Source organism: Podarcis muralis, chromosome 9, assembly GCF_964188315.1.
Source record: "Podarcis muralis chromosome 9, rPodMur119.hap1.1, whole genome shotgun sequence".
Taxonomy (NCBI): domain Eukaryota; kingdom Metazoa; phylum Chordata; class Lepidosauria; order Squamata; family Lacertidae; genus Podarcis; species Podarcis muralis.
Window position 1 is genome coordinate 30,537,582 of NC_135663.1, and position 288,358 is coordinate 30,825,939.

Sequence of the window (288,358 nt, forward strand, 5' to 3'; positions counted from 1 at the left end):
AACCAGGCCCAGACAGGCCATACCCATCAACTGTCCTGGAAAATCGTAATTGTCCTGTATGTAGTGCACAGTGCTAATGTTTAGTCAGGAGGAAGGCCTATTATGATCAAACTGGGCCGTCTTTCCCCGGTAGTGCAAGGGGTGCGGGGCACCCAGGCACCAAATTCGGTGGGGGGGGGCGCCAAATGTATACCTACTGTATAATGGACCCTCTCGATTGGCGGCAGTGAAAAGCAATGGAGCAAAAGTCCCTGCTCCCCTCCTCCGTCGCTCTGTTACTCCGTAGCCTCAAATATTCCCGACGAGTCAGGAAACAAAAGCAGTTATTTCCACGGTGTCATTGTTACAGGTGAGTGATTTTCCTGCCACAAAAAAGCTGGTTTGCCCCCCCTAAAAATTTGGGGGCAGCTAAACTAAATTGGGGGGTGCTGGACAGATCCTTGCTCCCTGGCGGTGCATATGCTATAGGTGGCCCTGTGATCAATGAGTATAACTCCTTGGCAAATATGCATAGAATTTCAGCCTTACAATGCAATCCTGTGTGTGCTGACTTAAGAGGTAAGAACCATAGCAGAGTCACTGTGGTATAGTGGTTCTGAGTGTTGAGAGAGGACCTGGGATTGCAGGGTTCAAATCCCTACTAAACCATGAATCTCACTATGTGACTTTAGGCCAGCCACTGTCTCTCAGCCTAACCTTCCTCACAGGGCTATTGTGAAAACGGAGAGGGGGAGAGCCAGCTTGGAAAAGGGATATAAATGTGAATGATTAACAGCAGCAGTGGCGTAGCGTGAGGGGTGCAGGGGGTGCCGGCCGCACCGGGCGCAACATCTGGGGTTAGGGCAAATCCACGGGTTAGGGGGCGCAAATCTACAGGTTAGGGGGCGCAAATCCACGGGTTAGGGGGCGCAAATTACTTGCCTTGCCCCGGGTGCTGACAACCCACGCTACGCCGCTGAACAGCAGCAACAATATTCAATGGGGCTTGTTTCCAGGTAAGTGAGATTGCAGCCACAGCATTATGGTAGTTCAGTGCAGGAACTTGATATAGCAACACAACTCCTGTATGCCTTCTATAGCAATGAAAGCTTTAGGAATTAAATCATTCTAGTTCTCCAAAGGGCTGCTTGCAGTTTAAATGGGCAGGTGGTTAACTTTCCTTAGGAAGTAAGTGGAAGCCATTCTGACACTTTCTGTGCAAGTATGTAATTGCAGTAATAAAAATGTTAAATAGTGTTGACCACCGTGTAATTGGTTGTGCCCTTGGTGTGAGACCACCAAGCTGGCGAATGTTATGAATAGAAGTGTTTCAGGAGGTAGAAGCAGAACTTGCCATACTTTTACTCCTAGATTTCTATTAGTTATTTTTGTGCTAGTCATCTGTAAAAACCACATTTACAGAAGCGATTGCCTTTGGCTTCCTTTGTACTGTGTAGAAAACTCTGGGCCTAGTCTGTACTTTTAGATAGCTGTTAAGAAAAAGTGCAGGAAAATGCTTATATGCTTTAAACCAGGAGCAGCCAATGTGGTGCCCTCTGTATATAGTGGACTACAACTCCCATCACTCATGACTAGTAGATCTGCCAGGAACTGATGGGACTTGTAGTCCAGCCAAATCTGGAGGGCATCACATGGGCTATGCCTGCTTTTGGCAAACAACTAACAAGTTGTTGTCACAGTAATTGAACTAAAAATTGTTGTTAAATATATTTATTCATATTTATGTTTGATCGTAAAACTTAAATGACTGGAGACCTATAATCAGAACAAAGCTTGTAGAGAGGATATTGAAAGAATTCCTGGAGCTTGCATTTGTGGAGTGGTGTAGAAATGTGTGTGACTGTGCAGGGCATCAATGTGCTCACTAGAATCATAGAATTGTAGAGTTGGAAGCGATCCTAATGATTATCAACCCCCTGCTCCTATGTCACTCTTTAGCTTTTGGAGCCTTCCCCCAGCTATACTAGATCACAATGCAAAGTTGAGCTTTCTCTTAAAACAGCTTTGCACAAAACTCTGCAATGCAATGGGAAGCATGGGGCATCATGAGTGCTGGATGGTTATTCTAATTTTCAGGTCTCAATAATGAGCTTGGATGTTAATTACAAAATAGTTCACTTTTGGTTCTTGCTTACAGTCACCAATCAATTTATCCAGTCAATAGTTGATGATCTGCAGATAATACATTAGCAATTCACTTTTGTATGGTCTAATCGAATGCATCAAATTATAAATTTCAAAAACAACCGTTCATAATGTTTTCACAATACACATTCAGTGGAATAACGTGTCAAAGTGTATTCTGCCACCTTGTGGTCTTTTTTGCAGATAGCAATTTCAGGATTTTAGTTTCAAAGTACTTGGATTAATATGTATGCATGTACGTATGTTTGTGAGTCTATGTGAGTGTTTTACTGTTTAAAAACCTGTAATTGATATTCACCAGGGCCCTGCATTTATTCTGTTATGAAGTGGACAAAACGTGACTCTTCAGAAAGGGCATCATAGCTGACAACGATTTCCCTTTTTTAAGGGAAATTCCCTTATTCTGAATAGGATTCCTCACAAGAAAAGGGAAAAGTTGACAGCTATGGATAGAATGTTTCCTTTTCAAGGTGTATTTTTCTTAATGCTGTTCCTGTTTTGACTGCTGTTCCCATAAACTGAGGGTGCTGTTTATTGAGCATTCATCCTGATTTGTTTGCACAAAATTTGCAAGGTGGCTATTCAATATTGGCTGTTGATTTTGAATTGTTTGCGGGGAAGTTATATAGTGCCATGTCAAGCAATTGTTATCCCACACTTTCCAAGGCATTTCCCCATCACTTTCCTTGCTGCAGAAAGTCCCCCCCCCCTTTTTTTTGGCAAGTGATTTTGTTGCACAGTAGTGCCACAGTAGCACACAACTCATTTTGATTAATTTTTTGTTGCATATATTTCAATCCCAAAGTTTGAGAATGAGTAACATAGATGTTGCAACGGTGGAGTGTCACCGTAAATTGGCTGTTCTGCTGAAGAGCACTTAAAGTCTGTATGCATGTTGACTCTAGAAAATGACATTGCAAGGAAGGTATCATATGACGAAACTGTACATGAATATGTTGCTAGAAAAACCAGAAAAAAGAGTAGTTTGTAAAATGTGCTTCATGTAACATGGGACAATCCAGTACAGCAATTTTAATCAAAATCTGAAATGTAGTAGTTACCGTATTTTTCGCCCTTTAGGACGCACCGGCCCATAGGACACACCTAGTTTTTTGGGGGGGAAATCAAGGGGAAAAAATTTATTTCCCCCCCAGGTTTGCGCAGCCATCCCCAAGCTAGAAGAGGGAGACGGAGCGCTCCGTCTCCCTCTTCTGCCTTCAGGGACAGCCTCCCTAGCCTCTGTGGGGCAGCGCACTCCGCTGCCCTGCAGAGGCTTTGCGCAGCCATCCCCAAGCTAGAAGAGGGAGACGGAGCGCTCCGTCTCCCTCTTCTGCCTTCAGGGAGAGCCTCTCTAGCCTCCGTGGGGCAGCGGCTTGCCCCGCTGTCCCCCGAGCTTATGGGGCTGGCGATGGGGAGAAGCAAGCTTGCTTCTCCCCCCCCCCCGCCAGCCTCCAGATCAGGTCGGGGAATAGTGGGGTGGCGGCGCTCCACCTCCCTGCTATCCCCCGAGCTTGTGGGGCTGGCGGGGGGGGGGAGAAAGCTTGCTTCTCCCCCCCCCCCGCCAGCCTCCAGATCAGGTCGGGGAATAGCGGGGTGGCGGCGCTGCGCCTCCCCACTTCCCCTGAGCTTGTGGGCTGTAGGCTGCTGCCCGTAAGCCTTGCGAGCCCGCGGGCTTGCAAGGCTTGCGGATAGCTTCCTGAAGCCTGGAGAGCGAGAGGGGTCGGTGCGCACCGACCCCTCTCGCTCTCCAAGCTTCAGCGAAAGTCTGCATTCGCCCCATAGGACGCACACACATTTCCCCTTCATTTTTGGAGGGGAAAAAGTGTGTCCTATAGGGCGAAAAATACGGTAACTCTTTTTCAAAAATTGTGGTACTCTGTCGCAGAACCCCACCTTGTTGCTGGTTGCAAAGGGGCCTCCATAACAGTGCAAGTTTCAAGGGCCAAAAAATGCAGGTCTACCACTGGATATGATATATCACTTTTAAATACTGTGGGGAATATCCAGTGTCCCTTCAATCCATTCTCCCTACTCCCCTCCCTGCAAACTACAACCCTCCATAGCAGATTTGGGAGAGCATAGTGACTGCAGAGTGGAGTTAGGGTAAGTCCTACTTGTCTATGGGAAGCCACCATTAGATATCACCCTGGATGATGATGATGATTTGCTTTGTTCTCCACTCTGAGTTCCTTTGCGGGGGGCGGGGGGATGTCAGGGCTCTGGCAAGGCTTCAGGGAATTAGGACCCCTTCCCCAGTGGCAATCAAAAGGCAGATAAACGAAAGGAGTTCTTACCATGGAATTGATTCAGTATTCACAGAGAGTGACAAAGAACACTGTCTCTCTAATGATGGCTTTGCTCCAAGTAAAGTCCCACCCCTTCAGTCCCCCTTAATCTATGTCACTCCTGCACAGGTTGGTCAGTGCCTTTGAGATTTCTGTTCTGCTACACGCAGAGCTCATCTAGTTTTGGCAGAAGGAGGGTCAGGAATGCTTTCAAGAGATACTGAGTCTGTTAACTGCCTCTCCCCCGATGCTGCTCCACCCTCCTGCTCCAATATAACCCAGCTTTTCCTCTCATCAGCCTTTGAGCCACGCCCCTCAGCAAACCATTCTTTTAAATCTACACCACCCTCCTCTTCCCAGGAAGGTGCAGAGAGAGATGGCGGCGGCTCCCACCATTCCTTCTCAGTCCAGCCCCTGACAGTGGATAAATCTGGGTATAAGTTTTCTTTTAAAAAAATAAGCAAAACACACAATTAAAAAATGAAAATCACAGGAAAATATATCCCTATTAAAGAAGTAGTAACCAAATATGATTAATGAACTAACCTATATGTTCTTTTTAAAAAATGAGTTGTTGATGCCAGAATATCAGTTTTAATGCGTGTGTTTTTAAAAAAATATCTCCGGAGCTTACACTTACTCTACATTTGTAACAACAGATTCTAATCCTGATTGTGATTTTTAAAATGTCCATTAGATCTCTTTGAGCACACCTGCTTCAAGGTGCTCAATACTGCCAGGTAAGTGCTCTTTGTCAGTGGGTCCTAGCAGATTTGCTTGGCATCAGAATCAGGTACATATGGGGTCAGCATATTAATTTTTCACAAGGCCCAACAGCAACACTAAGTGGGGCACTGTGGGAAATGGAAATGATCGTTAGATCCAGGCACCCAGCATAGAGAACCAGGCCAGATGAGTAAATAAAACAGGGCCAGGGAAGGTATCGGTGGTGAACACTTCCATGGCACTGGGGTTCTGGCAGCTGCCCAAACATGCTAAGTGCTGTTGCCAGCTTTGGCTCTCCATTCCTCCTCTGCCAATCCTTTTCCCAGCAGGCAAATTCAGTTTCAAGAGGCTGGCCAGTTTTGTGAGCCTGATAACAGCATACTTCTAAATACCTGGTGACATACAACAGGGAAGACCTGGTGCCTTCAGGCTATGCTTATGAGTGCCATCCTGGCTAGGCCAGCAGGCTGGAAAAGACTGGATCTCATTCTGACCCAGCAACATGTTATACGGAGGGCTGCCTCTGAAGATGGTTCAGAAACTTTAGCTGGTGTAGAATTGGGGAGCCAGGTTGCTCACGGGGGCAAGACTATCTGCGCATATTACACTGATCCTGGCCTGACTGCACTGCCTGCCGATTAGTTTCCAGGCCCAATTCAAAGTGCTGGTTTTGACCTAAAAAGCCTTAAATGGCTCAGGAGCCTCAAGGACCATATGAACTGACCCAGAAAGGGAGAGGAAAAGAGGGGGGGGGGGAGAGAAAAGGGATGTTCCCTAACTTTTGCAAAAAATAAGAACGCAAACACCAATTGGTGAAATATTGTTCCACATGACCCCAATCTCCAAGCAGTGTGGGATGCCAGGGGTTCCAGGCGGCTTACCCAGGGACCACGTTTCCTTTGGGAAATGAGGCATAGCAGAGACTGTGGTGTCTTTATGATGTATGGTTTATTTACACATATATACAACCCAAGTCTATGATGGATTCAACCTGAGCTGTAAATTCAAACAGAAATCAGCCTGACTCCCTCTGCAGCTTTAGCTGTTTTTAACAGCCTGCAACTGTTTCTTCTCCTCTAGGTCACACCATAGCCAACCCTCAACTTTGAACTCTACTTAAAACTGTGCCTTTGTCTACTAACTAACTTTGAGTTGAGGGAGGGGCCCTTCCCATTTGCCGTATCGCACAGGGCACCCCACTTTGGCTTTTCTAACGGCTTATCGCCTTCCCTATGTTCTCTAAATGGCTCGTCTCCCAAGCGATTACTTGATCAGGAAACTGACCTGGCTTTTCAACTCTGGCTCCGGCCTGGTGGAACGCTCTGCCTCATGAGACCAGGGCCCTGCAGGATCTGATTTCTTTCCGCAGGGCCTGTAAGGCAGAATTGTTCCACCTGGCCTTTGGCTTGGAGCCAATTTGATTCCCTCCCCCTCTTTCTTTTTCCTTTCTCCTCCTGTGATGAGGCTGCATTTTAATATTTTAATGTTTTGATATTTTAATTGTTGTAGTTTAATCTTGTTTTTAAGTTGTATTCATTCAACTTGTTTTTATTATTGCTTGTTAGCCGTCCTGAGCCCGGCCTTGGCTGGGGAGGGTGGAGTATAAATAAAAATTATTATTATTATTATATTTTAACATTTGTATTGATTAAATTATGACCCCTACTAGACCCAGGAATTTAGGGGAATCTGGTACCCACAAACTCCAAATATGCACTATATCCAGATATGCAAATGAGCCCCAACCTTTCCTTAGGTGTACAACAACACTGATGTCTTTTTATTGGGGGTGGTTTTAGCTCACTACGGACACGGGTGGCACTGTGGTCTAAACCACAGAGCCTAGGGCTTTCCGATCGGAAGGTCGGTGGTTCTAATCCCTGCGAAGGGGTGAGCTCCCGTTGTTCAGTCCCAGCTCCTGCCCACTTAGCAGTTCAAAAGCACGTCAAGTGCAAGTAGATAAATAGGTACCGCTCTGGCGGGAAGGTAAACAGCATTTCCGTGCAGTGCTCTGGTTCACCAGAAGTGGCTTAGTCATGCTGGCCACATGACCCAGAAGCTGTCTGTGAACAAACACCAGCTCCCTCGTCCTATAGAGCAAGATGAGCATGCAACCCCAGAGTTGTCTGCGACTGGGCCTAATGGTCAGGTGTAACTTTACCTTTACCTCACTAGAATTTTCTGAAAATAGCTGGTAGTTCTTCCATTATGTGTAGAAAGGGACAATGTTACCCTATTTCGCCCACACACACCAAGTGAAATGGAAACTATTTGCATTTATGCCATTCAGCTGAATCTTGTATACATTTACTCAAAAGTAACTCCCACTGAGTACAAAGGTCTGCAGCCAGCATTTACCTGACTTCCTTTATTTTGTGGGAAGTTTTCAAGGTTTGCACAACTGACGTGCATTAAATTGCTCTGTTGCCCTAGCACAAGAAATCCACTTTAAATAAAAACAAATAAATAAAGTTTTGTGGCGTCAGGGAAATGCACTGAAAAGTGTGGAATGAAGGAACAGTTAATAGGAGGAAGTGGAAACTCCCTTCAAGTAAATCAGAATGGATGCAGGACGAATGCTTATTGGTGAATCACTGCTCCATAAACAAAACAAGGCAGAATGGAGACTAGGCATTGTCCAACCACCAGATAAACTTTGTGCAAACAAATCAGGATGACTGATGAATGAACTGGTCATCTGGGGGAGTCCTGCACCAGAGTCTGGAAGAGCGGTCACTTGCAAGGGACAGAGGCAGTAAAGAGTGCTGCTTATTTGTTCAGGCAGTTACAGGCAAAAGTAGCCAAGGAATCAGTAGTAGCCAGACAACAGGATGCAACTAAATGTGATAATCAGATGCACATCAAAGCCTTTCTGCATTGCCATCTGTATTTATTTCTCTCTTATTCTGAAAGATTTTAATCTGTAAAGACCATAACCAAATCGCTGCTGCTCTCCCATATTTATGCCAGATGCCAAATTACTCATATAAAAGAAAGGAGACTTGCAAGAATTAATGACCTGTGATATCTCTTTGTTTTAGAGAGCAAAGTCATCCAGGAATCAGCCCAAACATCTCTTTAGTAATGAACTCCAGCCAAGGCTCCTAGTAATGTTTAGATTTGATCCTCTTCTTTCATTTCAGCCACAAGAAAGCATCACAACAGGAGAGGGAGGGGAGTAAACCTCTAGCATGGTGGCACCTCATTGTCACTGAGGATTCCTTGATCTTTGCTTTGTCTATGTCTGCTGATTTTCAGAGTTATTCTGCCTTTCCTTGTTACTTTTCCTGAGTCTTGTCGCTTAAAACAAAGGGCAAAATAGGTTCTTGGATCTTTCCTTTTTAGTCACAAGCAGATGCTAAAATTAGGTTTTGTACCGTCTTCTCAAACTGGTCCGCAGCGATAACATGTAATGCCGTTTTGGGCAATAAATGACTTTGAGGCAGGCAATCTCTCTTAACCAAACCTACCTCACAGGATCGTTGTGAGGATAAAAATGGGGTGGCGGGGAGGGGGGGGACATTTATGCCAGCTTGGCAGAAAGGTGGGATATAAATGAAGCAAGTGGATACATACATACATTCTCCTTGAATGAATAGGCAGATCAAATTCTTTAACCACCAGACAATCGGGCATATCTGCAATGGATGGAAGGGGAAATTGTGGCTGGAAGCAAAAGTGGACCAAGCAATGGAAGCTGTGGTCCTCCGTTATGTTGCTTCTGGTCCCAGCCAACATTGACATGTCGTCCCTGTAGGTTGAACATCCCATGGACTGGAAGCCTGCCATTTCTGTTTCATAGAGATGTGCAGTGCATCTGATGCCTGTTTCCATGCAAGAAGCAAATGGAACTGCGTTCAGTGGGGCTTATTCCCGGTGTGCTTAGGAACATAGCCTCAAAGTTTAATTTTTCGGGCCAGGATGCTTTACGCTCAGAGATGGAAAGAAGAGTCTGTACCAACCGAAGAGGAGTGGCAAAACAAACTTATGGACTATGCCGAAACAGCAAAATTAACGGGAGCAATAAGGAACCAAGAAGAGAAAAAACTTTATTAGGGAGACTGAAGAACATTTCTAGATTCTTTGAAATGTTATTGTACACATATTAGTTCATTAGCAGGACTAACTGAAACCAAACAGTTAAAATATAACTTAAAAGGAAACAACTGAGTAATTAATAATTGGATTAATGAAGAAAATGCAGAGCTATTATTTAAAATAAAATTAGAAACTGCAAAAGGGGTGGGGAAAGTCCAAAAAAAATGTTTATTGTAATATTGGATTTGTATTGCTGTTGAAATATTTTTTAAAAAAACTGGAAACTGAAATTATTATTTAAGTTTAATTTTTCAGCTTCCCCTGCAAGGCTTGAAAGTGGCAGCAGAGTACGGCTGTGATCCTATGTCGATTTCCTAAGGTGGTTAAATCCTATGGGACTCAGTGGAATTTATGTTGAGGTTTGGCTGGGGCTGGTCCTGGAATTTGTGGGAAATGGGTTGAAGTTCCTTCCCTGAGCTCTCATGCAGCATATACTGGCTCTGGGACACTGTCCCTTTGCAGCGTGTGCGAAAAAGCCATAAAGCACCAAACGTCTTACGAATAGCTCTTTCGCTTGCATCCAGATATGCGTTTATTGAAAGGTTTGGTACTCTGCCATCCCCTGATTTCCATAATATGCTATTTAGTTTTTGGCAGTTTGAGAATCTGGAATTGCCAGGAAGTTTCTTCGTCCGGAAACAACTGGTGGTGGGATGCAATTTGAAGTTATTGTTGAGCAGAAATTATACCTTCTCCCCCAAAGGTGCTATTCAGAGATTCCGACAAATCTTTCTGTCCCCCCTGCTACTGTCCCAAGGTGACAAAGAGGAAATAGCGCTGTAATCAGAGGCCTCTATTCTACTAATAAAATTAAATGGGACAGTCGAATAAAAACACACACAGAACCAGCAACGTTTAATAGCATAAGAACACCAGGGGGCACTCTTGACCTGCCGTTGAATTGCACTGGACTGGCAAAGCAGATAGTAATCCGCAGATGAGACTGGAAACACATTAGGAGATTGACATTTAAGTATTTACACCAGGCTTACAATGGCAAATTCACAGCGTGCTTTCATAAACAAAGGGTCTGCCCAGACATTTTTTCTAAAAGGTTTTCTTTTTAGCGTCACACTTATGCTCATTCCTATGGGAGCCAGCAGCAAAATATCCCTTCTCCCTGTGATGTATGGAGGGAATATAGCCTTTCTCAGCTTTCCTGAGTGGGAACAGGTGTAGTTATGTATATATAGAGTGTGCACACTGGGTTCAGTTTTTGTTTCTTTTAAGTGGATTCTGCCACTAGTCCCAGAAGGGACTCAGCAAACTACCATATGTGTGAGTGAAAAAAGCTTCCATTCCTATCCATGGCATAGAACAGGATGCTTGTTTCGCTGGAAGACGTCCTCTGCTTGAATGGGGCTTACTTGTAGGAAAGGTTTAGGAAAATAGCACCCCTTCCATTGCTTGAAAGTGGCAGCAGAGTTAGGTTGCAATCCTAAATCCATTTAATAAGAGAGCAAGTCCGTTTGGACACAGTGGGATTTACTTGTTCTGAGAATAAAACTGAGCTGCATGTCTGAATGAAGTTGATCCTGGCACTTGGAGAAAGGTCAGGAGAAGAGAGCTGAAATTATTGCCTTAACCTCATATAGAGCATAATACTAGCACTGGGGCACTGTACCTTTGCAATGTGTCTGAAAAAGCCAGAAATCACTGCATGTCTTACAAATAGCTCTCTTGCATGCACCCAGAAGAAGAAAAAAGCACCATCTTGAAATGGGCATTGCACGGCTACTGTTTATACATATTTATATATTTCACACCTTATATATGTATATAACCCATGAGTGCTGCTTAAAGGAAACCTTCCCAAATTAGTGCAAGTCCTTTATGTCACTCATCACTGCAAGTGGCATCATGGCTCCACTGTGAGATATAGCTGTAACACTTGTTCACTTGCAGAATGATTGTGAAAAAAATATTTAAAAAAATGTGCGACACTGGTTGCATTTCTGGAAAGGCCAAATGTGTGATTCTTCAGTGCAAAGCTTATTCTGCTAACGGTATCTTCTCTGCAACATGGTTCTTCTTGTGTCTAAATAAAGGTTTCCTTCAAATCAGGGTTGGGGAAATTGGTGCCCACAAAATCTTGTGTGACTATAATCTCCACCATCTCTGATCACTAGCTACGCTAACAGAAGTTTTAGCTCATCAACATCTGAAGGTAGATAAGTTCCCCTTCCTTTTCTGCATATAAAGCAAAATAGACATTTTATTTAGTCTGTATTCATCTCTTCCCCTCCCCCCCCCCCAAGCAAACTACTTTCTTATAGAACCAGGAGTGACAGCTTGTGTGCTTTGCTTTTAAATAAAATTATATTTACAGTCAGGAATGTCTTATCAGGATACTTGTTTGAATGATTACAAAACTAACAATCTGGAAAATTGGGAAATGATGTATGATGTGTGAGAGATTCTGAAGTCCCACTTAAGAAGCAATCCACTTTATACAAACCAACTGCTTAACTCTTCCCCCTGCATTTTCTGAACACAACACCTTGAATGCACTAACTGATGCCCTTGCAAGAAATCAATGTGATTAAAGGAGTTTTATTTGAACTAGGAATCCCTGGGGCTCAACTGGGGCACCTGTTTTTGACTGGGCTCAGGTTTGGATTTATAACTAGATGTAATAGCAAAGAAAGAGCATCGGCTTAAATGTCTCTTGTAGAAATCAGTGGAATTAAATGCAGTATCCTTGACTAGCTGCCTTTAAGAAGCAGCCTTCAGCAGCACCCTACCCCACTCCCTTTCCCCCAAGCAGGCCAATTCATGCAACTTCTGCCTGCCTGTGGATGCTGATGGAGATCAGGCTGCCGCCCAGAGAGTAAGCAGGTGAAGGGCACAAAAATGCTCTTTAGGTGGGAAAACAAGTAATGACGGCAAACAGCAGTTGCCACCTTGCCCTTTGGGTGGTGCAGTGGATCCAGTTCCGTCCACCACACTGCCCAGAGAGAGAAGGCAGTGCAGTGGCTCTGACCCTGAAGCAATTCCTGCCTATAAATTGCCTACTCCAATAAGGAAATTGGTCACTCTTTCTCCAAGCAGCATGATAGGGAAAAGTGGGGTGGTTTCATCCAGTCAGCTCCAGAGAGAGAGAGGCAATGGCGCTGTTGATTTCTAGTACAGTGGTACCTCGGGTTACATACGCTTCAGGTTACATACTCCGCTAACCCAGAAATAGTACCTCGGGTTAAGAACTTTGCTTCAGGATGAGAACAGAAATCGTGCTCCTGCGGTGCGGCAGCAGTGGGAGGCTCCATTAGCTACAGTGGTGCTTCAGGTTAAGAACAGTTTGAGGTTAAGAACGGACCTCCGGAACAAATTAAGTACTTAACCTGAGGTACCACTCTATTTGCTCATTGGTTGCTTGCTGGAATCAGGGTCAGGCCAGCTCTAGTCACTCTGCTAGGTAAGACAAAGGACAAGATGTATTTTATGTATTATTACATAAGTATATTCTACTTTTCTTCCAAGGAGCTTAAAAAGACATGCATGGTTCTCCACCAATCCATTTTACCTCCACAACAACCCTGTGAGGGAGGTTCGGTTGAGAAATGGCAGCAGTGTCTGAGTCACATGGTTGTGGTCATTCTGATTTGTGGGGAGGTTATACCGGTACATATATTGTGTCAGGCAAGTGTTACCCCACACTTTCTGGTGCATTTTCCCGTGACTTTCTTTATCAAATCACCATTAATTGTGCAACCTGGATTGTGATTCAATTCCACCTGGAAATAGTGGCAGCCTAGAATCACCCAAAGGGACTGGCCAGACTGGCGTGCAAGAGACATGCTTATTGTGAGAAGCATGCATGAGACGCACCCAAGTTTCCTGCAGCAGCCACCGGCTGCCCTCCCATACTTGTCAATTTACCCCTTTGGGTGGGTTAAAAAAAAAAAAGATTTATTATCATCATCATCAAAAAAAAGACCTCTGTGACCCGTTTGCAAACTAAGTAAGCGCCTGGGAGCGCGCGCACACAGAGAGAGGGAGAACTGCCCGTTTGCTGCTGGGGGTGCGGAAATCCCAGAAGAACCGCTACCTTTCGGGGCGGGCGAGGAAAGGTGGTGGGGGTCCCCAATGGGGGTCCCCGAGAACAGAATGTCGACGTCTTCCCTCCCCCCTTGTCTAAAGCCTCGACCCTTATCTAGAGGCAAAGCGGACCTCCGCCTCTTGCCTGCGCTAAGCCCCGGCAGTCAACCGCGCCGACGCTCCCGAGTCCCGCAGCCGGGGACGGAAAGCGAATCGTCCGCATCCGACGGCGGCGAAGCGGTTAAAGCCAAATCCGCGTCGCGCCTTCCCAGACATGCTTTGCTTAATCCCCTTTCGGACTTATTGTTGACGGCGGCGAGTGACCCATCGCCTCCCCCCCCCTCCCCGCCCCGCTCTCTGCGGAGTAACCAGCAGCGTCTCTCTCCACGCTCCTTAGCGGCCGCCCGACGGAGCTGCTCTGGCCGACCCCTCCGACGAGCGGCGGCTCCTCTCGCTCCTGTTGACTGACGCGCCGAGGAGCCAGTGGCGCGCGGGCCGAAGCGACCCCGGCTCTCCGCGCGGGGAGGAGGGCGAGGGGCTGGGGGCGGAGCCGGCCGCCGAGCTGGGACTCGACGGGGAGGGGCGTGGGCGGGCCGGGAGGCGGCTGGCCAATGGGAGGCGGGCACAGGGCGGGCTCGCCGAGCCCGGGCGGGAGGGGCCGAGCAGGAGGGCGTCGCGCCGGCGAGTGAAGAGCCGAGAGCGCCAGGAGGGGCGTGCAAAGTTTCTGCCGGGCTCGCTGCTGCGCGGTGGGTGCGGGCAGGAGGCTCCCTCGCGCGAGCGCGCTCTCCTCTCTGCCGTCCGGCTGGGCAAGTCGAGCAGCTGATGGAGGCGAAGCGGGGACCAGAAGTCGCACCCAGCTGAGCGGCTGCCGGGCGCCCCGAGCCTTGCAGGGGAGACGCTGCAACCCAAAAAGTTCCTGCTCGTCTCGGCAGAGTAAAAAAAAAAAAAAGGAGTCTCCTCGCGCCGCGTCTCCCCTTTTCGTTTTGCACCCCTGATCTCCGGCGAGGTGTCTCTGCGCGCCTTGTGGGTGCTGTGCGCGCCGCCGGATGCCCAGCCCGCGGCGGAGCTGATGCTGGCAGGGATGTACAAAAGAGAGGCGAGCCGGGGCGGCCGCTCTTAGCCGAAGAGAACTTTTTCGCACAATGCCCAGGAGCGCTCCGAGCTGCGCGCACCTCCAGAAAGGCTCCAAGCAGCGGTGGCGACGGCTAAAGGTGGGACAAGACGGCGGAGAAAAGACGCTCGGAAGAAGCTGAGAAGGAGGAGGAGGAATCGGCTGCATCTTTTCCCTGCAAAGAAAGGACGCTGGGTTATAGCGAGAGGGGAGCGCTGGCACTTTTCACGCCAAGTTCCTCCGTCGCGCGTCCCGTCGGCTCTCGGCGCGAGTTTTGCTGAAAGGACTGGACGGACTTTTCTCGCTCTCTGTGAGTAACCATCCAGCCCGGAGCCGCGGGGGGTTCATTTTGGCCAGGCAAACGCTGGTCCCCCAGCCCGCACAAGTCGCTTGAAGGGAGGGGAAGGGGCAACAGAACAAGAGAAGGCTGCGCCTTGGTGGGAGGCAGCGACGGCTCTCGGACCGACGGCTTGTTTCGCCCCACACGCGAGAAGAGATGCCCGCGGCTGCGGAGGCCATGACAACCCGCGCTTCCTCACCTGGGCTCCGCTGGTGATATGGATTGGCGCGGCCCGCCCGACTCTCCACGGACTTTGGGCATCTCTGGGTTGTCTTGGCTTGCCTGCTCGGTTGGCCTTTGGCTGTGAGGGAGGATTTTTGCCCCGCCCCGCTCGACATCCTGGCTTGCACCATGGGCTCTTCCACCTGGTCTCTTCTCCCCTACTTCGCCTCCTTCCTGCTGCTGCCTCCGCTCCATGCCTCAGCTGAGCCCCGGCAGCTGTTCCAGGTGCTGGAGGAGCAACCTCCGGGCACCTGGGTGGGCACCATTGCCACCCGACCGGGCTTCACCTATCGCCTGAGTGAGCACCACGCCCTGTTCTCCATCAATGCCACTTCAGGAGACCTCCACACCCGTGCCACCATCGACCGCGAGAGCCTGGCCAGCGATGTGATGGATCTTGTGGTGCTCTCCAGCCAACCGACCTACCCCAGCGAGGTGCGTGTGGTGGTGCTGGACCTGAATGACAATGCTCCCGTCTTCCCGGACCCTTCCATTGTGGTGACCTTCAAGGAGGACACGGGGAGCGGCCGGCAGCTTATCCTGGACACGGCTACCGATGCAGACAGCGGGACCAATGGCGTAGACCACAGCTCTTACCGCATCGTGGGTGGCAACGAAGAGGGCCGCTTCCGGCTCAACATCACGCTCAACCCCAGTGGGGAAGGGGCCTTCCTGCACTTGGTCTCTCGTGGCGGGCTGGATCGAGAGGCCACCCCGGCCTACCAACTGCTGGTGCAGGTGGAGGACAAAGGGGAGCCGCGGAGGCGTGGATACTTACAAGTCAACGTCACGGTGCAGGATATAAATGACAACCCGCCAGTCTTTAGCCAGACCCTCTACCAAGCTCGTGTGCCTGAGGATGCACCTGTTGGGGCCAGTGTCCTGCAGGTGACGGCGGCGGATGCTGATGAGGGCACCAATGCTGACATCCGCTACCGCCTGGAGGGGACAGAAAGTGCTGCTGGAGATGGAACAGGGGCACTTCCTTTTGAGGTGGACCCGGAAAGCGGGGTCATCCGGATCCGGGAGGTGCTGGACTACGAGTCCCGGCGGCAGTACTCCCTCACCGTCCAGGCTACAGACCGCGGGGTGCCTGCTTTAAGTGGCCGCGCCGAGGCTCTGATCCGCCTGCTTGACGTGAATGATAACGAGCCACGGGTCAAATTCCGCTATTTCCCGGCCACCTCCCGCTTTGCCTCTGTGGATGAGAATGCGGCGCCCGGCACAGTGGTGGCGCTGTTGACTGTGAGTGATGCCGACTCGCCGGCGGCCAATGGGAATATCTCGGTGTCCATCTTGGGTGGGAACGAGCAGCGCCACTTTGAGGTGCAGAGCAGCAAAGTCCCCAACCTGAGCCTTATCAAAGTGGCCGCTGCTCTCGATCGGGAGCGCATACCCACCTATAACCTCACCGTGGCTGTGATGGACAACTTTGGGGCTCCCCCACCATCCCCCAGTGCCCTCCCCTCTGCCCTGAGCCCCGAAGGAGCTGCTCCTGCCCCGGTGAGCCGTTCCTCCGTGGCTAGCCTGGTGATCTTTGTGAACGACATCAACGACCACCCGCCTGTCTTTGGGCAGTCGGTGTACCAAGTGAATATCAGCGAAGAGGTGCCACCCGGGAGCTATGTGCAAGGCCTGAGTGCTACGGATCGTGACTCTGGTCTTAACGCCAACCTCAAGTATAGTATTGTTTCTGGCAATGAGCTGGGCTGGTTCTGTATTAGTGAGCACAGCGGCCTAGTTACCACCAAGAGCCTTGACACCATCATGGCTAGGCCTCTCCTGGGGGTTTCTGGCCCAAGCACAGCAGCTTCGGGTGGGCTAGACCGGGAGATAGCTTCCCAGGTAGTGCTAAACGTCAGCGCTCGTGACCAAGGTGTGCAGCCCAAAGTTTCCTATGCCCAGCTGGTCGTGAATATCCTGGATGTTAATGATGAGAGGCCCCGGTTTGGCCAGCCAGATGGTTATCATGTGTCTGTGGCAGAGAATTCCCCTTCAGGAACTGAGCTGCTAGTCGTCACTGCTGCCGATGGCGACTTGGGAGATAATGGCACAGTGCGCTTCTCCTTGCAAGAGTCTGAGCCAGGAGGGGTGGCGGGTGGTCTGTCGGTTGCTCCGTGGGGATTTTTCCGCTTGGATCCTATATCAGGCAGGCTCAGCACAATCTCACAGCTAGATCGGGAAGAACAGGGGCAATACACCCTGCAGGTCCTAGCCACTGACCTGGGCTCTCCTCCCCTCTCCTCAGTGGCTCAGGTTAACGTCAGCTTGCTTGATGTGAATGATAACAGCCCCCTGTTCTACCCTGTCCAGTACTTTGCCCACATCCAAGAAAATGAGCCTGCAGGCAGTTATGTAGCCACTGTGTCTGCCAGTGACCCCGACCTTGGGCTGAATGGGACCATCAGGTACAGCATCTCAGCAGGAGACACCTCCAGGTTTCAGATTCATAGCCTAACGGGGGTTATCACCACCAAAACAGTCCTGGATAGAGAGGAAAAGACTGCTTACCAGCTGCAGGTAGTGGCCAGTGATGGCGGCAACCTCCAGTCCCAGAACCAGGCAATTGTTACTGTCACTGTCTTAGACACCCAGGATAATCCCCCGGTGTTTGGCCAGGATATCTACAGCTTTGTGGTGTTTGAAAATGTGGCCTTGGGTTACCACGTAGGCAGTGTTTCCGCTTCCTCTATGGACCTGAGCACCAACATCACTTACCTGATCACCACAGGCGATCAGAGGGGTATCTTTGAGATTCACAAGATGACAGGCCTGATCACCACCGCCAGCGTCATAGACAGGGAAGAGCAGGCCTTTTACCAGCTCAAAGTGGTGGCGAGTGGTGGAACAATAACGGGGGATGCTTTGGTCAATATAACTGTCAGAGATTTAAATGACAATTCCCCCCACTTCCTGCATGCAGTGGAAAGTGTGAATGTGGTTGAGAACTGGAGTACTGGGCATACCATCTTCCAAGCCAAAGCGGTTGACCCTGATGAAGGGGTGAATGGCAAGGTCCTCTACAGCCTTAAGCAAAATCCCAAGGACCTATTTAATGTCGATGAGCAGAGTGGTGCTGTAAGCTTGACAGGGCCACTGGACATAAATGCTGGGTCTTATCAAGTGGAGATTATGGCCACAGATTTGGGGGTCCCTCAGCATTCCTCTAGTTTCATTTTAACCGTCTCTGTCCATGATGTAAATGACAACCCACCTGTGTTTGATCAGCTCTCCTACGAAGTCACCATCTCTGAGCTGGAGCCTGTGAACTCCAGGTTCTTTAGCGTGCATGCTTCTGACCGAGATTCAGGCGCAAATGGAGAAATAGCTTATGCCATAATAGAAGGAAATACTGGAGATGCCTTTGGCATATTTCCAGATGGGCAGCTGTATATAAAGTGTGAGCTGGATCGTGAACTTCAGGAAAGATACACGCTACTGGTGGAGGCTTCTGATAGAGCTGTGGAACCGCTCAGTGCCACTGTAAATGTCACTGTCATTCTAGAAGATGTCAATGATAACAGGCCATTGTTTAACAGTACCAATTATGTTTTTTATTATGAGGAGGAGCAGAATGGTGGGTCCTTTGTAGGTAAAATCAGTGCTGTTGACAAAGACTCTGGGTCGAACGGTGAAGTCAGATACTCATTTGAACACATGCAGCCTGATTTTGAGTTGAATGCCATGAGTGGGGAAATTACAAGCACTCATCAGTTGGACAGGGAATCCCTTATGAGGCAGAGGGGAGCAGCTGTGTTTACGCTTACAGTCATTGCAATGGATCAGGGGTTGCCAAAGCCTTTAAGGGACCAGGCAACTGTGCAGGTTTACTTGAAGGATATCAATGATAATGCACCCAAGTTTTTAAAAGAACTTTACCAAGCTACAATATCAGAACTAGCTGCAAACCTGACACACGTTTTAAGGGTGTCTGCCTCCGATGTTGATGAAAGCAATAATGGACTGATCCACTATTCTGTCATTAAGGGCAACGAAGAAAACCAGTTTACAATAGACAGTGGCACTGGTCAGGTGACTTTAATTGGCAAACTGGACCACGAAGCTACTGCAGCTTACTCACTTACCATCCAAGCAGTAGATTCTGGGGTGGTTCCCCTAAGCTCTGTTTGTACATTGAACATTGACATACTGGATGAAAATGACAACAGCCCTTCCTTTCCCAAGTCAACTTTGTTTGTTGATGTCTTGGAAAACATGAGGATTGGGGAACTTGTGTCTTCTGTTACTGCCACTGATTCTGACTCAGGGGACAATGCTGATCTTCATTATAGCATTACAGGAACAAATAACCACGGGACGTTTAGCATCAGTCCCAACACTGGCAGCATTTTCCTGGCCAAAAAGTTGGATTTTGAAACCCAGTCCATGTATAAACTAAACATCACCGCAAAAGACAAAGGAAGGCCTCCTCAATCCTCTACCATGTCTGTTGTAATATATGTCAGGGATTATAATGACAACTCACCCAAATTCCCACCTGGAGATATATTTAAGTCTGTTGTTGAGAACATTGCCATTGGCACCTCAGTCATTGCTGTAACTGCTCATGACCCAGATGCAGATATTAATGGGCAGCTGACCTATACAATCATTCAGCAGATGCCAAGAGGGAACCACTTCCGTATCGACGAAGTCAAAGGAACAATATATACCAGTGCCGAAATAGATCGTGAGTTTGCTAACCTCTTTGAGCTAACAGTGAAAGCAACTGACCAGGCTGTCCCTGTAGAATCTAGAAAGTTTGCTTTGAAGAATGTGACCATTTTGGTAACTGACCAGAATGACAACATTCCTACTTTTGTTTCACAAAATGCCCTTGCTGCGGACCCCTCTGTTGTGATTGGCACAGTTCTGACCACGATTGTTGCCGCGGATCCTGATGAAGGAGCAAATGGGGAGGTGGAGTATGAAATAATTAACGGGGACACAGACACCTTTATCGTGGATCGATACAGTGGGGACCTGAGAGTGTCAACAACCTTAGTGCCATCTCAGCTTATGTACAGCTTCATCGTTGCAGCCACAGATCTTGGCCCAGAGAGAAGGAAATCCACCACCGAGATGACTGTAATTCTGCAAGGACTTGATGGGCCTGTTTTTACTCAGCCAAAATACATCACCATTTTAAAAGAAGGTGAGCCTATTGGGACAGATGTGATATCCATTGAGGCAGCTAGTCCCAGGGGCACTGAAGCTCTAGTGGAGTATTTCATAGTCTCGGTGCGTTGTGAAGACAAAATGTTTGGCCGACTCTTTACCATTGGGCGCCACACCGGGGTGATCCAGACTGCGGCCATTTTGGATCGGGAACAAGGAGCTCGCCTGTATCTGGTGGACGTTTATGCCATCGAAAAATCTGCTGCTTTGCCACGAACTCAGAGAGCAGAGGTAACATCTATTTTATTAATTTATTTGAAAAGTAAATAGCTGTTTTGTTTTTGGTCCTGTCAGCTCAGTTCATTTATGCTGTTCTCCTATACATATTTTTGTATCCAGTCCCTTTGCTTCCAGAGGAATTTACTTCAGAGTAGACTTGCATAGACTTCTCAGAAGTACAGTAAGTCCCACTGAGTTCAGAGGGACTTACTTCCAGGAAAACATGTATAGATTTGCAGTCTTTCTCTTACAGAAGTCAGCTGTTTTACAGGTACCAAGGTTTTTCATTGTTGGAATTTTTTTCTTCGCTGTATAAAAGAAACCTTTGAAATTGCATGTTTTCTTCAGCATTAATATCCACTCAACAGATTGTGTTGGAGCAAAGCAGAGTTTTTGTTTTCTTTGACATCCGTGAGCTGATTAGCATTCTGCATAAGTGACTTTTCGTTCTAACTCACAAGCCAACAATCGGTATTAACTATTTGGCTTTAACTGTGGGCTGTGACATTTTCCCCATGTATGAAAAATGCTGCATGATACGGGGCTTTCTCTTAGGCCTCTTGCTGATCACTTCAGTTTATCTTAACTTGCTAAGTAGACTTTTGAGTTTTTAGCTGCTTCTACGAGAGAGTGGACTGTTTTCTTACTGATCATTGTTCAATGCTAGAGCATTTGGACAAGGCCCAGGAAAATTTTGACTCCCCTTCCAAATGAGTTTCCCTTCACCTCTGAACACAGCTTCTATTCCTCTGGTCTTGCCAATATTCAGGATTGTGTCTAAAGACTTGCTGATACCCTTAGGTTGTTACAGAAGCCAAATGGTGAATGTTAAAAAGACTCTGTTAGTAACCTGATTGGTGATTTAGAGTGAACGGATTCCAAAACATTAGTTATGATATCTTAATGTTCTGCCAAGTGTCTGTTTCTGCTGAAGGTGTTTTGCTGTTAAGCGAGCATATTTGTATAATCTTTCATGTGGCTAGAATGGGTATTGTCTTCCAGAGAGATAAATTTGGAAACTCCTCAGCCAACAAGGTGGGGCTTTTATTTTTCCCCCCATTTTGACATTGTTCAGGCTCCTCTGACTTCTGCATGAGTCATTGCATTTTTGTGCACTGGCAGTTCGGAGCAGAACCTCTTCTATACTCAACCAGCAGGGGATGCCGGAAGTGTAGAATGAGTCAAACATTTCCCTCATGGTCTTAAGCCTTTTAGTTCCGAAACTGAACACAACTGCATATTCCAAAGACTGACGTCAATATGCTAATCCACACTGCAACCCTCTGCAGGTTTACTTGAGAGTTGGAAAATATTGCAAGCTTTAATCCTGCATCCATTTACCTGGAAATAAGCCCTGTTTAATTCACTGGGACATACTTCTGAGTAAACTTGCATAAGATTGCACTGTAAAACTCCAAATTTTCTTGTTTCGTCCATATACTGTACTTGCATCAGTTTACTCTGGAATTATGCCTTTGAGATGAACTGAGTTTGTGGACAGCAGCGATTGCAAAAACGCCGTTTGCATTTGTTTTTCACAATAAGTTTTAAAGGCAGAAAGTGGCTGAAAACGTGTAAAAGAGCATAATGTGTTGTTACATGATTTCTCAGGGCTTCATTAGAAAGATCAATAAGGAATTTGACCGTATTAGAGATTTCAGCTCTGTTGCTATGTTATAATGAATGATTCATATTACTAGAAGGAATCTTAATGTGCTTTATTACGGAAGAAATAATGTTATCAACAGGTTTTCAGCTCCAACTATGAGTTCAACTCGGTTAAACCAAAGGAGCTAAGCCAAACAAGGTTCACATCTGAATTTAAAGATGTTATGAATTGGGGTGTTAATATATAGTATCCCATTATGGGAAAGTTAAGTGTAAGCTTGCAATCTCTTACTTGCATTCACTTAAATGAAAGTTCAAGACCTATTCATGCAAATAATAGGGTGTCTGTGGAAGGAATAGGTGATTACTTAGAAGGCCTGCACATGCCCTGAGCTACCTCCAACCTGTCCCAGTAAGTAGGACGCTGCTACTGGGAGGCTGGATCCATGGCGTCACCATGCCAAGACAGCTGATTTTCAAATAAATGTTCCACCAAGAGCTTTTATATTGGTTAAACATCAGCTTGATAAAACCATTCAGTAGTGGACAGCATAGTGGGGCAGAGATGCTTACCTGAACTAATGGCAGGTGAGTAACAGAAGCTTATCGTGAGGAGGGGACGGGGAAGGTGGTGGCAAGTTCAGCTTGGTGCAAAAGCGCTGGCAGAGCCAGTACACCATTCCTGGTGGTGTGTTTGCAACTCCTCTCTTCTCCCCCTCTTCCTCTTGGTAAAGAGCAGTGACTCACCTGTTAGGCAAGAGGTTAGGCAAGTGCCTCCGTTTGCACCACACGGTCTGTTACTGAAACCAGTCATTTCGGTGGCGAGAAGTCTGCATAGGATTAAAACCCCAATGTTATAATTTTCCCAAAGAAGCAGAATAATAATCCACGTCCCCCTTTAAAATAGCAGCATCCTTTAAAAGTAACAACTCATTGCTGCCCTGGGTGGTGCAATGGGTCATGGCGTCCGACTCTTAGCTAGAAGGTTGGTGGTTCGCGCCCACCCAGCGACGGCTCTGGGCAGAATTCTTGCATTGTAGGGGGTTGGACTAGATGACCCTCAGTGTCCCCTCCGACTTCATGATTTTATTATTTTTGGGGAGGAAGGGCAAGATAGACATAACTTCATGCTCTCTGCACTGCTTATTTAAGTTCTATAACAGGGCTTTCCTGCCCTGTGCTGAGCAAGTATTTTGAACAGGAGACAAGATTCTGAATAACTGCTTGATTGGCATGTGCTCCTTTTCATATTGTATGATGACATGCTACAAATATCCTCACAATTTACACACAGTGACAATTCAGGTGAAATCTACACACATAAAAAAAGTTCTGAAAATGATTTTCTTTAAAGCGTTTTTTTAAAAAATGCATTGAATTTTCTATAAGGCTCACCATCGCCATCTAGTGCCACATTGTTTATTGCACTTAAAACACACTTAAAGGTAAAGGTACCCCTGACCGTTAGGTCCAGTCGCGGATGAATCTGGGGTCGTGCGCTCATCTCACTCTATAGGCCGAGGGAGCCGGTGTTTGTCCACAGACAGTTTTTCTGGCTCATGTGGCTAGCATGACTAAACCACTTCTGGTGAACCACAGCAGCACACTGAAACGCTGTTTACCTTCCCGACGGAGCGGTACCTATTTATCTACTTGCACTTCAAACTGCTAGATGGGCAGGAGCTGGGACCGAACAACGGGAGCTCACCCCGCCGTGGGGATTTGAACCACCAACCTTGACTTGGAGCGCAAATACCACTGCTCTGGTGAAGAAGGCCCAGCAGAGAATTTATTTCCTCAGACTTTTAAAGAAGAACAATCTGAGTGAGAGACTGCTGGTGTCCTTCTACCGAGGCTCCATAGAGAGCATTCTTACATACTGTATTTGTGCTTGGTTCTCCAGTTGTACAGCTAGGGAGAGGAAGGTGCTCCAGAAGGTCATAACCACAGCCCAAAGGATTATTGGTCATCCTCTCCCATCTTTGGAAGAACTGTACGGTTCCCGTTGTCTTAGGAAAGCAAATAACATCCTGCAGGATTCATCTCACCCGGGACACAGTCTGTTTGCACTACTGCCTTCTGGCAGGAGATATAGAAACATCAAGTCAAAGACAAATAGACTGAAAAACAGTTTCTATCCAAGAGCTGTGGCCTTTTTGAATGCTGTAACTCGATAGTGTGACCTGGGAGTTTGATGGGTGTTGGTGTGGGTGTGGCTGGAATGTGGTTTGTTTGGTTGTTGTTGTTGTTTTGCTTTTGTTGTTTTAAGGGATGGCATCCAATTTCGTTGCACTTGTGCAATGTTGCACTTGTGTAATGACAATAAAGAATCTATTCTATTCTATTCTATTCTATTCTAACCTTCTGATCGGCAAGCCCTAGGCCTGTGGTTTAGACCACAGTGCCACCCGCGTCAAAACACACTTAGAACGTTTTATTTGCAGCTGTATAGCTGCATCCTCAGACAGAGTGGAATTTCGTTCCTTTATGATCAAGGACTTTTTTTGATGTGATTTAATAGGAGTTGCGCTATGTATGCCAAAGGTGTAAGCAATCCCCCTTGTGTTCAAACAAATAAAAACATTGGAAGTAAAATAATCCAAGACACTTCAGTCACTGGTACCTCACTGGCGTGGAAGCGGGCTGCTTCAAAATAATTTTACATGACCACACCCACCTGTATTGTATTGCTCATATGATGGCCTGTTGAATTATATATTATTTGAGATGTTACTTTCTTATGGAATCCAGGTGTTGTTGAAGTTGGGGAGGAATATTGTGGGGCGGGGTGTATTTTTACTTGAATATACCAGGTTTCAACTGTTAACTTTGAGTGCTTCTAACCAGAGTGGTATTGGTTGTGCTAAACATGCCATGTTGGGGGAGATATCCTGCCTTTTATCGCAGTGCAGCGAACCTCATACATATCTAGCCTATACACATTCAGCCTGCAGTCCTGTTCACTTGTGTGAAATATGAAGTACCATTGATTTCAAAGGGATGTTAGCATAAGTAACTGTGCACAGGATTGCAATCATGTGCCACATCTGGAGCACCAAAGGCTGCTCTGATGCAGAGAGGGAAAGGGACCTAAACTTGGGGCAATCATGCTGTGTAATGCAATTTTTGGGGGTGACTTACTCTTACAAATGTATTTGAAACTTACGTTTATAGAGCTTGTTGCCTCCATTTGGTTCTGTGTGAGAAGTCAGGCGATTTCTAAAGGAATTTGTTGGAAGCATGATTAAGATGCCTGGATTTTTAAAAATATATAATACCTCTGCACAACTAAAGATTGATGTTTTCCTAGGAGTTTTCATATAACTATTTAGGCTCCCTGGTGTTCCTTCCCCCTCCCCAACCTCCCCTTCCGCCGCTGTTGTTTTTGTAATCCATCATGAAGCCTCATGCTGTCCGAATGATAAAGAAATATTGCCACTAAAAGAGGCAGGGATTGCTTCAGCTTTTTAATTGTTTGAGCTTCTTTTGCTTTGTTTGTTGTGAATAGGTTTTTTATCAGGTCTGAAGTCTTCTACGTAAGAACACAGCAGGAGCCTGGTTGCTATTTTGCAGCATTTCAAGGATCTAGCAATTAAATGGAGATTTTCCCCCTTCCGACTGATCTTTGATTAGTGGCAAAAACACAATACACTCATGATTAGTATACTGACTAAGTACTAATAACAGTGCAGTCCAATATATATCTACACAAATTTAAGGCCTGTTAAGTTCAGTCACTTATTCTCCACTAAGTGTGTTTACAGGATTGCAGCCTAAATATAGTACATTGTACAAATACAGTTCCTGATTGAACTATTGGTTTGGACAAACCTGTTCCATTCATTTCTAGAGAGGGGTGTAATCTCCTGGATTTGTTCTGGGTTTGGGCTCTGTAGCCTCAGCTGTTTCTCCAAATTTAGGAACCTTGAATTATGCCTCCTCTGCCAGCCAATTCTGAGTTGGGAACAGTGGCGTAGCGTGGGTTGTCAGCACCCGGGGCAAGGCAAGTAATTTGCGCCCCCTAACCCGTGGATTTGCGCCCCCTAACCTGTGGATTTGCCCTAACCCCAGATGTTGCGCCCGGTGCAGCCGGCCCCCCCTGCACCCCCCACGCTACGCCACTGGTTAGGAACGTTGCCATGCTCCTGAATGGGGAATGGTAAGCTTTCTTCGCTCTGGTGTGGCACCTGGAGTGCTGAGAAAGCAGTGTCCCAGAAACAAAGTGCTTAGGAAAAGATAGTTCTCTAGAGCGTGTCCTTACAGTTTAGACTTAGGAGACATGGTGAATTATGTTTCCCAGAGCCCCTTGCACCTGGGATGCTACTGTTGGGGTGTTCTAGGCGCTGCGGCAGATGGAAGGAGGTGAGGGAAGCATTGCTGTTTCTGTTCCTCACCCATGTGAAAAGAAAGGGAGGAGAAAAGGGGTGAGCTAGCAACAGGGAAGCTAGACATACCAATACAAGCCCAGTCCTGCGTTTGGAAGGGAATAGGCTTGCCTTGGGTTCTGAATGGGGGGACTTTGTGTTCTGAATTGCCCTAACTCCAAATTCACCCGCTCAACAGCTTGACTGACTGTTTGACTAACTTAGTTTGGCTCACTTTATCTCTGGATTGTATGTATAGATATAACTATCATGACTTAGGGTGTTTCTGCCATGTTGATCCACATAGCGAGATGTGAAATTACTAGAAAAAAATGCCTCTTATTGAACAGGTGGCAAAGCAAATGATAGGGACATGTCCCTCTGCAAATGCCATTTTGTTAGTCTTGGGAGACAATGTGCGCAACACAAGACAGAAAAGCATCCAGCATTTACTTGATTGCAGAGAAAAGCCTGGCGGACAACAGGACACTGATATTTTTCATAGTATATTTGCCTAGGGGTCACACCTGCTTTCCTAATGAAAATGGAGAAGAAGAAAATGAGGAATGTATAAAATCTGCCCTGTGATTTATTTATTTTTTTTTTAAAGAAAATCAAATTTGTGATGGGCAGAATGAAAGCTTTTAAGAGTAGAAAGGTAGCTGTATAACTTGAAGCTGATATTTATGACCAGGATAATTACTTCTGTGAACTTACAGGGATACATTAACCTAGCTTCCTTGTGCTGGTCAGGGAGCAGGAAAAATCTAACAGCATCTTACTCTCTAACCTACCCACCCCACCTCCTCACATAGGTATAAAAGCAGTTTGGGGAGGGCAATTTTCATCATTCAAAAAGGAGCTTTCAATTACAGCCTCCAATATTGCTTTTCTTTTTTAAAAAAAATTGGGCATGAAAACACACAACCGGCATGTAACATGTAGTTTGGTGGCATGTTCTCTCTCAGTGGTGGGGAGACTCAGTTTCAGCCATCAAATTGAGCTTGTGCTTAATTAATCACAGGGAACCGTACCATATTATTTTAAATCCAATTCTTGACAGATTTAAAGCACTACATGACCTTTGCACTGATAGAGAAAGACGGAATTGGGAGTAAATACTTTCCTTGCAAGGCGAGATCCTATTGGGTAAGAAACAGAAATACACATGCCTGCCAAAATACTTGGCTCAAGCAAAAGGGACACAGATGGCTGTGACTGATAAATATGTCTATTGTTATTTTTTCTGATCAGCGCTTTGTGTATGAAATACAGGATTGTAAGATAGTAAGAGCAGCAATTTAAAAGGCTCAAATAAATGTTGAGAGTTCGTTGTTCTGCTGCAACTTTCTTCAGTGGTGGGGCAATGTAAGTCGAATGTAAGGGACAGCACAGAACCAAGACTGTTTATTTGATATTTATACTACAGGAAAGATAATAATCAGTACTCTAGGACTGTTTTCCCCTGCATGTGAAGACAGGCTCTGGGGGTTTGAGCAGACAAGACCAATAATGGGTCCAACAGTCAAAAAGGCAGTTTCTGCATGTGATGTAGAAGGAAGTTAGGGACAGATGGGGCTCCTCAACCTGGGACAGTAGCCCATCTAGGGGAAGGAAAACTCTGAACCTAAACCTCCACTGCCTTGTGGGATATCTTTGGGAGAAGAAAAGGCTAAGGAGTAAACCCAAATCTGGAGTGGAGTCCCTAAGATGGTTGAATGGTCCCTTGTACACCTCCTTCTGGCAACTCCTTCAGCCAACTGGTGCCAAATGTATTGCTCTGCTTTCCTTTGGACCTCATAATCGAGGCCGAGAGGAAGTCTTGTAATCTGGGCCTTGTGCCTTGGGGAGGTCACTTCAGTGCTGCTAACGCAGCAGTTTAACTTCATCCCTGGAGGCACCCTCCATTTTCTCTCGAGACAGACGGATGCCAACAAGTCTGTCTCCTTGTTCTATAAACCAGTCCATGTGTGCTAAGAAAACCTTGGAGTTGTAACACCTTCAGGATATTTTTGCCCCACAAGTGGGGCTGTGGTCAGTTGGGGCATCAGTGGTTGGTGTGCTGGCATTGTTAGTGCTCAGCGAATGGTCTGTTTATTCTGTTTGGACCATAGAAGGGAAAGCTATCGCTGGGTGATAGAGCACATGTCTTTCATGTAGAAGGTTATGGGTTTCACTCCTGGTATCTCCAGGCTGAGCTGGGAAAGGCTTATGAATGACGCTTTGTGTCCAAGTCTGTGGCTTTCAGGGAAAGCTGGCAATATCGATTCATAAGTCAGAGTTAAAGGCCAGGCGAACCAGAGGGCTTCCAGGACCTTGGACAGATACAAGGGGCCCTATTAAGGCAGCCTGAGGAAAACGTCTCAGCATGGATGCAGATGGGCTAGAGTTAGGCGCGAGTGTGAGGTGGTCAAGTTTGCTGTTGTTCAGTGTGGTTAAAATACAGTGGTACCTCCGGTTACAGATGCTTCAGGTTACAGACTCTGCTAACCCAGAAATAGTATCTTGGGTTAATAACTTTGCTTCCGGATGAGAACAGAAATCGTGTGGCGGCGGCACGGCGGCGGCAGGAGGCCCTATTAGGTAAAGTGGTCCCTCAGGTTAAGAACAGTTTCAGGTTAAGAATGGACCTCCAGAACGAATTAAATTCTTAACCCGAAGTACCACTGTACGTAAAAGGGATTGTGAAGAACTCCAAAAGGATCCATACCAAACAGGGTGAATGAGCCATATAATTCTCCTCATTTCAGTTGTGTTCCTGGCCACAGGGAACAATGCTACGATGTTCCCTGCTGCAACTCTCTGTGTGGCATAACAAATCACATGTGAGGAGTTTCAAAAGAAGTTTGATGCATTTGAAGCTGGGGGGCGGGGGAGGCCCAAAATCACAGCGGGAAAGGGTAAGTTGTGTTTTGATCTGGAACATTGAATTGTATCCTGGCCATTTACTTCAGTAGGATTGAGATGATGTCCATTATATTAGGTCATCAGCACTGCAGCAAGAAACAGTCGTTTTCCGAAAGCTCCCGTAGTGGGTGTAACAAATGAGCAATAAATAACTCATGAAAAATCCATTCTTTGTTTTTCTTAATAGCCAAAGGAAGGTGAGCCTGCTGAGGCTCAGGCCTGCCCCCTGAGATGCTTTTTCTTTTTCTTTTTAGAGGCAGTTAAACAGATCTTCTCCAGCAGGAGTTATTGCTCTCTTAAACCAATTTTCAATATTTGTTTGCAGAGCAGTAACTCACAGTGTCTTTCATTTCTCTGATAACACTGTCCCTGATGAACAGCTGATAATTTCTAATAGTAATGATCTTCCTATAGGGTTTTCTGCTTCTACTAATTTTTTTAATTAAACAATTAATTGTTTTTTGTTTTTAGTATGGCCATGCTAGCTCATGGTGGCTTTCATAACAGTTTGTAGTGTTTGAAATGTCTGGTCTAACCTATAAATAGATAAATAAATGAATAGCAATAACTTACTTGACAGGATAGCTGAAACAAAACATGAGAAAACTAAAATTGTGATTGTAAGGATTATTCAAATAATGTATATAAAATATTATGAATGTTTTACAGTATTATAGGAATGTTAAGTGTTAATTGCCAGCAAGTCCTGTCACCTTGGTCTAATTCCATGGTATGATAAACCTAAAAAAGGGAGTTGGGTTAGGATCCTGAATAGGACTGGGCATTATATGTGCACATCTCAAGCTGTTAAAATCGTCTTATTGAGGCAATATATTTAATGTGGGATTCTGCCAAATTCTGTCTGGATTCCAAGAAAAGAATCCTATGTAAACATTCTGTGAATACATCTAACTTCTTTGTATTTGAACTTCTGCCTTTAAAGGACCCTACATGTACCATATGTAGCTCCTATTTTGTCAAGAGTGTAAATTATGAGTCTGGAGCCTAGAAATGTTGAGGGTGTATGTATATAAAACCTTCTTCTGACAGAACTTCATAAGCACGGGTTGGGTGTATGAAAGTTTGGGACCATTAATTGCGACCCCAAGTTCCCCTCCTCCCCTCCTGCATGTTATCTGTTCACACACAGAATATCTGCAAATGCCTAAGTTCACTGTGGGATGGGGAAAAAACCCCCAGCCTCAGTGACAAATCTTTTATGGTGAAATTGTCAAAGGAGAAACACAGTTTGTGTTATCGGCATTAATCGTTTGGCAATCAAGGTATTCTTTACCCTATAATAAAACAGTCTGCATGGGCAGAATTCATTAATGAGAGTTGTGAGGCAATATTGTTAACACAGTACCCACTTGAATGGGGTTAGCGATAAATTCAAGTACTAGGAGGACAACAGTGCAACTTAATAGAGAACCCTTCTATAGAAACCTCTGTCAGGGAGTCAATTAGACTCCATCCAAAGCAGTGCTTATTGTATATGTCTCTTAATAAGCAGGCATTTTTGAAGAATTTTGTTATTTTTTGGCTTCTTTGGGGATATAATTTTAAGACAACTAAAGAAAGTCTGCCCATTTTCCTTTGAGAGAATACAAAGGAATCGGGTTTTGCTTACACCACCAAGAACTGTGGCAAATGAAAAAAGGGTGCTCTAAAAAGGAGGCATATACTGAGGAGTTAGCAGTGGGTGTGGGTGAGAGAGAGAGAGTTTTTGTGTTTGTATGCCTTTAAAACTCTTCAGCTGGCTGTCAGTTCATGTAAAGACTTGAAAGTGTTAAGATGGCATTATTAACTATTGAAATTATTAAGTTTTTTATTTTTCATTTTCAAATGTTTTCTAACTTCTTCTGAACTGGTGAGAAATGGGTGAACAACTGATTAAAACCCCTTTCTTTATGCGCATAGGGGAGCCTGGATTGGTGAACCTTGGTTCTTGGCCTACTGAATGGGCCGATTCTGATAGAATAAGGGGTTTGGGAAAGGGGAGCTACCGTCATGGAAGCTCAAGTGGTCTTGGAACAGTGGGGTCTCCTCTGCTGGTTTTAGGGATGCAGAGGGTCATTTTATACAACCAGCAGAATCATGTGCTGAAACTTTTCCTATACAGTACCACCTGGTACCACTGCTCCCCTACATCAAAAACTCTGTATGGGAATAATAGAGTTACAGAGATCAGATTAGCCAAATATTTGCTAGGAGGTGCAGAGTTCCTCTGTGAAGGTTCCCAGCCTGAAGTGGTGCAGACAGGAAACACTTTTCCACATGTGTGATCCAGCCCAGGGATGGAGAACCTCTGACTCTCCAGATGTGGCTGAACTACAATTCTCTGCATCCCTCACCATCAGCCATGCTGGTTGGGGCTAATGGGAGTTGCATTCCAGCAGCATCTGGAGGGCGGCAGGTTCCCCATCCCTGGTCTAGCCTTAAGTATTAACAAATTTAAGAACCTGATCTCTTATCAGATAGATCTGCCATCTACAGACGATTCTCAGTTACATACTGTGAAAGAGTAATTTCCTTTCACATCAACTCTAATTAGCGATTCAGACTAGTACCGGGGAATTCTGTCTTCTCCGTACTTTTTTATCTGCTCCATTGAAAAACTTGTAGAAATGCTGACAGATATTTTGTTTACATAGTGTAGTGCGAAAGTTGCAGCATAGCCTGGAGTGTGGTGACTTGGCTTTAGTTGGCTTTTTTCCCTTTCAGTTGTTCGTGAGTGGTTACATATGCTGCAAAGTCATTGTTGGGATGCTGTGTGTACATTCCTTAGCAACAATGTCCAGATTTCATTTATTTACAACATTATAGGCCGCCTTTTGGGGCATCTCGTGCCCAGAACGGCTAAAACAGCAACATCGCGATACATTCTTCACAAGAGCAGATTGTGTGTGACATCCTACTGGAAAGCGCATTTTATGCAAGTAATTTCAGTGAAGCAATAGTGTCCTCCTTCGTAGCAGTTAACAGAACACTTCCAAACTCACATGAACTTCCAAGAAACTCTCCAGGAAATAGGAGGGAGCGTAGGGAAACACACAAACACGTGGGGTGATTCTGATCTCTTAAGCAAGTCTTAGAGATGGCACAGTTTTCCTTCTGCACCAGCCCCTTGCATGCAGTTCATCCCATGAGACACTGTAAGAAAAAACTCTTAACGGTAAGTGCAGACTTACTGGCAGGGTCCCAGGCTTGCCCCAATGGTCAGCATCATCAGGCACTTGCCCGGATCTGCAGCCCAGTGGAGCACACATTGCTGAGCCCGAGCCACCTGACGGATAGCTCAGTTAGCAGAACATGAGATTCTTGATCTCAGGGTTGCAGGTTTGAGCCCCACATTGGGTGAAAGATTTCTGCATCACACAGGGTTGGATTAAATGACCCTCTTGGGCCCTTCCATCTCTACAATTCTATGATTCTACCTGATTTTTATTGCTGCTGACACCTGTTTACCTGCCCTCTGTGAGTGATAGGGCAAAGGAAAGGAGGAACAGCAGCCACTGTTTGCTTAATACTCTGTGATTGTTCAGATTGGACCTAGGAGAAGAGGGCTAAGCCAATGGGCAACAGTGTTGGTGGTGTGGAGGAAGAGGATGCCCCACAGGAAGGGCCATCCACTGAGGCCACATTCCCCAGCTACCGCCAAAGCTGGAACTTTCCTTATTTCCCTCGTAGTACAGTAGGGCATATTCCAAATTCTCCATGGCCATCAGAGAGTCATTCAGATGCACATGTCTTGCTGCCAGCACTTTCCATTTGCACCACCATTATGTATAGCTGGGCTTTATAAGGCATCAGCTTTGTGGCATTAGAAAAGCACATACTTAAAGCCAATGCAAATTAGTGCTCTCTTTTCATTTTGAGTTTACTACTGAAGTAGTACAACCTTTCAAGAAACAAAGAAGTTTTCTAAATGCAAGAAAAAAGATTATAGCTGGAGTCTCTTCATTGAATGCTCAGAGATACTCTTAGTAGGCAATCAGTGTGAGGCATCCCTGGGGTTCCTAACAGAAATCTCTCCTTTACTCCTCCTGTTTTGTTACTAGTGGATTATGTGCATTAGCTGTTATCCCATTATATGGTCCATTTATAACTATTTGGTTCAGGTTTTGAAGCGACTGGGACAGAACTCTATGTAGTCCAGCTGAGATAAAGAACCCTTAAAACAAAGGGGAAAAGGAATGTACTCGGCTGCTCAAAAGACCTTCAGACCCACTTTCCCAGTCCTGTGCATTTTGCCTTAAGCAATTTAAGAAATAAAATATAAAAGGATAAACTATAGCATGATTCTGTTTTGTAAATAGCTGTGCTTGATTGCATTCCCATCTAACTTTAAATTATTATTCTTAAGGCAGCAAATGATAACATTTGTTGGAACTATTCAAGTCCTATTACCGTGAGTCCAAAAGTAGTGCCACTGAACACATTTCAGAAAATAGGCTGAAATAAAAATACAAAATAGATCAGAGTAACAAGTGTTCAACAATTTGAACAATTGAAGTGAAGGAATTGTTGTCATGCATGATGCTAAATGTTAGGAACATTCAAAGCTGCCTTATACCGAGTCAGCCCATTGGCCCATCTAGCTCAGTATTATCTGCACTGATTGGTAGCAGGTCTCCTATGTGTCAGACAGGATTTCCCAGCCGTACCAGGTGATAGCTGGGACTGAACCTTTAGCTTGCAAAGAAGATGCTCTACCATTGAGCTGTGAACCTCTCCCATTTAATGTATTTAACTTTGGCCTCCCGTATTCGTCACTTAAGAGTCCCTACATGTTTTTGTTTCTTTTAACAGTTCAGAAACTAACACACAGTGATTTATCCATAATAAATAGTGTCCATATAATACAAATACGGTCTGTGACACCCATGCTGCAGATTGGCCACCTAAACTTTGAAAGCAATTCATTTTTTCTTAAAAAAATAATACTTATCATAGCATGTAACAAACTTGTGTAAACAAGTTTGTATTTTCATATTACAAATGCTTGATACAGTGGTACCTCAGGTTAAGTACTTAATTCATTCCGGAGGTCCATTCTTAACCTGAAACTGTTCTTAACCTGAAGCACCACTTTAGCCTATGGGGCCTCCTGCTGCCGCCGCGCCACCAGAGCACGATTTCTGTTCTCATCCTGAAGCAAAGTTCTTAACCTGAAGCACTATTTCTGGGTTAACGGAGTCTGTAACCTGAAGCGTATGTAACCTGAAGCGTATGTAACCTGAAGTGTATGTAACCTGAAGCGTATGTAACCTGAGGTACCACTGTATAAGCATAAAGAGTCAAAAAGGAGCAGTCCTGTATACTATGGACATCTCAATATTGACTTTCCGTGTTTGTATGCTGGGCTTTGTTTTTTGTTTACTGTTGTTATCTGTAAAATATATAAAAAAGTGATGTTATTTATCTGGCAAAATCCAGAAAGGAGGATGCATCATTTCCCTCTGATTTTAGGCTCCAATGTGCATGATGGAGTTTATAAGAGAGCAGAAAGAGATGTGGAATTTCAGTATATGAAGTGAGACTCTTTATATCAGTTTGTAGGTCTAGCACTAGAAAACACTGGTATGGCTTATGGATGTTTATACAGATGGGTAATATGAATATAATAATAGCATTTTGTTAATATTTTATGAAGACTGATCTGCTGAATTGTAGAGAAATAAGTAAGATGCTTTGCAGTATTGAAGGAAAGAGAATACCTCTCTGAGGTATTCCATTTAAAAAACTAGAAGGAGGTTCAAGCCCTTGCAGGAGCATTCATACTGTGCTAGGTCAACACATGGATCTGATAAGAGTGTTTATTTCCATAAATTACTCCTACCTTTACAAGCTCCCTGACTTGTTTTGATAAATTGGGAGCAGACCATTTAATTTGCAGTACGTAAATATTTCTCTTTCCATTTGTGCGATGTTCAGGTATGCCCTTATAATAACTGCCGTGCGAAGACCTGCAAGCGATTCACCACTGATGCGCAACTGAAAGTTTTTAGTTGATAGGCTACCACACAGCCCAGTGATAAGTACATTTATGTAATTTTGAGAGAGTTAAGCACACGCTTCTCTCTTGTCCATTGAAACCTATGGGATCAAATCAATGGGGCCAAAAACAAGAAAAGAAAAGAAGACCTCACTTCGATTGGATCACGCTTGCATTGTTTTCAGATGTTACTGCACCAGAGATTACTAGATGGTTAATTTATTTAATAGACAGAAATGCTGATCGCTCACTCTCCTCTCCCATCGCTTACCATTATCTCCTCTGACCCCATCTTGAGCCACAGCATGGTATATGGTAACCGTCATGCTTCATTTGCATGTATGTGATCTTGTGGAGATTAATTCTTGTAAACGTTTCGACAAAAGATTTTTTAAAAAATTGTCATCGTCAAAATGATGCTCTTAAACGGTCATTTGACTTTTGAAGGCTGTTCAGACTTTTGTCCCCATTCCTGAAACTCTGGATTCTGATTAGTGACGCTTTAATAAAGTCATTTGAAGTTCAGTGGACTGCATCTTCGGCCATTTCTAATGTTTCTATGGTCACCAAGAAGCAACTCCCCATTCAAGCCTCTGTACCATCTTTTTTCAAGTGCAGTCCTTTGAAAAGCAAAAGGATTCCTGGGTGTATATGGTTCTTCATTGGCTGCAGTTTCAAATGGCTACAGAAGCAGGTTCTCTCCCTCCCACCCCTTATAATTATTCCTTTTTGGTTCACTTTTTCCATTTTGATGTGACAGCAATTGACTAAACGTGTGCCTTTTAAATGACCAAAGTTTGGGGGAATCTTTAGGCTTTTTTTATTGCCGCATTTTTCTACAATGGAACATGGCAGAGAAAGGCTCTTTCCACTTGATTAGGTAGTAAGGCGAACACAGCCTGCGAGTAAAAAAAAATACCTTAACACCCCCTGATTTTCCCTCCTTTTATTTTCTCTCTATTTCCCCCCACCACCACTGAAAATTGACAAAGAAGAAAACTGTGCCTAATCAGCCACAATACGACCATTCAAGGAGACCTTAACTTTGCAGGAACTGATGCATTTTTGTATTGGCTAATGACTTGAGTGAACATTTACAACATGTGAAAACTGAGGGGGAAGAAAAATTATAGCCATCTCTTGGTTCACAGGAGCAAGGGATGCAGGTCATTGACTCGATTTTCATGGGAAGACTGACTCTCGCCTGCTCGCAGACTCCGGGGCTAAACAACCTGATATTGACAGCTGTGGCTGTGGGGAGGGCAGCCTGCAACAGCTTTGTACATTGGGTTGTTGAGGCAAAACAAGGCAAGATTTAAAAGAAAGCACTGAAAGAGAACAGTAGTTCTAGTGTCCGGGAGCCGCCGACTGGCTGCTTCTTATTAGAGGCTTTCCTATTGAAAATGTCATTTAGCATTGTGACAGGAGAAATATTTATCATTAAAGTGACAAATGCCACTTAATTAAATGGAAGGGGAGAAAATACAAAGTGTTCTCCGTATACTCTATTTGGAAACAAAATCAAGGAGGAGTTACTCTTTTTTCCTATGCACAGGGCAGAAACCGTAATTAGGTGTTTTTTGGGTTGTTGTTTTTTAACAAAATAAGTGCTGAATGTATGGTGAATGAAAAATGATTTGAGCCAACATTTTCTATTTTAAAAATACTTACCTGGGAACAAGCCCCACTAAGTTCCATAGGGCTTACTTATGAGTAAACAAAGTTAGAATCGTACTGTTAAATATTAGTGAACGCATTTGTAGCCTTGTTATTTTCTCTGTGTGTGACTTTCATCCACACATAAACATATCTGGGTTTTCTCACACACACCTCTAGCACTCTTATGTTGTTTATTTTCTTCCTCATGCCTGAAAATGTGATATTTATAGGCCCAAGTCGCCTCCCTTGATCTTCATTCTTAACTAAATGTTCATCTTTCAGCACTTATGAGCCACTTTAGATATTTATCATTTCTCTTAGAGAATGCACCTGCCTTCACATTCAAACAACATCAATGAATCTTATACCCTTTTTACTTTTCACAGTTCAGATCTGCAAGTGTAGGGGATGCTGGAAGTAAGTCTGTATTTCTATCTGACTGGTGAATACTCATCGATATATTTTCCCTACCAGATTATTATATTGGTCATGCCTATGACGTGTGGGTAAATTCCCATGAGTGTCAATAGTCCTATCAGTATAAAGTCTTTTTTCTTGCTCCTATTTGATGCCACATCTTTCTATCTAGTTTATACAAAGTTCTGAATACAGATATCCTCTGTGTAACAATTGCAAAGTATATAACTCATCAGCCTGTGAAGTGCATAGGAGATCAGCCCGTGTGCTTGTCGCTGCTCTGAAATGTCTGAGTCAATTTGTCACAAGAAAGCACTGCAAAACGGAATTGGTTTGATCAGTAATCTTGACACTCTGCCTAAGAGATTATCTGTCTTTATCTGATTTGCAGGGTGACAATTTGTTAATCCTGAGAAGGAAAAATGCCATCTACAATTCTGATTCCATTTCCAATGAACATTTTTTGTGTGCCTTCTCTTCCTTCTAGCAGCCAAATGAACATGACACAACATTCCAAGGCCCAAATAGAACCACAGAACAAAAGGCCAGCACTGTCCAAAGATAGCCAATCATTCCTTATTGGTATAAAATGTAATCATTTGCTGGTTGCTTTGGGTGCCATGTAATGTTTAACCGGAGCTGAACTTCCAGGTGGTCTAATAACCTGTCATGAAATTAAAAGTTGTGTGTAGACTGCAAGAAAGCAAAGATTTACACATACGTCTCATAGCACAAAAATCATGTTCTTTTATAACCATCACCAGGTTTGTTGATAGATATACATTGATATTAGCCTGCTTTTTTTGCTTTTGCTTTTTCATGACTTAAATATTAACTAAAGGCCGCAGTTCCTGCTCTCTGCTAGAAACACAAGGATACAATTGCAACCAGTGTGATTTCCATATGTTAAGGTGGGTGCAAGATTGCCTCCCCTAATCATATTAACTAATTAAGATCACTTAGTTAAAATCCATGACTGAAAATGTACTTGGCACATAAAGCTTTTGGTCAGAAGCCAATGCAGAAGGTAGCATGTGAGGTGCTGCACTCTTTGAGCATGGCCAGCCACAGCTCAGTTCCATAACATGGACCTGGCCATTGTGTGTCTTTATGTGTTAAATGGTGCTGATGGTTCACAAGAGATAATTTCACAAGTGATAACTGCATGATGGAATCAAGGAGAAACACAAAGCCATGTGCAGTATTTATATAAATTCTTTACAAACTAGCAGCTGTTATGGTCTGCATTCAACTACGGTAAATAGTTACACTGGTGCAAGGATTAGCACTGGCACAAAGGGACTTTCCCCCTCTGCCTGTGCACCCCAAATTGGCTCTGGAGGGTTGGAGGGATAACCCAGAACAGATTTAGGGTCCGTGGGGGAGGAGAGAGCAAGAAAATATTGCTGTGCAGGGATGAATCCTCATGCTGATGGAAGTTCTCCTTGGTGCTACATTGACTTGGTTTCCTGCTTGGCAGGGGGTTGGACTCGATGGCCCTTGTGGTCTCTTCCAACTCTATGATTCTATGACTTGGTGGCTATGTTTGTACATAACAATAAGTCAAGCATTCTGGCTTAGTGTGAATGAGCAGCATCCTAGAGCCCACTGCCCACTCCCACTTGGCTCCCTGGAGTGCGCAAGTTCATGGTTTGCTGCTCCTTAAGAAGCAGGACGTCAATACACAATGGCTTAAAGTTGACTAGCAGTCATGGCTTGTTCGGATACAACAAACCACAGTCCCTGGTTCCAACGTAATGAGAAGCCAAGGCTTGCCCCTTTGTTTGTGCCCTTTGCACTGGGAAAGAAGCAGAGCAGTCATGGAGTGTGCACCAGCATGCTGCTGATTCACAACAAACCGCAATAAGCAGGGAGGTCTGGCTTATCCTTCCTTGAAAATTTGACCTGTCTGTTCATTTGCAGACTGATGAATCTGAGTGAATTGAAATATTTCTTGGAAGCCAGAAAGGCTTCCTGTCACTTCAGCACGGTGGCTAAAAGGTGAACCTGACAAAGACTGGCATACCAAAGACATGCTGCAAAGTTGTCTGTCCCACAGCTGCACCCCCTGATTGACACCGTAATTCCCTCAAAGTAGAGGTCCTGCTGTTTTGACCGTGTGTGTGTGTGTGTGTGTGTGTGTGTGCATTTGTCAGCGGTATATCAGCAGTATTTTCTTCAGTGGGCACAAGCACAGAGCTGATAAAAGCTGCCTTGTCATTGTAACTCTCTTTGAATTATTTCAGAGGACAAGGTGGCAGCTGCCTTATTGCTCACATGGACAGCCAGGGTGGCCTCATTTTTGCGCAACCTAATAATTTGTTCCCAGCAAAGTGGTGCATGTCATTATTTAGTTCAACCACCAATTCCTTTTATCCGGCAGCGGCTGCAAATAATGAACTGCTGGATGTTTTAATGGCTCTTTATATAACCCCTTTGAAGGGTTTGGGGAGCATTTACCAGGGTGGCAATGGAGGCATCATATTTAAAGGTATTCTCAACAGTGACATTGTTCTTTTTGTGGTATTAATGACAAAGATAATGAAGCTGAGTGAGCACTATTCCACCCTTTGGTGCTCTCTGGACTGTATAAATCCACTGACGCTCACTTCTTAAAAACCAGGGCAAAAGGACTGTGGTTTTCCTTGTCCCATCTTCCTGCCTCTTCACAGAAGGGAACACGTGCACCATTTAAAATCATACCAGAGAAGATGAAGAGATCCTTATCCTTTCCAAAAGTGTGCATCACCAGTGTACTTGAGGCTGCGTTCAGATGTGAGGTTTATTGTTGTGGTTACAACGTTAGTACTCCTCTCCTGGTTTCTAATGTTCCTTTTGCATCTATCGCATTGTGGGACTATGGTTTTTCATCACTATATCACTGCATTATACTAAACTTAAACGTTCACGACATGAATGAATTACATTGCAAAGCTGCAATTTCCCAAGTTAATAGGGTTGCAGGTGGGTTTATTTATGGAAACAATTAACATGGAAACTTCCCCAAGATTTCCAGAAGTGGATTTCACATTGTGTGAAAGATCATTTAAAATACAAAAATTAACAGGTAAGGAAATGTTGGGAAGATGGAATAAAGTGTTGTCCAAATCAGCCTAAGCTTCCACTGATGGGGTGGGGAACCTTTTTGTCTTGGCAGGCAATATCATTCACTCTTCCTGCCCCACAGGCCAACTTTCAGAGGTGGGCAGGACCACACACCTATCAGTCATCTGATATCATGGTGATGTCAGGTGACTGGTCCTATCTGTCAAAGTTGACCCACAGGGATGGGGTGGGAGGGGTCAGCTTTGCCAGTGTTTTCCTTTCAGGGAACGCATTGGTGAAACAGCACTCAGAAAGTTTGATGTACATGAAATTTTGTTTCATTGAAATAAAAATGGTTTTTTTTCAGCCGTGTGTTTGCAATTGTGATGGTATTTGAAGAATTTAACTTTAAGCCTGTAGTCAAGTTACATTTCAAAGTAAGAGCGAAACTGTTTTTCCTCATTAATAACATCTATCAAATTTTTTAAAACCAAAATATCAGTACTGCGACTGGAGAAAACAACCCTGCCCTCCAATGCCAAATTAAGAGAGAGATTTGAAATGAAAGGTCACTGCTCTATAATCGTTACTCTTTGTCTATGTACCAGTTATCTTAAAGACAATACATTACTGTCACTATTGTTGCTGGCTGTAGAGTGTCTGTGCTATCTCTTATTGATTATAGAACCTCATGTTGCATTTTTCTTGTGACCGAAAGCAATCTTAAGGTTCGTTCAAAATACTTCTTTTGCTTTGGTGGCATTCCTATCTTTAATGAAATGCTTCTTTTTTAAGAAGTGGAAGTTGCTTGCTTCAGTCATTGATTTTTTGCTGTGTTGTTTTGTGAGATACTTTATTCAGCTGAACTGAGCTGAGCAACACCCACAAACAACGTGGGTGATACTTTCAGTTGTCAGTTCCACATGCCCTCTGTTGTCAAGCTGTAACAGCCTTATGTGAGTGATGACCTGAGCTGGATTTGAAATGTTGACCTCAAGTTGAAAGGGTTTGTATCCCATTGCAAACTTCACAGCTCCTCCACTCTTCATAACAAGCCTTAAAAAAAGGGAAAGAAGTGATGCAGCTGGATGAATATTAAAACAAGTAATAGCAAAGTTCACGAGTCCCAATAAGATTCAGATTGAGAAAACTGCAAAACCACTTAAAATTTCAATCAAAATTTATTGAAAATGACAGCAACTTAAAATCCATTGATTTTATTGGGTGTGTTTTGAGACTTAACTGGATATCATGCTTAGGAAAATACAGTGGTACCTCGGGTTACATACGCTTCAGGTTACATACGCTTTAGGTTACAGACTGCGCTAACCCAGAAATAGTGCTTCAGGTTAAGAACTTTGCTTCAGAATGAGAATAGAAATCGTGCTCCGGCAGCGCAGCAGCAGTAGGAGGCCCCATTAGCTAAAGTGGTGCTTCAGGTTAAGAACAGTTTCAGGTTAAGAATGGACCTCCGGAACGAATTACGTACTTAACCCAAGGTACCACTATATATGACATTAGTCAGACTCAGAGCAGACTTGCTGCAATCAATGGATTTAGGTAGCCTTATGGACTTCAATGGGTCTTGTGTGAGACTTAGTTAGATATCATGTGGCTCATCGGAAGTGGAAACAAGTCTGCATGTATTGCTGCACTATAGTTACTACGAGGATCTACGCCTGACCTTTATAGCCCCAGTTCTACAAAAGCTTAAAAATGAACCAGAACTCCAACGTATGAGAGCCTTGGTAGAAGATAAGGTTCCAGAAATTACTATCAATGTTGCCAAATTCTGTGTAGCCGCTATTAGGCGCAGGAAACAAGAGCTTTCCAATGTCAATATGCAGGCGAAGGCAAATACTTAATTTTATTTATGCTGTCTAATTTTAAATTGCTGTTATGGCCTAATCTGTATTGAAATTGTCCTTTGTTTTTTCTGGTGCTATGCTTCGCTGACTAGCTGTACGAGTTAATCTGGTCTGTGACCGTTTAATAAAATTTGATTTGATATCATCCATCTTGTTTAGTTTGAGTACCTTTCAGTCTTATATGAATCAGTGTTAGAAACTCAAATAGCTCCTTAAACCAGGGTTGCAGTTGCCCGAACAGGATGCCTAGTTGCCGTTTTGGAGTCAGACAGTTTGAGAGTCATATTTTTCAAAACAACTTTTTGGTTCCTTAAATTCATTCTGATTGTGCAGATAAAATATAACAGATAGAATTCCACAGAATGTGTTGGTAGTGTGTGAAAACAGCCAAGATCCAAGGATCCCCAAGCATGCACCTTCAGATGGTGGCTGGCAACTTCACTTGCTTGCAAGTGGCTGATAGGTGCAAAATGTGCCTGGTGCCTGGTGAATTTTGAATGCTGATATGAACATAACCTGGATTGTGATATCAAGTGGCTATGATTATGCTTGAGTTTGCTTCGGGTTGCATAGGCACAAACATTTTGGAGTGTGGTGGAAGATGCTCCAAAGCACACTTTCCTGGGAGTAAGCCCCATTGAGCAGTGGGAGATTTAGCTCTTCCATTAACCAGGATTGTGCATAAGGAACTCTGAGCACAAGTATTAATTTCTAAATAAGAAGAGATTTTGAACTAGGCAAGATCTCAAAGCATTGTACTGTAGGTCATCAAAGCAGACCGTGGAAGAGATTAGAAAAAGTAGACTACAACAAAGGAAAAATCCACAGTAAATTGTAAGAATTCTCAGTGAGTTGGTTTCAACTGAATAGGTCTTTATTGCTTACCTTGTAATGTCTCCTGTTATGCTTTCATACATTTGAACTGTTTGTTTAGCTTGTGATTTTTGGCATTCCTCAGACCTTTTTTGAGTCACTGCAGAAAGCTTTTGAAGGGGAACTTCGCTAGGCTTCCCCGATAGTTTTGCATGGGTTTTCTTGGGCTGCAGGTGTGTTATGCTGCATGGAAGAGGGGAAGCAGATGAAAGTGAAAGCACTGGGAAATGGCACGGAGACCAGCTGTGAAATTCCCTTGAGCTGGGCTGGAAAAAAGTAATGTCGGATGTCTGACATCCTTGTTTTGAACATGCTTTATTTTCATTTTGATTCCTTATCTTTGCAGTTCAGTCCTTTATATGAGCAGCCAATAAAAACAATAGTCAAACTTGATAAGTTGGAAAAAAGCATATGTTAAGCAAGGTAAGTCAGAGGAAAGTAGTCAGTTCCCATCTGTGGTTTTACCAAACTATTGTATGTAAGTGAGTGAAGGAATTGGTTCTGCTTGCAGAGGCTGCTGTGTAAATGCTCATCTTCTGTAGTTCTTGCTTCTTAATCATATGTGTGTGTGTGTGCACAATGGAAATCCTGTAGTGTCTGTTGTATCACCTTTATCAGGAGATTTTTACTGGAGTCTCCATCTATGTTCTGCTTGGCATGTTGCAGAACTCGCCAGAAACTCATAATTCGAAGTCTAAGCATAAAAATGATAATACTACATATCATAAGGTTTTTCCTGTTAAGCAGTTTAGTCTTCTGTATTCCCATCTGTCTTCAATCTCCACAGTACAGTTTCATTTATTAAGTTTAGTTTATTAGATTTATTCATCGCTTCCCACAGCCAAAGGAAATCCCAAAGTGATGTACTATCTCTATCTATCTATCATCTATCTATCTATCTATCTATCTATCTATCTATCTATCTAATACAGTCTATAAGATATACTCATTAAAACAGTCCAAATGGACACCTCCAGACCATCTCCTTTTTCAGCATTCATCCTGATTTGTTTTCACACAAAAAGATGCTCATTTTTTATTGAGCATTCTTCCTTATTTATTTGCGCAAAGGTTACATACAACCTCTTGTCAATCAGATGTTATCCCACACTTTCTAGTGCGGTTTCCCGCTGCATTCCTTGCTGCAAAAGCAGTTTATTATGCTGGAGCACTTGAATCCACTTCAACTGCAGAAACCCAAATTTGCTGGTATGGCACTGAATCCTTCTTGCAAAAGAGCAGTGATCTGGAGGGCTCTGTGATGTAAAAGGCTTCATCCACAAAATCACTTAAACAGAGATACCCACCCCCAGCTGGATGAATACCAGAATATAGTCACTAAAAATAGAACCATTATTGTTGACTAAATGCTTCAGAGAATAAATATTTGCCTGGCACAGAAAGCTTGCAATAGTGGCACCAGGCAAGCTTCTGTGGGGAAAAACTCAAAAGTGATGCAAAAGGCCACTTTTTTCTCACAGAATCCTTGTAACAGTCACTATGCTTTGCATTTTTTTAAAAAATCTTTCTACAGACATTGATCATAGAGTGACTTAATTAAAATGCCTCTCTCTATATATATATTCCCAAATGATTCAATATTTGTGGGGTTTCACCCCTGGAGAAAGTAAAATATTATTTACTAAACTATTGAATTTCTGTTATTAGAAAGAAAACAGGAAAAATTGCCTACATATGAGGAAACGTTATCAAGAAAGAAAGCGTCCCCACACCCACTTTTCTGATGTTCTTGTTACTATACCAAATGATAGACTTCCTTCCTCCCATTGAGCTTTAGATGGTTTTCTAAAGCTATTTTACAGAGAGAGAGAGAGAGAGAGAGAGAGAGAGAGAGAGGGTATTATATTTCTGTAGAACTTTAGAAGGCCAATGAAAAATTGAAGTCAGAGATTAGCCTTAATCTTCCCTTTCCCCTTAGGAGAAGCCATTTCTTTCAATTGGAAAACAATATTTCCTCCTTTCCTCAAAATCCCCAACTGTAACCAGAGGGGCTAAATTAAATGGCATCAAATATGGCCTGCAGCTCTGGACCTCTCACGCAAATGAGCCTGGCTCATATTCCCCAATTTGAAACCCACCGTGATACATTGATCTTTATCTTTCAGATTCTTGTGCAGCAAGGTTATTGCTATCACATATTAAATTTCTCACAAATTGGAGGTAGGCTGCTTTTGCTCATCTTGTTTGGGTTGGGAAGGGGAAGGGAGAGGTGTGTCAAATGAATCCAGCACCAGAGATGGTCTGAGGTCACAGAGAGGTGCTGTCAATGGAGAACAGCAGGGCCCCATTTTTATTGAGGCTGTCGTCTGTAATGCTCCGTGAACAATAGTTGAGCTAGTCCTGCTATTCCTAACAGTACTTGAATAAAAAAATGTTTTTAATATTTGATCTTGCTGGCATTTTAAATGAATTGTTTATATTGCTTTATACTAAACCACTTGGAAGTTGATTAAAATGATATAAAATTTGCTAGGTTTAAAACCCTCCAGTGGCTAGGACCCGAACCAATGGATTCAAATTATAGGAAATGAGATCCTGACTAGGTATTACGAAGAATTTTGTAATGGTAAGAGCTTTCTGATAGTGGAACAGACTCCCTCGGGAGGTGGTGGACTCTCCTTCATGAGAAGTTTTAAAGCAGGGGTTCTTTAGCTGTGATTCCTGCATTTCAGGGGGTTGGACTAAATGACCATTGGGATCCATTCCTACTGTATAATTCTTTGAAATAACTACAGTGAATTAACAATTGGGCAGTAAATTTCAGATGTAAGGTGTTCAAAATTTGGCCAGAATTCTGTAGTTACTGTAAGTAATGAAAGGCACCCATTACTTTGAGCAAACAGGAATGTACAGTGGTACCTCGTGTTACAGATGCTTCAGGTTACAGACACTTCAGGTTACAGACTCCACTAACCCAGAAATAGTACCTCGGGTTAAGAACTTTACTTCAGGATGAGAACAGAAATCGCTCAGCGACAGCGGGAGGCCCCATTAGCTAAAGTGGTACCTCAGGTTAAGAACAGTTTCAGGTTAAGAACGGACCTCCAGAACGAATTAAGTTCTTAACCCGAGGTACCACTGTATTCTATTCTTTGACGTAGGCAAAAGAATAGTGTTGATTTGGGGGGTGGCTTTGCAGAGGACAGCCTTTGGTGTAAAGAGCTGTCAGAGGGGAGGTCGTTCTGTATCTGAAGGGCTGACTAGTCCAAGTCTGGTTTAAAGATTTAAAAACCCATAAGAATAAAAAGGGGCCTTGAAATTGCTCATTGTAAGCTCACACCTGAACAACAGACTGAGCGGCTCACATTCAGCTCATCACAGTTTTGTCCACTGTGTGAGATGTGTGTTTCTCTTTAAATTGTATTAATGATGCCCAAATTTAGCATGTGCCAGTCAATATCCCCGCTTTGGCAATGTTGATGTCTGTCTGTCTGTCTGTCTGTCTGTCTGTCTGTCTGTCTGTCTGTCTGTAACGCAAGCCATATTTATGCATCTGCAACTGTTGTAGCCTATTGGAAAGCTGCTGTGAGAATTAGGCTTCTTTTAAAAATATAGGCAGGGATAGTATATTACCAAGAGATTGTTTGTAAGGTGCTGATAAATATCTCAAGATAATGTTATTGGTAACGTTACCAGTATTTATTTTAGTATGATATGTAACTACCCAAGTCTCTGGGTTCAAAAAGGCACATTTCCTGTTCTGGCATATACCTGACACCATGAATCCTTAGTAGATAGATGAGGTTTCTTCTTCTGTAAGATTAGAGTAGTTCATCATCTTTGCCTTACATAAATAAATTACTTTGAATTTCAGGGCCAGGCTACATAAAATAATTGTGGGCTGCATCTAACTTGATTCCATTCAGGGTACACCCCCTGAAATTAATGGACCTAAGTTATGGCTCAATCCTAACTATGACTACTCTGAAGTAACTTCTGTTAAACCTATTGGAGCTTACTCCTAGGTATGTAGAGGCAGGATTTCAGCCTCAGTAATGCCTATTAATTTCAAAGGGTCTTCTGTGAGTATTAATAACATTGGCTATAGTCTATTTAAAATGCACTATTTCAAAGATTAATCTTTAAAGGCTATTCTTTTTCTAAATCACCATTTCTATTCTACAAAGTTTTTCATTTTGATTGAATTTGACCATATTAACAGCAGGGGGAAAATAAACTTATTGTGAGTTCAAAGGGATATAACCACCTGGAGAAGGATTCATTTATGCTTGATATTTTAAGGTTGGATATCGTTATTATGATCTACTCAGCACTCCCTTTAATAGCAAACTCAGATGGAGAGTCCTGACAGAAATGGAGCCAAAACAAGGCCACTGAGGAGCAGGAGGGAGATATCTACATGTTTGGGGAATCCTGAGGTCTGCAGAATTATTACTACTAACACTACTACAGATGTAAGAAAGCATCAATTTCCATTCTGACCTGTGTTCTTCAGGTGTAGTGCTTTTTTCATTCCAATGAAGTTTGGCTTCGAACAAAAGCTATCTTAATGTGACAGAATTTTACATAGTTAACATAAAATCAGAGAAGATAACAATACAGTGCAGTAAAAACCATCTGTCCAACTAAGCATGTTAGTCTAAAAACCTGTATGAAACCATACAAAATTCCATCTATCCAAAAATAAAACAATAGCCAAATGAGGACCAAGCGTGTTCAGTAGCCACTGAATGTTGCACATCAGTTAGGAAATGAAACAGGGAATTGGATGATTTATCGTTGTTGAAAAGAGCATAACTGACAAGCCCTGAACAGGAGCTGGGGATACAGTGCAACATTTTGTTGCAGGTTCGACCTGTGAGACCTAACAAATAATCTACTATCCTAAGAGTCTTGGAGGACAGAAGAGTCCATCATGGTGTGAACTGCATAAGTAGGCTAACTAACTTAGCTAACTTCCGTCTTATTCTCTGTAAAATTGCTCTAATGCACCGATGGTGCAATATTATTATTAATAATATTTTTTATCATAGTACCATATAAGTAAATATGTGGAGAATCAGAGAGATGGGCAGGTGGATTCTTCAACAAATATTTCCATTCGGATGTAAAAGGTTTAAGAGCAATACAAAATGAAAACTTAGAGTAGGTTTTTTTATGCTGCTTTTAAAACTATCTGTAGCTGTGGATAGAGAATGTTTGTAAATCTCATTCAGACCCATGTAAAAAATGATTAAAAATCAATCAATACTAATATAAATAATTGTTATTTAAATTATAGAATTACATGTATTAGAATCTATTTAGGGGAGCCATAAGTGTGGATTTCGGAAATGTCACTCTGACACTTCACAATATAGCTTTCTCTTCTACCATTTTTTTTTTAAATGGCTAAAAACTATTACTGGTAGTACTGTAATTCAGATTCTCGGGGAAGTCAGAAATTATCATTGAGAATCTTTTTATCCGTTCTCAGTTCTCAGTTCTCACTGATAACTAAGTACTCATGTAACTTTGACAATATTATTTTTACATAATATTTACAAGTGCACACATTTTCTTGGAAATTATGCCCCATCATCTGATGTGGAAGCTGTGAACATTAAACAATAGGAACCAAGCGCTATGGATGATGAAGGAATGCTCACTTAATTAATGAGTTCCAGGAAGCTATAGATTAGTGACTGGGAAATTAGGTTCATTTAGTGCCAATGAGAGCTGTGTCTGCTTTTCACCTGTTCTCATGAGAAAGCCGTAAGGGAAGGTAATCCACCCACAGCTGTGGCATGTCTGGTTTTAAATCCACTTACTCTGAGACTCTTGAGTGTTTGAGAATTCGTTCACTAACTGCTTCTTGGAGAAGCTGCGCATTTCTCAGTAAGCAAGCAAAAGGAATGTATAAAACTGCAGCCCTAAATTGCTGTTGTCACACATTTATTCACAGGGCTAATTAAAATTACTTTACTATGTGAGAGACAAACTCATTCTCTGTGAAATAATATGTTTGAAGCCACCTTTGTGAATACATGCTTGTACGTAGAGGTTTCGTTACCTACTGAGATTCAGAGCTCGTTCAGATGTAATGATCTCAATCTTGAACCAGGTTTATAGCTCAGTCAATAGAGCACAAGACTCTTAATCTCAGGGTTGTGGGTTTGAGCTCCATGTTGGGCAAAAGATTCATGCATTGCAGGGAATTGGTCTAGACCAGGCTTCCTCAAACTCGGCCCTCCAGATGTTTTGAGACTACAATTCCCATCATCCCTGACCATTGGTCCTGCTAGCTAGGGATCATGGGAGTTGTAGGCCAAAAACATCTGGAGGGCCGAGGCTGAGGAAGCCTGGTTTAGATGACCCTCACTGTTCCTTCCAACTCTACAATTCCATGATAAACCATGCTTCCTCCTTCCCTCCTTCCTTTCCCCCATATTATTTAATGCAATACTTCAATGCTTTCTTAAACTATAGTTATTTGATCCTGGGTTGCAAGCCTGGATTGTAAGGGTTTAAACCACAGTTTGTTGGTTCAGATGTAATGGGAAACTGTGCTTTAATAAAGCCCAGATGTCCCTTGCATTAAGGTATGCAAGAGAAAGAAAATAGGGATTGGAGAGGAAATAAACTGTGGTTATTGCATTGAGTTCATTACATTAGTCTGTGGGGCAGTGCAAGCAGAGCAGCATTACACACCAGCCTTTTGCACACTGAGCGTTGCTGCCAGTTCCTGGGGATGGGGAAGGCACAGGGAGCTCAGCACAGTGCAGACCACAGTAGCAGGAGTCTTGGATTATAATTGATGTGTTTGCCATCCTGGGCTCCTTTGGGAGGAAGGGCAGGGTACAAATTGAATAAATATAAATATGCAACTCAGTAGGGCTTGCTTCTGAGTAGGCATGGCTAGGCCCATACTGCTTACCTCTTATCCTCACAGTTTATTGCTAAATTCTCAGAAGCAAAGTGTAGCCCAGGCAAAGGCAAACTCGGCCCTCCACATGTTTCGGGACTACAACTCTCATCACCCCTATCTAACAGGACCAGTGGTCAGGGATGATGGGAATTGTAGTCTCAAAACATCTGGAGGGCCGAGTTTGCCTATGCCTGGTGTAGCCTTTGACACTATACACACACTATACCTTTAAATCACATTTGAAGTATATTCTTTTCCTCAAAGAATTCTGGGCACTGCAGTTTATACATCACAGAGGTTCAATCCCCAGGAGCTCTTAACAAACTACGGTGCCTAGAATTCTTTGAGGGGAAAATGTGTTTTAAAGGTATTGTGTGTACACTAGTTCTCTGCCTCCCCCCCCCTTCTGCCAGCCTAGCATCTAATGTGTATTTGTGACCAGTGGCTGTAAATGTGCAGTAAGAAAGATGGCAAGAAGTACAGTGAAATGAAGATATAACTGTAATCTGGGATGTTTGGGTATTAAGACCAAGGCAGCGAGTTTGTGTTTCATAGTTTGGGGGGGGCATTAATGTTCAAGGGTTAGCTTATGGTTCCTGAAACGCAGCCCCAAATGGGTCGCAGATGTGTTTGCAGAAGGCTTGCCAGATGCCAAAAGGAAAGCTTTAGGAATTTACCTAAATGCCAATAGCATATCTTCTCATTGCTGACTGGTCATTGTATGAACTGAAGGTTATTGAAACACACACGGTTCTGTTGCTACAAGCCCGGGGTTCTGAATCCCTTTTTAAAATCACAGAGTCACCCATAGGCACAAACTCTTTTAGTGTTGAAATAATCACCAGAGGAAGGAAGACCTTTTCATAGGAAACAATAAGCCTACAGTACAGTTTTATTTCTGAGTGCCTCTTTGCCCTTCATTTTCTCAACAACAACCCTTGATTCTGCCTATTTAAGTGATTTTAATTTTATCTTGGAATACTAGTTTCTTTATGACATATTAAAGATATGGCAGCTTGACCAGACAATATATGTCAGTCTTTGCCAACCTGGTGCTTTTATGAATAAGAAAAAGAATAAGAACAAACAACTTCTTATACCCTGTCTCAGTCACTCTGCGTTACCCTAGTCACTCTGGGTGACTTCCAACAACAATACAAAGAAAAAGAAAAAGAAAAATTTTGGTTCACAAATAGTCAAACACATATGGAAGCTGCCAGGTTTGCGAAGCAGGTTGTATCTTCATGGGGAAGGGCCATAGCTTAGGTTTAACATGTCAAATCTCTGTCTGAAACCCTGGAGAGCTGAAGGTTATCAGTTGGAAAACAGCTGTCCCTAACCTGGTGCCCTCCAAACTACAAGTCCTATCAGCCTCAGCATGCACAGCCAGTGGTCGAGGGTTTTTGTAGTTCAACAAAAATACATAGTCTGACTCGATAAAAGGCATATGTTGCATGAATAGTTTGCTTATTATCTAAAATATCATCATAGATGAAGGAACTACACAGGGATCATAGTATGAGTTTAAGTTTCAATTATTTCTTGATTTATCATAACATATGGCTCCCAAGGGGCTTGCAAGGAAACCCTCTACTACCCACTGTTTGTACTGAAGAGCTTGCTAAAGTTTCACTGAAACAGAAGGCACCGCGTATGTCTCTTATGCCCACTTGTCCAGAGGGGCTTACATTTGGCTTGAAGGTTACAAAAATAAATGTGAATAGGTGTTTCTCCAATAGATTCTGGTGGCAGATATTACTATCCACATTTCTACAGGTGAAGAAAATATCCAGAACAACTCTTTGTAAACAGCAGAAAGCAAATAGGATGCAACAGAATTTCAAATTTTTATTATTTAGCTAATGGCCATCACCAAATCATACAAAACTACAATAAAATAATACTGCACCACTCAAAATATAGAATACAGAATTGTAGAGTTGGAAGAGTTGGACCTCTTCTTGCAATGCAGGAATATGTAGCTGTCCCATTTGTGGATCAAAGATTATAGACAGAGGCTCTGAGATTACATTCACAAGCTCCTTTAGTACCCTTGGATACAGCTTACCATGTGTTGGAAATTTGAATTCATTTAAAGTAGGTAGATGTTCCCTTACCAGGTCTTTTTTATCGTGGTGTTCAGTGTTTGTGTATGTGTTGCAGCTATACACTAAAAAGGAAGTCTAAGAAATGGTTTTGTAGTTGTTAAGATCCTCACAGCCTAACCATGATAAGGAGAGACATAGCCCCCACCTCCTGCTAGGCAGCTGACATCACAGCTACCCTTCCTCAAACATGTGGTGCTGACTGAAAACAGAACCAACCTCTTCTTGCTGGGCCTGGCCAGCCACAATGATCAGAAACGGTTCATATGTTGTCACTCACACTCGTTTCAGCACTCTGTCAATAACCGAGGTAGTAAAAGATTGAAACTGGTCCAAGTGAAACAAAATGGTGCCCGCAATGGTGCTGGCTTACATTCTTCTTAAATGTAGCACCCAAAACCTCTTGCCTCCCGTCTCTCACACACAGTGTAAATAATGAGGAAGTTGGCTCTCAAACTTGGCTCACTTTCAGCCATTGTGTCCTACGTATTGTCTAACCGCATTGAACATCACATCTTGTGGTGCATGTCTGCATAGAGAGAAAGCCACAAAGGTGCTAAAGTCTACAAAATTCTGTCACCCTGCCCCACCCCGATTTTGCTTTGTAATGGTTGTGTACTATTTATTTATTTATATTGTCCTAGACTTCTGAAAAACATAACATGAATGGATTTTTTGGGACATTTCCCCACCTCGGAGTGAACTCCAATGTATCTTGGCATAGTAAAATATCCCAAAACAAAGCCATGTGTGTTGGGTCAGAAGAAGATACATAAATCTACTTTCAAGGATCAGTTTTTCTGTGAAAAAGCCATGGGATTTTTATAAAATTCCAATGTATTAATGTTGTCTGGGACAAAAAAAAAAAAGCACCATAATGGCAAAAATAAATAGATTTCTGGATATATCTTTTTTCCCCAGTCTCTTTTTTGTTTTCAAAAGGAAAACTATCTATGTACTTAAACTTGCACCATTAATGGGGAGGAGGAACCTCCAACAGGTGTCATCAGCTAGGGCACAAAAAGTACCTCTTACGGAAAGTTGAGTGATTTGGGGGGTATTTGTGTGTGTAAAGAGATTGCCACAAAGCAAGACTTCCACAACCAAGCGTTAATCATTTGCTATATAATGGCAAGTCATTATATTTTTAGTAATTTTTGTTAGCATTTCAGTTTCTTCTGTACGGTTCTTAGCTGTGCATCCCCAAATCCTACTGATTTCAAAGATGTACGTCTCTACAGAACTGCAGTTAAAGTCTTGTCACAGCTTATATCAGAGCCTCTCAAGACATGTACCTGACACACCAGAGGCCGCTAAAATATTCATGCAGCACAGCATGTAACTCAAGGGAAAGTAGGCATATAATTTACAAGGGCCACAGGGTATGTAAATAAATAATGTTGACAGCTTCCAAGTTGATTTTTAAGATTCATTTTACCAACAACTCTGTACCCCTGAAGAGAGGGGTGTTTTATAAAAAGCACTACATTTAATTAAATAAATAAATTAGGAAACCCATTGCTGATTTTATTCCTTTCTTTGGTTTAGAAATATTCACAAATGTGTGTGTTGGCAGTGCGGGAGAAGGGTGCCAGAGAGAGAGAGAGAGAGAGAGAGAGAGAGAGAGAGAGAGAGAGAGAGAGAGAGAGATTATATCCATCTGCATTTGAAATGGTATGGGTCAGGTTCAATGGAAACAAATTATGACGGAATATGGTAGGTAATGATTGGACATTAATGTGCTCAACCTAGTAGTTAATCACTACTGTTTACTACAGTTTCTTCCCTTCTTGCATTCCTTCAATGATAGTTGGAAGCTACCGTCACTCACTGATATTGTAGTTTAGTTTTCACCCTGGTGTGCTGGTTATCAAATTGCAGGGAGTTTTTTGTTTGTTTGTTATAATGCAGAGCAGCATTGTGGATTTCCTGCATGTGGTCTGAAATGGTTCAGTGCATTCTGTCATTTATTATTAGATTCTACCACCTTATTCCAATCTGTTAATTTGTTCTATGTCTAGAATTGGCCCAATTGGCCCTTTATACTTCACTTAGTAGTCAGAATGTTAGTAAGCATTCCATCACACCATAGTTCAATCAGTGGCTAGAGTAAGCATTTCCCCTCTTTGATGTTCCGTAATGTTACACTATGGATTCTGAGGATGTTCCTTCCCTCCTTAGGAAGTTCCATGTCTAGTATATGTGTCATATTGTTGAGGCCCAGACACCTATATTATATAGTTTGGAAAGTGGTATGTTTGCTATACATTTGGACTCCTCTGAGTATATTGTAACCAAATTGTGCATGATGGTTCCTGAGATCCAAGAGAAGGGCAGGGGAGGTATTGGCAGAGCTCAAGCAAGCTCGTTCATGTATGAGGACTGAACCAATAAGTTTAACCATGTCTATTTAGAAGCAAGTCTTCTTGAATACAATGGGGCTTACTCCCAGGTAAGTGAGGTTAGAATTTGCAGCTTTAGTCTTTAAAATGACACTAGACTTTTTCGCTCTCTGTGTAATAGATTAATGTAGTTGCCCTTCTGGAATTTTGCCTCCTCAAATGATGTCTTAAATATGATTAATAATGTGTAGTCAGACTACAAGTCATATATAAAGGCCCTAGATTGCCCAGTCCAGTCCCAATTAGCTTCATCAGCTTGTCAAAATAACCATCTAGCAATGCAGAATATCATCATACTTAAGCATTTATTAATTCTATTTTTAGATCTACGCTTCAGGAAACCTATATTGAAAATCTCAAGGTTTTCTCTGGAATGATCTCATGGAAGTAATAAAGATTGTTGTAAACTACAGAGCTTGACAGTTGCTTTTTAAAATCTAAACCCATTATACAGGGATTTGCATCAGAATAGATAGCTATTTAATACGTTATTCACGGTTTTTGACTAATAATCTCTCTCTAGCAGAAGACAATAAAGAAGCAGAATGAGGATCAAGGATGATCTTCATCCTAATAAAAGTGAGAAAAGTTGGCTGCAGTCCAAAAACCATTCGCTGCAGCCACACAAATGACACTAATAGACCTACTCCAAAGTAAATAGCTTGAAGATTACAGCTACTCTTGCTTTGGATGCAATACAAAAACTTTCCCCTCCTAAATGCAGCTATTAGTTTTAAAAGTCTTTGTGGAGCTCTATTAAAGAACTCAGAGTAACAGATTTATGTTGTGTCCAATTATATGTGTGTGTGTGTGTGTGTGTGTGTGTGTGTATGTATACGTATACGTATACGTATACGTATACGTATAATGTGTGTATATATGTGTGTATATATATGTGTGTATATATATAAAAAATTAAAGAGTATGGGAACATATCCAATGTTTTTTTTTTTACATTTAATGAATAATAAGTTGTTGGTGTGTGCATGCATGTTTTCTTGCTGGAGAGGATCTCTATCAGTTCTCATAATTGTGGCAAATGGCATGGCTACCTAAGGCCTTTTCAGTAACTATATATGGAGGGCAGCAGTTACCTACTGTGACTTACAATTAAACAACTATAGGGGAATGTATGAAATTGGTCCCGGATGAGACATAAAGCCATATTCTATATACAGCTGTGCAGAGATGATTGGTTATAGCCCAACTCTAGGGAAGAAAATATTAACACTTCCTTTAGTTATTGCGAGTATCATTTATGGTTGGCGATGTCAAGTCATCTTCAGATGGATGCAGATAAGGTTAATGAGCTTTTCCTCCTTCATAGTTCACGTCTGACATGTCTGCTGTTTCTTTGCTGTTATGGGCATGTACACTTAACACTTACGCACTGGAATCACCGCCTGCAACACTAGGGTCCAGACATTTCCTGCAATGCCAGCCTTACACCTTTATTAAGTAATTAATTAAATTTATACCTTGTGCTTCCTTCCAAAAGAGCCTAGGGTGGCATCAGTTTCTATTGTGATGCTTCACGAGCCCAACTGTTGATATGCGCCCACTCATAGTAATAAAATCTTGGGATTAGGATGCTAAACTCATATAACTAGAAGAAACAAATGTTGTAGGGGGGGATGCATCTAATTTTTAAAATTTACATCTATTTGAAGGTGCCATTTGATTGTTAAGACCCCAGCAAAGAATGAGGCTTAGCATAAATTGACTCACATTCTTCGGCCTTTCTTTTTCTCCTGCTGTGGAAATTATCCCCGTATGAAACGAACTTAGAGTGATTCTGCTCTTAAGGCTGAAAAAGGGTCTCTGTTGAGTATTCTCCTCTCCCGGTAAGAAGCATTGTTTAGGGACCTGCCCTCTTCTGCCGTCCTTATTTAATCTGTCACAATGGAAACCGATGCCCCCCAGAGGCAGGATTAGCCCAAGCTGCTACGAAAAGCAGTACATACAGTAATTTCATGAGAAACCTTTGTGATTTATACATGTAATAGAATTAGTCGAAGAGAGTTGCTTCTCTCCCCCACCCCCTTAATTCTTTGTTAGCTGGTTGTGTCTTGGAACCCTTTATAGGTTTAAACTGAAACGATTCCAAGAATGCTTGAGTTATTTTCATAGATTGGTTCTGAGTTCTGGATTTCTCTTAAAAGATATTTGATATTCTGACAGATTGGGCAAAATAGCCGGCATGTAGCTACAGTCGATTCATTATTTGCTTGTATACAAATCAGGGTGAGATAAATACCCTTAGGAAAGCAAGAATAAAATAAAAGGCTAGCTTGTAAATTTCATGTAATGCCAAAAGAATGCAGTTGCACATAGATTTCTCCCTCAAAGAAATGCACAAAGATCTGGAGCCAGTGAACATGGCAGAACAAGAGCTCTACATGCATGCCCCTGCACATGTTCATGGAGCCTGTGGAGGGTAGCTTTTGAAGAAAGCTCAAGTGAGGCTTTGTATACATTTGCATTTGCACAACAGAAGTTCAGTTCTGCACAAGCTTGGAATTAACCAGACTTGCAAAATTTCACAGGATTCAACATTTCCAAGTTTTGCATGATTGGACTGCCGTCTAAATAAAATCGCAAAATATACTTGGGAGCCCAAAGAAGGAAATAACTAAGGTTATTTCTTTATTTATCCATCAGCGTATTCGTTTTAAGCATACTGTTGTTGCAGGACCGCATTTCTGGTGATTATATTGAGTATGAAAGGAAATTAGAATAAAAACAATTCCAGGAAACGTCTACAATATCTACAAGCAGATGGGATCTTCCTGAACAGAGCTGTGTGCTATATATTTTTTTAATATGAGTCCATGACTTTGCATATTATGTTGTCATAAGGATTGGCAGTGAAGCGTAATAAAGTAATAAAAGGGCAGTGTGTCCAGCCAAACCCGTCTGGTTGTGATTGTGGTGGTGGTAAGCTCAACAGCAGGAAGAACAAATCAGATGCAGATGTTTTTTGCATGAAGACTTCGACGTTTATTAGGGATATGGTCCTCAAGGTGACGTTGAGAGTGTGAAAAGGGGATAAAGAATGTTGTGCGCTATAAACTGTGTCTGTATGTGCATTGTATATATGGACTGTCCTTGGTCTCCCCAACCTAGGAATTGCTTTGGACATCTGTGCATGGAGCAGCTGTTCTGTGTGTGCAGACTTCTGCTGCATTTGGAAAGTGTGGGATGCAGAGATTCACTTCTTGTGCATATGGGTACATTTTGTAGATCTATCTGGTTGCAGGCCACTGAAGGCACACATTTCCGTTCTACCCCACAGTGAGAATAGAAATGCATCTTGTCTTATGTTGTTGTGTACTACTTTGTGGCTCTTTTTTGGGGTGCTGTGTTATTTGTTATACTGAAGTCTCTTGGCCTGAGAGGTCAACACCCTTGAGAGTGCCCTTTGTGCTGGGAAATGTTTTTGCTAACTTTTAAATTCTTTTGGAAATCTCTACAGAAGGCTGAGCTGAGCACCAGGACCGACGTTTCTTTTTCTGCAGGTGATGACTTAGACACTCATCTGCTGCTTCTTAAAGCCATCAAAAGTTTTTGTGTACAGTGGTACCTCGGGTTAAGTACTTAATTCATTCCGGAGGTCCGTTCTTAACCTGAAACTGTTCTCAACCTGAAGCACCACTTTAGCTAATGGGGCCTCCTGCTGCTGCCATGCCGCCAGAGCCCGATTTCTGTTCTTATCCTGAAGCAAAGTTCTTAGCCTGAAGCACTATTTCTGGGTTAGCGAAGTCTGTAACCTGAAACGTATGTAACCTGAAGCATATATAACATGAGGTACCACTGTAATAGTGAAGACATTCTCTCAGATGGTCTTGCAATCGCTGAGGACCTCTATATTGATTTCTTTTCTAAAAATAAAAACAGGGAAGTAAAGGCAGCTGTGACAGCTGCAGCATCTGCTAGCCTTTGGGTCACATCATAGAGCCAGGTCCCTCTTCACTCTGGATGCATGTAATGGGGCAGCATCAGTTATAAAATATAGGAAGTTGTAATAATGCAGTGACAGTACACAGCTCTCTGTGCAGCCCTTATGCATCAGCATCCACCTGTAATGTCACTCTTCTGGTTCAGGAAGGATATGAAGGGTGGGGGGAAATTCCAAGTAGAAGAAATTAAACCCAGATCAGGCCAAAGATGAAAACATTGGGGGGGGGAATAGGAAGGAGTGACTTTTCATAGGCCAGAGGAGAGGAGATTCAGCCAGTTCTTATTCACAGCCTATAAATAATATTTAACCAAACAAAATAAACGAAGGAAAGAAGTTGTTCATGGCTGCAGGTGTGGACTGAAGGGAGCAATGACAGGATGCTGCAGCAGGAAATGTGTATGATGTAAATTGGTAAATGTTTAATGGTCAAGACACTGAGAGGTCAGATGGATGGCTGCATTATTATCACTATCAATAACAGCTTTGACAGGGTAGCTGAAATAATACGTTGTCTCTGATAGCCTAATTCAATTTAAATCTTTCTTCAGTGGCTCCACAGCTGGATCTTAGTGGCTTCCAGAGAACGGCCATTTTACTGGCAGGTGTGTTAGCAAGAAGCATAATATTTTCCTGGCTGAACCAAATATGAAGTTGGTTCCGCAGGACGGGTGTACAAAGTTGCAAATGGTGGCTTGACAACGAAAGAATTATTGGGTGATATCCAAGTGAGATATACTCATAAGAGAACCATTATCAATTCATTCATTACTGTACATCTGCAAGACCAGGCCCATGCCATTGAAGAGGCAGGATGAGGTGTCCATCTTAGTGACAGAAGGCCAAGAGGAGGCACCCACCTTGCCGCCTCCTCCTCTTCCTGTCCTGCCACCTCCATTGTCAGCAGAGAAGTGGCACTGGTAGCAGCACCTGTTGTGGAAAGATCTCATTAGATCTCATGGAGCACATAAGATTTCTCAGACAGTCAGTGCCGCTGCCAGTGCTTTGCAGGTGCACAACGCAGGTAAGAGAGGTCCGCCCCCAGCAGCAGGGCAGCAGTTGGTGGGGGAAGCAGAAGATTCTGATTTTGCCTCAAGCAGTCCTGAAAGGGACACAACGTATATTAGAAATAAAAACATTAATTGAATATTTCAACGTATTAATTGTGGAAAATGCCACTTTAGAATATTGCACCATAGGGTCTGGTTTGGGCCCCCTCCATCTGAAAAGTTAATTTCAAAGGTACATTTATATAAAGGAACAATAATTGAAAAATGTCTTATCTGCGCCATTTCTTTCGATTGGTATATGAAGGCATTGAAGCTCTAGTAACCCCAGCTCGGTCTGCAGGTACAGTGGTACCTCAGTTTAAGAACAGTCCTGTTTACAAACGATTCAGTTTAGGAACTCCGCAAAACTGCATGTAGTGTTCCGGTTTGCAAACTTTACCTCAGTGTACAAATGGTAACCGAATGGTAGAAGGGCACCGGCAGCAGGAGGCCTCATTAGGGAAAGTGCGCTTCGGTTTAAGAACAGATTCGGGGGGGGGGGGAGAGGAAACAAAGGATTCTTATGATTAATCTGTGATCTATATCTATCTGTCTGTCTGTCTGTCTGTCTGTTTTGAACATTTTGCCAGCTTTTTATTTTTAAAAAATTGGTAAAAAATATTTTAAAAAGCCAATACATCATCATTGTCAGTGACTCTTCTAGCACTTTACAGATGGATGCATTCATTATGGCATATGTGTTAGTCTGCTTCATCAGATGCATCAATATGATGCAGTGGATTCTAGACCACAAATATTTATTCCCTAAAATTGCCATTGGTTTAAAGTGCCTCAGGACTTGCTGAGTCCACTTCCACCCTCCTGCCCCTGCCACAACAGACTAACATAGCAAACTTGTTTAACTAAAATAGTAACTGCAAAAAATAAATAAAAATTGTTTTGCTTTAACAATCAGTAAAAATGGCTAGAGTATTGGGACAGAGGCCTTTTCACACTTACCATTTACAGTGATACAGTTTCTGTTTGAACCAATGCTTTTAAGAGTGAATTACATTTGTGTCAATAAATTTGCTTCTTTGTCTCTCTGCAAGATCTGCAATTTTAGCCACTTTGTTTGTAACAAGTTCATCCAACATAAGCTTTTTTAGATAAACGCTTGGCATTTTTCATGCCACTTAACAAATTCATAATAGCCCTCTTCTCACTTTGGTTCCTTTATTGTATAGGATCTAAGCACTAGAGTACATAAAAACTGCCTGAATAACACATAAGTGTTATTTCTATTTCTCCTCCAATGTATGCTGCCTATAGAACAGGCTTCCTCGGCCCTCCAGATGTTTTGAGACTACAATTCCCATCATCCCTGACCACTGGTCCTGCTAGCTAGGGATCATGGGAGTTGTAGACCAAAAACATCTGGAGGGCCGAGGTTGAGGAAGCCTGCTATAGAACACCTACTACATTTTTTGGAATTTACTGTAAGAAGTTTCAAGTTGACCTGTCTTGATTTAAACCATACCTTGGCTTCATCGTTTCATTTTTCACCCTGTTGCTTTTCAGCTGGTTTTGTTGGCTGCAGTTGCCTCAGCTTTTATTGTTGCTAAACTTTTGTACAGAATATTCTTATTCTTATTCATTCCAGAATGATGTGAGCTACCCTGAACGCTGTTTTGACAGTGGATGGGTGGGATATTTAATTACCTATTTTCAAAATAAATTACTCAGGAAGCATGTTGCCTCCAAATATCTTAAGCATCAGAGATTCCAAGCTCCACACTTTAGCCTGAGCAACGCTCAGAAGCAACTCGTCTTAATCTTGTGAAAAGTTATTTGGGGAGATGATGCAGTCACTGCAGGCAGTGGTAGCCCCCAAAGCAGCACCCCCATGAATGCTCTACCTATCCTGTCACCTCTGCTGCCACATTTCCTGTGACATCTTGTGGAGAGCACGAGATCTTGTTGAATTTTTGGTGAGATTTTGCCAGAACCTCACCACCACCACTTTGTGCTACCAGCTTGCACCCTAGGTAAGGGATACTTTGGCAGGGACAGCCCAATAACAACAGAGTGGGGCGGCACTTCTTGTTTCTCCACAAGTTGTGAAATGGGACACACTGCCACACAGTGACTGCAGTGTGCGCCAGTGCAGAAAACATTGTGCATAGTTCTGTCACGGGTGATAGCTAGGCTAGGCCTACTGACAGATCTCCTTCCATTCAGGTGAAACTTCCAGCTAGTTTACATCAGGAGTAGGGAATCTTTTTCAACCCAAGGAACGTATTCCCTTGTGGGTAGGCCCAGACCAACCAATGTGACTCTTACCATTGTACAGTAGGCTACATTCAGTTCTACACTTAGGAAAAGCAGCTGCACAAATATAAGATGACGGACCACTGGCTTGCCAGTAGTACGTGTGAAAAGGATCCATGGGTCTTAGTAGACCACAGGGTTAACATGAGTCAACAGTGTGATGCAGCAGCAGAGAGAGACAGACAGACAGACAGACAGACAGACAGACAGACAGACAGACAGACAGACAGAGTGTTGAGGCTATTCTAGGTTGCATCAACAGAAGTATAGTGTCCAGGTCAAGGGAGGTAATAGTACCACTCTATTCTGCCTTGGTCAGACCATACCTGGAATACTGTGCCCAGTTCTGGGTGCTACAAGGATATTGACAAGCTGGAATGTGTGCAGAGGACAACCAAGATAATCAAGGGTCAGCCTTATGAGAAACAGTTGAGGAAACGGTGTATGTTTAGCCTGGAAAAGAGGAGACTAAGAGGAGATACGATAGCCATATTCAAATATTTAAAGGTATGTCACATGGAAGATGGAGAAAGCTTGTTTTCTCCTGCTCTGGGAGGGTAGGACCCAAACCAATAGATTCAAGTTACAAAACAGGAGATTCTGACTAAACATCAGGAAGAACTTTCTGGCAGTAAGAGTTGTTCAACAGTGGAATGGATTTCCTAGGGAGGTTATGGGCTCTCCTTCCTTTGAGTTTTTTAAGCAGAGGTGGGATGGCCATCTGTCATGGATGCTTTAGTTGAGATTCCTGCATTGCAGGGAGTTGGACTAGATGACCCTCGGGATCCCTTCCAAGTCTGCAATTCTATTATTCTATTAGGAGTTTCTATGCACAGCCACCCATTCACACCTACTTCTCTCTGTCCAGACAACCGAGAACCATTGTCTCAATTCAAGGACATATTCCAGTCAAGCAAAAGCATTCGAGGAGGGAGCGGAGCAGGGCCAGTGTAAGGTGTGGTCTAGGGCAGTGTTTCCCAACCTTGTGCCTCCAGCTGTTTTTGAACTACAACTCCCATCATCCCTGACTAGCAAGACCAGTGGCAAGGGATGATGGGAATTGTAGTCCAAAAACAGCTGGAGGCACAAGGTTGGGAAACACAGGTCTAGGGAAGGGACATGGCCAAAGTCCCAAGGACCTGATAGAGAGGCTTGGAGGCTCACAATTGCATCCCTGTGGGTTAAACCACAGAGCCTAGGACTTGCCGATCAGAAGGTTGGCGGTTTGAATCCCCGCGACGGGGTGAGCTCCCGTTGCTCGGTCCCTGCTCCTGCCAACCTAGCAGTTCAAAAGCACGTCAGAGTGCAAGTAGATAAATAGGTACCGCTTCAGTGGGAAGGTAAACGGCGTTTCCGTGCGCTGCTCTGGTTCACCAGAAGCGGCTTAGTCATGCTGGCCACATGACCCGGAAGCTATCTGCAGACAAACTCCAGCTACCTCGGCCAATAAAGCAAGATGAGCGCTGCAACCCCAGAGTTGGTCATGACTGGACCTAATGGTCAGGGGTCCCTTTACCTTTACCTTTATATTCTGCACAGTGCAATATGCCTAATGAAGGGGGTGAGGATATGTTTCACTCAGTATAATGCAGTCTTTTGCACAGAGCAAAACCAGGAACCAAACTTTTTTGTGTTTATCTTCTGATGTTGGCAAAGTGTGCCTTTTCTTCTCTATCTGATCACTTGTCAAACACCGATACAGGAGCAGATACAGATTCTTATGCCCGTTGCAGAGAGAAAATCAAATCTCAGATGCAAATCGGATGTGAATTATTAATATGCAAGTGCGCTCCCCACACGAGCAGTTTCTAACTTGCATCGCCCTACTGGAATACATATAGATTTGCTGGGTCAAAGTACTAACAGTTCTTCAACACTTTCCAGCATAATGCAATTATACAGAACTCACTGTTAAGGAATTTATTGGTAAATGGAGGGTTCCCTGCTAAGAGTTTGCAATTTGGAACGTGTGCATTAAAAACGTCCTTTGGGGATTGGACTGACTACGGTGAATACCGTGAAATCTGTGTTGCGAGAATAAACTAGGAAAGGTCAAAATGGCTTAACCACAAAGTGTAATAGAAATCATATGCTTTTCGATGTTCTCAGCAGTTCCTGACTGCCCCGCCAACAGCATATAGTACCAGGGATTTCAAAAGTATCTCTATCTAACTTTTAATGATGAAGATTAGGCAGAGGACATAGAGGCATTGCTATATTTCTCACTGCAGATATCTCACATAGTTTACTTCAAACCAATTTGACTAAGATATTAATTTAGACTTCAGCCCCTGTGGTTTTTTCCAAGTATTCATGAATTTATATAATCAGCAAGGTAAACATTTGCAGAGAGTAGTGTTCTTAAAGCATGAACTCGTGGAATTAAGTTGTACTCCTGTGTCCAGTGGCTATTAGCCAGGTGTCAAGGATTGCAATCTTAATCTGGTGACATTGGCTTGGTTCAAGAGTTGCCTTTCCATTGATTAATTTGCCCCCCCCCCCAAAATGGTTGGCAAGGCATTTTTAAAGATGTGCCTTAATTTTGTGTGTGTGTAAAGAGGGCAGCTCAACAAACAGTGGAGTGTACCATCCTCACACACACAAAAAAACCACCTTTAAATTCAGGGGGAGATCTCTGTAATGCAAGGGCTTCTGTTGGAACTGCTATCAGCGGTTCTCAACCTGTGGGTCCCCAGATGTTGTTGGACTACAACTCCCATCATCCTTGAGCTCTGGCCTTGCTAGCTAGGGGTGATGGGAGTTGTACTTCAACAACATCTGGGGACCCACAGGTTGAGAAAGGCTGTGCTAGATGCTCTGATGCAAGTTAAGGCCATATTACCCATGATCAAGTTATTTATTTTGGCACCTGAGTTAGAAAATCTGTCAAACACCTCTCCTTGGGAGTAAAATATATAAACAACAACAACTTGCTGCCTTTTCATGACCACTCAAATCAGGTATCTGAAGCATCTACCTCTTGATGATAGGAAAGACTGCTTTTGCCTTTCTGCTTTTCAAGTAAGTACTCAGTTAACAATCCAGTTTGAATATAGGAACTACATCACTGAACAGAAGGAGCTGGTGAACATTCACATTTTAAGCAGAAGTTAATATAAGTGTGATACTTAAGAGAGTTGATATATCATGACACTGCTACTATTTGAATTTGCACAAAATGAGACTTTGAATAATTAACATTTAAATAATTGCTGTTTTAACTGAATTTGGTTACTTGGCTTCATGCTTGAATGGCTGAATTGAACTTTTGTACCCTGAAGAATTGTGACTGTTTTGTTTCAGATGTAATTCTGAATCATGTGCATTAATTACTTGCTTTGTTTCGTGGAAATAATACTGAAACACAGCATAATTTGTATGAACATAATTTGCTCATGGCTGTGTCTGGAAAGTCTTGTAAACTGACAAACTTCACAAAGAAAGCAGTGAATTTTGACAGAGTGCTACTGTCTTAAATGAATTATTATATGCATTCAACTACAGATGGGGGAAAGGTTCATTTTTTAATTAAACAGTGGATGGAAATACAAGCTACTACATTGTAGTGGTCAGCTTTAAATCTTTTCCAGAAGGTTTTCCTTCTTTGGTGGGAACGATTTGAGTTCCAGAAAAGATGCATATCCTTTTATTTCCTTTGCTTCAATTATTTCAATATTTTTGAAGCTGTAATGACTCATGATTTAGAATTATGGGTAAATACCAAGAGGAACTCATTTTTATCATCCTAAAAGCTTTGGCCCTTTCAATAAAAGCAAAATGATTTGGAGTGATGATGATTTTCAGTGTCTCATTTCACTATAAGTGGCTGTGTTATTATCGCTACAGCTAAATTTAATTGTTGTAACCATTGATTCAGAATCGTTGCCAAAACAGTGTGGACCTGATCCAAAGAACATTAATCCAGTTTAAAGTAATGAAGCGAGTTAGCTATCCATGCTATGGTAGCATTTAGGAGAGTCTACTACAATGTCTCACAGTTGGACCTGCTTCAAAGACTATTAAGAAATTGCAGATAGTTAAGTACATCTACTAGGTTGAGGCAGTGAACACAGTATACATTGTTCTGTAGGTACGTTCTTAACCTGAAACTGTTCTTAACCTGAGGTACCACTTTAGCTAATGGGGCCTGCCGCTGCCACTGCACCGCCGCTGCATGATTTCTGTTCTCATTCTGAAGCAAAGTTCTTAACCCAAGGTACTATTTCTGGGTTAGCGGAGTCTGTAACCTGAAGCGTCTGTAACTGAAGTGTTTGTAACCCAAGGTACCACTGTACTTGAATGAATGCTTGTTCCCATACCGGCCGGCCTGCATACTGAGGTCGTCTTTGGAGTCTCTCCTCAGGTTGCGACTAGCTGTGTGTGCCAAAGGGACCTTTGGATAGGGTTCCGTATACCAAATTGCAAAGTAGTTTTGAAACTGAAAGAATTTTTGAAACATCTTGTGATATGGGGGTCTCTTGTTGAAAGAACAACATTTGAAAATCCCACTGGGTACCCGCTAGGTCTTGTACTCACCTAAAGTAGCTTTTTGGATTCCAGCCAGTTCTTGAAAATAAGTCTCTTATTTCAGTAGAACTCTGCATTCAAGTCAGCATGTGCTTAGGCTGTGGCCTAAATGGGCCTTTGACCTTGCAGTTTTCCAAGCAAATATGCACTTGGTGACACATCATTTTGATACCACTCCATTTCTCTCTCTCTCTCTCTCTCTCAAAAAAAAAGCTGATATAATTTATGAGCTACACTCTCATTAAATAAGAAGTGAATGTATGATATCTTTATAGTTGGCAGTAGGTTTCAGATCTGGCTGTATAACACAGTGAATATTGAATATCGTCTTTGGAGATACGTAAAGCTGTATATGAGATGCAGACAGGCAGGAACAATCTTAGGAATGTAAGCTAATAAGTAAGGTCTGAATTCAACAGAGATAATGTAACTATAAATGCAGCAATAGGAATTGATGCTGTAGAAACAAAATCATTTGGCCATAGATTCAGATGAAGATTTGTTATTTTTAACTAGAGCTGTGCTGAAGATTTCAAACCTCCCCCACCCCCAACATTCATTGATTGGATGGGTAAAAAAAAACAAGGAAGATTGATGGAGAGTGGAGCCAAAGAAGAAATTTCACCAAAATCTTTAGGAGGGGATTGTTACTGTTTTCATTTTCCTCCTTGGTTGTTTTTTTTTTTAAGTACTCTGTGCCACTTGTGGCCGTATGGTGTGTTGTGAAAGGTTAATCCCACTCTGCTCAAGTTCCATTCTGGATTACGCTACCTTTTAGATTTAACAATACAAGTGCAAACTAGGCATTTAGCATAATGTGTGGTTTGGTTCTGTGTTTGGGATATCCGGATGTAAACCTGTTTTGAATGGTATGCCCAGTCTACCTTTTTTTGTGTACGACTTCTCCTTATAAGTTGGCCTTTAGCATATATATTTTCTGTGGAATGCTAAGGGAATGTTTAGAATTTTCTGTGCCCTGAAGAGGCCATTCAGATTGCAGGAGATTCCATTGTTTAATAGAGTATTCCCTCTTGCATTTAAAATCATAGACTATAAAATACATAAATACCACAACTAGAGGAACAGCATAGTTTTTTCCCCTACAACATTTATTAACATGACGCAGACCATGTAGGTTCTGGCAGTCTAGAAAGGAGAACTGTATTGTTTCCTTCTTGCCACCATCATTAATTTTGACAGATCTGAGTAGTTTGCATTTTTGCACTCGCATGTTTTGATTAACCTTCCCCCCCCCCTTTGCTTTGGAGGTCTTGCTCAGCAAAAGTGAGCTTATAAGACACTTTGTGTAATGTGAGAAGAAGGCCATTGATGCAATTGGATTCATTTAGAATTTACAATGGTCTAACACAATATATTTCAGTATTAATATAATGTACAGATTTTTCTTTTCTTTGCAGCTTTTGCTGGTCTCTCAAGTTACCAAAGTCACTTCCTATCTGTAAGCACTTCATGCAGAACTAGAATACTAAGCACACTATTTTACGGGTTAGTTTCTAGGAATAGTCAGTGGTTGAACATTTTGGCAAGCTGAATTGTTATTTACATTTGTATCCCATGTTTCCTCAAAGGGAGTCAAAGTAGTGTACATGGTTCTCCCCCTCAGGAGTAGACTTTGGTCATTCAAATTTCAGCAGTGCCCTGTGTGAGCCCAAAATTTGGCGCGCCCCCTCCTTTCGTTCTCCTCAATTCATTGCATCATAATTGCAACATCCTGTAGCATCTCATAGGCTTGATGCCCAGTGCGGTGGACCGGTCATGCTGCCTTAAATCTGCCTCTGTCCCCCTAATTCTATTCTCACAAAATGTCTGTGGGGTAGGTTAGGCTGAGATAGAGTGACTGACCCAAGGTCATCCAGTGAACTTCGTGGCTGAGTAAGGATTTGAGCCCTGGTCTCTCGGGTCCGACAACCTGACCACTACATGTAGCCAAAAAGTTATGAGGTTGTTGTGAGGGAGGGGGAAGAACCATGTATGCCACCTTGAGGTCCTGGAAGGAAGAGTGGGTTATAAAATAAAATAAAATAGTTCACTGTTAAGTATGTAGGGTTATGAGCTGTACCACAGTCTGAAATAGCACACTGATTAATGCAACAGTGATACTCATTTTTTCTCATAGATGGAAATCAGGGGAATATTTTACCAAACACCACCAATGGATTAAACACTGAAATTCTTGCACTGATTGACATAACTGCAATTTAAAACAACACAAACATCTCAGTTAGAAATAATCCAATGAATACAGCAGTAATCTTGACAACTTGACTTATTTCTGTTCGCCATCTCTCTAATCCTCATTTTTCTAATGATGTTTCACTTAGCATTGTTTCTCAGCTTTGCACATAGGATATGCATTGCCATAAACCGGATTCAAAAAACCCAATCTTGCACTCCCAGCTCACATTTCTCAGCTGCCACTAACAGCAAACATACTGACCTTCCTTCGAATGGCGGCACCCTGCTTCTAGTTACAGTTCAACCGCATTTCCAGGGTTTGTTTCCCTATTTTAATCTCATCAGACTCCTGCCCTCAGTTCTTTGCATCTCAAGCAGTTCCAGCTCACAAACATCTTCATTTGGCCCCTCTCTGATGCCCCCGTGGGCATGCTTCTCATTCTCCTTCCTGTTTCATCCTAGTCATATTTCATTTCAGGTTTTTTAGCCTCTCACTGTCCTGAAATATTCTTTTGTGTACTTTCCACAAATTTGCAAGTCTCTCATGCCAGAACTGCACGCTCATGGTTGTGGTGTTTTGTTTTTAAATAGATGCTGAATTTGTCCAATTACATAATTCTGCACACTTCCCAGTTAGTATATTGTAGACAACAAAAGAAGATGGAGGCCTTGAGAGGTATTATGAAATAGCTAGTTTTTAGTGTCAGGGAGGTTCTAAGATATCGTGGTACCTCTCAGGATGAGAACAGAAATCGTGCTCCGGCGACGTAACGGCAGCAGGAGGCCCCATAAGCTAAAGTGGTGCTTCAGGTTAAGAACAGTTTCAGGTTAAGAATGGCCCTCCGGAATGAATTAAGTACTTAACTCGAGGTACCACTGCACTGGCTATGTGTTTTTAAAACACTGTTTGCTACAGAACCAATTAGAGCCATTAGTGCAGTGATTTAGTTTCAGTCCCACTTCCCAAAAGTAGCAATGGAAGGTTTTAGGCAATTGACGGTATGATACACAACTTCAGTCTCAATCTTCAGTAATCATGCAAAGGTTCATGCCTCTTCATTAATGTGCATGGGGAAAAAAATAGGGAAATGAAGTAGAAGTGGTGTCAGTTCATGCAATGTGGTATCCTAACAACCACTGCTTGCACAAATATAGGTATGTATCACATCACACAAAGAACTGCTGAGGTGGACAAAGCTATTCATTTCAATTCTTTTGGCACTGCCAACATTCATACCCTGTTCAACATTTCCAATTCATGTACTGCACAAGCCTTACTTTATCATCTATGTAGTATTTGTGCAAGCTCATTAGATGTCTCATGAAGACTCAGTGGAGCTTCTCTGGTTGAATCAAAAAATAGTCCTGGGATGCTGTGGTCTTGTTTCTGGTATTCTTTCACTTTAATTCTGGACACTTAAAGCTTTCCTTGGTAGCCTAATAAAATGTTTGGTTACTTGCAGTTTCAGATGGCTAGATATTGGCAAACTGTGCCAATTTAATTAGAGGAAGATTTCCTGGTTATCTCACTTACTGATACATAGCCTGCCCCATATATAACAGGATCAAATAATAATAATAATAATAATAATAATAATAATAATAATAATAATAATAATAATTATTATTATTATTATTATTATTATTATTATTATTTTATTTGTACCCCTCCCATCCGGCTGGGTTTCCCCAGCCACTCTGGGCGGCTCCCAACAGATCACTAAAAACAGGATAAAACTGTCTATTGGGATCAGGTGAGTCCCTCCCCCCTTCCTGCTAGATCATCACTCCTTATTCTCCTTGGTTTCACAGTCAATCCGTTCCGCTTCTTAGAGCACCTAGGATGTGGTTCAAAAGATGTTAACTTAGAAACACTGTTGGATTCAGAGGGATTCTCCCAGGAGCACAAGTAGTTTGCAACATTCTTAATTGCCACTGTGAACTTTATAGATCAGAAATTATTATGGGTTTAGGCTTCAGTCAAGCATGCTTGAGGATAGAAAAACCAGCAGGTGCTCTGCTGTTTTTTACCCTGAAGTCTTTTGAAGATACAAATGGCTTCATTCATTTTTTCCCCCTCGCTCTATGGCTTTTGTCTGGTTTTGCTAACAAGGCAAAGAACTCCTACTGTGAAGCTATGTAGGAAAGGTGTTAGCATCAGTCACAGCCAACTTTATAAAGAATTTCGAAGCACTAAACGGGAGAGTTTTGTAGGTTGCTTCTCCCACTTAAAGAATATTATATGTATTTATAATACATATTTCAGTTTAGACTAAACAAGATTAGTTTAGCAGCAGTTAAAATAAAATGTTACCAATCCCTAATAATTGGTACGTGCTAACTGAATTTAAATCAAACCAATCTTTGCTTTTCAGTCATCATATGAAGATGACAAATGCCCTTGTCATTTGCCACTTACCTGCAGTTTTATTCAAACTCTAATTGACTTACTGAGAAAGAGGATTTCCTGATTGAATGGCTATTAGCTTCCTAAGAACGGGAAATAAATGCAAGTATTTATTTTGATTAAATTAAAAATTCTACTTTGTTCTTTAAACATTTTAACTTTTTAAATGTAGTATTTGAAAACATTTCCATACAGTTGTTGATATAATTATGATCATATATAACATTTAAAAATCCTTTTTCTTTTCCCCAAATTTATCTTCTCAATAGTTTATTCATATTTACTGAGGCAGATTAATGGTACAGACTCAGCAACAGACATAGAGTCACAGCAGCGTCAAAGCTCAGAACAAATAATAGGAACAGTGGGACTGGCTGGGCCATAAGCAAAAATCCAAGTTTAAGGAGTCCAAGAAACAAGGCAAGGAGTTCAGAACAGCATAGAAGCAACAGAGTTTTCCCAATGAGTTGACACACCCATTCACCAAGCTTGTAAAGGTGAGGCGAGGCGAGCTTACTTGCAAGGCTGCTGTGCCTTGTGGGAATGTTAAGTATGCAGATTAAGGAGGATGGGTCTGTTTCAGTGGTGGAAACACCATCTGGTCCTGAGCGGCTCAGCTGTTATTCCCCCTTCTGACTCTGGGTCCCCCACCCCCAGCAGTTGGTTGAAGCCCACTCTTGACTCCACTGATGTTCTCCTGTTCCTGGGAAGGAAGAGAAAAGGCCAGATTCCTGCCTCCCAATCCAGAGCTCCTGGCTTATGGGAGAGGGGAGTACCTGCCTCTTCTAGTCTCTCTTTCCTGGTCTCAGCTCTTTCCCAATTTCATCCTCCTCTCCCCACTCTTTCCCTATCACAGCCTGGCATGGATTGTGGAGATATTCCTGGAGTTCATTCTTGAAATGCGGGTGGTGTCCAGAAAGCTTATAGTATCTCAGTCTCTAAGGCAGGCATCTATTGCATTGTCTTTTTAAAAAATAAATAAAAAAGGATATGGAAGTTGAACTAGGTTTATACTTAAAACGCAGGATGATGCTCTCCTTAACATGCTCACTAGTTCTCATTTCATTGTTTCAGGCTTCAAATGCTTCATCCAACCAATTAATTTTTCATCATTCTTCTTTGGTTACAATCCTTGTTTTCCTTCAGAGGTTGACACTGATGAAATTTGTTACTGCTCTACGACGATATCTGCAAAAATCATTAGTGGATATTATATTTCACTGTTAGGATGTCATTTTTACATAATAAGTTTGCTCTGGAAATGAATGGTATGCAAAAAAGGAGAACTAAGCAGTTTCACTGTTTTGCCATGGTCTCCAGAGTGATTAAGTAATGTTGAAGATTTGGAGATTTTGATGGGAATCTAAAATAAAAATAAAAATCTATAAATTAACTCAGATGCTAGCCATATCTCTTTATGATTTAATTGCTCTATTACGGACAATTTTATAGCCTCTACCTTAGTAAGTGAACTTTCGGCACATTCTTCTTGCCATTAATAGGTACCATACAAAGTTACAAAGTTCTTAGCGTGTGTTGTCACAGGGTAGTGTGGAAGAAAATCCTTCTAAGCTAGCAAGGGAGTTGGGTATCCCTTCCCTTCCCTCCCTCTCCTCCCTCCCTCTCTCCCTCTCTCCCTCTCTCTCTCTCCCTGCCCCAACTGATTGGTGGTTTAGTGCTTAAGATCATTGGTGGCTTGAGATCCACCAATGGGTTGTGGCCAGATTCAAGCTGGATCACAACAGAAGTGCTAGTACTATACATATATGTGGTAAAACAAAATAAGAAATGGGTGCCCAAATGCATGTGTGCTTCTACCTGGACACTCAATTCCAGCTCCGAGGGCCTCCTGGGGGTTCCTTCACTGTGAGAAACGAAGTTAGAGGGAACCAGGCAGAGGGCCTTCTTGGTGGTGGCACCTGCCCTGTGGAATGCCCTCCCATCAGATGTCAAGGAAATAAACAACTATCTGACTTTTAGAAGACATCTGAAGGCAGCCCTGTTTAGGGAATTTTTTAATGTTTGATGTTTTATTCCAGACATAGGCCCTCCAGATGTTTGAGACTACAATTCCCATCATCCCTAGCTAACAGGACCAGTGGTCAGGGATGATGGGAATTGCAGTCCCAAACATCTGGAGGGCCAGAGTTTGCCTATGCCTGCTTTATTTTGTTTTTAATCTGTTGAGAGCCACCCATAGTGTCTGGGGAAACCCAGCTGGATGGGTGGGGTATAAATAATAATAAAAATATTATTATTATAACAGGGGCTCCTTGGTTTGAAGAAACCTGGTTTAGGTATTTACTCCTCACTGTCCTTTTATGGTCTTTAATAGGAGCTTTTCAGTCCTCTGAGGTTAGGCTACTTTCGAAATCTCTTTTCATCTCTCTCTTCCTTCTGTTAGCCCCCAAAATGATTCATCTGCAAAGTCCAAAACTGCTTTGGAAGTCTGGATGCCTTTCCCAGAGATAGCCTTGAATCAAGGAAGCGGTCTTCCTTTTTATTCCATGGTTGAAAATGCAGTCCTAAACCACTCTAGCTACCCTCTGCCTCTACTGTAAGTGGTGTAGAGAAGAGAGGTGTTGGCATTTTGCAGATAGTGTTTCAGTTGTGAAGACAATAATAAAGTAACCAGCAAAGACTTATCCTGCAAACTCAGCCGCCTCATTCTGCATCTTGCAATGATATCTGGCCTTTGCTAGGGATTCTGATTATTACTGGGTTTGGGGGGGGGGGACACTGAATTTTCTTTGTTGGGGCTATTTTTACATCTGTTTAGAAACCCAGTGCTTGCAGAGGAAATGCAATTCATTACATGTTCTCCCTAAATGTTTACATTAGAGTTTTAATGTAACTCAGTGACTATTTGCAAGCATTTTGCCAAAAGGCTTCCCCTCTGTATTTGTTAGTGTCATTCTAAGTAGGAGAGGTTTGAAATATGATATTAATTTGTGCTGCACCCCATTGCTACTAGCTGCTACCTGGGATAATTGCTGGTCACCCTGTTCATTTGGTTGGTATGGGTCTCTGTGTTAATGACAAACCAGGCTACTTCCAATATCTGGAAAACAGAACAAATATATAATTTTTCCCTATTCTTTTTCAAAATGCAATTGAAAATGTGAATAATCTGTAAATGGCTTTTCTTGATTTCTGATGTGGCTATTGTTCTATTGGCTTTGGCACTTCTCACTCCCTTTTCTTATTTCCAGTTCTATTGGGTTTGCTTCTTTAGAGAAAACAACAACAATTGACTGCTGAGTGTACAGATTTTACACAAGGAAGGTAGTGGTGAAGAACACAGGTTGAAGACACTTCAGGATGTATAAAAGGTACACTGAAGTGCCTGGGTCTATCAGCACTGCATCGCTCTCCATGGAATGCCCCTGCAATTGCTGATGGGGGCTTCTGAATAACAACACATGACCCCGTTGTTAAAGCATCTGCACTGGCTGCTACAGCCAGGCCAGGTTCAAGACCCTTGCATTAATTTGCAAAGCCCTGAATAGCTTAGGTCCAGGGTATCTCAGGAACTGCCAAAATCCTTCTATCTCAGCTCAGTCACTGAGATCATCTGTAGAAATGTCACTCACTGGCCATTGCTTGAGGCTCATTTGACAGTAGCAAGTAATAGAGCTTTAATGTCATCAATCCAGCCCTGTGGAATAATACTCTGCCAATAGAAATTCAGTAGGCTTCTTCTGTTTCAACTGCTGAAAACCTTTCTGTTCTGTCAGGTTTATGTGAGCAGTTCAGAATACCTCTTTCCACAACGATTACCTGATTTCTTATTTAAACTTTTTAAAATATGGTTTTTATTGTAACCTTTTTATATGGTTTTTATTGTATGGTTTGTATAGTTGTTGTGAACCACTTTGGTATTTTTTTTGTTGTGAGTTAGCAGTATTTTCCATAAATAAAATAAATCAGCGCAAGTGATCATGCAACACTGCATACATCTAGAGCTAGATAAAGATGTTTGTGAGCAAAGTCTAATGTTCAGCATTAAGGAGGGGGACGATGACACTGGATTGTATTCAGAGTGTCCCTTCTGCAAAGGAAAGGGCTTCTTCCATTTGTGGAAGGGACAGTTGGAAAGGAGAGCTGATTTTGGCCAATTCCCCCTTATACCTGCAGATCCCTGCATCATCTCTCTAATTGTTCTAGAAGGTTCCTCAATTTTCTGGAACAGTTTTTCAGAAGCTTGTGCAAATGAAAGAAGGAATCATTGAAAATAGTCTGCATCCTTTCTCCAGTGTGAGTGCTTGTGAGTGGAGATAGAATCGGCTCAAATGAATTCTGGACACCAATCTGTGTATGTGTGCTTGCAGATCAGATTTTGCAGTACAAACCACCCCAGCCTCTTGCTATAATGAACATCAGTTTGTGAAATTGGTCTTTTTGGGGGAGGCAGGGGGTGTAACAAGAACCCCACGTGCACAGAAGGTGTTTTGGAAAAGCAGGAATATCCATGTCACTCGGTGGACTTTTTGTTGATATCCCAGACTATGGAAAGCAGAGTCAAAAACTGCATGGAAAGAGAAGGCTTCTTTAAAAGGAAAAGCCTGTAAATATGCAAGAAACCATTTTGAAAAAGTATCTCTGTTAAACACTAGAAAGGTCATCCTGGTCAATCTGTTTCATCTGTTTCTTTTCACATCCATTATTGTAAATCTTTAGGAAGCACTTCAGAAGTGTGTAATGGAAATAACAGAGGGGAAAGGTTCTTTATAGAGGTGTTACAGTAAGAAGATGAGGGGTAGGGACACAGAGAGAGGTTCTGATGATTCACATCTTGTGCAATGTGGACTCTATAGTCTATCAACTGAGTCCAGTGATATACATACGCAAAAGGAACATTTCCAATGGTTTTGACAGCTACCTAGCTTGATAAGATTAATCTAAAATAATTTCCTTTCTGGTCTCAATCTAACAAGCACCACTGAATGCACCAATAGTATGAAGTGACACCTATAAACCTAATTGCTCATTTATAAATTTACTGTTGGTGACATTTCTGCCCTTAAACTGCAACCTGGCTTCTCCCCCACCTAGAATGGTAATATGCATGCCTCTGAAATCCATATATTATTAAACAGTGATACATCTCATTTAGTTAAACATAAAGTTGTAAACTATATAATTCCCAAATGTATAAAATTCCAGTATTTTATTCTTAACGTATCCTATGAAAAGGTGCTTGCCAAGCATTTGTATCAGCCTGGCAGATGGCTAAAACAGATTTTAATGACTGAAGGTAATGCTAGCTGCAGAAAGTTTAATGCAGGCTTAAAGAAAAATCACCAGACTTTTCCGAAGGGAATGACACACTGTCTGTAAGACTAAAGTTCTGAGGCCCGGGTTATTCAGGTGTAAAGTGTAAAATTCACATGGGGATCCTCCTCCCCATTCTGTCCTGTGTTCAGTTAGTAGGGAAGCAAAAACCATTCATATATAACACCCTGAGGCACATCGAGGCATGCAGATTCTATGTAGCACCGATTTCACGACTTGGTAAAATTACCCTTAGGAAGAAACTGCAAGCTACTGAGACCAAGTTCACAAGGACATCCTGTGAATGGTGACCACTGGAAAGCCACTTGAAATGGATGTGTATGTTGGCTCTCTGCCCTGGGTGAGTTGGTCATACTCAGACATCACCACACACAAAACCATTTTTATTTTATTTTTTGTGTAGCACCGCAAACCACATCAAATGTAGACTTAGAAGAGAAATACAGACCACTGTCAGCTGGGACTGGGTCACCACTCAAGATTAGAACAAGTAAAAAAACTGAGGGCAGCGACCTAGGAGGTCTAGAAGATGAAAATTGCCTTCAGAATCCACATTTGACAGTATGCTGTAAAATGTGAAGTGTCTACTTCATGGGTAGGCAAACCAAGGCCTGGGGGCCAGATCTGGCCCAATCGCCTTGTAAATCCAGCCTGCGGACAATCCAGCAATCAGCGTGTTTTTTCATGAGTAGAATGTGTCCTTTTATTTAAAATGCATCTCTGGGTTATTTGTGGGCCATAGGAATTTGTTCATTTTCCCCCAAAAATATAGTCTGGCCCCCCACAAGGTCTGAGGGACAGTGGACCGCCCCCCCCCCCTGCTGAAAAAGTTTGCTGACCCCTGGTACTTGCTTGGAGTGTCTGAGTTGTTTTACTTATACAGATCACTACTCCCACCTTAATCATCACTGAAAGAATGGGAAAATTGACTTGACACAAGATCACTCTGAAATCAGTCCAGAATCACTATCATTTCCTGGTCTTGTACTAGCTTTTACAAACACATACCTCCACTATGGATTGAAGGCTGAAGAAAGTCACCTGAACTGTAACTATGAGATCAGTTTCTCTTTCTCCACACTCCTAAGGTTTCGACAGGATTCTTCCACCTCTTCCATCCTGCATTTCCAGTCCTAGGTGTAGCTGCTCTCATCATGCCTTGAGAGTGTGAGTAAGTGTGTTGTGTGTTTGTACAACTGTGAGGTTGAGAGAATCAGGTCTCATCTGCACTATTTATTTAAAGCAGCATCATAAAACTGTCATGGCTCCCCCCAGAGAATTCTGGGAACTGTAGTTTGTTAAGGCTGCTGATTCTCTAGGCGGTTTTACAGTCAATCCCTCTTCCAAGGGAACTCTGGAAACTGTAGCTCTGCAGGAAAAATAAGGGTATCCAACAACTCTCAGCACACTTGAAGTACAGTTCCCAGGATGCTTTGTGGGGGGGGGGGGGAGCAAGCCATGACTGTTTCAAGTGGTATGATACTGCTTCAAATGTATAGTGCAGATAGGGATGGAGAGAGTAAGTGTGTTGTGTGCCTGCATATGTGGTTGCATGTGTGTAAATTTGTAAGGGAATGTGTGTAAATAGTCACACCCACATTGATACAGTGGTGCCTCGGGTTACAGACGCTTCAGGTTACAGATGCTTCAGGTTACAGACTCCGCTAACCCAGAAATAGTACCTCGGATTAAGAACTTTGCTTCAGGATGAGAACAGAAATCATGCAGGGCCGGTGCAGCGGCAGCAGGAGGCCCCTTTAGCTAAAGTGGTGCTTCAGGTTAAGAACAGTTTCAGGTTAAGAACGGACCTCCAGAATGAATTAAGTTCTTAACCCGAGGTACCACTGTATTTGGCTCTTGGAAGGGTGCCTGTCACTGCAGCCCTCAGTTCTCCTTCATCAAAAAAGTTGCTATCCCTATCTTAAAAAGTCAGCAAATGAGTTTAACAATTACTTAAGCTGTAATAGTTTCAAGGAAAGCTAAACAGGGCAATATGATTTCCTTTGAATTTGGATGACTGGAAAGGGGGAATGACTTATTCAGTTCCACCTTTTCAAGCAGCATGGCAAGCGCACAAAGCACGACTCTTTATTATGTCACCACACACTCAGTGGGCTTTCGAAGGCATTTCTGTGTCAAGAGGAGAGCTAACCACTTCTTGTCCACACTACTGGGCTCTTCTTGCAATTCTTGGCCGACTGCCCAGTTTGTCTGTCATTCATCCTGTGTTTTTTTTCTTCGCCTTTGACAAGGAGTACTCTCAGGCCCCAGGAACACATGCCTCTGACTGCTAGGTGATACATAGTGATTAATAGAAATAATCATCTTAATTTGTGAAATAAAATCAATTGCCCTATACATGCAGAAGCCCCAGACAAGATGTATGCGAAAAACTTCTCTGCGTTGCTGGCTCTTATGAAACTGGGACAGCGCTCGAGATTTATGTTTTGCCTTCCCCTTCCAGGCTTGCCCTGGAGTGGCTTAACTCGACACCCCAATAAATCTTTGCACAAACTGATTTGACAGAATATTTAGACTTATAAATGAGTTTGTTTCAATCAGGGGAGCCAGGCTGGGAAACACAAAGTGCATCTTTGTTTGGGAATTCGAGGCAGGAAGTATACATTGGGACAGAGGGCCTTGGATCAATCCATGCCTCGAGTGTTTATTTCATTAGACAATGTATCAGAATTCTCTTTAGCATGCCTGAAAATGTACAGAGGGTGTGTTAGGATTAAGTGGTACAAATAGTGGTATCTAAGTGACTGACTATGTATACAGTAATGTTTATTCATCTGTTTCCCTGCAGTTTGAAAGGGATAAAATTTATCAGGCACATGCATTTCTTCACCCACTAATAATTTTGTTTCCCATGCCACAGCAGTTAATGAATGTTTTTTTGGTGTGATGGATTTTTACGCAAGGAGATAAAACACTACAGTCTTTACTAAAAATAGCACTTGCCTGCCATCCATTCCCATGTACAAATAACAGTGGAACTGTTAGTATGCCCCTTCCTAAGCACACTTTGTAAGAATTTGCTTTCAACTCCTTTTTCCTGCTCTTTCACTGTGGTAGGATATGACAAGTCACAGTTTGGCTAAGTGTGCTCTAAGGTTTTACATCAGAACTGGAGAACCAATTACCGTGAGTGTTTTTGACTGGCAGAAATGTGCCACTGAACTCCCATTAGGCCTCTTGATTTCCTGGATGAAAGACAGACTGCGTGAGTGTGTGCAGAAAATAGCCTACTGTACAATGATAAAAGTTATATTCACTGCTTGGCCCGCCTTTGCCTCTAGCCCTGCCTACTGCTGGCACACGGCCCTCAGAAGGTGGCCCAGAAGGGAATATGGCCCTCAAGCTTAAGAAGATTTGTCACCTCTAATGTAGGAGAAGGTGCCCCTCTAGGTCCTTTGACATGAAGCCATTGAGAGCTAAGATAAGCACAAGTACTTTGAATTGAATTTGGAAATGGGCCAGCAGCCAATGTAGTTGTTTCAGAAATGGCAGATATATTCCCTTTGGCTGGTCCCTGCTGTATTTAGACTAACTGAAATTTTGGGGAAGTTTTCAAAGGCAGCCCCACTATGAAGATAGACATTCCCAGAGTGTTAATTTGTTGCAGGAAAAACAACAATGAAGAATCTTGTGGCACCTTTTTGTAAATTAATTATGGCATTTGCTTCTGTGGCCTAGAGTCCACTTCATCAGAGGCATGTTGTTATTTCGTGTGTGTGTGTTGATCACAGTTTATAATTCACTTCCAACAAACCATGCACATATACTTGTAAACTAAGGATGGCATTTCATTCAGCTATTGAGCTGGACTCAGCTTTCGTTCACTAATTTGTTAGTTTTGAAAGATGTCACGATACTCTTTGCTGAGATGTTGTTTGTGCTGGTGAAAAAATGACTTGAGATGTGCTTAGTTTCTTTGGGGCAAAAGAGAAGCTTATTTGAATATCTTATGGGATGTGAAAGATTAATGTACGTGGTGAGGAAGAGAGCAAAAAGAATTCTAAAAATCAGTTGCCCACCATCACACTAGTTTCCTCTGTGTTTTATTTTTAACGAAATGCTAGTGTGCAAATAAATATAAATATGGAATAAGGCATCTGGTGGCCTCTTTCTTCTTAGATCATATTCCTTCCGTAGCTCTCTGATGGGATATATGCACAAGGACACAGTGGTTAGTAGAAAGGATTATCAAATAGATGCTTGCCTTGCCAATGCAAACTATAATTGCCACATATAAGCTGGCTCAGCATTTTTGTGGCCTGCCTGTTTCCTTTCTTTTGCTAGGCAGTTAAAAAGATGTTGGAGGAAAAGAGTAGAAACAATGCTTTTTTTCCTAAGGAGAGGATCTTTTCACCCTAAAATACTTGCCAATTAGAAAAGAAATAAATCATTTTTAAATTGTTGTTGTTGTCGTTTAGTCGTGTCCGACTCTTCGTGACCCCATGGACCACAGCACGCCAGGCACTCCTGTCTTCCACTGCCTGCTGCAGTTTGGTCAAACTCATGCTGGTAGCTTCGAGAACACTGTCCAACCATCTCGTCCTCTGTCGTCCCCTTCTCCTTGTGCCCTCCATCTTTCCCAACATCAGGGTCTTTTCCAGGGAGTCTTCTCTTCTCATGAGGTGGCCAAAGTATTGTAGCCTCAGCTTCAGGATCTGTCCTTCCAGTGAGCACTCAGGGCTGATTTCCTTCAGAATGGATAGGTTTGATCTTCTTGCAGTCTCCTCCTCCATAGGTTTGATCTTCAAGAGTCTCCTCCAGCACCATAATTCAAAAGCATCAATTCTTCGGCGATCAGCCTTCTTGTAGCCCTGTTCTTCTATTGCAGCATAAACAACAAAGAGTCTTGTGTCATGTTAAAGAATAACAGCAGAACCTTTTGTAGACTGCAGACCATCTCATGAGATGCATGAAGTGTTCTCCTGAATTGCAGGCTTATATATTGCAGACACATGGTTGAAATTACTAACAGTAAGGTCAGAGGGAAACAAAATGCATCAAAAGTACAGGCAGTGATAACTGTGGTCATTCACAATAGAGTTGTTGATAACACAGACATCCTGGCATTTGTAAGTCAATAAACAAATACAGAGTGAGATAAAACCCTTTGTCTTGATTTGTTCTGTAAGTGATAGCATTGAACTTCTTGATGTAATTCAACATATTTCAGGCTCCTTTTGAGGTTCCTGTGTTCCAGCATAGCCACCTTAAGGTCAGCCACAGAGTGGTCAGGGAGACAAAAAAGTTCCCTCACTGCTTTTTGAATAGTGCCATTTCTGATGTCTGATTGGTGTCCATTTATTCTTTTGCATGGAGATTGGCCGGTTCACCCTATGTAGAAAGGCATTGCTGGCAGATAATCTCTTATATCTCATTGGAAGATGGGCAAATGCACAAACCCCATATGTTGCATATGACATTATTAGGTCCTGTAATAGTGTTGCTTCAGCATCTAGTCTTTGTGTCTGTACTGTATCTCTGTTATTTGGCCATGTGTTGCTGGCCAATAGCTGTTTTGGGTTGGGAGGTTGTCAATAAGCAAGAACAGTCCTACCACCTAAGGCCTGGGATAGGAAAGTGTCATTATTCAGACTGAGCTGCTGATTGTTGATGATATAGGTGTCAGTAGTTTCAGCTGTATGTGACAAGGGCTCTGTCATTTTTCCTCTTCCACATCTCTCCTGTAGCAGACTATTACTGAGTACCAACCTGGCCTTGCTTGTCTTTCCCCCCAGCAAACTAAAATGCTAGAGCAATTGCAGTTCAACACACTAAAATACAAGAATAATAGCAATTCATTATTCGAAGTCCCATTCCAAAGATATCAATTAACAATACATACTAATAAATAGGGGGGTGTCTTAGCTGCAGGGAGCCCTACTTTCTGCACGCACTGTGCACACCTTTAAATTCCCCACTGTGTGGTTGCTGTGTGTTTTCTAGGGCCACAAACACTACAACACAGTTTTGTTAGTTGCCAACAGGCCCCCAAAATTGACAGCTTTACAGTTAAAACAGGCACGTGCAGGAGTGTAAATCCGAGGAGGAAAAAAGGTTGTGTCATTGTGGAAAAGAAAACAATAATGTGTGTTTTCTGGAAAAACTGAGGGGTGCCATTTATATTCCCGAAAGATGGATTATGTAAGTGTCGTCAAAATTTAATGACTATTTTGTATGTTTGTAATTCAGGGGTCTTAGGCTTCTTTGTGTTGTCTGAGAAGGTAACACAACTCTCACAGTAATATTATGCAGTGTTTTAATGTTAGATTCGAAGTGCTAAAATATCTGCAACAAACATCCAAAAAACGAAGCCATTCACACCTTTCAATTTTGTTTTGTTTTGTTTTGTTTTCAAATAAACTTGCCATGTTCCTGAGTTTAAGTTGGGACTTCAGCATGTAATATTACTGTTGTATTTTATGGAGTACACAGAGTTTTCAGAATAACTTACACAACCATCTTGCTATTTCTTCCTTCCCTTCCTTTTCATCATTCCAAATGCTAGTTACAAAGCCTCTCTTTCCATTAATCCTCTGTGTGCTTCGTGAATTTTCAGCATTTGTTCTCCCTGGTAACACAGCATCTTATGCAGGTTGCACAGCTATCTTAAAACAATAGCTAGATAGATGTTTACAAAGGACAGCTGCCAGTTGCACATTGTGAATTTGGGTTCTGGTGGTAAAATGTCAGCTTGTAGCTGAAACACAAGCTGTGTGTGATATATATGGTATTAATAAATAAACTGCAGAGCTTCGCAGCTGCAGTACCTTGAAACAGGATCTGGTGAAATGTAATAGGTTTGGTAGCACGACTGCTTGCTCTAGCTGTGCTCGTTTAAGGGCCAAGACTTGATTGGCAGCTGTGGCATATAGCAGTCATTCATCTTTGCTTTTCTAATGACCTTAGAATGGTTGTTGTCGATGTGTTAAAATTAATTATTACAACGCTGCAGCGTTTTTCTTCTCTCCCCGCCCCACCCCCCGTCCACCCTCAGCAAACCTCTTGGGCGGTTTAATTCTTTGAAAATTAAACTCTTAAGCTGTTTAATTCTAGAGTTTGTGCTTGGGATGCTGTATCAGCAATGTGTATGCTAATTCTTATGTTCAGAAGCTTTAAAATGCAGCTACAGAAAACTCCAGGTGCAAATTTGGCATTGGAGGGACAGGCATGAGGAGACCATGATTTACATCTTTGTAATTAGTTCGTGCTCAGTTCATTTACTCTCAAAGAAAGGGATTTTCCATGTCTTCTTCTAAAATGGATGAGTCCCAGATGATACCATTAAAAGGTCCTTCGTGGAGTTGGCATCTGGAAGGCTTTGTTTTGTGATGGGGTTGGGTAGAGAGGGAGAGGGTTGAGCTGCAGGAGAACTAGGAATGTGAACAGCCAGTAGGAAGTGCTGCTATTGAGCAGTTGGTAGAGGTGCAAGGAAATGTGTATATGCATAACACAAGTAAGGGAGTGTCTATTAATATGTACCTCAAAATGGAGTTGATGCCCAGTGGAGGGCAGTCACTCACCCTACATGTGTATGTAGGCCATACATATTTGGTATCGTAGCTTCTATCATGGGAAGGTACAACCTGAGAGAGATACAACATGGGCCATAAATGTTGGACAGAAGTTAAGAAAGATTTAGACATATGGTCAAGGCTGAAACTTTCCTTGTTAGGCAGAATTGCTGTTATCAAAATGAATGTATTGCCTAGAATGTTATTTCTGTTTCAGACATTACAAATAATAGACAAGATGGACTGTTTCAAGAGGTGGCAGAAAGACATATCGAAATTTGTTTGGCAGGGCAAAAAGCCAAGAATAAAATTTAAGACATTAACAGATGCGAAAGATAGAGGGGGTTTTGCCCTGCCGGACTTAAGACTCTACTATGAATCAGCAGCGTTTTGCTGGTTGAAAGATTGGCTGCTCCTCGAGAATACAGACATTTTGGACCTTGAAGGATTTGACAACAGATTTGGTTGGCATGCATATATATGGTATGACAAGGTAAAATTGCATAAAGGTTTTAAGAACCATATGGTAAGGAAAGCTCTGTATAATGTTTGGATTAAGTATAAAGACCTGTTTGAAAGTAAAACCCCCAGGTGGTTGTCACCAATGGAAGCAAAAGAGGTGAAAAAATTGAATATGGGTTCTAATTGGCCTAAATATTGTGAAATTATAGAACAAGATGGTGAAAATGTAAAATTGCAGAGTTTTGAGAAACTGAAATTTAAGGTGAGAGATTGGTTACATTATCGACAGATAAATGAAGTATTTAAACAGGACAGAAAGAAAGGCTTCCAGGTGGAGAAGTCAAAATTAGAAACAGAACTGTTAGAACCCAATACTAAAAATTTGTCAAGAATGTACAACTTGCTGTTGAAATGGAATACTCAAGATGAAATGGTGAAATCTAATATGATTAAATGGGCACAGGACATTGGGCATGACATTGAATTTGCAGACTGGGAGCAGTTATGGACCACTGGTGTTAAATTTACGGCATGCAATGCCTTAAAAGAAAACATTATGAAAATGATCTACAGGTGGTACATGACTCCTGCTAAGTTAGCAAAGATCTATCATTTGCCCAATAACAAGTGTTGGAAGTGCAGTGAAACGGAGGGAACCTTCTATCACCTTTGGTGGACCTGCCCGAAGATTAAGGCTTTCTGGGAAATGATCTATAATGAAATAAAAAAAGTTCTGAAGAGAACGTTTGTTAAAAAACCAGAGGCCTTTCTCTTGGGTATGGTGGGCCAAATGGTGCCAAAGAAGGATAGGACATTTTTTATGTACGCCACCACAGCAGCAAGAATTCTTTTAGCAAAGTATTGGAAGACGCAAGATTTACCCACGTTGGAAGAATGGCAGACGAAGGTGATCGACTATATGGGACTGGCAGAGATGACTGGCAGAATTCGAGACCGGGGGAAAGAGGCGGTGGATGAAGATTGGAACAAATTTAAAGTTTATCTTAAAAACTGTTCTAATTTGGAAAACTAGGGGCTCAGAGTTATAAGAGATAAAGAACTACAGTTGTATTAATAACTAACTGAAGTTAAATATATGAAATATATTTAAGTTATGATCAGAGGGTTGCTGAAAAATCTTGAAACAAGAATGCAGAAAAGGGGTGGTATGGGGAAGTCATGTTTTTGTTTGTTTATGTCTATGTTCTTGTTTTGTTTATTCTTTATTTATGGAAAACTAATAAAAATTTATTATAAAAAAAAAAGAGATACAACATGGGCCGAGTTAGTTCCACAGCTCAGCTCCACACACGTACCTCTGAGGCCCTTTGTGGGAGCTGTTGCCAACTGCCAACCAGAGAAGGTCTACCTCCATCACAAGCTGAGTGAGTTGAAGCTGCTTGGCCCTGTTCAGAAGTGATCCAGCGGACTCTGCTGCCTTGTAGGCACAGGCTGAAGGGTGACACCAGGGAAGACCAAGGGTGAAAAAAGGAAATGCCACCTGAATTATCCTGGCACCAGAGGAACACCATGATTTCTGTTATTGATTTTTATTATGTGAATCTTTTGTAAGCCACTTTGAAAGCTTCTCAGGGCTATAAAGCAAGTTATAAGCATTCAAACTAAGCAACCAAAACATAAACAGGTGGGGAATTTATAAAATCCTACTTCCTGCCTTCATATGTTTTGATATATAGCACATCCATGCCATACATTTAAAGCATTGTCATATGACTTTAAACAGTTTTGGCCTCTCCTAAAGAACCGTGGAGACTATAGTTTGTTAAGGGTACTGGGATTTATTCAGAGACCCCTATTCCCACCATAGAGTGACAGCTCTTAGAGTTTCTGGAAGGCAGGAGAGATATTGATTATTAAACTACTCTGTCAAGTGTATGAGGGGAATACATTTAACAACTCTCAGCACCCTTAAGAAACTTCCCAGGATTCTTTGGGAAAACCATGAGCCATAAATTTCAAAGTTGTATAATAGTGCTTAAATTGAATAGTTTCTATAGTTTACCGGTAATTGTATAGTTTGCATTGTATTAGAGAAGAGTTCAGGCAAGCATCACAGAATTTATTTTTCCACTGAGCTTCTTTCCATTCATTAAATTCTTACTACCCTCATTCGGTTGAGATTTGATTTAATTCTCCATTTTTTTAAAAAAATGCCAAAATGTGTTGGATTTTGGCTTTCCTGATCAAAGAAGCCGGGTATTGTAATGCATTGTTCATATCCCCCGAAGAGTGGGAGATATGCAAATTTGTTGGGTGAACAACACAAGTTTCAAAAAGATATTTGTGCTGGTTTTTATACTTGGATTATTTCCATCCATGTTTCTGAAACCAGAAATCTCTTGTCAATAGTGATGAAGTGGGTTGCTGAAGTACAATGACGTTTCTGTCTGTCAATCCGCTTATCTCTTTTGACTTTTAAGTTGCCCCTCGCTCTCCCCCCCCCCTTTTCCAGCCCTGCTAAACAATCAGCTATCTAATGTTTGCTGAAGACAGCTCTGCCCCCCAACTATGCCATTATCTCCTTGGTGGTCTTCACGTTTTGGTGACCACTTATTGGTCCAGGCCTTCTGGGAATCCTTTGCTTTCACTATAGATAGAAACCATCTGTTGCCTGTCTTTTCTTTATTGGGAGATTATTAGTATGTGTCTACCTAGCAGTGGAACTCTAAGCTCTTGGCTTTTTAAACGCAGCATCGGCAAGCCCATGAGAACTAAACAATCTTGCTTACACAGGAGAAGGAGTAAACAGCTTTGGCAAATAATTTCAGACGCTGCCATTAGTGTTTGTAAGAGATATAAACAGAACTTGTGAAAAATAAAATGTGTTTGGGTTTAAGCATGGAAAGGGAGAGGGGGAGATCCAGAGAGATGTTACAACAACTTGCTTCCAATATTGACTTAAAAAAAAAAAAAAAAACCCTAACTCTCTCATACAAAGAAGGGCAAATCAGAACTCTTTTTTAATGCTAAAAGTTGCACTCTTTCTTCTGGCTGTTGGACATGCCAATATGTAAACATTTCAGGGAGAATTTTACACCACCTCATCTTTATGTCAGGCAGCATTTAATGGTTGAATGATCCCCTGCCCCGGGTCTTGGCAGCTATCCTCTGGGGTCCAACTTTTAGGGATTACATTGACAGTCAGTCAGTGGACCATGTCCAACGTAAACTAGACTAGGACCATTTAAAATCAGTTACTATCAACAAGTCAAATTAGCTTTATGTAGGTTACAGGCTTTTTCTCGGAAGATTTCAAAACAATGTAGAATTTTAACCATCACGGGACTTTTTCTCTTGTTTGTGTTTTCAGAAAAGTTCAGATTGTGCACTGCTTACCTGATTCAATGTAAAGTTAAGCAACTTGCGCTACTTATATTTAATAAATGAATCACGAGCTTTCCCCCTTTCCTTCCTAGGTGGAAATAACTCTTCAGGATGTCAATGACAACCCGCCAGTGTTCCCTACAGATATGCTTGATCTGACTGTAGAAGAAAATATCGGAGATGGTTCTAAAATAATGCAGCTGACAGCTATGGATGCTGACGAGGTAGGATTTTATTGCTTCTTTGAAGGGTAGCAGGACACTTCTGTCACAACAATGTTGTTAGGCATAGATTTCCAGCCTTGTTTCTACTCCACCCACTGATTTTTGCCTGGAAGACGGTGGCATGGAGTGGAAAAATGCAAGTGTTTAATATTTTCTGTGAGTTAAGACTGCCCATTCTATCCCTGCGCGCCTGATTCCAGGACTTTTCAGAACCCCATGTGGTCTCTTGTTCTCAGAGACTCCCCTAGTGGGGACCTTACTTAAATTAATTTGATTGCCCTCATCCATCACAGGACATCGCTTGCTTTGCTTTATTTAACATACAATGTTTTCTCTCCTGTGTGTCTGTCCTCTACTTCCTATTTTCTAGTCTCTCGTCTTGCCTATCTTTCATCCACCCCCTCTCTTCCTTTTGTACAGTTTCCTTTCCTGTTTACCTGCTCCTTCTTTCTGCTGGGAGATGGTTCAAACTCTTCCACATGACAGCCTTTTAACAGTTGTCGGATGCCCCCTCCCTCTTCTCAACATGTGGTACACCTGAACAGCTCCTCTTCTGGTCCCAAGAGAGCCAGTGTGGTGTAGTGGTTAAGAGCAGTAGACTCGTAATCTGGTGAACCGGGTTCGCGTCTCCGCTCCTCCATATGCAGCTGCTGGATGACCTGGGACTAGTCACACTTCTTTGAAGTCTCTCAGCCTCGCCTCACAGAGTGTTTGTTGTGGGGGAGGAAGGGAAAGGAGAATGTTAGCCGCTTTGAGACTCCTTAGGGTAGTGATAAAGCGGGATATCAAATCCAAACTCTTCTTCTACATACTGGGGGCCACACAGAGACCAACCCCACCTGCCACAGCCCCCTCAAATAGATTCATGACATTTTGCAGAAATATGTGAGGTGGCAGATTCCTAAACATTGGAGAGCCACATGGGGGGGGGGGGTTTAAGGCACCATCCACTACTGTACACATTTCTTCCTTTGCTCTGTGTCTGCCTTGCGTGGCATGATTTTATTTATTTATTTTTTATATCTCTTGCCCTCTTCAGACATTGTCCCCTCATGTTCTTTTTCTTTTTCTTTTTCGACACAGGATCTGGGTGCTGCATCTTGATGTTCATACAAATAGCTTGACCACCTATAGTGCACATACATTCATTTGCAATAAGGTTTCCACATGTCCCAGAGTTCCAAATCGTATGGAAATCTTCATGCATCCAGCTGTATCTGTGAAAGCTATGTCACAGCAGTCATTTATGTTAATTGCATAGTCACCAGTGGCAGGGCTAGCCAGCATGTCCAAAGTTGAGTAATTTGACAGTTATTAATGCCTGAAGGAAGTTTCTGTCACTGTGTCTATCTCCACGAAAGCCTCTAAGCTTCAGTAGAGTGTTAGAAATCTGTGACATACAAAAACCTCTACATGAAATCTGTAGTGACATGTTTTAAAAAGTGTGCATGCCAAATGACGAGACTAGGTTAAGGCTTCTTTGAAACCCATTGCCTAAACGTGTAAAAGAGTGTTTCATATGACAGAATTTGATTGCTGCATTTGGCTAATATTCAACTTAATGGGATCAAGGTGGTCACTATTTTGCAATCTGCACAGAAGGTGTAACATTTTCTCTAGTGCCATGGGATGAATATTAATGATAGCTATGATATCTCACAGCACAGTACTACTGTACTTCAAAAGTGTTGACAGGAAATTTCTAGATTTTCTTCTTACTTGCCTAATTTATAGGATTTGCTCCTTACCCACAGCAGCAGTTATGGTAGAAGAGTCTATAGCTGACGCACATTGTTGTAAAAATGAAGTATCACACTTGGATGATAAAGAATGTAACACTTGAGTAATATAAGATTATTATTGAAAGAATCTGTTCAAACATTTTAATTATACTTTTATGGGTAAGTGTTCTTCACACTGCACAGACATTGAGTATGAAAGTAATACTGTGGAATGTATCCCCTGAGTAGGCAAGGAAGTAAGACTACAGTGAATTTTTGTTCACAGAAATGTGGGGGCAAAATAAGGGTTTTCAGAGTCAAAGATTTCTCAAACCCCTTTTTATGTGTCATCTCCTGCCTTTTCACAACTACTGCACAGTGCCTTTTTTTAAAAAACACCAATTTCTTGCTGAGAGAATTGCAGCCTATCAAGGATCATGTAGAAAATGTTACTTAGCCACACATCCAGTTACATTGGTCAACATAACACAGTCAATCACAGTAAAAACTAGATGCACTATCTCACTCTGATGAGGCTTGATGATGTCATCTGCTTGACTACATGGCTTTGAAGTCCATTCAGAGTGAGAGCAGTGCTCCCTGCCATACCATTGAACAGATAAACATTTTGTTTGTTTTCATGGTCTTGTGAATCACCAGAATGAGGAAGTGTGTTTTACAAGACAATGTTCAGTATGAAACACAACCCTCTGCTTCATATCAGCCATCCAAAAAAGTTCATATGGGTATACGATTTCCTCAAGACTTAGCTCAGCTCTGACCTGTCCTACCCCAGCTAGGCTCCAGGTTCCCCCAAAAGCAAGCTGCAGCTATAGCATCATCATCAACATCATCACTTTTAATTTGTATACCGTCTTCCTAATTAACAATACTCAAGGTGGTTTACAAGCTGAAGAAACAAAGAATGTACACCATATAACAATCTAATCCAATACAAAAATGTGATAATAAAACATAACTTTAAAATAGGCAACTTATATCAAATAAAGTAATATTCAACAATCCATTAGAATAGTACAGTGGTATCTCAGGTTACATACGCTTCAGGTTACAGACTCTGCTAACCCAGAAATAGTGCTTCAGGTTAGGAACTTTGCTTCAGGATGAGAACAGAAATCATGCTTCGGCGGCGCGGCGGCAGCAGGAGGCCCCATTAGCTAAAGTGGTCTTCAGGTTAAGAACACTTTCAGGTTAAGAACAGACCTCCGGAATGAATTAAGTACTTAACCTGAGGTACTACTGTATAGACTAATATTAAATACCAGCATATAAAAATTAAACAAAAATCCACTCTTAACAATTATAATAAAAAATTTCTAAACCATAATCAGTAAAACAACGGCAAGTCACAGTGCATAAAATAATACAATGCAAATTGAGAAGCAGAGACTGGAGGATGGGGCAATGCAGGTGGAAGGAAGCCTTGCCTGATGAAGTCTCTCCCCTCACAGTTCTTCCTTAACCAGCATCTCTTAACCAGGTGCTATAGTGGAGTAGGGGTGAAGAACTGGTTCCCCCACTCCCACAGGATGGGTAAGAAGGGCTGCCCACCGGTCAGTCCCCTGACAACACAACATCACATGGCCTATTTTTGCAGAGTGCTGGGTACAGAAGGGGCACGACAATATCTTTCTCTTTTATATGATCAGTACCAGTGCAAGTAAATACATCAGGAATGACAGATTTGTGCAAAAAAATTGTTTATTTGGCAAGGGAATCTTTTCTGTCGGGGAGCCTTGAGGAACATTATAGGGAGATTCCAATCTTAGCTCTTTGTACTCTAACTTTTCTTTTTACTTTTTAATATAAAAGTGATATGATCAGCTCATCATTCCAAATCCATGGTTTACTTACTTACTTGAAAATTTCTTTAAAATTTGTAATCAAATTCTTAGAATCAGCGCAAAAGTTTACCGTTAATTTGGATGAAAAATATAATGCACTTTGACCTTTTCTTGTCACTGTTTAGGGTGCAAATGCTCTGGTAACTTACACCATCATCAGTGGTGCAGACGACAGCTTCCATATCGATCCAGAATCGGGAGAATTGATAGCCACCAAGCGTTTGGACCGAGAACGCCGTTCTAAATATTCTCTGCTAGTTCGTGCTGATGATGGCCTGCAGTCTTCAGATATGAGAATAAACATTACTATTAGTGATGTTAATGATCATATACCCAAGTTCTCCAAACCTTGCTATTCCTTTGACATACCAGAAGATACCACTCCAGGTGAATAGTAGATGTCATTACTGTCCTTATCATTCCTGCTTCCCTGTGCTTTTAACAGCTGTAATAACTCAGACTTCTTTGGAAATATTATGTTCTTGTGCAGATTCAGCAAATTTAATACCAGTTAAATACCGAACGATATTAAAAGGGCCAGGTATCTAGGCTTCACTGATTTGTCCATCAATTCTCTGCTTATGTGTTTGTTTACTGCACACTATGGACTCGCTGCCCTTGTCCCATAAAACTCTTAAATTGCTACTACAATTACTACAATTTGAAGTTGTCACTCTCAGAAGAGATAGGCAAATATATGCACATTATTGTCCAAAAGTTAGCTTGAACTAGCCCAGCTCTCTTTCTTCCAAGCTTGTACAGGTGGAGGAGCGAGAATAAGTTCACTAGATTCTCTCTGTTTCTTTTAAAAAAAATATCATTCTTTGACTGGCATAAGAACAGATTTTAGAATGAGTGAAAACACATGTGATATCTGAAGCACTATATAATATTCTGTTTCAAGTATGAAGAGAAATTCAAAACCAGCAAGTGTAGTGATTAGCTGCTGACCATTTAAAATATCTCGCTACGTATCAGGAGCTCTTGACACACCTATGCATAAGAGGCTGCGAAAGGAGGTTACGTTATCTCTTTGAAAAAGTTATAAATGTGAAATTATACTCTCAGAGGTCTATGAGGAAATAGGGTAGTGCACCATATTGAAACATGGTCGTTCCTTAAAGGAGTTTTACTGGACTTACCTTGAACACCATTTTTCCATTAAGAACATAACTGTATCATGCTTTTTTCCAAGGAGGGAAAAAAAGTTCAACTTCAGTTAAAATTTTGCTGGGCAGAAATTTTGGTTTGAATATATATTCAATGGCTTTGTTCTCGCATAACACTAAACTATGGATTAGTAAAACATTACCCTTCCAACTCTACAGTTCTATGATTCTTTGACATGGTATGGGTTGCTGGCAATGAACAAACTATAGTTAAGCTGCTGTACAGAGTTCACAAATCACACCAAGGCTTAATGTGCTGTGTGAACCTTGCCTAGTGGTTTAACAAGGATTTGTTTCCTACCAGCAAACCACAAACTGAAACAATGGTTAGTTGTTGGCTACAAACCATGGTTTGGCATTATGTGTGATATCAGCACTGTTCCTTAACCATGGTTTGTTTGACCAGCCCAGCTCAGAAGCTCACCAAACTAAAAAAATCTATGAGGCAAGAGCAGCTGGAAAAGAAAGAAATTTATGGAAAAACAAACTGTGGCTTGTTTGATCATTTGTGGAACAACAACTTGTAGCAAACTCACCATTTGTTGAAGAAACTATGGCTCAGTGTTATGTATGAACCAAGCCAGGGTATATTTTAAGTGTATATTTTCTCTCCTCCCCCCCCCCCCACAGGCTTTTTTGATTCTTTACAAATCCTGTTAGACTGATGAGTAGGATACAAATGCTCTTAAATAAACTATCATTTAAATACTGTTCATGGATATGTTGGCACACACTTATAATAATGGATAGCAGGACACGTATTTTCTCTGACATGAACCATTTGGGTTTTTCCACCCTCCTAATTCATCTCTAGGTTCTTTAGTGGCAGCCATCTTAGCGACAGATGAAGATTCAGGTGTGAATGGAGAACTCACGTACACTGTGAGTGAAGACGATGGAGATGGAACATTTTTCCTCAACCCAGTCACTGGAGTTTTTAACTTAACTTGTATGTTGGACTATGAAGTGCAGCAATATTACATTCTTTCAGTTCGTGCGGAAGATGGCGGTGGGCAATCCTCCACTGTGAGGGCTTATTTCAACATACTCGATGTAAATGATAATGCACCAGTATTCAGCATGGCGTCATATAGCACATCTTTGATGGAGAACCAGCCTCCGGGATCTACTATCCTTATTTTCAATGTTACTGATGCAGATGATGGTATGTATTTTCCCATTTTTTTTAAATGTGTGCATTTGGGAGTATATTTGCACATTTATTCTTTTTGATTATTATTTATTATTTATGCATTTTCCATTTTTTTCCTGTTTACACATCGTAATTCACCATCAAACATAGCTTCTATACCAACCTCCCAACCTAGCCTTCCATGGCATTCTGGGTTGTCCTAATGATGCTGCATATTAGTTTAATAATCCACCCTACTTTCTCCCTTTTTATCCCTCATTGTATTTAACTGTTGTTCATAGGATTGCTCCTACTTGTAGATTAATTTTGGTGTCGTATTTTTTTAATTTATTGTTTTTAAGTCACATTTGCCCTTTGTCTTTCCCCCCCGATCCCTTAATTTTCACATTTAATTTTGTACCTTACTACCATGTGGGTATTATCTCTCATAAGGGGTCAAAGAACAGCAATTAATATAAAGTTATAAGTAAATATATTATAGACCTTATAATCAACATCACCCTTAGTAGCATCTGAAATAAATATCAAATAGTTTTGTTTCAATCACTAAGTAAATGGTAAATGAGGGTAGATGAAACTTTTTGAGGATTCGGTCTGCAATCCTATACATACTTACCTAAGATTAAATCCCACTGAACTCATTACATTTGAGTAGATGCACCTAGACCATTATGTCAATCAGAGCATTCATTTAAAAATGCTAGCCTGAACACTTTCCATTCCAAATAAGGACATAAGAAGTGCCTTCTGAATCAGGCCACTGGCCCATCGGGTCCAACATAACAGCATTAGTTGTGTTAGTAGTTGTTGTTATCTTTGACATCTGGTAGGAGAGAGTTCCACAGGGCAGGTGCCACTGCCGAGAAGGCCCTCTGCCTGGTTTCCTGTAACTTGGTTTCTCGCAGTGAGGGAACCGCCAGAAGGCCCTCGGCACTGGACCTCAGTGTTCTGGCAGAACGATGGGGGGTGGAGACACTCCTTCAGATATACTGGACCAAGGCTTACTTTGTCAGCTCAAATGTGTTATTATTGCATTATATTATTAAAGTGGGCCATTAGAACATGTAGCAGATACATGGTGTTACTACAGAGCATAGACCATGCGATATTCAGTGCGACCAGTGCTTTTTTTCTAGAAAAAAAGGTGCAGGAATGCTGCCCTGTCCTTCCTGCTTCTGCGCCAGCCAAAGACGCAGGGCTGCTCTGTGAATTCTGTGAGCTCCCTGTGCGTCAGCTCTGCAGTCTGCCCTGTCCCTTCTGCTTGCACACGCAAGCCTGAGAGACAGGGCAGATTGCAGAGCTGACACACAGGGAGGCTTCTTCCCACACATCAGCTGTTAGCCCAGGAGGCTGAAGAGCCTCATTAAAGCCCCGCTGCACCTCTGGCTCATGAAAAGACCCTCTCCAGTGCCCCTAAAGGATGTCCTCTTCGTGCTCCAGGGATAGTCTTCTCATGAGCCAAAGGCATGGTGTGGGAAGAGGTGCTGGAAGGCGCATTCTTGCTGAAAAAAAGCCCTGAGTGTGACCAACTTTCTTCAGGTTACAGTCATACCTCATGTTACATCTGCTTCATGTTACGTTCTTTCAGGTTACGTCTCACAGTGACCCGGAAGTACCGGAAAGGGTTACTTCCGGGTTTTGCCACTCGCGCATGCGCAGAAGTGCATAATTACGTCACATGCATGCACAGAAGTGGCGAATTGCAACCCGTGCATGCGCAGATGCGCCTCTGCGGGTTGTGTTCTTTTCATGTTGCGAACGGGCCTCCGGAATGGATCCCGTTTGCAACCAGGCGTACCACTGTATTGGGTAAAGACTGTAAACGCCTTCTAATTTCAGTATTCAATATGCAGTGGTACCTCTGTTTACGAACTTAATTCGTTCTGGAGGTCTGTTCTTAACCTGAAACCATTCTTAACCTGAGGTACCACTTTAGCTAATGGGGCCTCCTGCTGCCACTGCCACATGATTTCTGTTCTCATCCTAAGGTAAAGTTCTTAACCTGAGGTACTACTTCCAGGTTAGTGGAGTCTGTAACCCGAGGTGTTTGTAACCCGTGGTACCACTGTATTTACACTGATAAGAATTCATATACAGTATCTTATCGATATAATTATTTTGAAGATATATTATGGAAATTGTTGAGACTTAATTTAGGCAAGGATAGCCTTCTTCCACTGATTTCATTGGAAGAAGCATGGCTAATTTTGTCAATATAATGCCAATGTTTTCCTGTAAATGGATCAAAAGCTTACCCATGTCTCAACAAATACCCTAGAAAACATAATCCAGCTGTACTTTGAAACTTCATTCTCCTTAAGACATTGTCTGTTTCTGCATGTTCCAAGAATGAATCTAGAAACAACAGATTGGCAGGATTCTGGCAAATTTCCTGTTTTTCCACAGTATAAACAATGATGAAGATGGAAGGAGAGTTCAGATGCTAAATATCCAGTGTCATTTCCTGTTTAACACACCCTCTGAAAACAATAGTTATTAACTTAAGTTTTGGATTTTTTTGGCACTCTATGAACAAAATGAACATCAAAGAAAATTAACTATAACTTTCAAATCCTGAACAAATAAATTATATTTCTTATTGTTTGATCCACTTTAAAGTTTAATTGCAAAGCAGCTTTAAAACCCAGCATTGCAAACCTTTATTGTATGACCAGGAGCTGATGCCAAAATATGGGGAAATGCTTATTGTGAAAATAATATCAGTTAACCTTCGAGATGTAATTTGACAATAATTGAAAGAAGGCTGCTTATTGTCTTGGATTTTAAAATTCAAACCAATTTCAAACATAATCTGATGTAAATATATGAATGTTTTATACTGAGACCATCAGTCCATCTAGTTCATTCTTTTGTGCTGTGATTGGCAGGAGTTCTTAAAAGTAGAAGAAAATTTTATGTTCTATGGTGGCAACAGAGCTCCTTATAATGGTAGCCAGAAGCTGGCAACAGTATCATATTTTATGTTATTCAAGTCTCATTTTACATCTACCCACTTTTTCAGGTTCCTCTCTGCATTGCCCTCCTCCTAATATTCTGCCTCTGTAAGATTTTAATCCCAGTTAAATTGACAACTTTCCTTTTCCTCACAGTAACTGGATTGAAAACTGTTATAAGTTCCCTGAGGAACTAAACATTTCAAGATATCACACCAGCTCAGTTGATAAATGTGAAAGACTTCAGTGTCATGGCTCCAATTCAGTATTGATTTCAAAATTGTTGTCTTGCTTCTGTAGTCTTATTGTTTCCTATTTAAATCAGTTGAAAAATTGCTGCCAGCTAATAAATTACCAGTTATTAAATATGGTATTTCCCCCTTCAATTTCTGGCTTATACACACACACACACACACACACACCCCGTATCAATGCATTTTTTTCCTGTAGAGAGCTCTGCTAAAGTGTTAGGTAAATATAGGATCAAGTTTTCATTTAGGTCTGGCATAAAATGTATGCAGAATGTTATTTAATACATCATCTATATATAAACACTAAAATGAAATAGCATCTTTTCAGTTTTAGAATAATAAATAGCCATGATTGATTCACTGAATATTACAGGGCTTAATTTATCCGCTAAGAACCTCAGATTGCTACTGAGAAGTGTTAGCATAAAGAATAAAGCAATTGACTGTATCAATAACTAATATCAAGTTTTACAAAAAGTGGAAAAAAAGACTGTTGAGGAAGGCCTTGATGGAAAATGAAAGCCATTAAATGCAAACCTCAATCTTTATGACCAATTAGTCAGATAAAATTTCCACATTATTTATTTAGCGCTGTAAGGTCTCAACCATTAATGGAGAGACATGAGAAAGTGATAGATGTTGGTTTGACTTTATAATGAATAATACAAACAGAACGGGTTTTGGGTTTTTAAACTGTCACCATATATTTCCCAGTGTATAGCACGCTTAGAGCTGCTTACCAGCTTTTGGTGCAATGTTTTGCTGAGTTAGGCTCCTTAAATTCCAATGAAGTAAGGATGCATGGTATTTTTGTCAGTGCATGAAATATATAGAAACCTAAGAAACACAGGAAACTTGTCTCATACTGAGTTAGGTGGCAGGTTCATAAAACTCCTTATTAGCTGTACCAGTGGTAAGGGACCTCTGGAATCTGGGCTAGCCTTGGCCCACCAGGATTCTAATTTTGTCCATGAGCTATTTTAGTGAAACTACACCTGTCTGTCAATCAGGTGACTCCCTTGATGTCAGGTGGTTCACTGGGCATGGTCAGTCCCTGCAGATGAGAGCATTTAACCCCTGTCCCTGTCAGCTGATGGGCAGTGAGATAAATCCTGCTTGGACACTGTCTCTCCCCCACTAGGAAACTTCAACAGCTGGAAAAGACCACACACCTGACAGTTTGCCTGTGTGGATCAAAAATATCTGGGCAAAATGGTACCCAACCCTTGGTCTGCACTGACTGGCAATGATTCTCCATGGCTTCTGACAGGAGTCTTTCTTAGCCTGAGAATTTTTTTGCTTGTAATGCATGTGCTTTGCCACTGAGTTATGGTTTTTCCTGCTCTCAGTTGCCATTAATGAAAACTCTGCTCACCATTCTAATCTTGTCTGCCTAATAACTGTTCTTCTTCTAAATGGGAACTTTTTAAAAGGAACTGGTACCCCTCCCCCCAATGTAAATTGTATTTTTTTAATTCAGCTTTCTATTCAAATTGTACCTTTCTATTCAATGAATCAAGAAGCAGTTCTCAATAGATCACTCACTCATGAGCTATAAACTTGCTAGTGCCAGGAAAAGGATTACCAATTCAGCTGCCAGTCTAGCATGCTGTGTCACACCATGGACAGTGAATATTATCAGAACCTAATATTTTATACAGAAGTTAGAATCTCTCAGCCTTATGACCGAGAATCGCAACACAGCACCTCATCGGATTAAGCTGTTATCATTGTGGAAACTCTTTATTGTCTGCTGAACAACAATCCTACATCTAAATCAGTATTTGTTAACAAGTAGGAGAGTTTATATATCCCATATAAAGCAATGTTTGCTGATCTTCAGCTGAATTTTAACCATCTCTTCTTTAATAGAAACTGGTAACCTGATCACAGCCCCAGCTGCTCCAAAGCAAAACCAGGTTAGGTGGTGTGATACTGACTTTCGGCATACAAAATCTTGTCCAAAGGCATTGTCGCAGTGATAAACCAATGACTTCTCATCTTTTAAAGCAATCGTGTGCATGTTCCAAATGGTCCTGGTAATATACCAGTGACAAGTGCAGGGATCATCTTCTAGCTGTATGAATGTTGTCTCTGCTTTCAAACGTTGCACTGAGCACACTTGTTGGCATGGTGCAGCAAACACAAGCCCATTTCTCCATGTGTTCTCTGCAAGTGGTGGTAACAGTTGAAGGCTGCTATTGATTGTGCAACATTCAGGATAACTAACATGCTTTATGTCCTTAATGACTAAAAGTGGTTAAATCTCTCTTCTTTCTGTTTGTTTCGGTTTTCAGGTTCTAACTCACAATTGTCCTACAGCATTACTTCTGGAGATAGCCAAAGCCAATTTAACATTGACAAAAATGGGATTCTAAGCATCAGGAAGCCTTTGGACCGCGAAAGCCAATCTTTCTACAGTCTTATTGTTCAGGTCCATGATATGGCTCCTCTTCCAGCCTCCAGATACACAAGCACAGCACAAGTATCTATCATTCTGCTAGACGTGAATGACAACCCTCCGAGTTTTATCTCTCCTAAGCTGACCTACATCCCAGAAAATACCCCTATTGACACCATTGTTTTCAAAGCCCAAGCAACGGACCCAGACAGTGGTCCAAACAGCTACATTGAGTACAATCTGCTAAATCCTTTGAGAAACAAATTCAGTATTGGTACGATTGATGGAGAAGTAAGGCTCACTGGAGAACTGGACAGAGAGACAGTTTCTAATTACACCTTGACTGTGGTTGCCATGGACAAAGGTCAGCCACCTCTTTCTTCATCTACTGATGTAGTTGTGATAGTCCTTGACATCAATGATAACAATCCCGTCTTTGCTCAACCATTATACAAAGTTGAGATTGCGGAAAATATTCTAACTGGGACAGACGTGGTTCAGGTGGTTGCTGCAGACGGAGACGAGGGTTCCAATGGGCAAGTTCGCTATTCCATCATCAGTGGAAATACTAACAATGTTTTCCGGATTGACTCCGTCACAGGGGTAATAACTGTAGCTAAACCTTTGGACCGAGAGAAGACACCTTCTTATGCATTAACAGTTCAGTCAGCTGATCGTGGAAGTAGCCCGCGGATTGATACCACTACAGTCAGCGTTATTCTGAAGGATGTAAATGATTATATGCCTACATTTGAACTCTCTCCCTATTCTGTAAATGTCCCAGAAAACTTGGAAACGTTACCAAAGGTCATTCTCCAGGTTAGTATGTGTGAGAAAGTAATAAATAGCGCATAATAGGCAACACCTTCATAATCAGAGTAACCTGTTGTTGGAGGTCAGCCGTCAATTTTGTATTACGCTGAACAGGCGCTTCAAGTTTTAAGTAGCTCCTTTCATGAGGAGAATGACTTCCACCTGCACAATGGGATTCCCCCCTGCTTTCTTCCTTGCACCTCCAACTATTCTGTTCCCCCAAACCTTGGGAGCATATTTGGGGTCAACGCAGGTAGGAGGACAAGGTGGGGAAGTCCTATTGCACAAGTGGAAGTTGCCTCATCTGCAAAAGTATTTGGTTTGATACCACCATATACAGTTAACTATATAATGGCTTGGTTTTGTTTGCATAATTCTAAGATAGTTTTAGCCCTCGACAGTGCATTAAACAGAAACTAAATAGCTTTTTTAAAATCTTGACCTCATTTTTTTTTTAAAAAAAAGCTTCTCATTTTCACCCACTTTTCTTTATTCTCTCTCAATTCTTTGCTTTGCAGTAATTTTTTGGTGTAGTTACTGAAGTGTTATTAAATCTTTTTTTAAAAATATAGATGCACGTCTACCATTTGTTTTCTAAATAGCTACGTTCAACCTTTTGTTGACAGCAGCAGCTGGCTGGGGGTGGGAATATAATTGGTATCTTTAAAGGAATAATTAAAGGTATGCCGGATCTTTTCGTTGTTTTAATCAGTTTTAATAGATGTATCTGCTCCGTCAAGCACAAGGCCACTTTTCCTTCGATACATGAAAAATAATTGTATGGCCAACAAAGGGACGTTGGGTAGGGATTTGCAGTTATATTGTGCTTCATTACTTCTATAGGTTGTAGCAAGGGATGATGATCAGGGCCCAAATAGCAAATTGACCTATCTTCTTATTGGTGGAAATGAAGATGGGGCCTTTACGCTCTCAGCCAATGGGGAGCTCCACCTTGTACAGAGCTTGGACCGAGAAAAAAAGGGGCAATATAACATGCTGATCACAGCGGCAGATTCAGGTAAGCCAAGTCAATTGCACAGCCCTATTTAAGTACCAAGAGACATAGTCTTATATCTAAAGAAATGATGAAACGTAAAACTAAACATTCCTTACTGTTCAGGGGGATGGTGAATTACATAAATTGATAACACCCTTGTGATGGAATCCTGATTCCACTAAAGCCAGCTACAAACATTAAGGCTGCAATGCTATACCCTTACCTGGGACTAAGCCCCAGTGAACTTAATGGTACTTACGTCTGAGTAGACATGTATTAGATTGCACTGTAAAAGATCTATGCTCTCAAAATCTGGATTTAATATCTAGTTTTAACTTCCATGGTGCTTTTTTTATTGATTTGCTACCTCTGTCACCATCACTTAGTAGCTTCTCTGCCCGTGCAGGAACTGGTCATTTGTTTTTGTTTTTTTCCAAGGCTGGATCTATTTGCCAAACAACAGAAATGTTGCAAGTTGAAATAAGATAGAGAAAAACTAAGTATAGAATGCTGCATTCCTGTAAGCACCGTGAAAGTTATCCTGTATTTTACTGGCAACTGCTATCAGTTACACGTTTTATGTCCTCTCTGTTAGAGGATTTTTCTTTCTAGCTTTTGCACTGGGGAGTCCAGGAGATAAAAGATGTGGTTGTCAATGGTGTGCTAGCTGTAGTTTTCTGGAGTGTGTACAAGGATAAAAACTGAAGCTTTTTGCTTCTGGCACACAAAGAAAGGGAAAGAGGAGTAGCAGCAAATGAGCCGCAGAACTGGAACATAGGAATCTGTGTTATGCTGAGTAAGTCCATTGGTCCTTCTTGCTCATTATTGTCTAGTGACTCTCCAGGATTTAAGGCAGGAGTCCTTCCTAGTCTTACCTGGAAATGCCAGGAATTAAACCTAGAACTTTCTACATGAAAAACATATGCTCTACCATTGAGCTGCACTAGAGTGAATCGTTACAAACACAAAGATCTGGCTGTGTTGATAACTGGTCTCTTTCATCTTGTGGCCATTCCACACAGATATAAAAAATATTTACTATTTTACAGTGGCCAGGTGAATTTAGCCTCTTTCTGGAATAGAACTATATGTAGCAGCAGCAGCAGCATACTGTGTAAACAGAGCTGCATCTAAGAAGCCAAGTTTCCAAATGGTTCCTCAAGCCTTTTGTGGCATTTAGCTGTGTTAATAGAAACCTCCTCCTGTGTCCCAAATGAAATGTACTGGCATGGTAAAAATCTAAGGTACCCCAGGACAGAGCTCTTAGAACTTTAATAGTTGTGTAGAAGAGGGCACTGAAGTTTACATAACAAGATACATCCACTTAAATGTTCTCTTCTACTGTTAAAAGTTGAAAAGTCCTGTCTTCATTTTCAAAATCTCCACATGGATCTCCATATATGTGGTTGTGTTTGGAGCAGACATCCCAATGGGTAGAGTGAGCTAATATGAGCTGATACTGGAAGGCGTTCATAGACATTTCCCAGTGATTGGTTTGGTTGACATTGTTTCCAGTTCACACACAAAAATACATAATACTCCAGTGAACCGAATCTTACTGAAATAAAGAAGAAGAAGCTATAAACCTCGTATCTGGAATTGTTTGAGGAGTTTTTTTTGCCAAGTTTTTGACTTCCAGACTCATGAGGACAAAACAGACAAAGGGACTACCCTTGAGTAAGCAACTGTGTAAGCTACAGTGAGCATCCACATTTATTGTACATAGTAGCCCTTAAAAATATTTATTTAATGCCTTCTATGTGTCACTTCTATTTTTAAGCTTGTGTAATTCACACAGTTTTCAGCTGAGATAACACAGCAGAATTCCTTTGCAGCAAGCAAAGCCGAGTGTGCCAAAACCATGAAAAAGGGCAGCTTGTCAAAAACTAACACTCATCCATACAATCTCTGAAAATAAATCATGCAATAGATATTACCTCACGGACCTTGGTTTGGTTTTTATTACCGGGGTGGTGAGGGGGGAATGCTGGTCGGTTATTTTCAGAAATGTACTTCCTTACATAGAACCCAGATTTATAAGTTGTGTGTGTGCTTTTCAAAAATAGAGCACCATATGAAGGGAAGGGCAAAGTCTTAGTTGCCTCATTATTTTCTTTCTCTGATTGCGCCCGTAATGTAGTAGTATACACATACTCCACACATGTATTGGAAACCTGGTGTGATGGCAGACATGGAAGCAAATGTATTTTGTGTCTCTAGGTAGACAGATGGGTGATAGAAAAGGACAGGTAGAAATCCTTCAAGGCTCAAACTCTCCACCATCCTGACTCAATAAATAAGCAGCAACAGTAACACCAATGTCCCAGCAAACATGCTAGTTAACAAAATCTATATCATCCAAATGTCTGTCTACACACACACACGAGAATCTTATATGTCTTCATGTTTGCCATCACTGTAGGTTTATGTGGACAGTGGCTCCGTAGCTCTATCTAACCACACATTCTGCTTCTGTTATGGTAGACTTGCAGATATGATGCTACTGGGGTTGGTATGTTACATCATACTTCTTTGGTCTAGAAAAACTGAGGACCTCTGTGCACCAGGCTCCTTGATATGGAGGTCACTCGCTCACATTGATGATGGACTTCAGTTACGAAGAGGTTAGGTAGCTCTGTGTGAAGTGGGGAGAGCTTACATGGAACTTTGTAGGCACTGACTTTTAGCAAACTTCTACAAATCCACGAATCACAAACCATATCAATACAAAGAGAGTTTGGGGGGAAGCCATATGTTTTAAATGTGTGCTGGATGTGCTTTAAAGGCCTAGTGTAAAACTGCCCTTTGTGTAACATTATTTGTTCCCATGGTATGGTCAGCTCAGGGTAGCTGCACAAAAAAGTCAGCCCACACCATGCTAATATGTTTGGAATGATAATGAGCCACCACCAGAACAGGCAGGCTGTTGAGATGGTGGTTCATATGGGCCTTTCATCTGAGGTCCTTAGCAGCACAAATATACTGTGAAATCCTATGAAGTTGGACACTCAGCCACAACTCTTATGTCAGTCCATAAAACATGGTGAAGAAGCAGTTTCCCATTGCTAGAGTGTCCTCTACTATAGTCTACAAAGGGAAGATGCAGTTATTAGATGTGAGTGTCTAGTAACATGGCATGCAACTATTTGAAGTCAAGGGAAGAGAGAGATTTAATGAATATATGATTAATGGATTTGCCTTACCATTGAAAAAGAGCACATTTTCCTTCTAAAGGTATTACTGTCTTTGCACAAAGTAAAATAAGTCAGTTTTATTATATTCAGATTTGAGTACCTCTACCTTTGTGTGTGTGTGAGAGAAAATGATGGGGGCAAAGAAGCTTTCCTTGAAATAAAACAAATAAATAACGCCACCATATGTTGAAAGCCAGAGATGAGCGAAATGGCAGTGTGCCACCCCAGAAAGCGGTAGCTTTTATCCTCACTTTTTCATCTTTGAACATTTTTCTGGAGAAATGTTGGCTTCCATCCTTGCTGTTATTAATTGCCTGACTATAGAGTAGCACATCTGGATCCTTACTAGCAGCCTTGGCTTGCCATCTGAGTGAACTATGGTTTTTCCTCCTTCTCCCCACCCCCCTTCTGCCGCCCTGCACATTTATGAGGCAGAACGGCCTGTTACCTGAAGAACTCCTTCAACCAACTTGCTCTGATTCGAACCTTAAAAGCCTGCACTTGCCAGATTAGTTGTTCCTTACTTTCTTTGTTTCAAGCCTGCTACCTTTGCAGGCTTATTGTTTGGTATTTCTCATTGCCTCTGCAAAACCTAGCAAGATTTTTCTTTCTTTCTTTCATGCTTCCTTCTGTGCCTAGAGAAGGGTTACATTTGTAGCTGCCTCACTGGCATGCTTTTTTTCAGGCTTAAAATAAATCCAAACCATGCAGCTTCACAATCTTGATTTGTTACGCTTCTTTCCTCATAGTTAGCTCCGTTCCCTTAAGTGGTTTGGCAAATTACATATTTCAAGAAAGCTATTCTATTTTTCTTTGCCCCACTCCACCCCCATTGCATTCCGTGCTGTGGTCTTCAAGCCACTTATTGCCTTTTAAAGCGTTCTGTGTAAATTCTAATGTTTACATATTCCTACAGAATTATTTTGCCCTACATCATAGTCCTGTTTCTACTTTGTATCTCCTTCTAGCATCGCTAACAGAGTCACTATAGGAATATCCATGACCTTTGTTTCCAGCAGATAAAAGCAACATAGGAACTTGCCTTATATTAAGTCAGGCCTTTGGTCCATCGAGCTCAGTGTTGTCTACACTGACTGGCAGCAGCTCTCCAGGATTCCAGGCAGGGTACTTTCACAGCTGTACTTGGAAATGCCAGGGATTGAACCCAGGGCATTTTGCATGTCACTCAACTATGGCCTTCTCTCTCTCTGTAAGATATATTCCTTGCAGATATCTAACATGTATTATTAACATGTATTATTATTCTTATTCCTCTAAGGAGCTCAAGGTGGCATATGTGGTTCCCCGCCCCCATCCATGTTATCCTCACAACAACCCCATGAGGTTGGTTAGGCTAAGAGGCATCATCTAGCCAAAGGTCACCCAATGAGCTTCATGGCTGAATGGAGATTTGAACCCTAGTCTGCCAAGTCCTAGGGATGCGGGTGGCGCTGTGGTCTAAACCACAGAGCCTAGGGCGGCGCTGTGGTCTAAACCACAGAGCCTAGGGCGGCGCTGTGGTCTAAACCACAGAGCCTAGGGCTTGCTGATCAGAAGGTCGCAGTTCAAATCCCCGCGACGGCGTGAGCTCCCATTGTTTGGTCTTAGCTCTTGCCAACCTAGCAGTTCGAAAGCACGTCAAAGTGCAAGTAGATAAATAGGTACCACTCTGGTGGGACGGTAAACGGCGTTTCCGTGTGCTGCTCTGGTTCGCCAGAAGCGGCTTAGTCATGCTGGCCACATGACCCGGAAGCTGTCTGTGGACAAACGCCGGCTCCCTCGGCCTATAGAACGAGATGAGCGCCGCAAGCCCAGAGTCGTCCGCGACTGCACCTAAAGGTCAGGGGTACCTTTACCTTTACTGGCAAGTCCTAGTCTGACACTCTAACCATTGTACTTTCCATTATGTCAACCTACCCCCCTGCCTCCTGCCACTTGGTTGGGGGACATCTGTAGATGGGGGTCTGTTCTATACATGCAGGTTCCCAATAATGTGGAACCTCGATTGTGCATTATCAGTGCTGTTTTATTTAACTCTAATAGCAGATGCTGGTTGAGCAGTGTGGTGATGTGCAAAGCAAATTTCCCAACTTACACATTTTCTCAAAAATTTCCTAGCAACAGTGGTCTCGGACTGCTGATGAAACAGAATGCTACAACTTATAAATTGAAAGTCTGTGAGTTAATTCTTCAGCTCCAAGGCTACAGAAAACTTAATTGCTAGGATAAAACCAGTAAAACCTGAACATATGGCAAGGAATACTTATCCTGTTGGTTAATCTTCAAGAGCCAAACAGGGTGTTTTTAAAGCATAATTCAGTAACAAAGAAATGCAGGCTTACTGTGGGTTATGCAGAAGTCATTAAGGGGCAAGACTGACTTAGTCAGTGGTTTCTTAAATAACCTGATTTCCTAGTCTTCTAACAGCAATAACTTTTCCAAAGACTTAAGTGATTTATATATATATTTAAAGTTTGGGTTTTCTTTTCTTTTTTCTTTTTTAAATTGCAATGCAAAACCCACATTCCTGAAGCCCTATACTTAACAAGAGGATGTCATGCTTCACAGAATTTATGTGTATTCTTTTTGTGCCCACGGATCATAGGAAAGAATATAGAAAAGCATGGTGAATCAAAAATCTGCACCAAGCTGAAACAATCCATGTAGGTTTCACATTCCACTTTGACTACAAATATGAATTATAGTCTCTACTTGACCTTCTAAATGCACTACACATATTTTTAGTATCACTTCAAAGTGCACATTGTCTTGACTTGATATTTTGAAAGGAGATATAACATCCAAAGTAAAATCATCTGGCTACGATCAGATACTGTGCAATATGGGTCATATCAACAATAATTTTCACATAGTTATCACTTCATAGATTTGGATGGCAGCTTTGCTGCATAGACAGATGATCTGCTAGCCTGTCCATTCCAAGCAAGAATTTCAAGCTCCCAACTTTCCAGGGATTTGTATTGCCCAATATTGTTTTGCTTTCCAGATTAAGGACATAGATAATTAGGAGCCTGATCAAAGTCCTCACTGTTTACTTTTTGGATAATAGTCTGTTTTGAATTCTGATCTGTAGAATTGTAAAACAGCTACTGTTTTCATTATGCTAAAGTGTGATTTACACATAACTCTGCAGTTACATGTGGGCCACTTGAAAGTCAAGTATATGATGTGCACTATGTCAGGCAACTCATGTACGGAATAGCCACATGGATCTGGCAATCAATATCATAGTTACAGACTGTTCAAGACACTTTGTTTCAGAACATTCAGATCATTACAGTCCTTAGCATATAGTGGCTCAGGCTGTATTCAGACAGCACTTTATTCTGTTTTCCTGACTTTTCCTTACTTGATAATTTCTGCATTTTATGTGATCTTTCACACAGTGTAAAAGTCACCTTTGGGAATTTAGCAGAATATTGTGGAAGTTCAGTGTTCATTTCCATGTCAATTGCTTCCAGGGGGGGGGGGGAGTCTGTAACCCCATTATAACATGGAACATCACAGGAGTTTGGCTCTGTAATTTTCCCGCTCTTTTCATGGATCACACCATGTGCTAAAATTGGGGACGGTATTCGTGCATATAGTCCTTTCCCACCATTTTCAGAACTGAACACGAAACAGAAGCATGCATGCGCACAGGGGTTGGTAAAATGTCCAAAGATGTCTGCTGCTGTGTCACATCATGTTCACTGGTGTGAGGAAAACTTAGCACAACAAGGCAGTATATTAATCAAAAAGCTACAGTTCCATAACAAAACAGGTGGTGCAGTGTAAAAAGAATGTTTGAAATCAGGACAGGATGATTAACATTGTAGCCAGGAAAACAATGCAATAATACCCACCCATAGTTTGCACATGTCACTAAGGAAAACCATTGCTTAGCATGAACAAGCCAATGTGCAGCTTTCTGAAGAGGAGGGCATGGCTGCTGACTTCTTCCCTAGTTCTCCTTCTGTCATGCTACCCACTGCTAAGCCATGGTTTGACTTAGCACATTGTTCAAACCTGGGCTTGTGGTTTGTCTCCTCCAGATAAATCACAAAGGGTAAGAACAAACCTTTGTTTACCTTGGTTACATCTCATGGTTTGTCCCGAGCAAGACAGATCATACCTACAGTAAGAACAAATCATAGATTATTTCCCAGCAGCACAAGAGCAGGAAGACTGGGGGAGGAAAATCCATCCCCTTTCCCTTCTGCCAGGAAAAGTATCCTGTTAGTGAAATTCCATTCATAGGAACTTAGGAAATTACGGTCCATGCCGTTCTGGTGTTATTCATCACACTTTTGTTTATTTAATTGTATTAAGATGTCAATCCAATTAAGTTGCATTAAATTCTCCATGTTCTGTCCCCATCACTCTCCTGTTTTAGTATTTGTTTTAAAAGAGGATAGATTGATATGCTGATTTGCCATTTCGATGTGTTGCGGTTAAAATAGAGTGAATTCTAAACAATGAAGAAATCATTTGCTATTTTATTACCAATTTAAAATCATAACAATGTACAGTATACATGACTTTGCCTGGAATGTAATACATTTTGGAAGATTGGCTTCCCTGCTGAGAGAGAACCTGGTTTATTCCATGGAAAAGTTCAAACTTTCTAATAGCACATGACATCTGCTCAGAGGCCCCATTCAGTGAGCATTTGATTCCAGCTTTGCTGCAGAGCAACAGGTTTCAGTGGAAAAGGAATTCCAAGCCTGTCAACTTGCTTCTGTATATCAGGATAATGATATAATTAATTTACATGGGGCTTCATACAGTTGTATTCATCTGCAGCTTAAATGATAGCCAACAAAAAATTGCAATCATCATTCTCTATCTATTTTATTTGTGCATTTTTGGAGTAGCAGATGCCTGCACAGTTTGTCATTAGTTTTCTGGGGTTTCATTTTAATCTTTAGAACTGTCACTTTGACTCTGAAGGGAGTAATATCTTCATTATTTCCAAAAAAAAAACCACAAAACACCCGTCAATCTAAATGCATTTACATGGATGTAAGCTTCACTGAAACAAAAAAAGATGCAAGTCCAAGTAAAAGTTTTTATGGTCTTGCTGGTCATTGACCGTATTAAAGATATTTGATTTGATTTGTTTTTATGGTTGAGGAAGAAATCTGTACGTAGGGTTCACCATTAATATTGATGGCCTGAAAACAACGACTGCAATCATAGGCACACTTACTCGACAGAGAACCCCGTTAAATTCTGTGTAACTTATTTTTGCATGAACATTAAGGATCATCAGGGCATGTCAGCAAGATCTGTGTGAATCAGGCATCCTGGTACCTTCCAGATAAGAAGATTCAGAGGAGCCCAACTAGTTCGCCATCTTGTCCTCATAATGGCCATTCAGATGCCTGAAGGAAGCCCAAGCACTAGAGCCCTTTCCCTTCCTATGGTTTCCAGCAACTGGCATTCAGAAGCATTCCATTGTGCAGGCAGAGCATAGCCATCATAGCCACTAATATAGCCTTTGTCCCTCGATATTGGACTACAGTTCCCATCATCCCCAGCCAGACTCATCAGTGGTCAGGAGATATAGTCCAAGGACACCAGGTTACCTACCACTTTTGATCAGACTAAGAGTGAGTGAGCTTTGAGCACTAGAAAGCTGCTTTTTTATTATTATGCTGGGCTGGAGGACCTGCTGTACAGTGTTGTCAGTTTTCACAGCTTCCAAACTTCCATGTTTGCAATTTAAAGATGGGTTTTTTAGTGGACAATTTTCTGCTTAGGGGCAGAAAACACTTTTGGCATCATGGAACCACAGGAGCAGTATTTTTTTAATTGACAAATTTCAGGGTGATAAAAAAAAAACCTCTTTGGGGGTCAAATGTGGCCCGTGGGCAAAGGGCTAGCCACCCTTGGCTTATATATTGACTGTTTTTATGTAAGTGCTGGTTTTCTAAAATATTTCCAGAAAACAAAGGAGGCAAGAGACATGCTTACCTGAACCTTGAAACTTTGTTTTTCTGTCCACTGAAATTTCAAGCAGGGTTTTTCAGCCATTTTCAGAATATGCTAAAACTCAGTGGCATTGAGGTATATGTGCCGGGTGAGCTATCATCATTCAGGGAAGCATTCTACATATACTTAAGTGCACTCGCTATATTGTTATGTATGTTCCAGGGTGATGAACTAGTCTGTGCAGAGGTTGTCTGAGAGCAGGAGTCCTCTGTCAGCTGGCAGACATGCATCTGGACAGCAGATCCTTTGTGTAGCAGGCATGGAAGGAGTTAAGCCTTCCCTCTTGCCCCCTGTTGCTTCTCTTCCCCGAATAGTCACAGCCATACTTAGCTTTTCTCTAACAAAAAGTGGCAGTCCAGATTTTGTTACACCTATCGGCATGCTCTTGTTCACTTTAGTGGCACTCACTGGATGACCAATTTCAGTCATCAAATTCATCCGGTTCACTGCAGGTCAGTGTTTGTGTATTGTTTTCATTTCTCTTTGCAAGCAGCAAACCCTTTACTTGATAATACAAGATTCAAAGCTTTTCCTGTGTGACTTCATACTCTGAGAGTTCCAGAGGACCTTCTTTAAAAACAAAAGTGACCTTGCTCTTTGCATGGATTTGACTTTGTAGCTCTGTGAACTGTGACATGTTCATGTGTGAGATAATAAATGAAGAGTGGCATATCCAGTATTAGTATTGTAACTTGGGTAACCTCTAGCATTTCAAATATCTTTTCCCCCCCTAGGAAGTCCTGCCCTTACTGGTACTGGAACTATTGCTGTCAAAGTAGATGATGTCAATGATAACGTCCCCAAATTTGCCTTCAATATGTATTCCAAAACCATTCCGGAGGACGCACCCACAGGGACAGACGTTTTGCTTGTAAACGCCTCTGATTCCGATGCATCAGTGAATGCTATCATCAGGTATGTTGCTCTTGTGGTGCTTCCGATGCTGTTTTATTTAGGTCCTGTTTCCTTTTCATGCTTTGGGAAAAAAGGAGAAATGAGCACGCTGGGTTTTGTCTTGCATTGTTCACAAATACAACATGGTTCAGGGCTGGCCAAGGACTTTTTGCTGCTTGAGATGAAACCGAAAAAATTGCCCTTCCTTTAAGTGTGCAAAGTACCCAAAGCCAGTTAATCTAATTAGTATCTGAGACAAAAATGTCAATAAAATTATAATAAATTATAATTCACGGCACCAAAAATACGTTGCCTGAGGCAGCCATTTTATGGCCACCCTGAATTGGTTTGTGACAACAATAATAATAATAAATTATTTATACCCCGGCCAGAGCCAGGCTCAGGGCAGCTAACACCAGTAAAATTACAATAAAAACATAATGGGGGGCGGAACAAAGCAATTTAAAATACAGGTTAAAAATACAATTTAAAAAGCAGCCTCATTTTAATAATAGCCCATGGATCAAAACCATAAGGGGGATGAATGAGATGAAATAGCTCTGTATTTAAGCCACTTGACTTAGGTGGGCTGAAAAACACTGGGTCGTATCCAATAATGACTTTGCCACAAGAGTGTTTAGAAGCTGATCCCTAACTTTTCATGTAGTAAAAAGCGTTCCAATTGCTGGCCAATCTATTTCTCTTGCTCTTACTGAGCCAGTTCCGACAAAGTTCAGAAAAAAAAGGAAGAATCTGTGTGTGGCAATTGAACTGATTTCTTTGCGCCACTCAGCTTCTGAAAAGTCATCATTCGCTGGATTGGCTTTATGGCAAAATGGCTTGCACATTTCTACCGACACCTCCAGGTTTTACCAGAAAATCCTATTGCTGACTATATGCAAGAAAAAATTGAGAGGTTAAGTGGCAGTGACAGCCTGAGCAATTTGCTCAGAGGAGTGATGCGTTCCTAATGGAATGCAGAGAGATTCATGTTTGTTGCCAATCATCACTACCTGCCACTCAAGAAACGAGAATAGACCCTTTCTCAAGTGGTTTCAGTGAGTATAAATATTGGTTTATTGTTGTATAAAAGGCACGAACTGAGCTAAATGACTCACTACACTTTTTCTTTTCTTTGGAAATTCAAATTAGCTTTTTTTCAATAAGCAAAATATAAATCATAATTGTTTGTAGATATTAAAGTACAAGAGAAATAAGAACTTTAAAATATCAAAACACTGTAATTTTCTTCCCTTTTTTTGAACTCTGCCACCCTTGCCATCTGCCAGGTGTGCCTGATAAGCATCCAATAAAATTAATAAAATATGACATAATAATGCTTTTCATTACATGTCATTTTTTCCCATGGAAATTTAAATTTTTTGAGAAGTCTTATAACCATGTGGAAATGGCATCGCAAAATAGAGGTGGCTGTTACTTTCACTTCCTAGGATTATATATATATACCGGTATATATCTAAAGGGATTCGCTGTACAATCCTATTTTATTATTCTTACCCTGTAGCCCTAAAAACACAGAGGGCGGATATCAACTTTTATGCTGATTTGTAGTAATGCAGTTTTACAATTCTGTGCAACAAAACTTTTTTAAAAGGCCCAGATGCACAGTACATATATACCAGAAACTGTGCATTCAGTATTGTTGGCCCAATTTTATGGAACTTCCAGCTGAGGTCAGACATGCCCCCCTCCCTGTTGAAATTCTGCTGCCTTCTGAAGGCCTTTTTAAACATTTCAGCAGTCATTTCAATTGACTTCAGATTTGATAATTTTAATTGTTTTTTGTACACCACTTAGTCCAGTTGTAATCGAGTAGTATATCACTTGTCGAAATTAAATTAAAATACAATAAAAATATATGGAAACTTGAAAAGGGTTGGTATATTACTATGGGGGAAATGGAATCAGGATTGCAGCCTTGGTGCGTAAGCTTTTTTTAAAAAAAAAAAACACAAACAAAAACCAACCTCCTATTAGCTTTTGAAAATATGCTCCAATTCAGAATGAAACTATACATGGATTAAATGAATTATAAACCATGAGATGCACAACCCAGAAAAGTTTTCACAGGTCATTAAAAAAGCCAAACCCATCCATAGGAGATTTAAGCAGGAAGCTTATGAAGATGGTGAACAGCATGGGTGTAGCCAGGATTTATGTTGGGGAGGGGCAGGCTTCATGTTGAGGGAGGAAGAACCTCAGTTAGTTAAGTATTTCTATTGATTTACCTGATTTAGGGGGCAGCTGTCCCCCTGCCGCCCGCCCCCCCACCATTACACCCATTGTGCACTGACTGGATATATTATTTTCAGTAGTATTCAGCCAGATATACCTTTAAAACTCCCAATGCAGCAGGAGAAGAGGTAGTTGTTCTATAGTCCATCTTCTTCTTTGTGTATTGCATTATAAACCTCAAGCCCTGGCCAGTTGAATGAGGTTGAGAAAACAGCGGACAAGAGGACCAAGGCATCAGAAGCCACAGCTGCCATATCTCCTGTCACCACGGGGTACTTAATGATAGATGACTGTTCTTCAGCTTCATAGCAGGCAAACCTAAGGGAAAGTCATTCAATGAATGTGCAGTGACCACATTTTAGAGGCTGAAGGGATTTTGACGCTTTAGCACTGCAGACTACCTTTTACCAAGTAGTCACAGAAAGACGATGAGTAGTTCATAGTAGTACTTTACAGAAGTGTCCTATTTTACAGAAGATAGTTCCTCTTAAAGAGAAAGGGCCATAAAGAAGGAAAGAATAAGAGCCTTGATAGTTTTCAACGGGAGTAAAGCAGTTATTACTGTTGCATTCCAGTTGCAATTGATTCAGTTCTGTGTGACAGATTATCTACTTCGAAGGACTCTGTCAAGTGGGCATGAAATTGACCGAATGTACAACTGTCTTACACATGGGATGTTATTCACCCTGGAAGTTATCACAATCAAGATCACCTTAGGAGCTGCAACAAGGCTTAAAATGTAATTCAGCAGCAAGTAGCCCTATCCTCATCCTAAATCAGAATCCCCACATTTTGAAAGCCAAGGAATAGTTTGATAGCAGAATACTTCTGTCAGTCCTAGATGTGATACTCATCTGAAAATTGCCTCTTGGGACTCGGTGATGTGGAAAGTTTCTCTCTGTCTCTCTCCCTCCTCTCTCTCTATAAACAAATAGCACTTCGTTATGCGGTCATGACTTTTCTATTAAATAATAACTGAGCAATTATTTTGCTACCTAGGGCATTTTCCAAGGATAAATAGCTGGTTATGACCAATTGCTATATTCACTCCATCTGTCTATAGGCAGTATCTCAGGCATTTGATTGAAAACCGCAAATAAAATATTTCTAAGTTTTTATCATAATGTCAGACTTCTGAATAATTCAAAAATGGTGTTGTTGCTGCTTCAGTTGGGGATATCTCTGTGGAAGAACTCATTTTGTATATGTGCAACATTAGTGTCCTTTTTGTGTTACTTATGCAAAGGGGTAAAACACACTATGGGGTGGCCCAAGGCACTATTTGATCCCTATACTATTTAACTTCTGTGTGAAGCTTTTTAAACCCTGTGGGTGGGTGGTTTCCATGTCCAGGAGACAGGACAATTTATCTGTACTGGATGGGGTTGCTTACCCTCAGAAGGAAAAGATGAATAGTCTAGAGGTGCTTTGTCACTTGAAGCAGGGCTTTGTCAGTGGTGGCACCCTAGATTACGGAGCTTTTTCTTACGGAGGCTTATCTGATCACGGCACTAACAGGGTTTCATATGGTAAATCAAGACCATTAAGCAGCAACTATTTGTTGTTTTTATGTCCATATTCAGCTCTGTCATTTTGTCACTGCTGGAGCTGTGATTACCGTATTTTTCGCCCTATAGGACACACCGTCCCATAAGGCGCACCTAGTTTTTTGGGGGGGAAATAAAGGGGGAAAAATATTTCCCACCCAGGCGCGGGGCTGGGGCGGGGGAAGCCCGAGCTTCCCCTAACCCCAGCCCCCAGAACAGGCAACTCTCCACAAGCCGTGGGAGTCCAGCGCCGTGCTCCCGTGCCTTGCGGAGAGCTGCGCGAAGTCTGGGCGCACTGAGCTCAGCGCGCCCAGCCTTCGGCATGCAGGCAGCTCTCTGCAAGCCGTGGGAGCCCGGCGCAGGCTCCCACGGCTTGCGGAGATCTGCGAGAAGCCTGGAGAGTGAGAGGGGTCGGTGCACACCGACCCCTCTCACTCTCCAGGCTTCAGCGAAAGCCTGCGTTCGCCCCATAGGACGCACACACATTTCCTCTTCATTTTTGGAGGGGAAAAAGTGCGTCCTATGGGGCGAAAAATACGGTATATTGTTTTGACTTTGCTTTTGTACGTTTGTTTTATATTGATGTTAATCTGCCTTGTAAATCCTTTTGGCTGAAAGAGAATAATATAAATATTTTAAATAAATATAAATACTTTGATTCCCTGCCTGTAGAATTTACAGTTTGTCAACATATAAAGCAGCATATTTCATAATAAAATGGGTATGAAAAACGTCTCTCCCTCCTTGTACTTTTTGCAGCTATAGTCTCAGTGGTGGAAACTCACAGTTCACAATCAACCCTTCAACCGGGCAGATCATCACAAGTGCTCTGTTGGATAGAGAGGCTAAGGAGAACTACACTTTGATCGTCGTGGCCAAGGATGGTGGTTTCCCAAAGGCTCTTTCCAGTTCTACAAGTGTCCTTGTCACAGTTGCAGATGTCAATGACAATCCTCCCAAATTTCAGCACCACCCTTATGTCACTCATATTCCCTCACCAACAACTTCAGGTAAGCTGATAACAGCAACATGATACTAACCTTAACAGTTTTTATAGCACAGAAAGAATCCAAGATAACAAGAGGGGAAGAGACTTTTAAATCTCACTGACCACTGAGATTTTGTTATTGTTGTCTATAGTTCATTAGGGTTTCCACTAGCGCTGCACTAATTTTTTGGAGGAATACACTTTTCATACAAAATATGTTAACTAAATCCTGTCCTAAATACAGTGGTACCTCGGTTTAAGAACAGCCCTGTTTACGAACTATTCGGTATACGAACTCCGCAAAACCAGAAGTAGTGTCTTGGTTTGCGAACTTTACCTTGGTTTAGGAACAGAAGCCGAACGGTGGAAGGGCACTGGTGACGGGAGGCCTTATTAGGGAAAGCATGCCTGAGTTTAAGAACGGCTTTGGTTTAAGAATGGACTTCCAGAACGAATTAAGTTCGTAAACCGAGGTACCACTGTACCTGTTCACCTGCTGCCTGGCCCAACAGTTGCTTCAATATTTTTTTGGTCAATTATTATCTTTCCTACTGTTTGCTTCTGGCCAGCTGAGGATCCTGAACTCCATGTGATCCTATAGACATGGCGTCAAGCATTCTATGGTCATGGTGTCATAGGAGCCATCACAGTTGGGTATGTGGAAATCTGACCAAAGGAAAATGCATCCCTTGCATTGTCCTCAGTCTGAATTAACAGGGAAAGAACAAACACAACAACCCACTGCAGAGACAACTGGTCTAGCACCCTACTGCTAGACATGACCAGTGCATTATGACAAGACAAGCACCCATTACCACTCATGAGATCCCAGCACAGTAGCAAGTTTTGGTATCATAACTTGTTGTATGAACTACTACATTTCAAAATGTTGCCTTCCATGCTGGACTGCTTTCAGTGAGATTTAAATCCGCTTTGGCATCCCTGTCTGCATAAATATGCTATTGGTCAAGGATGCCTATAACATCCTAAATACCTTCTAAGTATGAACAATACATCTGCTAGTGGTTGTAATTTATTTATTTTTAAGTTTTATTTACAGTCTTTGTATATTGTCCAATAACTTAACATTCTCTGGTTATGAACAGTTGCATGAGTATTAATGTTCCGTTTCCCAGGATTAATTACCTTATTTTTGTCTTCCTTTGCAGGTACATTTGTATTTGCGGTGACAGTTACAGATGCTGATGCAGGACCTAATGCTGAGCTTCACTATTCCCTGTCGGGGAAGAATTCTGAAAAATTCCACATTGATCCATCACGAGGAGCAATTATGGCTGCCGAACGACTGTCTGGCACTTCTGAAATGACATTTTCTGTGAATGTGAAAGATGGTGGCTCGTTGCCAAAGACAGATTCTACAACTGTGACCGTAAGATTTGTAAATAGAGCAGATTTTCCTCGAGTTCAGGCTGAACAGCACACTTTCACATTTCCTGAAAATCAAGCAGTTGGCACTTTTGTCACTTCAGTTTCTGGATTGTCATCGAGAGGCGACTCTTTGTCCTACTATATTGCTAGCGGTAATCTTGGCAACACCTTTCAGATCGACCAACTAACAGGACAGGTCACCATCAGCCAACCCTTAGACTATGAAGCAATACAGAAATACGTCATCTGGATTGAGGCGAGAGATATGGGCTTTCCGCCATTTTCTTCGTACGTAAAATTGGAAATGACAGTGATAGACATAAACGATAATGCACCACTATTTGAACGAGATCCTTTAATTTCTGAAGTACTAGAAAACCTCTCACCTTCTAAAATAATTACTGTAACTGCTGTGGACAAGGACAGTGGCTCTAATGGACAGTTAAATTATGAAATTGTCAGTGGCAATAAGGAGAACAGCTTCAGTATCCATCGTACCAATGGGGAAGTCAGAAGTGTCCGACCTTTAGATAGGGAGAATGTGGCCCATTATACACTTACTATCAAAGCTTCAGACAGAGGTGTACCTGTTCAGAGTACCACCGTCCGGGTGCTTATTAATGTGTTGGATGAAAATGATAATGCGCCCAAATTTTCTCAGATATTCAGCGCTCTTGTACCTGAAAATGCACCTTTGGGTTACACTGTAACACGAGTCACAACATCAGATGAAGATATTGGAGCAAATGCTGTCAGTAAATATTCAATAAGGGATACAAGTATACCTTTTGTCATAAACCCCAATACAGGAGATATAACAATCAGCAGACTTCTGAACAGGGAAGATACAGATCGCTACAGAATCCGAGTTTCAGCACATGACTCTGGGTGGACGGTAAGCACAGATGTGACCATATTTGTAACAGACATCAACGACAATTCCCCACGATTTACCAAACCATCCTATTACTTGGATTGCCCTGAGCATAATGAAGTTGGGTCACGAGTGATCCAGATATCTGCAACAGATCCAGATGAAGGATCCAACGGGCAAGTCTTCTACTTCATCAAATCCCAGTCGGAGTTTTTCCGAATTAATGCTTCTACGGGAGAGATTTTCAATAAGCAACCTTTAAAGTTCCAAAACTCCAGTGGCCCCAGTAATGTCAATCTAAACAGGCACAGTTTCATTGTTACCTCATCAGATCGAGGCAGCCCTCCCTTGCTGAGCGAGACAACAGTCACAATCAACATCGTGGATAGCAATGACAACGCACCCCAGTTTCTCTTCAGTCAATATTTTACACCTGTTACTAAAAATGTAGCTGTTGGTACCAAACTAATTAAGGTAACTGCCATTGATGCGAAAGACTTTGGTCTAAATTCAGAAGTGCAATACATTCTCTCAAATGACAACCTAACAGGTAAATTTGAACTGGACAGTAACACAGGCTGGATTTCAGTAGCATCGCCACTGAGGAATGATATGAATAAAAACTTTCTAATCAAAGTAAAAGCAAAGGACAAAGGTAACCCTCCTCTCTCATCAGAAGTGCCTGTGCAAATAGTTGTAACAGAGGAAAACTATCACACGCCAGAGTTCTCTCAAAGTCATATAAGTATAACTGTCCCCGAGAGTAATGCTGTTGGAACTATTCTCAGGACTGTGTCGGCAAGGGACAAAGATACAGCTATGAATGGACTTATCAAATACAACATTTCTTCTGGAAATGAGGCTGGGAACTTTGCAATTAACGCATCTACTGGTGAATTAAGGCTTGCCAAACCCCTTGATTATGAGCTTTGCCAAAAACATGAGATTACTGTGAGTGCTGCAGATGGCGGATGGGTTGCTAGAACAGGCTACTGTAGCATTACCATAGATGTTATTGATGTGAATGATAATTCTCCAGCTTTTAGCCCAGAAGAGTATTTTCCGAGTGTTTTAGAAAATGCCCCTAGTGGAACAACTGTCATTCGTCTCTCTGCAACTGATGCTGATTCCGGATCTAATGCTGTAATTGCATATGCGGTTCAGTCTTCAGACAGTGATCTGTTTGTTATTGATCCTAATACTGGAATCATCACCACCCAAGGCTTTTTAGATTATGAAACAAAGCAGAGCTACCATCTCACCATAAAGGCCTTTAACGTTCCCGATGAAGAAAGGTGCAGCTTTGCGAATGTCAACATCCATTTAAAAGGAGCAAACGAGTATGTGCCACGATTCGTGTCCAAGCTTTACTATTTTGAGGTTTCCGAAGCAGCTTCTAAAGGCACCATTGTGGGAGAAGTCTTTGCAAGCGACCGCGATATGGGAACTGACGGAGAAGTCCACTATCTGATCTTCGGCAATAGCAGAAAAAAGGGTTTCCAGATTGATGACAGCAGCGGGCAGATTTATGTCACAGGACCTCTCGACAGGGAAAAGGAAGAACGGATCTCTCTGAAAGTGCTTGCAAAAAATGCCGGGAGCATTCGTGGAGCAGATATTGATGAAGTGGTTGTGAATATCACGATATTAGATGCCAATGACCCCCCTGTTTTCAGCTTCATGGTATACAACGTACAAATCAGTGAAGGCGTTCCTGTTGGGACCCACGTGACATTTGTAAGTGCCTTCGACTCTGACTCTCTCCCAAGCTGGAACAGGTTTTCTTATTTTATTGGCAATGGAAACAACAACGGTGCCTTTTCTATTAACCCGCAGACAGGACAGGTTACGGTGACTGCAGAACTGGATAGAGAAACTTTACCAGTGTACAACCTATCTGTGTTAGCCATTGACTCAGGATCACCGTCAGCAACAGGAAGTGCCTCTTTATTGGTGGCTTTGGAAGATATCAATGACAATGGACCCACCCTTTCCACCACAGAGGGAGAGATAATGGAAAATAGCCGGGCAGGGACACTTGTGTTGAATCTTCAGTCGTCCGATCCTGATCTCCCTCCTAATCAAGGCCCCTTTTCTTATTACTTGCTTAGCACTGGCACAGGAACCAGTTATTTCAGTCTCAGCACTGCTGGAGTTCTGACCACAACTAGAGAGATTGACAGAGAACAAATTTGTGATTTCTACTTGTCAGTGATTACAAGAGACTCGGGCATTCCTCAGATGTCTTCCACAGGAACCGTGCACGTAAAGGTAATAGATCAAAATGATAACCCGTCACAACCCAGAACAGTAGAGATCTTTGTCCATTATTTTGGCAACCTGTTCCCTGGTGGAACATTAGGCAATGTAAAACCTCAGGATCCAGATATTTTAGACAGTTTCCAGTGCTCTCTTACATCGGGAGTTACAAGCCTCTTCCATATTCCAGCAGGCACTTGTGATTTAAATTCCCTGGCAAGGTCTACCGATGGGACATTTGATCTCACAGTCCTGAGCAATGATGGGCTACACAACTCAGTCACTAGCAGTATCCGAGTTTTCTTTTCAGGATTCAGTAACGCCACACTTGATAACAGCATTCTCCTTCGTCTCAGTGTGCAATCCGTGAGAGAATTTTTGACCAACCACTACCTTCATTTTCTGCGAATTGCCAATTCACAGTTAACCGGATTAGGGACTGCTGTGCAACTCTATGGGGCTTATCAGGAGAGCAACCGGACTTTCTTGATGGCAGCTGTGAAACGGAACAGCTATCAGTATGTGAATCCAGGTGGTGTGACTACCTTCTTTGAAAGCATCAAAGAAATCCTTTTCCGTCAAAGCGGAGTTCGAATAGAGTCTGTGGATCATGACTCGTGTTTACAAAATCCTTGTCAAAATGGCGGCAGCTGCTTGAAAAAACTGGGTGTGAGCCCTAAGCTACAGAACCACGAGAGTATCCCAGTCATTTTTGTGGCAAATGAACCTCTCCGGCCTTTTACATGTAGGTGTATGCCAGGATATGATGGCACACTGTGTGAAACAGACATAGATGAATGTCTCCCATCACCTTGCCACAATGGAGGGACTTGCCACAACCTGGTGGGCGGATTCTCTTGCAGTTGTCCCAGTGGTTTTACTGGAATGGCCTGTGAGAGAGATCTCAACGAGTGCCTCTCGGGCCCTTGTAAAAATGGTGCTCTCTGCCAGAACTTCCCAGGAAGCTTCAACTGTGTCTGCAAAACTGGATATACAGGTAATTTTTTTCTTCTACGTGTGTGATTGTACTGAATGCAACATAGAGATGAACTAATGGTATTACCTATGAAGGAGCATTTAATCATAGGCGTTCTTGCTGGCAATTCAAACCCAGATGTATGATTCATTTAGCGCATGTGTATTCTGCATTTTTCCATCATGGAACTCAAGGTGGCTTATGTGGGGCTTCCAGTCGCCCCCCCCCCCCATCCCTACAGGAACTAATCAGATCTGGACCTGCTTTGCTTCCATAAGGTGATCACACTGTGTGTCTTCAGTTAACTCACGCCCCAAGTTTATCATCCCATCATCTGCTGTTTGTGAAAACAAGGATCCCACTTGCACCATGCATTCAAAACATTATTATACCACTTTAAACAGTCATGGCATCCTCCACCAAAGAATCATGGGAACTGTATTCCCAGAATTCTTTGGGGGAAGTCATGACTATTAAATTGGTATAATAGTGCTTTAAATGTACACGTGGAAGTAGCCTAGGTCTAAAATTAAAATTTTTAAATGCTTTTTGCCAGAAATTAGCCAAGCGTCAAAGCATGCATGGTTCCATCCTACTTATCTGCCAGACAGAGCCTTGTGTAAAAATCATAATCAGGATCTTCAGCCTTTCTATTAAACATATCAGTTAGATATAGAGTGATGCCTCTTAGCTTTCTGCCAGGAAAGTATCGAGAGCCATCAAATGCATCTCCATTTAAATAGCATATGTGGCAACTGACACATGTTCACTGTTAGAGCCGCCTTGACATAAAAGACACTGATGGGATCTTTCTATGTATGCTCCATCAGTGTAGCCTGCTGAGCCTCAGGTCACAAGTAATTATTCGTAATTGAATGGCTGTTCTAATTAACCTAATGATCTGAGATTGTGTTTCGCAGTGAATCATCACATCAAATTATTTGGCCAGCAGCGTAGCAGAACAATTCCATGCCACAATTGCGGGTAACCTTTTAAGTCATTAGCATCAGAGGTTAAATAGGCATGTACTTGCCAGCTCACTGGGACACTTCAGCAGAACACTCATTTTCACAATAGCACACAATGCAGTCACATCAGTCCTGTAGCTTGTAATTGGGGTTAATGAAACTACAGTGATTTGCTGAGGTGACTGTCATGCCTGGCGCTTGTCACATACAGTATTTCCCCACATTGTAACACATTAATTTTCCCCCCATCTGCTGAAAGCAGAAATATGTCATGGAAGAAATTTGAAAAGTACTTGTGTGAGAGAGAGGGAGAGAGGCAGGGAGGGAGAATTAAGTGTTCCCATAGTGTGGGTTATGCTCTTGCCTTCCCTCTCCAAAAATAAAAAGGCAATATGGTAGCAGACACAATACACCCATGTTAGAAATGTAAAGTGGCGGTGTTTTCTCCTAGGAGGGAATAATTGTAAAAGAGGAAGATCAGTGTAACTCATTGATTGAATTGACGGTTTACAAATATATCACAAAACAGCCCAAAGTAGGTTTGAAAACAATACAAAAGGAACGCTGAAGGCAGAGACCTTTTCATCCTGTTCATAACAAAAACCTAAAATATATGTTACTAGCAGCCTCGTTCCCAGTATTGCTTGGGAATCCTTAGGAACCAAAAGAGTAGACCTTTTGAAATTAATGAAATACACTTAGTCATGTTCATTCTTTTCAGTGGGTCTACTCTGAGTGACTTAGTAGAATACCATCCTATATGTATGTATGCGTGACCCCTGTCTGGATCAAGGCAGCTGCTCTTCTTTGTAGCTTCTGTTGTTTTCTAAAGCAAGCTTTCCTTCTTTTCACTGTAAGTGAGTTCATCAATTATAGACCACTAGAATGGCTTCCCTTACCTTGTTGAGGGGGGTACACAGGTTTTTTCACTGATTTATTATGTTTGGCCAGCTGCATCTCACTTCATCACTCTATAGAAGCAATTAGGCTCATTGCAGTGAGCACAACCATAATGAAAGATTACATTAGTGTAACACTGAGGTTTAAGCAATCTGTTATAATTATGTCTATTAATGATGATCATATTTTGTTTTGGAACGAATCAGTTGCAAGATGGGATATCTCAGATGACATACAGTAGTGCGTTGTCTGCCCTTTCTATGAACCCCTCAGTTCCTCTTTTCTGGACCTTTTTAGGATGAGTTTTGTGGAATCAACTCAATTTTTTAAGCAAGAAGTTGATCTGAAAGATCCTGCCATCTTAGAAAAAGTTGAACGTTATCTTAAATCACTTCTTCCCAACAACTATATGCAAATACTCCATATAAAGCAATGATAACTAAAAGGCTTTTCACACTGTTGCCAGTGAATCAAAAAAGCAGAAACCTAACTGCTCATTTCTCCCCATCCTTGCTGGGACATGCTAGCTGACTAGAGATTCAGTTGCATATTATCCAACTGTCATTATTTACCAGGAAGGCAGAGAACTGGTTCTCTCTTCATGCTAAACCAAATCATGGCTTAGAGTATGTAGGCTTCCAAAGAGAGGATCATATCCCATTTGCCCCTCCCTGTCATTCTGTTGCTGCTATGCTGAGCTATGCCATGGTTGGCTTAGTGTGTTGTCCAAACCTGGGGCTTAGCTTTTTCCAGACTAACCATCAGCTGTAAGCAAGTTTTTTTCTTCTGGTTTACAGCTGGTGGCGTGCTAAACCATGAGCCTGGTTGCCATATGTCCTCTCTGGACGGCTTCCAACACAATATTAAAATACAGTAATGCATCAAACATTAAAAGCTTCCCTAAACAGGGCTGCCTTCAGATGTCGCCTAAAATTCTGGTAGTTGTTCTCTTTGACATCTGGTGGGAGGGCATTCCACAGGGTGGGTGCCACTACCAAGAAGGCCCTCTGCCTGGTTCCCTGTAACTTGGCTTCTCGCAGTGAGGGACCCGCCAGAAGGCCTTTGGCCCTGGACCTCAGTGTCCGGATAGAACGATGGGGGTGGAGACGCTCCTTCAAGTATACTGGGCTGAGGCTGTTTAGGGCTTTGAAGGTCAGCACCAACAATTTGAATTGTGCTCGGAAACGTACTGCCCTCTTTTTCATGGTTAGAGTCATCATAGCGCTCCATAGTTAAAAGTAGAAGTCGGCAAATGTGCCCTCTTTTTTGCTCTTCAAAATATGGCACCCCTACCCAAACCATGGCTTAGTTCAGTGCAGCAACAGGACACCTGGGGAGGAGCAAAACACCTGTGATCTCTTCTCCAGAAGCCCACACACTTGAGCATCTGTTCTAAGCCCTGTTTTGTGTGAGCCAAGCCAATAACTCAGAAGTAGTTTACTTCCAAGCAAGCTAACTTAGAACCAGATTTGACTTAACAGTAGAGCTAGCAGGAGTCCTGTTAATGCAATGGGGCTACTTCCCACTGCTCCCCTGGGCACCCTCCTCAGTCATCTCTAGGGATTGGGGGAAGCACCAGAGCAAGTGGGGGGTGCATGTGCTGATAGAACAATCATATTATCACAATGTTGAATTCCCCCCAGCCTTCAATCTATATATAGTAATACCTGTGGGTAAGTTGTATATAACTCAGTGGGGCTTATATCTGAGGAGACTTGTACAGAACTGCAGCTTTGGGCTTTTCTTTCTGAGTTTTCCTGTTAAAAAAGATAAACAATATGTGGCTCCTATTCCAGATCCTCACAGTTTATCTTTGGGCATGCATGTACAGAATAGCTAGTAACCTATCAAAATTAGTCATTGCCCAGTTTGGTTCAAAATGGGCAAAGTGCTCAAAATCCGTGAAATTGAAACTTGTAGATGAGCCTCTTGTAGACCTTCAGAGTTCATGAATCCCGTCATTTGGTGATTTGTTTAACTTCAGGGCATAATTTACCCAAGCAAATCACCAGTTTCTCTCATCAAAACATTATTATTTGAACCATATGCAATTAATTATAGAGCTGTGAAATGTTTTGGAGGGGAAAAAATAGCCCGAGGAATGTATTTTAAAAAACCAACCCATCTTCAGGCTTGCAAATTTAATTAAATTCAGTGGAGAAATCTTTACAAAAGGCAATAAAACTGTGCAGCTTGCACCATGCAGCGAACCCTTGCAGTGATGAACGGCGTCCAAGTAAGTTCTATCATGAAGTGACAAAAAATGAGAATGCAACGATTGAAGGTTAGGGCAAAGCTACACATTACGTTAGTCACATTTTTAAAACAGTTTGAATCAGCTGTGCGAGGCCCTGCTCTGGAATACAGTCCCATGCAGGTTTCTCTACAAAATAACAGTCTACCAGCTTCTTCTTCTTCTTCTTCTATTGAAAACATCACCTTCAGGGGAAAATAGCAGCCATGGGAAATTTTCAGAGGCAAATCTGTGCAGGATTCAGATCAAGATCTCGGTTGACTGCCTTTCTTTCAAAATAGAAGTGTCAGCATTTTAGAATGCAGTTTGAGGCTCAACTCTGTTTGTGTTAGCATGTAGAGAACTTCCATGCTCTGAGCAGTGGCCAGTTCTTATTGGAATAACTTCTTGTTGCACGTCAGTTTTAGGAAGTTATGACTAGGGCTGGGCAAGTTTGTCAGTTTCAGTTGTCCCAGTTTCTCATCTTTCCCAATCTTAAATTCAGTTCTCCATATATCTACATCAGTATGAGTTTTTTAAAAATATATAAAAATTATCCTCATGGAAATTATCAGCATTTTAATTCACATTTCTCCTAATAGACACATTTGCAAAGCCTCTCCCTATAATACAATACATATGAGAAAGATATGCATAAACCCCAGCACAAGCATTTTTATACACATTACTTGGCTGGAGAACTGCATTGTGATTTTTAAAGAATGGCTGTTTCTCAGTTCAGGTGCTGTTTCAGAAAGCGCAGGTTTACTTCAAATGCAGACTGAATCGAATTTCTGCACCATCCCTAGTCATGGCAATTGCTCTCCATGAAAGTACTACAAGTTAATTCCACATTAGTATGATGTTCAGTGTTTCTACATTAAAAATATAATAATAAAAACTCACTCCGGAATATAGAGAATGACACTCACTTTTAAATTAAACAAATTATTTCTGGGCTCCAGTTACAACTAATGCAAATTATCCCACTTTGTTCATAATGCAAATTGCCTAAGTGCAACTCAGTTTCCATATGGTACTGTCTTCTACTATTGCAGGAAAAATGTGTGACTCCACCGTCAATTACTGTGAATGCAACCCCTGTTTCCATGGAGGATCCTGTCAAAATGGAGTGGAGGGATATTACTGCCATTGTCCATTTGGTGAGTAGAAATTTGGTACTTTATTCAGATTCTCTTGCAGAACCCTAATCCTTTTGACCCTAGCCCCCCAAATCCAACCACCTATGGAGTTTACAGCTTACTGCTTAATTTTTTTATTTGATAATATTGTTTTAATCAGAATAAAGCAAAGCAATGTGACTTGGTTGGTCAGTTACCATCTGGCAGGAAGCCAAACAAAGAACTGGAGTAGTCAAAAAATGGTGAGGCAGGATCTCCAAGTGCTACAAAATTTCATCTGTTGTGAGCCCAACATGTTTTGCAACAAATATTTTATTAATGGCATGCATCTTAGCAACAATCCTGACACACCAGGGATGTTGCAGTATTCACAGGAAATAATTACAGTATCTGTAGATTAGTGTGTTAGAATTGTTGCTTAAAAAATAACAAAATAAAATTCTAAAACCCTTTGGACTCACAATAAATGATATTTTGCAGGACCTAGAGTTTCTTTTCCTCCTTTTTCTGTCAATTGCCATTACAGAGATAAGAAGAATGCATACTGAATCAGACTGAAAACCTATCTTGTTCCATGTTGTGTTGCTCATGGTAACCAACCAGATACCTATGGGAAGTCTACAATAGGACATGAGGACCATTGGTTCTCTCGCTTCTGCTGGGCTTGGTGGCCTTCCATAGAGCCTCATGCATTGTACACCCTACACACCGCTAGTGAGTGAAGAAGTACATCATTGGTCTCTGCTGAATTTCCCACCATTTAATTTATTGGGATGTTACCTCAGGTTCTGCATAATGTGAGAGATAATCTACACTCTCCTTATTTCGTCCGCACCATGCACAATTTTATAAAACTCTATTATCTCTCCTATTTCTTGCCTTCCTCCACCAGTCCCTGAAGGAGGTGAGGACAGGTGACCCCACCTAGGCCCGAAGTCACCCCCCCCCTTCATCCCCAGTTTGAAGATAATATTCTAGAAGGAGAAAGATGGCACTTTTCTTTACCTTTCTCCATTCTACAATATTGTCTTCAAAGAAGACCATTAAAAGCCTGGGCAAAAAGTATAGTATTTATCTGGAGACAGAACATCAGTAGAGTAGATACATGTTGAAGAGATGTGGTGAGGGAGATCCACAGCTAAAGAAGTTCCACAAATAAGATTAGCTACCCTGCCTCTGTAGATGGAGACATCAAAGCAGGGCATCTGCTGAAGACATCTTGCTGAGATTTGAAGAAACTCTTAATTTCCATAAGCCTTGGGAGCCTCGGTTAAACTGGAGTTCTCAAAGTTAGTAGCATACACAGTTCCATTTCAGCTTTATTCAGCAATGGTCACATATGTAACACAGAAATTGATTAAAGGTAGGCAAAGGAAATTCACGCACTGGATGGAAGGGGTGTGTGAAGGTTAAGGAAATCTTGCATCCCACTCCAAATCTCCACACTGTGTTTTTGTTTGACATCTGCACCTGGTCCATGGCAGATCACATGTAATTCCTGAATGGGGCTTTGGTACTTTGAAAACCCTGTGACAAGGAACAGCTGTAAAAGCACAGGATAAGTGAGGGCATTTGAACCACAAAACATTAAAGAGCTGGGAGAGATCATGCCCCAGTGCCTTAGAGGTACCAGGCATCCCAGTATAACACAATTACTTATAATGTTATAATTATTAAAGCTTCTCTTAAACATATGTAAAGGTATGTCAAAATCAAACTACATTATATTTGCAGCAATTGTGCCTTATTCCTGCAATCATTGCCAAGCAGTATTCTCAAGAAATTTATGGATGACGCCAGAAAGACTTCTCTTTTTTTTTTTTTGAAGGACCAATATATGGTAGCAATTATAGAAGAACTTGGAAATCACTAGCTTAGACCGTGAGCCTGCTGTGTATAGAAAATGTAAGAGGAGATACAGCATCTGGCTACAATCACATACAAGTCTTGCATGAACTTAAAATCCATGTTAAATTACCACTGATCATATAAAATAGAGCTGTTGCATCTATATCTGTTTGTAAGTTTCGGCTGGCGCAGCTTCCCATCACCTTTCTCCCAAATAATCATTATGGGGAGAAGGGGAAATTAGGTTCAACTCACCTATTCTGTTATCACAGATGATGTCTTCCAAAGGATTCCCTTCTTCATTGCTAAAGGAAGCATTCTAGGAAGGAAAGAAAGAGGTGATACTTCTTCACAGGAAGGAGCTGGGACAATGAAGGAGCTCATTCTTCTTCCCTGATGCTCCTCAGTCCTATTCCATTCTAATGCCAATTCTCCCAACCCTAAGCTAGGAATGGAGGAGAAATGTGGTTCAGTTCATCCTTCAAGATAAATCTAATCTACACTTCCTGAAACAATATGTGGACTGAAATGTAGTAATCCTTCAAAATTCACACTTTTGCGAATTTTGCAATGTTGTCCTGCGGCCTAACATTTAACAATGTGCCATGGATGAAGCAATTTTCCTCATCTGGCTTCCCAGTGCCAAGCGCCACTGCCAGTTACCAAGAGGGCCAAGGCAGTGGGCACTGAAGAGCAGAAGCAGCAGTGGAAGCATCAACACCACTATTGCAAGTAATATGAGCAAAAATGCATATGTTAGGTGAAAAACGTCCATAAATGCATACATTGGTGAAAACAACATTCACAAATGCATTCATTTGATTAGGGAAAATGCCTTGCAAAATGTGCATATTAGGCAAAATTGCATACAAAAATATGCATATTGGGGGGGTCACTATAGTGATGTTGAATTTTGCAAACTAATGTGGAGAACTGAATTTAAGACTGGAAAAATAAGAAATCAAAATTGATTTCCATAATCCAACCCATTCCTTTATTCCAATTCTACTTCTCCCAACACTTACTTCAGATCTGATTTCTTCCTGATCCTAATTCTGCTCTTTCTGCCTCCCTCTCCATCTCAGATCCCACCCAATCCCATCCTGTCCTGCAGTCTAGTTCTTTCCCTTTCTCTTTGTTTCCTACTTGCCTACATTCTTTTCTAACTTCAGAAATTAATGAGCCGGTCAGAAGGTCTTTGCCATTTTACAAAAATATAGTTAACATCATAACATTTTAAAACTCTTGAAAGACCGCAGGCAAGTATTTTATAAAAATATTATTATAAAAGCGTTCGTATTTCGAAGAAATACAATATGGATGGAATGTAGCGCCTGCGTGTTTGAAAGCAGTTAACAACAAAGAAACATACTGTATGTACTCTTCAAAATGCATTGTATGATGACTTGATCTAAAGAATACTAGATGGTGTGCTGCCAAAGTCAAGGAGGAATGCATCTGTCATTGGTTCCATATTGGATTTTATTTTTATTCCATATTATTTGGCATAGCTAGAAAATGCTGATAGCAAAGGGGGTGGTTTCATTGGCTAGTTTTGAAATGAAATATGATTTAAAACAAGGGAAACAGAAGTAGCACAAATAAAAAAAAAAGGAAGCAGAAGGAGGCAGAAGGAGGGAAATGCATTCAGATGTATTGACTGATTGACTAAATTTGGTTTTGAAAGTAAATAATATATAACAGGGAACATGTAGTATGCAAAATTCATAGGCGTATGGAATGCCAAAGGGCAAGATAATATGGTATTGTTTATCTAAATGATATTATGTATGTGTTAGTACAGGTCACAAAGACCATTTCCACTTTTGTAACACATGGAGAGATATTTTAACACATTTGGAAGGGAAGTGTTATGTCCATCAAAGTCACCCCGTGATCACAAGGATTCCTATTTGCCTCTCATCCACCTGCTTTCCCCCAAAATCTGTTCTGGGGGTTACCCCAACATTCTTCAGTAGATCTGGCATGGGAAGTTCAATTGCTCAAATAGAAATCCTTGAACTCACTAGACAACTTCATTGGCTACAATCCAAAATATTTTATTGGTGCTTAAAACAATTGAAGCTACAGCAAATATTTTGCTTTAGAATTTTATTTTTTACATTATATTTGAATAATTATATCCTGTGCTAAAGATATAGCACCCAAGGCTACTAACAACAGAAACCTTTTTTTAAAAAAAAAATATGCCATAAAATAACAATACTTTTTTAAAAAAGAAAGCAGAAAAGTGACACATACATTAAAACATTAAGTGTTAACGTGAACCAGAGTGCTAATAAAGAGTCTGTGTGAACAGGTCTTAATCAAATTGTTGGAGGTTAAAAAATATGTAGACCACATGTCTTTAACACATAAATGATCACTCCCAATGTATATTTATGCCACACAAATAGTGGTTCTCTTAAAAATGATGGTGATGATGCAAAAATTTGCCACTTTTAGTCCTATTAGAATATATATAAATGCATGATTTATCCATTGAAATAGATGGCATCTAAATGTGCTAACTTGGCTGGCTCGTACCCAGTATCTTCATTTTTGACAGCTTCTTCAGCAAGAGAGCAGTCATACAAGAATTTGGCAAAAAGCAAGCTGGTGTCAATTAAGATGGCATAAAGTTATACCAGATCCAAACCCTGCTCAGCAGTGGGGTTGCTTCTGCTGCTTGGCCTAAGCCGGGCAGAGGGAAAGCAAGCCTTTAAAATAATGTTTTATGCCAGGTTGCCTGGTCACAGTAGCCAGTCTAAGTTCCCCTTCTCTGGCCACACCCTGTCCCACCCCTTTGGGTGAATTTACACTGGCTTCAGTTCAGCTGGCTGAGCCTTGGCTAAGCCAGTCTGAACATATCTCTGGCTAAACCGGCGTTGTGTACTTAGCACTGGCTGAGCCACAAATCAGCTGGTTGAACCGAAGATCTGCTGCACCCTGAGCTTCTCGTCCTAACAGATCTTGCAACAGGATTTCCACCCCCTAAAAGAATCATATTTTAGAGTGCTTCTGCAGTTCTTGATCATTGTTACATTTTTATTTTCGCAGGAGTTTTCGGAAAGCATTGTGAAGTAAATAGCTACGGATTTGAAGAACTGTCTTACATGGAATTCCCCAGTATGGATCCGAACAACAATTATATCTACATCAAGTTTGCCACCATCCAAAGCAATGCCCTTCTGTTATATAATTATGACAACCAGACTGGAGATCGGGCAGAATTCCTGGCCCTGGAAATAACAGAAGAGAGGCTGAGATTCTCATACAATCTTGGCAGTGGCACTTACAAACTCACCACAGCAAAGAAGGTGTCTGATGGACAGTTTCACACTGTTATTGCCCGGAGGGCTGGAATGGTAAGCATTGCTTTACAGAAATTAATAATAATAATAATAATAATAATAATAATAATAATAATAATAATAAAGCTTCACTCAGTTCCAAGTCACATCAGCTTCTAAGAAAGTACAAATGGATGGTTGTTGGGGTTGGGGTTTTTGGAGGTTTTTTTTGCAAAAACTTTAAAAAAAAAACACAAAAGCTTTTTTGTTCCATAAAAATTACCCTGAAGCATTTTAAATGGCTTCTTCAAAGGACGCTCTCTAAATGTGAGGTTGATTAATGAAGGGAATTAATGACTATCCAGATCTAATTAATTGGTGCAGACTATAGGAAGAATAAGCACTGAAGACTAATTAAGAGGCAGATTAAATGTTTGGAATGATGCAAGAACAAAACCCTTTGTAACTGAAGGCTATGTAATTGCCATGCATGTTATTTTTGAACAGAGATGATAAAATTTTGTTCATTCTGCAAATGTTCTGAAATTATTGAAAAATGTGAAACAGAGTTTTCTTTGTGGATGATAACTAACCAGTTCTGCTATATAGAAAATTGCCTTATATTAGACAATCTACCTCCCTCCAAATCTTTTGGTGCCACCACCTTACCCTCTCCATTGCTAAGCACCAGTGGACAGGTTTGTGTTTTAATGGGCTACTATGTATTATTAAGGGAAAGATTGTGAGCAGATGCATTTACTTTAAAAAGAAAGAAAGAAAGATCTCTGATTTTAAATTAAGGGAAGCAATGGTCACTGTGATTTTGCAACTAAGCATTCCAGAGTTTTCCATTAACTGGAAGGAATGGGAGCGAATGAAAACTTAGATTTGCTAAATGCAAACAGCCAAGTCAGGATCTCTCAGTCAAATATGTTAGTGCGATTTCTCACTCCGTAACACATGAAGGGTGGAACAAATTAAAAAGATTGCCTGTTTGTCAACGTGCACCATCATTCATACACATGGCAAGAGCAAACTACACAAGTATTATTTCCTAAATTAAGTAGCAACATTTTCAATATAAAATACAGGAGACAGATGGAGAGGAAAGCAAGTATGAACAACACTAAAGGAACTGTGAAATGGAATGACTCCATGCTACCTTATATATGCTGATACAGTATAATTCCCACAAAACACCTTTGGTAATTTAGTCATCAAGGAAGAAGCGACCATCATTTCTGTTTTCAAATCACTGAGTACTTTTTATCTTCAACAAAAATGCCCTGTTCAGTGACTGAGACACATTTTTTTGTTTTATTTTTAACCCATTGAAATATATTTCCCATGCTGCATAGTGATTCATACCGCCAAAGATTTGTAGCATCTCCCAGATGGTCTGATTGAGGAGTAGAGAGATTAAATGTCAAGCAGCATAAGAAAAACAGTTCTCTAAGGAGGAAATATTTTTCTCCAACGACAGATTCTTTGAGGACTCCATGATTTCCAGTACAGGATGCTGTGTCAGCTGCAATGTTGCAGTGTTAGTACCTGCCAATAACCGTTGAGATTATCTGGAAAATTCAAAGCAGACCTCAACAAGCCTACAATTTTTGTTGTTGTTGTTGTTGTTTTAGTATTTTAGTAGAAACTATCTATCCTATTTTACTGGTGGGGAAATCAAGGCAAATATTAATGAATTTGCTTTTCCCACAGTCACACAGTTGGAATTAATTAAATGTGAATTCATTGGGTGAATTCATTGGATAGCACAGCAACATCTAGCTGTGCAATGAAATTTCCCTGCCCTATCCTTTCTACTTACCACATATACATGCACATTTGCCTACTGAATCTGCTGCAGAGGCTTATGGAACCTCTGGAGCAGATTTAGGGGGTGGGGGAAGGAGAAGGTGTGGGAGTTACATAGTGCAGCAAAACATTTCACTAATGTAACTATTCAGCTGGGCGCCGCCCATTGAATCCATTTTTCAATTAAGCAAAGTTGTGGTAATATTCAAGTTGAAATGTCTTTAAATCAGCAAAGGAGACTTCATAAAAGACGTGATGAACTATTTAATAGGCCTCTACAATAATTCCATCTCTAGACTTTTCCTTCTCCCTGTGTTTACAAACCTAAAATGTGAAGGAGGAACTACCTTTATTGAAGTATTTCTGCTGGAGGGGGTGGGGGAGCATTCTGCATGTCAAAAGGGTATAAAATAACTCTACTGGATTTAAAATCTGTCGTTTCCTACAGGACTTCAGAATTTTTATGGAAAGCTGGTAAAAGCATTAACTTGTCAGGTTTGAGATATAGCAAAGTGACACAGTAGAAACTCTCATAACTAAAGAGGTAACAGTAGCAAATTAACTGCTAAAGTCACCAAGCAGGAACATTTGACTATCATTAGGAAGCTGAATTGTATGAAATCAGATCCAAGTAAAATACTGTTTGAAATAATTCTTCCTTCAGATGGCTCTGCCATCTCAGAATATATAGCAATCTATAAATTGATAAAAATTCCTGTACTTCTGTGGCTTTTCCATTTTGAAAAAAAGGTGAGTACAGGATAGAGGTGTGTAAAATTATCCATACTGTGGAGAGAGTGGTGAGAGAAATGTTTCTTTTCATTCTCTCAAAATACTAGAGCCTGGAACCATCCATTTTGCATTTCAGTCCTGGAGTGGGGGAAGAACATGAAACCACTGACCCTAATCCAAGTCCCTGACATAAATCCCACCCTCCCCACAGCAAGCTACTATTAGCCACAGAGAGGGCAAGATATGGGCATCATTTTCACCTCTTCTGAGTTAAAACTTACAAACCTCCAAAACTGACTTCAGTGCTCCAGGAGCACAACTTTATCTGACAGCACCGTGGTATCTATGCTGCCAACATACACAGATTTAAGTGCCATGGTTTTCCCCTTCTTCCAAATTCTGCCTTAGTTTTCTAGGAGCAAAGCTGTGCTTATGTCTGTAATATGAAAGTTGCAACTGACAATTAGAGTTCATTTACCTATAAGTATCCGCCCCCCTCCAGTGCATAAAGATATACATGGAAACCTAAGCCACAATATAATTGTTTCACCCCTAAATATTTTTAGTACTCCATGTAATCTTGATGGGTTGCTATGCGTAAATGATCATCTTAGTGTGATTTTTTCAGGCAGCGTCCTTGACCGTGGACTCCTGCTCAGAGGAACAGGAACCTGGCTACTGCACTGTTAGCAATGTGGCTTCATCTAGCGACTGGTAAAGAACCTTTCATTTTATCCTTTGGTGATTATGCTCAATAGACACCGCCTGGCCTGCAAAGAATAAAAGAAGCCTTTCTGCAGAAGGAGGCCTATTGATTCTATGGGGTTTAATGTATCTTTAGTTCACAGACTGGGCCTCAGCTGAGTCAATTAAGCTACTGAAGAGATATCACTGCGATCTTTTCTACCTCCCTAGTTTCTGAATATAAAAGAGAATAATTAGAAGAAGCATTCAGTGAGAAATTGGCTGTGATGACATCAGCATCCATGTTATGCAGCTACCGACAATGTAAAACAAGCTATCAAATTTCAGTAAGCCGTTACGAGGTTTACTAGCAAAACACACCAATATATTAAAGAGATGAAATGGATGTATGACTCACTAACTTTCAGGTGAACACTTTGATCTAAGAACAAAGAGAGATTCATGCTTTTGGTGACGGAGGTTTTGTCAGTTTTCAAAAATGCCCTATATGAGAAATAATCAAGTCAAATTAGTCTGTCCCTCCAGTGCCCTACTAGACTCTGATCCAAAAATGGTAAAAAAGTAAAGAAAAAAGTTCATGGTTTCATTCAAAAGCAAAGCCTCACGAAACTACACTTGTGTTGACAAGAGCTTTTGGGCAATGTATTTAGCCCCAATCCTAAATTGCATGGCACCCCCTATCATTTCCCCCATGACTTATGCAGCGGGGAGCCTGCTCTGTCCATGAAGGCTTGCCACATGATTTCAGAACAGGGTTCTCCATCACTCCGGGAGCAATAATAATAATAATAATAATAATAATAATAATAATAATAATAATTTATTTATACCTCGCCCATCTGGCTGAGTTTTCCCAGCCACTCTGGGTGGCTCCCAATCGAGTGTTAAAAACAATACAGCATTAAATATTAAAAACTTCCCTAAACAGGCTGCCTTCAGATGTCTTTTAAAGATAGGATAGCTACTTATTTCATTCACTTCTGAAGGGAGGTCGTTCCACAGGGTGGGCGCCACTACCGAAAAGGCCCTCTGTCTGGTTCCCTGTAACCTCACTTCTCACAATGAAGGAACTGCCAGAAGGCCCTCGGCGCTGGATCTCAGTGTCCGGGCTAAACGATGGGGGTGGAGACGCTCCTACAGGTATACAGGACCGAGGCCATTTAGGGCTTTAAAGGTCAGCACCAACACTTTGAATTGTGCTCGGAAACATACTGGGAGCCAATGCAGATCTCTCAGGACCGGTGTTATGTGGTCCCGGCGGCCACTCCCAGTCACCAGTCTAGCTGCCGCATTCTGGATTAATTGCAGTTTCCGGGTCACCTTCAAAGGTAGCCCCACATAGAGCACATTGCAGTAGTCCAAGCGGGAGATAACCAGAGCATGCACCACTCTGGTGAGACAGTCTGCAGGCAAGTAGGGACTTAACCTGCGTACCAGGTGGAGCTGGTAGACAGCCGCCCTGGACACAGAATTAACCTGCGCCTCCATGGACAGCTGTGAGTCCAAAATGACTCCCAGGCTGTGCACCTGGTCCTTCAGGGGCACAGTTACCCCATTCAGAACCAGGGAATCCATGTGTGGAATTGGTCCACTGCTACATATATTATGGTGAGCATGGCAGGTTAAGACAAACTAGGGGAACAGAGCAAAACACACAGTTCCATACCCCTTAACCATCCATACCCTTTTCATTGTGAGCAACATGTAAAGAGGTCCAGTGGCTTAGCTATAAGCCACACTAGGCTTTTACATCACATGCAGTATGGTCAGGCCAATAGCCACTTATGGTGGAGCTACATCTTATAAAAAAAAAAAAGAGGATGCAATGGCATCCTTATGTTTAGTTACACTCTGCATATTGCTTAGCTGAGGCATAGGCAAACTCGGCCCTCCAGATGTTTAGGGACTACAACTCCCATCATCCATAGCTAACAGGACCAGTGGTCAGGGATGATGGGAGTTGTAGTCCTGAAACATCTGGAGGGCCAAGTTTGCCTTTGACTGGCTTAGTTCATATTGCCCAGACCCAGATGTCATTACAAGGTCTTTTCCTGCCCCCACCACACCCTCAGGAACAATAATCTGTTCTATGTGCATCATATATGGTGCTTTCTGTATAAGGCATGCTAAGGGCTTTGCAGCAGTACAACATGCGGAGTTGTCAAAATGAGACTTCTGATTGTAACAAAGTAATTGTGCTATCTAAAACATGCCTACTCAGAAGTAAGTTCCACAGAGTTAACTCTTAGTTAGAGGATTGCAGCCTTATACTAGGATCCTATTGTTAAGTAAGTCCCTCTGAGTTCATTGTTTGTTCTTTGTCTCTCCCACCCTCAGGACTTTAGACGTGCAGCCAAACAGAGTCACCATTGGAGGTATCAGAGCCCTGGAGCCCATACTTCAAAGGAAGGGACAGTTGGAAAGTCACGATTTTGTGGGTTGCATAATGGAATTTGCAGTCAATGGACGTCCCTTAGAACCCAGCCAGGCTTTGGCAGCTGAAGGAATCTTGGATCAGTATGTGTTTTACGTAATATCAGAATAACAATTGACTAACTCTGTTTTGTGATCCTCACATGTCTGAAAATTCACGTATGTTACCCATGAATGCTCTGATACAGCAAGGGAAACGTGCGCGAGGAGACAGCACCTACATGCTGATTCTCTTGCTGGGTTGCAAATTGTGTTGTAGACCAAATGCTCCTTCTCTGTTGAAATGTGCATTTGACTAGAGGAACCTGAGGGTTCTCTTTATTTGCACCACACTGCATGTATAGTTCTCCACCCATACTACAAAGTATATGCGAATGCCACTCTCCAAGATTGTATATTGTTATGCATGATGTAAGGGGCCCGTCATGTTGTTGCTTGTTCCTAAGCACCACTAGGAAGATAAGTCAATGAAGTCTGACATACACAAAGATGGTGAAATAGTTGAAGGGTATGCACTCAGCAGCAGAGCACATGTTTGCATGCAGAAGGTCCCAGGTTCCATTCTTGATACCTCTAGGTAGAGCTGAGAATGGCCCCCACATGAAAACTTGAAGAGCCACTGCCAATCAGTGCAGATAATCCTAAACTAGGTGGGCCAATGGACTGAATAGAAGGCCATCAATGGGTAGTCATGATGGTGGCTACACTTCCTCTGGCATCGCGTGCGGTGTGCTTCTGTATACTGCTTGCTGGGGAGAGGGCTATCATGTTCATTCTATGCTTGTGCGCTTCCCATAGACCTCCAGTTGGTCACTGTGAAAATGCTGGACTGGATAGGCCTTTGGTCTGATCCAGCAGGACTCTTCTTAATGTTCTCACGACTCATAAGAAGGCACCTTTCCTATGAACAGACATACAGATCAGCAACAGTATGCTATAAAGTCTGCCAGCAGATGTTCTAGATCTAGAAAAGCACCATTCTTTAACATTTGTCTGCATTGTTATATCCAGTGCATTAAACGCCCTCCGTATGGTCCAAGTGTCTGTTATCTCACTTTTCCTCTCAGATGTCAAGGCAGTTCCCTGTACCATCTCCCCCTGTGAACACTGCTTCAAAATGATTGATTAACTGAACCTGTTGTTTCTTCCATCCCACTGTTTGAACTTAGGGGTGGAATAAGAGGATGTCCTGAGTGGTTAGCTCATCCCCCTGCTTTTCATGGTCTCAGCTTGTGGCATAAGATTTCCTGAAGCTCTGTAGCACAGAGATCAACATCAATTACAGTTTCACAGACAGCCAAACATTGGACCTTCACCAGTGAAGGATAGATGTGTATATTGTTGTTGTTTTTTATCTCTTGTCCACCAGGATTCTTTATTTAATGTCTTGGACAGTTGCACAGAGAAAAGTGGTTTCAGGCTTCCTTTCAGATTGACTTGGCAGACAGTAAAGTAAAAATCATACTGCTCTAAATTCAATGGACAGCTCAAGTTTATTCCACTCTGGTTACTTTCCGCATTATATTTTCAGGCTGTGTGAAATGCGGTTATTGCAACTAAAAGGCTCTGGAATCTCTTTTGTGTCTCAGTGTTAACATGTGCTGCTGGGACCCAGAGGTTCACAAGTGGACAGTGTCTAGTATGAAGCTATAAAACTGAAGATTATGGGGGGGGTGTCCTTTGGTCTATCTGGATAATCAAGCATAATATTCTCATGAAGCAATTTTACTTGATTTTAAGCAGCATAAGAGAAACATTCAGGAACAGTCATATCCTGCCAGGTGGATGTTGGTAAATGTGATAGTTAATGAATAACTAAAAGCTGGTTTAAAAACAACAGAGTTTCATGGCACCTTAAAGACTAGCAGATTTATCATGACATAAGGTGCCATCAGAGTCTTTGGCTGAAACACACTAAGGGCTTCTTCACACTTTTGCTTGCTATCTATTTACATTGGATTGTGTACTGATTCATTCCCAGAGTCTCTAGAGCTTTTCTTGTTTTTCCCTGGCTGTGCCTTGGGATCATCTGATCTTCTTACCCACTGAATTGGAAGCTCAGTAAGCAAAACCTCTGTTGAGATTTTCTGAGCATCTGATAAGATCCAATTCAGCTGGTAAGATCAGGGTTTCACAAGGCATAGCTGTGGAACAATGAGAAGACACAATATAATCAAAATACAGAACAATGGAATGAGCCCTAGCGTGGCCACCATGCTACACACTAAAACATAGGTAGAATATAGTAATATCTATGATGAAATGCGTATTTCATCATTAAAGGTTAAACTGAAGGAGTACTATTTTAAAATCAAGATATGTCGGGAGTGGAGTATATCTTTTTTTTAAGAAAAAGGAAAAAACAGGGCTACATTTTTCATTTTGAAAAGTTTTAGCCTGGTTTCCTTTATGCATTACGGTAGTTACTTGGAAACTGTTTTCCTGTGAGGGCCTCTTGTTCAGGGATAACATTTAAGGTTACCATTCTGTGCACTTTTCACTTGGGCGCACACTTCATTGAATATACAGTGGGACTTACTTCCGCTTAGGCTGTAAATGACCAGTCTCATGGGTGTAAGTCAACAATCCCTCAATGGAAAGCACCTTCCTCATACTTGGAATATTAAAGGCAGGAAGCAGCGAACATTTTGCAGCATTTGAACTTCACACTTCAGAGAAAGGTGTTGGGATGATGTATGGTTGAGACGGTGTGACTTGAGTTAAAGGGTTTATGTTTCTTCAAGTAGCTGTGCCCATTCCTGCTTGAGGGTGTGAGGAATGTGTGGGGGGGGGAGTTGGTTTTTGAAGCAGGGTTGCATTTTATAAACCAATGAATTTATCCTGAAATTAAATTTCAAATTAAAATATAGGCATCAATCCAAATACGTCCCCTCCTAGCTTATATTCCTAACCAGCTTGTTTGGAAGAGAGAGAGAAAATGAAGTAGTAAAGACTTGACAAAAACACAGCCAAGAATGGCCAATAGGAAGTCATTCTTCCTTGCCCTACATTAAGGTGACAAACCACTGTCCACCACAATCTCCATGAAGGATACAGAGCATGCACTCTTGTCATAAGACAGAAATAGACTGCATGACAGCTCAGAGGGCACAGCCTCTCTCAACATCCTGGCATTGTTGCTCAGCCCCAGTGCTTGGCCCCTGGTGCTTTGTTACCCTTCCTTCCTCCTTCCCTTTGTGTGAAAACATAAGAAGAGCCTGCAGGATCAGGTCCATAGCCCCTCTAATCTAGCATCCAGTTCTCACAGCAGCCAACCAGCTTCCCATGCGAAGCTTGCAAGCAGGATCCGAACACAAGAGACCTCTCCCCTAATGTGGTTTCCAGCATATCATCACTGAGCTATCCTCTCCCCTTGGCACAGCTTGCTCTCAGGGACAGCAGGTTAGCCCAAAATATATGTGGCATATCAATGAAGCATCCTGGGTGTCAACGGAAAAAAACGTCTGGTAAAGGTGGGACGCGAGTGGCTCTGTGGTCTAAACCACTGAGCCTCCTGGGCTTGCCGATCAGAAGGTTGGTAGTTTGAATCCCAGTGATGGAATGAGCTCCCGTAGCTCTGTCCCAGCTTCTGCCAACCTAGCAGTTTGAAAGCATGCCAGTTCAAGTAGATAAATAGGTACCATTGCGGCAGGAAGGTAAATGGAGTTTCTGTGCATTCTGCTTTCCATCACGGTGTTTTGTGGCGCCAGAAGCTGTTTAGTCATGCTGGTCACTTGACCCAGAAAGCTGTCTATGGACAAACACCGGCTCCCTTGGCCTGGAAGCTCCCTCGCTTTTGACAGGACCTTTACCTTACCTTTACCTGTTGTATAGAGCAGTGGAGCTACTCTTCTGACAGCAGTGTTTCTGCTGCTCGCCTGAATGGGGTGGGGTGACAGTGGAGTTGGACTCCACCAACAGGAGGACCATTGCCAATTTGGCATCCCTGACAGTGCAACTGTGTAGCTCCAACTTTGCCACTGCCCCACCCAAGCTCAGTCCAGGTAAGGAGCAGAGATATTAGTATTGAGAGGATGGCTCTACCTCATCACGTTTGATGCTGCTAGACACATGAAATGAAAAAATAAGTGTTTATCATTTCTGGTTCTAACTCCTTCTCAGCAAGGAAGCTCAGTGGGTCAGCTTGAGTGACCCACTGGTCTCACAGGGCTATTATGGAGAAAGAAAGGGGAGATCGTGTGTGGAGTCTTGGTCTCTGGTGTGGGAAGAATTTAAGAAATAAGCAAGCAATGAAACTATCGTTATTTATTTTATTGTATTTTATTTTTGCTTGTTCAGGTGTCCTAGGCTGGAAGGAACTTGTGCTATTAACCCTTGCCAACATGGTGGCACTTGTGTGGATCAGTGGTCTTGGCAGCAGTGTCACTGCAAAGAAGGACTGACTGGAAAACACTGTGAAAAATGTAAACAGAGTGTTTCTTTGCCCCCACCCCTTCTGCCTTTAACCTACATTTACATCTCCCATAAACATCTTTGTGTTTTCTGCTTTGCACATGGAAGAAATATGTAATGATTGAATTCATTATAACAGTAATTATGAAGCAAAATATCATGCTGGCCAACTCCACAAGGGACCAGCAAATTGCAACAGAAACACATTTAAAAAGTAGAAATCCATATATTAAACCCAGCCAGCCACTTTCTATTGCCTTAATATATTTTTTAATTCTTAATTGCAACTAGGGTTGTTTTTGTTTTCACTTGAAGGCTGTTGGGTATGAAATAGAATGGAATTGGGGAAATTGTTGGAAAGGAAGCTAGTTTTTATAAGCAATTAAAAACCAGACACATTTTCTCAACATGGTCTACTGGTCAATTCAGTTTGCATTCCCAATTCATACTTTACAATACAATACAATACAATACAATACAATACAATACAATACAATACAATACAACTCACATTACTCTTCATTTTGCAGTGCAATTCTCCAACCAAATAAGGTGTGCAAAAATGCATATAAAAGTGTGCATGCAAATGCATATATTCATGAAAATAGCATTAAAATGCATTATATCGGGGGGGGGGACTTTGAAAAAACATGGACAATACTGTAACTTGCATACAAAAATGTGCAGAATTAGAAGAAAATGAGGTCCTTAAAAATATTGGAAAACTGAACTTAAGATTGGAAAAGTTAGAAACTGAGAAACCAAAACTGACAATTTTTTCCTTCATTACCTGCTAGTTTTTTATTTATGATCTCTTCATTCTTTATCTGTGGTGGGTGGGTGGTACAAAGAGATAGAATTGTGAGTGATGAATTATTATATTTTTTTACACTTTACTTCTTTATTCTAGATATTACGGCTGATACTGCCTTGTCATTAGAAGGCAAAGGTCGCCTTGACTACCACATAAGCCAGAAAAGGAAATGGGAATACATGATGAGACGTAGCATCGACAACACCATTTTGGAGCCTCAGAGTAGCATGGAGAGTATAGAAGTCAAATTCAGGACAAGGAGTAAAAGCGGAGTTTTAATTCACATCCAGGAAAGCAGTAATTATACTACTGTGAAGGTAAGGCTGAGTGGATTTGATTGGGCAGCTTGCTATGAAGTGGTCTTCATTTCTCCTGAATTTGCCCCAGTCTTTTACTTTAGAAATACCAGAGTGTTGACTAGTGCTGGGCACTACTCCAGCTATCAAAAGGGCTGAATGATTTTGCTTCTAATCAGCTTTGTCTAGACTCCAAGTACTGACTATTTGAATGGCAGCCGGAAGAATGTTTGTTGCATATGTTCTTAATGAAACATTGCACGCTAGAGTGAAATCTTTTCTCCGATTAACTTTTCCCTCCTCATTCAGACCTCCTATAAAATGTGACCACCAAGCTCAGATTTAGAACTCTTGGGTTTTTTAAAGGCATAGTAGCACACACAACCCAGTCATCAGATCAATTAAGGCAAAGTCCTTGGTTTTAACCAGCTACAATTCTATTGATCACAGGTGAGGAACATGTGGCCTCCCAGATGTTATAGACTCCAATGTCCATCATGTCCATAACCAACATGACCAATGTCCATAACCAACATGACCAATGGTCAGAGGTATTGGAAGATGGAGTCTAATACCATTTGAAGGGCCAGTGGTTCCCCACTCCTGACAGATACGCCATTGAACTGAATGACGTTTACTTGTACCAGACACTTTGGCTTCATTAAAGCCACAGTTACAGCTGGCTTCCACAAGGATGCTGAAGAATCATTGGGCTTGTTCCCACATTGCACTGAACAGGTACAAGATATTTCTACACGTTTGCAAGTGTTTGTGTAAAATGGTGTACGCTTGTGCAACTGTTGTGTACATGGGCCTAGAGGCTGTGCACACATTGACTGGTGCATGTGAATTAATTGTACAGCTCAAGTATTTGTGTACACAGATTGCATATTCTCTTAATGCAGCATGTGAACGTCACTATTACGATATAGGGAAATGGATTTCAGAGTATTCTGCTGTATCTTTTGCATGAGAGAAAGCAGTGGAGTCAATTCTTAGGGCTGACTCTGTCAATTTAGCCCTAACGCTAAATGAGTGAAACCGTAGTGCTGGCAAACCTCTTGGATGGTTACAAGATCCAAGTTTTCATGACTCCTTTAATTATTTCCATTTTCTCCCTAGCCTATAAGTCTCTCCAGTGTAAGACCACAATTCTGTGCTTCAGCCAGCATTAATTTATCAGTTGTATCTGGCTTCTCAGTACCCATATTTTCCAATGCAAAAGCTTGCACTAGCAAGTTATCAGGATATTATCACATAATTTGCAATTACTTCTGCTTTTTTCTTTAAGCAGACAATAGCAACATGGTCTTTTATTTGCATTTTCTTGGTCAGTGGGTACCATCACTATAGAAAGCCTGCAAGGGCAGAGGTCAAACCTTTTCCCACAGTGTGGCATGGGAGGAAAAAATGGAGACATCACAAGTGGATAGGGAGCCAACTGAATAAGCTCAGCCACCAGTGGCCTTTATCTGGCGACCTGGAACAGTGCACATATGAAATCCTGCTCTGCTATTCCACAGCTGTGCAGAATGCATTTCCACTCAGTCAGGTGGCAAGGCAAGGACCCCAGCACCTCTCAGCCAAACATCAAGAAGCCATAGCCTTTGACCAACACAGGCTGTTGTGCAGGCTGTTTGTAACCAGAGAGCCCCAAAGTCTATGTGGCTACAGTCCTGCATCCTCGGCAATTTTTGTTTATGTTGCCTTGTGTACAGAAGGCAATTTTAAAATGTGTGGTTCAGTTTTCTGAGAATCATGTGCTGTCTGTAAGGAGTGACTCTGTGTAAACTGCTAGCATGGGTGTGAAAGCTGTGAAATCACGCTTTCAGCCCAAGAGATGGGTGCTTCTTATCTGTCACCTATATATGTATAAACTTTATGAAGGTTGGAGTAGCTGCATCCCATCAAATCTTGCATGTTCTTGCCAGTGCTTCTTAGCTGATTAACGTGTAACATAAAAGGAAATACACAGGGGCCTTTTATGCCTGTATCATTGCAGTTTCTGTTGTACTTCTATCAGGCTGCACAAAACATGCAATTTCTTTATGACATGGTTTGCACATCACGGGAAGCCCAACTATAGCTTGGTGCAAAAGCACAAGCATGTGGCCTCCAAAGGAGGAGATCATAGCCCCCTCATTCCTTCTTGGTCATTTTGCTGATGCACCATGTAAAGCTAAGCCATCGCTTGCTTAGTATGTTGACCAAATCTGGCCTTGTGGTTTAGCTCTTTCCATACAAACTATGAGCCACACAAGCCTTTGACTTAGTGTGACGTGCGACTTAGGCATTTTCTTTGGCTGAAATTCCTACATTGCAGGGGGTTGGACTAGATGACCCTTGAGGTCCCTTCAAACACTATAGTTCTATAATTCTGTGATTTTTAAATACATATGTATATATATTTCCTTGTAGATCAAAGGTGGCAAAGTACAGTATATCTCTGATGCTGGAGTTGGTGGAAAGGTGGAACGCAGCATTCCTGAAGCTTATGTTTCTGATGGCCACTGGCATACCTTCTTCGTTGAGAAGAATGGGAGCTCCACAATATTAACAGTCGACAAGACCTACAGTAGAGACGTCCTGCATGTTACACAAGATTTTGGAGGACTAAATGTCCTTATGATTTCACTTGGCGGAATCCCACCTAACCATGCCCCTAGAAGCAGCAATCCAGGTAAGAAGGAAAGCCATACGTATGAGCAGTATCACAAACAGCTGGGTATCATTAGGTAGGCATCGTTTTGTAATAAACAGCCAATAGGGCAAGCTTCAGTGTTTAGCAACACAGAAGGATTGCAGGATCGCTTAGGCTATTTAAGGGTCCTAAACCATATATCATTGATCCAGTTTTTCATTGTTCTCTACAATGCATATGGCACAACTGTAGTTCCAGAGCACATAGGGTCAGTTGCATCAGTCCCAGTGCCCACATCATCTCTGAGCAATGGTAGCATCTTGCTATAGCACTAGTCCTGGCACTCCTCTTGTAATGGCATTGCTGCCTACTTAAAATCCTAGTAGCAGAATTCTCCACTCAACTTGCTGTTTGCTTGTCATCGCCTCTGCTGCCGGGATTGCAACCTCTTGTTGTTCAGATCAACTAAATCAGAGCCACACATGAAGAGAAACAATCACATTTACAGATTAAATCAGCAGTTTGGGTGTTAGTGTTCATGCTTGGAATTCCTTTTTTATTTAATGGAAGTGATTTTTAAATACAGACACCCAGACTAGTTCAGCAGTAAGGAGTGATGTTTCAGAGAGAGCTCTTTATAAAAAAAGAATCTAACTTAAAGGATTATCACCAGATAGAATAACCTTGCCTGTTGTAAATTCACACTTCACATTTTTCACCGTATCCAACGAAAACAACGAGATCCAAATTGCCTCGTTTGGTATGAGATGTGGTGTGAATGAAATCACAGTTAGGGCATTCACTGCTCCTGACCTATTGCTGCATATTGATTATGAAGTCAGAATCATAGTATGTGTATTGACAGGAAGTCTGCTAGGACCAAAGGTGATGGGAAGAGAGCAGGAAATGGAGCATTTAACTAAAATGACTGATGTGGACGTTGACAAGTTACAGGAGTCTGGCCTGAACTAGGGATGCATGCTCCAAAACCATTTTTTCATACAGTGTTTTCTTAATATTGGATTACACTGCTTGTGACATGCCTAAGATTTATGAAGGAAGGTATAAAACTCTGTGTGAACTCCTATGTTCAGGATATCTGAAGAATCAGGAAAGCAAAAATAAATATGTAACAAATTTTAGAGATGTACAACTAATGGAGCAAAACACACAATCCAATGAAAATATATCCTGGGCATTTTTCCTGCTCCGTAATACTATAGTAACCAACTTTTTATATCAAGCTGCTGCTCCCTGGAGCTATTTGAAATACCTTCTGAAATTCAGAGATGCAATATTTCATTTTATTCATAGAAAGGAAAGAAAGAATGGTTTGTAATTCAACTGACATTTGATTTTTCAACTTCAAAGGAAGAACTCCAAATGAAAGATTTCTCCCCCTTTTATATGTCTGCAGAAGATGTCATTTCTAACATAAATTCATTCAACAAAGTCTGTGTCAGAATCTTCAGCTAGTATCCACAATATACAAAACACTGCTCCGAAGCCGCACAAACCCCCTTGACAATCAAAAAACAATGGGAGGATGACATCGGCTACAAAATTAACCCCACCGCAGTCTCATTAAAGTGCATTGCACTGTTTCTCCTTGTTTTTGTTTAGTCCAACTCTTCGTGACACCATGGACCACAGCACGCCAGGCACTCCTGTCTTCCATTACCTCCCGCAGTTTGGTCAAACTCATGTTCATAGCTTCGAGAACACTGTCCAGCCATCTCGTCCTCTGTCGTCTCCTTCTCCTTGTGCCCTCCATCTTTCCCAATATCAGGGTCTTTTCCAGGGAGTCTTCTCTTCTCATGAGGTGGCCAAAGTATTGGAGCCTCAGCTTCACGATCTGTCCTTCCAGTGAGCACTCAGGGCTGATTTCCTTAAGAATGGAGAGGTTTGATCTTCTTGCAGTCCATGGGACTCTCAAGAGTCTCCTCCATCACCATAATTGTTTGTGGTTTAAGAACTGTAGTCCTGATGCCTTTGTTTTCCAGTTATGCACAGAAACAGTGATATGGTGGGGTGGGGGAGAGAGTGAGTTGTGGAAGTAATACATTTCATCGGATGGTCGGTAGGTCACAATACATTTTCATGTTCTCCGGCTACTGTCACGAAAATCTCCAGTTGAATTTCAAAGTTCAGATGTAATCTGGTCACTGGCTGACAGAAATGTGCCCATTTACAAATGCCCTTTTTTAGCCCGTGGGGGTTTCTTTTCATCAGTTTTATTTCCTGGCTTCTGAAGGCAGTCAACCATCAAACAGAAAATGTGCATGAAGAGACTCGGTGATCTGTTGCAAAATGTAGCAAAAGTTTTAGAAACTCTGGGCAATAATGCAATCCTAAATAAACTTATCTGGAATTTTAGAGGGCAAAAGGGGGAATCGTGGTGTAACTGTACAACAAAGCAAAAGTAAAGATGTGAGCCATTCAAATGTATCAGTTTTAAGTCGAGTGGGAGAGATGGAGTCCAACAGGAGATTCTTCAGTGGGAGAGATGGAGGCTACAGTCCTATACCCAATATGCCACATTGAACTCAACAGAACCTATATTCAAGTAGCCATGTGTGTGCTTACCTCTGCCTTTGAAATTAATGTGACTTTCCAAAGTGCTTAGAGTTACTTAGACTAATTAAATTGTTATTTATTTAAAACTGTTCTCACTCCGTGATATTTTGTCCAATAATTGTTTCATAAGTGAACTTATCAGCAATTGTGGATTTTATCAGCAATTTCTAAGCAAGTGGGCTGTGACTCAGATACTCAGTAGGCAACATGTAAACACTTGAGTCTCCCCTCCTCTTTCAGCATATCCAAGTGAAAAGACAATTTTAAACCTCAAAAGGGAAGCAAAGACTGGCCTTATATTTTAGTAGTGAATACTGCTGCTTTGAACATAATGGTGACACTTCAAGTGTGTGCAGATGCGAAGCAGTGAAAATAATAATAATAATAATAATAATAATAATAATAATAATAATAATAATAATAATACAACCCCTGAAAATATGAACCCATTTCTTACAAAAGCCATGTTGCTGGTTTACTGCAATGGGTTCTATTCCCAACCACCACTGACATGAATAAAGCTTTAAAGAAGGCATGTTTGGTGGACTGTCCATGTACTTTTGTTGGTGCTATGTTGTAGAGAACAAGTGGTATTCACTCATTGATTCATACCTGGTTTATTTTGCTCCCTTGCTCCCTCTGATTAAAGTATTTACTTGCTTACAGTATTTATACCCTGCCCTTCAGCAGCTTTCGAAAATCAGTACTAAGATGGTCATAATATAAAAGGACATGTCACACAAAGAAAGAAAGAAAAGAACTGGGAAGGAGGAGGGGGAAGTTAACGTCCATTAAACAAGCTAATCTCCTTCAGTTTCCAAATCCTTATTATTATTTCTTTCTGTTTTCCTAGATTTTGATGGCTGCATTGCCTACTTTAAGTATGGGGACGAAAGTCTTCCCTTCACCGGAAAGCACAGTCTCGCCACCATCTCTAAAACGGACCCCTCTGTGAAGATTGGCTGCCGAGGGCCGAACATCTGTGCCAGCAGTCCCTGCGGGGGCGAATTGATGTGCATTAACCAGTGGTATACATACAAGTGTGTGCTGCCCGGAGCCTGCGCCTCCAACCCCTGCCAGAATGGTGGCAGCTGTGAACCTGGAGAAAGGTCTGGATTTACCTGCATCTGCCCAGAATCTTACACTGGGAGAACGTGTGACACAGTGGTGGCTTGCCTTGGCATCATGTGTGCCCATGGGAAAGTGTGCAAGGGAGAGGCGAATGGAGCCTATGTCTGTGTCCCACAGACTTACCCAGCTGAGCTCTCCTTGCCCCTCTGGGCTGTTCCTGCCATTGTTGGTAGCTGTGCTACTGTGCTGGCCTTGCTGGTGCTGAGCTTGATCCTGTGCAATCAGTGCAAGGGAAAGAAGGCCAAGGCACCCAAAGAGGAGAAGAAAGCAAAGGAGAAGAAAAAGAAGGGGAGTGAGAATGATGCTTTCGATGACCCCGATAACATCCCACCCTACGGCGATGATATGACCATCAGGAAGCAGCCTGAAGGAAACCCGAAGCCTGATATAATTGAGAGGGAAAACCCTTACCTCATCTTTGATGAGACGGATATCCCGCACAACACAGAGACTATCCCCAGTGCTCCTCTAGCTTCTCCTGAGCCTGAGATAGAGCACTATGACATTGACAACGCAAGCAGCATTGCTCCTTCGGACGCAGACATCATTCAGCACTATAAGCAGTTCCGGAGTCACACGCCGAAATTCTCCATCCAAAGGCACAGTCCTTTGGGGTTTGCAAGGCAGTCGCCTATGCCCCTGGGGGCAAGCAGCTTAACATACCAGCCTTCATACGGTCAAGGCCTAAGGACCAGTTCCTTAAGTCACTCTGCATGCGCGACACCCAACCACCTTTCTCGTCACAGCCCTGCTCCGTTTTCCAAATCGTCGACTTTCTACAGAAACAGCCCTGCAAGAGACATGCATCTTTCCATAAGAGAAGGGAGCTCTTTGGAAATGCACAACGATGTCTGCCAGACAGGCATTTTTAACTACCCCACTCGACTTGGGAGAAGAAGCAAGAGCCCTCAGATGATGGTAACTCATAGTTCCAGGCCCGGAAGCCGCTTAAAGCAACCCATAGGACAGATTCCGCTGGAGAGTGGTCCTCCGGTGGGCCTTTCCATTGAAGAGGTGGAGAGGCTTAACACCCCGCGTCCTAGAAATCCAAGCATCTGCAGCGCTGACCATGGAAGGTCTTCTTCTGAGGAGGACTGCAGAAGGCCACTGTCCAGAACAAGGAATCCAGCTGATGGCATTCCAGCACCGGAATCATCATCTGACAGTGATTCCCACGACTCTTTTACATGTTCTGAGATGGAGTATGACAGGGAAAAGCCCATGGTGTACACCTCCAGAATGCCCAAATTATCTCAAGTTAATGAGTCAGATGCAGATGATGAAGACAATTATGGGGCTAGGTTGAAGCCCAGGAGATACCCAGGCCGAAGAGGAGAGGGTGGTGGGCCTGTGGGTGCACAAGCAACTGCACCCAGTGTTCATGAGAGTACGTCACCTTTAAGACTTGGGCAGCAAGGAGGGAATTTCAACTGGGACAACCTTTTGAACTGGGGCCCAGGATTTGGGCATTATGTGGATGTTTTTAAAGATCTGGCATCTCTCCCAGAAAAGGCATCCACAAATGTAAGTGAAGAAAGCAAAAATGGTACAACACAACCCAAAGATGGGGAAGCCGAACAGTATGTATAGAACTCCATACTGACATTGTCAAAATGCAAAAGCACGAAACTTTCAAGCCATTCTATCGTTGTAGATAAGAGAAGGGCAGATTTTTTTAAATAAAAACAACAACTGTTTTTTTACCCAGGGCCAGTAGTTAGGACACATTTTTTTAAAAAATAATCATTATTATGCTGCTGAAAAGGACAAATACATCATTTTTGTTTAATTTAATTGAGATCAGTTGAATTTGTTTTTCTCTGCATGCATTATATTTCCAAACAAGGTATTTGGCATGCAGCATTTGGAAAGAATTTTCTGTATTCCATGTTTGGTTTGTGATTTTTTTAAATTAATAGTGATTGGTTCTAAATATGGACCCAAGACTGTTTATTGTGGAAAGCGTGTTTGTATCCGATTTTAATAAGTTGTTCTGAAATGCAAGAATATCAAGTATGTTGGTTTTTGTTGGGAGATATTTGAAGCAATTCTGCAAAGGCTGGTGAAGGAACAATGCTATCAGGTTCTCTCAGAAAACCTATTTCCTGTATACCGCAGTTGCTCAGATTTGGATACTTTAAGGAACGATAAGCTTGAGCGATGGCTATATTATCTTTCTCAATACAAAGGGTGCTAGAACCAGCTCGAGCTCATCAGCACTTTAGGGTTTTTTATTATTATATTTGACAAAGTTGTGTGAGAACTTCTGAATCTTCTGTCCTTATTTCCTCCAAGCAACAGTATTTCTAGCTAGTATGGAAACCAAGTTGACGTTATCAAATTGAACAAATAATAGAATCGGTAGAACAGGGAGTGGGTACAGTGCGAGGTGAGGTTAGTAGACGGAACTCCACTGGTTTCAAATGAATCTCGCTCTGTATGGTCTTGGCAACTATTCAATATCAGCGTTTCAGTTTTGCCATCTATGAAAATGGGAGGGGGCTCTTTCAAAAATTACAAACCTACCTTACAGGGGGCCGTTGTGAGGACTACTTGCCTATAAAACGTCGTTTAAAAGCCATAAAGCACTAACTATTATTGTAAGCACTGCCTTCCCTACCAGATCCTGGAGTGACCTTTTCCTACATCACAACGTTTACTATGACTGAAGTGTTTGACATAAAAATATTTATTGGGGGCGAAATCATTGCACTCTTGGATCAGAGGAACATGCATTTAACAGGTCCTTATGAAAGATGCACACATTGTATGAGTTATACATGGCACCAGTCTGCTTTTCTTTTTAAAAATGCATGTAAAGAGGGGGTTCTGCTGGTGCAAGCGCATATACCTTAAAGGGGAAAGTAGAAAACATACATACAGGCTCTATGCATTGCTGATACAATGTGCGTGTGTTCTGTTCTACCCATACCCAAGTACAAACTGTATCATAAGAAGGGACCCTGAGAAATGCCTAAAAACTCCAAGTCATGGTAGGTGACTGTTCTAAACCCCCCTCATTTTGAATTTGCTTTGTGTAAACAAACCCTATGTTTCCATGCAGCTCCTATAGTACTGTTTAAAAATTAAAAAATAAATGTTTTCTGTGTGCGTGGGGAGGTGTTGCTGTTTCTCTCCCTTTCTCACCCGTTTTTGTTTTAGCTAAACTATGTTTTTGGTATCAATATTTTCCTATACTGAATACTTTTCTTACTTTCAGGGAAAGTAAGAAAAATGCTTTTCTTCTTTTCTCCCCCCCCCTTTTTTTTACATTTGTTACTTATGTAACACCCATATTTTTCACATTTTGATAAAAATTGTAACGTACCGTATGCTTTCTACGTGTAAATGCCAATAATAGAATTAAAATATTTATTTAAACTGTCTTGTGTGCAGTGATGGGAACAAGGAGTTACGCCTCAACTACTACTTGATCTGCTACTCTACATCTTGCCAGGTTGTTGCTGTTTTCCCCCACCAGGGAAAATATACAGTGGTACCCCGCAAGACGAATGCCTCGCAAGACGGAAAACCCGCAAGACGAAAGGGTTTTCTGTTTTGGAGGCGCTTCGCAAGACGAATTTCCCTATGGGCTTGCATCGCAAGACGAAAGCCCATAGGGAAATGCTGGCGGTCGGGAGCAAAGACTTTCCCCCACAGCCGGCCTTCAGAAGAGGACCTCTTCTGAAGGCCGGCGGGGGGCAAAAGTCTTTGCTCCCCCCCGCCTGCCTTCCCCCCGCCTGCCGGGGGCGATCTTAAAATGCTGGCGGGCGGGAGCGAAGCGTTCGCTGCCGACCCCCAGCATTTTAAAATCTCCAAGGGACAGCAGAGAAGTCTCTGTCCCGGGGAGGTTTTAAAATGCTGGGGGTCGGGAGCGAAGCGCTGCCGACCCCCAGCATTTTAAAGTCTCCCCGTGTCCCGGGGAGGTTTTAAAATGCTGGGGGTCGGGAGCGAAGCGCTGCCGACCCCCTGCATTTTAAAATCTCCCCGTGTCCCGGGAAGGTTTTAAAATGCTGGGGGTCGGGAGCGAAGCGCTGCCGACCCCCAGCATTTTAAAATCTCCCCGTGTCCCGGGGAGGTTTTAAAATGCTGGGGGTCGGGAGCGAAGCGCTGCCGACCCCCTGCATTTTAAAATCTCCCCATGTCCCGGGAAGGTTTTAAAATGCTGGGGGTCGGCAGCCCGACCCCCAGCATTTTAAAATCTTCCCGGGACACGGGGAGATTTTAAAATGCTGGGGGTCGGCAGCGCTTCGCTCCCGACCCCCAGCATTTTAAAACGCTGTTCCGAAGGGGGGGGGGGACACCTGCCCCAGCCGCCCCACTTCGGAAAGCTGTTCCGAAGCGGGGAGGGAGGGCGGGGACACCTGCCCCAGCCGCCCCACTTCGGAAAGCTGTTCCGAAGCGGGGAGGGGGGGCGGGGACACCTGCCCCAGCCGCCCCACTTCGGAAAGCTGTTCCGAAGCGGGGAGGGGGGGCGGGGACACCTGCCCCAGCCGCCCCACTTCGGAAAGCTGTTCCGAAGCGGGGAGGGGGGGCGGGGACACCTGCCCCAGCCGCCCCACTTCGGAAAGCTGTTCCGAAGCGGGGAGGGGGGGCGGGGACACCTGCCCCAGCCGCCCCACTTCGGAAAGCTGTTCCGAAGCGGGGAGGGGGGGCGGGGACACCTGCCCCAGCCGCCCCACTTCGGAAAGCTGTTCCGAAGCGGGGAGGGGGGGCGGGGACACCTGCCCCAGCCGCCCCACTTCGGAAAGCTGTTCCGAAGCGGGGAGGGGGGGCGGGGACACCTGCCCCAGCCGCCCCACTTCGGAAAGCTGTTCCGAAGCGGGGAGGGGGGGCGGGGACACCTGCCCCAGCCGCCCCACTTCGGAACGCTGTTCCGAAGCGGGGAGGGGGGGCGGGGACACCTGCCCCAGCCGCCCCACTTCGGAACGCTGTTCCGAAGCGGGGAGGGGGGGCGGGGACACCTGCCCCAGCCGCCCCACTTCGGAAAGCTGTTCCGAAGCGGGGAGGGGGGGCGGGGACACCTGCCCCAGCCGCCCCACTTCGGAAAGCTGTTCCGAAGCGGGGAGGGGGGCGGGGACACCTGCCCCAGCCGCCCCACTTCGGAAAGCTGTTCCGAAGCGGGGAGGGGGGGCGGGGACACCTGCCCCAGCCGCCCCACTTCGGAAAGCTGTTCCGAAGCGGGGAGGGGGGGCGGGGACATCTGCCCCAGCCGCCCCACTTCGGAAAGCTGTTCCGAAGCGGGGAGGGGGGGCGGGGACATCTGCCCCAGCCGCCCCACTTCGGAAAGCTGTTCCGAAGCGGGGAGGGGGGGCGGGGACATCTGCCCCAGCCGCCCCACTTCGGAAACCTGTTCCGAAGCGGGGAGGGGGGGCGGGGACATCTGCCCCAGCCGCCCCACTTCGGAAAGCTGTTCCGAAGCGGGGAGGGGGGGCGGGGACACCTGCCCCAGCCGCCCCACTTCGGAAAGCTGTTCCGAAGCGGGGAGGGGGGGCGGGGACACCTGCCCCAGCCGCCCCACTTCGGAAAGCTGTTCCGAAGCGGGGAGGGGGGGCGGGGACACCTGCCCCAGCCGCCCCACTTCGGAAAGCTGTTCCGAAGCGGGGAGGGGGGGCGGGGACACCTGCCCCAGCCGCCCCACTTCGGAAAGCTGTTCCGAAGCGGGGAGGGGGGACGGGGACACCTGCCCCAGCCGCCCCACTTCGGAAAGCTGTTCCGAAGCGGGGAGGGGGGGCGGGGACATCTGCCCCAGCCGCCCCACTTCGGAAAGCTGTTCCGAAGCGGGGAGGGGGGGCGGGGACATCTGCCCCAGCCGCCCCACTTCGGAAAGCTGTTCCGAAGCGGGGAGGGGGGGCGGGGACATCTGCCCCAGCCGCCCCACTTCGGAAAGCTGTTCCGAAGCGGGGAGGGGGGGCGGGGACACCTGCCCCAGCCGCCCCACTTTGGAAAGCTGTTCCGAAGTGGGGAGGGGGGGCGGGGACACCTGCCCCAGCCGCCCCACTTCGGAAAGCTGTTCCGAAGCGGGGCGGGGGCGGGAACACCTTCTGAAGGCGGGCGGGGGGCGAAAGTCTTTGTCCCCCCTGCCTGCCTTCCCAGGGGCTTTTAAATCGCCTCGGAGAGCGGAGAAGTCCTCCGCTGTCCCGGGGTTTTTTAAAATGCTGGGGGTGGGAAGAAAAGCCCTTGTTCCCCCCCCCCCCCAGCCTTCAGAAGAGGTCCGGGGACAGACTGTCCCCGGACCTGGTCTGAAGGCGGTTTCCCTAGGAACGCATTAATTGATTTTCAATGCATTCCTATGGGAAACCGTGCATCGCAAGACGAAAAAACCGCAAGACGAAGAGACTTGCGGAACGAATTAATTTCGTCTTGCGAGGCACCACTGTATTCTTAGCTGGGTCTGCAGCTTGGAACACGGATAGAGTGAGAGAACATGAATGACCCTGTAACTGGGAACGGGTTAAAAATGGCCACAGGTTTATTGGTTACAGCTTACACAGAGAATGGTGGAGCAAAGGGCAAGGATCCAGACTTTTGGCTAATACAGTCACCCAGCTGTTACGTTGGGGAAACAGTGGTGGATTTAACACAAGCTCAGACCCACCATGCCATGGGCTAATGGAACTGGCCATCATTGTCACTCTGGATATGTAACAGGCATGCCAGCCCCGAAGAGGAGCTGGACCTTGAAGAAACAAAAAAGGCCCTGACTTTTTGGCAGTGGAAGGATATACAGCAGGGGCTCCAGAGTTAACCTTTGTGTTCAGGCAGGTTCACACAAGTTATATTCAAATTGGATGGGAGACCATGTGTTGAGAGTCCTGTATTACAGCGGATTGGACTAGAAGGCTCTTGGGTCCTTCCAACTTTGTGATTCTACAGACAGATGCAAACCAGCCGGACAGGTTCATCTAGTTCTGGATTGAATAGACTCCATCCTGTGGGCCCCATGTGGCCTTCCAGAACTCTCTACATGGTCCTCAAGACCCCTCCAAGGCACACCTCTCTCTCCATCTCATTCCTTCAACTGTGAATGATTTAAGTGAGTATTGTGGATTCTATTATACTACAATGACTTTAGTAAAGGTAAAGGTAAAGGTACCCCTGCCCGTACGGGCCAGTCTTGCCAGACTCTAGGGTTGTGCTCTCATCTCACTCTATAGGCCGGGAGCCAGCGCTGTCCGCAGACACTTCTGGGTCACGTGGCCAGCGTGACAAGCTGCATCTGGCGAGCCAGCGCAGCACACGGAACGCCGTTTACCTTCCCGCTGGTAAGCGGTCCCTATTTATCTACTTGCACCCGGAGGTGCTTTCGAACTGCTAGGTTGGCAGGCGCTGGGACCGAACGACAGGAGCGCACCCTGCCGTGGGGATTCGAACCGCCGACCATGCGATCGGCCAGTCCTAGGCGCTGAGGTTTTACCCACAGCGCCACCTGCGTCCCCTGTACAATTACTTTAGCTTATGGTAATAAACTTCATAATAAACTATGCTAAGTCAAATTTTCAAAATGAATGGGAGTTATGAGTGCAGCGATGCTTAGCAAGACTCCCTAGCTATTCACAGGGAGCAAATTTGGAAATTTCTGCTTCTGCATTTGCACAAGGAAGTTGAACCAATCTTTTCTGGCAAAGTTTCTGTTGTTGTCAAGTTGTTGCCCATTGTCAGTGTGCTGAGCAGAAGACAGTGGGCCAGAACAGTATTCATTTACAATTAAGTAGTTGCATCTGAAATAACAGGCTATCTACAGCTGATCTGTAGGTTCAGGGCTTGCTCTAATTAAGCATCTGTTAAAAAGCTGTCTGTTTGGGTCAGATATTATCCTCTTAATACTGATTGTACCCAAGCCAAACTCTGATTTTAACTCCAGTTAGAGGCTTCAATGATGAAAATCTTTTGAAATTAACACCAGGCTTCTTACGGCTTGCAATATGCCTGTTTTTAAAAAAGAAGTTGTTTTAAGATTATCGGTTTATATTGTTACAGGAAAATTATACCTTGTGTTGGCTTTAACTGACTTGATAACATTCCTTTAAGCCTTCACATTTATATAGCACACTCATTTTTCTCTTTCTCTTTGCTCAGTCAAAACATATATTGCATCCTGTACCAATGACTTTCTGAATACATTTTTCACATTCCTCTTTTGGGGCCTAATATGACCTATGCATTGCAGACTTCCTATTTGACCATTCAAGTCCTCTTTTTCCTGATTTGCCGTTAGCAGAAGCTGGGGCCATGGGCAAAAGACAGCTTATTCCCAGGAATAGTTCTTGGCCTATTTCAGAACACTACAAGGTTGAAGAACCTCAGGCCCAGGAGCAGATGATGCCCTCCAGCCACTGTGTCTGGCCTTCACAACTCTCCCCTGGTTCCACTGCAGGACATGCAGCTTCTACTCAGACCATGTCCCTCACTGGCCTTGCTCCATCTACTCTTGAGTGCTTTGTCCTGTCTAGCGTGTGTCCTTCAACTGTGGTCATGCCTCCTGCTTGCCTAGATAGCTAATGGAAAGATGCGCATGTTTAGAGCCCCCCCAGACATTTGGTTGGCTGGAATGTAGCCAACTGTATGTAGGTAAGAATCATATCTGTTGCTCCACACACATCAGCCTCTGGCCCCATTGGCATGTGGCTCCCTTAAAAGGTTGTTGCTGTTGGTTGCTGTTTTATTAAATTTATAGCCTGCTCTTTCAATGGAGCCCAGGGTGGCAAACGCACAAGCATGAAAGCATCTGAAACAACTGGAAACAATGTCAGACTGGAAATGAGCTCTACTTAAAAGGCTTGACAGAAGAGGCAGGTCTTCAATAGGTGCTGAGAAGACAACATTGACACCTGTCTGATATTTAATAGGAAGTTGCTCATGTGGGAATGTGGCTATTGGGCTGAAAAATGTTGCAAGCACTAATATTTCCAAAAACTGATAAAAGACCCTCCTTCCACAGAAGACACATACATTAGTCCCTCTCGTTATCCTCCTGCTTTTTGCCTGACTTGCCTCATTTTGAGGACAGGCCGTAGCTAAGTGATAGAGCATCTGCATTACATTCAGAAGGCCCTAGGTTCAATCCCTGATGTCTCCAGGTAGACTTCTGCCTGAAACAATGGAAGACTGCTGCCAGTCAGCGTAGGGAATACTAAACAAGATGAACCAATGGATCTGACTCAGTATATAAGGACTTCCTATGTCCCTAACTCGTTTCTAACTCTGATGCAGTCTTGAGGAAAACAGCTGCTCTGAAGCTGCTGTCTACATTGGGAGAAAAGCTAGGTTTATTTTTTTATTTTTTAATACAAGACATGCAAAGTTGCATTGAATTTCACCTCTACTTTGACCCTGTGTGAATTGTAATCCTTCACCCTTTGTAGTCAGGGTTATATATGAAAAACCTTTGGGTGTCTCTTTGTACTCTATGTTATATACAAGACCTATTTGAATGTCTTTGTATTGTGCAGCAGAAAGCCTTGTTCCTCTCATCCTCCTCCCCTCATGTGCAGTGCCAAGACTGTCGTGAAATGAGCCCTTCCCAACAGTGGCCAAGGCCCTGAAAAATTGAGTCTGACAGGGTTTCTTTTTTCCCCTGCAGTGCCATCGACGTTTCCTTTGCCTCGTGATTTTAGCGGCTTCTGTTTTGACTTTGTGATTTCCCAGGATAGCTGTAACAGGATACAAACCAGGCAATTTGTTGTGTTTCAAGTGACATCCAATACGCAAAAGAAAAACAGCAAGAGAAGGGCAGGCGCATCAGAGAGCGGGGTCTTTTCTATTTCCAAGCATGACATAATGGGACGTGCATTTATCTCAGGGTTTCAAAGGTTTAGTACAGCATGTTCTGCATGTTTCCTTTTTCTTCCAATGAAACTCACCCGTCATTAGCTTAAGCAGCTTAAGGTGGCCTTCTTCACGTTTTCTCATCTAATTAACTTTGCTCTCAGGAAAGGTTGGTGGCTTCACCTCCTTGACTGCATTGCAGAGAGAAACCATGCTCCAATCATATACAACTGCACAGAATTGTACCAGGGCCAGCCTTAGATCAACTTGATCAGGGGCAAGGGTCTGAGGGCCAAATGCAAGCATCAAGGCCTTGCTGTGTGGCGCTGGGCCATTCATCAGCCCTTCAGTGCTTTTGCCAGTTCCTAACCATGGTAATTGTCCCAACTTGTTTGCCTGAGGATGGAAGGGTGTGAGGGGGTGTAAATCTCTAACTTATACACAGCTAGAATGTAAGCTACTATACAAAGAATCCTATCTTTTGCTCCTTCTCCTTTTGCTTCTAGCTCTGCTCACCCGTGGCATGTGGCCCTCATAAAGTTTTACTGGAGGGAATGCGGCTCTCAGGATGAAAAATGTTCACCCTTGTCTTAAATGCTGGGTGAAGAACGTTCTTGGCATCCATTCCACTATTTAACTATTGAATACCTTGTGTGTGTTTTTAATTGTATTTCCATCCCATTTCACAATTTTTAGGCTGTGTATGTGCTATACTTTTAGAGCAACTTTGAAATGCATTCTTTCCCTCAAAGAATTCTGCACACTGTAGTTTGTTAAGCATTGCTGCAAACTCTAACTCTGTGAGGGGTAAACTACACTGCTCATAATTCTTTGTGGAAAAGAATGTACTTCAAATGTGCTTTTAAGTTACAGTGTATATACGGCCTGACGTTACTGGTTTGAAATGTGTTGTAAAAAGTGCTTTGGGGGGTGCCTGAAGAGGCACTCTAGAATATACACACTTTATCCCTGTGGTAAAAGACAGTATGTTTACACACAAGGATCTGATGACAGTCGTGCCCAATAATTCACACACACCCCATTTGTTGAAGGCCAGTGTTGTTGTTACTATTCTTTATATTTCTTACCCTCCCTTCACAGTGAGGCCCTATTACAACCATTTAAAAATACAATATTCAAAACAGTGAACACTAATTGTTGAAATGTGCTGTTGCAAGTAAACAACAACAACCCAAAATGCTATCACTGTGCTGACCTCACAGGTTAGCGTCGCCTGTTTGCTCAGTGGTGATGAACTATTTGTACTATTTGTTTCAGCTCTTGAGTGAACAGTTGACTCAAAACACCCCACAAGCCCAGCACTCTGGGTGACTGCTTGGATCACCTGCCTGGAAAGCCAGTCCTCAGTACTACAGATGCTTTCCAAACGGAGAAATGTTACAGGGTTATTATATTCAGGGAGATGTGTATATTTCTTTCGATGACCTGCCGGCTGAACGCTACATGCAGAAAGCAGCAGCAGGGAGATTGACACTTCCAAAGGCTTTAGAAAAAAATATGTTGTAATAGATTCAAAGACTCTTATGAATGAGAAATTGTTTAGCGATCCCCTCACAGAGTTCTAATTCTCATGTTGTCTCCTCTTTCTGTTTTGCTTGTTCCTGCTTACTCGAGTTTAAAAAGTTGTTTGATGAGCTTTACACTGCTCCAGCACAGTCCTGAATGCCATGCAACACACACACACAGAAGAGGGAATCCATTGTCCCCCTTTTGAAAACACACCATTTTAAGCACAGATCCTCCCCCACCGAAAAAACTCCTTGCCTTCTCTCTCTTTTTAAAGGCTGTTTCTCATGCACATGAGATGGAGCTTGAACATTATCCTTCCTCAAACTCTTTGAAGCAGAATCTTGTGGTACCAGGCAGCTTTGTAATGATGTTAATAAAGCATAAGATTTAAAACGCACACATTCCCCCACACTTCATATCAAAAGGGTGACACACATACTGCATATTTATATATTCTGGAGCCAATACAGTTTATCTGTGCAAGCCTACATATGTTTACTCACAATTTTGGTCACTCAATTTCTCATTCCCCACCTCCCATCTTAAATTCAGTTTTCCACATTTACACATCATTTTGAGATATATATTTTAATTAAAATTCATCAGCATTTTAGTGTAGCTATATCCTAATATATATGTTTGTTCGCAAGTCAGCCTAATATACACATTTTTGCAAAGCAGTTTCTCCTAATATAATGCATTTTTTCTATATATATTTTTACTAATATATGCATTTTGATGCACACTTCAGTATATCCATGCTTGTAAACTTTCCTTGGCTGGAAGACAGTACTGCAAAATTTGGAGAAGTGTGATTTTGGTGTGGTGTTTTTTTTTTAAAAAAAAAACAACAACAGCTAGTTTGGGGGTTGTGTGCTGCTTTTGAAAGTATGAATTAGGTAGGTTCACCTTTAAATGTGAACTGAGTTGTATTTCTCACACATCTCTACTCATAAAGATGTATGAGTACTTATTCCCTGGTAAATAGATACAGGATTGCAGCATGTGTTCGGGCCAAACTACATCTTAGGCTGAATGTGATGGTTATGCTAAACATGCTTTTGAAAAACCAAGAGTGAACTGGGCATTTTTATTCTGGAACAAAAAGCAGCTTCAAAGCCACACTCTGGAATGTGCTCTCAATCCAAATCAGGGCACATGTTTCCTTCCAGCTGCTATTTGGCCCTGACATTTATTACATATAGCGCCTTCAATGGGAAATTACAGCTTCAGGTGTGTGTGGTCAGCATGAAATTGAATCAGGGCCCTAATCTGAATCTGGAGCACATTCTGGATCAGGACCCCACAGCTGCATTTCCTTTAAAATAAAAGTGATATGTTTTGCCATAATTTAGTTTTGTCCTTTGCCACGACAAAAACAGAAAATATAGTATTTAAATTTTGCTCAAAGAAGACCCATTTCAATTAATGGCCCGTGATCTGTTCATTTCAGTGGGTCTAATCTGAGTAAAACTTAGTGAGGAGGGGGTTGTTTTTTGTTTTTAACATAGTTGAATAAAAACCATGCATTACAATCGATGGTATCTGATTTTGTGCAGATTAACTAACTGCTTCCTTTGGTTTAAATGGAGCATCAAACAGGCCACTTTAGCTGGCTTGCGATTGACATCGGTACACAATTTCTTTTTCAGAAAAGACCCTGATTCCCTCATCAAGTTTACGGCTAAGTTTGTTCACATCCAAGGCAATTAAATCTGAGTAATGCTGTGATCATAAGATCACTCTGAGGCAAAGTGGATGGGGCTTTCGCAGCGGCATCAGGCTATGGAGGGTGTGAAAGAATAGCTAGCTAGCTCCACGTTTCCACAGCTGCAGCCTCCAATAAAAGATGCTGTGCCATTCTTTTCTTCTTCTTTTTTTGCTAGGGGAAGAAAGAAAAACCCTGCCTCTGAGTGACCTAGATTTCTAGGGACTCTGTTTTTTGATTATAATGATCTCATGACTAGACAGAGGCAAGATGCAAATTGCCTACTGAGCAAATTTACTTTTATATTAGAGGAGAAATGTCCTCAGTGTTTGCCAGGCTTGCAAACTGATATGGCAAACTCAGTCAGCGAGAGGGAGGGGGGGGGGAAACCACACACACAGATTCCAGAGTGAAGTCTCAGTAAATCAAACCATTAAACTACATGTGGCCGAATGCTTGTTTCATGACTATTTTGTCTCCTCTTACAAACTCCCTTCTCACTGACACTCCCACACCACCCCCGCTATAGAAGCATCATGGAAGGTAAGCATTTCAAAATCTGATGGGATATACTTCACCATGGGCATCCATAAAGGGGGCAGTTGCTTCCCCCACAGATGAACCACAATCCCTAGATACCTCTTTCTTTCTTTCTTTCTTTCTTTCTTTCTTTCTTTCTTTCTTTCTTTCTTTCTGTTAAAAAAGAGCAAGTTTTCAGCATTTGTAGAACCAAAGACATAAGTCAAAATGTACAGGCACTATTTTTATAACCCCATCCCCAATAAACAAGCCTAATTATCATTGCCCTCCACTTTCAGTGTTTTACTCCCCGCCCCACAAAAAAATATTCCTGTAGGGTGCGTTCCGATGTGGGGGTTATTGCATTAGTTTTCTTGATAATAATGCTCATGCTTCTGTTCAAGATTTTATATTGCATTACCTGTCGTGTTATGGCATTGTGGCTTTTTGCTTGATATACTGCCATGGTGGGAAAGAACTGTATGCTGAAACACCACCCCAAATTTCAAAGCAAAACTCCAGCAATGTTCTGCCTTAACGGAGCTGCAAACATTTTTTCCCCCAGAAGCAAATAACATGGAAAGGAATGCCAAACTTCTGTTAGATTCCACTAGAAGTGGCTTTTACGTCATGTGAAATATCACATACAAAGTGGAAATTTATGGGTAAAGAAACATCAGAATAGGGAATAAAGTGCTGTCTGAATGCAGCCATGGACACCCATGTGTCTACTTCTAGTTAGTTTTCTGTTAAAAAGTAGAAGAGTGAAAGATGTAATCATCGCCAACACCACCAGTTTATTTGTATACCATTTTCCCATAGTAAAGAGCTGTACAGTGGTGCCTCGCAAGACGAAATTAATTCGTTCCGCGAGTTTTGCCGTCTTGCGATTTTTTTCGTCTTGCGAAGCACGGTGTCGGGAAAATTTTGGAAAAGCTTCAAAAATCACCAAAGTCTTTAAAAACCTCAAAAAAGGCTACCACACCGCGTTCTATGAGTTGCTCCTCGAAGTCAAGTCGCAACTGTATTAACGGTGTTAAGAAAAAGGAAACAAACTTGCAAGACGTTTCCATCTTGCGAAGCAAGCCCATAGGGAAAATCGTCTTGCGAAGCAGCTCAAAAAACAAAAAACCCTTTCGTCTAGCGAGTTTTTTGTCTTGCGAGGCATTCGTCTTGCAAGGTACCACTGTACTACCTGCCGATTGGAACCAGGGCCCACACGTGACGTGACGTGTGTGTTCTTTCTTCAATCAGTGCAGACTTTGCTGATTACTTTCTGAAGGGAGGGGCTCATGTGATGCAATACAACACAAAAGCCACATCCACACCATGCCTTGAAAGCACTGCTATACCGCTTAAACAGTCATAGATTGTCCCAAAGAATCATGGGTACTGAGGCTTCTGAGGAAACCTCTCCTTTCATACAGGTACACTTTCCAGTGTGGTTTAACAATCCTTATTCCCAGGAACCTTTCGGAGTTGTAGCTCTTGTGATGGGAATAACAAGTCTCCTGGCAACTTTTAGCAACCTTAACAACTAGAGTTCCCAGGATTTTTTTGGAGGAAGCAGCATAACAGTGCTTTAAAGGTCTGGTGCAGGTGTGGCCCAGTGTGGTCAGGACCTAAGATGAGTTTCAGGAATTGTTGCATCCACCACATCATGTCTATGGTGACCCCGTGGCTTATTCACATTACTAGCTTGCCACCATGTGCATATTTAATAATGTGGATTTTAATTTTTAAGGAGAGAGAAAGAGAATGGTGAAAGAAGCCAAATGTGAGGCTGTGCGAATTGGCTCTCATTTCTTATCCGAAAAATCTTTACAGGACTCAAAAGCCCTTAGCTAATAGTTAAGAAGGCTGGCATAATCTTATCCAGCAAAATAAAATTACCACTATCTGGTGGCCAATATCATATGAAACTCGAGAGCAAGAGTGCATCTCAGCCAGAAGCAGATATATAAAATGTCTTTTTCAGAAACAGAAGGAAAATTCATTAGCTGACCTAATCTGTGTTTAGGAGGAGCAGCTCTGCTGGCACCAAGATGTGGTCTCTCTTAAGTACAGCTTGCTGATCAATTGTTTATGACGGTGATGAAATCCCGCATTGCCACTATTATTTATACAGCAATACAATATACCTTCTATGGACAAAACGCCTCTCAAGCAGTTACAGGCTTATTTCCAAGCTCATTTTGCTAATGAGGTATTAACATGGAACATGAGGAAGCTTTGATATTTCCTCTGCCACGTTTCAGAGCTACCTATTGGTTCAGCAACACTTCTCTTTAGTGGTGCATTTTCTTTCATGGGATGCCAATCAACATCCTTTTCCAACTGTTCAGATTGCACCTATTCCCCCCCCCCCCCGATTCTTTAGAATCCATTTCCTTTCAAAGGATCCCAGCCATCGATCACTATCCAGAGACAGGCTCTACACAGCCAAGAGGCAGTCTGCACAAAACCAGGTTTCCTTTCCATCCAGAGTTGCTTGCACCAAATCATAAACCAAATCATTATCTAACAAAGAGGAGTTGAGGGCCCTCAACATACTGACTCTGCCTCAGTGCCCCCCATTGGGCTTACTTGGCAGCAGGGCCTGCCCCTTTCATCTCTAGTAGCTGATACTGAGAGGGGGTGAGGGTCATGTAGTGGCTGCAAAATGTCAGAGGAAAGAGGTAGGTGGTTCAGACAACCTGCCCTGCACCCCTTGTTACTGTCATCGTGAGCACACTGGATGCATTCCAATGGCAGTTCATTCTGTCCTCTTGCCATTTCCCTACCTGATAATTTTTGCATTTTATTTGATCTTTCACGTGACATGAAAGCCACTTCTAGATATAGTGGAAGTTTAGCTCTCATTTCTGTGAAAATTGCTTCCAGAAACAATCTGTTGGCAACCCTCTAGACACATCTAAGAAGTGTTTCAGTTAAACGTGTTGCAAACTTTGCATGAGAAATCAGGTTGGCAAAAATGAAACTCCACAGTGCCACCTGGTGTCAAGGTGTTAAAGGTAAAGGCACCCCTGCCCGTACGGGCCAGTCATGACCGACTCTAGGGTTGTGCGCCCATCTCACTTAAGAGGCCGGGGGCCAGCGCTGTCCGGAGACACTTCCAGGTGACGTGGCCAGCGTGACGAAGCTGCTCTGGCGAGCCAGCACCAGTGCAGCACACGGAAACGCCGTTTACCTTCCCGCTATAAAGCGGTACCTATTTATCTACTTGCACTTGGGGGTGCTTTCGAACTGCTAGGTGGGCAGGAGCTGGGACCAAAAGACGGGAGCTCACCCCGCCGCGGGGATTCGAACCGCCGACCATGCGATCGGCAAGCCCTAGGCGCTGAGGTTTTACCCACAGCGCTACCCGCGTCAAGGTGTTAGAATGCATAAACAATGCAAATGAAGCACTTTTTCTTTGCCAATGTAGCTGAGTCCCCTCTTAACCCAGAATATCGGGCGAATAAAATGACAAAATTTAAGTAGTAGACCAACATGTCATGGGGCAGCAGAAGTGTGCATGTGAGAAAATGGTGGGGGGGAGTAGCAACATGTCCAGTGACATAAACATAGAAACACATTGCATTTGAACAGTAATGGCTGATCTAGGAGATTAATACTACCATCTTCATTTCAATAAAGTGGCCTCAGTCATTTTCCCAAGCCTGTTAGCCTTCGCTTGAACACCCATATATCTCTGTGAAAACAATGCAAGGAAGGTACATATGCATGAGGAAGAGACTCATTAACCCTCCCACAGCAGCTCAGGCTTTCAGTGTCCCTATTCTATTACAGAAGATGAAAGCTTGCATGGCTCACAGTTTAGCTGCTGCTTCACACATGGTAAATTGGGCTTGTTTAGTTAGGAAGGCATAATTCCTGCTAATAGTGTCAGATACACTTTCTATTGGGCTCTTTGTAAATGGACGGGGAGGGGGGCAATCGATGTGCAAATTTCAGGGGCCCGGAGCTTTCGCAAATGAGCACATGGACCATTAACATCCATTCAACAAGGGTGGCTTTGATCTTTTTTTAAAAAAGCAGCAAAAAAAAGAAAGCAAAGAAAGAAAGAGGAAACTCAAAAGGTTCCTGATTATTATTCTAGATTTAGTGATAGAATTGATGGTGCTTCCAAGATATTTTTTGTTTCATTTTACATTTTTCTTTTATTCTAATAGCTCATAATTGGATACACTTATGATCTACAAGTAGTTATGTATGTTGGAGTAGGATGCACATTCACACACATGCAATCTGCTGCTTTAATATCAGCACTCTCATCTCCCTTTACAAAAACATGTCACAGGCATCCACCCAAGAACAGCCAATCAAGAAATGTTTGGTGGGGTAAGCATGAACAGGGAGAATGTTTTATTAACACCTATAACATTTCAGTCATTTGTGAATTAGGAGCTTGGTTCTGTACTCACTGAAGTCTATGGATTCTTGCACATGGTCTGAGTGGCTTCAGAAATTCTAAATGGTGGCAGGGGACAGGAAGTATGCATGGCTTGGACTTCCTGTATTCTGTATATATTTGCAACTTCCAAAATGGACCCATGTGCTCCCAGTTTAGGACCACTGACATATTGTGTGAACTTCCACTTCAGGCATTACACAGAAACAATAACAAAACACCACTAAGAAGTGGAGGCCACTGGACTCGTATTTTCTTTTCCATGTCTGAATATCTGCATCTGCCCCCAGATGAGGGGTCATAAATTGTTCCGTCTCTCAAGCTAAGTACTATTATTATTATTATTATTATTATTATTATTATTATTATTATTTGTCCATCTGACTGGGCTGCCCTAGCCACTCTGGACAGCTCCCAACAAAATATTAAAAACACAATAAAACCTCAAACATTGAAAACGGCTTCTAAAAGTCGTATCATTGTTCATCTGTCTGACAATGGGTGGGCATTCCCAAGAGCGGGTGCCACTACTAAGAAAGCCCTCTGCCTGGTTCCCAGTGGGCTCTTAATTTTGTGTAGTAGGCTACATTACAACCACACAAAATCCAGAGGTTTATATATGGGGGAGGGGGGGTACACATTCTCCATCCAGGCAAGGAAGAGGCATTATCATAGCTCAAAGAGACACTCCTGCCAGGCAAAAGTATCCAAAACAAGCAATGAACAGTGATGGTGAGACGTATGGTCTGGGCAGAGTCTGGAGGGTCTGGACGGCCACATTTGGTCTCTAGGCCTGAGGTTTCCCACTCCTGTCCTACATAGTCAAAGAGTCATTGCAATTTATCATTTTTCTGCTGTAGTCGAGTCTTGGCTAACACCAAACAAACAACCCACATACAAATGCTAGAACTTTCATTATATTTTCTCATGTTCTTTTCAAACTGCAGTATTTGTTGCTTTATGGAATTGTTGCTTTTTGACCAATATATCAGCATGTCATGCTAAATTTAACTCAGACCAATGTGACACAACAACCAGTGCCACTGGACAAAGGACTCACCCACCTTTTCCACACATGCATGCTGCTTCCCTTCCTCCCATGATTCTTTGTGAAAACAGCAGGAAATATGAAAGTATACCACCTTAAATTTTGTCATTTTACTCCCATGATTTTCCAGGTTAAGGAGGCTACAAATGGATTTCTATTCCATTAGTTTTCTGGAAGTGGCTTTTGCACCATGTGAAAGCCTTGTTGAGCCCACCCTGGTTTCTGCAGGCATTTTACCGCACTATGCTTTCAGATAGAGGGAAAGAGAGAGACAGAGACACACACAGAGAGAGTATTACATACCTTTAACTCTGCCTTCATTTAACTCTGCCCTCATTTATCTTTATTGCTTTTCCTTTCTCTTCCATCCTCAGCCTATCGTACAACCTGAGAACAGGGGAGCCAACCTATGGCTACATTCACACCATGTATTATTTATTTCTTTACAGTCATGGGTTCCCCCCAAAGAATTCTGGGAGCTGCAGGTTGTGACGGGTGCTGAGGATAGTTAGGAGGTCCCTAACCGCGTGTTTGCTCCGCAGCAACTTCACCACCACTGTATTCGTCCCTGTCTCCTTCTGGTATGCCGCAGCAACCCAGACAGATGGAGGTCAGCAGGTGAGCAGTGCAGCTTCACCACTCCATCTGCCGCTAGTTAAGTGAAGGCATTCCTTTGCTCACCCATCTAATGCTATCCTTGACTTCCCCTAAGTGCTCAGCATTAGGAGACAGCAAGGGGAGCGTCACATCTGTCCTCTCCTAGCAAGGCCACCAGTTGGCAGAAGTCCTTCTTAGGTGAAATTGGGCGTGTTTCTGTGTGTGCTGAATCCTAAAACTTCACAAAGCAGTTTCATTGCCCCTCTCCACCCCCCCCTAAAAAAACCCAAGAAACCCCCAGCAACATTTCACTGCTACTTTAAATGTCTCTCTCCTTCTTTCTCTTTTTGGTAGACTGAGCTAATCCTGGTTTCCCAGCGATGTTTGAGAAATGCTTCTCTAATTAAAATCAGGCAAATATTTTCTGCCCTATGTAATAGGTAATGTAAAGTACATGTGCAATGGTTTAGCCGAACATCTAAACTTCACATAAAGAAAGGTTTTCATCTGGGTTCAGAGGCTCAGTGAAACACACAGGCCTTCTAATATTGCCTGTCCTGTCAGTACTCTCTGGTATGCTCAGTGCTGCTAAAGGAGAGGGTTTGGAGCGTGCAGTAATTCTTCACATATGCCAGACACTATTCTTTTTTTTAAAAAAAGAAAGAAAAAGCTGCAAGAGAGAAAGAGAGAGAGAGAGAGAGAGAAAGTAAAGAAAGCAACGTAATGGCTGGGAGGATATATGAGAAGGATATACTGGAGGCTAATTTCTGTGATGTTTCTTTGAAAGCATGTACCTTAATCTAATCTCATTTTGGGAACATTTGGCGGTAGCAAGTTGCATACAAAACAAACAAGAAATGTTTCAACTGGCAATCAGATGCCTGGCTAATGTACCTAGGGCAGGCTTTTAAATATTTTTAACAGCTAAAAGACCAGATGCATGACATTTTAGGCTACTGTTCAACAAAAGCAGCAGGCACTCTAGAGCTCCCGGATCTCTTCAAACTAAAAATTAAAGGTTGTGATTCAAAAACACATTATGGATTCAATCTGCATGGGTTACAAACCAGCTTGTACGAATTGTGGATTGTAGATAAATGGGTCTGTCCAGGGGATTGAGCAATGGGCCTCTCTAGGGGTAGGGATGGCTGAATATGTCCATTTATGGCGCTCTCTGACCCACTCCAGATGTATTGTTTTACAGACATTCGTTCCAATGTTTTCTTGTAGTGAACTGTAGTGGACCGTCCACACCACCAGTCATGTATCATTTTGGGAAGAGTGTTTTCCCCATCTGCACTAACAATGGATGAGTTACATTGTGACAAATTGTGAAAAGCTGTAGGCACTCCCCTTCTGTTCCCTTGCTCCTCCAGCCAGTAAATGTTGGAGTTGTGAGCATGCACACGGGGTTCTAAAGCTCTTTCACTTGGGGCGGTGATATTTAACACTTGTTGTTCCAGTTTTTAAAAGCACGAAATAGAAGTTGGCCAAACCACACACCCCAAACACCAGGCAAAGTGCAGGAAATAGTACAAAACACCTTCCACACAATGAAAATATTGCAGAACTGTTCCAAAACTTTCACAAATGTCAATTTATTTATTTTTTGCACTAGAAGAAAGTGGTTTGATTTCTGCAATATTCCAGAGTATAGATGAAATGGTAACAACATTATGCAGAAGCAAAACAGCAGCTATACTGTTACAAATTGTACATCTGAAAGGGTCCTCCATTTCTCATTTTTCCAGAGAGAATTTGGTCTATCACCTCACTGCTTGGCCCAAAAGCAGCATGATGCATGTCTGATGTGCCTGTCCTACTGTAAAGCCCAGACAATGGTGATGAGACTAGCTTATCTAAGGCCACTGACAAATTTTGTAGGAGGCAGGGATGTAAGCCCAAGCCCCAAACTTTGTCTGTTTGCTGCTTCTTTGTTACTAGTCTTCTATAAGATACAGCCTAAGAGTTCAGAGATCTTGGCTGAGGCCTACGGGTCTGCTTCCATAGTCATTACTCAGTAAACTGCTCATTTTACACTATATAGCAGAGCTGGTAAGCAATATCTAACATGTAATATGGGACAGGGCCACTTTCAAGGAAAAACATGAATATAGTAGTAGGATGGATGGAAGGTTTGTGTTCATTCTCCTCATTACAAAGTTTCTTACACTGTCGGCTCCTGAAGCAACATCTAATTTCTGACAAGTATGGTAGAAACATTATCCTTCTTTCCATTTCCCATATTCTATCTGAATGCAGGAAAACGGTTGGGTCATTGTAGCACAGTTGCTATTATCTACTCTCAGTGAGTGAGCATAGGTTGACCTTTAGTAGGCCTTCTCCCTTATCCATCCCAGTCTACCAGAAAAAGTTTTTTGCACAGCAGTAATATGCAATATACAGCAACTTGTGCATTATTACTATATGTACAGTAATATATGTAGTAGTGGCCAGATGTATAAAGAATCACTTCACTGCAGGAGCACATAGAACTAGGTCAGGAGGTCTGTTAAATCAAACAGACTGACTTTGATTAAACTGCATGGATTCGAGAAAGTGAACTAGATAATCTCCACTGATTTCTTTTGCCAGAAAATGTGAAACAATGAAAAAAAAAGGTGTCAGAGATTTTGAGAGATACTGTTTTTATGTAACAGAGGGAACTAATAAGTAGCTGGTAAAGAATGAAAACTGTACTTTACACTGATCACCAATTCCCTGGGATTTAAGGGATGGATAAGGCCTTAAAAGGATTTTTCTTTCAATTTAGAATTTGGCTTTTGAGACTTTTTTCTTTTTTTAAAAAAAGAACCATATATAACATTACTGTAAAGTAAAACCTTTAGCATTTATAGATTGGAACAGTTTCCAGAGAGAACTATTTGGCAACGTCAAAAAAGTTGTAAAGTTTTTTGTTTGTTTTTTAAACTTACACAAAATACATTTTTAAAAATCCTCCTAAAGCAATGGGTCAAATATTAAAACTTTGCTCATTCTTTTCACATTCCCAATGCATTCATTTGAAGGTGATGTGAGATAAGCTATGCCATCCTTTGCTGCATGAAAAAAGAAGACTTTCTCCTCCAATAACAGCATCCTGAGGGCTGAATAGGCACCATCTACCTAAATTCCACAGAAACAGTTTTAGGCCAAAAAGATGGTATGGAAGGTTGCCAGGGTGACTGGGTGTGAGGTGACAGGAAAAGGGTGTTTTTTAGCAAGGTGTGCTGGGAAGAAGGGAGAACAAAAAGACAGAGATCCATCTTGGGCAAGCTGGCTGAAGGTTGGAAGAGATGCCTTGGACTCCAGTATTACACTGCTGTGTGAAACAAGACCCTCTTGTGATGACCATGCTGTAAGATCTGGACTCCCTCCATCCAAACTCAGGTGTAAATATGAGAATAAATCATATTTCTTAAAGCTACAGCAGTCTCCACTGCAACTTGATTCTCAAAGGAACACAGATCCCAGGTGAGTGCCTTGAACCTGCCTGGAATTTTGCTACTGCTTGGCAGAGAGTGTGTCCAACGTTTGTAACAATATAATAAACTATTCCACTTCAGGGCTAGCACAAGGACCCCTCCAGGCTGGTGTGTTTTTGTGGCCAATGTCCTTTTTGGAGGTGGGGTAGAATCGTGTTTTCTGACTTGGATTGATTGGATTTCTTTGTTGTCACAAGTTGGCAGGTGGACTGTGATCAAGTAGGAGCCATGTGGAGGAGAGAAGGAGAAACTGAAAATTAACATTTTGATCAAAGGGAGGTAGAGCGGTTAGGATAATGACAGAGGCTGTCATTGCCTTAGTGCAGGAACAGCTTCTCTATCTGGTCCTCAGAATTCTCCGGTTGCCATTTCTCTTCTCTAGGTCACCTTGTCTCCCGGCTTCACCTCTCACCAGCCCTGCTCTGTGCTGTCCTTGGGTGCTGTCGTCCAGCTGGAATGCTAGAGCCTCTTGGTAGCTCCCAATCTTCTTCCAAATGGAAGTGTTTGCTGGGGTCTGTTAAGGGAATTTATAAAGAGGTTCTTCGGTGATGTTAAATTAGAAATTCTAGATATTAAGCAATGTATAAATACATGGAATAAACAAATGTCCATAGTAGGATGGGTTTTAGCAGTTTATTCCTTATTAAATATTCCACTCAGAACCACACCTTGTCAAATCTATGGAGAGGGCATTCTTGATCCCACAATCAGCTAGAGAGGCACAGTTGAGTTGTTGAGGGCTCAAGGAGAACTGGTCGTTCCTTCTCACCCCTATAACCAATCGAGTCTGAACTTTCTTTGAGAAGGTTGTTTTCTAGGTGTTTTTCCATCATGTAAGTTCCCGCTTGCACTCTTAAGCGAAGCACTATAGACACAAGTGTATGATGTCATTTATGCTTTGTGAGAACTCTAAGATCCATAGCTGTCTGTAATTCCACAAGTAACCCAAGCCAGACATTCCCCCACCTGCACAGATGCTCCTTTGTCTCCAGCAAAGGAACCCCCAGAGCTGACCAGATGATTCAGCACATTTTCCTGTGATGACTGAGGATGAATTTTTGACTCATTCTTCACTTGATTCACAGTGGGTCCCTGCCATGGTTTCTTTCTCCTTTTGTGTGTAATCAACAGATACTTCAGCTACTGCTGACCTTGTACAATATTGCCACGTACAATATTCCTTTTCTACATACTACCTGGCTGTCTAATATCTTACCCTAACAGTAGTCTCTTTTTCATCTATCATCAAGAATAAACGGAACCTGGGATACAGAAAGCAGAGGCCTCTGCTTTTAAGTATTCTCACCAGGGGACTCAAATTTTAAACTGGCCAGAAAGCAGCCCTTACTCTCATTGGATATGCAGATTCACACTCCATTGCTATAACTCACATTCCTCTTCTCACATGCACAGAGACTGCACACAATGCACATGCAACATACATACACCGCAGTAACAAGTTACACCTCAGCAAACAACATTATTCTCTGTTCCTATTCCAAGCAAGAAAAAGCAACCCTAAGGAATAATATCTTCTTTCATCCCTTGCCCACCTTCACAGCAGCTTCTCAAAAGTGAGATCTGAAGACCTAACCATTCCTGATCCTGACCAGCAACATCTAGGTTTGTTTCTCCCATTAGGTTCTTCCCACCAACAGATTACTCCCTTAAATGTCCCTCAGGTTTGACATGCCTGGAAACAGCCAGATAGAGGCTAGAGGACAGTATTCATCTCCACCACCAAGCCTGAGCTTCCATACCCCTGATCTAGATGAAAGCCCCTGTGCATTTCATGCTAGGGCAAAGGCTTTTCAGGTGAAACTGACATGTAGTTACGGGGTAGGCTTCGTTGTTTTTGCATACCAATTCAAGAGAATCCTTCATCTATTATAGCCCATTGTCTAAAACAATTTCGGTTTTTTAAAAAGCAGAGCTTTCTTCATAACACCAGCAGGAATGAACTTTCACTGCACATTAATACCACACATTTCCATAAGAGTGCTGAGAAAGTCACAAAGTTTTTGCTCTGAAATTGTTCAGACTTCAGCCTCCAGTTTGCTCGGCAGAGCAATTAAACCAAACCCAACTGTGCCTGATGGCTGACACCGTGTCATCTCCCCTTTCTCTTTTCTAATCAGCCAGATTCTGCAGACCAGGCAAATAAAGCACTTCCCCCCCTTTCTTTCCCAGGCTGTCATGGCTGAACTGAGTGGCACGCCTATTCTCAACTGATTCAGAAGAGGGGAAGGAGTTTTGGCATCTCAGGATTGTACGTGCTCTATCCAAAGGTGCTGCGTTTACAAGAGCAGCCAGTGGGAATAAGAGGAGTGGGAAAGTGCTGAAGTCACTGTTTCAGAAAGAGATGCTAATATTGCACTATGCTTTCTCAACTGTGCTGTAATCCCTGGTTCAAGCCCAGCTGAAATTCACGTGACTTTCAATAAAGACACAATTAGTAGAATTGCACACACCTTCGCATGTGTATTCAGGCACACAAATAATATAGTGATGCATGGTTTTAAGATACCGTGGTTGGGGGGGAAGTGTACACAAGAAGTAAACAGCACCTAGTTTCCTGGCTGCTGGTTGTGTAACAGAAATTTGTGTTACAGTTGTGTAAGGATGCTTGTTGTCAGAAGGACCACACACACACACACACACAGACACACAGACACACACACTGTCCTGTTTCTGGCCCCACCAGCAGCACAGCACCAGTGGCAGCCCAACAACAGAGAAGCTTTCCATCACTGCACTGGGGAGGCCTGCAATGGAGAGATATATTCATAGCATGCTATGGTCTCATGGCATAAGACAGCTCCCTAAACGTTTTCCTGATTTTCATGTCCCTAATTTAAAGAAACAAAACAAAACAAAAAATTTCCTGGCAGCTGATTCCTTGACAATGATTTCCACAGGTCAATTGTTCAGCATGTAAAAAATAAAATAAAAGAATCCCTTTGTTGACTTTAAACCTGCCAATGGCTAGGCTTTTACTTCCCTCAAACGTATGTCTGTGATGCTGTTCTTCAATGTAAAACAGTTTACCAGGCAAATCTTTTGAAAGAAGTGATTCTTTCTTCTTTCTCTGTTACAGCTGTGAATTGGGACAAGAGTGTTTTATAACCTTGGTGCACAATTTCCAAAACCATATATTCATAGGACAAATGCCAATAGCTAGAATGTTACACAAATAAGAAGACCATAAATTAAGATCACAGTATTTACATAAAAACTTCAGCTTGGGCCTCTGCACAATAATTCATTTATAAGTATTTTACAGTATAACCAACACTGGGTCATCTAGTTTAAGCCTGTCCTTCAGTGATGTTTTCAAAACATCATTGATTTACATGTCAGCTAGTAACATTTTGCTGGAACATGGACAATAAGTTGTGAGACTACAGGGGTAGTCCTTTAGCTGCAAATAGAATTTTGACTATCACAAACATGCAATGCTTATTGCCCTATGTTGTGTCACCCTGAGATTTCCTAGATTCCACCACTTCAGGCACTTCAGACTTGATATTGGTGTGATGGAGATAGGCACAACTCTGTCCCAAGGGCCCTTTAACTCCTTGCAGAAGCTCAGTTGGGCCACATCCACACCGAACATTTAAAACACGAATATACCACTATCATATATTACACACTATGAATGTTATCCGACACGTCCCAGTGCATTTCCCCATCATTTTCCTTATTTCAAAAAACCCCCCGAAAAGGTTTCTTGCACAAGGGCTACAAAAACACTTTAATTGGGCAACCCGAATTTGCCAGTTTGAGATTGAATCCCTCATGCAAAATGGCAACACTCTAAAAGTGCCTTGAGACAGAGAAAAAAAATCAGTCATATAAATGAATGATATTAAAGATGAAAAATGCTCAATGCATAATTTGAAGAGGGAAAAAACTAATTTAAGGAAAGTTTGAATAACTTGTGAAAGTAACCCACCAGACCAAACACCATCCGCTTAGCATATATGGCAATAAACCGCTTATTTTTGCTGCCTGCATAGAATGACTGGAAGGGGATAGTTGGGCCAAGAACCTGGTAGGTCACAGGTTGGATTAGGAGACCCTTGGCATCCCTTCCAACTCTACAGTTCCATGATTTTATATATATGGCAGGTAGGCTGTCAGCTCGATGAGTCACAAGTTGTTTTGGCCTTATTTTGAGTTCAAGTGCAGCATATACACTTAACACTCTGTGCTGTGCATATTTGGAATCCCCAGTAGGAAGGAGGGATTCCTCAGCATCACTGCCCTCCAGATGGATATGTGATTCCTCTCCCGCCACTCAGTTTTCAATATTTTCCCCAGTGGATTGTCAAAACTTTTCCACAAGGTTTTTGTGCCACCCACAAGCCCCTCACTTCCTTGGTGTCTTCTGCCCTTTTTTTATGTCCTTCCTTTTCTCCTTCTTTCCCCTCCATTAGCCAGACATACTTTATCTCTGCAGATTGAATCCACTTGGGGGGCTTGGCTGAACAGCCTGGAATTTTGCTCTTTTCCTCAAACTCATCCTTCCTCCATGCAATCACACACATTTTTGCAGAAGAGGGAACCTCTAGGTGCCCCCCCATTTTTGCAAACTTGCTCAAACTAGCTGATCCCTCCCTCTTCTTCTGGCTACAAATGACTAGCACGCACAGCCAAACTTTCCAATTGATTAGAATTATAGCACTCCTACCTATATAAGCCACTGATCATCTAATGCAGTAGTGGCTAACCTGTGTGTCTCCAGATGTTCCAGGACCACAACTCCCATCATCATGACTGGGTGGTGTTAGCCTTCATTTAATGCTTTGAATGATTTATTGTCTTGGGGTGGGGATAAGATTTAAATTTACTTATTGAACCCCCCCCCCCCAAAAAAAACACAGTTAAATTTTTTTGTTGCACTTGTATTTGTTCTAGCATTCAGTGCATGCAGGAAGAGAACTGGCTAGAGGGGGAAAGAATTAAAATAAAACAAATAATTATTTTAAAAAACTCTTTCAAGTTATAATTCTTTCCTAATTTCCTGGATTTTATTATCATCATGTGGCAGTTGGGGGCCATGGATAAGATATACCTATTTTAATATATTCTATATTTTTAATCTGCCATTTGAATGTATCCTAAGAGCAATGCGTTTTAAAGTGGGATTTCATGTGTGCACATACCGGTATGTCAGCAGCACTCACAGAAAACACCACTCAAGAACATCATGTCTTTAAGAGAATCTATATTTGTAGTGCCATGCCGCAGCATCAAGGACAGTGACCAAAAATATTTCTCTGTGGCCAGAATGGCCAATAATCATTAACAGATCTATCCCCTTTTAAAAGCCATCTGAGCTAGAACTCAGATTTAAGTCAATAAAGGTTGCAATCCTATAACTAGTTGCCTGGGAGTAAATCCTATTCCATTCAATGGGAGTAGCATGTTCTGTTGTGGATATCTTGCAATCTATTCCCTGAGACTGAATGAGCGTTGTCACCATGCAGCATACAGAAAAGTGAGAATATCAGCAAACTAACTTGGGAGTACATAGCCACGTCTGTTTGATAGAGCTGTGCAGCAGGAAATAACGTGGCAAAGCATCTTTTACACTCATTACATCATTGGCTATAATGTTTGAATGAGTACAGTATATGACATGAGACCCGTGCCCAAGGGTATTAGCAACTACTACTTGACATCATCGTTTGGCATCCATCGTCTCAAGCACATTATTCATTCAATGTGGAGTAGACTTTCTCTTGGAAAAGTGTGCAAACTTCATGGGCTTCTGAACAATTGTATCGTTTCTTTTTCTCATTCCACACTACTGTCTCCAGAGAGCAATGCATCTGAAACTGGGAATTCATTTGTCCATATACCATGTCAGCAGCCCCCAAATTGCTTCAAGTCATCCCCCTCCCCAACTCAATGATGTCCTTTTTCTTTATTCTTTGCTTTTGCTAATTCCCTTCTTACAGCCAAGTCTATGCTCATTCAATGTATTTAGTAGCAGTTAGCTACAATGTACTGTTCAAGTGCTATCATAACCACTGCATGATGGAAGTGTTCAAATGGTCATGATCTCAAGCTTCCCTCGTTGCCTTCTGGCTCCCTTCCCCTAATCCCAGATGTTTGGGAGCTGGCCGTGGTTATTCAGTGGTAAAAGTGCACAACATACGTCATAGGCATTACCTTTTTATTATTACTTTGTGCGTCCCAAGGGGTGAACCCTGGCATTCAAAAGAGCTCTGCTGTGTCGCCTCTCAAATTAAACTCATCTCCCATGGCAAGGCAAAGATTCCCTCAGCCCAATGTTCTCCAGAATGTCTGCATTGAGAGTTTGGGTGTTATTGGGCTAAGGCGAGCAAGGCAAGGTGTAAATGTAAAGCGACCCAGAGTGTAAGAGGGTTCAAGCAGAATGCAAGGGCTTGGGCCCTTCAACCATATTGAAACAGCCAAGGTCTTCTTAACTTTATCACTATCATTCTTTAGAGGAACGATTGTTCTTAGAACCTTGGCTTCTTTAACGCAGGGTTTTGGGTTGTTGTTGTTTTGCTAACTTATTTTCTTTCTCTCTCTCTCTTTTGAAAAGTTTTAAGATTTTCATGATATAATTAAAAATGAACTAATCTAAAAGAATCATAAAAAGAGATAGAAAACTGCAGAATCCTCTCTCAACACTATATCTTAACTTTTATCCCATACAGAAAAGAGCGACAGGGGTTGGAGATTCACTCTGGACAATGACATTATCCAAGAGGCAGGGTTCGATGGCTTCTCTCTGTAAAGTTTGAAATAAAAAAAGGACTGTAAGAAACTTTTCATTGTCTTTATACTTTCCTGGGCAACCAGCCGGGAGCTGCTGACAGCATCCTGACACCTGAAGAGGATTGTCTCACAGGTGTTCCAATACTGGAACACTACCCTAAATTAATTATTTTTTTAACCCTCCACTTATTTGCGTACCTCATAGTAGCAAAGGTTCTCTGGGCAGCTTACAAGCAGAAATTAAAAGCCATAAAACAGAACCTTAAGCTCCCGACTGGTAGATTTAGAGATGAGCATGCTCCTGTTAGAATGCCCCACTCCTGTCATCTTCTCTCAGTGAAAAGCTCTTTTAGACTGAAACGATTTTGGTTTTGGATGAAACACTGAAAGCTGATTACAACAACTGTCTCTTCTTGTCACTGACTCGAGGGAAAAGAGCACACTTTCCTGTGTCAGGTGGCTGCGTGTTAATATGTCAGGCCTAGTGTGATTGACTATTAAATGCTATTTTAGGGTTTGTTTGTTTTTTCAGCTTAAGCACCACTTCTTCAGCAAGGAGCAAATTTTGACAACTTGGAAAAGGTGCAGCAGCACTGATTCTGAAAAATGGTTTTGTACAGCACCCTCAGGATTTCAAGGCAGCATGACTCCCCAATTCAAGGAGTGTCCTTTTCATTGGCAGCTATCACAGGCAGGTTGCTGTTGGCTGGCCAGTGCTGCATTGGACAGGCAAAAGCCACATTTTAACCTGTCCTTTGTGGGTGCAGGGATAGTGGATGCCAGAGAAAAGCCAATAGATTCCCCCTTCAAATTCATTTGCATCCTAATGGAGTGTTGTAAGCATTTTAGGGGAAAGAAAATATTCTGGAGGGGCTCTTTTTAGCTGTGAAACTGCTGACTTAGTAACTGTAATCCACAACCCAATTAGTCAGGGCATGCAATATGCATGAGGAAGAGATAAGGGGAAATATTTAATAGTTTCAATGTTTGTCAGTATATTCTATTTTGCTTACCATGGCAAATGGGGGGAAAAAAAGAAAGTTTGGGTAAGCTTGCACACATTTGAGAACAGGAAAGGAGGAAGTTTTCTACTCACCCAAACAGAGAAGAACAAAACAAAGGCAGTCCTGGGAGGATAAACTATATGAGATGTATGGTTGCATAATTCTCTATCCTGATGCATCTCTCGCCTCCAGGAAAAAAATATCTAAGAGGAGGCTGAACTCCCCTGGCATGGGACAGGGCAGGGGACAGGTCTGGTGAACACTTCCAGTACTAGCTACTTGCCTACTCAAAGGAGGCCAGTAAAACGTATGTGGAGCACTTTGCTTTAACTGAGGTAGTTTACAACGATTCAAGCCAATAGAGCTAATGACTATTCCATAAGTCTTACTCGCTGGTTAGACACAGTAACTATCTGGAAGCACTTTGTGGACTCACAATACCTTCAAAGGATGATGTAAACGATGCAAAATTAATGATATAAATAATACACCCAGAGCTTAGTCTTGGGATCTGTTTTCACTCCCAAGGCTTGGTGTTACAATGTTGGCATATTAAAGCACCGACAGTCCAAGAAGAAAGTACTACACAAGCAATTCAGAACAGAAATTCACTGGAGGGTGGTCCATTGGAACACATGGGCAGTCACATCATTTTCCTTAATCTCAGTGTTGTTCCTTGTAGAATTCACCAGGGAGTTAGAAAACTGGAATTTCTTGGTTTTGTCTGTCGTTGGCTCTGGCTCCACCTGCTGTTTGGCCTCCGTGCTTTCTGCCCTACCAGTCCCAATGGGCACCAGCAATCACTGGTAAACAAGACTGAGTTAGGAGTTATGTTGCTAGTTGACTTTATTTTCTTCGTTATTCGAAAACAATTTGCTGAGCAAAAAGAAGCGTGTGGCTTAAAAACAAACATACAGTTAAAACATGCTGAGAACTGCTGTATTTGATGTGCTCCTTGTTAAAGTCCACTAATGGACATTGTCTTCTTTGTAACTTTCCAAAGAACAGATTGGTCCAGCAATTCAGTGCTAGCCAAAGTTCAACAGAAAGGTTCCCAGTAAACAAATTATAATTTGTGGCTTTATTTTCTCTTCAGCTGTAGCCAATCAAATCATTTTTAAAAGGGATTTTTGTGGACTTACCACATTTCTGCATAATGCTTTGAGTAAGTTCATTGGAAACAGAGCACTGATACATATATATTTCAGAATGAATCGCTGGCCTTCCATAAAGAAAGAATTAGCTCGTGAGAAGAGAGAAAACCAATACTGCAACCTAATGACATTATGATCCATATAAAAAGGGAAATGAATTATTAGCTACACACGCACAAAAGTAACACTGTAGCTATGAAATCTGGAGTATGGAAATTGACAGTTTTTATTGTCTGTTCTCAGTTGTAGAGGCTGATGTAATGACTGTTTATGTTGCACGCAGACAGGGTCTGGTGGTGGTGGTTGAGCCAGCAGTCATTATTCTAGAATTCTTCCATTACTTTTGGGTATGAATTCCCGAGAGTTTTTCTTCCTATTGTTGAAAGCTGTGTGTGTGAGGTCCGAGAATGGTCTTTCTCTATTCTTTTTCTCTTTCTTTAGACATATATAATTTGTAGTTTTCAGTTTTAATGGCCCTTCTCCTTTCTTGTACTCCCCAAAGCTCATGTAATCCACAAACAGACTTTCTCTGACATCATGAAAAAAGAATAAAGGGAAGCAAATAGTCGGGAAAAGATGCTTAGGTATAGCATTTTAATTTACAGTATGTAATGGACTGCTCAGTCCGAAACATGGAACTCATATCAGCATCAGCTTTTTATATCTGGGAGTTCTCTTAGGCCAGAGAAATAAGCACAAATGTAAAGATATTTTGGCTTTTATAAATTGGTTCAGTGATGAACTTAGTTGCACATCAAAATGTTGGAAGTGGACAGACCAAAGTAGGTATAATGCCACATGGTGGTATTTTTCCTTCTTTTAAAGTGGCCAGGCTATTTGGAAAAAAAAACCTCACACCCATCAGACTCTCCTGCCCAAAGTCACAGGAACTGAAATGTGAGGGGAGCAAGACTGTACCACAGAAAGCTTTTTATTGACTACTTGTTGGGATAACAAAATGGTGTTATCCCAACAAGCAGTCAATAAAAAGCTTTCTGTGGTACATCTGATAATGTTTATTCCTATATCTGGCACTGGAGGGTGAAACTGAATATTCTTATTTAGTGTTTTTGGTCTTTTTAGTGATCCCACTCTAGCAAATGCTTTAAAAAAAATCAAAAAATAAATGCACACATTGCACATCTATATGTAATATGAAGATAATTTACAAAATCCTTCCTGGTCTCCCTAAAATGGGTAGCACCTGTTCTTAGCCTGGCAGCCAAGTGCCAATTCCTCATATGACTCTATAGGATAAAATCAAAAGAAACTGTGAGGAAAAATGCAAACACAATAAAAACACACTGGTGCCAAAATGTAAACTTAGAGCACTATATTCTAGAGTCAGATGTGAAACATAAAAGTAAACAGTGGAGACTGATCATCCCCAGCCTGTCAGTGAATTAGAATACTTTTCAAATAATGTTAGCCATAGTTTGTTATCCTTATCTAACATCCACCCTCAGTCCTCCACACTGGGCCTACATCACATTAGTAGGTTAAAAAAAGAAGAAGGTAAAGGACCCATGGATGGTTAAGCCCCATCAAAGGTGACTACGGGGCTCATCTCACTTCAGGCTAAGGGACACTGCCAGATTTACGTATAAGCTAAACAAGCTTATACGTAATATGTATGGACCAGAATATGAAAAGAGAAATATGTATGGAGAAATATGTATGGACCAGAATATGAAAGAATAAATGTCACACTGCTGTGCAAAGTTCATCTTGAAAACAGATGGATTGTTGACTGATTATGTTCTGAATCTTCCCTGTAAAATCTATGTTGATTTTGCCTTCCAATTGAGCATTGTTCTTGGATATCTTTGTTGCACTAGTTCCTAGCTACACCCGTGAACTAGCTTGTGATATTGTTTGCCTAAAAAAAACAATTGAAGGAAAGAATCTGTGTAGTGCCCTGATCCAACTTTCATTTAAAAACCATCTCCTTAAGTAAAACCTTACTTCCCTAGCACCCTTCAGCGGTGAGGATATATAAGCTGGGATCCAAAAGCTGTGCTATGCATAGGGGACAGCTATGAATTCAACTAGAACTTTTTTGGTTATGGACAAGCAGATTCCATGGCAGAAAAGACTTTGGTTGTGGGAACAGCTTTAGATGAAACAGTAAGCAAAGCAAAGCTGGCTTTACCCTGGTTTAAGGGCAAGTCCTCATTTGAGAGCTACATAGATGAGAGGAATCAAGGAGCAGTGTGATACAATGACAGGTGTATTTGCAAAATAAGGAAATTGCTCTTCTGGTGTGGAAAGTGCCTCTTAAGGAGGTCTGAGTTTTATTCGTTCCAAGTATTTCAAAGTACAAGTCAAAGTGCAACTTTAATGCATGGCCATATCACTATGTGGGACAAGTCCATTTAGATTTTCTGTTCTGCAAAATCAACGTATGCCATGACATCTGTTAAATTATATGAACGTTATGAATCACGTTTTGCATACAGATGTCTTGAAGCATTTTTCTTTAATTTTCAAAGAGCAAATTACTTCTTTGTTTAGCTTAGAATAATCACTACATTCAGCACAGCCTGTTCGAAATAGTAAAAACCAAATGTACCTGACTTTTTTTTAAATAAATAAATAAGAGGGTTTAAACATCAGGCAAATTTAATAAAGGAGACTCTTATGACAGGCATAATGAAAGGTGAAGGTTTGTTTTCTTTTTGTTCATTTTTTTATTCTGAATGTCTGCTTTTCAATCCCACGTTTGGTTTAGGTTTTAAAATAAATAACCCTCTTGTATAAAGCAATAAAAAAGGCAAGAGAGGCCCCTTGCTGAAGAGAGAGAGATATATATTGAGAAGTTGTAACTAGCCGAGTGAAAGGGAAAGAAATACACACGTTAATTACAACACAGTAAGTGTTAAGACTTTAATAGCATTATTGCAAATAAAACTTTTTTTCACCAAGTCAAAACTGATTAGTTGTATAAAATATATGACAGTCATTCTCAGGACCAAACCGTGAAACATCCCGTTAATCTAAACAGAATTATATTATGTATAGCAGACCTTATCCCTTTAAATTTTCTCTGCTTCTTTTAACCATTATATCCATTCTGTTTCTTTGAAATACACTTTGGTTATAGTTCACTGTTTAATTTCTCATTTTGAAAATGTAAGATTAAGTGGGTCAGTGCCTTCCAAATAGTTTTCATTACTGCGTACATCATCCTCAGAATTTCCATTTGGAAAAACCCTTAGACTCACCCTTTCAACTAATGCTGGCTCTAGGAGTTTTTGGTGTGTGCATATGTGGGGGGAGGGAGGGATAGGCAAGAGCTCCTTTTGGGGACCCTCTTCATCACCCTGCAATCACCCACTTGCTCTTCCACTACTTCTAGTTCCACTACTTCTAGGCCCAGTCTCCACCTCTTCCAAAATAGAAAGAAAAGATGACTGAACAGGCAATGGCAACTGCTGCTCCTTCTCATTGCTTGTTGGTGGCCTCCCTCTGGACCAGATGAGTGGGTGGCAATGGCAAGAGAAGTAGCAACAGTAATGGTTCTGAGTATCAGTTGCTTGTTTTTATCAGCCAAAAGGGGCAAGGGTCCAGTGTGCAAGCAGTCACCCTGACCAATCAAAGCCCTTTGGTGGGGTGGTAAAAGCATTCTGGGAAATGATATACAATGAGTTAAAAAAAATGTTTGAGATAACCTTTGTAAAAAAAAAAACCAGAGTCTTTTTTGTTAGGAATTATAGATGCGGAGGGACGCGGGTGGCGCTGTGGGTAAAAGCCTCAGCGCCTAGGGCTTGCTGATCGAAAGGTCGGCGGTTCGAATCCCCGCGGCGGGGTGCGCTCCCGCTGCTCGGTCCCAGCGCCTGCCAACCTAGCAGTTCGAAAGCACCCCCGGGTGCAAGTAGATAAATAGGGACCGCTTACCAGCGGGAAGGTAAACGGCGTTTCCGTGTGCTGCACTGGCTCGCCAGATGCAGCTTTGTCACGCTGGCCACGTGACCCGGAAGTGTCTCCGGACAGCGCTGGCCCCCGGCCTCTTGAGTGAGATGGGCGCACAACCCTAGAGTCTGTCAAGACTGGCCCGTACGGGCAGGGGTACCTTTACCTTTACCTTATAGATGCGGAACTACCAAAAGAAAACAAAAACTATTTATGTTTGCAAGGACAGCAGCAAGGATGCTCTTAGCCCAGAGATGGTAAGAAGAAAAAGTACTGACCAGAGAAGAGTGGCAGACCAAGCTGATGGAATATGTGGAAATGGCAAGATTGACGGGAAAGATCAGAAACCAGGAAAACCAATTATGTCTGAAAGCCTGGAACAATTTCTTAACATATCTGAGAGACCACAGTAAACAGTTGAAATCGTTAGCAGGAATACAATGACAGTTGTAAAGTTATATAATAGATAAAAAGGTAAATGTAAAGGACCCCTGACAGTTAAGTCCAGTTGCAAACGACTCTGGGGTTGCAGCGCTCATCTCGCTTTACTGGCTGAGGGAGACGGCGTTTGTCCACAGACAGTTTTTCCGGGTCATGTGGCTAGCATGACTAAGCCGCTTCTGGCGAAACCAGAGCAGCGCACGGAAACACCGTTTACCTTCCCACCAGAGTGGTACCTATTTATCTACTTGCACTTTGACGTCCTTTTGAACTGCTAGGTTATAATAGATAGATTACAGTAAAAGATGCAAGAATAAAATGTAGAAATGGAATCCATGGACGGAGGGAGGGAGGTTCAAAGGTTCAAGAGAACCTTTTTCTTTTCTTTTTTGAAATGTTATGTTTGTTGTGTATAACCTTTATGTAAAACTAATTTTAAAAAATCCAAGCCCCTTGATCACATCCTCAAGACTTACCAACTGAAACTCATCCAACACTACAGGACTAGACAGTGTTCTGGACACTCCTTGAGATTCATCTGTTGTAATATTGGAGTCAAGATCCTGGTGGTTGCAAGTGATTTTGTCCTCAAAATGTTTCGCAAACAAATCACAGTGAGCTCCTGTCAGTTCTGCCACTTCCTTCAGAGTTGTAAAAGGCCTTGAGCCACTCCAGAGCTAACTGCTTCAGCATGGATGCTGAAGTCCCCCAAAACAAGCAGTCTGGAAGACCTCAACACCACCCCTAAAACTAGTTATGTCAACTTAGGCAGGGAAACTGCTGGGCAGTGAGGTGAGTGGTAAACCAGGTGGATCCTTACTCTCTCCCAATTCCCCAATTCCAGGAACAAACACTCTGGGTGCCCACTCAACTGGACAGAGAGCCTGGAGAGAGAGATGAAATCCACATACACTACATCAATGTCTCCCCTCCTGAACCCTCAAGTCTGCCCTGATGCTGCCCTGAGTACTCAGGTGGGCACAGCTTGGTGAGACCAACTCCACTCTGCTCACCCACCCAGGTTTCAGTAATACAGACCAGATCGGCTTCCTTATCCACAATCAGATCATGGATGAGGGGGGGGGGGGTCTTATTGATAGCTGACCTGGCAGTCAGCAGCAGCCAGAGACCCAAGGGCTGGGTGACAGGACAACCACAATCCCCCCAGGTTGGAAGGAAGACTTCGACAAAGCACATTCACTATCAACCTGTGCAGTGTGCCCCTTACTAGGCCTGCCCCCACCCTGCAGTCCCCATCTTGTGCTGAATCCTGCTTACAGTTCTCCCACCTATGTTCTTAAGTGTAATTCATAAAATCCACATTCTCAGCATGCTAACTGGGTTGTGTTGACCCCTGGGCAAAATAACAGGGTAACATAAAGTGTTTTCAGAAGATCTGTCCACATGTTGCCTGAATGTGTATAGAGAGTGGAACCAAACCAGCTAACCACACTCCTGTAACTCCATGACAGCACATTGACCACACCCCTGATGTCCATTTTTTCAGTTCAGCAAATGACAGAACATAAGGGCCACTTTTATGCATTCAGCTGAATATGAAAGCATTGGGGGGGGGGGGGAGGTGGACTGGAGGACTGAGCCAACATTGAGGACATGGATAGCTGACACTGTCACTGTTCTGTTGAAAAGAGCCACCAATAGACTAAAAGAGCATTAGATTAAATTAATTTCACAGTAGGAAAAAAATCATTTGAAAAGAGCTCATAAAAGATGTGTTTCCTAGATTTTGCTGTTTAACCCTAAATTGAAGACAAGAAGAACTCACAAGTGATGTCCTAGTTTATGTTAGTAATTTTTGCAGCTGCTCTGAATTTCTGCCAGCACCACCGGGCCTGTGTAATTGAAGAGTGTTTCCCCTACAGCTACAGGCCATATTGAAAACAGGCTCATACTCTGTAGGTTTAATGCAGGATTGTTTCTGGCAAAATTGCAGTGTCAACATAAAATGATGTCGAAGGAATGACTTTTGAGTTTTACATTTCTCCTAGAAATCAGAAAGGAAGATACAAGGTGCATATGAAACTGATGAGCTGGCAGTATGCAATAGAAATGTTTTAACAGATGATTAGTTCTTCAAAATAATCAGATCATGATTATTTGTTTGAATAACTGTGGATAAAGTTCTTTTTCCAGACCATGTTTTTGCTCCCATGGAAAAGCAAAGACAAAACTTCTTCATTTTCTTCTTATAATTTGTGTGATTCAAATGTTTGTAAGATTATAGTTTGCACTGGTGCTTAAATCTGCTCTATGTTATTAGCAAGAAAGGTTAATTGGGATGATTATTTATTGCTTGTTTTAATTCACCTAGAACATGTACCACTGCTCAACAGTTTTCTATGCAGTGGATGTTGCATATCATAAAGGCCTAAAAGGTACTTTACCTAATGTACTTCTACTCAAAAGTAAGCAACAGTAAGTTCAATAGCGCTTACTCCCAGGTAAGGACGTAAAGTCTAAAAGGTTTTACTACCACTCACCTGAGATGGTGCTTATTATCTGAGGATGAAAATCTCACGCCAGTGTAGTCCTTACTTCAGTCCACACTTCCCTTGCTTCAGTATTCCATATATAAATTCATTGCTCATTTGTTTTGCATGACAAGAAATCCAAGAATATTTTTCTGATGATATAATTCACACTGGGCTTGAGCCAAAGCCCACTGAACTCAACCAACTGATTCCAATTAATTTAATGGACTTTCACCCATCACATACCAAAGCTGATGAGGGGGAAACTGTTTAACAAGTTCATTTCTTTGTTATAGTGGAATTGGAGTTTTAGGGGCCATGAAGAATCCTGGGAGTTTTGATACACCAATTATGCAACTGTTCATAAAACAGAAAAACACACATCAAAAGTCAAGAGATTTTAACATGCTCAGAATCCAATGGAAAGAAATGGAATCTAGTTCACACACAAATTCCTTGGTCCCTCTTAGTTGGGTCCCCTCTTAGCACTTAAAAAAAATTATTATCTGACCTCCTGCAAAAGCAAGGTGTATTTTTCTGCTGCTTTTATAGGAAGTGTGAAATCTTTAGCATTCTTTTCCCTTGAGGGGTGCTGGGGTCCATGTAGCTTAGCAACTGTTGAAAGATACCTGACTTGTGTGTTTTTCTTTACTTCCCTTTCCCCTTTGTATATAGCTTTGTACTGATCTCCAGCCCTTTTAAGCATCCATTGGGCCAGTGGGAAGATACAGTGCAATGAGGTGTTCCAACAGTGCAATAAGGCGTTCTCAACCACTCCAGAAGTGCTGCTGCACAGCGATCTGAATTCAGGCCCTGTGCATGTTGCTCCATCACTATTAAGTTTTTCCTTTAGTTCAGTTCTCCACATTTCCACATCAGCTTGAGATTTAAAATAACATCCTCATGGAAATTCACCAACATTTTAGTGTGCTAATACAGTGGTACCTCCGGTTAAGTACTTAATTCGTTCCGGAGGTCCATTCTTAACCTGAAACTGTTCTTAACCTGAAGCACCACTTTAGCTAATGGGGCCTCCTGCTGCTGCCGCACCGCCGGAGCACAATTTCTGTTCTCATCCTGAAGCAAAATTCTTAACCCGAAGTACTATTTCTGGGTTAGCGGATTCTGTAACCTGAAGCGTCTATAACCTGAAGCGTATGTAACCCAAGGTACCACTGTATGCACATTTGTGTTTGCAGTTTTGTCCAATATACACATTTTCCCAATACAATTTACCCTTATACAGTCGTACCTTGGAAGTTGAAAAGAATCCGTTCCAGAAGTCCTTCAACTTCCAAAACATAAGGAAACCAAAGCACGGCTTCTGATTGGCTTCAGGAAGCCCATGCAGCCAGTCGGAAGCTGCAGAATCAGACATTCAGCTTCCAAAAGAACGTTCAGAAACCAAAACAGTCACTTCCGCGTTTTGATCGTTCAGAAGCCAAAACATTCAAGAACTAGACTGTTCGACTTCCAAGATATGACTATATCTTGCATTTTTGTTTCCTGCTCCCAATAATATAAGCATTTATATGCAATCTTTACTCTTGCCTTTCATTTCACGTTGCCAAAGAACTACACTGCAAAATTTGGAGGTGTGAAATTAGAAGGATGACTATATTTCAGTTTGTATATTATTAGGGAATATGTGGATTTGGTAGGTTCAGCTTTGAATGTAAACGGAGTTGGATTTCTGCATGATCCCTACCTAGGTGCAATTCTGGTATGATGAGACTTGTTCTCCTATGTCATGCATTTGTCTGATCACCAGGTGTAGATTGGCTAAAAGAAAGGCTTTTTTTCCCAATGGCGCAAATTAGATTCTTTCTACCCCTTTATTTTTTGGGACGCGGGTGGCGCTGTGGGTAAAAGCCTCAGCGCCTAGGGCTTGCTGATCGAAAGGTCGGCGGTTCGAATCCCTGCGGTGGGGTGCGCTCCCGTTGCTCGGTCCCAGCGCCTGCCAACCTAGCAGTTCGAAAGCACCCCCGGGTGCAAGTAGATAAATAGGGACCGCTTACTGGCGGGAAGGTAAACGGCATTTCCGTGTGCTGCGCTGGCTCGCCAGAGCAGCAATGTCACGCTGGCCACGTGACCCGGAAGTGTCTCCGGACAGCGCTGGCCCCCGGCCTCTTAAGTGAGATGGGCGCACAACCCTAGAGTCTGTCAAGACTGGCCCGTACGGGCAGGGGTACCTTTACCTTTTACCCCTTTATTTATAGGCTGTATAGGTTAGCCAAAGCCTGCTAATAATCATTTCACACATAAACAGATTTTCTTCCGAAGGTTAAACACAGAATATATGTATGGATTTGGTAGAATATTTTGAATGAGGTAGCAGGAATCATTCCTAGGATGTGGGGAGCCATTTGTTGGGGCTCATTATAACCCAGTGCTCAGCTCAGGAGCTTGTTAATCTTGCAACATGTGCTGCATTAAAAAGAGCACCTAAGCCTGTTCAAAGTGCATTTCTCTTACCACTAAATATTTACAGCATGGTTCACACTTGGGATTGGCAGTGTTATTGTGGAATCCAGTCAAGCTTCAAGCATGGCATCTTCCCTTTTAGAAATTGTGGTGTTTGCCACTGGAGGAATAATATGAAACAGCCATTCATTTAAAAAAAAGTTTCCAAGTACTGAAGAAGAACCTGCATAATTTCAACACATACATTCATTCATGTTCTTGACAGGTAACTCTGGGAAACTGTGATTGCATGCTTACACAATGCCCCCCCTTTTTTTTCTTTCATGATCATTTCCTCCAAGAAACTGCATTCATGATTAGGTCCTAAGAGAGCCAAGTTCAAACTTGAAATATTTTAAACACACTCTATAATTTCAATAGATTAGTTGAGAAGCAGGATTCTGGCAAGACTGGTGGTGATAACATGCAGAGATGGGGGACAAGCTATGAGGAAGTTCTGATGTTCAAGCCTCATTCAAATGAATAAGAGATCTACAAGAGCCTTGACCTTTTCCACAGATCCTGGAGAATCCCTTCCCATTCATTCACTGAGGTTTTTGTCCTATACTATTCCATGAGTTAAGGATATATAGGAATTATTTTTTAAAAAAATCAAATGTAAAACCTAGAACAGATGGCTTGGCATAACAAAACTGAAACACTGTGAGAATGCATAATCCTTGTTCTTGCAAGTATGACTCATAAGCCATTTGAAATCATGGTGGATGGGCCTCAAAATGTTCAGATCAGGTTTAAGAAGCTATAGACCTATAACATTTGAACCAATTTCTTGGGTTTGGGGGGAAGGGGGAATTGAATTCCAGAGGCAAATGATTTCAACAGCAGCGTCTCTGACATTACTGGAATGTTGAGTTGCCTAACTTTAAGAAGAGACAGAAGCATTCCTGGCTTGCTTTCCAGCACATACTGAACCATTTCTGACGTACTTAAGTCAAGCTGAGATTTGTAAATCAACTTCAACTGGAATCGTGTCAGGTTCTTTAGAGTTTGATCTCCCAAGTTAATTTTCTTTGCCAAACATCAGGGCATGGCCTGAGGGCACTTTGTACAACCAACTTGCTGCAGTAAAGGAAGTCTGGGTCTGGTCAGTGCCTCTACATACGCCACATTGAGTTCCTTGATGGAAGAATGGTGGGATGTAATTGTATGAAATAAAACAGATGCATAGTCTCTGGTGGAAATGCTTTTTCAATATTAGTTTCTAAACATACTTCACATAATCTTAATGGCCGAGACGTAATAAATTCAATGCCACTAAATGCCAGTTACTATGGAACAACCATGGGACATGGCTATTGTGTTATTTGTGGGCTTTCCAAAGGCACCTGGTTAGCTACGGTATGAAACAGGATGGTGGACTAGATGAACTCTTGGTGTGATCCAGAAGAACTCTTCTTATGTTAGTTCACAATACTTTCTCATTCCGCAAAACTGTGAGTGAAGCAAAAGGCTTTGAATCTGTGGTAGAACTCATCCAGGAAGTCCGTTCTTGGGTGGATGGCTTTGCAGGCAGGCCCCAGGCCTCCTCTGTGAACCGGCCTATTGCAGGCTGGATCATCCTCCTGCCGCCAGATTTGACGGCAGGAATCAGAGGGCATTCCCCTGGGCTTGGGGCCAACTGACCAATGGTGGTGCTTGGCCCCCTGCCCAGGGCAAAGATAAATTACCGGCCTGCGGGGTCCACACAACAAATGATCAGTTGTGTCAGTCCATAACACTGGTAATCTTTATGGCAGGACAGAGAGGATCACTGTTTCATTTCATACTTATAAACCTTGGAAATGAATTTGATTATAAAATAGAAAGTCTTTTGACATATTTATGTACGTAGTAGTGGGGGTGGGGGGATGAGAGAAGCAAAAATATGAGGGGTACACTCACTCTCATTATGTTTTAAAAGGTAGAATTAATAAATGTAAGTCAGAGGTAACAACCAATAGAGAAGGCATTTCCTGGTATTGGATGGTTGACTGGCTGAAAGTTGAAAGCAAACCTGCTCATACTTAATTTAACAAGGCATTAACTTTAAGGAAATGTCAAAGGCAAAGGTCATTATGAATACTGTAAACTATTTAAAAAAGCATAAAAATGCAAATAAAAATTAAATAGATTTTTATTTCTATATACTTGAAAGTTATAGGGTAAGCTCTTAATTACATTACATATGGTTTTCTAATGGAGTGCGAGTATTTTCCTAGAAGTTATGTATCACTAAAGGAAAACATGATTTCATTCTCAGCATTCCAACTGATTTATAACATGAAGTGTACACTTTATAGAGATTTTCTCCCATGAAGGTCCCCCCCCCCCCAAGGTTACTTCCACAAACCTTGGAGATTCCCCATGCCTCCTGTTCCTTCCTGTTGTGCATTGAAGGTGCCATTTTGGCAACATAAGGATAGGCACAGAGAATGAGTTCATTATAGTTCATTGTTAGTATATAGGATAAAAGGGAGAGCATAGTTTTCCTCAGTTTGCGCTGAATGTCAACAGAACTCTTAATTTTGTGAAACTTTTTAAAAGAAGTGTACAGGAAAGCATTTGCAAGGGAAACATGCACACACACAAATTGTATATTAGTGAAGAAGTGTATAAAATGCATTATATTAGAAATTGCTTGCAAAAAATGAGTATATCAGGAGAGAAGCACAATGTGTGTGAACTTTCATGCAAACTTTTCTTCCCCCTCCAAAATTTCAAACTGATGCAGGAATGGAGTAACTGGAACTTAAGACGGGAAAAGTGAGAAACTGAAAGATTTGTCCAACCCCAACTGCAATTATAAAGAACACTGAAATAAACTTGCACTGAGGTTAACCTGGTTGATTAAGAGAGGATTGGGTTTGCCAGCTGAACATGAAGACTTACAACTTTAGGTTAGAGAACACAAATGCCAATCCTGTATATTAACTGGTACCTGAACATGACTAGCACTTCAGGGCATTCTGTTGATTTATCTGAACTGAAAGGATTAACCTACTTTCATTAATTTGTGGATATGTATCTAAATTCTCGCTAAAATGCACCATTAATGGAAGCACACGGTGCTTTTAATCTGCCAGTGAAGCATTCAAATACAATCATGTTACACAACTGCTGTCAGAGGAGATATGAGCTCTGATCTTTTGCCTGTTTAATGGTTTGCCCCCTGGGGAAGGAGTTCCTATACCTAGGGAAGAACTAGGAGTTTCAAAGGTTTCCTAAGAAGACACCAGTAGCAAAAAGATGTGGAAACAGATTATGGATGCACTGTGACTAATTGGGTGTCTGCTTGAATGTATTATAGATTTTACAAGGACTTTATTGTAGATATTCTTATGATTTTAGTGTAATAGATTATTAGCTGGTTTCTAAGCTATCCTGAGTTGAGGTTTGAACAGAAATAAATAAGATGTTCTAAACTAAATATATATTCTTTCTGCTCCATTTGCTATGTATATGCCCATAAAACAGGTGTCCTCAACCTCCGCCCTCCAGATGTTTTTGGCCTACAACTCCCATGATCCCTAGCTAGCAGGACCGGTGGTCAGGGATGATGGGAATTGTAGTCTCAAAACATCTGGAGGGCCGAGGTTGAGAAAGCCTAAATCACTACCACACTACCCCAAATAGGGTTTCAATAGAAATAAACAAGGTGTTATACAATTAAACATACCATTTCTGCTCCATTTGTGATGTATAAAGTACTATAAAGTGTTGGAATTGCTACCACACACTCAGCCCTTTATGATCTTTTATTGTCTGAGAGTAGGCAGAGAACATATGCAATGCCAGGCATCTTCTTCTGTGAACACTTACACTCAAGGGTGTCACTTCTTATAGAGATGGAGTGGATTTTTAAAAAACATCTAAGGGACAGCAAACTCTGGCCTACCAAACCTTACTTTCTTCAAATATAAAAAGTAAAAGCTACTGAAGAACACATTACATTGCTTAATACTGTGTCCTGTGGTCACACTGTTGACTGTCACCCTGGTGGTCTACAGTGTGTTTACTTAAAAGAGTCAGGTCACATTCCCCCCCCTTTTTTTTTGCATACATTCTGTGCCTTGTTTACATTTGGTTAGATTTATTAGAGCTATTTTCTCCAGGAGCAGTATTACTGGAGAACCTGTACAGTTTGTAGCCTTCCAAGCAGATTGCTCATTAATGGCATTGTAAATGCGAACATCCTAGGAAAGGGTATGATGATCAACAGAGTCCCTTCATTCCCTTCTCAGCATCACTGCTTCATCCTGCACTGCCAGGGAAATGATGTGGAACTTCAAATGTCATCAAATACATGCTTTCCTGCCACACATGCTATCAGGAGGCCATACTGCAATGTCTTGCTGCCAATGTAATATGCAAAGGGGCCCTTTGTGTCTAATTGCCAGGGACTGGACTGAGGGGGACGAGACTGAGGAATGGTGGAGACAGTCCCACCTCCTCCTCAACTTCCCAGAGAAGAGGAAGGCAGTATTGAATTACAGCAGTGGTTTGAGGAAGGTCACAGCTCAGAGACAGGAGAACAGACGAGTTGGGAGGCGTTGGGAGAAGAGAAGGGGGAGACAGAGACAGAGCAGCCAGCTGACACGTTATCGCTGGAGAGCATTTCTGACCCCCCTTCTCCCAGAACCCGGCATGCATTGAAAGTGGAAGAGCAAAGGACTCAGAGACAATTAGCCCCTGGCGGCCACCTTAAGGGTAAGTGCTGTTGCTAGGAAGGGAGGGGGGAAGAGCTCAATTGGGGACAACTCCATTTTTAGGAAGGTTGCATTCCTTCATCGTTCTCTGTGAATAATTGAATAAATAACTTGGTAAGAACTGTTATTGTTTCCCTGATTCTAGGCTGCCCCCATGGGAGGGAGCTGATTTTCCCCAAAGCCTGACACTAGTTTCTCATCTGTAAAACTATCTATGTATTGTTATTAGTGGTGGAAAAATGTTTTATTGATAACAATATACATCTGTATGTAGTCTAGTAAAATAAATTAAAAAGCAGTCCAATAATAAAAAAGCAAAGTGGGGGTGGGGGTAGAGACTAAAGTTCAAAGGAAATGGTTCTCAAAAGATAAAAATGGTTGGGTAATGGTGGTTTGGCTTTGAATATTGCATAACACTGTTATTATTTCATATATCTTCCAGGAGGCAAATATCTGTGCTGCTGAAGGATCAGCAACAGCAGAACCTTGAACAGAGGAGCCAGCCATATTGTTCATAATATCGTCAACAATAAGGTGTAAATATTTCCACAGTTGCATTTTCTTGCACACATATAATTTCCAGAATCCAGTAATGGATACTCAAGTGGGTTCATTTCATATGGCACAATCACCCGGTGAACTAGTTTTACATCCTCAAATATGCACTGTATAATATAAAGTTAATACCATAAAAATGGCAGAAGTATCTAACAACTCAGCTGACTTCAACAATCCTCCTAGACATAGAGATTTGGCTAGCCTAGAGTCAAAACCTCAAAGCCAGCCATCTCAGACTGCCTTAAACAGGTGGTCATTACCATCATAAATAAACTAAGAAATACTTGAGTTCATAGTTATGCATCCTGAAGAAGCAAAACTACTAAAGGACAAAACGTAGGTAGGTGGTCAATGAAAGCATTTTCTGTTCTCTGAGATCTGAAGGTCGTTAAAATACAATGGGTTTAATATTTACAATATTTGTTCTGCATATTAAATGTGTATTTAAATCATTTTCTTTGACAGTTTGAGAAATAAAACACTGTAAATCTTGTCCTTAGAGTGGCATCAGCTAAATATTATTATTTATAAATTAGAACGATGCTCTTTCGTTATTCTTCAATTTCCTACAAGTCACTTTTTTTAATGCAACAGCAACTTTGGCAGTTATATGATGTTCGTAGATGGCAAAAGCCAATTGCAGTAACCGTACCAGTGGCACCATAATACTACCTGTCTATTTAGTGCTATGCCATTTATAATATATGAGTAATACGAATGGACATAAGTGTTAAATGATTGACTGACACACCAATGTAGCTTCTATTCCTTCCAGGTCCCTTCACTATTTCTACATTTTCCATAGTGCCAAGCTGCCAAATCTTACACCTTAAAAAAAAGAAATAGTACTTTTAAGTTTGATTGTTTTTGCTTTAAATAAAATTCCATCTGCATTACCAAAATTATACAGAACCACAGTCCACTCCCTCCTCCTGAATAACTGAAAACGAAAGAGGAAAGATGGCATATGGAATTACACTATTACCCCACATTATCAAAGGAAAGATACAGTAACTCCCTGGTATGTTTCTCCTGTACTCAACCTTATGCTCTGTTCACAAGAGCTATGGGGTTCCATACCCCTGACTATGATCTGAAGACACATGAGGCCACCACCTGGCAAATTAAGGAGGTTCAAGTCAGTGTCTGGATGGGTGACTGCCTAGGAACCACATGCATGACACTTTGGGCTCCATGATGGAAGAAAGGCAAGATAAAAATGTAAGCAAATACTATAAATAAGAGCTTGCCACTGAACATTACCCAATAGGCATGCCATATGTAGAAGATGGACACCTTCATAGCATCCCTGCCATAAGGCATGTGATAAACTAAATGTTAGGTCCTAGTTGCTAGGATAACCTCTGTTAGTGGGTGCTTCATTCAGGTTGCCCACCTCCACCTTTGCCTCATACAACTGACATGCCATATCAGTGGTTCATGAATGAAGACTGAAGACTGGAGAGCAAAAGAAAAAAGGGGGGGAAAGGTCTTATAGCTGGTTGAGCAGGTTAATGGAAGAGATGGAAGAAATGTTCAGTCACCCAGCCAGCCTTGAAGATTTGTCTTTTTAGAGCACTTTTGTTCTCTCAAACTTCACGACTGCTTATTGAGAGTCCAAAGGATAATTATTGTATGATATAATCTGCACTGTGATTTAGAGAACAAAAATATCCATGTATTTTCTCTGTAAATATATGGTAGTTCCCATGCAATTAAATCACCAGCAATTATTGTAAAAGCAAAGAATACATGCATTGTATGCCTTTTAGGAATATAAAGAATAGTCTGTTCTGTTTTCTGAGAACAAGCTTCCCCATCCTTCTAAAACTGAATACCTAGTGCTGTCTGAATTCAAGCCGAAGGGCTGTGAACTTCATTAGAGGTGGTTTCCCCTACTTTTCACATTATTTGCAGTCTCAGAAACAACAAAAGTGTGGTCATAACATCTCAAAGCAGGTTGGTGGGCTAACCTCAGAATTTGATGTTTATCCAAGGCCCTACCAAACAGTTATATCTTCTGAGGATCTCCCTTAGATCCCGTTTCTCAGGACTTAAATCTCTCCCAAACCCTCCATTTTGAATACTTTATATCCATATATTATAACCAACCAACCAGCCAATGCACAAAATGCTTTAAAATAAATAAATTACAGACACGCCCCCCCTTACGCACCTTCCACTTATGCATGACTGTGTTTGTGTCAAATAAATAAATTGTTTGAAGCAGGAAATGGCGCAAAAGCGGCGCAAAAAGAGCAGGGGAGAGCTGGAGAGTGGTGGGGGGGGGACAGCTTGCACAGCCGCTCCCCCTAGTTTCTCACTGCCCCTACTCACTCGGCCTCCTTGACTTTCTTCTTCTTGGCCAGTGGGGCTGTCACACCAGAGGTGCTCAGTGTCTCCGCCCACCTGTCCATTCCATCCTGTGACAGGATATAAGTCTATAAAATGATGTGTGTCATGGAGAATGTGAATAGAGAGAGATTTTTCTCCCTCTCTCATAGCACTAGAGTGCATGGAAATCCAATGAAGCTGAATACTGGAAGACCAGGACAAGATACTTCTTTACGTAGTGCATGAACTCACTCCCACCGGAGGCTGTGATGGACACTAACTTGGATGGCTCTCAAAGAGAATTAAGCAAATTAATGGAGAACAAAGTTAGCAACAGCTACTAGCCATGATGGCTACGCTCTGCCTTCATGGTTGGAGGCAGTAATGTAGTTGAATACTAGTAACTGGAAACCACAGGAGGGGAGAGTCTTCTTGTGCTCAGCTCCTTTTTGTGGCTTTTCCACAGGCATTTTGTTAGCCACCATGAGAACAGTCTGCTGGAGATAATGGGCCATTGACTGATCTAGCAGGGTTCTTCTTAGGCTCTTATGCTATGATGATGCCTTTTGCTTGCCTTAATGGAATACATGTGCAAGTGGAGCTGTATACAAACATAGTATATATGTTTACATGGCTGGAATGAAGCCTACTGTACAAAGGCAAGAGTCATATCTGTTACTCTGGCCACTTTTGCCTCAGGGCCCACCCACCACTGGCATGCAGTCCCTGGAAGGTTGCCCATGTGGGAATGAGGCCTGAGGGCTTAAAAAAAAGAGAGATGTTCCCTCCCTCTGCACTAGAGAGAAAGAAACAGAGAAAACAGCTGCTATGGTTACAAGTAGCGGTCACCAAAAATATACTATAGCCAAATATGACCTCATCTGGCAACACTGCGCTGCACTAATTTGTACAGAGCAAATGTAGAAACTCAACGTTAGTGAGGAAAAGGACATAAATCATACTTTCACAATGAGAATGCATGGGATGAATACAGATGAGCACTTACTCAGTGGTAACTTGCCACAATGTGCATGTTGACACTTGCCAAGGGACACTTGCCCACTGCTGTTCTGTCAGCCGGTGAAAATAGCGGTACCATTCCCACCTTCCCTGGATTGGTGATCAGGTGCATAAGTATAGTAAAAGATTTTCTTCACCACTGTTTCAGATGACAGACACAAGTTGTTTAAGTTGCATCCTGCTCAAATTTCACCTCGGTTAATTCACAGAAAGCGACAAGGGGGCATTTGACTTCCTTGGAGCTCCATCTGTGGGTTGCTGAGGTTCAGGGATGGGGAACTTGTGGCCCTCTAGACTTTCATCAGCCCTAATCAGCATAGCCAATGGACAGGGACAAATAGTAGCCATTGATAGCCTTCTCAAAATAAAATAAAATAAAATAAAAGCCTAATTCCATTTTGAAACTGCCTTAGTTGGTTGTCATCACTACCTCTTGTGGAAGTAAATTACATACAGTAGCTTAACTATGTGATGGGGGGGTGTACTTAATTTTGCCTGTCCTGAATCTTCCAATATTTAGTTTCATTGGATGACCTCAGGTTTCTAGTATTACAAGACGGGCAAACTAACATCTCTGTATTGACTTCTCCACACCATTGATTATTTTATATCCCTCCATCATGTTCACTCTTATTTGCCTTGTTTCTAAACCAAATAGCCTCAAATGTTGTACCTTTTTGTTGCAGGGGAGTTATTTCAGTTCTCTGATCATTTTGGTTTTCTCTTTTCTGCAGGTAAAACTGCATAGGATTGTGACTCATTTACTTTCCGAGGTTATTCCTAAATCCTTATGACTGTTCAGGAAGTTCAACATCCCAACTAACTGTAAATTTCCAAGGTAACTTCTCTATTCTTTGTTTCACACCATCACTTATCTCAATGTGAAGAAGAGCCCCTGTTTTAACTGGAATTGCTTTCCTCCACTTTAGTTATCTTCAAATTGTTAGCAGCTGTGTGGATATATGAAGAAATCATGGGCTGAAGTGTTAAGGAGGGAGAAAAGTGTCATATTCACATTTTAATAAGTACCTACCTAATTTGAACTTCCCTAACAAATAAGTAAACTAGAACACAGCTATCCTCCAAAATTTGCACTTCTCCGAATTTTGTGGTGCCGTTCTCCAACCCCAATAGTGTGCACACTTTTGGGGTTGGAGAACCCCATGACAGAATAACATGCAAAGCTAAATTTGGGGGAACTGTTTCCAAAAATGCATACATTAGCAGAAATTTGAATGAATTTTCAATGAGGAAAAAAAATCAAGCTGAACTTAAGGTTGCAAAAGTGAGAAACTTAAATTGGACAGATCGATCCATCTCCTCATTATTCCAGAATAACTGATTCTGAAAACAAGCCCATAGGTTTGAAGTCATGAGGCCATGCTCAGAGGTTCCAAAACTGCTTTGTGATCCTTATATATCACAGAAGCTGTGGTTGACAAAGATTTGAGTTGATGTGCTAATGACCTTCCTCCAAACTTGTTGAAAGTAATTGTCTGTTTTGTTTTGTTTCAATAGAGTTCTGCAAAGCGAGTTTCTTTTTGTTTTTAAAGCCATCAACAAATGTTAGTCCTTTAAAAAAAATATCACTTAGGCATATTCTTTATTACTGTAGATAGGAAGACATAACTTCTGACAGAGAAGATGAAATGTTTTTAATTAATTTTTTAAAACCCCTCTCTATATATTATTGTACTTTTCAGTTTCCTTGCCAGAATATCCCTCCATTTGTTAAGCTCTATCCTTTTATTTCCTCTCATGGGAGAAAATAAGATTATAGGTAACTAATCTTTATTACTAGGCTTTCCCCTGGCTGTTATCCCACTTACGCACTACTCCACAGTAGAGTCTGCAGAAGGCAGCTGTCTCAAGCCACTATTACAGCTGGGAATAAGTGTATAATTATTAGAATTAATATTGTCATAAGTGGATGTTATTTATATGCCGTAAAACAGCCAGGATAACAAAATAATACGCCAGCACTGTGGAGTGTAGGAACACAGGAGGCTGTTTCATACTGAGTCAGACCCCTGCTCCCTCTAGCGCAATGTTGTCTGCACTGACCGGCAGCATCTCTCCAGGGTTTCAAGCAGGGAGTATTTTCTAGCCCTTCCTGGAGATGCTGAGGACTGGGACCTTCTGTATGCAAAGCAAAATGCTGTGTATGTAAAGCAGATAACATTATGGCGTGGAGAAGGTGGATGAAAAGCTCTCTCTCTCTCTCTCTCTCTCTCTCTCTCTCACACACACACACACACACACACACATTCACACACAGAACTCTACAACTCATAGACATCCAAGGAATCTGAAGGTTGGAAGATTCGGGACAAATAAAAGAAAGTACTTCTTTGTGCAGTGCATCTTTAACTGTGGAACTCACTTCTACAGGAAATAGTGATGGCCATCAACTCGGATGGCCTTAAAGGAGGATTGGGCAGATGAATTGAGTTTAAGGTTATCAATGGCTACTAGCCATGACGACTATGCTGTGGCTCCAGAGTTGGGGGCAGTAATCCTTCTGCGCTAGCGGCCAAAACTGTGGAAACCTTTATGAAAAAGTGTACAGTGGTACCTCGGGTTAAGAACTTAATTCGTTCTGTAGGTCCATTCTTAACCTGAAACTGTTCTTAACCTGAGGTACTACTTTAGCTAATAGGGCCTCCCGCTGCTGCCGCCGGGCCACCACTGCACAATTTCTATTCTCATCCTGAAGCAAAGTATTTAACCTGAGGTACTATTTCTGGGTTAGCGGAGTCTGTAACCTGAAGCGTATGTAACCCGAGGTACCACTGTATTTCCAAAGTTTGATGGCTCATAACACCTGATTGGCTCTCTAAACACTCATGCTCACTGGCTACATTCAAAGCTACTGCATATCAAGCTAAGCGAGTTGTGCTTGCTTTTTCTGGTTATTTGACTATAACTTTTGACAGAATACAGATAACTGAACAAACTTTGTTGCATTACATTCTTCATTAGATTATCTTTCCATCGTTATATAATTTTATGGTATTACTCCAAAAAAAAGTGGTGTTATGAGCCATCAGACCTCAGAAATACACTTTCCCCAAAAGGTTTCCACAATTTTGGCTACTGGTGTAAGTACCAGTTGCCAGAAATCACAGGAGCGGAGAGTGATTTTGTGCCTGGATCCTGCTTCCAGGTTTCCCACAGGCATGTGGTTACCTACTGTGGGAATAGGATGCTGGACTACATGGGAAATTGGCCTGAACCAGCAGGCTCTTCTTGTGTTCTTACACTCTACTCAGTGATGTAGGAAGGGGGATGCGATGAGTGCGATCCACCCCAGGTGTCATCACTGAGGGGGTTGACAAAATGACAAAAAAATGAGGCTTTAAAAATAAAAACATTCGGGGGGGGGGGCCTCACAAACTTTTTAGTTCAGTCAACAAACAATGAAACGCGGCTGGCACTGGGCGCTAAACTGTGGAGGCCGGCACTTACCGTGGGGCCTGCAGCATGCCTGAGCCAAGTGTGTCTCCTGGCAGTGTGGGGCTTGCATCTGCCTACCAGGCCTCGGTCCAGTATACCTGAAGGAGCGTCTCCACCTCCATCGTTCTACCCGGACACTGAGGTCCAGCACCAAGGGCCTTCTGGCGGTTCCCTCACTGCGAGAAGCCAAGTTACAGGGAACCAGGGAGAGGGCCTTCTCGGTAGTGGCGCCCTCCCTGTGGAACGCCCTCCCACCAGATGTCAAAGAGAACAACAACTACCAGACTTTTAGAAGACATCTGAAGGCAGCCCTGTTTAGGGAAGCTTTTAATGTTTGATGTATCACAGTATTTTAATATTCTTTTGGAAGCCGCCCAGAGTGGCTGGGGAAACCCAGCCAGATGGGCGGGGTATAAATAATAAATTATTATTATTATTATTATTATTACCACCTCTCCCTCAGCTGCCCTACAGTTGAGGGGGAGGCGGCGGAGAGGCTTTGCGCTCTCTCTGCTCCCAGGTGCAGGATGTGTGCACTGCCCTGGGCACCTAAGTGGCTAGCTACACTGTTGGCTCTACCCCTGAGCTATGCCCCTTCCTCGAGGAAGGAAGCAAACACAATGTGTGAATGAAGTAGCAGGAGGCTAGCATACAAGCTAGAAAGCCTAGAAAACACTAACAGTAGACATGGGTGGTTTTTTAAAATAAAAATAGAAAAGAGTACATAATATGGTGGGTAATTAAAATGGAGCCCACTAGGAAGCCATGGGAAGGCAAGGAGATTTCTGCTTCCGTTACACAAACACAGTAGCTGCACACAGACCACAAATGTGAGCAATGAAAATTAATGTGACTGCAACAAATGAAGAACAAAATGAATGTGATTTGCATTACTGAACGAATAATGAAACAAATGTGCTCTATAAAAACAAAGTTGAACAGAGAAACAAAATGGGGGAGTGGATCTTGCACACACTGGTGGCTCACTTTAAGAAATGTTTTGCTTTTCTTTCTCTTAACTCTGCTTTTTCCTTTAAAAGAAATCGTTTTAAAAGCTTTAAAAAAGAAACAAGTATTTGTGCCACTCTCCAGGGCTCTTCAGATTCATCAGTGAAGACACAAGCTACATTATGAACCTAAAAAATAAAAGAGCCTTGCTGGATCTGGCCAATGGCCCATCTGGTCCAGCCTCTTGTTTTCATCGTGGCCAACCAGATGCCTGTGGGAAGACCAAAGCCAGGACCAGCATTACTCTCCTGTCAGGTTTCGTGGAACCAGATCCCTTCCCCAGTTGCAGTAAATAAGCAGATCAAACGAAAGGAGCGTTCTTACCAGATAAGTTCTTTAATAATCACAGCGAGTGACAAAGGAATGCATATCTCTCTAAAAAATGGTGTTGCTCCCAGTAAAAGTTCACCCCCTCCGTCCCCATTAATCTACGTCACTCCTATGTCAGGTAATCTGAGTTTGTTGCCACAGCACTTTCTGTTCTATCACTCTCATAGCCTGTCTAGTCTTAGGTGAAGGGGGTCAGGAATGCTTTCTAAAGACAGTGAATCTGCCAGCTGTCTCTTTCCTGGTGTTTCCTCTTCTAGCTGTTCCTCACTCAGTATTTCCCTTCTTTCCCCCTCTGGACTATGTCCCTCTGCAAACCACTGTTCTAAATCAATACTGTCCTCCTGCTCTTGGGAAGGTTCAGAAGGGGGGGGGGATGGCTCCCACCATTCTTCCTAAGTCCAGTCCAGTCCAGTCCCTGACATCTCCCGACTTGTGATTCCCAGCAACTGAGATTCAGAGGCATAGAACTTTTGACAGTGGAGGTAGAACATAGCCATCATGACTAGCAGCCATGTCCTCTGTGTGTACATGAGAAGGTGCACACGAAATGAAGTGGGGTGGCCACAAATACTTTTGGCCACACACACCACTGGCATATGGACCCCCAGAGGTGCCTCAGCTTTCAATCCTTCAAGAACAGTTTTCCTCAACCTGGTGCCCTGCAGAAGGTTGGGACTACATTTCTCATCTACCCCAGAGAGCATGGCTATTCAAGGTGAAAAAGCTAATTTGCCCACATTCAGCAAAATAGGGGCTGAAATTGTGGCTGAAATTGAATGATGCATTTATGAGCATTTGTTTCAGTTAAGAGTGTGCAACCTGGAGCCTTTCAGCTGGAAAGGAAAGGGGTGGGATTTTTTGGAGTTTCTGTTTGTCTTGTTTCCCCGCCTCCCCCTTCAACTATTCTTGCTCAGTTCATAACTGCAAAGGAACGGAGAGGGCAAGATGAAAGCCTTCCTAGAGCTGTATTTTGTGACAGGCCATTCATGTCATTTGCAGCCTCCGAGCCAAATATATACAGTTTTGAAAATGGGAATCCAAAGTTGGCCAGCCGCTGTTTGGTTTACAATGTATATCAACACATAAAAAAGCACTTAAGCACATTGCCAGGGGGCTAAGGGAAACAGAGGCCTTGGTTTACTAATTCAAAAGGGGGGGAGGCGAAAGAAACAGGGGGACACACCAAAAAACATGATAGCATTATCTGACATGAAGCCACATAAATATTCCTCTTTTTATGAGCAGAGATATTAGTAAACAGGGGAAGGACAAATTTGCAATGAAACTAAATACTGTGCACAGGCGATTTGCAAGATGGTGATTCCACATGCTTTGACATTCTAAGGACACACTTTGACTGGGCTGCATCAGTGAATACTGTACTTACTTTCTACAGCAGAGATGCTTTTGGAGTGACACCTGGCAGCAACCCATTCAGATTGATTTTTTCAGCAAAGCAGATTGAAGGCAGCCTAACTTTTTAATGATCAGCTGTTGCTGAATGGATGCCAGGTATCGACAGTACACTCCCAATTAATGTTTCTCTGTCCTTTTCTCTATATCTTTTCTTTTATCTACCTTTCTAAGAAAACACATGTACTCAAGGGCAAACTGTAGAGAAGGGCAGGGGAGACGGAGATCATATTCACCCACAACACCCCAAGACATTCACTCTGATCAACATGCCACCAGGCAAGTCCATGAGCAGGACAGGAGGGCTATAGCCCTCTCCTGCTGCTATTCCCCAGGAATGGTATTCAGAGGCATGCTGCCTCAGCATGTGGAGGGAATTTATAGGTCAGTGGTTGGGACACGGGTGGCGCTGTGGGTTAACCCACAGAGCCTAGGACTTGCCGATCAGAAGGTCGGTGGTTCGAATCCCCGTGACGGGGTGAGCTCCCGTTGCTTGGTCCCTGCTCCTGCCAACCTAGCAGTTCGAAAGCATGTCAAAGTGCAAGTAGATAAATAGGTACCGCTCCGGCTGGAAGGTAAACGGCGTTTCCGTGAGCTGCTCTGGTTTGCCAGAAGTGGCTTAGTCTTGCTGGCCACATGACCCGGAAGCTGTACGCCGGCTCCCTCAGCCAGTAAAGCGAGATGAGCGCCGCAACACCAGAGTCGGTCACAACTGGACCTAATTGTCAGGGGTCCCTTTACCTTTACCTAGAGCATCTGCCTTGTATAAGAGTGGTTCTATGAGAGACTTCTGCCTTAAATAGAGTGGCGACAATAACAAGCTAGATGGACCAAGTGCATTTCCTGTGCTCCTACAGCCATTAATGGCACGCTTTTAAAAATGCTTCCATCTTTTACGATGCCAGTAAACTCAAAAATCAGTTTATTTTAAATTGCAGAAAGGCATGTCTGTTAGAAGGTGCGACGGCAAATACACCAAAGTTGCAGCAGACTGATCTCACAAAACCGAAACAAAAGTAACTTTACAGGGAGTGGGGGTTGGGGCACTGTGAAAGTGCACTGTGAAAGTCCCATTTAATAAGAATATCCAAACGTGTCTGGATAATATTTTCTGCAGTATGTTCTCCACAAAGCCTCCAATAATTTGCTTTTCAGAATCCAGCCATTCAGACTGAAGCTGGATTGCTGTTTGCACAGGTGGCTGGGCTACTGGGAGTCTAAATGCTTATTCTTTCATCCATAGCCATTATTCTGAAAAATGTTCTGTTTAATGTCTGCCAGTTTTGATAACACAAGAAACCTTTATAGAAGTTGCTGAGATGACATTTATCAAACGGTTTTTTAATTTGGAGAGAACGCTGTCTTTGTACTGCAATATACTAACAGTGTATTTCTATGTATGGCTGCTCATTGTTTTCAGTGGGGCTTACTTCCAGGTAAGGGTGTATAGAGTTGCAGCCCAAGTACATTTCTTAGGAACAGATATGTTTCTTTTCTAGAATAAAAGTTGTCAGACCCACAACTGGGTCATTTTTGATGAGGTTTCCAAAAGAGGTGAAACCCCACTAAACTTTTAGCTTGAAAAGTCTTGCATTGGCTTAATTGCTTCTACTGCTACTCATCCGGCATCTGTGTTTTAAATTGCTGTGTTGTTTTATGGGATTGTCTTATTGCACATTTTAATTATCAATGTTTTATATTTTATTGTTTGTGCAATCAGTTTACATACTATGTAAACTGCTTGGAAGCCTATCTGGGGATTAAGTGGTAAACAAACAAACAAACAAACAAACAAGTTTAAATGAACTTCCCAAAGCTGATAGATGCAGTGTGACAAGGGCAACAAAGGCAATATGAATATTTATTTACTTAGGCCAGGCATGTCCAAAGTCTGTTTCGGGGGCCCAATCCCGCCTGTTGGTCGGTTTAATCTGGCCCCTACGGCAGTTTATTTCCTAGGGTAAAATCCCCCCAAAAAACCCTCAACAACTCCTACCTTAAAAAAAGCTCAATAATGTCAATCCTAATAAAAGGTCAACAACTTTGGTTGGCTTTTGGTTGGCCCCCACAGCCCTTCACTTCATCAAATCTGCCCTCTTTGAAAAACGTTTGGACACCACTGTCTTAGGCCTTTGGCTGATTGACATCCGATACCCTTTTAAAATGTGTTGTGGAAGGGGAGATTATTGGGTTGTTTTCATTATGTATTTTCTGTTTTCTATATTATATTATGTTGTAAACTGCCCTGAGATCTATGGGTACAGGGCAGTAAGCAAACTTAAACAACAGCAACAACTGGGCATTTTTATACCAACTCCCACACCAGGAGTGCTGGATGTGCTCTACCCATGCATTTGCACTGAGCTGACTTCCTTGATGCTCTTTGCCCCTCCCCATTCTCTCCCAGCGAGCCACATGCCAGGAAGCTAACAGAGCAGAGCAGCTCTCTCTTTCATATGCTATGCCACTTCTGGGTATAGTGTAAAGGAGCATAGAAAGCTGCCCAAGTCAGGGCATTGGTCCACCTATCCCAGTATTGTCTACACTGACTGGCAGCTGCTCTTCGGGGTTTCAGACATGGCATTTTTCCAAGCCAGACATGGAGATGACATGGATTGAACCTGAGGCCTTCTGCATGTGCTCTTGGCCTTCCCCTTCGAGCACTGGAAAACAGTCACAGACCAGCACTGTTGTCCACTGCAGTGTAGGTACCCTGGAGACAAGGCAGCAAGGAAAGGCAGGAGTTGTAGCACCATGGACAGCTCCAAGAGGACAACTGGAACTGATGAAGGCTAGAATTGAACCAAAGCCGCTTAAGTCCCTCCATCTAGACTACAGTGGTACCTCGGGTTACATACGCTTCAGGTTACATACGCTTCAGGTTACACACTCCACTAACCCAGACATAGTGCTTCAGGTTAAGAACTTTGCTTCAGGATAAGAACAGAAATCGGGCTCCGGCGGCGCGGCAGCAGCAGGAGGCCCCATTAGCTAAAGTGGTGCTTCAGGTTAAGAACAGTTTCAGGTTAAGTACGGACCTCCGGAACGAATTAAGTACTTAACCTGAGGTATAACTGTACTTCTGTTGCCTGAAAAGTATGAAAGCTTGAAAAGCCAACTCTCTGGCCTGAAAGTGAGTGCCCAGGGAAAGGGAGCCATGAAAGTTTGGGTTCTACAGGTTCTTGACCAGGAGCATCAAGATCAGCATCAGGAACCTGCCCAGTTGGTATCTGGTAGTAGAGCAGCCCTGGACTCCTCCAACTCTGCGCTTGAGACTGGGGCCATGGCTCAAACACAATTCCTACTTGATTTTACAGAAAGCTCTGTAAATAGATCACCCTTGTTTCATCATGGAGATTTCTATTATTATTAGTATTGTTATACTGTAGGGTGGACTACAGTACATATAAAAACATACCAAAACCTCAAATATTAAAAACACCCCATAAGACAGGGTGGCAGCAATCGTACAGTTTTACTATACTGAATAAAGGGTGTTTGATTGAGTGAGACAGCCAGTTCTGGGGGAAGAAGAAACCTGCACTAATTCCATTACAGTGGTACCTCGGGTTAAGAGCTTAATTCTTTCTGGAGGTCTGTTCTTAACCTGAAAATGTTCTTAACCTGAGGTACCAGTTTCGCTAATGGGGCCTCCCGCTGCCTCCCTGCCGCCGCCATGCGATTTCTGTTCTCATCCTGAAGCAAAGTTCTTAACCCGAGGTACTATTTCTGGGTTAGTGGAGTCTGTAAGCTGAAGCATCTGCAACCTGAAGCGTCTGTAACCTGAGGTACCACTGTATTCCCAAATTGCCTGAGTGTATGTTCTTGAAACTGAGTCCAATTAATTTCAATAAATTGTTAACTCCCAATGTGCTAAAGTTCACTAGCCAACTGTAGAGAATGTTGGAAAATGTCACAGTGAGAGGCAGATTTTTAAGTCCTGTGTGAAAAACCAAAGTAGCTTTGAAGAATTAAATAAAATTGGGATGCCCCTCACAATCACATATTCAGCTTATTGTTATTATACCTTTAACCTGTGGGATGTGGTGCCTAATATCTGAGGCTGGGTATAAGAAACCCATGTCCAAATTCCATTTGACTGACCATGGACACTCTGTGAGTCACTCTAAAGAAGACTGAACTACTCCGTAAGGCTGATTTGAGGGAGTTCCATTCATTACTCAAATTAAAGCATGAGTTTCAGATCAAGTTAACATGACACAAGACCATGGTTACTAGTCGGGACAGCTATGTTCTACTTCCAGTGCCAGTAGCTGAGATTTACAAATGGGCAGAGTTCTGCTGCACTTGTTAGGATCGTCCTACTCGCATGTAGAACCCTGGCAGAGACACATACCCGATTGGCATGTTCTCTCCCTCCTGGTTGGTCGTTCGGGAGCTTCAAAAGCTTTCTCCAGCCCAAACATCACAGCGACTGATACCAAAAGGCATTAGCACGCTTAGGATCCAGCAGAGTGTTAGCAGTTTGTGTAACAGAACTCAGTAGCACAGCATTTTGGCTGATCTACTTTATTTACATATAATACACTTGGAGCATTCTGACTTAGCTCCTTCCTCTTTCTCATCAGGCAGCAAAGAGAAAGAACAAAGGACAATAGTCCCACATCACGGAAACACAATAATACCAAACATCATCCTGTCTCCATCATTTCCCACACTGTGGAATGAAAACATACACTGTCATGTGATAGATAACAATCCCATGACTGCAAGTACGGAGCAAGAATCCTAACAGAACTCAGGTCCTGGTTTTGAGCTTCCCATAAGCATCCAGTTGGCCTTTATAAGAAGAGGATGCTGGACTAGATGGGACTTTGGCCTGATCCAGCAGGCTCTTCTTATGTTCTTGACATAAATATATAGAAGCCACTGCTGTATGCAAAGTAATTTATATGTGATATGTCTCTCATCAAGTCCAATAAAGATAAGGTTTTGAAAATCACGCTCTCCACTCCTTAGAGTAAGGGTGGGATACAAACATAACAAATGAAAACGAATGTGGTCTCTTGATTTGGAATATGTAACAAAGCACAAGCTTTCCTATAGTGATAAATCCATGGCAAGTCATTTGCTATCCAGTGGATGCATAGTCTACAACCCCAGTTAGTCATATGAACTTCAAAGACTCAAAGTATGTTGAAAGGGTCCTTGAACTCCATTTTACCTTGTCCCTTGTTGCTTTCCAGTTATTTCCTGTTGTCAGGATTGAGAATATAATATGTAACAGCTCTGATAGCAAATATACTAATGGTCTGTCTGAAGTGGGGGAGGGGGAGAGAGATGCATTATCTTCCATTGTAAAAAACATCGAGATTCAGAGAAAATGCTCTGATTTGACATTTATGTTGGAAGATTAGTCATTTAGCTTTTTTGCGTGCTTCAGACATTTGTGTTTAAACTATATGCATATATTAAAATAATATTCCTATAATTTTCAAAACTTTCAAACATTATGGTTTAAATTCAGTAGAAGTAGCATGTGTTTGTGTGTGAATCCTGCTTTGGGAATGAGAGAAGGGTTTGATTACCACTTTGTCTCTCCTGGTTCAACATGGCCATAGTCATGACTTCTCCCACAGAATTCTGGGAGATGGGGTTTGTTAAGTATTCTAAGAGTTTGTTGGGAAACCCCTGTCCCTCTAACAGAGCTACAATTCATAGAGTGGCTTAGATTCAAACTCTGTTCTTGTTTTCTAAGACTATGTTTTAATTCTCTTATGGTTTTCTGGCATTTCCCTTTCTTGTATACCACCTTGAGGGTTCTCGTTAGGACCAAAAGGCAGTATTAAAATATTGTTTATTAAAAATAAATAAATGTATCCCTCCTAAGTAAATTGAGTTGGTTGGGGAGAATTCATTTGTTGTTCACAATTTATTGGGTAAAGATTGTGGATTTATGGTGGAAATAATCATCCTCATTTCTTAGCCCAATGTCACAGAACAATGGAGATAGCAAATGCTGAAAGAAAAAGATATTGAACTGGACATTTCACTAACTTACTCTTTATAGTTCTTTTGACGTGTCTAGTTTGAAGACCCGGAGCTTTGTGGAGCTGTCATGCTGATTTGTGAGTGCCAAAAGAATCAGCAAACTGTAAAGAGAAGTCCTACTAAACCTCAGGACATGTCACCAGCACCCTCCATTTATTTCTGTAATTCAGGAAGCAGGATGGCAAATGCCACAGTTTTTTCTTATATATGTGCTTCCTGTGGCATCCTTACAAAATTGCATTGTCGTCTTTCATGCATGAAATATGAAAAAGATATCTTCAGTATGTTCAGTATAAAATGCCCAAATGAAATAAGCAGACTATATGTTCTGACCATGGCTGTGGGAGGTATTTGATACAGTTATTAGTTAAAGATGAGCTTACCTAATATGCACTTTCTGAAACAATATGTAATCCAAAACATAGCCTTCCTTTGAAATTTGCAATTCTCTGAATTTTGCAGTACATTTCTCCAGCTAAGTAATGTGCACAGAAATGCATGTACTGGGGTAAAGCATCTATATTTGGAGAAATTTATGCAAAATGCTGATTAATTTTCATGAAAACTTTTAAAAAACAACTAACTGGTGCGGAAATTCGGAGAACTGAATTTTAGATGAGAAAAAATGAGAAACTGAGAGAAAACAAAATTGATAGTAATCCTAGTTCTGCACATTTTTAGGTTGGAAATTGGACTGGGATATCAACACCATCATGAAAACAGCTGTACAGTATAAAAAAGCGCATATATTAGTTGAAACTTAGCAAGAAACTGTAATTTTCCAATTTTGTAAATGGGATGCACTCTCCTTGCCATTTACAGTCCTCTTTTTGCTGCATCACAGAAGGAGATCATTAAGCCTCCCCTTCAATTTTATATGAAGAACAGTTCATATTGTTTACAGTATTCTTCCCTTCTTACAGAAACACTGCTATACTGAACTTGAGCACCTTTTACGGGTGAAAAATCTTCACCCTAAGGACCACATCCCTTCATGAGCAAATGTTTGGGGACTGCAGGCCAGTGCTCTTTTAAATGCCTTGTGGAGCTTATCATCAGGTAACTACAAGTAAATATTGTAACATAAAATAAAAATCGACTTGATATCGGAATAAAAATGCAGTTAAAAATAATGCTGTGTTTTGTTCACCGTAATACTGGTTCAATATAAATAAGCTGTGCTATCCACATCTCCAAAACAACACCAGAATTTAAGTCTCAAAGATCCTATGGGGGGAAATGTAATTGAAGTAAGAGGTGGCTTCAATTGTTGAATGTTTTCCATTTTCTGAAACAAGAACAAGAGCAAGGGTGGCCTACCAAAAAGTCTGAAGGGATCATTTTACATTCAAGGTGTAAGTGTTCATAAGAGAAGATCAAGAGCAGATGTTCAGAAGCAGAATGTGCAGGTAGCAAAGAAAACATGAGTTATGTCTGTCTGAAGCAAGTCTGCCTCTGACGCACTTGTAATGAAAATAAGCAGTCACCACTTTAGATGATTTTAAAACAATTTGAGAATAAGCGTGATTAAATAGGACATATCATTAACTTGTTCCTTGCAATTCCTTGACAAAGGGTGTGGAATAATTTGAACATTTGCCAATTGTTTATCTAAATTATTCTTGCATAGAATTACGTTTTCGAGCACAATTCAAAGCGTTGGCGCTGACCTTCAAAGCCCTAAATGGCCTTGACCCAGTATACCTGAAGGAGCATCTCCACCCCCATTGTTCAGCCCGGACACTGAGTTCCAGCTCCGAGGGCCTTCTGGAGGTTCCCTCACTGCGAGAATAGAAGCTACAGGGAACCAGGCAGAGGGCCTTCTTGGTAGTGGTGCCCGCCCTGTGGAACGCCCTCCTGCCAGATGTCAAAGGAAAAAACAACTACCAGACTTTTAGAAGACATCTGAAGGCAGCCCTGTTTAGGGAAGCTTTTAATATCTGAAGGACTATTGTATTTTAATATTTTGTTGGAAGCCGCCCAGAGTGGCTGGGGAAACCCAGCCAGGTGGGCAGGGTATAAATAAATTATTATTATTATTATTATTATTATTATTATTATTATTATTATTATTACCCTGTTTAGAGAAGCTTTTAATGCTTGAAGTTTTATCATATCATCATCATCATCATCATCATCATCATCATTCTTTGCCCAGGTGCCTTTTGAGCTCTGTAGGTCTTACTTATCAGTACACATTTACACTAAAGCAACTTTCTTCAACTTTGGGTCTAGATGTTGTTGGACTACAACTCTCACCACTACTGGTGATTGGTTAAACTGGCTAAGGTTTATGGCAGTTGGAATCCAACAGCATATGGAGCCCAAAGTTGAAGAACTCTGCACTCAAGTATCATTTTGATCAGATAAGTGCATAAAAATGCTGGTTGCATCCTGAGAATTAGGGCCAACATCCCACTGAAATCAATAGGACAGGTTTCTTGCAACCAATTTATGCCCTGTGAATATCAACAGGACTTTAGAATGACTGACTTCCCTTGGATTTGAGCCACTGTCCTCAGCATTTTGCTAGGTGATGGACAATGTAGGGACAGATAGACCAGAATGTTTTTGTGAAGTCCATCTGCCCCTCCTGGTAAAACCAACATCCCAAATGCTACTTCTGGAATGGAAATTTCTCTAACACCTTAAAGAAGCCGTCATTTACCTATGTGTGCTATCATAATTTAGGTTGAATGCAGAGTCTTCTAGAGTTGTAGTGCTGCAAAATGTGCAGCCACTGTGAAACAAGAAATGCTGCATTTTCCTTTCTTGAACCATTAGCAACAACAAGAAGAAATGCCACCACAGGTGTCATAAGATCATCAGTTAGGCATACAGCCCTCCACTGAGATTCAGCCCATTTAGCGCTAGACTTTTCAGGATGGAAGGTTTGCAGCACTTTGCTGAATCAAACATCTGCTATATGCATCAGGATGCCTTCTCAGCAGTATCTTAGTCTGTATTTTCCAAATAGATTTACCATTCATACCTACTTGCTTTGGATAACCTTCAGGGGAATGGCAGGAAACCCACCTTATATGGAATGACCCAATAATTCAGATCAGTTCTGAGTATCCGCAAACCAGTTGCCACGGTTCTGAATACGAGTCAGTCAGATACTTAATACTTACTCTATGGAGTGAGCTGTTTTGCGCTCGAGGCAATGCAATCTTAGAGTAAAAGAAATTATTTTTAGACTTACTGTGACATTAAATACAATTTCTCCCCTAGATTTCTCAATTCCCCATTACACTAACTGACCTGACCTACAAAGAAACATCTGCCCTAACACTATAAAATGGTTTCAAGAATGCAGAGGCTGCCTCCGGGACTACACAAGACAAATTATGTACGGCTCCTGTGCTTTGAGGCTTACATTTCCTTGAAAAGTTTGATAAGCCAGATGCATTCAAATGCAAAGAATGAAAACGTGAAGAGCAACCAGCTTTTTAAATCACTTGGAAATTATTTCCACGGGCAGAAAACTATGCAAGAATATAAAAATGATCTTCACCATAAGTGGACTTGGAAAGTACTGTTCTTTCCCCCCTGTTTTTCATTGAAAACAAATTCACCATAATAACAGAAGCAGTTTCAATGTGAGTTCATCTTCTATAGACAAAAATGCACAGCGTTGCTTAAGGCCAAATACCCTTTCGCTAAACATAGAGCATAATACAAACTACAAGATTTAGATTTCAGTGCTTACGAGTGTTGTAATGAAAAGCATTTTAATTCAGTGCTATGCCATTCAGCCTCCTCCATAAAACTTCATAAAATGGACCGTGAAATTGCTGACTACATGATCAAAGGAGAACATTACAAAAGTGTAATTTCAGCATCAGGTAACTTTAGCTTCATTAGGGCTAGCTGTAACTAAACACACTGTCAATCAATCCCCTATTTATTATTAAGATCTGAAACCACCAGCCAGACCAGTTATCCAATATATAAAATCTGTCAAACATAGTAAAATATATGCATTCACACGCTCTAAAAGCAGGGGAAAATAAAGTATCATCAAATTAATGCCCAAGCCAGAATAAAACAGATCAAAAAGAGAGTGGTGCCTGCTCTGATAACCTTTTAGTAATAAGCAAGCCTCTCTGGGGAGCGATTTCCAAAGCCAGAGTCACCACCACTCAACAGACCCTGTCCTCAGTAACCAGCCACCATACAGTATTACTGAAACATTTGTTGTTGGTGTTCTCATGTACATGTTATCCTTAATTTAGATGAGAGTCAGTGTGGTATAGTTGTTAAAGTGTCAGACTAGGACCTGACAGACCAGGGTTCAAGTTCCTACTTGGCCATGAAACTCATTGGGAGGAGGAAGAAGAAGAAGAAGAAGAAGAAGAAGAAGAAGAAGAAGAAGAAGAAGAAGAAGAGGAGTAGTTTGGATTTGATATCCCGTTTTATCACTCCCCTTCAGGAGTCTCAAAGCGGATAACATTTTCCTTTCCCTTCCTCCCCCACAACAAACACTCTGTGAGGTGAGTGAGGCTGAGAGACTTCAAAGAAGTGTGACTAGCCCAAGGTGGAAGCTGCATGTGGAAGAGCGGAGACGCAAACCCGGTTCCCCAGATTACGAGACTACCGCTCTTAACCACTACACCACACTGGCTCACACTGGGTAACCTTGGGTCAGTCACCATCTCTCAGTCAAATCCACATCACAAGGTTGATAATATGAATAATATGGAGAGAGGGGTCTCCATGAGCTCATTGGGGGAAAGGCGGGTTGCAAAATGTAGTTTTTTTTTTTTAAAAAAAAAGGTTGAGTTGTTAGCCTATCGTATTTTAAATGGATAGTTTATGCCCAGTATGGGTTTTATCTTTTGTAATTCATAGAATCATATATTTGAAAGTTATCAAATCTATATCAGAGAATGTCTAGTTCAACATTCTGCAGAATGCAAGATCTATAGGGCAGGAGAAAACTGTACCTTCCCAGATATATTTCCTTCTCTGTTTAAATACCTCCACCCCTTAAAGCAGTCTGCCTACTGTCAAGTGACTGACAAACAGTTGACAACGCAACAGGAGCTTTTTTTCTGTTCAGTTGGATGGGACGATTCCAATGTAATATGATAAGAGAAGAAAATATATTGAGAAGATGCCAGCAAATGTACAAAGGAATTAGTTCTCCAAATGGCTGTTCCTATACAGTCATACCTCGGGATGAATATGCTTCAGGTTAACCGTTTTCGGGTTGCGCTCTGCAGCGACCCGAAAGTAATGGAACGTGTTACTTCAGGGTTTCGCTGCTCACGCATACGCAGACGCTCAAAAGATGTCACGCGCATGCACAGAAGCGGTGGAACGCGACCCGCGCACGCGCAGATGCACAGTCACATGTTATGTTCGCTTCAGGATGCGAACGGGGCTACGGAACAGATCCCGTTCGCATCCAGAGGTACCACTGTATAAACTTAATGAAACTTTACAGTTCTGCAGAATTATCATTAAACCTGGACTGAGATCTGGGAGACTGGGATTCTGGTCCTCACTCTGCTGTGAGGTGCATTGGGTGACTTTGAGCCAGTCACTGTCACTCAACTCAACCTATCACACCCTGTTCTTATGAGGGTAAAATGGGGGCCATTTGAGCTCCTTTGAGGAAAGGAGGGACAGAAATGTAATAATTAAAAGGAATTCAAGTCAGCAGCAACATCCGAAGGGCAGCGGAAAGAGGCAAATAGCATCACACTTATCAGCCATGTTGCATTGCTTGACCTTCTTCATCGAAGCTTCCACATCAGAACTGATGACCATTTCTTTATGTTGAGTTCAATCAATGCAGTTGCAAATGCATATGCTGTGTTCCAGACTTGAGGCCCAGTCTTTTATTGTTGTTTTCCTTTGAAATGTCCCCCCACCACGCACATACACAGTATGACCTGACATCATGTCATCATGACATTCTTTGCTGAGTGACCAACTGCTTTTATTACTAGGAAGGAAGAAATGACACATTGCAAAAAAATAAATAGATTGCGGAACCTAACTAGCTGAAATAAACACTTCTTATGGGGATCCTTAAAAGTTATATATATGGAAAGCTGGAGTTGTCAACAAAGCAAGAAATGTTAAAAAGGATCTCCTCTCCATTAATGACAATATTTACAAAATAGATTTAGGCCTAGACCTAATATTTAGCTGCACTTAAATGTTGGCTCCCAAAGGAATTAGGAGAGCAGCTGGCGCTGTTGATCTAAGAGCGCTGTGGCGGGCTGAGCAGACAGTGTAAAACTGCATGAGTTTCAATGTCAACAAGCTATAACCTTGGAAAAACTGAGTTTACTATGCTATATTGTGTTTAAATATTTTCCTAAAAATGACAGCAGGAATCTGAAGAAATGGCAAAACAAATACAGTTCGAGCCCCATTTTGTTTACACAAAATGAGAAGGGGGTTTCCTACATCTCATTAGCACCATCTGAATTAAATATCCCAACATCAAGTTTGTTTGTACCTCTGAGGCTCCAGGCTCATTGCATGCTTCCTCAGAAGTAAGGCCTGCTGCATTTAATGGGGCTTACTTCTAGGTAACAGCGGAATCTCGACCATGTCTACTTAAAAGTAACAGCTATTGAGTTCAGCAGGCCTTACTCCCAGGTAAGTGTATATAGTCTAAGTGTATATAGGATTGCAGCCTGAAGCTTCTAAATCAAGATAATGGGCTTGATCCAACTAAGTCAGAAGTGGGGAAATGGATCCAGCTGCTGGGCTGTGTTGGTGAAAAGCAGAGTCCTGTGCCCAGCGGAAGGATGAGGAGTACGTACTACATACTCTATATTGCTTTATTTACAGTTCAAAGCAGATATATTACAGAAAGACATCTTGCCTCTGCAGGAGCAGATAATGCATCCTCTCTCCTCAACAGCTTGGAGAGAATCACACAGTGAAAAACAGGAAACCAGTGTACGTCACATCCAGTCTCCCTTTCCCGTGAGAAACTCCAACAGTACAGACTGTGGAATGTAAACACCTGTCTCGTGACAAGCCCTTTCGCTGCACAGTGAAGGAAAGCAGAAACCAACATCCTCCCCCTTTCTGTGAACATCACTGGGCAGCGTGTTCGTACAATATCAGTACAAACCCAACTTCTGCACATAGGTACAGTGTTGATCCCTTGATACAATCTTGGACAATACATCAGCAGGAATTTCATTACCTGGCATATAGGACACCGTTACGAGTCCCTTCTGAATACATTCCCTAGCATGCTGCAACTTTAATTGCAAGTGCTTCGTGCTTTGCTTACAACCTTCAGACTTTAGCAAAGCCAAACATGCTTTGTTGTCCTGGTAAACCTGGATTGGACATTTGACAGGAATTTTCATATCTTTGCACAATTGTATCAACCATTCACAATCCTTAAGTGAATAAGACAGTGCATTCAGTTCAGCTTCACAAGTACTTAAGCTAACTGTTGTTTGCTTCTTGCATGACCAATCAAACAGACCCTGATTGTACATGTAGCAAACTCCAGACGTACTTTTCCTGTCTGCAGTGTCACTTCCAAAACTTGCATCTGCAAATATTTCAAGACCACCAGACTTCTGATTGTTAAATCTCAGTCTGTAATGCATAGTGCCTTTCAAATACCGCGCTATGCGTTTCAGGGCTTTCCAATCCTTGACACTAGGATTGTTGACTTGTCTGCTTAGCAAATTACAGCTAACAGCAATGTCTGGTCTTGAACATCTGGCAATGAAGTTTAGCTTGCCTAGCACACTTCTGTATAGTGTAGTGTCAGAAAATGCTTCTTCAGTGTCATCTACCTGATAACCTGTTGTCACCGGTGTGTCTACAGGGTTAGCATCCATCAGGTTTAGTTTGCTTAACACATCAGCAATTTTCCGTGACTGGTGTACTAGAATGTTACCATCTTGATCTCTCTCTATTTCCAGAGATAGGTAGTTGTTTACCTCACCAAGATCTTTCATGTCAAAGTGCTCTTTCAGTTGAGCTAGGGCGTTATTGTACATTGCGACATCTTTCCAAAAGAATAATAAATCATCAACATAAAACAAACAGTACAGTTTCTTTTGCCCCTCCTCTTTGACAAATACACATGGATCAGCTTTCCCTTGCTTAAAACCTAGAGAAAACAATACTTCAGTGAGTTTTGTGTGCCAACACCGTGCACTTTGTTTGAGACCATAAAGGGATTTCTTCAGAGCACAAACAAATCCCTGTTTTACCTGTACGCCATCAGGTGGAAGCATATAAAGTGATTCATCTAGAGATCCGTACAGAAAAGCTGTATTAATATCATGGTGACTAATGTGTAGATTTTCCTCTGCAGCTAGCTTGAGCATAAGCCTAATGCTTTCATACCTCACTGTGGGTGAGTAGGTCTCGTGATAGTCTTCACCTGGTACCTGTGCAAAACCTCTGGCTACCAATCTGGCTTTGTGTCTGACTATCTTGCCATTTTGATCTGTCTTCGCTTTGAAGACCCATTTGCTTCCAAGCAGTTTCATTCCTGGAACTACTGGAACAAGCTCCCATGTTTTGTTCCTTTCCAAGGAATCAAGCTCAGCCTTCATGGCATTTAACCATGGCTCAGCTTCCTTTGAATCCAAACCCTGGATTTCTTGGAAACTTGAAGGTTCAAATACCTTCTTGGAGCTTTTAACAGCTGTTACTGCTATCGTAGCAAACTCATCAGCAAATCTCTTTGGAGGTTTGCCTTTTGTGGCTCTTTGTGACCTGCGAATGAGCCTTAAGTCTTCAACACTCTCCTCTTCCTTCTTAGGAGAAAAACGTCCTATTGTGAACAATGGTTCTTCCAATTCTTCTCGATCAGAGCATTCAGAGGGTCGCATAGAGGCTTTCGCACTCTTGAAATCCTCTGAATCACCCGATTCAGTTTCAGATTCAGACTCAGAACCTTCATCAGTGGGTTGTTGTGGTTGCTTTTGACTATCCTCAGTCTCATCACTGTCATCAGGATAACATTGGAAAATTCCCACATTCTCCCCCCACTTTGCATTGTACTCAACACTTCTCGTGAGCTTAATTGTCTTAGAGTCAGTCATCATTATTCTGTAAGACCCTTTCTGATAACCTAGAAAGATACCATGCAATCCACGCTTGTCTAACTTGGAGTTTTGTGGTGAATGAACCCACATGTCAGAACCAAATATTTTCATGTGTTTGATGTATGGCTTCTTGCCAAACATCTTTTCATAGGGGGTACAACCAATCGCTGAAGATAACCTGCGATTGTAACTGTAAACAAAACACGAGAGAGATTCGGCCCAATAACTCTCTGGAAGATTGGCATCATGCAGCAAGGTTTTTAACCCTTGAAGCAATGTCTGATTTGCCCGTTCCGCAAGTCCATTCTGCCATGGCGAGCGAGGACTAGACAAATCGTGTTGAATTCCTTTCTCAGTCAGAAAAGCTTCAAACTGCTGAGAAGTGAATTCTCCCCCGCGATCACTGAAAAGAGTCTTTATCTTCTTACCATGCACATTTTCCAACCAAGCACAGAATTCCTTGAACCTAGGAAAAGCCTCTGATTTCTGCTTGAGATTGTACACAAAAATATACCTCGAAAATGTGTCAATGAGAACCATGAAGTACCTATTTCCACCCAAAGAGGGCGCTAGTGGTCCAACCAAATCAGCATGAACAATTTGGTATGGTTCCGTAGCTTGCCTACTAGACACCTTACCTTTCGCAGCCATTTTCACCTTGTTTGCTGCGCATGCTTTGCACTTCATGTGGTACTTGCAGGGTTTAATAGTCATACCTTCAACCAAGGCAGGCATTTTAGATACTGCCTCAAAATGCAAATGACCAAATTTTCGATGAAAATCATGAATACATTCTGCATGCAAACTTTTGTTAGAACCTGCAATGCAACAAGTGTCATCCTGCACAACATCATCATAATACAAAACAAACAAACGATCAACATATTCAGCATACAATACATAGTCATTTTTCTTTGTGATGATGCACTTCTTGTTCTTGAAGGACACGTCAATGTTCCGCTCAATTAGCTGTCCTACGCTGAGCAAATTATGTTTGGCGTCTGGCACGTAAAGGACATTCTGTATCGATAAGTCCAAACTGTGAAGAACAACAGTTCCGTAGCCTTTACTGGGAATAGTGTGGTCATCCGCCTGGTGAATCGCACCTTCCTGCGGTGTAAAAGACACAAACAGTCTCTTATCATTGCACATGTGGTGGGTCGCCGCCGAATCAACAACGAAGAAAGATCTAGACGTCTTCTGGACTTCTGCAACCTTTGGAGTGAAGCGTGAAACCATAGCCTTGTGCTGCGTTGTCCTAGACACCGGACCTTTGCCTTTGCCTCGGCCTTTTCCGCGCGATGAGCTTTCGCTGCGCTGCTCTGTCTTGGCCTTGGGATATCTGCATTCCCTCTTCATATGGCCTAGACGTCCACATGAGTAGCATTTCACTGCCTTCAAAGCTTTGGCGCCATCTGGTGGTTCCACTGCACTATGGGATGACGTCTGTGAAGACTCCCCCTTGCCCATGCAGCTAGCACCCCGGCGATCTGCTTCATTCTGAATCACGGCAGTCCGATTCGACTTCTGGAGCCCATAACCACGTGTTGGTGAAAAGCAGAGTCCTGTGCCCAGCGGAAGGATGAGGAGTACGTACTACATACTCTATATTGCTTTATTTACAGTTCAAAGCAGATATATTACAGAAAGACATCTTGCCTCTGCAGGAGCAGATAATGCATCCTCTCTCCTCAACAGCTTGGAGAGAATCACACAGTGAAAAACAGGAAACCAGTGTACGTCACATCCAGTCTCCCTTTCCCGTGAGAAACTCCAACAGTACAGACTGTGGAATGTAAACACCTGTCTCGTGAAAAGCCCTTTCGCTGCACAGTGAAGGAAAGCAGAAACCAACAGGCTGGACCCTTACTTCCACAAACATTTACTGGCCAAGTTTGACACTGGGCAACCTACTGACATCAGTGAGATCACATGACCATTACGACCACATTCAGTTTGCAAAGTTGGGCAGCGTTTCCTAATTAGGCCTATGGGCCAGAGATTGGCCACCTGTGAACTAAGTCATACTGAGAGTAGACCCAATAAAATTAATGGACTTAAGTTGTGTTACTTGATTTCAGTGGGTGGAGTTCAGCACAGCTCTAAGGAGATGCTGTGGAACGCAGTCAGTGCTTGCATTTCTGCTCAGCTGATGAAACAATCACCCCTTTCCTCCCCCATGTGCTGTTCTGGGGGTTCTCCTGACCCTCCAGATAAAATCTGGGGGAGGTACAGGGTGCACATGGGGAAGGAAGGTGGGGGGAGAAAATTCTTTTGTGCTACTATGAGTCCTTGTCCTGGCTTCTCCTAGCGGAACAGCTGGCTCAATGCGTGCAATCTGAACATGACATAGTCACAAACAACCAATTGTTACATGCTGCTATGACTGCAAATTCATGGCTGCAAATATGGCCATTTAGCTTTAAAATACGGACTGAGCATTTTTCTCCTCCATTGCTACTGCATGTACCATTGGGATTTGTGACTGGGAGAAGAATTCACCTCCCTTGCTTATAGTGCTTATAGAAGGTTGCATAGCCTCCAACATTACTCTGAAGAAGATAGGGACGTCCCATTCCATAATGATAATTTTACTATTTATACCCCACACACCTTACTGGGTTGCCCAGCCACTCTGGGCAGCTTTCAACATATATAAAAATAATAATAAAACAATAAACATTTAAAAAAACCCTTCCCTATACAGGATTGCCTTCAGATGGCTCAGGGGTCGGATAACTCCATACCCTCTAACATTTCTCCAGTGAAAATAGGGACATCCTAAAGAAGGGTGTGATATTCCAGGATCAAATCAGAAACCAGGATGACTTCTCAAAATCAGGGGAAATAGGGACACTGTTCTATGCATGCAGACCTTTACTATTGGGGGTGGGGATAAATTAAATTTTTTCAGAGGTTTTGTTTTGAAAACTGGAGAAAGGTTAATTACAACGTAACTTGGCAAAACCCTTTTCTAATGTCCAGCTTTAGATTTTTTATGTATATCAAATGAGTTTCGCCTGATATAAAACTTGGCAGCTCGGCTGTGTTTTAGACCCTTTAAAACAATGTGTGTATATCATATTCTACAAGCCCCACTGATGTTGTGCCTTCCTGTCTTGAATGCCAGGAAGTATCAGTCCCTTTGGCATTTTTCATGTGTCCTGTTGCTTGCAGTTTCCCCTCCTTCATTTCTGGGATATGTTATTTTTAAACAGGCAAGGCTAACAGGAAAAGAAAGTTATTTCTACAAAGGAACAATCAGTGTATTATTTACAGAGGCAGACCAGCAGCACTGCTGCCAGGAACACTGTGCCTCGCTCACTGGGCTTAATCCGCAATCATTGCTTTGTTTCTCACTCTGAATTATAGGGTGGTATTATCTTTGCATAGAAGGAAGGAACAGGTTAAAGAACACAAGAAGAGCTTGCTGGATCAGGCCAGTGGTCCATCTATTTTAGCATCCTGTTCTCCCAGCAGCTAGCCAGATACCTATGAGAAACTGGCAAGCAGGATCTGACCACAAGAGCTCTCTCCCATCCAGCAACTGGTTTTCAGAAGCATCTAACTGTAAAGGCTCAGTCTAGTGGACCTTTGCCGCCCTGTGTGAGGCCAGCATTTTAAACGTATTTGTGGAAGATCAGGGATATTGTTTTGTCCTGTTCTTGTTTTTATTATGTATTTTGTGTTTCTATCTTGTCTTTTTATGCTGTGAGCTGCTTTGAGATAGAATAGAATCATAGAATCATAGAGTTGGAATAGACTACAAGAGCCATCGAGTCCAACCCCCTGCCAAGCATGTTCAGATGAAGGGCAGTATAGAAATTTAATAAAAACAACTTTGCATCAAAATAGCTGCGCTACAAACTGTTTTTCTTCCTTTTATGTCTGGTTTCATTGGCTCACACATAAGAGTAAGTTCTGCCCCTAAAGCAGATGGTTGGAGTGGGGCGAATAGCTGTCAATAAAATCAACCAAATGTATTTGAGGCATGGTCCGCTCTTGGATCAAAAATTCTTGTTGCTGCCTTTTCTTTTCTTTTCTTTTCTTTTCTTCTCTTTTCCTCTCTTTTCATCATCTTATCAGTTTTAATCCAAATATCCCTGTTTGATAAAGTATATAATGAGATGGGAACAGCTATAAGAAGGAAACAATCATGCTATTTTACTAGTTTTTTTCTATGAGAAGAGGATTGCTTCACTCCAGTGTGACAATGAGACAGGGTGAGAAGACATGATTTGCTTTGGCAGCAGGATGAGTCTTGGAAGAAGACGGTAGACGAAAGAGAGAACTTGCTATATTGCCAGGCAGCCTAGGAGCTAGATTCATACCGGATATCTCAAAGGATGCAGATCCACATGGATTTAAACCATAAAAGCTATATAAAACCTTCACGGTTAGGAGTGATAAATTTGGGAGATTTTGGGGTCTTCGGGTGGAATCTAGTTGGGTGCCCTTGAGCTCAAAGAAGGGCTTTTAATCCACCAGATGGAAGGAGAGAGGAAGTGATATTTGCTGATTCTTTTTCACCTCTGAAGCCTCAGTGCCCCCCCCACCAATTGGCTCCAAAGAGTTGGAAGACTCAACAGTGTGTGAAGTGGTGGTGGCTTATGGGAGAAGAAGGGCAAACTGCTAAAAATGGTCTCCTCACCCCTTCCATTGGCTGGATTAAAAGCACACCAATAGGATTCCAGCCTTTGAAAATATTCTATTTTCTTTTTTTGTCAGCTGACGACCACTAGTTCCTTCCCCATTCTACCATTAAGTAAACCATTCATCTAGCTATTTAATGTTTGTTCAATTGGCCACTGCACATTTTGTAAACCTTGGACCTTGGCTGGCACTGAGTTGGATGCTGTAGCTGTATCGGCAATTCTACTCCCATGCCACCTGTGCTTGCGTGATTTTTATTTTCCGTTCTTTAGATCATATGTGCTCCCATGACTCACATTTAATTATACTCCAAAAACGGAAAAACTGAAAGCAAGCGTTCTAGAATGAATGACAAAGACTGGTCCATGCTGTCATATATTTATAATATAGTTTAACTAGGAAATGAAACTGCTGTTAACTTTTCGAGGGCACACCAGTAGCTTTCTACTTTCCACTTAGGAAGAAATTGAAAGAAGAGGAAGCAAAATTATTTAGCTTGAGATCAATAGTGCCGAAGTGGTGTGCCAGTATGAATAATCTTAGGGAATAACTATGTCATTAGCTATATTATGCTGCCAGTGGAAGCTCTGAGCCAATGAAATCTCTCACAGATGACTTCTCTGTGGAGTGATTCTTCTAATGAAAACAGCAATAAAAGCGAGCACGGGCACTACTATCCTGAGGGTTTTTATTTTCCTGGATCCTAATTATAAGTACAAATCTTAATGTGCAAAGACAAAGGCATATTCTAAACTGCATATCAATCTTGGGAGGTAGGGGAGAGACTGAATTTGGCTAGCCACTATGTAATAAAATACATTTCTTCACCAAATCCGCTGAAACTAGTGGGATGGTGGACCCTCTCTTGCTAGAGGTCTTCAGCCAGAGACAGGCCAGCCATCACTTGATGCTGTAGCTGTAGATTTCTTGCATCAATGATGGATTGGACTAGATTATCTACAAGGCCCCTAAAACTCTATGATCCCATTAGAACCATGCTGGCAAAGGCTAATGGGAATAAGAGCTGAACAATATCTTAAGGGCAACATCTTGATCTAGACAAGAGTCCATGAAGATGTGACTGTCCCATGCAGCTGTGTTTCAAGATTGTTTCAGATATGTGCATATGGCTCCTCAGTCAGAATCTCTCTCATGCATTTGGTGTGACCATGCTCAGCCACGTTCTCAAAGCATGTCCCTCCACCAAAGCCTGCATGCACCTCAGCTGTGCGTACAGCATTAGTCTGAAAGGTCTCTATGTGCGTACATCTATCCATGACTAGGGCCCTTGCATACTGATGATGCGCATACAGACGTCAGAAGGTGTCGCCACTGGAGGAAGAGCAAGTTGGGTGGCTCCACTTGCCCCTCACATATTCAGTGAATATATGAGTGGCAATTTCCTGAGTTAAAAAGGTAAAGGTACCCCTGACCATTAGGTCCAGTCGCGGGCGACTCTGGGGTTGCGGCGTTCATCTCGCTCTATAGGCTGAGGGAGCCGGCGTTTGTCCACAGACAACTTCCGAGTCATGTGGCCAGCATGACTAAGCCACTTCTGGCGAACCAGAGCAGCGCACGGAAACGCCTTAGTTACATGTTGCTTAAAACCATGATTTTCCTCTGTTTCCCTACATCCCTGCTTTATTCAAAGCTCTGTCGTTGTTTAAAGCCTCCATTTTCCTCTCAGTTCTCTCCATCTCTTAACTTTTACCTAAACCTTCTGCTGTTGTTTTAAACCACCACTTTCCCCTTGTCAGTGTCCCTCCATTCTCACTGTCATTACCATGGGTGCTGCTGCTGTGTAAGCTACCTTCTCGTTTGCTTCCCTATCCCCACCCCAGAACCCCAACTTCCTGCAAATTCAGGACTGTGTTGCAGCACTACAAATCCTTCAACTGGGGTTTGTGCAATATGGATCAACATAACTGGTTGCAATTTTGGACTCTCCGGGGGGGTGGGGGTGGCAGCTGCCCATGATGAGCTCCTACACTTCAAAATTTAGCATTGCCATTACTATTGTCTCCAGAAGGCACTCTGGGTCCTACAGGAATGAGACTGCTGCTCTGCTATTCCCATAGCTCCTCCAGAGTCAGAGAACTCTGAATACCTTCCCAGCTTATACAACTGACTTTTATCGTTTATAACAGGCATTCCTCAGCTCAGGGACTCAAGTGTACAAATCTTCATAAAATATATTATTTCAAATATCTCTTAATTGGGATCCACCTAGGAAAAAGCGCTAGGATAATTTTATGGGTGGAGTGGATCAGCTGTCAGGTGCTTGTTAGATCAGCTGGAACTTTTGTTTTAACTGAAGTTTGTTAAAGCATACAAGACAGCCATGAGTTAAGTTCGGTAAAATGAATCACTCTTACTGAAAGGAATGTTGATGCAATCATGCACATGAGCACATGATTGAATAAAGGAGGGGGGATGCCAAGAAACTGTTATCTTTTGCACACACTGGATCTTACCTCCCCTGTGACTTGGGGTTCTACTTTTACAAGTTTACAGACATGCAAATCTGTATGCATCACCATAATAGCCCAAAATGTGAGTCAGCAACAAAACAATTTAATCAAGGCCATATGTGGCATCGGTCATGTTAGTGACTTTGTGCTCCAGTAAAAAATGGTTTTTAAGAGACATATTCAAAATCCAGGCAGCACTGAAACAAAGTCCTCCTCTTGTCCTTTAGATATAGCAGTCCCAACTCCACCAGTTCTATCTGTTCCCATGATTTGTTGAACCTCGGTGGAGATTTGTTCATCTTCATGGTCAAAATGGTATTTTGCTACCAGGATCATGATCTGTTATCTTGCTTTACACCTATCAGTGAACTTCTAACTTCCCCAAACTCTTTAGGTTTCATTGCTGTGCACTGAAAAATTATCACCCTGCTGGCTATTTACAGCTATGATATGATAATATTAGGCCTAACCTGCTGGGCAGTTTAACTAAACTCCATCAGTTCAACCAATATTATATGAAGCATCCCCATCTATTCTCACCTGAGACTAGATCAACATAGGCAACAGCAGTGGTGGTAATGAGAGGCTAGAGTCCTGCTGTGCTGAAATTACATGTACCACCTGAGACTGCAGGTGAGGGCATAACATTTTTTAATGCTACCTTATGTGAAAACATGCAATTCCAGCTGTAAAAAGGCACAGGATATCATGCTTCAGACTGCATACTGTGCTTTGTATTGCACTAAAAACAGGGCCTTCTCAGTGGTAGCCTCAGTCTTGTAGAACTCTCTCTCAAGGGATATATGTTGCCTCTTCTTGATCAGTTTTTCAAGGCCATTGAAAACTCTTCTGTTTCACTCTGCATTTAGTTAAAGGCAGCATGTCAGAGCTTTTATTTTATAGTTTTCTTGCTTTATTTTCTTTTTTTTAAAAAGAACCTGCTACTTTAATTTTGTATTTTATGTTTTCACTTTGTATGCTTCTTCTTTATTTTTAATTTTCTCATCCTTCCCCTCCATTTTTGTGTGAAGGCCACAATCTCCCACTTCCCCACTCACCCAAATGTTCCTGTACAGCAGTAGCTACAGCAACAGAAAGAAATAAAAACTTATGAAAAAAGAGGATGTGCTGTTGCCACAGCTAATAGTGAGTGCCACTCCCAAGAAACTGCTGGAGAATTGCTCTTCTCCCTAGGCAAACTGGGTGACATGGCTCCCTGTTTTTCTGCCCACAAAGAGGGTGAAGAATTTTGAGAGGCCACTTGCACCAGTTCTAAATGTAAGGCACCTTAGGTTTTTGGTCTGAAAGGCAACTTAGAAATACTAGGAATGGATAAATATAAATATATATAGTATAGATAGACAGATAAAAATAAATCTATAAATATATAGATAAATATAACTAAAATAAAATAAGTTGCCACGACAAATCCAAAGGAAGTTCATGATGGCTTTTGATCAGAACAATATTGGTTTGGATCCAGACTTTGTCCTATTTAGGGCAGACTCCATTGAAAACCATGGGAGTTCAGTTCATCAAGACCTAGAAGTCTCACTGATATCCATCTGTCATGCTGAATAATAAAACACATAAGCCACAGGGTTGGCAATTAGGCCCCGTGGCGCCCTCTTAGCAGCAGTTTGATTTAAGCAATTAGTGCATGATCATGTAACTCAACACTGAATTGGATTACAAGTGAAACCTGATGCTTTCTGCATATCAAATCTCTGTTTGAAAAGAACAGGAAAAGGTCAGGTGTGTGTCCCCTCTTTCAAACTCCCTATGCAAGTTAGCAACCTTGAAAGTCCTCATTTTTAGAAAAGGCAAATGCCACTTATACTTTCAGGAAATTGTGTGATGTGACTATAACCACTGAAGATTTAAAAATGGGTTCCTTGAACCTAAAAACAGCAACAGTGGATGTAAATCTTTCTTAATGCACTTCTTATGATACGCTGCAATATGGTTAACCTGGGTAGATGGAGTGTCAATCTCCGGTAAAATTGACCACATTCCAACACTAACAAATAGGTTCTTGTTCTGCTACCCAGAGAGACTGGAAGCAGTGAATGACTTTCCCCTTGGTCAACTCTCTCCCTTCCCCGCCACACACAATAACCTCCACACACACTTTCCTTGCAATAACAATTATTCCTCAAGTTCAAAAGATTACCGGGTAAGCTTTGCCCACAAAGAAAGGCTGTGATTAGAAATTCACAAAATAGCCAGCCAAAGCTGAATGAAGATGTTGGTTGCACAGATAAGGGAGAAAGAAATAGGGGGCTGAAATCTTCAAAGGAGACCCTTTCTATAGATGTTTAGGGTGTTGTGAAACCAGACAGAAACCTTGAAGTCTTCAACTGAGGCTTCCGATATGTGTTTACCTTTCTAAAGGTTCTTAGATCTGTTCATGTTCTTCTGGAAAAAATAAGGCTGATGTCAATGCTACTTTATTAAAAAGTATTGTAACTGCATCTAACACACACACACATATATATATGCTTCCTTTATTGTATTTTTTCACAGGCTTGCTTCATCTCTCACAACAATAGGCCTATAGACTCTATATTCCTTGAAGGAAAGCAGGAAGCTTAGAGCCTCTTCACTTTTTAAGAAGTCCGTGGGCTCTACCCTCAGTGCATATGATAGCCCCTCAGCATCATGGGTGGGGAACGTTTTCAGTGAGGAAACTTCTGGTGGATGAGAGGCAAAACTGGGTGGAGCAATGGATGTGAGTCTTAACTTCGTACACTAGGCTACATTCAAGCCGCAGATAAGAAGAAGATGATGAAGAGTTTGGATTTGATAGCTTTATCACTACCCGAAGGAGTCTCAAAGCGGCTAACAATCTCCTTCTCTTTCTCCCCCACAACAAACACCCTGTGAGGTGAGTGGGGCTGAGAGACTTCAAAGAAGTGTGACTAGCCCAAGGTCACCCAGCAGCTGCATGTGGAGGAGCGGAGATGTGAACCCGGTTCACCAGATTACAAGTCTACCACTCTTAACCACTACACCACACTGGCTCTCAGATGTTTCTACACATGTACATATTTTTGGTCATCCTTTCAGGCAGGGAATAGGCGTTATCATTATTCAAAGACACATTCCACTCAGGCAAAAGTACTCAAGGAAGGTGTGGAGCAGGGCCAGTGAGAAAGTGTGGGAAGAAGTCATGGGCTAGGGGGAGTCTGAAGCAATGGTGGAGCTTCATGCTCTGGCACCAGGGGGTGGGGGTGGAGAGCAGGCGGGGTGGGGCTGGCATGCATCCTGGGGGCATGGCACGCCACCTGCAAGGGCATGGCGCCCAGCACGGGCAGGGGGGCAGCCGCGATGGCACCCCACTGGGATCGCGCTGCTGGGGGTGGTGTGTTCCCCCTCCTTCATCTTCCTCCACCAGTGGTCTGAAGCACTGGTTCCATCTCCAGGGGGCTCCCAGGGCATGAGGACCCACAAGTTATTTTGCTGTGGGTTCCCGTGGGTCCCCAGCCTCCATCCCCCACTGCCATTGCACAACCCACAATTCACCGCCTGCTAGAACTGGGCAGAGTTGTGAGAGAGGCAGAAGCAGCACATTTGTGCTGTACCCTAACCTCAATGACCTCATAGCTGTTAGGATTTGTAGGTCATTTCTAGGAAGAAACACAGGAAATGTAGGAAGTTGCCTTATACTGAGAGAGAACATTGGTTCTTCAAGCTGACTGATAACGTTCTCCATTATTGCAGACAGATAGTACTATACCAGCTCCACCTGGAGATACTGGGAATTGAACCTGGGGCCTTCTGCATGCAAAAGAGATGCTCTACCACTGAGCTATGGCCCTTCTGCATAGGTCCAATCACCCTATGGAGATTGCAATGTAAACGGAATCATAAAAAGCACAGTAGTGCAAGATCTCCTATCTTGGCCAGTTGAGATCTGCAACTACCTTTTAGGGCAGTGTTTTGCATGGCCCAGCAACAATTTACATTCCTGCATAAGCTTAGCAGCTTATTTTTCCATGATGTTGTTGTGGGTGGAGGAGGGGGAGAGAGTTGGGAGGGGTGGAAAGGGTAATGCTAAACATAAAGTGTATAGCAGAACTTGACTCAAGAAATAAGCTCCTGAAGCCCATTACAAATACTTGTGGTTTGCAAAGTTGGAGGAGAGTGCTGGAGGTGCCATTTAAGAATCCATTTATATTACATCTGGATCATTCCATGGCATATTAGACTTTTTCATCCTGAAAAGAACAGGAGGGGTGAAAAATGGCCCTTCAAGCTGGCTCACAGATAGGTTAGATTAGGATTCAGTTTTGTGTGGCAAGTTCAAGTGTTAGGACAGATATGATTTACTGAAGGTCTTGTTTCAGGCAATAGACAAATGACAACAGAAAAACTAAAAAGCTGTACATGCACAGTGTATGTCTCATTACCTTTGTGGAATAATAGTCTGCCATTTTCTTTTTTTTCAGCACAAGAGCCACAATACTAAAATAACTTTGTTATGATAAGCAGAATATATATTTCCTCACCAGCCTGAGTATATTTGGAAATGATTGAAAACTGGAGTCTCAGGCATAACCTACTCAAGATCATTTGACTCATGTAAAATTTAGACAGATACAGAGGTTGTGGTCTTTTCTTAACTTGGCGTTCCATATCAAAACACATATAAAGGTAAAGGACCCTTTACAGTTAAGTCTCTGGGGTTGTGGCACTCATCTCGCTTTACTGGCCAAGGGAGCAGACGTTTGCTGCAGACAGTTTTTCCGGGTCATGTAAGCCAGCATGACTAAGCCACTTCTGGCGAAACCAGAGCAGTGCATGGAAACGCCATTTACCTTCCCGCCGGAGCAGTACCTATTTATCTACTAGCACTTTGATGTGCTTTCGAACACATAAAGTCTCTTAATTACACTGTGTTATTAACTAAGTTTGCCTTTGGTTATTATCTTTGAAGAGCAATACTCCCAGCTATGTGAAAGCCTGAATGTGAAGCACAGTGAGTTTGTGATAAATTAATACACCCTTGTCAACATCTAGGGATTAATGGATACTAGAATGAAGACTTGTTTCCTGGTTATTGGCTTGAGGTCATGACAAACACCTGAGGGACATTTGCCAAGCAGTAAGTGAACATTTACTTTTACCTTTAAGTGAACATTAAACAAACAGTAAGTGAACATTAAGCCTGGGGAACTGATCACATGTAGTACCCGCAGCAATGGTATGGAGAATTTCCCCATGGCATTACTCCTGACCAGATAGGATAGGATGAAATGGGACGGTAGCCTGGATATGGTCTTCAGCATGCTCTAGTTACCTCCAGAGTTGGCTACTGCAATGGATTATATGAAGGGCTGCCTTTGAGATTTGCTTGGTAACTATGATCAAAACGGCGGCAAGGTTCCTAACTGGGACCAGTTGCTTGGAACATATCCTGCCAGGATTTAAAGACCTCTACCATCTCCTGGTCCATTTCTGAGCAGAATTCAAAGAGGCAGGTGGTGAGTGGAGAGAGGGCCTTCTAAGTGTTGCACTCTGTTTATGGGATTCAATCCCTAGAGATGCTCACTGGGTACCCATAGCGTTATCTTTTAGACACCAGGCAAAGAACTGTCAGATATTTTCACAGGTTTTTAATCACTCTTTCTGTTGGATGGTTTTGATACTTCCTAAGATTTTGTTTTTGGGTCATAGTCTTTTTCATTGCTTTCTCCTTTTGTTCAAAATTGCAATCATCATCATCACCACCATTAGTACTTTTGTTGAAGGCAACATAAACTTCTTTGAACATACAGTAAATCAAATGTTTTTAGATTATTCCTAAAAGTTATTGTTACTGTTGAGAGACAGTCAGGCACACCTCAACAGGGAAGGCATTCAGATGGGGACCTAACAATAAGACCTTGTTATCAGCCACTCCCAAACATTCAGCCCCCAGTGGTGACACCATCAACAGGACCTTTCCTGCCCATTTTGTTGTTGTTTATAGTCATTTAGTCGTGTCCAACTCTTCGTGACCCCATGGACCAGAGCACGCCAGGCACTCCTGTCTTCCACCGCCTCCCCCAGTTTGGTCAGGCTCATGCTGGTAGCTTCAAGAACACCGTCCAACCATCTAGTCCTCTGTCGTCCCCTTCTCCTTGTGCCCTCCATCTTTCCCAACATCAGGGTCTTTCCAGGGAGTCTTCTCTTCTCATGAGGTGGCCAAAGTATTGGAGCCTCAGCTTCACAATCTGTCCTTCCAGTGAGCACTCAGGGCTGATTTCCTTAAGAATGGATAGGTTTGATCTTCTTGCAGTCCTGCCCATATTAGAGCCCAAAATGGTTAAGGCAGTATTTTAGGAACTTGAGTTCCAAGTCATTTAGAGCTTGCATGGTTCTAAAATAGTGCTGTTAGAACATTGGGCCTGCAATTTTCTGCAAACAAGAGTAACCTTTTGTGCACATGTTTGCAGCTGCCCAACAAGTAAGGCTGGACTGGGGAATCTGTGGCCTGCTCAGAGATTGTTGGATTCCAACTCCCATCACCCCCAGCCAGCATGGCCAATGGGTAGGGATGAGGGAAGTTGTAGTCTAGCAAACTTTGGAGACCATAGGTTTCCCACTCCTGTAGTCAGAACGACGGTCCCATTTATTTCACTGAAAATGATAGTCCTGGGTATGCATCCCTTGGCATTTCTGGAGCTGGGACAGCTCACGTGCATATAAACACCCATTGGCCTGTGCATGAGGACAAGAGTAATAGAAAGCAAGACCAGACCAAGACTCATTAGTTAACTGCTGTTTCTCAAGTCAGATCAATGCCTGTTCCAGAAAGAAAGAAAAATTGCTGCAGACTTTATTATATATTAAACTCAATTTTTAGCATCTTGAAAAACATCCCAGAAATGTCACATTATTAAACACTGGGATTTGCTAAAAAGAAACATGGACCTACCACATTTCAATAATCAGTGCATGTTTTTCTTCCCCTCTATGACTTACGTCTCCTACTTAGTATTCTTCTATAACATCACATTATATGCAATTAAAATGTTTGTGTATTTTCCCCTAGCTCTGTTAGCTTGGAGATATATTTATCACCCTCTATAAAGTACAGCATAGAAGCTTGTTTTTCCATATTTAAATATTTTCACACTTGTGTCTCATTTGTTGGAAGTGTGTTCCAGCATTCTGTTCTTTATTTTTGAATATGGCAATCCATTTTCAAAAGCTTTTAGTGAGAAGAGAAAAGCCAGAGTTGTAGCTTGAACTGCTAATGAGACTCTCTTTGCCCTTGCTAATTACTTGTCTGAGGATTTTGTTCTGGCCTGCTAATCTATAGTCCTTTTGACTCTTTCTCCCTAAAACCATAACAGCCCCTAGTACTGCGAGTATGACACTTACTCATCAATGAATAAATCATATCAGCTTCAATGGAATTAACTCATGAGTGTATACTGGATTGCAGCATCAGGCTGAAGGCAAGAAAAACTGATATACTCCAAAAAGATGGCTCTCCTTTTGCTAAGTGTCTGACAAGTGATGCTCATGATTAAATTTATTTAAGGTCTGGACTTCAGAGCTGTGGGTGTAATTGAGCCCTTTAAATGATAAAGAATCTCATTATTTTAGTGTTCAATCTCAACCAGTTTCAGAACAAAAGCCATTTAGCAGCATCTATGATTGAAATATTTGCTCATCTCAATAATGGGTGACTACTGTTTTTATTATTGTGGTTGGTAACTGTGTTCATTTTCAAGATGATTATTCATGTCGTTCCAAAGGTTTTCATAGCATTGTAGAGTTGGAAGGAACCGTAAGGATTATCTGGTCCAAAATCTGGTCCAAAATCTGCACCCCCTGCAGTGCAGGAATTTTTTTGTCCAATGTGGGGCAAAAACCCTGAGATTAAGAAACTCATGCTCTACCGACTAAGCCAACTCAGTGCCAGTTCATTTCCAAATGAAAATAGGATAAGGATAAAACTTTGTTTTAAAGAACCAAAGTCTCTGCATGCTTATTTGAAAGGGAAAGCCCCCCCCAAAGGATCCATAATTTATATTTCTAGTATGGATACTCCAGACTAGCCTTTCTTAACCCATTGTCCTGCAGATGCTTTAGATTACAACTCCCATCAGCCCAGCCAGCATGACCAAAAGTCATGGCTGATGGGCGCTGTGGTCCAAAACATCTGGAGGGCACCAGGTTAAGGTGACTGCTCTCTATATATTGTCCCTATATTAATGGCACTTGCATTGTAACTCCTAAAGATGATTAGATGATGCTGATGCTGATGATTAGATGATGCTGATGCTAGGTTTGTTTCACTCCACAAAGATCACCTGAGCTACCACACCATGTGTAATACAGTATGTAATTCTTCCTTACAATATGGATAGTCAGCATAGTGCCATCCAGATATTTTGTTGTTTTTTTTAAAAGATATTTATTAAGGTTTTCAAATTTAATACAATAAAAAATAATCAAAAAGCAAAAAGGTTTAAAAACACATAAGGTTCACAATACTTATTTTTCAATAACATATTTCACTGACTTCCTCATACCTCCCCTTCTTGTATTCCAATTCAAATTGTTAGTTCAGCAAATCCTTATCCGTAATTTTAACCTATTTCTATACCCTTCCCCCCCATATCGCATTACAGCTATAAACCCCTTAATTTCTATCCAACATCATTCAACACTCATTAATTTTGCAATATTTCTGTAAATAGTCCTTAAATTTCTTCCAGTCTTCTTCCGCCGACTCTTCTCCCTGGTCTCGGATCCTGCCAGTCATTTCTGCCAATCCCATGTAGTCAATCATCTTCATCTGCCATTCTTCCAGAATGGGTAGATCTTGTGCCTTCCAATACTTTGCAGTAAGTATTCTTGCTGCTGTCGTAGCATACATAAAGAAAGTTCCATCCAGATATTTTGGACTCCAACTCCCATCATCCCTGATCTTTGGTCAGACTTCCTGGGACTGATGGGAGTAGCAGTCAAAAACATCTGTAAGGTACCCACGCTAGCCAGTACGGTCAATCATTAGGGATGATGGGAGTTGGAGTCCAAACATTTGGAGGGTGCCTTGTAGGCTACCCCTGCCTCAGAAGCACTGGTTAACATTGAACCATAACAAATGCTCTAAAATAATGATGGACAGCTTTCTTGTACTGTTCAACCTTGCTCTGAATCTTAACCCCATGCCATTTCCCCCTTGACCATTTTTTCATGGATCTTAAGGTGAGGGTCTCAGGCAATCACAATTCAGAAATTCTCTTCCATATGCAAAGCAGGTCTATGTAAGAAAAATGAAGCAACGGCCATAAAATTTGTTCTACAACCAGTAGTGTGTGTGACTCGTATACCCATGGAATTTTTATTTATTCTGCTTGCAATAATCTGGATTGTTTCCAATGCATCACTTGTAATTTGAATAGCACTGCTGCCATCCAAAGAATGTTAATTGAACTCAATTAGGCTTCAGTGTACAGTTAAGCATTTAAATACTGTTGGCGTCAATGGGATTTAAGTGTGAGACTTTCTCAAAATTGTGCTTGTGCTCATTTTCAGGGCTGAAATTTTAACTTTTCCCTCCAATAGACTTGGAACAGTTGTGCATTTGCCAAGTGATGAACTCACTGACTTATCTGTATTTATTACAGAAGTGTTTACGTTTCAACATAAAATGAATAGATTGTTTTGCGAATTCTTCCTTTCTGCAAGCCATTGAGACATGGCAGTGTTTTTGGAGCCCTTGAAAAATATTTGCACTATATCATTCTTCTCATGATAAATAAAACTTTGTGCCTATTCAGTTATTCCTGCTAGCTGATTGCAAGACGCCTTTGAGGCTGCTATTTATCTTCATGCAATTCAATAATTAGAACTATACACAGTTGGGTTTGTTTTTTTTCCACTGTGGAAGCAGATATCTTGCCACTATTCCATGCCTATGAGGTCACTAGTAAACCTGGAAATCTTTAGGCTGTCTGGGATTATTCAACTTCTAGCAATGAAAAGAACGAGTAAATCTTTTTTCTAAAAATTCAGGAGTAGAACTGAATCAAAAGTTTCCAAGTGGTTTGGTACATTTTCTCTACTCGGTTCCACTTTTAATTTTTCTTCCAAAACATGAATGAACTAATGATCTACTTGAATATGTATAGATAATGGGCACTGGAGTAACTCAGAGGAGTTATTTTGCTTGATGGCTAATGAAGCATCGCTAGAGACTAACTCAGTTTATGTATTTATTTAGCCACATTTCACCACAAGTTTCAAGACAGGTTAGAGTAATGTAATGGAATAACAAATTCAGCTACAACCAGTGCTGTTTTTCTAGAAAAAGAGGTGCCTGAACTGACCATGAACGCCTCCCTTCATTCTCTTATAATGGCAATGGCGCCCACCTGAGAGGTGCCAGAATTGAGTTCCAGTGATGTGATGGGATGATGAGCTGCTTGTGCGTAAAATCTTAGTCCCTCAGAGTTTGGTTAAGTCCGCAAACCTCTGTCTATAACGGAGCCCCTTAAGCATGGCTCCGTCAGTCGCTAGCAGAATCCGACAGTGGGCGCTTACGGAATCTCTTCCAGCATAAAAGCTCCTTAACAGAAACATGTCTTCTGGACTCTCGGCGCGACAGTTTCCGGCGAGGAGTGGGTGTCCCTATAGGAGGTCCTGAAACCTCCCCACTGTTTTCGCTGGAAGTGTCTCTGAGCCATCCCTCCGACTCACTTTCCCTTGGAGCTCCTTCTCTCCCCCTGCTGGTTCCCTCTTCAGCTGCTAAGTCTCTCTCAACCTCTGTGAGCCCTTCCACCTCCTGTCCTTCCGATGGCAGTTCCCTGACAAGTGAGTTCCAGCTTAAAAAAAAGCCCTGGCTTTTTTCTACAAACTGCAGTAGGAAAGATACTATTAGAGAGTGTAAAATTGGGCACACTGGAATAATAAACAAACAAATTAGTTTGCTGCCACCTGGTGCCAGTGACCCTGACTATTGGCCTCTGAACAGGAAAGAGAATCAATGGCTTGCAATGCTGTCTGCTGCCTACCTCCTTCTGAACTTCACAAAGAGACAGCCCGATGACTCTGTATTCTAAGTAGGTCTTTTTATAAAAGTAAGTGTATCCCTTGATAGTCATTTTGTGGTTTGATAGATTCTCCTTTTCATGCCGCCTTCCGTAATCTTTCCTCCCGGAATGAACAGAGCAGCCTTGTTGATAGGGCTGAGATAGCACAGACATGGGGTGTAATGTTCGAAGGTTGTTGTTTGGCAAATGAAGAGAGTTTCACAGATATCTCCATAGCTCACAAAGCTGAAGGAAGAGGCAGAACTTGGACTGAAATGTTCTTAACATGAAAAATGGAACGTAATACACCAAGCAAGCTGTAGGGATTCTTTTTTCCTTCAGAGAGTTACCAGGAATGAGTTACAAGAAGAATGATATTATACATCTGTGCACCAAATATTGCTGATTTGTTCTCTTTCTGAGAATCACTGAAGAATCATTCAACCAATCACATTTGTTTCACTAGGTGCTAATACTCTGCTGTTTAGAATTAACTGGTGACCATTGGGATGGGTGGGGCAAAAGGCAAGAGGCCCAACAGTAGATGGAGCACAGAGCCAATGACAGGGAAAGCCAGCTAATTTTACCCCATCCTCTTTACTGCATAGTTTTGCAACACTGCCACTAAGGAGGAGGAAGCTGTCAAGTGGTGCCGCCTACTGATAGGTGAAGGCTGGCAAAAGGCAGACAGGTTGGTTGGGCAGTGCCCCATTTGTCTTAATGGCCCAGCCTCCACTGGAATTAATATATATGGCATGTATTATGCAACATCCCATTTTATTTCAATTACAGAGAGTACTGTGCACAAAGGCTGGATCTAGACACATCAGAAAAGTGGTCTGGTTAAACGCATTGTAAATTTCACACAGGGAAATCCCATAGGTGAAAGACAGGACTGCAGAGTGTCACAGTGTTATAACCCATATAAAGCACTTTATGAATGTAGCCGAGTCCAAAGTCATAGGTGCTTAATTTCCAACAAATATATTTTTCTGGAGAGGTAGTCATCTTGGCATTTGGAAAACAAAACAAAAAAGCATGAAGTTTTTTTGTGACGCTTTAAAGACTTAACACAATTCTTATGATATGAACTTTCAAGGATTATAGTCCTAGTCTACTTCATTATCATAATCTATATTTTTCTGCATCTCATTTCCATCCAAGCTCACTGTTTAAAAGCCTTCAGTCTCAACCACTCTGCAACTCACTTTCACGCATCTGATTTAGTGGGCTATAGTACAAAAAAATGTATAATAAATGTTATGCATATAATAAATGTATAACAGAATAAATGTTTTCCAAGTGCCACGAGATTCTCTGCTGATTTTGTAACAGAGACATAACTTCTCTGTAGGAGAAATTTCTCTGTATGAAACTGTTCGTTCCTGGTGGACCTGATCCAACTCAGGGCTATCTCTAACTGATCTGGCCTAGGTCAACCTAAATCCACCCAATTTGGTTCAAGAGCCAGGATTCATCCAGATCTAGCTCACAGCCCTAGCACTTAATAGCCCCATGTTCTCCCTTGTGGGTACTTAATTAGGCCGATTTCCTTGGATTCTGCAAAAGGTGCCATATTTGGGTCTACCCTTCCCATCCCCTTTCTTGCCCAGAAGGTCATTGTGCAAAGTGGTTGATGCTGCAGCAACATGACTGGCTTGGATCCAGAGGTAGGGACAAAGGGATCACATGTTTTGTTGTACTGGCCCTGGAAATGTTGCACAGGATACCACGTAGCTCTGCTACAGTTCAACAGAGCCTAAGGTAGGCCTGACCCTCCCTTTGCACATGAAGAACTTTTACAGCCACATTGAGATGTGTTTCTGAACTGATCGCTCTAAGGTTTCATATTTGCACTCAACGTTAGTTTGATTTGCCTCTGCCATGCTTTAGGCTAAAGGCATTTAAATTATCTAAGTTATTTCAGTGCTGCACCCACTTAGATTATCAACATGATATTCTCTGGCAGGGTGGGGGGGGCTATACAATAATTAGAGTGACAGGTTAGGTTCTGGAATAAACCTCTTTAAAACCACTGCAATTTGCATCTGTCAGATATAATAAGTAGCAATATTTTGTAGAGCTCTACTTGTGCCAAACTTATCTAACATTCCAGAAGCAATTATCTGCTGTCAAATCATGTGATGCTTAAGACTGTGGAGTGAGGAGCCTAAATATGACATTGCCACAAGAGCAGTGTGTGATTTCAACCCCTCACTCAGAGGAAAATATTTAAGATCATGGCTTATCAAGAGCCTGCTACAGATCTCCCTTCTTCCTTCCCTCCATCCCTCTCTTAATTTCGCTTCTGAGTCTTAAGAAGAATTGCAATATATTTCAGTCTTAGTTTACCAAATGTAAACGCAATCTGTTGCTGCTACAAATAGAATTTGTATTAAGGTTTCTTTTCCAAAAAGAAGGAGGACTTGGAATATTAACGACAGCATTTATTTTAGTTGATTATAAACCCACCTGCTAATACTACCCAGTAAAAGTAGGTATTCCAACAGACCCTTCAAACAACAGATGTTAGGTTGGAAATCCCTTTTTAAAAAGAAACAAATGCCCAATGATTACAGTCAGGAATTTGTGATCTCTTTATTCATCTCTTTAGATTATCTACGAAAGCCCTACCCAAGTAAAATGAGTCTAATAATCATCCAGGCCGATCTTTAAATCTGCATCATGTTAAGAGTGGAATAAAGGAATAGGAGAATTATGTGAGGAAGAAGCATTCTCAGCTGGTTGGGGCATTCCTGCTCCTAGCCAGAAGTGCAGTTCATATGCATATTAACTATTTTTTAAAAAAAAGAAAGAAAAAAGAAAAACTCAAATTGTAAGAATATTGCTTAGATATGGAAAATAATATGAAATTACACAAAGCTAGATGGAACTACAGTTGGGGGGAGATCCTTGACTCAGCTTTCATTCAAGGGGGAACCTCCCTAACTCTCTGAAACTAAACATGCTAAAATACAAACAGGTAAAATAAATAAAGAGACTTAAAAAAAAAAAAAAAACACCACCACTACCACCAAATTCTCAAATGCTTACCCAACAATTCAATAAGATGAGCAGCCCAGTTAGGTCTAACTTAACCACTGAAAGCCTGGCTCCTAAAACCTGGAGCTGATGACACCAGATGTGCATTTATTGTTGTTCTGCTTGCTGTTTTAATTTCTGTAATCTGCCTCAAAAGCGCTGGTAAAATGTGGCATATAAATGAATAAATATGCCTTATATCCTAAAGCGGGCTCAGCTATTACATCAATATTGAGGGCAAGTTTCTGTAAATATGCAACCACATCTTTGGTTAAGACTCTTCAGTTTGGAGTCAGCAGAAGCTATCCTTCCCAGATTTCATGCTGCCTCTTCTGCCAGGAGAGCACAGATGTACTTGATTCAGCTACTGCCTTTTCTGATGTTTTTTGGGTGCCATCTAAGAGATGCCTACTAGGATGCAGGTAGCGCTGTGGTCTAAACCACTGAGCCTAGGGCTTGCCAATCAGAAGGTCGACGGTTTGAATCCCCATGACGGGGTAAGCTCCCGTTGCTCAGTCCCTGCTCCTGCCAACCTAGCAGTTCGAAAGCACGTCAAAGTGCAAGTAGATAAATAGGTACCGCTCTGGCGGGAAGGTAAACGGCATTTCTGTGCGCTGCTCTGGTTCACGAGAAGTGGCTTAGTCATGCTGGCCATGTGACCCGGAAACTGTACGCTGGCTCCCTTGGCCAGTAAAGTGAGATGAGCGCCGCAACCCCAGAGTTGTTCGCAACTGGACCTAACAATCAGGGGTCCCTTTACCTTTACCTTTACTAGATCCACTACTCCCAAGATTAAGAGAGAGAACTGATATTTGCATTTGTTTATTTCCTTGACTGCAGATCTATATTCTGTGTGTTTTGTTAAAAAACTTAACATTTTTTAACAAAATTAAAAAAAAATCCTTCCAGTAGCTCCTTAGAGACCAACTAAGGTGCTACCAGAAGGAATTTTTTTTTATTTTGTTTTGACTACAGCAGACCAACATGGCTACCTACCTGTAACTATTAACATTTTTTGTTGTTGTTCATTAATCTGGTATGCTCTGATTGCAGCGAAAGGGGAGTCTGGCCAACCTTATCTTTGTGCCTTAGCCCTCTCAGCCAGGTTACTGAGGAAGTGAACTGACTCCCTTAGGAAGTTGGGTAAGGAGACACTGAAAACTTGAAGAGTTGTAGTGTGGCACATAGGGATGATCTTCCTCCCATAAGAGTCCAACTGCTCTGTAGTCCAGTAGATGATAGCAGCTAGAATTCTTTGGATGTTTATGACGGTTGAGGCAGTGCATAGCCACTGATATAGCCTTATCCTCCATCTATTTCTCTGGTCCTCTTTCAAAGTCAACCAAGTTGGTGACCAACACTACCTTGCCCTGGTATATTCCATAGTTTAACTATGCACTGAGTGAAATACATTTCTATCTTGTTTTTTCCACCCAGGAGCAAAAGGTTGTATATCATTTCCCTCCTCCCTTTTATATTTGCAACAGCCCTGCGAGGTAGGCTAGGTTAAGTTAATATGTGCACACAAATAGCAGTTCTTGTCAACAGATTGCCAAGCAGAGGTGGCAAGATGCAATCCACATATAGTGCCAAGGCCCAGGAGAGCCTGTTGGCATCCCTGGATGTTCCAAGGGCTGCTGCATTTGGGACAACTCTCTCTCTCCCACCATCTCACAAACTTGAGCAACACAAAATGCAGAATGGGAAGGTAAAATTTACCTCCTCCCTTCTTCCCACACACTGTCACTGCTGCTTCCTTTACTGTTGTCCCTTGACAGATAAATGAAGTGTGGTTTGGAGACTGGCGGGATATGAGTGGTGGAGGAAGCCAGAAATTCTTCTCTGGTTCAGATTTTCATCCAAGTTAAAGAATTTGGGGTACTCGCCTTTCTTTTGCAGATAGCTTTTACAAGCCTGATATAGTCAATTTTTGCCTGCACCTCTGTTCTTATGATTGGATCCCCAAATCCCATTCATATGTGGAAAACTAATGGCACCAAAGAAAGATTACCATGTTACTGAACTGCCCACTGTTGTAAAATGGTGGGGAGTTGTAAGCTGCGGCTCTCTATTTTCAAGTATTTTCTGTCCGAAGAAGACAGCCACATGTTCCCCTATAATTCTTCATCCCAATGAAAGGGATAAGGAATGACTTTTAACTCATCTCGTCCATACCATTCCTAAAGTAAAACCATGTGCATGAAGGTTCCGGACAATCTCAAAAGAGTCTCTTCCAGAGGCAAAACCTCTGGAAATTGCATTTCATTGCAAGGCATGTTGAATTATTGTCTCTTAAGTATGTGAAGTCTACTCCTCATTGGTTTAGAAGGTAATCCATTCTATGGATAAAAGGAGGTAGTAAGCTGCCTATAAGCGGCATGTTCCAAGTTTGCTTCGAAATAAATCAAAGGGTTTTAGTATTCTATGCTTGTTCACCATTTGAAGTGACTGCATGCAGCTTAAAGGTTTGAAAATCCTGAGGTGTATGGGTAAAATCCATTTTACCCAGCCAATCTGTTCTTTCTCACTAAACAGGGCCTGTGTGAAATTAGCTTTCTTGTCTGATTGGCTTCTACCAATGAAGTTTAGCATGGAGATATTTGTTTCCTTAAACCAAAACAAAACACGGCATTTTAAAAAATGGCACTTTTCTCTCCATGAGAAACAAATCTCTGATTTGCCTTTTGGTGGTAGTAATTATAACTTAGGTTATTCTAAGAGGGGTGCTTTTACATAAGATTTATTGATTTATGGTATTTGCCAAAAACAAGCGGATGCCTTATAAAAGAGCTTTTTGTAGCTTCCCAGTGTGAATATATGTGAAATCTCTCCCTCTAAAGGCTATTTTGTTTTCTTTCTTTTCTGCCCTTTTTTGTGTGGCTAGGTTTTGGACACAGCATTGATGGCTGCACATCATTAACCATATCATGTGGAAGTCCACAACACACAAAGCCGTTTGCTAACGTAGTCACAGATGATGAATGGCCGGAGTCCTTTGATTTTGTGCATGTGTATTTCTTTTTCTATTCTTTTCTCTTGTTTTAGGATGAAAGCAAGCTGAGATTTAATGGGAAAAGCTGAGCTTCAGAGATTAAATACAAAGGATTTAAACCTGATGAGACATAGTTCAGAAGGTGGAAGCGATACAAAATATTTCACAATTTGAGACTTTCCCTTTCAGCAGGGAAAGGGAGATTTGTGTTCCTCTTTTCTTTCTGAATACTACCCATTGAATCAAAATAAGAACCAGACAACTATACCACACGGTATCATTATTTACACAACCAAGAACATTTTAGTGTAAATGGGTGTAAATGGGTAAATTTCAGTGTAAATGGGTGATGTTTTCCCGCAACATTTTTCAATTCTTCCAGAGTACCCAACAAGCAGCTGGTTGTCAGGAGCTTCTGAAGTGTTACACAAAGCAGGATTGGACCCCTGTGCATCAGTTTGTACACTTGGAGGTCAATCCTGCTCAGTTTGGGTACACAAGAGAACTCCCTGCAGGGAACTTTCTTCCATACCCAAACCTAGTCCTAAGCCTTTTCTGAATCAAGAAGCCGCACAAACCTAAAAATTCCAAGGAGAAGCATGGCAACTTTGATCTCTTCCTTGGGAACCAATCTGTTGTTCACACTAAATCATAGTTTGACTTAGAATGGCATGCAAACATGGTCACAGAGAGTAACAAAAGGCACCCTGGTTCCTGCCATAGTTCACATGAATGCTGACTGAAGTATGTCTTCCAATTATTGGGGTGTGATAACAAAGTTACATAGAAGCTACTCTAACCTTTATAATATAGATTCAATAAATAATAATATATCAAAGTCCAAAGCTATTTCTTCAGTTGATGTGGGGTTCCATTGTACATCTCACCACTTATGAGTTTTCATCAGGTTTTTTTTTAATATACTGTATATATTCGGATATTCTGTTCAAAAGAAGTGGAGGCTGAGCAGCAGGACAGAAATGCAGTAGCCTTGCCCCCATGGTATTCAAGAGACTTTTGAAAAGTGTTGATTGACTTGAATGTATCAGGGATATCTTTACACATATCACGTTATATATAAGAACTTGTTTGCAACATCATTGAAGGGTTTTTCCTGTGGCTTATACTGAAACATTTCACCAATTTCTACAATTGGAGGTGGCTATTGATGGTGGTGAACACATGCTAAGAAACGAAGATTTCCCCCCTCCTTTGGGTGAGAAACCTCTGTAGGGTTTTATTTTTGGCTATAACATCTTCCTTGGCTCACTTTTTTCTTTCTTTAAACTTTTCTTTCAGTCATGCCACATGGAACACTCTCTGATACGGTGCACTTCCAAGTGCAGTCGTGCAGCACTTCATTTCTTCAAAAATTCTTCCAGGCTCCTGATACCACGTGGCAGTGTAATAAATAAGGTCGATATCTGATGCTTCTCTACCACTCCATCTATGTATTTCTATAACTCATTAAAAAAAAGAATTCTTTTTAAATAATAGACTTCTTTTAGAAACAAATTTAAAAATTAGTGGAAAAAAGCGGAAAAGAAAATGGAGGAAATGATATAAAAAGGCAGATCTGCTCACATTAAGAATACAATAACCATCAATATCTCCATCTTAATTTAAATTGATTTAAGTCGTCCAGATAGATATCCACATGAGATTGCCAATTATAAGAAATATGTTCAAACATAGGCAGTAAGATTCTCAGACCTTTGCATAATAAACAGTGAGTGTTTATCCTTCCAGGCTCAAAGTTAATGTCTCTTAGCAACAATAAGGGTTCACAAAATCCACTTTTGCTGTCCTGCCATTAATCCCTGCAGTACGGGGATATACAGCCATACCTCGGGTTACAGCTGCTTCAGGTTGTGTTTTTTCAGGTAATGGACCGCTGAAACCCAGAAGTACTGGAATGGGTTACTTCCGGGTTTCGGTGGTCGCACATGCTCAGAAGCGCTAAATCGCACTTTGCGCATGCGCAGAAGCACTGAATTCAACCCACACATGTGCAGACGCGCCGCTGCGGATTGCGAACACGCGGGCTGTGAACGTGCGTCCCGCACAGATCACATTTGCAACCCGAGCATCCACTGTAATTTAATATTGCATGAACACTTGCAAATATCACAGACTTTGCTGATACAAAATTAATAAGGACAAGAACTTCATATCAAAAAGAATGTATGATTTGAAATGCTCAGGTGAACAGAAAACTCTTCATCTCCAGGGGGAAAAAAACTCTTCATCTCTCACAAAGATGCACCAAGAGAACTTTTCTGGGAAGGCTGTTCCATAGCCAGCTTTTAGGGAGGTCAGAGAATTCTGTCACAAATGGAAATGGGAAGGAGAAATTATTGCAATTCATATGTTCGCCAAAGGTTGGGGGGGCATGGTACTGAAAAGGCCCACTCCCTGGTGGTTACCTGCCTCACTTCATTCAGCAGCAGAACTTGAAAGAAAACCTCCAAGAAGGATCTTAATGGTCTGGCTTGGAGAAGATGCTTTTTCGTGGAACCTCTTCCCAAACTCATTAGGGCTTTAAAGAAATAGGCTGGGATCCAGTTCAGAGCTGAGATTGTCTTTTTAAAAAACAAACAAGCAAACTCCCTCCCCAAAAAACTATCTAAATGTACCCATTGTTTTGGGTCTAATCATGAAGAAAGTGAATGTACTGAGAATATCAGCACTGGGGGGGGGGGGGAGGAAGTTTCACTTTTCAGTGGTGGGCCAGTATGTCTTGACAAGAGATTTTTAAGACACAACCTGATCTAGTATGGCTTTCTACGCAAATGTTAGAATAAATGCAGAAACCCCTGAGCAGGGGATTATTTATTTGAATGCCATATCTTCTAAATCTTCTGTGGTTTGCCCATTCCTTTGGTTTAAGTTACAACTATTTGAGGAAACCCTGTAAGGTGGCACAAGGAGGGGTTCCTTTCAGAGCAGCAGCAGCCTGCATTTCCCCCGTTACATGATCTTTTGACGGAATCCTGAAAACCATTTCTCAGCTTGTCAGCATCTGTAAAACAGCTGGAAACTACATCCACAACACTGGAGAAATCAAATAGGACTGAGGGCAGCACCACTCTGATGTAATCCTTCTTTGCAACTGCACAGTAAGGATGTATATAAGAAATTCTGCCAAGATCATCAAAGAACATAATATGTGTTTACAAGAAGAATGATAGATTCTGGGATGATTTGCATGTTACAATACAGGAGATAGAACAGTAAGCTTGTAATATCTTTTAAGGGGTGAATGTTTATACTCTTCAATGGTAGGGGAAACATTTTGAGTGTTGACTTTTCTCTGCCTTGTTTCCATGCACTGATTCTTGTGATTAGGGTTTTAAAAAAAATGAACTGTATTATAACTTTAAACATATCATGGCAGGGGAAAAAATAATAATCCAAGTCAACAGTATATAAAGAAAAATTAAATTCCATTAAACCATTGTATTTTATTAGGGATATGAAATATCTTCTCAAATCAACTTTTGTACTTTAACCAATCTACAGGTTTTTAGCAGTAACTCAAGAGAGTGAAAACCCAAATTTTATCCTCTGAGTTTATGTATATTGACCAGGAAATGTGTATAATTCCATCTTCATGGATTATGTGCACATTCTCCATAAGGCCTGGCAAATGTGCATGACATTAACTGCTCATCTTACATCCCCCTTAACATATATACATGGCTAAGTATGAGTGACACCTCTAGCAGGTGAGACCAAAACTTGAGCTTGGCTGCAGTTCTGTTTCAATCAGCTTGCCTGAAGTTGGACATTGTTCTTTGCATTGCTTATCCCCCTGGCAGGGGACTGATTATTTCCCTCCAACTTTCAGAAACTGTTATAGCATTTCCCCAAAGGCATAGTTAACATGAAGAAAATCAGCAGTCGTTCTTTTGTTCTTGTTTAAAAAATTAGACACAGTGGGAACTGACTTCATTATAACTGAACTGGAACATCAAAGGCTGCAGGATAAGAGAAACATACTGTATCTGTAATGCCAAGGCAGTGTTGAAAAACAAAAGGAAAAGAAAGACCCAGGACAGGTTGCACAATTAAATCAATTCCAAATCATGTACAACATGACTTCACAACCTACCTTTAGTCTTGGCACTGGTGTTAATCCGACTACAGAGATAAATCAGATGCAAGTTTAATGCCCCAGTTCCTAATTAACAGTATCCCACTGATACTTCCAGCCCTTTACTGCTAAATTAAAATGGTGTGCATTGCTCTGATTATACAATATATTCTACTGAGTATAATTCAGACCATAATTCATGCAACCCTGGAGGTAACACATCTTGGACATGAAATATTCATCTGGCCAGAAAATAGGCATTGCAATTATTGGGTCACGCTGAAAACAAGATTGTCTTGGACAGGTCCTTACCACCTTAAAACCTTCAGTCTATCATGGAAATGGAGAGAATATGTATTATCTACCTGCAAAGTGCCATAAGGCCTAATGAATACATGAACTTCTGTATCAGTATACCTTGCCTACTGATGCCAGTGTTTGCTCTGTTCTGATGTCTTAAAGTGGACTAGCGAGTTTACCATGGTCATTGACACAGTGGCATGCATACATGTTTTCTCTGTGTTCCCAACTCACAGGTCTCTGAGCTTTGGGGAGATGGCATGCAAACTAAGGCAGTGGACACAGGAAACTGGATGACTACCATGGTGGAGTTCACAGTATACTGAATGATGCTTAGCTCATATGGGAGAACACTATTGCATTTGTTTTCTGCTTCTGGGCTTCCCATAAACATCTGGCTGCCCACTCTGAGAATAGAATTCTGGCCTTTGGTCTGACCCAGCAGAGCTCTTCATAGACTTTTTATGAGTGTCAAAAAGCGGGTATATAAATAATACAATTTAGATTGCTGAAATGAGACAAAGGGTTTCAATGTATGGACCTAGACAGATCAGTTGGATGGGAGAGAAAAAATCTAGATCCTTTTTAATCAGTTCAGCTGTCTTTCTGTTAAATATTTGTGAATGTAGGTGAATCATTAGAAAATTCTATTATAAGAGCTTTTAAAATGCAGAAACATGAACTTGCATGAAGAATGCTTTCTAAATGGGAACTATTACAGCACCAGACACTTATTGATAAGAAGACACTAAACTACAGGATTGCTTTATATATAAAAGCCTCTTTTTTGCAGCATGTATTTGACCCAAGAGCCAACTGATCTGTCCATCATGATAACAGAGAGATTTTGCATGTGGCTCAATGGTAATCATGGACAATTGCAAATTCAAAGGACCTCCTTCATAGAATCCTTATAGTCTCATCCATGAAACAACTTGGGGTAAAATAAAGGACTATGTGCTGTGCTTCATGACACTAAATCACTATGGCTCTGTCTTTAAAAGCATTAAGAGATGTTTCACAATACTAGTTCCAATTTCACTAGTGAAAAAGGTTTATAATGTGTCAGATAACACTGTAAATATTTTTGTGTTTTTCAACACTATTGATTTCTCCAAGATTTCTTGATGTCTTCAAGAAGAGCTCAAACAACACGAGGCTGCCATCACTGCACCAAGGTAACATGCTACAGTACACTAAGGCACTATGATGCTAAGACTACAAAGGTATTATGGGAGCAGTGCAGGTACAAGTCCCAGCTCAAATATACAGCTCAAATCAGGATGCGGTTATGCCCCTTAAACTCTTGAAAAGAAACATTCAACTGCTTAACAGTGTGATCATCGTTATTCTTAATGTAGTTACTTTTTCATAGCTGTATAATCAAGTGTTGCTCACTTTTCTGTTCCACTTTCCAAAATACACATAGGCTATCTGTAAGCTTTTGGCTCAGTTGCTTGGTCCACTATAGAATGGAACAATGCCTTAAAAATATGAAATAAAACAGCCATAAGTTAAAACATATTTGCTTGAACCGGTTGGAAGGGGTTCAAGGTTTAACAGGGCTATTTTGAATGGCACTGGGAACACAAGAGTGGTTATCACATTGACACCCTTGAGCCATGATTACTAACTCATGTTGGTGCATATGCCTCAACAAATATATACTGAGTGTATTATGGACTATATTGAGTCCAGTCCCAGAAAAATAAACTATTAGACTCTTGTTTTCATTCTGACTCCCTCCCTCTCTTTTTGACTTCAACTATTCCAAAAAAAGAGCATTCACATGAGAAGTGTCAGCTCCTGCTGATTTATAGCAGGACTCCCTACTGGTGTAGTCAGCAGTAATTAGCCAGAGAAACAATGGCCATATTAAAAACACAAGATTATTGTTCCCCACCATAAATGTCTACCTTGCTTTTCCAGGCAGCTTAGCCTCTTTGCATAAGCAAAAACCCTCCAAGATTTTAATTGTAAGTAATTATTCAGAACATTACACAAACTTCATTTGTTTGATCAGTAGTTGCCCTTTGTACTTTCTGGGGAGGGTGGAAAAAGTTCTCTATGATGTAACTCAAAGAAGAACAAATTTGTCTAGGGCTGAATTTCTTATTGGGCCTAAAGATCAAACAGGGAATTCAAAATCATCCCATCCCCTTAAACAAGAGTGCTTCAGTGTGGCCCTCTTAGTACCTACAGCATTCCCCCCAACCCAACCAAAATGAGGCTTAAAGGAAGCATTCTGTTGGAATGGTCTGTGTTGTGCGTGATGTCCTTAGCGGTTTCTCTTCTTTGCAAATGCACCCACAGGTCCCAAAAGGTTGGCAAACTCTGGACTAGGTCATACTCAAAATAGACCCCTTGAAACAAATAGGCTTGGATTAGTTTTTTCAGTGGGCTTACTCTGAGCAGGAATTAGTTGAATACCGCCCAAAATAACAGTTAAAATATGTTCCATCAAGAGAGTAGAAGCACCTTCCTCTATCCCAGATTTTTTTTTTGGGGGGGGCTTGCAGAAGAGAAAGGAAAAGATGACAGAGGTGTGAATAAGTGCTTTAAATGTGGCTTTGAGTTTCTGAAAGGATTTGCACTGACCCCTGAACATTTTTAGGGCTTTCCAAACCCTTGAATTTTTGTAAGTTCTCAGTTGTAACACTCACAGTGCACACTTCTGGATACTTATGTACACAATATATTGGTTTCACTGGGACTAAACTATGCCTACCTTCTACTGAAGTGTCTTTGGTTTCATTATTTCCTAAAATGCACTATCCTATATTGGGACAAAATCTGGGAGTTAGGGGTTGTATGCACTGCTGAGCAATCAAAGCTCTGCTTGCACAATTTGATTTCCATTTCATCTCATCACCCTGTACCTCTTCAAAAACTGTTCCAGAGAGGTCCCTAGAGTTCTGGAGCTGATACTGAGGATATGCAGAGGGATGCAGGAGATGGAGAATAAGAGTAGTATCACACACAGAAAAGTCTGCTGTACAAACAGAATGCCAGCTTGGATCCACCTCTTTCCACCCACCTCCAAGGCTCCAAGTTCCAGGGTAGTGGTGAAACTGGTGCTGACTGCAGGATATGATTCATTATGATAGCCATGCTGCCTAAATCAGGGGTGGTGAAACTCTAGCCCATGGGCATAATCTGCCCCACCAGGCCTCCCCATTTAGCCTGCAAGCCACACCTACCTGCCCTATACTTGATGTATATATGAAGTCAGGTGCAGGGCAGGAAAAGGTAGGGCTTTGCCAAAAGGGGGCAACCAGCAGGCCTGCAAAGCCCCATACACAGCACTTCACAATCACCTGGCAATCAAACAGTTGTTAAATACTTGGGAAGCACAATACCTAGTACTTTGTAAACCCTGCACCCAGCCCTTTCCAAACACCAAGCATAGGATGGGCAAAGTTCATTGCACTGTATTAGGAAGTGCTGCACAAGGGAGTTTGACAGGTGAGCAGGACAGCCCACCTCTGTATCACTGGATTTCATAATGAGCCCAGGTCATTGAGAGGCAAGTTGTCCTGCCTGTCTGTCAAAGTTGGCCCATGGGGGTGGGGACAGAGAGATCTCCCAACAGGGATCTGGCCCGTTAGGCCAAAAAAGTTCCCTACTCCTGGCCTGAATAATGTGTCTGTTAAGGGTGTGGCCCTCAACGGTTTTAATTTCCTGGCATTTTGGAACTTCAGCAACATGGAAAGCCATTAACAGAACACGTTAAACTGTTTTTGTGGTTAACTTGAACACAGTACTCAGCAGAAACAAGAGCAACAGTATTTGTCGAAGCATAAAAGTGCATTTTTCAATTGTCATTAACTCACCTTGATGAAAGACCACCTGGAAACTATGCAAGTCATTCTCAATGATTTAACCTCAGAACATTAAATATATAAAAAATTATTTCCTTGACTATTTCTGCACAACTTGATCCAGTCACATTCTTGCCTGATAAATGGATATGTTTCACTCATGGAGGTCACGAGATGAATGTACTTATAAGAATGATTAATTTCTCCACCCTCATTTGACCCATGTCCAGACTATTTATATTAATACAGAATGAATCTTTTGTATGGGCTGCTCTTCTCCCATTCTGACACAGAGAGTTAAAATGACTGGGGGTATCTGCAACTTGTACTTGCTCTGTTGACAAAGGAATCAGCAAATGTGATACATTTCAGTTGCTAAACATGGCAGAATTCCAAATGTCTAGTGAATCAAATAAAGGACAATTTATTCTGAACACAAATGTTGAAAGTATATATATATATATATATATATATGCATTCTCCCATTATTTCTGCACCCTGTCAGCAGGATTTGCATGCAATATATGGTTATAAACCCAGGACTAGAGAGACATGCCAGAGAATGCCACATGGTCAAAAGAAGGCCAAACACTACTAATTCACATCAGAAAACACACCTGGGTTATTTGTCCTTTCCCTGTGTTTATCTAGACCAGGTGTGGGGAACATTTGGCCCTCTACCTATTGCTGAACTATAACTCCCATCAGCTCCTGCAAGCATGGCATATGACTAGGGATGATGGGATTTGCAGTTCAGCAACAACTGGAGGGCCAAAGGTTCCTCACACTTGATTTAGGTCAAGTACTTAATTTGCTAAGATACCTCTGTCTAACCCATAAAGAACAATAGAATGCTTACCAGGGTTGTCCATGAAGTCTTAATGCTGGTAGACAGAAGCTTCACAAGAAGTACAATAGGTTTCCACATCGTACCTAAAAAGATTCAGAACAGCATAATGAAAACTTTGTATAAGCAGCAGCTCACTCTTTGTAATGAAAGGAAACTTATCAGTAGGGTGGGCAGATGGCAAAGAGGACTGGGATTCTGCACCTTCTAACAATTGTGTGGAAGAAGGAAGCTCAGCAGGTTGCAGCTCGTCATGCAATTTCTTCCAGCTGAAATTACCTCTTCTACACAACTATGAAAGGTGTAGGAGCCCATCCTCTTTTCCAACTGACAGAACAGATTGGTCAGAACAGATGGATAATGTAGCATAGGATAAGTAAGGCTATGTGTAAAGAAAGTCTCTTCTAACCATACTATTTATTTAGAAGTGTCAATGAATTCAGTTCACTCAGTGAGTGAATTTATTCAGGTTCCACTTGCTGGTTTCCCCTGGGCATCTTGTTGTCCACTGTGAGACCAGGCAGATGGACTAAATGGGCTTGATACAGCAGGCTCGTCATATATTCTTAATTGGGCTGCTAAGTAAATGGGTACTGGATGGCACCATTTCCTAAACACACTCCCCAGGGATTACCACAGTGGGTCTTATGTTTGGTTTAAGTAAACCTCCTTAGAATTTCAGCATAAAGCTCTGCCACTGAAATAAATAAATGGGATTTAAGAATGAGCATTTCCCAGTGCATTTTAATGTAATGCATGCAAAAGCTGCATGTTGTATCCAGTTGTAGCTAGGAGAAACAAAATCTAGTTAAGAATCAGCAATAAATATGTCACAAAATTCCTTAAAGTTAGAAGTCTGAACTTCGTATATTACGGCTGTTACAAGATATATGACTTCTTTTTTTACTGCCATTAAGCTGAATATTGCTATTGGAGTGGGGAGTCTAAATGATAGGCTTTGTTTTTCATTCTAACATTTCAAATGGAAATTACACTATTGCCCATTGGGAATATTCAGAAATAAGAATCTATAGAACAACCTGGTATTTCTGCAGAAAGAAAATTCATTCTTCATTTAAATAGCCAATCTCATACAATAATATAAAACCCTACTGTATTTTCTCAGGAAAACTTCTATGAAACAGATTAATGCCTCTGTGTGTCGCAAGCAGAAAGTTCAAACTATCCATCCACATTAGTTACAGAGTATGTAGAAGCTGAATAGCATAATGCAACTTCTATTTTCACAGGTAGTTCTACCCCTGAAGAGGGAATCGCAACACCAGTAGGGTATGTCGAGATATGCATGCCACTCCACCCCATCCCAGGGTCCCGATTTGGTTTACCAAAGAGCTGTCCACCACAGACCTTCCATGCTAAGCATTATCAGAGTGCCCAAGCACTAAACTGAACATGCTTAGAAGCCCCTTCAGACATTCATGCTCAACCCAGAAAAATCAGGTATGGTAGTGGTAGGAACATCAAAGGCAGGACATCAAAGGCAGGGCTGGTGCCCATCTCCCTAGTTGAGTTGTGCTTTCCTGGGCAGGCATTAACAGGAACTGGGAGGTAAATATTGCAAATCTTGTCGCATTTTTGTGAATCTGTGAGTTACCTATGTGGCTACAGGTGATAGGCAATCTGTTCTGCTAGTTAGAACTTGTGGTTTGAACCAGTATGGCCATTCTTCCCTATGTTCTTAGGTATGCAGATGAAGTTTAGCAAGATAGGGTTTTTTATTTGATAGTGATACTCATTGCTTGTTCATGAAGGAAGAATTAAAATAATAAGCTATACAGTGGTACCTCGGGTTAAGTACTTAATTCGTTCCGGAGGTCCGTTCTTAACCTGAAACTGTTCTTAACCACTTTAGCTAATGGGGCCTCCTGCTGCCGCTGCACCACTGCTGCACAATTTCTGTTCTCATCCTGAAGTTCTTAACCCGAGGTACTATTTCTGGGTTAGCGGAGTCTGTAACCTGAAGTGTATGTAACCTGAAGCATATGTAACCCGAGGTACCACTGTATAAAAAAGGAAGCCATATGCATAAAGTAGACATACATATTTTATATACCTTTTTGCCAACAGAAACCAAACTGTTTCTGTGATCTTGCCTTGTTCACTGCTGTGATATGAACTGTGGATCACTGGGGTATGAGAAACTTCATTACAGTGGTATCTAATGCATTCTTCTGTGTTTTATGTTCTGACATATTACATTTTATTTATAAATTGGTAAAACTAAGTGTGAAATGCATTTCATCTCATAATGGGGGAATTAGAAGGCATACTTCTGTCTTTTGTTCTTAGGCTCAAAAACAAATGTGTGTGTGAAAGAGAGAGAAAAACAGAACTGACAGAGATGTCAGGGATTGCTAAAACTTAAAAGCATTTAAAACCTTACTGATAGCTTGCTGATTTCTGTGTAGTGCAATTTACTTTCACTTTAATTAGAAGCTTTCCTTAATGCTGTTTTCTGACTATCTCATTAATACTGTTCAGATGTGATTAGTTCTGGTGCCAATTCTGCCACTGCGACAAGTTCTTCACTGCGATACCAACCACACACTGCAGTAGCAATGAAGAAGAAATTAGTTCCATCTACATTAAGTGGAATGACCACATTCATACTGGATTAATGTATGGATCAGAACACAATGATCCTTTGGATTTCACACTTCTCCAGATTTTGTAATATCGTTGCCTTCTCAACAAACATAGCAAAAACATACCAATGGAAAGAGTGTATTTTGGGAATAAAATGTATTTTCTGAAATGTGTACACTGCAATGAAATATATATTTAAATTCTGATGATAGGAGTTTTCACAGGCTGATGTGGAAACAGGATGGAACAGACTTATGAATAAACACAAGCAAAATGGACAATGACCCACAACACACTGATCCATCCATCCAACATGACATTGAAGGGAAACAGCATATTTGAAGTTGAAATGCCATAAATTTTACTGCTCTACTCTCCTAGGTTCTGCTCACAACAAACGGGGTTGCTGCTCCAGTGGAATCTTAAATGTACGTCTGGTGGATTAGGAACATAAGAGCCCTGCTGGTTCAGGTCAAAGACCCATCTAATACAGCATCTTGCTCTCACAGTGGCCAACCAAATGCTTTTGAAATCCTGCACGCAGGAGAGTGCACCAGCCCTATCCCCACTTGTGATACCATCAACTGGTATTCAGAGACGTGCTGTCTCTGACAGTGGAGGTAGCACAAAGCCTTATCCTTCAAGAATTTATGCAGCCCTTTTTTAAAGCCATCTAGGTTGGTGATCTCAGTACCACTTTGGGAAGTGAATTCCATAGTTAAGCTATTCCCTGTATGAAATACCTCCTTTTCTCTGTCCCAAATCTTCCAACATCCAAAGCTTCCCTGGATGTCTCTGAGTTCTGGTATTATCAGACAAAAATGTCTCACTATTCACTTTCTTCACACTATACATAATTTTATGTCACATCTCTTACTCACCTTTTCTGTAAACTGAAAAAAGCCCCCAATATTGTGCCTGGTGAAAATCAGAATGGGTGAAAATAGCCTGTATTAGTGGATGCCTCCGTTGAATCAAAAAGGCATTGTGCATGTGGAACAGCAGCATTAAATTTCACCCAATTTGACTTACATTTGTACCTGAGCATAGACTGCATACTACAAAGAGATAATCTGAATGCTTGTTCCTTTTAGAAGGGAGAAAATGAAAACACCAGAGGTTTTTGTGTCTGTTGGCAGTGAAGGGATGGATTGGCAGGTCTGTGTGGATTGCAGCCTAACCAGAAATAGTGAAGACTAGCAGTGTGATGTTATCTGAAGCTTGAACTTAATAAAGCAAATAAATGGAAATGGTTTAACATATCCATGTCATATAAGTTAAAGACTGGACCACCATACTAGATTTTATATTGAAGGCAGAGAAGAATAGAACATAAAACTACTTTCTCGCCTGCAGTGGATTTCCCAGGAGATTTTACAAGAGGAATAAATGCTTATGCCCAAAATAAAAAAGGAGTTTTGAATCGTACCTAAAGCTACTTAATACACTTAATAACAGCCATGTTGTTAAATACAGTATCGCGGTAGACATACCAGGATTTAGTGTGAAAACCATTTGCTAAACAAAGGTTCCAGTGTCTTCCAAATAAGATGTGTGGAAAGCATATTCTACAAGGATTTCTATTTCAAATAAGGTTCAAGCTCAAGCACTATCTTTTATCATGTGTCAAGCATTTAGCCGGATATTGGAATAAAAGTTTTGCAGGTTGAAGGTCTCAGATTCAGTCCATAGCACCACCAGATAAGGTCAGGAAAGACCCCTACTGGAGTTCTGTTGATTTGGATCAGAACCAAGGCCTATCTCATACCCCTCAACAGTCCTGATTTGAGTGGGACACCCTGTAATTACAGACGCCACCCCGGCTTCTGATTGGATCCTGGAATGTCCCATTTTTTGGTCCAGCGCCCTCGTGCGAATCTGATGGCTTGCATCAGAGTGACAGATGCAAGGCTCTCCTCAAGCTCCTTATGTTCCTGTGTCCTTGTTTGACTCCACCTGTTATCGCAACCTTCCCTTCCTTTATGTCCTTCAGAAACATGGCCTCCTCATCTTCTCATGGGGAGGTGGATCAGAGCGGGTCATTTTAGGCACCTACGCCTATGTGACCGAGGTGACCCCCTTCACCTGACCAGGAGAGATGGGGTGAGGCCAGAAGCCCTGGAGAGGCTGTTCATGTCCAGCATCAGGTGAGCAGCTTATGTAAGGTTGGGGCTTTGAGGCCTAGCAGTGGAGGGAGGAGGAAGCGCTTTCCTTGCTGTCAGCACTGTGACTGCCCTGGGCTGTTTCATAGCTAGTGCTGAGGGGAGGCCACCTGACAATGTAGCGAAAGGGGAACAGGGACTTTGGGGGCATCTCTGAGGGTCCCCTAAAAGGAGCCCTGACATGACAGGGCTCCTATTGGGTCCTGTGTGAAGCTGGGAGCATTCCAATCCATGGGATGTTGAATGGGATGCCATCTAGCATCCTGTAACCAGTAGGCGCTAATCAAACATCTCTGGAAAGGTCAAGAACAATGCCAAGCTCAAGAGCAATGCCAAGGGCAATAGCCATCTCCTACTGTTGTTCCCCAGCAGCTGGCATTCAGAGTGATGCTGCCTCTGATCTTAGAGGAAATGCAGAGCAAACATGACTAGTAGCAAATGATGGCCTCACCCAGCATGTATTTAATAATAATTTAGCAGTTGGGAAACTAGCTGAAGGGATGAGGGAGGCAAGTCCAGGGACATTTTTCCTCATTTCCTTGTCCATAGCTCAATAGTTGAGCATCTGCTTAGCATGTTGAAGGTCCCAGGATCAATCTCTGGCAGGTAGGGTGGTAATATATCATGCCTGAAATCCTGGAGAATCAGTCAGTGCAGACCATAGAGTTAGATGGACCAATGACCAGAATCAATATAAGGCAGCTTCCTGTGTTTAGTGCACAGCAAATCACATGCTCTTTTTTCATTGGCTTATTCAGATGTCAATAATTCAGGAAGCTGTCATGATGGTGACACCAGGACTCACTTATACTCATTGTACTCCAGGCCCTTGGGAAACAAGCTGCCCATTATTTTTACTCTTAAATATTGCAGACCTGCTGGTTACTGCTGCATATATTGCAGAGCTAGAAAGGAAATTTTACTGCAGAGCTAGGAGGGGGCAAATGTTCCCCTGTACTTCTGATTGCAGTTTGCAGCTTTGCCTTACAATAAGGACTGGGATCCAACACATGTTACCTTGTATACAGCACCATTGACTGGAAAAGAGGAAGAATTTATATTTGAGAAACCAACTTCCTTAATGCCACATGACACTGAATTTTGAAAGGGGGTTAAAAGTATCTTGACACCAAAAACCGTGAGAACAACCTCAGACTTAGAGCGATTTCAGAACTGGAACAAAGTGATTTGAGTGGTTATCTGACAACAGAATTTTCCAAGTTCTGGGGTTTAAAAGAGGACACAGACTTCAAAATTGTATCGGCATTCAGACTGGGAAGATTGGTAAGGAAGGACAGATCCAGGGACTGTTTGATAATTTTGAGAACAAGAGAGGAGAGAGACAAGATATTAGGCCTTCACTTTAAAAATTCACTTGAAATACAGGATAAAAGGGCCGAGATCTACAGAGATATACCGAAGCAACTATTGGACCTCAGAGCGGCCTACACAGAACTGGCAAAACTGTTGAGACAAAACGGAATTCCTTATAGGTGGGAATTTCCACAAGGACTATCTTTTACCTATAAAGAAAAGAAGGTCAAAATCAAATCGACAGAAGACCAGCAAAAGTTCCTACACGAACACGGAGAAGACCTCCAAAAAGGAGCCGTAGCAGCTTGGCCGATACCGGGCCTAACATCTGGAGCTGGACCATCGCCCATACCCTCGGGAGCAGAAGAAAAGAAGGAGACCCCACAATAGGACCAACAAATTAGTACAGGATGTCTCTGCAGCTATTAAGTTGGAACATAAATGGTGGAAATTCCCTGGAAGAAAGAAGGAAAATATTTCACATCTTGAAAAAAGAACATTTGGACATTATTTGTTTGCAAGAAACCCACGTGACTAGGCTCCACAGGAAAGTACTAATTAACAAAAGATTAGGCCAGGAATTTATTTCATCTGACAGAGTCAAGAAAAGAGGAGTGGTAATCTATGCAAAGGAGAGCCTTTCACCGAAATTCTTATTTAAAGATGAACAAGGAAGAATTTTGGCGATCGAAATTCAGACACAGGGAGAAAAATTCCTGATATTAGGAATATATGCACCCAACGACGGGAAATCGGAATTTTTTAAGAAGCTGCATGAGACTATGCTGGACTATTTGGATTACTCCAACATCATTATGATGGGAGACATGAATGGGGTGGTATCTACAAATATGGATAAGTCACAAAACCAAAATTTGACAAAAGATGGCAGACTGCCTAAAACCTTTTTTGAACTTACTGACAATATGGACTTGATTGACATATGGAGGACAAAGAACCCCTTAGGTAAAGAAGGAACTTTCTTTTCTGAGGCCCACCTGTCATGGACAAGGATCGACCAAATTTGGACAACTAGAGGGCTGGCACCTAAGACTAGAAAAGTGGAAATCTGCCCAAAAACCTGCTCCGACCATAACGCCTTGAAAGTGGAATTGAGACTTACTCCAACTGGTTCCTTCAGATGGAAAATGAATGACACCTTACTAAGAGATCAGGAGGTGGTGAAGAAGGCCCAAAAAACCCTAATAGATTATTTTGAAATAAATTTGAATACTACGGTCGAAAAAAGAACTATCTGGGACGCAAGTAAAGCAGTTATGAGAGGGTTGCTGATACAACAAAATACGATCAAGAAAAAACTCTGGAATGGAAAAAAGGAGAAGATCTTGGAGAAGATAAGAGAAGATAAGAGAAGGAGAGAAAAAAATTAGAACTAATCCAAAATCGAAGGAGGTGCTGAGAGAAATTAAATTCCATCAAGCACAATATTCAAAATTGATAAACCAAGAGGTTGAATGGAAAATTAAACAAATGAAGCAAAAATCGTTTGAATCAGCAAATAAATGTGGAAAGCTGCTGGCATGGCAGTTGAAAAAGAGACAAAAACTGAATACAGTTACAAATCTAGAGATTGAAGGGAGAATTGTTCAGAAACCGGAAGAAATTAGAAAGTGTTTCCAGAGATACTTCAAAGAACTTTATGCACAGGGGCCACAGAAAGAGTTTGAGATAGACCGATTTTTAAAAACCAATGGACTACCAAAAGTAACTCAGGAGAAGAGAACAATCCTGAACTGTAAAATAACGCAACAGGAAATTGAAGGTGCCATTCAGAACATGCAACTAGGTAAGTCTCCAGGCCCTGATGGACTTACCTCCAAATACTATAAGACTTTGAAAGACTACTTGACACAACCTCTGATGGAGGTATGCAACCAGATTATGGAGGGGAAGAAGGCACCGGAGTCGTGGAAAGAAGCCTTCATCACATTGATTCCAAAAGTGGAAACTGAAAAGACTCAACTTAAGAACTACCGTCCCATCTCACTCCTAAATGTGGATTACAAAATTTTTGCAGATATTCTGGCAAGTAGACTTAAAAAAGTTTTGAATGAAGTAATTCACAAAGACCAGGCCGGCTTTCTCCCTGGTAGGCACTTGTTTGATAACACTAGGAACATTATTGATATTTTGGAACTTTTACAAACAAATATCAACACGAGAGCAGTGTTAATTTTCATTGATGCGGAGAAGGCCTTTGACAACATTTCTTGGATGTTTATGAAGAAGAACTTGGAAGGGATGGGAGTGGGACGGGGGTTTGAAAATGGTATAGAAGCAATTTATTCAGAGCAAAAAGCTAAATTGATAGTGAACAATGTGGTGACAGAGGAGTTCAAAATTGAAAAAGGGACACGACAGGGGTGCCCACTATCCCCCTTTTATTTATTTCAGTACTGGAGGTCCTTCTGAACATGATTAGGGAGGACCGGTTGGTGCAAGGTATACAGGTCGGAGTGAAACAATATAAACTGAAAGCATTTGCAGATGACTTGGTTTTAACATTACAGGAGCCAGTATCTAGTACAAAAAGAGTTTTAGAACTGATTCATGAATTTGGTCGGGTGGCGGGATTTAAGCTGAACAAGCAAAAGACCAAGGTTTTGGCTAAAAATTTGACACACACAGAAACAGATGGGTTCCAGAAAGAAACAGAACTAAGTGTTGTTAAAAAAGTGAAATACCTAGGGGTTCATTTGACTGTTAAAAATTTGAATTTATTCAAGGACAATTACGAAAAATGTTGGTCGGAAATTAAGAAGGATTTGGAAATTTGGTCAAGATTGAAACTTTCCTTGTTGGGTAGAATTGCAGCTATAAAGATGAATGTATTGCCGAAAATGTTATTTTTGTTTCAGGCCCTACAGATCGTGGACAGAGTGGAATATTTTGGAAAGTGGCAGAAGGATATATCTAAGTTTGTCTGGCAGGGCAAAAAGCCCCGAATAAAGTTTAAAATACTAACTGATTCGAAAGAAAGAGGGGGGTTTGCCCTGCCGGACTTGAGGTTGTATTATGAATCTGCAGCCTTCTGCTGGTTGAAGGATTGGTTTTTGCTGGAGAACACTGATGTCCTAGATCTGGAAGGGTTTGATAATGCTTTTGGTTGGCATGCATATTTGTGATACGACAAGGTTAAAGCTCATAAACTCTTTAAAAACCATATTGTCAGAAGAGCAATTTTCGCGGTCTGGTTAAAATATAAAGACTTACTGGAGGGCAAGACCCCGAGGTGGCTATCACCGGTAGAGGCCAAGGCTAGAAAAAGACCCAATATGGAGGCCTACTGGCCAAAATATTGGGAAATAATTGAAAAAACTGGAGACAATTGGAGGCTGCAGAGCCAAGACAAGTTAAAAGATAAGGTGCGGGACTGGTTACACTATGCTCAAATTCAAGAGGTGTTTAAAATAGATAAAAAAGTTGGTTTCCAAGTGGAAAAATCGAAATTAGAGACAGAATTGTTAGAACCAAAAACTAAGACATTATCGAAAATGTATAATTTGCTGCTTAAGTGGAATACACAGGATGAGACAGTCAAATCTGCCATGATAAAATGGGCACAGGATATTGGACACAACATTATGTTTGAAGACTGGGAAAGGTTATGGAACACCGGTATGAAGTTTACGGCATGTAATGCCTTGAAAGAAAACATTATGAAAATGATATACCGGTGGTACATGACCCCAGTCAAGTTAGCTAAGATATACCATCTGTCTGATAATAAATGTTGGAAATGTAAGGAGGCAGAAGGGACATTCTTTCATCTTTGGTGGACCTGCCCAAAAGTGAAGGCCTACTGGGAAATGATTCACAATGAGTTAAAAAGGGTATTTAGGTATACCTTCCCTAAGAAACCAGAGGCCTTTCTATTGGGCATGGTGGACCAGAGGGTGTTAAAAGAAGGACAGAACTTTGTTTATGTATGCTACCACAGCAGCAAGAATTCTTCTTGCAAAGCACTGGAAGACTCAAGATCTACCCACGTTGGAGGAGTGGCAGACGCAGTTGATGGACTATATGCAACTGGCTGAAATGACTGGCAGAATCCGAGATCTGGGAGAGGAAACAATGGAAGAGGACTGGAAAAAATTTAAGGACTATTTGCAAAAACATTATAAGTTGTATGAATGTTAAGAAATATGCACGATTAGGAAATTTTTGCTTTAGCAACTTGATTAGGTAAACTGAAAATTAAGACAAGAAAAAAGAGGTGGTAATATGAATCAACTTTATTATGTTAATTTTAAATGTACAAAGTTTGGGATATGAGATTGTGAATTCGGAAACATAATAACTGAAAGATACAGTAAGTCAAGAAACAAGGTAACAAATTGCTGAAACTTTTATTGCAAAGAACGCAGGGTCTGGAGGATGTGGGGAAGTCCACCTGGAATATTGAAAAAACTATTGAAGTTGGACAGAAATAACCTTTTTTTGTTTTTATTACTTTCTTTTTTTGTATTTGTTTCTTGTACTTTCTTATTGTTATCTTGTGTTTATGAACCTAAGAAAAGAAACTCAATAAAAAATATTAAAAAAAAAAAAGTATCTTGACACCAGCAGGGGAGGGGGGGGGGAATCCTCAGCCTGCCTGCCTCAGCAGGAACAGATAAGTCAAGATGAAAAGGCCTTGTTGGGGAGGGAGAAAGGATATAAAAAAACTAAAAGGTCCAGTAACACGATGTTCTGTTAGTTAAAGGCTTTGTGTGCATTGACTCTTCTGCTCCTTTATTTGCATTTGCCAGAGTGAGCAGCACTGTGGAAAATTACTTTATCTCTCAGAACCGATTCTGCTTTCTATACTACTCGGGGTGGCAGGCAATACAGAGATAATTCAGTCTATCAGCAAATGCTATTGTTTGTCAGCTGTAAATACCGGAGAAAGTTCAGTATTCCGCTAATGCCAATTGGTGTTGATAGCCCATAGTCAAGATTATAGATCTTGGGTGGGGGTGTTCTTTGCTTTTTTAAAGAGAATTAAATGAGATTTCCCTTGCAAAGACTCTGCCTCCCACCTTCCTCCAATAATTGGACTTTTTGTATTTTTTTCCCTATTAAACTCATTCCCTTGTCCACACACTTGAGTGGTTATTTTAAAGTGGTGTTTTGAGACAACCATTAAAGTAGTGTTTTGATACAGCTTGTAATCCATAGACTTTACAGTAGCCCCATGAAAAAATAAATCAGAGTCTCTGAAGTAAGCCACAAACCACTTCTTTTAAGCAACCCCAAGACCATAACCCCACAGAAGGAAGCCAACAGTTGTACTAGCATCAGCACATAAACCAGTTTATCCTGGTCTCATTAATAACTCCAAAGTAACTGGTTTGAAGCAGGGTAGACCCATTTACAGGGGTGCAGGTGGCACTGTGGGTAAAACCTCAGTGCCTAGGACTTGCTGATCATAAGGTCGGCGGTTTGAATCCCCGTGGCGGGGTGAGCTCCCGTTGTTCGGTCCCAGCTCCTGCCCACCTAGCAGTTCGAAAGCACCCCTAAGTGCAAGTAGATAAATAGGTACCACTTTATAGCGGGAAGGTAAACGGCATTTCCGTGTGCGGCGCTGGTGCTGGCTCGCCAGCTGCAGCTTCATCACGCTGGCCACGTGACCCGGAAGTGTCTTTGGACGGCGCCAGCTCCCGGTCTCTTGATCGAGATTAGCGCGCAACCCTAGAGTCGGTCATGACTGGCCCGTACGGGCAGGAGTACCTTTACCTTTTTTAGACCCATTTACAAACATCTTTGGCATCTCTCTCTCTCTCTCTCTCTCTCTCTCTCTCTCTCTCTCTCTCTCTCTGCATCAATATCCCGTTCTGACCCTGGACCCCTGGCAATACTATTGCTAAAGGCTGCTAGCATTGGCAATTTCATGAGTGTTTGAATTCTGCATTCCTACACAACAACACTTACGGTGTCATACACTGCCTAAAAAACTGCACTCATTTGCTCTTGCATGCTAAGAAAAACACCATACCAATCAAACTTGATACAACTGCGTGCAGAACGATGCTTTTCTGTGTATTGTATTAATAGGCACATATGTACATATACATCAGTAAAACAACACACAAAAATCTCAGTGCGATCCTACTTAGATGCTGTTGCCCATGCTGCTGAAATGGTTCATCAATGGATACATGCCCATTTATTTCTTTATTTGTTTCAGCACTTATACTCCACTTTTTAGTCAAAGAGGTTCTCAGAGAGGCTTACAAAAACCAGTATTAAGATGGTCCTTGTCCCCCAGGTTTTCAGTATAAAAAGGTATGACACAGAAGGAAAGTGGGCAGAGGGATGGTCTTCATGGCTCTGTTGTCATGGTGAGACCATGACAGCAACTAACCCCTTCTCCAAGGGTGGGAGCCCAATTAAGATGCTCCATCTTATGAGTCCTGATCGATTCTTGAATGCAACTCCCCGCCCCCAATCAAGTAAAACAATAGAAATACTTAACTAACTTACCAAGCACATTGGTTCTGCCCCTCCCCAAACAAAAATCCTGGCTTCACCCATGTTCTGAGGTACCTGCAATGCTTCCTGGTATTCTAGGCAGCTGCGTGTGATGAAGCAGGCTGGATCATGGCTAGAGATTGGTGGGGGGGGGCTCGTTTAAGCTCACTATAAACAAGTGACAATACAGTATTTCTATTTCTATTGTTTCTATTTCTATTGTTTCTATTTCTATTGTTTCTATTTCTATTTCTATTTCTATTTCTATTATTTCTATTTCTATTATTTCTATTTCTAGAGGACCAGTGGCAAATAACTTACTCCAAGGTCTATAACCAAACACTTGCCAGAGCACATAATCACATTACTATCTGGCAATGAAGACAGCAGAGAAGTCTGACTTCATGTCTTCTATTGCATCCTCAAGTAGTCATCTAGCAGTGCTTTTCTGGGTCATCAGGAATCTGTTCTCATCTGTTGGGGGGAATGGGCCTCTGGACACAATAGAAGCCAGCTGTAACTATTTGTCTCATTATTTTGAGGATGAAGTCAGCCGACTCTGCAGCAATTTAGATGCTACCTTTATGGCTACAGTTCCTGCTGAGATGTCCAATGCTCTGTTATCCCCAGCCAACACATGATGAACACCGATAAAGCCCTACGAGATGCATATAGCTAAAAGCCAAGAGTTTAGCACCCATTTTCAAGTGGGGCTCCCAATCCAACCAGTGATCAAACAGACACCGTTGCTTTCAGGCCTTCCTCATTCTAGCTACATTGAGCTGCTTTAGGCACTTTAGAGGAGAGGAGGAGAGAGAGACGGAGATACAGTGATGCAGATAGAGATCTCAAATGTCTTTAAGGAAATACATTCAATACTGTTGAGAAATGTTCCCAATTATTTGGACAACTGCACAGTAAAATAACCTTCTGGCATAGGTGTATTATTGGCACAGAAAAATGTACCCATCCCTCTGCTATGAAATGCTTCATACCACAGAAAACAAGTTCAACCTCACACTCTATAAAACAAGACTGGGTTTGGAGAATGCTATGGATTGTGCCTTAATTATTAATCCTAGACGTCTTTGTCACGTGAAAACAATAAAAAAACCGTGGTGCTAAAATTCACTTATAAAGAATTCAATTAGAGACTTTAAGAGCACTATTAAAAGCATAATTGGGGGGAAATTATTGTGTTCTAATGTCTTAAAATTAAGTCAAAATGTAGCATAGTCTGAATAAAAGGTTTGTTATAAACCTGTAACAAAAAAGTTCTCTCTTTTGTGCTCATACACAGAAATCTATATCCATCCATACAAAATAGCCCAGTACTTTAAGGAAAATAGATTTTGAATGGAAAAATTGCTGTTAAATAGCATTCAGTTCAAGTTATAATGTCATAGCTGAAAGAGCTGTCACCACCTTGTATATTTTGTCAAATTGCTAGGGAGCCATAGCCCTGCTTTTGGAGATAACTAATTAGAGAGAAAGCTTTGATCTACTTGACTAATGATTTTATTGTCATTCAAACCACAGCTGAATGAGTATTAGAAAGCTTTGCACTGTTCAGCATGAAACAGAGAATCACGATCCATAATTCTTGAAATTAACAGTGAAATTCTGTGCATATCTACTCAGAAGCAACTCTCACAGAATAGGACTTATGCCCAGGTAAGTGTGCTGAGTTGTAGTCCTTTTCCCCCCTGAAGCTGTATTGAAGTAGCATGCTAGACCATCATATTCCAGATTCTGACAGAGCAATCCCTTGAATGTCTACCCAGATATAAGTCCCACTGAACTCAATGAAACCGACTCCTGAGTAAGTATATGTAGGCTTGCCGACTGTCTAATGCCTTTTTACCACCAACAAATGATCAGTTTCAGCAAAAGCTAAAAAGCTCTCATACAAATGGATGTGTTTGAGATGGAGCCTAAATCTGCTGTATGCTTCCAGTAACTGTTGTCTGAGGGGCTGTTAGCTGAGTGAATATAATATATTTGATCAGCTGGTTCCCACAAACCAGCATTTGGCTGCAGACATTCTCTTTGAGATGGTTTGCTTCAGTACGTGCCCATATGCAAAAACACTAGCATGTGGACAATCACCAGGGGTGGACCTTGATAATATGGTACCCTGTGCAAGGCCAAAATTTGACACACCTTCCCAAAGCCAGGTATGGGAGATGCTGGCCTTTGGGAAGAAAGCACAAGGCTCTGGCAGGGCCCTAGAGCCTCCTGCCTCCTTCCCAAAGCCCAGCACTTACAAGACTTTGGGAAGAGGCTGGAAGGCACCCCTTGGCTCCTGCGCCCTGACTGGAGGAACCAGTCGCACAGCCCTAAATACTCAATCTTTGATTCCTATGGTAGGACTCCTACCAAAGGAGAGTTTGCAGAGGAACCCCTCAAACCTAGATGAGATGCTGCATAGTCCTCATGTGAAATAGTCCTCTATAATTGGATGATGATGATTAAAAGGTTTAAAGTAAAAACAACAACTTAATTGCTTTTTTTCAGCAGAGGTAAAGTGATACTGTTTGGCATAACTGAATTGAACATAAAGATTGCAACAACAATTATGGGAAACCAGATTGGTCAGTAACTATGGCAGAGTTAAAAGTTAATGATAGAAATTCCCTCTGTTGGTGGGACCTGGTGAGCATACTTAGTGACAGCAGCATGCCGGAGAAGCACTCCAAGCAGTGGTGGACATCTGGGTCTTGACACCCATCTTTAGGTCCTACAATATGCCTAACATACAGACATTCTGTGCACGGTGGCTCCTTGACCCTTGCCAGGCAATTGCAAGGCCCCTAGTCTCCCTCTGGACCTCTCATAGAAGAGGCACATGAAGAAGGGCCTCAGATGATAATCAATGCAGTGACTGCTCTTACTGCTTTCAGCCTCGATTCTGCGAAACAAAGTTTTTCTGAACAGCTATAGATATATGGACCCACCATAATCTAATTAGACGAGACGTCACGATGAGAGATTGTACTAATTATCACCAGAAGTAGCATTCATTCTTAGATAGTATCATGGCATATAAATAACTATAATTATGTATATGAGGCATTACAGTACAGAATTCTTCGATGCAGTTCTGATAATGTGAGTTGAGAGTCAATGGCTCTCATCCTACGAGAAGCAACGTTATAGAAGTTCATGGCAAAAAGTTTACTTAAGGAAATGTCTATTCCCTCCTTTGCACCTTGCAGTTTCCCGTGCCCCCTGAAAAACATATCTGGAGCATCTTAGGAACCTCCAAAACATTGTTGGGTGGGGTCTGGAGGGAATGTTGGGGGAAACGAACTATCTAAAATCAGGCTGGATCCACACACCACAACTGCTGTCCATGTCAGACTTTCAGAAATAGTAACAAAGACAACAACAATAAAGAGCAGAATCTGGAGGAGTCTGTCTTTTTAGCAGGTCAATCAAAATGTTCAGAAAGAAACATTATCTCAAGTGACACAGCTCAGTCCATAGAGCATAAGACTTAATCTCAGGGTCATGGGTCTGAGTCGCATGTTGGGCAAGAAGATTCTTGCATTGCAAGGGGGTTGGACTAGATGACCCTCGTGGTACCTTACAACTCTGTGATTTTTTTAACCAACCAGAATTCCCAAATGCAAGACCAAATTATGTTTTATTTTTGCTGTAAACATCAATGCTTGATTAATATTCTGTGGCATTTCTGTATTTTTGAAGCAGCATCATGGCTCTCTTGTTTTTAGGCATTTCTGGTGCAGTCATCCATCACTGCCCTGGCTACTCAGCTGACAGACCTGTAAATGTTGGCAGCCATGCCTTTAAAACATTTTATTGTATTTTTCAAGCCAGGTCTGTTCATTAAGACGTTTCTGTTAACTGCTTCATGGATTATTCATAGGCAAAATGATGTCACCCTTTGCTCTACTTAAGACCAAATCCTAAATTAATTGGAATAATTCTACTTTGTATAACTCTGTTGTGTTCTGCTTAGCAGGAGTTATCATACTAGAATCTTTTTTCTCTTTGAAAAGGAGTACAGTTTGTCCACAAAAACAAGCAAAGCAGCAAACTAAAAAGAGAGGGGAAGAAACAAAAGCTGTGCAAAGCGAAACAGAGAGTTATGCAATAGTGGAACAATAGAATATTGCTCATCCGTAAAGTAACAACACATTCAGAAGCAGAACTTCAGCCTGGGCTCACCAGGACTAAGCCATAGAATCTGTGTTCAGCATTAAAGTCTCTGCTCTCAACTGTGGAGGTTTCCTCTGAGAATGTGCACCGAACAAAGAGCAGTTCTAGATGAAAGCTAGTTTTCTATGTAGAATTTCCATTATATGGATGAACATTAAGTCAAATAACAAATTTTCAATTCTTAAAAAAATGTGTGTGTATCTTAATAACTGTTTCACTAAAAGTCTACACACACACGCACACACTGCACACCTATATGCATAAGTAGAATATATGGGGACCGGCAATAGAGGAATCTTTTTTATATCAGTCCTTACCCTCCCCATCCCTTTATTATTATTTTTTACAATGTGTTAAAAGATTTGGACAAGTTTGCAATATTAGGCATGCTGGCTTGAATACTTACTTTTTCCCAGATCAGGCAAGCTAGGGCACAGTGCCTTTGTCCAAGTACTAATGAATTGCCTCACTTAAACTGTCTCCCAATTGATTTTGGCCATGTATTTGTTCTTAATTAATCAGCCAATATCTGGATTTAATTATCTGAATGAATGTATGCGGACACACACACACAAAGATTCTGATTCACATTTTAGTTGTAGCAACTGAGAAGGAAAGTGTTTTTCAGTAGTCTTTTGTGGATCTTTCATAGGGTGGGTAGAAGTTAAAATTCAAGACCAGCAGTGCACCTTAGGACCACAAATATCAGCATCTCCTCTTCCTCTTCATTATAAAACTAACAAAAACTGACCAAAATTGTGGTACCACTGTGGACCCCCATCATATAGCACATTATCCACAATGTGATGCTTATTCAGAAGATGGGATGAGCTAAGTCAAGCAAGCATTTACTAGTATCCTCCTCAGAATCCTTTAGAAGAAGCTGCATAAGCAGTAAGTGTGCTATAAGGCTCCCAGATACAATTACTTTTTTCTTTTTGGGGTGAAAAATTCCTTACAGTGAATACATTCATATCAAACTCTCTATGGGGTTTCATGATCCTGCAGGTATTATTGGTAAGGGTGGGGGGAGGCATAATTTTCTAGTATATATTCTTCTTATTTTTCACGTTCTCCCACCTTATTCCAAGGCTGGACCCAGTTTGAATTATCAGGATTAACAATAAAGGTAAAGGACTCCTGACAGTTAAGTCCAGTCGCAAATGACTCTGGGGTTGCGGCGCTCATCTCGCTTTACTGGCCGAGGAAGCCAGCATTTGTCTGCAGACAGTTTTTCTGGGTCATGTGGCCAGCATGACTAAGCTGCTTCTGGTGAAACCAGAGCAACACACGGAAACGCCGTTTACCTTCCTGCCGGAGCAGTACCTCTTTATCTACTTGAACTTTGACTTCTTTTGAACTGCTAGGTTGGCAGGAGCTGGGACCGAGCAATGGGAGTTCACCCCGTTGCAGGGATTTGAATCGCCAACCTTCCAACTGGCAAGCCCTAGGCTTAGTGGTTTAGACCACATCACCACCCGTGTCCCAGGATTAACAATAAAGGTAAAGGTACCCCTGCCCGTACGGGCCAGTCTTGACAGACTCTAGGGTTGTGCGCCCATCTCACTCTAGAGGCCAGGAGCCGGCGCTGTCTGCAGACACTTCCGGGTCACGTGGCCAGTGTGACATCGCTGCTCTGGTGAGCCTGCACCAGAGCAGCACACGGAACGCCGTTTACCTTCCCGTTATAAAGCGGTACCTATTTATCTACTTGCACTTTTAAGGGTGCTTTCAAACTGCTAGGTGGGCAGGAGCTCAGACCGGAAGACGGGAGCTCACCCCGCCACGGGGATTCGAACCGCCGACCATACGATCGGCAAGTCCTAGGCACTGTGGTTTTACCCACAGCGCCACCCGCTGTATTGTGTAACAATACACAAGCATAAATAATCCCACTCTTTCCACAAAGAGCTCAGGTCAGTGTACATTGCTATCTTCTCACTATTTACTTAGTGAGGGAGGTTAGGCTGAGAGATGGTGACTGGTCAGGATTTGAACCCGAGTCTCTGTGGTGTAAGCCCTGTAGCCAACCTAGTACCTTTCAGATGATGTTGTACTCCAATTTTCATCAGGCCCAGCCAACATGGACAATGGTTGGAGATGATGGGGCTTGAGGTCCAACAGCAGCTGGGAAGCTACCTTGCTCTAACTACTATACATCACTGCCTCTATCACCTTTAACTGCTATTGCATCTGGTACAGCATGCCATTCTGTATTTTTCTGAGGAAAAAAGGTTGAAGATCATGTGGTTTTTCATTCATTTATTACTCTTGAAATGACAATACCCTTGTTTCAAAGACCACCACCATCACATATTACATAAACTCCAGTTCATTTTGCACATTCTTGGAATGCTTGATTTGACCACCTGGGAGTCCACACATTTCCCTTTGTTCTCAAAAATATATTGTTCAGGAACACCTTCTGCAAATAAAAGTTGCAAGAGCTGATTCATTTGTCACAGCAGCCCTTTTATAAAGCACACTGTAAAAGGGTGGTTGGAGGGAGATATGCTGTTTATTAAAGCCATATTTTGCCATTAAGGTTCTGTTGGAGTTGGATTACATGGTGTGTTGTTCCCCTGCTCTGTTTATAAGAAGAACGGTGGGTCTCAACAGTTATTTATGGACCATTTGTGAAATTGCACATTCCCGGTTTTTTTGTATTTATTTCTTTACTTATTTAGAACATGAGGAAAACATACAAACTTGCATGAAAATCTCAATGTTGAGTTTATCGATACAGATTTCCCCCCCTAATTCCCATGTTTCTCCTTAACCTCAACAAGAAGAGACTTCTTCTCTCAGTTCTTCTAAAAATACAAGCAATTCTTGCTTATTATTATTTCACATCATTACCCACCCTTCCCCATCAGGTCCCAGGGTGAGTTACAAGAATTTAAAATTCAATATTAAAACAAAACAATTTAAACAAAACAAATATGTATTACTACATGCATTCTGCATTATTATATGTATAGTATATGCAAATTCACTCCAGGTTTCCTAATGCAGCCAGCACATTACCAATATTTTCAACAATGTGTCTAACTGAATAAAAATAAATGATATATAAATTAACATAAGCCTATGTTGCATAGTACAGCATGTACTATACTTTTTATATATAAGATGTATAATAGACATATTTTGATATAATTTTGAATAAATTAAAATGTGGGCATTTTTTAAAGACAATGCACAAACGGCTTGGAAATATGTGGGCACTTGATGTATGAGGCATACAATGCAAGCAAAGCTCATCAGGGTCAGAACCACCAGATTCTTGGTAAAAATTCATTTAAAACAGATTCCTTCTCCATCCCTAGGGGTATCCTCTAGGAACATGGGCACAGCAGCAATAGAAGGGAGTACAATCATTACTGCTGCTAGGGTTATATGAACAGGAGGGCACCAACCAAAAAAAGTGAGAGTCTGCAGTTTCATGAAACCTTTTGCATGCGCAAAGACACATACACAGCCCACAGGTTCAAGCACAAAAAGTTCTCCAAGGTGTCCACTTACCTCGGAGAAAGTCACATTGAGTGTGCTGCAAAGAATATTCGGCTTGGCTTCAAAGACCTACTGTGAAACAGCTATAAAACGGTAAAGGTAAAGGACCCCTGGACGGTTAAGTCAAGTCAAAGGCAACAATGGGGTTGTGGCGCTCCGAAGCGCTCATATTGCTTTTCAAGCCGAGGGAGCCAGCGTTTGCCAGCTTTCTGGGTCATGTGGCCAGCATGACTAAACTGCTTCTGGCACAACAGGACACCATGACGGAAGCCAGAGCGCACGGATACACCATTTGCCTTCCCAATACAGTGGTACCTATTTATCTACTTGCCCTGGAGTGCTTTCAAACTGCTAGGTTGGCCGAAGCTGGGACAGAGCAACAGGAGTTCACCCCATCACAGGGATTCGAGCCCCTGACCTTCTGATCGGCAAGCCCAGGAGGCCCAGTGGTTTAGACCACAGTGAAATATTTGGTCATGCAGCAAATTAAGAGTTATGGCAGCTGACAGCCATGGTGAAATATGTATTATGGTGAAATATGTATATGTATGTATATTAGGTGTTAGGTTCTGGGCACAGTAGCATGAAGCAGATGCCACAGATGCTAATGAAAGAATAGGCCTTTGATGCTGGATGGACTAAAGAAATCAGCTACAGCATTTTACTATTTGTTATTGTTACATTTGTCAGAGCTGAGGCTGCACTGAAATGTCTTTTTCCCCCTCATCTCAATAATCATAGTTTGAGTGCAGAAAAGTAATTAAATGATGAGCATCTCCTTCACCAATTATCATAATGTCATGTCTGCCTCCATAGCAGATGATGTTTTTTGTAAATGAGGCATGATGTGTTGACAGTATTGAGCTCTGATGCAAATAAAATCAACACAACCATATCAGCCTTTTTCAGACCTTCAAATTAAGTGTACAAACCATCAGCATGTGGGACAGGAGCAGGACCATACCTGCAGCCCTACCCTCATCATTCAAAGAATTGTAGAGTTGGAAGGCACCCTGAGGACTGTCTCGTTCAACTCCCTGCAATGCAGGAATATGCAGCTATCCCATACGGGGACTGAACCTGCAACCTTGGCATTATCAGCACCACACTCTAACTAGCTGAGCTATCCAGGCTGACAATGTGTTCACTATGCACAAATCAGGAAGTCTGAGAAGTCCCATTAGGACCAATGCTAGATGAGATGACTTCACAGAGCCCAATTCAAAACATGGCTGGGAATGAAGACAAAAGTTCAGAGGGATGGCAGAGGGTATGGCAGAAGCAAGCTATTGTAGGCAGAGTCTATATTTGCAGCTTTCTATGACTGCCTGTAAAACACACACACACACACACACACACACACACACACACACACATTGAAGCTCTGTTCAATTTCAAATACCAGTTGCAAGGGATTTTCCCTACTCAAAGTTACTGCCTAGTGTTGTTTTTCTCAGTCTTCTGACAGCTTTGATTTATGAGGAGTGTCTGAACTCTATCTGATATTAACATCGCCTTAAGGAATGAGCATAAAACATTGGGCTTAAGCCAGTGGAGCTATTCTACTGTCTTGGAACGTCTCTCTCTCTAAGAGGTTATACTGGTATTGTTGTCATTACATTATGATCCTAGCAATATGTCACCCTCTTTTAAAAACAGATCTTCAGTCAGCGTACACAGTTGATCAAAACTGAAGCAGTGGGCAGAGGGAGAGAGCGATAAATTATTTCAGGCCTCCCTCAAAATTTGAAGTGAGCCAAATGATTTCCATACCATTTTTTCAGTTAGACCACATTAAGAGTCCTTAAAATGTCTTGCTGAATGTGAATCTTTTCTAGGTTCAAGTCTGTGAAAATTATTTATTGATTGGGACTTTTCACACTGACGTTGAACTTTGGGAAAGAGTTACTAATTTAGAGTGCATTCAGATATACTGTGCTGGTCTTCCTGATTATAATGCTAGCAGTAACTAATGTTTCATTCACATGGTTGCCTTATAGGATTGTGGCCTTCTCACCAATATACCAACACATTGCTCTAAATTTCATTCACATCATTGGGCATGGTGTGACACAACAATGAACACCATTGCCTTCACCTCCACGATTCACCTCTGCAAATGGCAGGAAAGAACTGTGTGGTGGTATACTGCTTCAAGTTCTGTCATTTGACTCCCATAATTTTCCAGGTTAATGGGGCACAAAGGAATTATTTCTAGAACCAATTAACAAGGAAATTAGTACTATGTTTCCTCGAAATTTCTCTAGATATCTGGAAGCGGTTTTTACACCATGTGAAAGCTTGAATATAAAGCTGAAATTAACAGTTAAAGAAATGGGAATTAACTACCGTGTGAATGTAGCCTCAGTGACATGAATACTCCTGAAATGACTCTGATGCCAAATGAGTGAACACCAATCTGTTTCTTGCATTATGGTAGTATCTTTCACAGAGATACACAGAGACCTTGTTCATATACAGCCTGTTGCCATTTTATGTATTTCCCATATAGATCCTTTGTTTAAAGAAACACATTATGCATTTTTCACTTCTCTAAGCAGTGAGAAATCCAACCCTGAGGGGTTTAATTTCTTTAGGATGAGAGGATACTGAAGACTTATGCTGTTTTTGCATTTCATTTACAAAGATACCTACATAGCACAGTGAAAGCAACACAGTGGTACCTCTGGTTACGAATTTAATTCGTTCTGGAGGTCCGTTCTTAAGCTGAAACTGTTCTTATCCTGAGGCGTGCTTTCGCTAATGGGGCCTCCGGTGTGCGGTTTCCGTTCGCGTCCTGGGGCAAAGTTTGCAACCAGGAGCAGCTACCTCCGGGTTAGCGCAGCTCGTAACCTGAAGCATTCGTAACCAGGAGCGCTCATAACCAGAGGTACCACTGTACAACATCAACAAACAAGTAGCATAGGTGCTGATCTTGCCTGAGATTTCTAGATAATTTGTGTCCACAAAGTCTAGGCACAGGATGGAGCTAGCCCCCACTAACCACACTTTCAAGTGAGGAAGGACATATTCCTGAAAGGGCCCCAGGACCTGCTGCTTTCTAGCATGTTCTGATCCCAGTCCAGTGATACTTGTTTATAATTTGCAGTTATTCACCTAGTCCCCTAGGTGACAACACAACACAAATCAAATTACAATTACCTTACCACTCCACCCTTCTTGAAAATATCTGAAAAGTTGTGTTGCTGGAGGAAAAGGGTAAAATCATTGAAAATTGCCTTTCCTCATTTTTCTAGTGCAGGGGTGGAGACCCTATGGCTCTCCAGATGTTGTTGGATTCCTTCTCCTAGCAACCTCAACAAGTATGGCCAGTGGGCCAGTGATGATGGGAGTTGGAGTCCATCAACATCTGGAGAGTCTGGGCTTCCCCATGCCTCTTCTAGCAGGTGCCTCTGCTGGATCCCAGCCCCTCCCATGGATGTAATGGTCTTTCCTTTCAAATATGGGCATTCCTGGGTCGAATCCGACATCAGCCCTAAAGGAGACGGGGGGGGGGGGAGGTATGCAAATTCAGCTCAAGAAGCAGCAGTATAAAGAAGTACAAACCAACAGCCAAAATAAATGCTCCGAACAAAGAACATGCCAAGAAAATGCAAACCACACAAATTGTGGTCACTGGTGACTGGCTTAAGCTGTCATATGTTGAATCTGGCACTCTGCATTCCATTCGACAGATAAATCTCTTTACCAGAAACCCTCAGGATAGTTAAACGCACAACAGATGCATTTAAAGAACACTGTACCGGTTGGGGAGAAAGAACTCCGTTGGTGGTCACAAACACCAAAGAATCAGGTAGAGAAAATTCTGAAGAGCAGACACATTTATTTTTTTTAAGAAAGCTTCTCTCTCTCTCTCTCTCTCTCTCTCTCTCTCTCCCTCTCCCCACCTCCACTTTTCAATTTCTAAATCCAATTCTTTTGCAGTCCAAGCTCTGTAATGTAGCTGCTAATAAATTTAAGAGTAAACCCGGATTAGGTTAGTGTGGCTAAACTGAAAGGGCTCTTACCTTTCAGACAGATGGCCACCGATTCATATAATTTGCTTGGGGAAATCTGGACATATTTTATCTGCTTGTATCCCTGTCAGTGTTAAAAGCCACATTTTGCTGGGGAGGTATAGGCTGTGTTACTTACTCTGCAAGCTATTAAACACCCCATGGCTCCCGTTAAAGCAAAGTGTTTTCAATTGCATACCATGTGGCAAGCCTCTGCAAAATAAAGAACAGTTGGGTTCCCCCTCCCCTTTCCTCTGCTACATTAATCCATGTGCTCAAAGAATTCTGAGCCTGTGTAAACATTTAAAATATTAAAAATATTTGAACTGGAAAACATGCTCATTTGCCGTAATGCCTGAGGGTTGGTTTTTTTTGGGGGGGGGCAGGGGGTTGCAAAAAGAAAAAAACCATGTATTCTTTTTTTGTTTGTCCTCTCAAATGCAAAGTGGGATAATCAAAAGAGAACACTAAACAATTTTGCTTTCTTTTGGGGGGGGGGGGAATAGTCTGTTTACAGTCAGTTTAGTTCACTTGTGGACATTTTGTTTCAGTTCTCAAACCACCTGCCTGTGTGGATGATGGGAGCGAATCAGCCAGATTTCTTCTGCTTCAAATGTGAACTGAAACACAGCTATCTTTGAATTTGTACTTCTCTGAATTTTGCGGTGCTGCTGTCTAGCCAATCAACATTTTTAAAAATGCATATATTAGGGGAGTGTGCATATAAATGAATATAATAATGAAAATAACACAAAAATGCAATGTATTAGGGGAAATTGCTTGAAAAATATGTACATTAGACAAAATTGCATATAGAAAAGTGTTTAATTTGCTCTGAAACATTAATGAATTTTCAAGAGGTTTTTTTACAAAAATATCTCCACTACAAAAATGTGGAGATTCAAATGTTAGATCAGAAGAATGAGCAACTGAGTGATCTGAAACTGACAGATTGTTCCATCCCTACTTCACTGAATTGTTTCGAGTCATGATGTTCTTTGGGAATGTGCTGGTGGCCAGCTTAGAGAGTCTTGAAAAGTTTGCAATGCATATTTTGCATTGGGCTATTCTTTTATATTTCTTGATCAGTTGTGCAGCTTTCTCGATGACCTGGGTAATTCTTGGTACATGCATATTTTATTTTTCCAGTCCTTTTTCCTTATACAAAGAAGCAGCAGTTGTGACTAGCATTATTAGAACTGTGGGCTCTGGAGAGGAAGATGATAGGTGCTGTTAAGAGAGTGGGAGACGTTATGCGTATGCTTCTCAAAATATTTTTTAAAGTAAAGAATGCACATTTAAGAGAATTGGAAAATATTGTTTCTAAACTTATGTTCAATGCCTTTTCTTGGCTTCTATCAACATATACATTTTGTAGTCTTGGACTTTTGGGTGAACTGTTAGATTGCAGGCCAAAGAAAGCTTTCAAATTGCAATCTATTTCCAAATTGGACAATCTAGTAAAAACACAAAGAAGAATTTGGCAGCTGCAATGAAGGCTAAACATACAAAAGATACCAAGCTTGTATTTTGTTCAAAAACAATATCGCTTTCCATGTACACAGTGAATATGTATGGAGAATGAAATCAGCAAGCGCTGCTTTAAAAATTTTAAAAGTTGAATAGAATTCACTGACTTACTTTATGCAACTTGCAGAGTTTACCAGCCAGTCTATGTCAAATAAGATTTTAATCCCAGGTGTCATTTTAGGATAAGTTTCTAGCAGTCAGTGGTTATTAGATTCCTGTCCTGTTTCCACATCCCCATCACCACCCAAACAACCAAAAGTAGATTCGTAGATTCAGCATACTAGGCTGAATAAACAAGCACAGCGGATGCGAAAACCATCTTTAAATTCAAAAACTGATGTCTAAAAGCTGAAAGTCTAGAACGTGGGGAATGTATATTAGTCCCACATGTTAAATATATGGTGCACATGTAATAATGCTTGGTTGTTATTATTATTATTATTTGCATTTATTCATTGTTTCCTACAAACAAATGTCTCAAAGCAACTAAAAAAATATATAAACAACCCAACATCTTGCTAACGATTTTAAACAAAATACATAGAATAAAACACAGAGCAAGAACTTCTAAAGGTGTTCATACGACAAAAATCCTATCCCGCCCCAATAAAAGATGAACACCACCAATGGGTCATCACAGTGTGATCTGAGTTAAAGCCTCAAAGTCTGAGTAAAAAAAATAAAAATGCACTAAGCAGGGCACCTAAAATGTGACAATGTTGGCTCCAGGGGTGTTTCCCTGGGTAAAGGAGTTCACAATGGGGGGGGGGGGCACCACTGAAGAAGCTTTTTCATTGCTACCCTCTGCACTTCCACTGAAGAAGGCACGTTGTATATTGTCAATCTTGTGTATTCCCAGAACCCTTGTGTGACATCTGGGGTCATATGAGGGACCTGTCTTAGCCATGGCACTTTGGCAATGTGGCAGGGATTTGAGCCTCCTCGGCCAACATCCTACTCCTCAGTACCCATCCTCCTACTGGAAGTTATGACTAAGTAATCTTCCAGCTACTTCCCCCACTTGTTTTGGGGGAAAGGGGTATTTTCCCTCTTCCCACTGCCCCCATTGCATGGGGAATCACACCCTGGGAATGGGACCCTGGATGCCTAGTTAAATTGCTGTTCAACTAGGGGAATGTTAACACTTACAGCATCTCTTTACTAGGCCTCCTTGCAGGTTATTCTTCCAACCATTGTTAATATTCTGCAGACAAGTAAAAGTATGTAGGCTACTATGCTGCATAAACCAAAATATTTGGATAAGATTTACAGATTTTTTCCCCTTAATAAATTCAGTACCAAAGTATTTACCCTGCGGTACTCCGAATGATTTTGCAAGCCGTAATGTAAGCAAGAAACTCAGCTGTAATTTCTGTGTTGTGCATCCAGTATGAAAATATATAATCACATTACACTCAGGAATGCCATCTTAATTAAAAACATCAGCAACAAAAGAAGAAAATCCACAGTGAAACAAGATTTTCGCGCAATGACCAAATGAAGGTTTGATCCTAGGAAAACTTAACTAATTCTTTGTACTGATTATTTTACGAATATATACCTACACACACACACACACACACTCAAGAATATAGTTTAAGATTGCTAAATAAAACATGTGTAAATAGCATAGCATCACATCAGACTATAAGCCCATTAACTTGTACGCTAAATTGTGCTAAATATGTATGAAATTACCTAGGTTTATTAGGCACGTCTGATGAAATTAAGTTTAATGTATAAATATGTTATTTTATTATTTTCTTGGCTAGCCTGCTTTATATCACTGTGACCATATTTATTTCAAAGAGCTACTTCACATCATTCCAGAGTGTTGGTGCAAGGAGAATCAGCCTCTTGTACTGGTTTATAATTTGCCAAGAGAGACATACCAGTGTATGGTTTCTGGGTCTTAAGTGGAGTGAATGCAAAACTCCGAATGCGCAGTTTTTACTGCCAGGAATTGTATAACTCAACCATGCAAAATGAAGCAATACGGTGTTTTTGTGCCAAAGTAAGTCCACTTAAAACTTCTGAAAAATAGCAGCTTGCCAAATCAATGTCTGCTGCACATAACCAGGCAGTAATGCAGGAAAGGTGAATGGCTAGCTTCCTGTACAAATACTTGACTTCATCATGGATATTTGATTCAAAACAACCCAATATCTCCATTCCATTTTACTCTTGCACATGTAAAGCCTACCCATTTTTAGTCCTTCGACAGGCTGCTTTTAAAGAGGAAACAAAAGAGGCTTGGAATCGTGAAATCTAACACAGGAGCAAAAATGTCACTCTGAACTGTAGAATTATTTTCAAAATGTTCCATCAGGTATAGGCAGACCCTGAATCATGCCATCCCAAACAGCCCTCTGCTGAGATGTTTTTGGCTAATTTTCATTCTCACTTCTTTTCAATGTATTTTTTTTGAAGATTTTTGGAAAAATTAGCAATGCTTCCTCATAAAGAACTCATCTATGCCCTGGAAGTATATTTATAATATCCATTTATTTCTTTGAAAAAAGCCAAGAAAGCATTACAGTATGGCTTTGAGCTCCAGTAAAACCCTTACAAGAATCTTGAGCTATAAATAGTGCCAAAAAATGACTTAATGAGGAGATGCTGAAACTTTGCTCAAGACAGCATTTGGCCATATATTTTTGCAACTTGGATCGTATGACTGCTGCACAGTTTTAAGACTCGTGCAATTCTTCCTATTGGGCACATGTCATAGCCTTCAAGGAACACATAGCTCTGAAGTCCTTAAATCCTAGCTGAAGATTTGTAGTGCCAAATAAAGGATCCCTCTCAACTGTATGATCTGTCTTGTATTATATATTACTTTTGAGCCAATACTTGTAAAGCATGCTCAAGAATAAATACCCCTTTAACTAAAAATGCTACAAAGCTTGAAAATGCAAACTTGCAAATCTTAACATTGACAAGCATCCTCAGTACTGTAGTTCTGCCCAGGCAGGCATACAAATACTACTTTCACCTTTGAAATGAAGTTGTTCAACCGGAGCGGCTGTGAATGAGTGGTTCCTGGGTCGAAGAAATGGCCCAACAGCCTGCTCCAAACGGGGCTGCACTCCTCTTGAAAGAGCAAGCATGCAGCCTGGGGGTGCTTGTGGATACAGTTTTGTCATTGGAAAGCCAGGTTTCCTTGGTGGCTTGGAGCGCCTTTTATGCTTCGTTTCCCAAAACCCATCCCCCATGGAAATAAAGACACAGTGGAGACAGAATTTAGTTTAAAGGTTAATGGGCAAATTTTGGCCACAACTTTATTAAAATACACAAATGTGACTGGTATTGGTTTAGGCATTGGTATCAAACTATATCTGGCACCTGCTCCTCCTTGCAGGAAGCCTGGAAGGGTAAACATCCAGCAGGGGGAGCTCCATCAATGTATATAGACTGGTCTCATCCCTGGGGTTCCCAGGGGTCCTGGCATGGCCCTAGCCCCTCTCTGGGCCTCGGATGAGATCCAGAACCCCAGATTCCTTTAACGGAATACCCTATTCATTGGAGGGGCAGGTGATGGCCGCACCTCCCCTCCCCACATTCCCCTAAACCAATGGCTAACTGCCAAACCTTACAAAGTTGTGACGATTGCTAAGAGGTAGGCAACAACCAAGCAGCCACAGTCAATCTGCCACATTGGAAAAAATTCCTACCCTCATTCCAAAACAGGCGACCAACTGAAGTCCAAAGCAAAGCCAAACACAACCTATTTAACGGGTGGGTGGGTGGGTGTTCGGCAGTGCAAAGCAAAAGGAGGTCCCTACGTCGTGCTGCCAAATAAATACCCCCAACCCCCAACCTTGCCACGCTGCTGATTGGCTAAAGGCCATTGGCATAACTGTGGCACCACCGGCTTGGAGTGGGGCAAGCCCCGCCCACAAGCCGGTTAGGGAAGAGTTTCAGGGCCAAGCACAACATGGACCCTCTGTTAGGAGGATCCAACTTCATCTGGTATGACAGCTGTGACCATTCCTAGAGCAGGAGAGATGGACCACAGTAACTTAAGCATTAGTAACTTAAAGACTTATTTCCCGCAATACACTATGTGAAGATGGTAGAGAAACTGTAGTTAGTGCAGAATGCTGCAGCATGGTTGCTAATAGGAGCAAGATCTTGTCTGCACAGCTCAGAGATCTGCAGTGTCTACCCATTTGTTATCAGACCAAATTCAATGTGTTACTATTTTAAAGACCTCAACAGCTTGGGAGCAGTCTACTTAAAATATCAGATTATCCCATATAAACCAACTTGAACACTTGGATCTGCAGAACTGGCACGTTTACAAATGCTACATAAGGTTTACACCATATTTGCAAAGAAATGATCATTTGGTGTGGCAGTCCCTATTTTCTGTGTCCTGAGCCTCAATGTGTCTCCAGGCTCAGGAACGGAGTGGGAAACTGAAGCAGAGGGAGAACAGGAGAATGACATGGGCAAAAGTAGGATGCAGTTGGATCTGTTAGAAAAGAGAACTCCAAGATGGCTGTCACCAATGGAAGTGAAGGCACAGAAAAAACTCAATATGGAGGCCAAATGGCCGAAATATTGGGAAATTTTGGAACAAGATGGTGATAGAATAAAATTGCAGAGCTTTGAAAAATTGAAAAACAAAGTGAGAGATTGGCTCCATTATTACCAAATAATGGAGGCTTACAATTTGGACAAAAAAGTTGGTTTCCAGGTGGAAAAATCAAAATTGGAAACAGAATTGTTGGATCCAAAAATTAAGAATTTGTCAAGAATGTATAACTTGCTGTTGAAATGGAATACTCAGGATGAAACGGTGAAATCAGTTATGATTAAATGGGCACAAGATGTTGGGCATAACATAATGATGGCTGACTGGGAACAGTTATGAACCATAGGTATGAAATTCACGGCATGTAATGCCTTAAGAGAAAACTTAATGAAAATGATTTATAGGTGGTACATGACACCAGTCAAGCTTGCAAAAATATACCATTTGCCCGACAATAAATGTTGGAAATGTAATGAGTCACCTTTGGTGGACATGCCCAAGGATTAAGACATTCTGGGAGATGATTTATAACAAAATGAAAAAGATATTTAAATATACTTTTTTGAAGAAACCAGAGGCCTTTCTCCGGGGCATGGTCGGCCAATTGGTGTCAAAGAAAGATAGAACTTTTTTTATGTATGCAACAACAGCAGCAAGAATACTTATCGCGAAGTATTGGAAGACACAAGATTTACCCACACAGGAAGAATGGCAGATGAAGTTGATGGACTACATGGAATTGGTGGAAATGACTGGCAGAATCCGAGACCAGGGAGAAGAATCGGTGGAAGAAGATTGGAAAAAGTTTAAAGACTACTTACAGAAATATTGTAAAATTAATGAATGTTAGAAAAATGTTGGAATGAAGTTATATGGCTTTAGTAGAAATGTTATAAGGAATTAGGTATAGATAGATTAATAGGGTATTAAAGGGAAAAATAAGGTTAGAATGTGTTAAGATAATTATAGGATAGAAAACAGAGGAAGATGGAGAGGAATTGCTGAAACAATTAATAGAAGTGGAAGACAAAAAGGGAGGTGTGAGGAGGTCGTGGAAACAAGTGAATGAAAGATAAGATATTGAAATTGGATTGTGTTTTGAATGGTTTTTGTTTTGTTTTGTTAATTGTTTGTGTTAGTGTTGTGTAGTGTTTTTTGTATGGTATTGTATTGCTGTATTGTTGTTGTTGTTTTTGGTTTTTTGTAGTGTTGTGTTTAAATTGTTGAAAATTAATAATTATTTTTTTTAAAAAAAAAGTAGGATGCAGTTGATACCCTCTCCCAAGAGGTGGCTGCCCATGGAGTCCCATCTCTGCTCTTTCCTCCTGGGATAGAAGCACAGCAACAGCATCTGGGGATAAATGTGTAAGTAACTTTGCTTTTAACATTCAATTTTATCGATATTTTCAATGAACATTTATATTCCACGTAAACCACTTTTGCATGATTAACTGGTATATAAGTCCTGCTAAATAAACAAATTAAGGTGTCCAAAAATAAATAAATAAAAATCTTGAACCTGTTTGTTCATCTTTTGACAGGCATTATCCTCTCAGAAGGTGCCACTATATATACAAATTTCATTCAAATCTCTTTAAAGGGGGGGGGGAGAATTATATGCACTGATAGTTTTCCTCCCAAATAGCCAAAAGGGAGGTCCAGTTTTTCTGAATAAAGTTTCTGATTTGGACTCAATGCAAAGTGAGTAGCCTTCAATATGATCTGAGCTAGACTAGGCCATTTCCCAGTTCCCAAATCAAGGGCCAAGCAAAATATTGTAGCAAATGCACAGCCCTATAAGGAAGCAAACTCTTAATTCCACTGAAGCCAAGCATTTAAATATGACTTCATGAAATCTTCTCAAGTTTAGAATGTCCTCATATGCGGAACAAAATTTCCCCCTATATTACAAAGAATGCTGTTCGGATGCTCAGACACCAGGATCATTCCCACGCTAATCACAAAACAGTCTATTGGAAACTGGCAGTCACTGTTGAGTAGCCCACTAAATATCTCTCCAATTGTATGCATTTCATTTTATGAATGATGACATCTGGAAACATCTGGATCTAATGATGATGAGAGGAGTTTCCAAAATGGTAGTGCTGAGATGTGACGAGACATAAATGGTGTTTATTTTAGATCCACACGGCAAAATGAAGATAGCAGTTTTTAATAATTTGGATGAAGATTTTGGTGAAGGGATTTAGAGTCAATGACAAGGCGTTCAGCTATCACCTCCATGTGTGATATGCAAGCAAAGGCGCATCTGCTTCCCAGCCAAACTTCTTAACAAGCTTATGTTAACTAAAGTATGTGGAAGTAATTCAAACCATTCCTTTGCTCAACATAATTATGAATTAATCTCAAGAACAATAGATTACTCATGAACTATCACACTAGGGAATACAATATAACTTGAAGCCTTAGCTCATGGCTGATGTGATGCTCTTTTGGTCAAGCGAAAGCAGAGTATGCGTGTGTTTGTTTATTACAGCACACCTTTGCTATAGCACACTAGAGTCAATTTTCAGATTATATTTTGGATATCTTTGATATTTGAAAATAAATTTTCACAAATCTGAAATTAGTGCAGCTCAGAATGGGAAGATAGAAAGCTAGCTTCATGTGGTTTCACTATCATACCCAAACTGCACTGAAATGACACTCTACTTTCATTACACACACACGCAGAGAGAGAGAGAGAGAGAGAGAGAGAGAGAGATCTACAATTTGTATAGCATGATTCATCGTATAAACCTGTTTCCCAGAACAGGGAAGACTCTGCAACCACCATCTGATTTGTTCTTTTGAATGGGAAAGAATGTCCAGTAAGCATATCTGGATTCTTCATTGGAAAATCAGAGATGGTTCAACCACTTATCTGTAAGTCCATTTCCTGATAATTTTCTCCACATTCTCCCCCCCCCCACATACACACATACACATCTGCACAAATGTTTGCACATATGTGCAGATGTGGCTCCATTAAGAAAGAAAGAAAAACCGTAAATATTCAAATTTTACTTCTCAACAAGCGAAATCTGGGTTTGTTTGTTTTTTCTGTTGATGGGAGATCACTTATTAATTGCATTATGCTGTATTTCAATGTTACACCCCTAAGGAAACTTACAGCATCCCTTAAATTAACATAAACTATTTATTAGGTAAAGATAAAGGTAAAGGGACCCCTGACCATTAGGTCAAGTCATGACCGACTTTGGGGTTGCGGCGCTCATCTCGCTTTATTGGCCAAGGGAGCCGGCGTACAGCTTCCGGGTCATGTGGCCAGCATGACTAAGCCGCTTCTGGCGAACCAGAGCAGCGCACAGAAACACCGTTTACCTTCCTGCTGGAGCAATACCTATTTATCTACTTGCACTTTGATGTGCTTTCGAACTGCAAGGTTGGCAGGAGCAGGGACCGAACAACGGGAGCTCACCCCCCTCCATCAATAGGGGAAAAGGCAGCTGCATCAGCCACTGCTATACTTGGTCAGAAAGAGAGAGAGAGAGAGAGAGAGAGAGAGAGAGAGAGAGAGAGAGAGAAGCTCTTTGCACTTTTCCTCTATTCAAATTGGAAGGGAGGTGCAGTGCCCATTTCAAGCATCCAATGAAATGGAGACATGCTAAAGGGAATGTGTTCGATGTAGGAGAGGAATTGTGGATTTTTGATGGGGAATTTACTGAGACCATTCATGGACATCATAGGAGATATGTGAGGACACAATGGAACCCCAGGGACCACATTGGCATCCCGTCAGCTAGTGTATTGGTGGTCTAGCATGGACTGGTTGATGCTCAACATCCTGAACTTACTGCTGCTTTGATTCAAAGCAGGAATGACCTACAAAAGAGGACATCTGGAAATACCCTGAAAAGTCACACCTGGTCATGTTTCCTCAGAGCCATTCAAGCAACTAAGAATAGACAAAATGTAACAATACCTTCCACTTCTTCCTGCTCCTCACTCCAAACCTTATTCTCAGCTATGTTTTTTATGTCTCCACTGTGCATTTACTGTAAATGTCACCTGAAATTCAAGGGCCATCAAGGAATACATTAATATACAGTGCTATATGTATTTAGATATATATAAAGGTGATAAATACTTTAATGGTGAAATGGAAGGAGTTCATATTAGCATCAAATAATTAACACATTGAGATGTGCAAAG

At 41.9% G+C, this 288,358-nt stretch overlaps 1 protein-coding gene across 1 annotated transcript; it reads left to right on the forward strand.

The window, feature by feature from the left end:
- Positions 1–13,983: 13,983 nt before the first annotated feature.
- On the forward strand, positions 13,984–152,780 carry FAT4 (FAT atypical cadherin 4). The gene is made up of 17 exons (XM_028744582.2): positions 13,984–20,374; positions 87,632–87,763; positions 91,475–91,736; positions 93,333–93,683; positions 99,174–100,096; positions 100,934–101,108; positions 111,013–111,193; positions 115,735–115,985; positions 117,133–121,482; positions 126,621–126,725; positions 131,613–131,920; positions 135,018–135,103; positions 137,432–137,611; positions 141,827–141,951; positions 142,851–143,071; positions 145,469–145,730; positions 149,122–152,780. The coding sequence occupies exons 1-17, from the start codon at positions 15,095–15,097 to the stop codon at positions 150,987–150,989; spliced, it is 15,060 nt and encodes a 5,019-aa protein (XP_028600415.2). The 5' UTR covers positions 13,984–15,094; the 3' UTR covers positions 150,990–152,780.
- The last annotated feature ends 135,578 nt before the right edge of the window (positions 152,781–288,358 follow it).

Coding starts and splice junctions, on each gene's coding strand:
- FAT4 (XM_028744582.2), top strand. CDS start 15,095: ATGGGCTCTTCCACCTGGTCTCTTCTCCCCTACTTCGCCTCCTTCCTG. Junction 101,109..111,012: donor GATCACAGCGGCAGATTCAG/GTAAGCCAAGTC, acceptor TTCCCCCCCTAG/GAAGTCCTGCCCTTACTGGT. Junction 115,986..117,132: donor TCCCTCACCAACAACTTCAG/GTAAGCTGATAA, acceptor CTTCCTTTGCAG/GTACATTTGTATTTGCGGTG.